A 288,358-nucleotide genomic window follows, 5' to 3' on the forward strand; every position below is an offset into this window, starting at 1 on the left:
GATGCTGACAACAGTTTCATCTACTGTAATCAAGCAGATCTGGAAAAAACGAGAAGTAGATTTCTGAAGTACTGCGAAGTATTTTAGCCTTTTAGTCAAACCACAGTCAGCAAGGGTTCAGCTGAGTACAGCACCAGCAGCAGCGCTTGGCTGTGCTGCTAGAGACTGAGACTAACCACAGGAAAGGCAACCCTGCTGAGACTAAAGGGCATTCTCAGCTGTGTCTGCGGTGGTGTGCTGGGAAATAAACCCAGAAGTTTACGAAGAAGATAAGTTTTATTGAATGGAGGTGGTGCCCGAAGAGTGAACTGGAGTGTTGTTGCTTGTCTTCAGCCACAATGGCTTATTTCTGCATGAACTGGATTCTTCTGATCCTGTTTACAGGTAACAAATCGGGCCTAAACAAGTAGGTGGAGGTGGATGGAGGTAACGTGCATCAATGTTTCTGAGGGTTGCAAAGAGAATTTACATTACAAGGGGAAGAGTGTCCACGTGGCACAGAAACTGCAGTTTTGTGTTATGAATAGAACTTATCACAGTAGCTCAATAGTCTTCTGATGGCCTTATCTCCTTTTTAAAACAAAATCATGTTGAGGGTATAATAGTTTTAAAGGTGCTGCTTCTTGGGCTGACTGCTAGTCTTATTAGTGAATGATCTTTTGGGGTTTTTAGATATTCATGGTCTGAAATGAGCAGAGAACTTCGTTTTAGAGAAGATGTAAAAAGGATATTTCACTTCAACAGGCTTTGCAAAGGTGAATGCTTAGGAAGACAAGGAAAAGGTCAGCTGTGACTTCTGGTGGTTTTTAGCCAATATGAAATTTTATTGGGACAAATAATATTTTTTTGGGACAGAGAATTTCTTGGTTTTATTCTGAGGAAGCAGAACTAGGAAAATATTGTTAAAGGCAATAGCACTGAAAACAAGTTGCAGAGAGGTACTAGTATAGGCAGATAGACATCAAAAATTTGGTTGTAGGATATGTTCAGTAGAAAGAAAAGGGATATTACAGATACTATTTCCTCTAGTTCTTTATAAAGCCTTTTATGATGAGATTCATTTAGCGCTTGCTTTTTTATATTAAATAAAATACATTATTTTCCAAGATTAGTTTCTATTATACTGTTGTGGCAAAGTCTCTGAATGCAGACTTATTTTTAACTCTAACAGATTAGCTTAGGGAAGTTACTGAGCTGAGCTGGGGAAAACAGCTTTTTCACAGGGGGCAGTGGCAATCAGGCTGTACAGTGCTGAGGATCCACCGGTGCCTGTTGGTGGACCTGCCTCGGGGAGCTCCCTTCCTGATTACGGACTGGGCTAGACTTTTAATAGAGACAATTTGTTGCCTGTACTTGCTGCGGAGATTTCTATCCCTGAAATGTTGATACGGATAGATTGAAATACTTACACACGTGATCCCGTCTTACTGAATTTGATAAGAAATGTGGAGTGGTAAGTAAATGGGAAACAGTTTTCTTTGAAGTACAAGCAGACAGAATGTGCACCTCGGGAGCCCCACTGCATCACCTGTTAGAAGGTGATGGTTACACGATGGCTGTGACTGGATCACCAGGGCACAAATGATTTTGGCTGGCACTTAATACAGCTTTCATTAAAACCCTCCTAAAGGGAATATTGAATGAAGTGGTATATATACAGCAAAATAAATTATCTCACTCTGATGAATGGTCTACTGGCTGCTAGGTCTCACTGTTTTGACTTGAATAGTGTGACACAGCCTTCTGGAAACATGAAAAATGACTTTTAATGGGAGTTAGAAACGGCATAAGAATGAGATAGGAAAATAAGTTAGTGAAAAAGAGGGTATAAAATTTCTCAGAATAGCTCTGAAAAAATCTCTTCTGATAGGAATAGGCAGAATCTGTCACTACACAAGAAAAAAGGAAACCGGTTCAGCAGTGATCATTCTGATGAAACCTGCTGTTTAGTGGCTTTTCATTGAAAGGGAGGAAGGGTTTCCCACAATGGTTTTAATGAAAGTCAATGTCTTACTGTTCCTCCATGTGCAGCTTGGATTAAATCTGAAATAAGTTAAAAAATAAAGAGCTAACAGACTGGACATGGCTGAAGAGAAGTTGTGCAGATTCAAACTCTGTTCTCTTCACCTCTCTGCCTACCTGCAGAGGCTGCAGAAGGAGTGTTTCTTCTTTCTCTGGCTAGAGACACATTCTGAACAAATCACTGGCATGATCATTATCCCTCACTGTGTCAGTCCAGCTGGGATTCACATCTATTCGTGGAAAACCTGATCCAGCAATGCCTGGTGGTGGTTGCAAGATGGGAGGTATTGGGTCATGCAAGATGTGCAAGAAGCTTCCACTTGGTGCACGGTGCTCAACAACTACATTTGTCTTTTTGTCCACAGGCCCTGCAGTATTGGGATCCCTTGTGAAGGGAACGGTTGGTCAGAATATCACTGTGCCCTGCTTTTACAGTGTTAAGACGACACAAGACATCACATCGATGTGCTGGGGTCGTGACAGCTGCCCTGTTTCAAAATGTTATCGGACCATTATCTGGACAGATGGGTGGAAGGTGACAGAGAAGTACAACAGCAGGTATTCGTTGGAAGGGAACCTGCAGAAGGGTGACGTGTCCCTCACGGTCATGAACGCCGAGGAAGCAGACAGTGGGATATACTGCTGCCGCGTGGAGATCTCAGGGTGGTTCAATGATCAGACGAGTAATCACAAAGTTGTGATAGAGAAAGGTGAGTGCAGAGGTGCTCTCTTGTGTCAGTACCGTGGTGGTAAATCTGCTGTTGAGTCTGGATTTCAAAGCTTGTGGTGGAAATTATTTCTGTAATCGTCCATAAAACTGATCTTTAGGACTTTGCAGATCTGCTTGTTAGTGCTGTTTAAATTAAGCTCTCTTTGGCATTGTTGTAATCCCAGCACAGTCCATGCAATTAAAAAAAAAAAGGGCATGGTGCTTTGTTTCATGGTGCACAGCACTACCGAGCTTTCTTAGAAGCACGATTTGAAGAATTTAAGAGAAAGGGCATAATTAATTCATCTGAAGCACTATACTTGTAGCCTTTTCATAGAAAGCGGTGCTTCATTTTCCCTGCTTGATTCCAGAGTAAAGCCCAGGGACACAAAATTACTATAGACAATTTTTTTTAATCAAATCTTCCTTTGATTTTTAGTGTTTCTCTTGTTTGTAAAAAGCATAATAATATATGGAACAAGTAGCTGACAGATGTACTTGTGTAGCTGGTGCTAGCAAATTTTTATGGTAGAAACGCTTTCTCTTTTTCACTACATAAATGCACACTAAGGTTAATTATAATGTATGTTGGTTTTATTTTTTTAACATCAGCTAGGATCTCTACTGCAAGTCCTCACACTTACACCTCTGAACAGACCTCAGGTAACTTATCCAAGTATTAATCTCAATAGCATATATAACCTATATTGCAAATGGGGATCTTAGGCAGGAAACAAAATGATATAGAAATGTCTTGGCTAAAACTTACTAAACTTTACAATAGGACCAGAGATCAGAACTTGGATTTAAATTCTGATTGACAGTATACAGAGAGTCCAACACAAGGAATGTGTATTCATGGGAGGAAGTTTGCTTCCAGGTGTTACACTTAAGTAGGTGTTTTACTGGTGCTGCAAGCATTGTTTTTCTAGTGGCTGTTGTTTTGGTATGTTATTTTCTTTGTGATATAAAATCTCACCTCATCTTCTGGAAATGCATCCCATGAACAGTAAAACACAAATTTTTAGGAGTTGGGTCTACTCACTATTTAATCAATTTATTTGTCGCTCTGTAACATAAAACTGTTTTATTGGACTGGCTCAAAAGTGCATCTAATCCAGGATCCTGTCTCAGTAGCAGTCAACAGTAGATGATTAAGGAGGATTGTAGAAACAGGGAAGTAATTTTCTGATACAATGCCAAAGTATTCTTCTACCCTGGTATAATGTGTGTCTTGAAGGCTGCCCACGTCCTCTGTATGCTATGCATTTAATAATGTGAGACCTTCCATTGTAGTGGAAGAGGCAGTGAACAACTATTCCTCACAAGTTTATAGACTTCTATCATATACCTACTTGGCTGCATTTTTCAGTCTGAAAAAGACAAGTTTAATTTCTAGTACAGAAGAGAGAGCTCATAGTGTAACAATAGTTTATTCCCTGGATTTTGAAAGGAAAGTTAGGGATGTGTTTGTATGTCTCTGTCCATCTCCAATATTTCCAGCTAAGCAACTCTAAATTGTTACAACAGTTGCATTTCCTTTTTGGAAGAAGAAGTGAAAACTTTCTCAGGGTGTTTCTGTTCTAGTTGCAAATAATATGGCTTCCAATCTTAGAACTCACGGGTTTGCTTAACCTTGTGACATCTTCCTTAGCTGCTAGTGGAACAATTTTTTCTGTTTTCAGAATACAAGTTTATATGTGCGTGTTCACACAGAGGGAGACTGGAAAAGGCAGGTGCCCATGTGCTTCTGATGTAGGAATACTCCAACATCTCTCCTGAAAGAGAACAAGTGAAGCAGATGATGCTGTCCCCTTCAAAATAAAGCTTCTAAAGTTTGTAGCTCTGATTTTTAGATACTTCAAACAGCTGTGTTCTGACAAATTACCTCAAAATGTGCTGCAGGTCCTTAAGCAAACATATCACACTTTGGTCAGTCTGTTTATTGTATAGCTGCCTGGGACTTTAAAATTATCACTTGCTTTCTTCAACTCTGCACCACTTGCTCTTTCAAGGCACTGAGATAGCCCAAGTTTGCTTTAGGCATCCGCTGCCTCTCCTTGGCTCCAAAACCAGATGCCTACCTTAGTAACTCCTTCCTTCCAGGCCCTGTGTTAAGATATCAGCGAGAGCTAAGTGTCTCCTGGAAGGAATTCAAAGCTCTGAAAAGGGCAGCAGAGGCTTCAATATTCAGAGTTTTATGCTGCCCTCTGAAGGCACCAACCTCTTCGTGATATGCAGAGCCGAGACTCCTGATAGATCGATGGTCCCAAGTCAGCAGTACAAATACCTCTGTCAAGGCAGAATGGTTCTCTGTGCAAGTGATGTGTTTGTCTTGCCTTTGCTCAGCTCCTAGGAGCGCCAGCGAATCATCCTTTACCATCACAAGAACGTGGCCGTCTGTTTCTGCTTCAGAAGCTCCTCAGACTGTAAGCATCTCTGCTATAGCATATCTAGACAAAGCGGACAGACATGAGACGTTGTTGGATCACCCCTACAGTTCACTTGTACGGCTTTAGTTTAATTGTAAAAGAGTATTTTTTTTTTTTGGTAGTCTGCATCTTATGAAAGAATGCTTATGTGTTCTTTAATAAAGAGTCCAAAACTCCCTGCTTTGCATGCATAAAGTACTTCCTACTTTAAAGCAGGAAAGGCTTTAGCAGTATCTATATTGCTTTTCAGGCCTCTGGTCCCTGCTCGGGCACCTCAGACTGCTTGGTTGTAACTGCAAACATGCAGGTATGGCAGGATATGGGGAAGAGTTGAAACTGGACCGCGTGACAGCACAGGGATGCCCTGCACTCCCCATGCAATGGGGTTCAAATAGGCAGCTCTGCATCTGCCCTGCTGAGTCCTCTAGCACTTACTGCAGGGTGACAGGCAGTAACATCACCCAAATTTAATCAGGAAGACAAGACAGCCAAGCTAGCCTTTGCGAAGGTCTGCCATAACGTACTACAAGGCAGTATGTGCTGTGGGCATTCATATTGCTGCATGTGCAGAATGTGAGTTGGGGACCATACCGTGCGCAGGTTCCTGGTTAGATATCTAATGGCTGTCTTCAGAAAGAAGTTTTGCCTAAATAAAGACCAATGCAAGGAGAAGGAGTATTTACTTATGGGTATAAAGCCTTGAATATCTAATGAATAAGTTGACAAAAGGCAGGAGGGTGTGCCATCAGGAGATATTTCAATCATAAAAATAAAATATTCACCAAGTAGTATTAAACCTGAACAAATGGGATTTGTCATAACTTCAGGTCCTGTGACAGTCTCATAATCTGTTTAACAGCATGGTTCACATAACTCTTACAGTGATTCTGCTTGAAACTAGTCCTGAAATTAGCCTCTTGCTCTCAAGTGTGCTTTTACAGCAGGGTTGCAAAACACTCAAATGGCCTTTGGCTACTGTATGGGCTTCTTGCTCTCAGTGCCGCTAATGCTCATCTGTTTTGTGTTTGACAGAACATGTCTGTATCCTTTCCCAGTCAGCAGTATTCAGAAAATGGGCTGTACATTGGGATTGGTTTATGTGCAGTACTTCTAGCAGTCCTTATTTTGGCTCTGTTCCTCGCTAGACGTAAGTACTTTTCACAGGTGGTTATTCAAGGGTTGGTCACGTACGTCTAATCACAGCCGTGGCAGATGCCACTTCTGCTCCAGGGGAGCTAAGGTCTCTGGATGTCCTCGCTCTGAGCCCTGCACTGTGGTTGCTGGCTCAGCTCTCCCCCTGAGCCGCTGGGGCATGCAATGGCGAGGTGCGAATGCGGTCTCGTCATTTTATGGCTCAGACGCCGTAGCAACCACTCGACCCAGGGGCTGGTGAGGAGATGTGTGATACAAGCCCACCTTTCCTGCCCCACTCGGTTCCTCCTGCCCATTCCTCAGTTGCCATCTTGTCCCAGTCCTTCCCAATGCTAATGGGAGGGGCACTGGTTTCATATAACCATATCCAATATTCTTTTATGTGCCAGACTTTCTGCATAGAGGCGCTTGGTCAGACCAAGCCATACAAATTAGATCCCATGGAAATAATGGGGATTTTCTATACTGAAAACATTTGCTTAGTTTCCATTTGTTTAGTTTCCTTTTTAGTTTCTTACACTTGAATATTTTTTTTTTAAATCTGCAACTTACCTGCTTCTGATGGTTTAAAGAAAATTAATGGGTTTCTTTATTTTTTTTCTTTATTTTCATTCTGGATGATCCTTAGACTATTTATATAATACAAAGAAGACCGATGGCTTTGCAAAGTAAGTTCTGTTTCTGCTTTAGCTAATAGGACAAACTAGGTTGCAGAAAGAAAATGTCAATATGCTGACCACTCCACTACATACTTTGACTGTTTTTCAATCTCAAGTTAATAGGAAACATTGCAAAAAGAAAATAATAAATCCTGCTACTTATCATTAGTTAGTAAGCAAAAGTGACTGTAACTGTCAGTTCATTGCATTAGGGAGCATGCAAACTTCATGTGGGTTGTCTGATAAGTGGAAGAATGATTCATTGTCAGTCATGTTTAAATAAGTTTTTTTTGCATATTTTACGTTTTTCCAGTGAGCTGGTTGATTTAGCTATCTGCTCCTCTGTGTTTCTGTTGTCTGTTTTTTATTTAACAGCGTTGTTTTTACTCTTTTGTGCAGCTTCGTTGCGTTTTGGAGGCCAGAAGGTGCAGGGAACCATAGTGCCCTGGAAGATGAGATCCATGCAGAGGAAAATATTTATATAATACACTAAGAGCTGTATGCGTGTTTGCCTTTGTCGTTGCTGGGACATTTAATAGTTTGCAAATGTTAGCTGCTCCCTCTGCTCAGCAGCTTCATGTGACTGGACTACCGAAGCATTATTCACATCATTCTAATAAAACAAATAAAAGCTACACTTCTAATTGAAACTTTATCAGCCTGTTCCAGAAACAGAAACCCTCCTGGCTTGCATAGAAATTTCCAGAATCCGCTTATCAAACCCTGAAGAAAGTTACCATTATATTTATTATCTTCTTCAACTTCTCTCTTCCTTTTTTGGAAAAAAAAAGTGCCAGAGTGGCTACTCTGTTGTAAAAGGAAAACCACACCTGTTTTTTAAGTTTGTCTTTACTGTCTGTTGTGTCTGCCAGCTACAAAACAGTCCATGCCATCAGAGGGCAGAAGCAATCTCATAGCTGCCATGACAAAGATGACACATGGAAAAACTTGCTAATATTAGTATTTCAATATACATTTAGTTGAATTTTCATTGAAGTCAGGTATACCCAGTCCTGGTAACAGCTCAGTAGTGCAATGTGCTAATTCCTGTCCACCCACAGTTAAATCTGGAGGAGCTATTGATGCTCAGCATATCATGGGATGTCCTTAGGGCCTACAGGATCAGTACTTCAATGTGCAGGATATTCACAGCTTGTTTTCAGAAAACCATGACTAAGTGTGTTTTCCTCTGCAAAATACATCACCTTGTTTTCTCTGTGGCTTTCTCCTTGGGTGTGCAAGTGCCCTAAGAAGTCCTCAGGGTGGAAAGTCTCACTTCCAGGACTCTAAAACAACTGAACAAAAACCCCCTACTTTGTGAAGTTAGTGAAATTCTTACTTTTCTTAGCTTGTGGAAGTCATGGACATTGCACAAAATATATGCTGAAAGTTTGCCCTGCCTTTACACCCCTCTAGATCCCAAGTGACTCTAATGTCTTATGCTGAATTTGATGGCTTTTAGCTCATAAACAGGGAGTATCTGTGGCCTGGAGCCTTTCCTCCATTGCTCCTCAGTTAGACCTGGCTCTCAGCTTTTGTTCTCTGCAACACTAAACTTTGATTTATTTAAATAAACGGAGGCAGCCCCATGAGGATGAATCAACACTTTATGCATTGTTGACCACTAGACCCAACACACCCAAATCAGCTTTAACTGGAAGAGTAATTTTCCCCAGTTGTTTTTAAGAACACATTTTTAAACAGAAGCTGGGACTACCTGAAAGAGCAGAAAAGAGACCTCCTGCCTGCAGGCAGAAGAGAGACCAACTCTTAATAAATATCAATCAGTACAAATTTTGCCCTGAAGCTCATCCCAAGCAGCAATGTGGAACACCTAAAGCAGATATTTCTGTCAGAGGCAAGACTTGGAGATTTACCACAAACTTTATATCACTGAGTTCATCATTTTCAAGGGAATCATGTGAAGAACAAAGCTGTGTTATGCAATGAGGTGTAAAGGAGCAATAATAAAATCAGTAGGTATTTACGTTAACAGCTGAGATGCTTGGGGGCCACAGCCTGGTTGTGCTTTAAGGGGAGCTGGGGTCAGTGGAGCAGTCAATCCTTCCCCCAGCTGGTAGAGACAGGAGGGCTTGAGCAGGCTGGGGAGGGGAGCGTTTTCCCCCAGGAGTCCTGGAGAGCGTGGCTAAGGTGGGATACCACAGGTGAGTGTGCTTGCAAAGACTCACAAAGGAGCGAAGGGCTCCTTCTCCTCCTGTTCTGAAAGGAAGAGATGCAAAGCAGTTTGGAATAGGTGACCCTGGTGTGCTTTGTATTTTCATGTGTGCTGTGTGTTGTCTTGGGGCTGTCTGTTGGAGCAGGCCTAAAAGGTTGGAAATTTGGAGGTGAATTCATGGTTGACTGAAGAGCTCAGTGTGGGAGCACAAAGATTAGGTGATTACTGATCCCTAGGCCAGGAAAGGTAGTAGAGGAAACCAGCTCTGCCACTTTCTGTCCTCATGTCACATGTTGTCTTGTGTAAGAACATACTGAAACAAGAAAGAACTGGCTAGTGTTAGACTGTATTTTTGTATTGGTCATTAGTAACAATTACTAAACTAAAATGACTGACCCCACCGCAGACATTGCTTTCCTTCTGCCTGGCTGAGCATGTTGCTGCTGTGGGCTCTAGCCCATGACCGGCGCTGGAGGAAGTCTGATCTGGTCTCTGAACTAGATCTCGGAAAACATCTTCAGCAATTTCTGCTTTCTGCAACTTGTACCAAATCAATCTCTGCTGGGATCAGAGTTAGACAAGTGTGGAGTTTCCAAAATGATCTAATTCCAACCACTCACACTCTTAAGGAGTTTGAGGACCATCCTTGAAGACTGCTAATCATGAAAACTCGTTGCCTGTAAGGATTTTTTCTTAATATTACGGACTAATTCAGACTAATTCATATATCAGAGAGTTTTCATGCAAAATAAAGTTCTTTAACCAAAATCTCAATTAGAGTTTCCTTTCTGCTGTGCAGTTACTTGGTAAACAGATTCTGCAAAGGCTGTGCAGAGCAAGAACTTTGCCTTGGATATGCAGTATAATACATACAAATACATGCAGGCAGAAGGCCTCTGTACTTTTTCATTACTTACACTTGTATTAGTGGATTGTAGAACAGGCATTTCAAAATTAGCCCCAGAGATGTGCAGGTGGCGCTTGGAGCCCGTTCACCCATTAAGAGATTATCCAGCTGTACACAAACTGGCAGCACACTGAGCGTGAAAAAGCTAACTAACAAGCTGCAAACTGTTTTTTTTTTTTTTTTTCTGAGACCACTCTCTGCCTTTCCTTTTCTGCCTGCAAGAAGCCACTAGATAGCAGTACAGAAGCAGAAAGCAGGGCATATTTTTCTGTTTCTTCCCACAACACTTGGATTTTGGGCAGCCTTTTTCAATTCACTCTGCTGCGTTTTGCCTGGTCTTGCTCAAGAAACAAAGCTAACATGATGCTTTATTCGTCCTCTTCCTTCCCTAGTCACCTGCAACATACCGACCAATTCTGTTTTGACAAGCTTCATGGAAATTGGTAGCTGGATAAAGATCCAAATTTGTGCCCCAGGTGGGATTCAGCTGCTCTCTGCACTGGCACCAGCTGGGCATGGGCTCACAGCCACTGCTTAATGGTGAGCAATGGGAGACAAAGGAGAAACTGGGATCATTGCAGTGAAAAAGCCTGCAGGATATTGGACACATCAGGTTTCATTAGTTGTGTTCACAGGACAGCTGGGGCTGTGTGTACTTGGCATTGTATGAACTGTACCTGGTAGAATACAGCAAATTAGATATTTTACTGATTGCTGGTTAACCTGCCTGATGATGTTGACAATAAGACACTGCTGTATTGTTGTCTCTATCCCTGCTGGTTGCTGTTTGTGCTGCACTGAAGCACGTGAAGGTACAGAGCAGCACTGCAGCATCACTTTGATTCAGAATAAACTCAGAATAGTTCTCTGAGCTTCATGCTGCTTGAACCTGCCACTAAGTTGGCTACAGCAACATCAGTTGGATACATGCTGGTGAAAGAAACCAGGCACCCTGTCTTTGCTGGAGCCTAGTCTACTGGGGATCTCCTTGCTGCTGTAACATAGTGGTGGTGTGATGGATGAGGATGTTAATGAGAGAGAGCCTCCTACTCCAATGTATTAGAGTCCAACAGGTCTGCAAGCACAAGAGTCCTTCTCTGATGCTGTGTTGGGGGCGATAGCAAACAGCTAATCCCTCTCCAACCTTCCTGTGCTACCCAAGCTTTTGTAGACCTCTTCAAGGTGCCCCTTAAGTTCTCTTTTCCAGGCTGACTTATCCTGGACTACCCATCTAATCCTTCTGTGGAAGCTCTTCCATACTTTCCACCAGTCTTTTTGCCCTTCCTGGAACCCTTTCTGGGTCTAACATACGCTTTGAGGGGATTAGAACTATACATAGGATCCAAGGTAGATTTGTATAGTGGTGTAATGCTGTCTTCTGCTCAGTTTTCTATTGTTTTACTAATAACTGCTAAAATTTGATTTACCTTTTCTAATGCTACCAAACAGAGGAGTGATATTTTCATGGGCTTGACTACTCATGATAAGCCCCAAAATCTTCTCTTTGAGGGGTTTGTGTCTCGTTAAAGCCCATAATTTTATCATTTGAACTTGGAATTGCTTCTCCCATTTGCACAATGCTATGTTCGTATGTACAGAATTTTGTCTGTCTGCAAGTCTTTATTCCTGACCTTAATGCACTGAATTATTTTTGGTTGATTACTCATCTTTTCCAGAGAAGAACTTCTAGAGAACTTCATTATCAATTGATCAGAAAGAGTAAAAAAAGGTCAGAAAGAGTAAACAGTACTTCTTGAAGTTGGTAGTGCAGACCTTTGGGAAGGACGTTGTTTTGCCAAGAAAACATTTGTGAGAGTCTCTTCAAGGCTGTCTTTACAAATAGAAAATATGAAGCTGGTGAAAGAAAGAGGGAGGTCTTCAAGCAGAAGGCAGAATCAGGAACTGAAAGGATTAAGAAAATGTAAACAAAGACAAAGAGGTGGAGACTAAGCCAAATATTTAGCAGTGTAAGAGCACAGAGCTTGTTCTTGCTGCTCAACACCACAGAATGATAACAGGCCTTAAATGTTCCATGGAAAGGGAAACCAAATAGTAGATTGGACTCTCTGGTGGTAGTATCATGCTGAATGTCTTGGAAAAAGAAGGAGAACAGGACAGAATGGGATAGGATAGAATAGTTCAGTTGGAAAGGTGCTACAATGATCTTCTAGTCCAACTGTCTGACCACTGGGCTGACCAACAGCTAAAACATGAAGGCCCCTTAAACACTAACAGGCTTAGGGCATCAGCCACCTCTCTAGGAAGCCTGTTCCAGTGTTTGACCACCCTTTTAGTAAAGAAATGCTTCCTGATGTCTAGTCTAAACTTCCCCTGATGCAGATTTGAACCATTCCCAAACATCCTATCACTGGATACCAGGGAGAAGAGATCAGCACCTCCCTCTCCACATCACCTCCTCAGGAAGCTGTAGAGAGCAATGAGCTCGCCCCTCAGCCTTCTTTTCTCCAAACTAGACAAATGCAGAGTCCTCAGCTGCTCCTCATAGGACATGCCTTCCAGCCCTTTCACCAGCTTTGTTGGCCTCCTCTGGATGCATTCAAGGAGCTTAACATCCCTCTTAAACTGTGGGGCCCAGAACTGCACACAGTACTCAAAGTGAAGCTGCACCATTGCTAAATCCAGCAGGAGAATCACCTCTTTTGACTGGCCTCTCTCCGGAAGTGTAGGAAGGAAGCAGTTGTGGTACATAAAATCTGAAAATGGAGAAATGAAGCTTCAGTGGGGCTCACTCAGCATCTCTGGAAAGTATAAGATCTAGCTTTTTCTCCTTCCACTCGCTGCTCCGGAGTTCCCGTCAGCTAAAATGTCCTATTTTATGCTTTTTCACTGGATTATGATACAGACCTTTATAGGTGAGTCTTCACCTGATTTTTTGTGTGCTTGCTCAGAAAATGAATATTTCATAACATTAAAAACAGTGACACTTGTTTTGTGAAAACAAAATGGTGAAAAAGGTCGTAGCTGTGTGCAGAAATTCAAAAGTTTTTTAACTTACTGAGTTAATACTGATCGAGAATTCTATTTTTCTTTTTAAAAATGTGTGTGGTTTCCTCTCTGTATAGCCTTTGTTAATTCCCCCATCCCCCCAGATTATCTAATTTCTTTACTACTGTTAAATGTGTACTGCTGGCTTTGCTCCTTCATCTGTCTCTCCATCACACTACAGCCCAAGCTGGGGAATTGAAATGTTGACACAGTAATGAATGTATATACATGATAAAGAAAGGATTTGCCGAAATTGAGGGCTGTCTGCTGCTGTGAACTGAGTATGGGAAAGCGTGGCTGGAGATTCCTCTCCTTTTACTCCCAAATGTTCAGTTCGCCCATATAAAATCTGGATTCTAAAAGAGATAGAAGTCAAAGAAGAGTAACTTGGGAGACCAGGTCTTGAAACCGTGTTGATATTGGCTAAGTTTCTGCATATGCATTTAGGCATCAGCAATGCAGTTTCCAAGTTGCCTGAGGTGGCTCAGGAATGTGAGTTCCCCCACTTTCTATGGGACATGAGCTCCTAATGGGAGTTGTGCTCTTAAATCATTTAGGCATTTCAGGAAATTCTCTCGGGTGACTAAATATGAATTGGCTAACCTCTGCCAGGATGAAATATTACATATAACATCTACAGCAACTGCAATGTTCTTAAATTGATCTGAAAAGTAGTGGAAAAGTTTGGTCAGTGGTGAGATGATACACTGAGGGGCAAGAGGTGATCCGTGCCCCTTTGAGGCAAGATAACACAACCCTCACAGTGTCTGCTGTACAAGTGAAGCTTCGCCAGCACTTTGCTGAAGCCCAGGGAATTCTGTAATATTTTTTGACTTTTGCCAGTCTCAGCAGAAGAATCAGGAAGGCTCTTTCCTTGCCATACCTTCAGCCTCAAAACAAATTCAAGGTACTTGCCTCCATTTGGTCTTATTTTCAAAAACTTTCTTATATGCAGAGCTACTGAAGGGTGAGAATGGCTCTTCATTACCTTCTCTTTAACTTGGCTTAGCACTGAGAATGTGTAGTCCTGAGCATCAGAAAACCAGCATAGTGGGCAGTTAAATGGTTCTTTTCAGTTTATCACTAATTTTCTCTGCAATTTCATCAGTACAGCAGCTTCACGAAGAAATAAAAAGAAACAGCATTGATAGGGAAAAGATGCCAAGTATCTCCTACAAAGAAGGAAAATTATTCCAGAAATAGATCAAGGAAAAAAAATTCTTTTTCAATCAGCTGTCTTGTGTGGAGGACGTATGTCTTTGTCCATCCAATGACCAGCCTACTGGAGAGAAGACGACTACAACAGCCACTATTTGAATTACTGCTTAATACCAACTGTTACTGAGGGCTGATTCAAGAGAGGCTTTACATAAATATGTGTATATCTGTATGATGTGAACAATTATGAATACCCTTTCTATTTTGGAAGATATATTAAACATCTGGAGTCCATTTCTCTCTCACTTGGGTTAAAGACTTAGAGTGGTAAACTTCACTGACTTCAGTGGGACTACCCAGGAATAGCTGATGCTTAGGGTGCCTTGGGTCAAATCTGGATGTATCAGAGGGTCATTGCCATGGACAAGAGTAGGATTCCTCTCACAGTAAGACTAGGACGTCACAATGTAACAGTCTCAGGAACCTCTTAGTTTCAAAGACGTGTTCATTCAGTCCTATTTGCTATTTCTTTTGGAAAATGTGTCTGTGGAACAGGCTGAAACTGAGAAGGAAGTTGTTTAGTCCTTGCAGAGGTTCATATTGTTGAATCAAGGCTGTTGCAGTATTGAAGCTTTCCATATCAACCTGCAGTGCAGGCAGATGTTAGCAACATTAGCTTCACATAAATTAAAAGAGGATTTGAAACTGCAAAACCTGTGAGTTTCTAGCACCAATACTGGTGGGAAACTGCACTGGCGACACTCTGGTGCCTTGTGTCTTCCCTCTTCTTTTTATTTATTTATTTAATAGGTTCAGGGCTCTGCTTCTTTCAAAGAGAAGAGTAGGCAAAGTTTCATTTATTTAAGAGTTGCTTAACGAAGGCGCTTTTGTGCTGTGAAGGACTGGGATGAAATAAGAACAGAAGATGAGCCCATTTCTTCCCAAGCAACAATGACCTTAGCTCCAAGAAAAGTTCAAGCTGGTCTTGGTTTTGCACACATCTTTGTTGGGGTGACTTGAAAATATGTGTTAACCCACTCAGTGACTAACCCCCTGCTCCCTTAGGAATACTTTCAAGGTCAACTGGATGAATTGTTTTGTTCTGTTGTCACAGAAAGAGTCTGTTTCCTCTGTTTGTTTTGCTGTAACAAGGCAAATAAACTTACCTTTTCCAAGGACTAAAACAGGCAGCCATCTTGCAAAGCCTTATCCTGTATTCAGGAATTCATTTTTTGGCACATCCTACCTTCATTTCACTGCAAAAGCTTCTGCCCTTCACACCATATTGCATGTTGTTTTGTCTGCCTTTACTCTTAGCATTTGGAGCTGTAGAAACATGAATGAGTTGGCTTATCTTGCCAAGGGGATAAGCAATAATGAAGCTGAAATGTCATCCCAATAACAAGTCATGAGGCAGCCTGCCACAGACTAAAACCTCACCTGGGGAACAGTCCATTAAAGACAAAACAAAAGAGACATGGACACAGTTGGAAGCATCTGTCTGCTACCTGGGAGTCATGCCAAAAAGAAAAGGCATCCAAACAGCTGGCAAAATAGAAATGTTTGGCAAACCAGGGCCAAAGCTGGTGATAATAGCGGCAACTGTTGTAAGTCCTCTTTGGGGTAAGCAAGCTGGCCATGAATCATCAGATCTGTGGGACGATCCTCTTGCTGCAGCAGAGGACCAGATCTGGATGCTTCCCAGGTTCCTCAGTTCCTGCTCCACCATATGTAAATGATAACATGCAGGAAAAAGGCAACAAGGTAGGAGGACCAACACAGACTAGACGAATGTAAACCAGAAAAATTCCTGCATGGGAACCTTTTTTTTTTACAGTGCCTTTAATGAAGAATGATTCCCTTTTAGGGCAATCTGGGAACTGTATAGACAGTTAAGAGGGAACAGTATGTAGTGAAGATTCAAACCAGATGCTAAGATGGGTATCAGCTGTAAACACCAAGTAAAGCTGGACATTAAGATTAAGACCACAAGGAAAGCGTGCATATGCTCTTTTTAACATCAGTATAACCCTAGCAGTTAAAGCTTCTACGTACACAGTGCTCTGCAGGGTAAGTGGGATAGTTGTCAGGGCTTGCTCAGGAACAGAAAAAAGCAGTGCACTTTCTGAGAACAGGTTTCCATAGACAGATCCCACTGCTCTGCCAGCTTAATTAGGCCCTAATTTCACACATGAATAGGTATTTTGGATCCTGCTATTGACACTGTCAGTGAAAGGCAACTGTGACAGCATTTCCTTTTTGAAGATGATGGTGGACTGAGAAAACCAGATGTATTTCACACCAGGTTTCTGAACAACTTTCAAACAGTCTCTTAGGAGACGAGGTGGGATAGGAGCAGAGTTTCCAAATTCCATTTGCACAGGTCTAGGCTGTGCTCAGGCTGCCAGTGACAGACTTTAGCTTTGCTCTCCGTTTTGATGTGAGTGATGTATTTCATGAGCAGCCCTCCAGCAGCTGGCCAGGGCCAAAGCACGGAGCGCTCCAGCAGCAAGCCAATGTCTGCAAGCTCCTGACTCTTGCCAGTAGTGCCCCAAGCCATTAGCTGCCACAGGCTCCAGGGGAAGGCTTGGCGGATCAGTAACTGTGGTGTGCCTGCACACGGGAGTATTTCTTTTCCTGCCTCATTGTGTTGCATAGAGTCACGCATTGGAGACTGCCAACACTCCTCTTTCCTTGTTCTTCCTTTACAGTGCACACTGCATCCGAAGCTGTTGTTAGAGGAGTAATAGGGCAAAATGTTCAGTTGCCTTGCTTCTACCAGGTGGCACGACGCAAAGACATCTCCGATATGTGCTGGGGCAGAGGCCCGTGCCCAAAATCAAAGTGCAGTGACAAAATTTTGCACACCACTGGGAATAGGGTGACGTTCAGAAAATCTCAGAGATACAATCTTCAGGGCTATATTTCCTATGGAGATGTGTCTCTCACGATCGGGAAAGTGAAGGCAGAAGACGCAGGTATATACTGCTGCCGTGTAGAAATCCCGGGTTGGTTCAATGACATCAAAAAGAACATGCGGCTGGAGGTGGTCAGAGGTGAGTTTGGGGACCTTTATGATACAGCCAGTAAGGAGAAACTTCTTACTGGATTGGACTTTAAAACTGGAGTTCATGTGATTTTTTTTGTTTGTTTGTTTGTTTTGGCAAAAAGTGTTTTTCCTAAATTACGTCAAGGGAGGTCTGCAATCATTTGACAATTTGAATCACAATCAATGAGGAGTTTTGATGAGAAAATAGTAACTTTTACCCTTCTTTTGCCTTTCAAACGAAATACTTAATTTCGTGTTGTATAGCTATATTTGGCATTTTAAAAGATGATGGAATTAAAAAAGGGATTTACCATTTGAAGAACCCTTCGAAAGAAATTCACTTTTTCATTTGGGATTCACTCTGACACCAAAAAGGCTTTTGTTTGGTTCATGTCATAAAGAGACCCATGTGTTTAGAAATTTTGTCTCAGAGTCGTGAAGGACTTTTTCCCCTTCCTATTATTTTGCTGAACTGCAGGATAAAGTAAGGGTCTTACAAAGTTGAGAAGATGCTGAAAAGCATTGCAAAGCACAGAAAAAAAGATGGTACCCACCCTCCATGTTGCAGAAAGATATTTTTTTTCCTGACCTTTACAGAGCGTTTAGGAGTGCAATTGGTGTTGATGTTCACAGCACTCTTGTGTGCCTGTTGTAAGTGATATAACAGGAGAGTTGGGGAAAAATGCTGCAATCCCGTGTCTGTCCCTGAGTTGGAGGGTAACAGAGTTAAAAAATGTCCAGTTGAAAAGATTAACAGGACACATGTAGCTGAAAGTCAAGGTATTATATTTATTTTATTTTTATGGGGATATTGAAAAGCAAAATCACAGTTTGCAAGGTTTTGGGTTATACCATGCAGGATTCTAGCTTTTCCATTTCTATAAGAAGGTCAAGGAGGGAGTGTTTGAGACCTACCAAAAAAAAAAAAAAAAAAAAAAAAAAAGGAAATCTGGGAATTGCTCTGGCTGGGGCACGTTTTCTGCTAATTAAACAGCCTTTTAAAATAGTGACTCTCCCACCTTCATTCTCAGTGTTTTAGAAGCTAGATAACTTTCATTCATTTCTGGGTTGGCTTTCCTCAGGGTCGGTTGTGAATGCTCTGGTCTAGCTTGTCTCTTGACTGTGTTTTTTCCATACAGCGCCTCCAGTGTTGACAACCACCACAAGAAAGACTCCCATTTCCCCCAAACATTTTAGAATAACAACTTCTGCTCCTGAAGCAACCTCTGACCATCAAACGACAGCAGAGACTGACCTGACAACCACCGTCCCCCCAGCAACAACTGCAACCACCAGTCATCAGACAACAGCAGAGACTACTGTCCTCCTGACAACCACTGTGCCTCCAGCAACAACTGCAACCACCGAGTTTCCAGCAGTAATTACACTGGAGACCGTTGCTCCCCCAACATTTGCTGTGACAGCAAATGATACATTTCCAGAAACTATGGTGACAACCAGTGCTCTCCCAGATTTTTCAGCTGGTTTCCAAGCAGGTGGCATGAGTACTGAAGATGACTACGTGTTCTGCTCAGCAGAGTCTGTCTATCTTCCTGGAAGTACAGGAGGTAACCTATTCTTTTTTCTGTGTAACAGATATGGTCTGTGTTAGCCTAACTCTGGCATCATAGACACTCTCCAGATACTTACATTTGTGGATGGGAATTTTTCTCTGAGATGCATATAGGTGTGTCTCAGTAGGTTTAAGGAAACACGGGTCAAATACTGTGAATGATGCCAAACTGGGGTGAATGGCCAAGATAGCAGAGGGTCAGGCTTGATTTCAGAGGAGTTTTGACAGGCTGGAGAAACAATGTGACAGAAACCTCTTGAAGAACAACAGAAATAAATGCAAAGTCCTGCACCTGTGATGGAGTAAGAGAGACTCACTCAACTATGCACTAATTTTTTTCTTGATTTAGGAAAGACAATTGAATGGTCTGCTGAAAAGGCTAGTTTAGAGCATGTCCTGCTTGAGCAATAAAGACAGTGAGAGTTCAAAACGTTCTTAAAATTGAGTACTTACATTGTCATCACATATGAAGGCTGCTGTTGTTATTAATATTTAGCTGATCAGAGTGACCTGTTATCATCCTAACATTTCCTAGGTTGATACTTTATCCACATCCGTGACTTCTTTTCCACAGATTGATGTCTGCGCACAAGGCTGGGTTTTGTACATTTTTTGGGTCTTCTATCACTTGAAGTTTTTTCTGACCTGAACTTCTGAGGACAGCTCTTTTCTTGTCTTCCAGACATAACAATGCACCCCAGTTAAACTTGGCAACAATTAATTACATCCACAGCTGAACAGTTAAACATCTAAGCACTGGCCATGCTAGTAAAGTACATCAGTTATCTGGGTAGACATGCTGCAGACATGAAAACCAAGGTGCAGATTTTTCACCTCTTAGTTGCAGACGCAGAACTTTGCAAGCAATTTTGAGTGCTATATGAAGACCCTCCTAATCAGTGATCTCTATAAGCATTACTTTTTACTTTGTTTCAGTGACTACTGAATTTCCAAATACACTTCTGACTGCAGAGGGAACTAAAAGTGCTCACAATTCTCTCGTGGTGGATGACCAGCCAGCTGTGGGTGAGTAGGATAACGTGGCAAGGTTGGAAGTTGCACGTTCAAAGAAATGAAGAAATTGTCATAAAACAAGTATTGACAATTCTTAAGAGTGTACCAAACATGTACTGATAGCTATTCACTGCATCTGGGAGTAATAGGTAACTGGGGTCCACACAGAAATAATTTGAAATCAGGATGAAACAACAGCTGAGAAAAACATGTTTTTAAGCCTCCAGAGGAAGTAGATTTTGAGTCTCTCACTATTGTTGAGTATCTCAGGTCTGAGAGAAGTTAACAACTGGTCTTTATCACCATCCAAGCTGAATTCTCAGATATCTGATTTGTCATCTCTGTGAGTTCATTGAGCTTTCCATTTAAAATCCTCCCTGAGTGTTGTGGCCTTTGAACCCCACTGAATATATTCGACCAGATGTGGCTGCAGGCTCAGCTCTCCAGCGCTCAACATGTGTCCTTGGTCATGATGGAAAGCAGCAGGCAACTACCACAACCATCAGTCATTCCTTCAAGAGAAAAGGAACTGGCACACAAAATCATACTGTATCTGAGAAATGAACAAAGTTACATGAAGTTTGCACTTTATGTCTCTCAGTCAAGTATAAAAGTAGAATGGCTCCAGTTATTCAGGTGTGATAGTCTGCCCACCAGATGCCCTCAAATGAAGACTTAAAAAAAAGGAAAGCTGATATTCAAGAATGGTCTGTCATATTTGACTGTTAAGAGAGTCCTTTTAGTTTCAGCTAGTGCCAAGAATCTCTTCATTCTTAAAAACACAGTATTTAGACCTAGAGACTTAGAGCAGAAACAGAGTTTAGGAAACTGTTCCTTAATGCCCCTGGAGAGGGCTCACACAAGAGACTAAACTGGTCTCTTGAGCATTTGTGAGGGTTTCTCACCCATGTCTTACTTGTCATCTTTCTGATATAGTTCTGGATAATGCCTATATTCTACCATTATAAAAAGGAAATTTTGCAAAGGGTCTTGCCTCTGGGATTCTGGGGGCAACTCAAGTTGTGACTGTGGGCTAGAAAGAGCCACCACAAAAGCAGTAACAGCAGAAAACATACGGTGCTTATGTGAGTCATGTACACTCCCACCCATGAACAAACTTGTGTCATGCTATTTCCGAGAGCCAAACTGTCATATAGTGTGAAGATGCTGCTGCGGCATAATTGAGTTCTTGACTCAGTCTCCTTTTACTGTGTGAAATGATGCACTAAATGGACCAACTTCAGCCTTACTGTAATATAAGGGAAGGCTAATTTGTTGCTGAACTCTGTATTGGTGTTAGCACAGTGTCTGGGAGAGAAACCCATAGTTGAGAGAGCCCTCCATCTCCAAGCACAATTCTTGCCAGATAGGTTGGTGTAGCTGGGGTGGCCGGTTCCTGCTGACTAGGCTCTGATTTAGTTTCTCTTCTGTCTTCACCTGCTTTCCCCCAGCAACAACCCTGCCAGTGCCAACCACGCTTCAGACCCCAAAGAGAACCCGTGCTCCTTCAGGTACGGAAGGTAAGCAGCAGTGCTTGTTCCCATCAGCCAGGCGGCAGCATGCTGCCATAAAGTTTAATTTTGACTTGTGGGACATGCATGTCAGAGCAAGATACGCACTTCTTGTGTATTTGGGGGTAGTTCTGCTGAACTACGTTTCCCTTCTCTTCTGAGATAGGAAAGAAGAGGTGTCATAAAATAGGTATATAGCAAAATATTATGTTCACATATCTCTGGGATTTTTAGCACTTGCAAGGGTTTTATTACTTATATTTGTTTAGCTGTAGTGCTTATTAGCCATAAACTCTTTTCTATTCCAGTGCCAATTTCTAGCTACGGTAGCATGCATATGAGCTACCTGTGCCCTGTCCATGTCTCCGGTAAAATGCAAGCATGTTGTTTGACACATGGAGACAAACCAACTCAGCTCTCTTAAAGAGCTGATCAGAACTGAGAAGTCTGGGGGAGATTAGGTTATTCACTGAATACCATATTCTGAAAAGTTAAAAAAAAAAGAAAAAGAAAAAAGTATTTTTTTCCCCTAATGGGATTATTTGTGACCGTCACGATGATCACCCCCATCACCATGTGATGTTCTGGGTGTCTCATGCGTATAGAGTTTCCTTTGGCTGTGGTCATGGGCACTGCAAGCGTGTTACATATACATGCCTCGACAAATGACTCATCTGGTCCCTGGTACATTTTGCTCAGATAGAGGCTCCATGATTGTTCTCTTGTCAAACCTTTGAAAGTGCTACTCATCCTAGTCTTTCTATACATTAGGGCGTGACCTAAGGCATAGGAGCCTTTCTGTCATAGGATGTAAACTGAGGTTTTGATTCACTAAGCTGAATGACTCCTATATTTTTAAGACACTGCTAAACACTGTGTGACAGCCCTGTGAGAGTCAATTGCTCCAAATACTTAAATACTTCAGTACTTTGTAGTGTGAGGTCATGATAAGCCAAGGCCCAAGCCTAGGTTAACCTTTTGTGATTTCAAATTCACTGGCAAAAGAGAGTAGGATCATAGGATAACAGCAGAAATGTTTGCTGCAAGAGTTCTTGAGCATTCATTTAGTTCATCCCTATTTCCAAAGCTTAGAAAACTAGAACTGAATTATTCTTAATATCCCTAGATAAAAAAAAAAAAAAAGTATCATCTTCATAGAGCTTTCTTAAATTTGTGGTAAGTTATCTGAGCATAAAGATGTTTCCTGTGGTTTTCAGTACTAATGCAGCTTTTGAAAAATGCAATCACACGTAAGTCTGACCATAATTAAACTGAGGTAGTTGCTTCACTTAGACTTGTGCCCTGTTTACTACCTCTGCTCTCTATGACATCTTGCCATGATTACAGAAGTGAAAACTCCTTCACAGCAGACAGGTTTGTACTGTCTTGCTTCCTGGGCTATCCCTGGGAAGCCTTCTCTTTCCTTGATGAAGACTGACATTTCCCAATGACCGCCTGATATATTATTTGTGGTGGGAACAGATTGTTCCCTTTTTGATTGCAAGGTGCTTTATTTCTCCTACTCAGGGCCAGATTTTGCCCTTTTCACTCCCTAAGAGTTCATTATTCCTTGACTAAGGTAGTGACAGCCACAGTGGCCCTCATTCCTTCAGGTGACTATACCAGTAATAATTTCAATCTTTATTTTCAGAGATTTCAGAAAGTTCAGACAGCAAGGCTGAGAAACATGATGATAATGGAGATAAGGTAAAACTTCCTCTAAGTTTCAAGAGTGTTTAACTAGAAGCCAGCAGGACATGCTAGTGATTTTCAATGTATTCATACTAAAGGGACAGCGTTTGCAAACAGTGGCTTGAACTTTTGTTTAGAAGCTCAGGAACCACCTGTTCATCTTTTCAGAGAATAGAGCCAAAACCTGTGACCATCCCATCTGGCTTGGATGCTTCAGAAAAACCTCATCCCCCTGACACCCCTGTAAGAGAGGCAGAGGTAGCATCCTTGGGTATGCCAGGCAAAAAACAACTTAGGAGGGTTGTTATGCTTCCCTGTCTCTAATTCAGAGAAGAATGAGGGTGATTAAGCTCCTACTTTAGACACCTTATTAAGAAGTTCATGTTAAGTGGGATGAATCTAGGCTCAAATGCTTCAGAAGAAGATTTATTAACTACCTAACAGGTAATTCATGTTGTTTATCATGCTCAACCTGACGTGTCTTCTCCATACTTTGTACAGGCAAGCTCAGAAAAGCATTGCAAAGTCCAGTCTGGTGCAGATATTTCAGAGCTCTTAGCCACTAGGGCAACCCACTCTTGCATGAATAGGTCTGATGTAAACATGCTTCTAAAGCTTGTTTAGTTTTTCTCCCTTCCAGTTTCCCAGGTATGCCATTCTCACTGCCATTCTCATAGTGGCGTCCATTCTTTTAGCATCGATGCTCTTATTGTTGTTCTGGAAACGTAAGTATGCCTAAGCACGTAATTGATTAATGTTTCTAATGCTGGCCTAGTGCAGATGTCCTTCTGTAACTCTGGTTAATCTTCTGGTAAATCTGCCGTGGCCCCTGTGACAGCACTCTGTTCATTTTATGGGCTTTGCTGTCCTTACTCCAGGACTGTGTCACCATGAGGAGACCAGGGAGCATGAGTTGCATGGGGATGCAGCAGGAGGAAGCTTGTGCAAAGAACCTGTTTACTCACTTGTTGCAGGTCTGGCTTATCTTGTTGGCTCTTGCATTATAGTAAAGTGGTCCCGTAGTTTCCTGGAGTTGGTCCTGACAGATATTGGTGTAGCTTAAATCAGAGTGAGATCCTTTCTTTTCTGCTTAGCCCATAGAAATTTTGCAACTTGCTATATTTGCTTCTGAACTCATTTGACAGATTCATTAGAATTATAGTTTTCTTTTTGTTGTTGTGACATTAATATTATTTTGCTTCTAGGTAAACACACAAAGAAGTTTATAATAAAAAGGTAATCCATTCTGTAATTTCCTATTAAAAGTTTCAATGTAATTTTTCTTAGAGGCAGGAAGGTATTGGCTGCTGATTGTAATGGGTGTAGCATTGGCTTGTGGTGCTGACTACCAAAGTTGTATTACAAACAAGCTTCAGATAACTTCACTCCAAAAAATCAAACAGTGGTTCCTGGATACTGCTTTTATGTAGCAATGAACAGACATCCAGAGCACTGGAGAACTTCAGCACCTAGTACTTACAGTTATGTAGTGAACCCAGCTTAAGGAATTACCTGGTCTGCTTTGCTCATTGATCAAATACAAGGGCATGACCCTGGTGGGGTTATTTTAAAGAAATGAAGAGATAAATGGTTGTGATGAACAATGGGCAAAATAATTGCTCAGAAAGGGATCAGGGATTTATGGACAGTCCTACACAGAATAGCAATTCATGGCAATGCACAACACATGGGCCCCATGAAGGGTACACTGCAGCAGCACGGCAAACCAAGCTTTCCACCACTAGGTAAATCTTGCAGATCTCATGGGGCCACTGCACCCTCTCACATGCTCCTTGGGTCACACTGAAGTATCTGAGGTGATCGGTTTGAGGCAGATATGAAACAGAGACGTATAATGAGTCACCTTGTGTGGGTGTAACTGGTAAATTCATGCCTTCTGGCTTACCTTGATAAAAAGATTTTCTCTAGACAAACCATGGGGTAGTCCAGTGAAGTATCATCCCTTTGCCAAAGACAAATAGTTTTTCGATGGTGGATGATCCCCTGCTGCATACTCCACCTAGGAGATAAGGATTGGGGGTCAAGGAGGGACTCCTTTCTGAATCCCATGGTGGTTACCCCACAGCTATCATTACAAGATCTGAACAGCCATTTCCTATCCATCAAAAGAATGCAAGTGAGGCAACTACTTCTCTGGTGTAAAAGGTAGGGATTGCACCATTGGAGTCAGGAACTCAGTAGCTTCTGGTCTCTGTTTCAATGGGAATTTGCCAACATTACAAATAAGTAAGGATGCCCTGAAGCAGCAATGTGCTTTTGCCCCACTCACAGTGATCTATGCTTCTCACTACAGCCTTGGACAAGTGGAAGACCTTGAAAAAGTTTTCAGTGGCGCTGAAGGAGAAAACAACATTTTTTCCCTGTGAAGAGCTCCTACATGATCTGCAGATGCCATGGAAAATAAAAACGGCCTGTTTCATGCTGCATTGAGAGATACTTATGAGCCCTCAAAATATCAATGGGTGTAAACCAAAGGCCAAAGCTTCAACTGTGAAAATTTAAAATCTTTGTGCAAATTTTGCCATCTCACCTTTAAAACTCATTGCATAAAGAAGCTTCTTTGAGAAGGTACTTTATGCGTCATTCATAGGTGTTTCTGGCATCTTCCTTCTTACTAATACCATGTTACAGAATTGAATTTGTTTTTCTTTGTTTTTACTAATGCTCTTCCTTAAATGCAACTTATACTGTGAGGAACAGAAGAGAGAAGAAATAACATGGAATGCTGCCTAACTTCAAACTGCCAAAAAAAAGAAAAAATAATCAGTAAATACAGTTCTTATTGCTTTTATATAATCAAGCCAAAAATTAAGCCACAAGAATGCTGTAAGTATAAATCAAAAATGCAGATTACTTAAGGGGTACCAATGCTGCCTGTGATTCAGCATGTTTGAATGACCCTTGGAGACTATGTTAATAAACTTTGTAATTTACTGCTAGCAATTGTATTTTTTATGCCACATCCTAAGGCATTTGAACAGGAGTTAGTTATTCCCCAGGTGTTGAAATGACTGATGTGTTGTCTCAGCTCTCCAAAGAAGTACTGCAGCATTTCCAGAGTTGCGAAAATGCCCGGAAGACCAACCTGCAGGGAAATTTTTCTATCTTGCCCCACAAACCCCCACGCCACTCATTTGTAAATCAATGTCTACCCCATCAACATGCGTAGGGGATCCCCAGTCATTTGTCTGGAGTTGCCTTTTGGTCCTCATGACAATGACCTGGGAAAACCAGCAGCTCTTGTGGTGGAATATGCTTGGCAATGCTGACCTGCACTGTGCAGCACCAGGGTGCTTTATTCATGGCTCCAGCATCGAGTCACAAGGTAGCATAGTGCTGTCTGGCTGGGTTTTGTATGGATGAGACTTGGGTGCCCAGTCCTACGAGTGCTGCCCATTTAGCTTTTAGGGAAGTTGCAGGTGAGAAGCACAGCCACAGCTTGGAAACATGGCCATCTTTTCAGGTGCCCAGGGGAGGTGGCTGAAGCCACCTCTGTTTTTGAGCAGCACAAGCAAAAATTCCAATGATCTCCATGGAAGGGCTCTGGGGACACTAAAAACAGTGAAGAAGAAGAGATGAAGCGTGGCATTCACCTTCTGCTGCTTCTAGTGGGACAGAAGTGCTGTGGGGGAGAACATTGTTCCTGCTGGGGACAGGACATTGTTCCTTCTGGGGACAGAATTTGTTCTCAGTCCTCTGCAGCAAAAAGCTGCCCCTGCACTCCTACCCCATCCTCAGGGGCACCGGCAGGTCCTGCCATCCCTGTTCCCAGGACTTCGGCGCTGCAGAGCTGGCACACAGGCTGTGGCTGTTTGGCTGTTCAGACATATCCCTGTGTTGTTCTTAGAGATGACCCTGAGGATGGGGATAGTTTAGACACTGTGGGCTGCATGGGCACATGTGTGGTTAGCACAGAAGAACAGCCCCGCTTCACACTGTGGACCTTGGCTTGGGCCTGGGATGCCTGAGCAGGCTGCTGGCAACACAGAAGAGTTCAGAAAAGTCTGAAATCCTTCCTGTTATCCTCAAGCCCTGTAAATGCTGCCATAATGATAGCTCTGCAGCAATAACCTTGTCTTCTACTCAGCTGGGAAAACTGGAGCCTTCAAGTAGCTGCAGGCTACATCAGCAATGCATGGCAGAGAGAAGCCCATCATTTCACCATGCTGACTGCACCCTTTCTGAGGGGACTTTTGCTTGTGTTTTGCACTGGTTGAGATTTAGGCTTTAAAAACCAGACTGAGTTGGTAACCAGCCTGGTGACATTAGTGAAGTGGGACTGGCCATGGAGGCTGGGAGATAATCTATGAGATACACGGCAGAACTTTCGTGTGTGTCATTGAGGTCCTCACCAACTCTGCTGCAGTGACTATGGGAACAGCATGGGAGAAGGTTCGAATCCATGACACCGTTTGTTGTCTCCATTGCCTGGAGTTCACCTGCTATAGAAACTGTGGGCAACGACAACTTGGAGTAAGAGTACATTGTGGGAATAACATTTAATCAGAAGAAAGCACCATGTGGCAGCTCTGGACTTCCCCGCTAGTCATGCTCAGGGCTGTGGTGAGACTTTTTGATTCTGCAGCATTTTCTTACAGTCCATGAGCTAGGGGGAGGCAGGAGAGGTTCCTCTTTGGGGTCCTGCTCAGTCTCGCCCGGGTTCAGCACCCTGCTGCGCACCCTAGTCTGGCGGCGCTGTGGGAGGCAGAGGAGAGCCCCCACAGAGAATGTGGCCTGCAGGCTCCCGGACTGGGTTTGCTCAGCTGAGACCTGTGTCTGTTCCACACTGGTTAATGTGGCTGCCACCGCCCCAACACACAACACGCACTGCGCACTGGGGCCTGGCACCCAACGCTACTTCTAGGCATGAATCCCACACAGATCTGTAAGGAATAAAAGGAGGAAAAAAACCCAAAATGAAACGGGTTTGATGTAATCCTTTAAAAAAAAACCCACCTTTTTTTTTTTTTTTTTTTTTTTGCCTTCCCACCCCCCTCAAGTAAACCTGCTCATTAAGCAATATTGCAACTTCTAATTGGCAGGGCTGGGCCAATTATTCTGCTCTTATTAATTAGCTCTGCACTAATGACTTCTTTAGAGCAGGGCTGGCTCTTGTTAGTGAAGGTTCTAGCACATTTGCTGTGGTGCTGGCTGGACTTGAAGGTCCTGCTTCGGGGAACTGCACGAGGGCAGAAGAAATAGGAGCCCACAAAGTGAGTCTGATCTGATCAGTGGAAATGCAGCCCAGAAATGCTGTAAGGGAGCTGTAAGTGTAACTTGCATCACTGAGGTTTTTTTTATTTATCTTTTTATCCACCCCAATTACCGAGGCTGAGGTTTGAGTTTAGAGTGGCAACTGGAAGCAGCGAATCTGAGAGGGTTATATTTAAATGAAAATACATTGAAGTAATTTCTGAGGATCTAGCCCTGGCTGTTGGTATGTTCAGTGAAAGGTTAAAGGGAGCTTTCTGAAATGTAGCTGGAGGAAAAAGAAATGCTCTTTTCCAAAAGAAACAGAAGCCTCAGAATGCTGTTTCTGTGTCTAGTGAAGAAAAATTGGATGAAAGCAGCAGGTTTTTAGAAAGAAAAGACTGTCAGAGAGTATGTCAGTGGCATCTGGAAATGTTAGTCTTTATTTTTAAGACCTTTACCTTGGAAGGCAAAGAAGTGGTGCACTTGAGTAAACATAAAGCACTGCAGCCAAGAAAACCCTCCAGTAAGGAGCTTAAAACAACACACAGAGATTTAGCTGCAAAGCCCTACAGGGGCCAGTGTTTCAGACTGGCAAAACTGACAAAAGATAACCTGGCCCCTGGCAGTGCTGCGAAGCTCATGATGTTGTGTTGTGGGGTGCAGGTTTCCTCAAGAGTTGGTTCATTACAACTTGTTGCTACCTGCTGAACTCGCTGAAGCAGGTCTCCCTGCAAGGTCTGCCCATGTGCACCTTCACCCTGCCCTCCCAGAGAACCACCAATGAGCAAAGCCAAATGGCTTTAGAACTGCCACGCATTTCCCCAAAATCTCCCGTTCTCCCAGACTTTGCCTCCCACCAGCTCTGATGCTGCTAAGACCTGAAATTGCCCAGGTTTAACATCTCTTCCCCAGTGCTCTGAGCTGCTGAAGTTTTTGCAGCATTTATAGGCTTGCATTGGGAGCTCTGGCTAGAGCGAAGCTGGTTTTAATTTGTTCAGGGTCCATGTCAAGCCTAAATGGTGTTATATCTGGGGAGTCTGGCTCTGCTGCATGGAGCAAGGTGCTTAATTAATGAAGGATTTAGCTTTCGGTCCAAGTAATAAATTTCATTGGATCCCACCACTTTGTGGACAATTGTCTGTATCAAAATGACCGATTAAATTGGGTAAAGGAGGTCTGACGTGAAGAGATAATGACTGAACTACCCGATTAGTGTGGAGGAGGTACAGAAAAGCAATTAAAAAGGGACATCTGAATATTCTGGGACATGGGATTGGCTAATGAGAAAACAGGAGGAAATACTGAAAAAAAAACCCCAACAAGCACTGAGTCAGGAATACAAATCCTTTAAAGAGAAACCAATGGAATGAATTAAATATCATTTTGAGATTAATAAGAGATCTCATAATAGTCTTTATTGGAGCTGACTGCTCTGATGGTCCCTTTCCATCTCAGCAGCACATTTCATTATGTTTCCAGGTTTGTTTCTTAGCCATAATGTGCTTTTCTAGGCATTTTTTTAAGGTTAATATAAATAAATCTCTGGGTTCCAAAGGTGGAATCTAATTGGAGCTTAAGAAAGAACAAGCAGAAGGGAAAAATGAGGCTGAGTACATAGGAAATTAGAAATAAGAATAAATAGCATCATGGGACTTGGGGAAAGAACAGAGATAACCGCACAGTGTGAGATGAATGCATGAAAAAGTGGAAAATTTTAGCCTGGAAGAAAGAGGAAATGGGACGTGTTGCCGCAGACGCGACAGCAGATGGCAAAATTGAGCTACAGAGACAGGGCAGAGAAGCGGTGAGGTTAGAAGAGGCCATAAAGGTGATGCAGATTTGTTGCCACCAAGCAGAATAAATGCAGCCTCCACCCGTCATGATGGAGGTCCCTGCCGGGAGCTCAGCTCATGGCTGTCTCCAAGGCACGCTTTCGACGTGCTTGGCCTGGGCTCTGGCTTATGTGACCTCTAGCAACACAGGTTCTTGCAAGTCTCAGTAACACCCTGATTTTCTTTTGCTCCTGAGGCCACAGTGGCCATGCACTTCTTGGCTTTCTCCTCCCATTGGGATCTAACCCCATCTGGACGCAGCATGGCTTTGGTTCCTTTTGCTAATTTAAAACGTAATACCCAAGACTCAGCACCTCCTGCAATCACTCCGTGGGAGCAGTGGCCTGGCAAAAGAAACATCAGCCTCTAGCCACCCTGTAGCTCATCTCAGCATCCACTCCTGCCTGCTATCAAACTGATGAGAAAGGGTGCTGGCCTTGGCAAGGGGCCCTTCAGATGATCACTTTGGGGAGTGCTTAGAACTAAGAGAAACTCTGAGGTTAGAGTGGGGCTTCCTACAGAGAACCCTTTGGTAGGAAGGCTCATCTCCTTACCCTGTGTTAAGCTCAGTTTAAGAGCTCCCAGTCGTTTGAAGCTCAGATAGGAGGCCACAAGGACACTGGGAAGATGGATGCAAACTGGAGCGTGCAAAAAGTGTTGGAAGGACTGGGGAGGAGGGTGTTGGGAAATAATCTCTGGTGTAAACTCATCAACTTTCTTCAGTCTTTCAAGCACCAAGCCTTGTCTGAGGGAAGTGAAACCCTCTATTTCCCAAAATGGCTTTTTTTTTTTTTTTCTCCCTAAGAAGGAAAGAAGCTGCATGTTCTATTGCTGCTTCAAAAATGTAGATTTAAAAAAAAAAAAAATCTAGAAAAAATGAAAAAGTTGTGGGTGTAATTTTTTTAATGTAATGCCTAGAAAAAGATGAGTATGGTAGGTATTCTAAACCAGGGAATAAGTCCTGTCTATAGTTACGTTTTCTAAAATGAAAAATACTAAGGCCTGTCTCTCTTCGCTCATGTACTGGTGTATGCTCTGTAATTCTACTGCTGTTAGTGAATGTTGAATCCTTGAAGGTAACCCCTTTTCATGCTTAGATGTACATCTAATGAAGATTCACGGCTTCAAAGTTGAGCTCAAGCACCAGAGTTGGTGTTATGCTTAACTAAGCCATCCAGTAGTTAATACACACCACACAATCGTCTGCATATTTAATGCAGGGCAGAGAATTTCTATGGAGAAATCTATAGCTTTTAATCCAGTGATGAATCATTTATGGGATTTTGGATTATTCACTTTGCACTGAATTAAGTTGTCTTTCTTTCACAAAATGAGACCCCTCTGACATGGTCTGCGTCACAGACCAGGCTGCACAGTGATGTATGTTGCTGGGATGAATTATTTATTGGATGTTTTAGATCACTTGCCCAGCAGTGGAATTTTAAATCTGTTCATATCCATTCGTAAGTACATAAAAAGGATTTTATGTACATGAAATTCATCTCTCCTTCTTCCTCCCTCTCCCTCCAGTACACTAGTGAATTATCCATGAAGTTTGGGTTGGGTTAGTTTTGGATGCACACTTTCCCTTTGGGGATGCAGCGTCAATGTCCTGGTGTGGGGGACTGTTTGTCCAAGCCATTTTTGGACCTGGTATGCAGAAGGTGTTTGTGTGAGCACTTCAGCTCTTGGTTGTGTCCTACTCTAAAAATGTGGAACTGAAATGATTGTGATTTCTTAGCTTGTCATGCACATGGTATAGTCCTCTTAATCCCAATGGAGCTGTGCAGAGAACTTATCAATGGACCTTAGTATGGGGAATAGGGAAACTCCCAAAGACTGTAATGATTAAGCACTGATTTTTTAAATTTTTTTTTTTAATTTCACCTTGCAAGGCCTCAGCCCATGCTGGGGCAGAGCTTTCCCAGGGCTTACCTGTGAGATCTGCTTCAAGGACAAGGGGAAATCAGTCTCTCAATGGAGCAGTGAGTCAATGCTGCTTTTGAATTCTGCTTGGTGTTTTATGCCCTTGGTCCATTATCTAATGGAGAATATGATGAGGTAATTATGGAAATACACAAATTGCAACCTCATGAATACCAAAGAAATTCGTGATGATCCATGCTAAAAGAACGCATAAAAATGCAAATCATTTGTAAATGGGGAGCGGTAAATCTTGTTAATATTAATAACTTAGAGCATTTAATTGCATCAGGTCTGGATGAATTCTAACCAAACCCTCTGAAGAGAGGTTTTTGAGAATCTTCCCTGTGAATTGTGTACCATGAGGTCAAGGGGAGCTTCTAACTTGGATCCACTTGATATGTGGTTACCTTTGGCTCCCTCCACAGTGAAGCGAGGGAGGATGGGACTGGTCCAGACGGTGACCCAGCCCACCCAAGGGAAGGCGGGGCATGCTCTTTTGTGGGAGAACTTCAGAACTCAGTTGGACATTGCTAACTATTGCAAGACCCTGGAGATCATCACAGGGACTCACAGTATGAAATTTGTGTCTGCTATGTGGCTTCGACAGTGAATTTAGGTTAAATAGCACGGTCAAGGAAAATGTCCTGTGTGTATAAAATCTCATTGTTTTGTGAGACATGCAGGCTTTGTCCTAGCTGGACCAGTGCTGGGCAGCATGGCTGCCTCTGAAGTTAATAACAGTGGATGATCCTTGAGGTAGGATCTTCTTCACTAGGATAGGAAGTCTGCGTCATTCTAGCTTTTTAAGAGTTATTTTTTCCCAGTTGCATCATTAAGGGTTAAGAGTATATAGTAGGTTACCAAGTAAAGAGCTCTAGTGAAGCACATCCTGTTGTCTCTGTAGAAAGCTAGCTTACCAGCTATGGGCAGAGATGTCATCAATCTGCTGACTTACGCCACTTTTCTCAGTCTACCAGCACTTCAGACAAGCTTGCTCCACACTGGGGCTCCAGTGTTGATGGTCATGCTCTGGACGCCAGCAACATCCTTGATCTGAGCATCTCTGCAGGCTCTGTGCTGGCTGTATCACAGCACAGAGGAGATGGTAGAGAACTGGAGCCTGCAGAGGACTTGGAACTTGCAGAAGGCCATTAAATGAATTGGATAAAACTGGAATGAGAGACCACTGACTGCGAATTTCAGTGCTTCTCTCTCTAGGTCACATAGTTTACAAAGCTGGAGAATGTGTTCATCCTTCCTGTGGTTTACTAGTATCATAACTGTATCTTAAGCATGGGTACGGGGAACACAAAGGCCATAGCTGAGTGAGCTGGCGATCTATATATATAGTTGACGACTATATGCCTCTGCTTTCCTTGGGAGCCTGCTCTGCTGTTGTTGCCTCCTTCAGATAGACTTCACAGGGAACGAAACCCCTCCAATCCTGAAGAGGAATGAAGCTGGTTTATTAAGCTTGTTGAGAGATGCCCAACATAGATGTACAGATTATGAAACCCGCAGAGGTCCTGTGACAGCAGTGTCGCCAGAATGGTTTAAACCAATTTTAATACTGGAAGCAAGATGCTGGGAAGCTACAGGACCTCCCTTTCTGCAGTGCAAGCGCTGCTTGGCTGGTTCTTCTGTGGGCTAATGATAGGGCTGGGATTTGTCTTCAGGCTTCTCTCTGAGTTTTGTCATATCACAGCGCATCTTGTTTGGGTTTGCGGGAGGTGCTACCGGCAGCATCCTGGGGCAGAAAGGAGAAGAAATTCCAGCTGTGTTCAGATTTTTTGCCTTTTTGTGCTACTGTTGTGATACCTCTGTCCACGTGTAGAGAGCTTTTGTTAGGAGTCTGCTGGGTTGAGTTTCCCCCTAGATATCTGCTCACTGAAGCTTTCCCAAGCCATTAACAAACTCTTTGTTTCTTTCCCTGTAAACTTTGCCAGGCTTGTCAGTGGCTGTGTATTTGGTAGGGTTCTATTTATCAGCTTGTTCTTCCCTTTTCAGTTCATTCATTTCCTGTCTATGGCTGTTATTCTACAAAAGATATTAATTTTATAATACAAAGATACTGGATGGCACTTTCAGACATGATGCCTGCAGCTTCATAAAACCTGATGAAGGAGAGAGGAATATTCCAAGAGAAAACAAGAAAAGGTCGTGATTTATTGTTTATAAACAGCTCCCTGGATCTTATTATCTTTGCTGTGTAGAAGCCTGGAGATCTAGATTGAGCTTTATAATTCACATCGAAATTCATTGTATCACATGTCTCCTGTAAAGCCACATTTTTTGAATGATACGGCAAACCCTATTAAACAGGTACTCATTAAACTACACCACCTTATAAATTCTTCCCGAGTTTTGTTGACAGTACACATCAAACACAAACCATTAAGTGCTTTCCATTTTCCTGGTAGTGTGCGATCATAATGCATTACATGACAAAATAATGTGTTTACATGACAGATTTAATGCTTGATCTGCTGCATGAAATGCTTCTGAGCACCAGAAGATAAGAGAAAAATGTAACATTATACTTCCAAGTGTCTATTAATTCTTAACTAATAATAAATTACAGTGGGATGCTGATAGAAATGGATGAGAGAGGCACATACACATGGGAGGAATTCATGAGGATCCGTGACACGGCAATGAATACTAAATGCAGACATCATAACTGGAGCTAAAATGAAGTATTTCTATGTTGGCAAGAGAGCTCCTAGAGCCTGTGGACTTGCTGCTGCTCCATGGGTGTGTGTTTCTTCTTTTGCGTCCTGACAGCCCGTATGGCTTGTGGTGAAGGTCATGTGAGGCAGACTTACTTTCGCTTGTCCCTCCCTCCAAAATTGTGCTAGCAAGGAGTTCACAGCTTGCCCTGTCCTGCAAATTGGCCAAGCATGTGGCCAGCATTGAAACTGAACACCAACTCTGAGGACATGAGAGTGCCCTATGCTGCCCTGGCAGACCTTCATACCAGCCCTTTGTGTTACGCTGGGGCTGAAAGGGTTACCCACTTGTCCCTCTTAAACCTTGTGAGCAGCAAGGCTTGCTATAGTGGATCGTTTTTCTTTATGAATTGTCAGTCTGTGCCTAGCCTGACAGCTGAGGGGACACGGTGGGATGGCTCTGTGGTGCAGGGAGCCGCTCTGCGGACCTTGCAGCTCCACAGCAGGCGTCTGCATGGGTATTGTGCAGGGATGATGGGTTCACGGAGGGACAAGGGTAATCACCAGTGCCCCTGGGGTTGGGAGAGCCAGACAAAAGTTGACCCTTGCTTGCAAGAGTTTGCTTGCAAAGTGTCTCTTACCAGCAAAAGAAAGTAACCAGGTTTTGGGGTTTTTTTTCCAACCAAAAGGTGTTTTTTTTTTTTCTTCCCTGGCTCCTCTATCTAGCAACTGGTCCATCCCTGCACCTCCCGTGCTGATAAATGCAACCTGTGCGTAGCGCCAGGCACATGGCTTCTCACCCTCATCCTGCATGTCCTAGCCACTCCAGCCCATGCACCCCCAAATCAACCCCCAAGGGAAGTTTTGCTCCCATGTGAATGAACTGTTGTGTCTGAGCAATGATTTCATGCTTTGATTTGGGTAGCGCTTCCCACTTGCCTTCCAAGTAGAGCACAGGCAAATTTAGTCTCAAGGCATTCTGTACCTAATTTAACTTTTTTCTTTTGAAAACTTCTAAGGAAACTGTTTTCACTTTTTTTTTTTCTTTTCATCAAAAATGTTGCTAGTTTTGGAGTTTCTTTATGAAGAGTTGTCCTTCAATAGGTTTCGTTTCTCCACAGTGCTACTAGTCCATCGCCAACTCTTTCACTGCATGCAACCCTACTGTAATCCACGACTTAGTTGTTAACTGTCAGGGCCTTGAATTTGGAATTTCGAGAGTGATATTCAGCCACTTCACGGCTTTAGAGTATGAGGGCAGCTGTGCCTATTAATCTTCAAAAAGAACCCAAATCTCTGGTTTTTATTGCAAGTGGGAGCTAAGAAGGAATTGGTATGTGGGAAAACAATGCTGTAATAATGACATACAATCAAAGGGAGGGTAATAAACCTGCTAGTTCTCTATATTTACTGGAGGAGTTTGCTGGGGAGCAGGAGCTGAGGCTTGTTTTAACTACAGACATCTTTTCCCTTTTGTTTTTTATGGCTTTCTCAATCACTTTGCTCATCTGCTGCTGGAGGCTTTTATTTGCTGATAAGGGCTGTTAACCAGTTGGAAAGTCAGACCAATGAAGTTATGTAAAATGCAGCGAACAGTTTTTGGCAGGTTAGAGCCGTGGTGCTGGAGGAGTCAGGGAGATGGGAGGATTCCTGCCCCTCCTGCTGGAAAGGGAAAAGCCCGGAGAAGGGGACAAATTGATGCAAACTATCTATCTATCTATCTATCTATCTATCTATCTATCTATCTTGATGCAAACTATCTATGTATCTATCTATCTATCTATCTGTCTCTGTATATCACTGTTCTACTGCAATTTGCCCACCCCTCAGGAGGGGACATATATATATATATATATATATATAAGTGTACAGGTGTGAGGGTGGTCACAGCACCCAGCCTGTCAGAGTTCAAGGACCGTCTGGATGGTGCTGTTAATCGTATGGTTTAGCTATAGGCAGCCCTGTGAGAAGGAAGGAGCTGGACTGCATGATCCTTATGGGTCCCTGCTAACCTGAGGTACTCTATGATTCTATGTATACACATACCTATATCTGTCCCTGCTGTTTGGCATCTGCTGGTGTTGATGGGACAATGAGTTCCTCTTGCTTATTCCGTTCCCTGTTTTTCAGAGACATTTCTAAAGTCTCCTTTAGCAGGGAAATTAGTAACAAATGCTGATTTGCAATGGGACGGATGCTCAGACTGCCTTGCCCCAGTGCAGTGGAGTGAGGAGCATCTCTTAGTGAGGAAATGACCAGTTAAACTCCAGGAAGTCTTGGTGGTACATCAAAGGCTACTTTCAAAGTGACTTTGTAGTACCTTTCCTGATCTGGAAGCAAACAATAATAGAAATGGAAAAAATACCTGATTTTAACATTGCAGTTTTCCTTTGAGCCATCTCCAGAGTTCTATCTCTGCAAGTCTGGATGCAGGGAATAGTGCTATGGCTGCAGCATTTTTGTTTCTAGCAAAAGAATTTCTAGAAGCAGAGCATCAAAAAGGCTTCCCTGTGTGTCCATGGGTGCTTTGAAAAATCCCAGGTTTTGCTGAGAATTTGAATTTTCTTATTTATAAGCTGTGTCTGGCAGTGTGATCTTATTTCATGGCATTTTGCCCTCGAGACAGTATTTCTAACCTTTGGAGTTCTGCATATGATGCTACTGCAAAATTCAAGAGGAGAGTGCTATTAGTTTGAGTTCTTAGAGGGATATTCAGCATGAAAAGCTGGAGTGTGGGACTCAAGGTCTTATGATCCATGATGAACCTGGATTTTTTGGTTTGGGATTGGCAGTTCATTCTATACAGGGTTTTTTTTTTTTTTTCAAAGACAACAGTGATTCTGAGTGTGCTTTGTTTTGCTTCCTCAGCCATTATTTATTTATTCTTACTTGCTGTTTTCTGAGAGAATGAAAAATTTATCTGGAATGTCACATCTGGAAGGTCATGTACAATTAATATATATATATATAAAACATATAGTGTTTAAAGTTAAAAAAAAAGCAACAACAACAACAACAAAAAAAACAACAAAAAAGCAGAGCAAAAAAACTTTTCCTGTCACCAGCTACTATCTTTCAGGTCCCTCTTGCATATTGCTAACATAATTAAGTCCACCTGAATGCACTTTTAACAGTTCCTCCAATTTTACCATTTTTAAAAGGTTTCTAATTTGTTTTAGCTCATTTCATGTCCCAAGAGATGAGGATTCTCTTTAAACCCTGTATTTCTCACGGTTTGGAGGCCTCCGTTACTGGAGTGCAGCAACTCTAGTTTTCAGAAAAATTCCTGGAAAAGCAGGCATCCTTTTCAAAGCTCACCTCCATTTGGTCATCACTTGGAAAATGAGGAGAATCAGATTTTACAAAAGCATTCCTGTTCCCCTTAGCTCCTTCAGAATCTTTTTACCCTGAAACAAACTGGAAAAATTCTGTAGTATCGTCTTGTAAAGTCTCACTTCTCTCAGATTGTGTATGATAGAAAGGCACTTACCTACCTACCTCCTACTTTTAGTCTTGAGAAACTTCCATCTATCCACAAAGAAATATGAAGTCAAAACTAATGACTCTGTCTGGAAGCAGACCACTGTAATGTGACAGCTTCTTCTCCCCGGGGCAGAGCAGCAGCGCTGGTAGTCTGGGAGAAATACTACTGACTGCAAGAACCAATTCACTTGATTTTCCTTTTCCTCTCTGGAAACAGTTTGTTCAAAGCCCTCTGCAGCCAGAAAGCTTGAGAGAATAGTTTTTAAATGTTTAGGAAAGGATTTAGTCTTTGCATTAGTTGACAGACTGCAATCTTCAGTGTAGAGCAGTTAATTAAACCCAGGGAAGTAAAGGCTGTTAAAAGGTGAGTATCGTGTGAATCTTGGCTCAAGGTAGTAAAGCCTAGCTTTAGGTAGTAAAGCTTAGTTTCTTCCCTGTTTCTTTCTTGAAAGAGGTGCAAGTTCAAGGTATAGAGATCTGAGGGTTTTTGAATGGTCATAAAGCTGCTTGGTAATGATGGAACATCTCCTGCTGCAGAGCAGAGCAAGTGCAAGGCTCTCGCTGCGAAAGCTTGATGGGGCTTTGACCAAATGTTTGTTAGAGTAACTGATTTCCTATATTTCTATAAACTCATGTGTATAAACTTCACAAATTGCTGTTGCATCTGGTCTGTCTCCTCTGGCAGTCTGGATTTTGGGTCCAGCACATTGTGACACATTCACAGCAGAGCGGGTTGGTGCCCTGACCCCATGCCCTCTGCTACCTTGTGGGCAGTGGTATTGCTGCACTCACACTTGACAGATTTGCCCAGCTGCTTCATCATTTGGAAGATCACTTTCCAGACTGCGGTCTCTTGGTTGTGTATAGTGTTGGCACTGAACGGGAACCTCACTTCAGGAAAGGCTGGTATGAATCCTTTTAGAAGAAGTATAGACAGTGTGTCTGCCCCTATGTATGCTGGTGTGCGCAATGAGTTCCCTTTCCTACCCTCTGCAGGAAGGACTTCAGATCTCCTTGGCTGATGTTACATTTTCTGATGGAGATGCATTAAAAATTGATTACATTTTTTTTTAGCAGGCTCCACTACTTTTCTGCTGGGGCTGTTTATGTAGAACTAGATTTAAACATCTATTTACTCATAAATTGTATTGACCTGGTAAAATCCATGCCATTTTCAGCCAAGTCCATTCTGTTTGGAAATAAGATATAAATCTCCTGACTTCAGAAAGCTTTTATAAAAAACCCTCATCTGAGGTGCAAGTGGGGTCAAAACAAGCTAGAAACAGATCCAGAGTTTTCTGTGCCTTCTCCTCACCCAAGCTGACAGCTGAGACCAAAATCTATCAGTTGTTTTCCCACATTAAAACCCCCCAACAATCACAAAGTTTTACTTCTCAACACTTCTACTTGTGGGTTATTAAAGCCACAGTCTTAACAGACTCAGCTGCTTTCCTCCTCCCGCATCATCTTTGAACTACTCCGAGATCCAGAAATGAGGCACGTAGCTGGCTGTCACCTCCAAGGTGCTCAGCCTGCAACTTGCTCCCAGGGCGATACTATGCCTTGATACTGAGTTTCCTATAAAATGTAATTTTAGCTTTATAGGAAAGCTGCTGCTTTCTTTTAAGAGACAACCAGAGGAAGGAGAGGTGCTGAGGACAAAATCCCTTCTTTATAAAGTAACCTGTGAGTTACAGCGTGTGCTCATGCATTGGAAATCAGGAATTAATTTCCACCCTTCTCCTGAGGGAGTCTAAACCCACCTCTCCCAAGAGAGTGGCCAAGCTAGTGGCTGCTCTGCAGTAGGGACACTTTCCTCCATTGCCTGGAGTTAGGATAATGAAAAAAAGAAAAAAAAAAATTGGGTCCCACTGGTGGCAGAGAAAGTACTGTCAGAAAGGATCACGATCCAGTGAAAGGGGGGTCTGGACTCTGGATGCCACCATACAGTTGCTTTGCATTTTCCATCCAACACCCATTCAATCAAGTATATAAGCTTTTGGACCAGGAACAAAGTCTTTTTCCCTCTCAGTGAATGTCTTGGCAAGCAGCTTATACCCACGTAGGTCCTGTATCCTTTTCGCCTGTTAAGGAGATTGCAGGTGGATCATCCCTCTGGATGGTTGAGCTTTGGCTGGATCATTTCCAAGGCAGCTACTAATCCCTGTGCAATGACCCTCTTCCAGGCCCTTCACTCCAGGATCTGAATCCACTACAGTAGCCAAGCACCTTTACTCAACCCCAGAAACTGCCATGCCTAAATTTCAGATGTGGAAGGTACTTTCATCCAGCCCTGGGTGTATACACACAGGAATAAGTGAGCTACTGGATGAACTGATTAAAGATTTATAGTTCTTAGAGAACATAGATGTCTTTTGGGGAAAATCCTGGATCAGAAATCCATCTCTGTCCTCGCAAATCCACGTATTATTCTCTCTCATTACTTTGTATTGATTCATTTCCATTTCATGTTGCAGCACTGGGTCACCAGTGTGTGTCTGATATTGCAATACATTATTTAGCTGTCTCCTGACTCTCTTTGGTATTTGGTGGCATCTGTTAGCATGGTTGACTCCTCCCTGTCTATTTATTTAATGATGGTACCTTAGTATTTTCTTAATACCAATATCCTACAGATTCATTAGCTGGTCGTATTCTGCCTGAATCCAAAGACACTCTTTTTTCCTTATCTTCTCTTTCTATTTCACTACCTGCAAAATGTTATCAGGAATTGTTTTTGTCTTCTCTGACTTTCCAAGTGATACAAACCCCATTTACAGTGTCATCCCGTGGGAATTCATGTAGAAAAACAGAGAACAGAGAGCTCTCCTCTACTATCACATACCTCTAGGCTGCCACTCAACTGGGATATTTAGGGAGCTTTACAAGAGAATATGTACGCAGGCTGAGTGCCACACAGACCCCATGTAGCAGGACCAGACTTTTCCCTATTTTCTCTCTTCATCTATATATTTTTGACTAAACATTTAAAGTCAGGGATTCCCCTCCCTCTAAGGAAGGGAGGCCGGGACCTGATTTCCTGCTTGGGGTTCCTAGCATTATTTTAGTACAAATAGAAATGCTTTTCTCTTTCCAAAGCCCGTCACATCCCAGATACTTGTCTCTAAGAGTATGGGAGGAAACCAGCAAGTGGTTCTTTCTTTCTAGTGACGAGCAAGTCGCCGCAGCAAACAGCAAGCCCAGTGCTGTGCTCCTGCTCGGCCTGAGTGTAGACATGGGCTGGCATTGCTAGTACAGACACGAATGCAGATGAGTGGCGTGTTCTCCAGCTGCCTGCTTGCACAGCTCTTGTCTTTCTCAACGACTGGTCCCTCTGAAGAGGGACTGTTCCATGTCTCTCTGGGCATGACCCACTTGCTGCCTCTCATCGGTTGTGATGGGCTTTTAATATTTTAAAATGTCAGAGAACGTGTATAAGTCCCAGCAGTGATGAAACCATTCCTAAATATTCCCAGGCTTGTAAAAGGGATGTTGCAAGGGACTGCAGAGCACTTCTGCTTAGTTTCAAATCTACTTGTAACAGATGGGATGTATCATCTCCTGTGCTCAAAGCAGCACAGCATGGCAAGCCCTCTCAGCACGCTGCTTTCTTGGTCTCAGCTGCATCCCTTCAGGGTGTCTCTTACCCGACTGGCCCTTACTGAAATGCATAGCAGATGCAGAGTAACAGTCTTCTCTTGGGTTTTCTCATTTTCCTTTGCTGGTCTGCCTGAGCAACAGTGGCAATACCTCTAGAATTGCTCCCCATCAATTAGAAAATCCTGTGAGTTCCCTAAATTGCAAATATTCCTCTCACTTCCTCTGGATTCACAATAATAATAAAAGACAGCTAGAGTGTCCTGTGTAAGTAATTCCTTACTTGGCCAGAATGACTTGTTTCTCAGGTTTTGAGGACATGGCAATACCTTACCTCCAGGACTTCAGTAACCAACTATGCCAACAATTGCCCCATCCCATGGCTGGATAGAAAAGGCTGAGCTGTTCGAGACACATCACAGCTGGGTTTAGGAGAGAGGCTTGCTGATGGAAGTAAGTGTTGCTCAGAAACACCTCTATGGGCTCCCTACGACTGATAATGTGAACACAGAGGTCTTGCACATAATCCGCTCAAGTATTTTTAGGAGGATTAAAAGCCTTCAAACTTCTAATTTCTGTTTTGTTTTCCACTTTATCAAGCACATGGGCTTCAGCTGTACAGTATCCCTAACCAGAATGGGAGTGAGGTCCCATTGTCCAGAGTGACAATTTCTGCTGCTCCTGTTCAGACTTTGGATTCCATTCATTCGAGAAGGGCTGCATCTCTGGTGAGCGATGCAGGTGTTGGTACAGCAGGACTGACCTCCCAGCAAATGCCATTCTGATTTCCCGGGTTGTGGGTGCTGTCTAGTGTATGCCTGTCCCTGCTGCGGTAAGATGAGCTTTGACTCAGTTGTCCCGTGAGAAGGGTGGGATCTTGACTAAACCATCTTCCAGTGATACAGTTGGTTTGCTTTGGAGATACTGATCAGGGGTGTGGGAACTCCACCAGGGTTAGTCTGAGACCCTTCCTTGTTTGTTTTCTGGTTTGATTACATCCAAATTACAGCCATGCTTTCTTACCATGCCTTTATCCACACAGCATAAATATTTCTTCCTTATGAAAACACTCATTTCCAATACTGACTGGCTTTGACTTTTTTGATAAATTTGACCTTTAAAATGTCTCCTGGACGCTTACTTTTCTAAATCTTAAATTGTTTTGTGCTTCTTTTTTTCAGCCAGTTCAGTTTTTTCATATGTTTTTGGAAAAAGCCATTGGCACCAGAGTTGAACAAACACCCTGGGTTTGTCTTGCCAGGGGCACAGCTGGGAGTAAAACTCACCGTCCTTCTGCTAAACTCACCTTCCTTCTGCTTGCTTCTGTGTGGTTGAGCTGGATACATCCCCAGTCTTTAATTCAAATACTTTCTGTGATAGAAAATCTATCAGGTGCTAATGGAAGATGTTCCCATAGTTAATTACTGTCTTTGATTTGCAAAGAAATAAAAAAATTAGAAAATTACTCCCCATACTTAGCTTGGATTGATCCAGTTTCAGCTTCCAGCCATTGGGTCTTGTCCTGCCCCTGTCTGCTAGATTAAAGAGCTCTTTCTTAATAGGAAATCATGTGGATACTTTAGTGACCTCTTAACCTTCTCTTGGTGAAATCAAATAAACGGAAGCTCTTTCGTCTCTTACTGCAAGGCAAACTTTCCTGACGAGGGTCAGGGCAGGCTAGCAGGGTCCAGGTCAGAGATCACAAAAAAAAGAAAATATTTATGTTCTTGGCCCACTTTCTGGAAACCCAAAATAGGTGAACTGTGAGACAGGATTGGGCACTTAAATACATTTCCTCCCTCCACTCTTCGTGATTCAAATCAACAGAGAACTAATGGATAAAATTAATCAGGAAATGTTTCATCCATCTCCTTCATGAAAAGGCAGGTGAACATTAAACTACATTAAATATTACTTTCTTATGAGCAAATTGAGATTCCATACAAATACAGTTAATTAAAGATTGAGCCAGCCACAGCTAATTATGTGGATATATACAAGAATGATTTGAATATGGACGCTACAAGATTGGAGGAGGGAAAAAGGAAAGCTATACTCCTAAAAACTCACTTGAATGTCTTAGTGCTGCATTTCGTATTTAACGTAATATAGGCATTTTCTGTTAATGAGATGATAAATGTGCTGGAAAACAGGATTAAGTGATTAAAATAGTAAGTTCTTGAGATGTAGCACTTGGCAAAGGTGGAAAGGGTAAGGAAGTGGGTTACTGGGAGCATCTGATGCGAAGGGCTGTGCTGGGAGCCATAAGACTGACAGGTAGACACCCAAAGAGGTGTCTTGTAGTCACCTTCTTGGCCTCTTTGGCTTCCTGACCTTCCTTCTTTCTACCTGCTCTTCCTGATGTTGCTGACTGCGTTGCTAACAAGCCCTGATCATGCTGTTTCTCTGTAGGTCTGCAAAAGAATATAAATGAAAAGACAATCTCTGCATGGTGATTTTTCCGACCTATGTGCATTTGCTTGTCCAAAACAGCAGTACTGGAGGCTAGGTTAATAAGCTGGTCACAGGAGCAGTGTCCTCTTGAACAAAGATATCATAATCTAGCCCTTAAATCGTAGAAGTTTTGGGAGATTCTTGAATTATGCTAGTATAGCTGGGTGAATTTCATGGTTTTAGTGACCTCCAAGCAAGGACAAAAAATATTGCTATCTGTCTAAAGCCACTTTCTGCAAAAACAAGTTATAGTTTCTGGACACAGAAGAATGAAGACATGGTTGTTTCAGAATCTATGTATGGGACTTAGATTTGAAAATTTTCATTTGTTATAAAACATTGATAAGATGAACTCAGTGTCTCCATTCTCCTCTGGAACTGACCTTCCCCTGGGAACAGGCTGCTGAAGCATTTAATATTTAGATTGCTGAAAAAACTACCTGCAGCAAAAACTGCACCGAGAAAATGGGAACATGTTATTAGGGTTTTGTCACAGCATACCTTCATTGCCCTTTCAATTCAGGTTAAGGAACATTAGGCAGCGGAACGCCCTCAGATCTCACTTTGCAATTGCAGAGCTGGCAATTCAGTGCACATCACTGGGATAGTGAAAGTAGATTTGGCTCTGCCTTTACTTTTCTTCTGTGGGGAAGGGATGAAGTCTTGCCTTTCTGGGCATAAATCACTTTTAGCTATGGGAGGTTAGGAGGAAACCTCCCTGGAACTGAGTTATTCAGCAGTTGACTACTGAGGAGGTTTTGTACCTTTCTTTGAAGTATCTGGCTGTCATCACACCCTTGCTTGGCAGTTATGAGGACAAGAAGGCTGTGTTGTCTCTCATACAATTCAGAAGACTTTAATGCAACAACAGGCACTAATACGTTAGAGAAGAGCGCTCATGAGGAGAGGAGAAAAAAAATCCACTGAGTGCTCACAGGAGGGTCTTGCTCATGCCATAAGCACTAAGCCATAACAGCCAGGCAAAGGCTGGAGACCATCCTCCTTGGAGGTGGCATGTACCAGCCTGCACTGGCAATGCCATGCAGGTTGGGTCAGAGGAAAGCAGAGCTATGTGTTATGTGTACATTTAGACTATGTCACATGCAGGAGAGAGGAGAAAGTAAGATAATGGTTGTTTTGATTTCAGATGTACAGGAACTGTCTCTGCCAGGGAAGAAAAAAAAAGAATCTGTGAAAGGAAAGGCCGTGTCTTTTGGTTTGTATCATGCAAAACAGAATAGGGGGTAACATGGGAATGCTAGGGATAGTGACAAGGGAGAAAAGGAGGGACAGAGCAGCTCCTTGAAAATGTTTAGCCATCAGGTGACATGCTGTTGCTCTGCTTCCAACAGCCAACACTGCAGATGGACAACACTATGCAGACACAAACTCTTATTTTGGGTAAGCCAAATGTAACTGCTTCTTTGGTCTTCGGGTTTAATTCACGTGGGAATTCTACAAGAAATTTTATGATCAAGAACCTTTCACTTCATCCAATTCCTGATTAATTTGGTTCTCCACTTAAATGTGATTGAAAAATCAGGAACCAGCTCCCTTGCATTCAGAATAATAAACACCAATATATTTTGCTTGGTTTAAATCTTTTTAGGTAAGTATTGTGAGATAATTCAATCATCAGCTCCGGGGTGTAACTATTTGATTTGTGCAGAGGGTGGCATTTCAGCACTGTGGAAGGTAAAGGAATTCAAGAAAAATATGTGAATCAGGGAGTTATTTTGCTGATATTTCTGGCTGTGTCACTGATCTGTCTAATGACTTTGGTCAAAACAAAGTCTCTGAAAGCTGCACGGAATAACCCCAAAGTCAGAGAGATGAATCTGCCATTTTTCTGGCAGTAATGTCTGTATAAGCACATCTGTTCTGTCTACTTTTCCACTGTCTTCTACTACTATAACAAAAGATAAATGCATGCTTGGCCATCCCTCAGATTACATCCACATCGTAATGACTCAGTTGAGAATGATGACTTACATGGAAAAAGCTATAGCATTATTTTTTTTTTTTTTAGGAGCATTTGAAAGATTTGTAGCAAACTTGCATCTTAGTTCTAGGATAGTAACTAGATTAATACTAATTAAAGACTATATTTTAGATTTAAAACCCCAGTCACTTATGGATTACGGATATAAAAGTCCCTGGTTTTTGCTCCTAACTAAGATTTTGTTTGTTGTTGTTGCAGTTAGTAAATGGAAAGCTCCCGTTTTCTGCAGTGTACCTTGCTGGGAGGAAAATTGTCAACATAAGAAGTGAAGGAGACTGGTGGTGAAGGCATTTTTAATCTTTTTAATATCCGTGTATAAGGGACAGAAAGCCTGCAGTGACCTGTCCCCAGGTGACGGGGTGCCTCTGCTCAAGGTCACTTATTTATGCCTCTATTTGTTTGCTCCACAGCCCACTTAATCTTCTTGAATAATTCATGAGCACACTTGGGCCCAGGAACCCTCTTTAATGAGTTCGGGAAGCAGCCAGGGCTCAGTGCTGCAATCAGCTTCAGACTGCTGAAGTTCAGAGCATGGGGCAGCATGTGCCAACCCAGGGCTCCCATGAGTACCTAAACAATATTGGTCTTCCAGCAATTTACACTTAGTTAGGACAGGATACAGAATAGGCTCCAACAGGAGGCTGCCAGACCCATCCCAGTGTTTCTTCTTCTTCTGCCCTTCAAGATCATTAAACTTGATAAGAAGTGAGGGACAGAGATTTAATTTCTGCTGGGAGGGCACTCCGACGCTTCTTTTCCTTTTTGAGTTGTTTTCCCAAAATAGACCAGCTCCTGTCCGTTTTGCAGGTTTAACTGAGTCGTTGATATTGGAGTGAAGTACTACTCAATGGGAGGTCAAGGTGTTCGAACTGGACTTGGAGGAGCCAGTGCAGATGGTTGTGTTCTCTTTACTTGATTAGGAATATGCCTACTTGCTTATCTGCAAAGAGCTTCCCACTCACGATACTGTTCATAAACACAAGAACAAACCAATCTTGTGCTTTCTTTTATGCCAGATTTCTGGTTGTGCAGCAGAGGGAACTGGAACTCTCACAGGCTCCCATGGCAGTATCTGTATGCTGTGACTCAAGAACAAGAAATATGAAAATATCTGTGAATGCACTTGCCGTAGTAGCCACTAGCCTTCATCTTCCTCCTGCCAAGCACCTCCTCTCTGGGAGGAGCCAGCATGGAACAGGATTCACATGCCCTCTCCAGCCTAGCTGGTATTCATAAGCTTGCTTACAAGTTTTCAGAGAAAAATCAGCTTTGCAGATATGCTCCACTAATCTGCAATGACTTTGGTCATATTTTTACATTCTGTTGGCATACTCATATTTACTGTTTTGCAACACTTTAGGTATATTTTTGCTGTCTTCCTTTCTGTATCTGTGTGAAGTAGGCAAGGCAATTTTCTGTTTGAATTGCTTCTGGGGAAGGCATGTTTAAAGGCATACACATGCTTGAAAGGCATGTTAAACACTTAAAGGGTCATCTTAGGGACCTAGCTCTATACCTTGAGTCCTCCAGCATGTAAAAAAGAGTCATAATCTGGATGGGTTCTTCTGATCCTTTCAGGAAAGAAAAGAAAAAAATAGCTTAGTTTGCAGTAGCTTTTGGTTTGCTATTATGGAAAGCTTTCTAACTACGAGTTCAGTGGAACAAGCTGAAAGAGGCTTTTGACAGTGTTATGCCATCACCTGTCAAATGTTGGTGTATTAGATCCTGCAGTAAAAGAAAAAATGGACTTGATGTCCTCTTGGATTCCCTGTTTCTGACCTGATCTCCCAGATAAGGGTAAGCAAGCGCTGCATTATTGACCTCAGTCAGTTTGTAAAGACTTGTGTCTGTTTGGCTCTTCTATGAACCTGAACTAGACTGGTGGTTAGACAAGATTTGTGTCCTCCCTCATGTAGTGATCCTGACTTTCAGTAAGATGGTTTTGCTCACCTTGTTAGTAGCATGGGCTAAGATGGGATTGTCAAACCTGTGAAATTTTATGGTTTTGGAATACTTGTTCCTGTTGCAAAATGAGCCTCAAAGAGCAAGGTTCATGTCCCACAAAGCTATAGTTTTGGCTTATGTCTTTTTGGCTGGTTGGTTGAAACATTTTCTCTTTTCCATAATACAAAATAAATACTGGAATGAAGAGCTATACCACACTGCTGCTGAAGCGGTTGAAGTGCTCCAACTTGACATTTTCAGAATAGAAGACAGATGTTATCAAGATGTTTACGGGATGGCCTGTGTTTTTCTTTAATGAAAAATCATTAGCGAGCAAATGTCCACAGAAGGTCTGAACTTTAATGAAATGGGATTTTTCTGATAGAAGACGTTTTGCAGAAACTTACTGTTGCTTTTTTTGGCAGTTAATTGGCATACCCTTTTTGTGCATATGCCCTTAATCCTGCCTGTGTGATTTGATCAGAGCATCTTTATCCCAGAAGACATTGCTCTGCATGCTGCTTTATTCTGCACCCCCAGGAGATTTTTGATCTATGGAGATGCTCTGTGAGAGCTGCTCAGTCTTTCCCAAATGGTGCAACAGGATTTATGATGGCCTGTAAATAAAAGTGAGTTGTGTCTTTAAAGATCAGTTGGCTGTAGCCCCAGCGCTAGTGGCAAGCTGTCCCTGAAGACCAGTGCAGGAATTTTGTGATCAGATGCTGGAGCTGGGGTGAACCCCATGGACTGTTGTGGAAATCTTGTGTAATAGCACATGTGGATTCTCTCTGTGACTATGTCTTGTTGCAAAGCCTGGGCTTAGAGAGGGGCTGGCTGGGACATGTTGGGCAACTTAGAAGTGCTCTGAACTGTTATACTTCAGAAAAAAGGGGAAAAAAAAAAAAAGCTATATTTGTGTGTATGTAAAATATGGCCAGGCTGGTATCTTTTTGCACTCTGGCTGGGTTGTGCTGTGCTTGTTCTTCTGTGCTACCTATCACTACAGAGTATAATGGTGATTGTCCATTAATTGCCTGATGATTGATCAAAAACATAACTAAGGTGTTATTATGTTAAGTCTATTTTCACTAAATTAGAGAGATTAACATTAACAAATTGATATTAAGCAGAGATTCAAGGCAGTAGCAGCTCCAAGTGCAATCACTGCTTGTTCTTCCAAAAGCCCTGGGGCAAAGTTACAGCCCTACAGGCCAGTATGGGAGGAACAGTACTGGGTCTTAATCTTAGCCCTTGTCTGATTGGGCAATGACAAGACCTTGACTGAAAAAAACCCACCTGAGACCTAAGGGGGGCAATGTGAAAAAAAAATGTGATCAGTGAAGGTCTCCAGCAAGCAGGAGTCTGCCAATGAAAAGTACTGTGGGAAGATTTGCTCATTGTCACACTCATTTTCACTCCGCTGTGAAATTATTTGGAAGTGATGGTCTCCGCAGTATCCCTTAGAGCCCATCGTTTCCCCACAGCTGCTGGAAGAAGGGATGATCCAGTTGTGGGGACTGAAGACCCTGGGACTCTGCTCACTCGTGGGCTGCCAGGCTCAGACTGGCTGCAGTGTGCTGTCTATCCAAGCAGAGCTGGTCACCGGCAAAGCCAAGGCTGGTCTGGACAGGCACGGTCCAAAAGCTGCATGCACATGGCTGGCTGGAGCTCGCTTTGAATTTGCTGCAAGCATCATAGTCTGCCTTCGTTCAGTCAGTGTTTTAGGAAAATAACAGCACAGAGGTCCCCACGTTTAAAAAGCACTGAGCTTGCTGCCTTTGCATAGGATGGTTTCCCCGAAAGTCAAATCTATATATGGACCAAATGAAAATTCCTGCTTGATACTCAACCTGCAGACCTAGATCGCTGAGGCTGGAGGAGACTTACATTTTAGTCTTTCTGCTGCAGGTGGCACTATGGTTCCTTTTCTTTTAACCATCCCAAATCCGAAGTGATGAGTTATTTGCTATGGTCCAAAGGGCAGCAGAAAAGCCTGACCAAATTTAACTAAACCAGAAGGGCACAAAAAGGATTTTGAACAAAATGTGAGTGACTTGCTTGCCTTGCCCATCCCTTCTCAATTACTGAGAGCAAATAACTTGCATGTAATGGCTATGGGGGGAGAGGCATGGTGAGGAATCAGAAAAGTCTTTTTGGAAAAAACAGTGAGCTTTGGGCAGAAAAAGCAGTTGAATTCCACAGTGTTTGCTCAAACATGATGTGTGTTCGGCTGGCTTGGGACTTCACAACTGGCCTCGTGGCTGACTGAGCAGCAGCAGTCTAGTACTTGGGGCTCTGTGCTGGGGACCCATTCAGATTTAATGTTCATCCTTTGCACCCTAGCTTGGAGGAACAGCTCTCCACAGCGCCAGTCCCCCAGAACACATGCCAACAGGTTTGTCCTAACTTCTCTAAGGACATAATGAGAATTAGCCCTCTTAGCACCACGGCGATGATTCCTCTCCTCCAGCTTGATGAGCTGGAGATTCCCAGGATCCATTACATGGGTGATGTCTATAGGATGGTCAAGGCCAGATTTCCCTGGCAGAATATGGGCAGCCAGTTTCCTTCCATTTCTTAAAATCCAGGTGAAGCTTTGTTTTTCCATATGAATTGTGTTTGGGTAGTGGAAGGGAGGAAATCTCTAGTAGTTAGGGGAGCAAATGCAATTACCAGGTAGTGCTCAGGTAGGATGAGGGAGGTGGTGGGACCCCTTCCCACCATCTCAAATACGTCAACAAGGGAACGCAGTGTTTGGGCCGGTTTCACCAGCCCCAAACTGCCCATCAAATCATAGTGGGTTCAAAAAAGAACAACAAAACTTGAAGACATAAATGTACGGGGCTGAAGAAGCTCAGGTCCTTAGGGGTGTTGTCCAAGGGAAGGTTAAGAGGTGACCCAGTCACAGCCTGTAAGTAACAACAGCAGGCAGAATAGGTTTTTAATCGAAGGGAAAGAGTATAAGTAAATGTCAAAGGCTGTAAATAGAAGCTACATAAGTCCAAATGGGAAATAAGTCATGTGAAATGCTGTTCAGTGGCTAACCTGGGCAGGTAACAGGAAGGTACAAACAAGATATATTTCTTGCCTGTGTGCAACACCATGTGGACTAACCTAAAAAGCCCATAAAAATCTTCCTACAGTTTAGCTTGATTCCATGCAGTACAGGAAGAGTAAACAGAGAGAAAAAGTGTATGGATTGAGTTGATGGAAATTTACTTTTGACTGATTGAAACTGAGGTGACATAAAGCAGATGGAATTTTTTCTCACCACTGCTAGCTTAAGGAAATGAAATCTTTCATGATGATCCAATTTTTTTATTAATTTTCATATAAAGAACACAAAATATTGTGGCTGTGAAAGAGCTGAATATGAAGCAGAAATAAAATATGTACATAAAACAGGATAACTGACAGCTTTAATACATTTTCAATTTATATGTGAATATAGACACAATTTCCCCCTGCATACCTAGCCACAGAGTATGTAACATGGGAAGCATAAAATCAAAGCAGTGTGCAGTACCTGATCTAGAGAAAGGGTGGCAGAGTGGTGGCAGAGGGCAGGTACTGCCTGTTGGCTTGATGGGATGAGCACCTCCCTCCTCCCATGCCCATCTCTGTAGCAGGCATCAGACTGGCTCAGGACCCGACAAGCACAAATCTTTGAAAGTGTCTAACACTTTCTTCATCAGCAACTTGGATGTTCTGTTAGAATCAGAGAAATCATCAAGGTTAAGGAGTTGATTGTAATGGCTAGATATGACAGAAGGCAATTTGAGGCTAAAGCTGGTGTGCCCAGACAGACCATAGCTGTTTCCTAACAGCTCCCAGATGACCCATAGAGGCTACTTCAAGATTATTCTAAATTGCACCAGGTTAAAGTCAGACCCGGCGTAACTTCAGGCAGCTGGTGCCATAAAGCCACCCTTACCACTCTCTCATGGCCACACTTCACCCAAAGCATTTAGTTCACCTAAAAAAAAAAAAAAAAAAGAAAAACTAAAGGAATGAAAGGAAAGCAGAATAAAAAAAAGAAAAAGCAAAGAACAGAGACACAAACATAGAGGAGCAGAGTAAGAGAAGGAAGAGATTAACATTTTCTGCACCCACAGCAGTAACCTGTCCCACTCCCAGGATGCCTGGCTGTGCCCAATGCTGCCTTTTTAATTATTGGCATAATCAGGTCGTGTGGCTAATCGGCACCCTGGTGTGGGAGCTCTTGCTCATGCTGAGTCTCTCCTCTGCCAAGGCTTTTTTTGAATTTGTTTAGCTGCACGACACAGTGAAACTTCATTAGGAATAAGACTGGCTCTCCACAAAGGATAAGTTCTGATGAGTGTGTCTTTTCTCTTCTGCTTGAGCTACAGTAAGGGCTTCTTCAATTAATTTAATATAAGCAGCAACAAAAGCCTCTCAGACAGCTCTGCACTCTCCTTCCCCAAACGGCTGTTTATAAGGATTTCACTGCCCTACCCTATGGTTTTCAGCACAGAATTTGCAAATATTTAGCAGATACCACCAGGGCCTGCTGCAGCTGTTCTTCACTGCTCCAGGATGAATGTCCTTATGCAGCAGAGTTGTTGTGTCACAGGGAACCACACACTTTGCTCTGGCTGCTTCCCTGCTAGAGTGGTTGGGTGGCTGTAACATACCGGGAGAATAAGGTTGTGCTATGCCTGCAAGGAAAAATGACTAGGGATTTCCCATGGCTTTTGAGGAACGTCCCAATCTAGACCCTCTAAATCCTCCCAAGGGTTGCCAGCAATGCCTCAATCTAGATCTGTTCTAGGAATTTCCCACAGCTTTCCATGTATTCCTCCATCCAAAACCTTTCTAGCAAATCCGTATGGCTTTCTAAGAACATAACAGTTGCTTTCCAGGAATCCTTGCATTAGAAAGTTTGGGGCAATTTCCCCATTTTTCCAGGAATTCCTCAAGCTAGAGTCCTCTTAGAAATTCACATAGTGTTTTCCAGCAATTCCTTGGGCTAGAATCTGTCTAGGAAGTTTCCTAGTTCTTTCTAGGCAATTTCATGTTACTTTTCGTGATTTTTTTCCAGCTGCTTTTCAGGATTTTTTTTTCGTGACTTTGTTGGCAATTTTCTCACAGCCTTTCAGCATGTGCTTTGTAGAGCAATTTCCATTGCTTTTTTGTGACTTATCCCCATGCTTTCTAGGAATTGGCCTGCTCTTTTCTAGGAATTTTCATGTTACTTTTTAGGTGTTTTTGTACTGCTTTCTAGAAATTCAGTGGATGCTTTTCAATTTGTTTGCTTTCTAGAAAATTAAATTGATAAATTAATTTAAATAAAAATTAATCCATTGTTTTCTAGGAATTTTACTGATGCTTTCTTGAAATCTTCCCACCACTTTCAAAGAATTTACATGGTGCTTTCCAGGCATTCTAGGAATTCAAGCCAAACCCTCTGAGATTTCCCTACTGCTTTCTACAAATTTTTTGCTGTGCTGAAGGACTTCATCCAGTGCTCTCCAGAAATTTGGATGGTACTTTGGGGGAATTGCCCTGTGCTTTCTAGGAATTTTCCCACTCCTTCGTAGACCTTTTCCTACTACTTTCAAGGATTTCCTCTGCTGCTTTCTAGGCATTTTCTCGCTACTTTCTAGGAATTTGCTCTGCTGCCTCAATTATTTTTTGAGGTGAAAACTCTGTAAGCCACTTTCTGCTCTGCTAGCATGTCCTTGCTGTGCTAATGGTGTCCAGATTAACAGCATGCACCATCTGTGACCAGGTAAAACAGATCAATGAGACAAGGCACTGGCATGGGGAGTAAAATATGGCAACTCTTACACCATCACCCATGGTTATAAATGAATTCTGCTATTGCAGTTTCTGCCTGTATATGTCAAAGCTGAGATCTGAGGAGAAACTTCCATATTTTTAAAAAGTTGTTTTTTTCCAGTAGAGTAACACTTAAAGGAGTTTTGCAATTAGAATTGCTAATGTTCAAGTGTGGTAACAGCTAAGCACAATGCAGCCTTTCTGTTTGGCACAGCACTGATGAATTGTTAGGAAAAGGAACTGATTCACTTTACTAAATTAGAACTGATGCCATAGGCACTATGAAGGTTAACATCCATGTAATTATGCAAAATATTTGTACTTTACCTACTTTAAGTGTGGTACAAGTGTACAAGACACAGAGGCTGTCAGAAAAACACCCATAACTTACCCAAAAGAAAAGTTCCTTATCTCCTTGGTTCCCAGCAGGAAAAAAACCCCAAAACAAACAAAAAAGATGTAGTGACAGGTTCCATCTAGGTCTGCTTTCTGTGGTGCATCGTTAGACATAAAATAAATCAGAATTCAGAGTCTGGGATCTCCTGCTTATTAATGGGAAGAGCTGGCCTGCTGTGCTGGGAGCACCGCTCCTTTGGCTGCAGTGTGAACTATGCTGCCCAGGGAAAGCAGGAACTCACCGTTTCTCCCTGTGAAATAAGACATGAAGGTAACCATGAAGTCTGCACAAGGAAATGGAAAAATAAAGTATGACCCAGATAAATGATATAAGGAGAAGTCAGGCACAGCTTACAGTTCCTTGCTTCATGCCTCTTGATAAAGCAGAATTTTGGGTTTGGAGTTGTGGGTTTGGTTGGTTGGTTGGTTGGTTTTTTAGCCATTTCCAGGTAGTTATCACCCTTCCCTGCAGTGCCAGAGGACAATTCACCTGTCTGACGTTGCTCTCAAGAACTCAGAGTAAGGTGAGTCACATATAACATTACGGTGGCCATTGATTAACCTTTTCTGCTTGCCAGCTTGAACTTCTTGTCTTCGTGGCAGGACTCAACACAGGACAAGGCAGGTAACAGTCTGTGGAGAGACACCAGCATGTTTCACCCTGACAGCCTCTCTCAGGCCGAACTAATTGAAAGGATAAGCATGTTTAGAAGTGATAGTGTACCTGTTTCACTTGTATTCACACACTTGTGGTGACAAGACTGAAATCTTTACAGCTCTGTAATGACATTGGATTCATACTTCTCCCTATTTGGGGAAAAAATTAAATCGTAATAGTTTAAACACTACATCATCCCACATGTTCTGAGCTGCCAAAGGAATTGTATAAATAACCTAAAATATATTATTTCACTTTCAGCTGTTTAAAGTTTTAATCTGAATTTAATTACATTTGGGGAGTGGAGGTGGTGGTGGGGGTGTTACTACAGAACACTAAATCTTCAGCACTTGCCAATTTGAAGGCGACTTCTCAAAGGAGAAACTTTCTTAAGAAGGGTTTCAAGGTCAGTTGTACTTATTTTTAACCAAAAAGAACCTTGTGGAAAAGGATTCTGATCATCAAAACCCTTGATCCTTCACTTTGGTTTCGTAGATTCTTTTTAGAAGACTTTGACACTTTTTCCTTCTCAATATTTGTCTAAGAAGCTTCATGCCTATGCCTTGAGAGATACTTGACCTTTGTATATTAGAAGTTGTTGAGGTAGCAACTCCTTTAATAGAATAAGAACCTTCCTTCAGTAGGCCGAACCTTGACTGATGTACATATGAGACCATCACTGTCTGGACAGCAAAATTCTGCAGTCGTGGGAGAGATGCCATTTGTTCATCAGGCTTGAGAAGTAAAAGACTATTCATCAATATTAACATGGTTCTGGAAGACAATAACCAATACCCCTGCTTATACTCCAGTACATGTTCTGGGTTTGTTGCTTTTTTTTTTTAAAAAAAAAAAAAAAAAGAGAGAAAACAAAAATGGGTGATTCTGAAGCGCCAGCCTGTTGTAAGCCAGTGAAGTTATATTCCAGCACATCTCCTAATCCATCCCATTCACAAAATCATCACCTAACCCTTTCTATTGGTTGTGATGATCTACAAAGCTTCCAAGCAATCTCTTTTTCAGATAGTACATAAACAGAATTTGTTCTGCTGTAGATACTTTACCGCTCAGTAGAAGCAGCCACGTTTAAGTAGGAAACTGCAGTAAGTTGGATGTAACTGCAACAGCCATGGAACATCAGTGATGTTTACTGTCTCCTCTCATGAGTGATGGTCTCAGAGCAGGTGTTTCCCATGGCCATGGTTGCAGTTAAGGCTTGAGGCTTTGCAAGCATAACTCATGTTGTTAGCAGAATTAACTCTTCTTTTCCTAAGATCATCTTTATCACCTTCTGGGTTTTTATGACTTGGGACTACTGGTGGGTGCTGCCTCAAAGAGGGCACTGGGAGCCTGGATGTGGGATGGTCAGAGATGGGTTGCAAATTATTTGTCACAGTAAGATGCATGATTGTCCTCTTCCCTGATACTGTACAGTCAACCCACAATGATCAGGCTGAGCGCTACCTCCTATGCATGAGCAGACTTTATTTGCTGGTCTGCTGAGAATCTGACTGGAAAACCGTGGAAGTGGTTTCTCATAGATGGATTTCAGTCCTAGAGGTACATTACCAGTGTGTGTTTGTGTGTGCACGTACATGTACAAACTGCTGGTTTTACAAGGCAAGGCATTTTAACCTGCAGAGAGAAGGAAAAACCTTTTCTTAAAAACAAACAAACAAACAAAACCCCAATGCCCATGTCATGGTTTAACACCAGCCAGCAACTCAGCACCACACAGCCACTTGCTCGCTCCCACCAGGTGGGATGGGGGAGAGAACTGGAAGAGCGAAAGTGAGAAAGCTTGTGGGTTAGAGATAAAAACAGTTTAATAGATAAAGCAAAAGCTGTACACACAAGCAAAGCAAAACAAGGAGTTCATTCACCACTTCCCCTCGGCAGGCAGGTGTTCAGCCATCTCCAGGACACCAGGACTCCATCATGCATAACGGTGACTTGGGAAGATGAATGGCATGACTCCAAACATCCCCCACTTCCTTCTTCTTCCCGCAGCTTCATATGTTGAGCATGACATCATATGGACCGGGATATCCCTTTGGTCATCTGGGGTCAGCTGTCCCCGCTGTGTCCCCTCCCAGCTTCTTGTGCACCCCCAGCCTCATTGCTGGTGGGGTGGTGTGAGAGGCAGAAAAAGTCTTGACTCTGTGTAAGCGCTGCTCTGCAGTAACTAAAACATCCCTGAATTATCAACGCTGTTTTCAGCACAAAACCAAAACACAGCCCCATACTAGCTCTAAAATTAACTCTATCCTAGTCAAAACCAGCACACCCCAGAGGGAGCATTAATTTTCATAGAAGAGCTAATTCCACCATAGGACTCCTTCAAAAAAGAACTGATGCCTGCTGGAGAAGCTTATGAAAACTCATTGACCAAGCAAAAGTGCACTGCTCCCAGGTCTAACAAGTGCAGCACACTTTTCCACTACTGGGCCCTGCAACTGGAAGCATCCTAAGAACAAATGAAAACGTGAGAAATACTGGATCTCTTACAGGAATCGTGTCTCATCTTAGCAAACTCCAGGAATGGTATTCCCTTTGGGCTGAACTGGGGTTGAAGTCCATGGTTTAAGGACCTCTGCTATATCACGTTCCTTCAAGTGAATTAACAACTTCGTTGGGTTTATTGTATAGCCAAGACTGGTAAATGGTGATGATTGCTTTAGTGCCTTAAGTCTTGTCTTGATAGTCAGGTTATTTTAGCATGCCTCAAATCACATTCCACTCCTCACTTGGAGCATTTGGGCATTGTTTGAGCAAGCGGAAGACAGCAGTGTGTGTCCACCAACAGATGGGACATAAATCAAGGAGTCTTGTTGCAGCTGGGTGAGGCATTGCTTTTTGCTCCTGTTACCTCCTTGTTATTTCATTTTCTGGAAAGAAAGAGCTGAAATGGAATGAGGTGGTTTCCGGCTACTACTTTCAAACTTGACAAATAACTGCAACTGCTGGTAGGATAGGAGGGTGCACAGTGAAAATCTTGAAGTGCCAATTATCCCACTCTTAAGCAAGATATCCTATTTTTAAGCTAGAAGGTCAATACACCAAGATTTATCTGGGGAACAGTCTTCAAAGTTGTTTATAATTCTTTCTTATGCTATGACTGAGTGAAATATTTTGTCAGTCATGAAATGTAGTCTAAATCCCAGAGAACTGCTGAGAAAGAAGCAGTTTGTACATGGTCACAAAACAGCAGTTTCTTCAGACTTGCTATATATTTACAGTTCCTCTTCTTGGGGGTTTTCCTATTTCAATTAGGAGTCAGGATGCATAAGAAAAATGCTTTCTCTGTCTCCTACATAAATTTGGGCCAGCACAGGAGAAGCAATAAATTCAACTGAGCAGTGGCTAACAGACATGGGAGGCATTTGATCTGTACTGACTATCATAAGTAGCTCGAGCTCCAATATGTGATTCAGATGGGAGACTGCCAAACTTCTGTGTCAACATCGCAGTGTCAACAATTAAAAAGAAAAGAAGAGAGACTACCACAGAGAGCAGGCTCTGGAAACAATCCTTCACAGTGTGACTTTCTGCATTGTTAGACAAAGAGGGAGCAACTAATTGGAGCATTATTTTCCTAACAGAAGTTCACATTTTGCTCTCAGTTTCATGTCAGCAGCTACACTGAAGTAATTGGAATAACACCTCCAGCAGAAGAAGTTCAGGTACCATGGCAATGAGTGCTAATAGAGAGACTGGTTAGATAAAGCAGGATGCATAGATGACAGATCAGTTCAGTTAAATGTATTTTACAAGTTAGAAAGATTTTCACCTGTGGCTTTCTTTTGAACAAAACACTAACAGTTAGCTTTAGAAGTCTTCATCCCAGAGAGGTGTTCATTTACGGGAGTTTTACATTTGCTGTACTAATGCTTCAGACATCCAAAGCCTGCTTTTTCTGAAGTCAACAGGAATTTTGCAGTTCTAAGTTGTGATACTGGTTATAAAATATTATTTATTACTGGAAATTTAGACAATATACATTTCTACCACATCTGCTATATGGTTAGAAAGAATTTTCTGTGCACTTTTGGAGATGTACAGGTCGTGAGTATTCAGAGCAGGTTGATGACACCTGGATGCTAGTTCTGGAACATGGCTAGAAAATCTGTAGGTAAACCTAAGCAGCATGTCTATAAATGTTTCATTGCTATGAATATTTGCTGAAGATCTGTTCCTCAGGCACTAACCACAGAGGACAGAAATTTAATTTTTAAATTCCCTTTTATATTTTGCCCAGCTAACACTCAAATAAGATTAACAAAACTGTTCTTGACTGTCACTTTTCTTTTCTTTTCTTTTTTTAAACATCTGGAAACAGCTATTAGGGAGTTTAAATTATTAAACTTGTAATAATTCTATGACAGGCCAAGCTGATATGAACTGAACTGTATCTCAGGTAAGTTACTGTGTCTGGGAGGGACCTGGGCTAATGTGCCCAAAGAAGAAATCAAACTGGTTTATATGCAGTAAAGGCAGTCACTGTATGCCTTTCAAAAATCTAGATAATCCACTCAGAGCAGATCTCACACAGTATTCCCAAACAGTCTGTGGGAATCTCTCTAGGCAGTTCAGAAGGAGCTGATTTGCATCTCAGACTTCAAGATTTCTTCACTGGTGTCCTCTGAAAAAAAGGTAGCTCAGCCATCTAGGACAACACCTTCTCCACCTCCTCCCTTCCTTCCCACTCTTGGAACTGATATCTTCCATCTAGTATTTACTCAGTGAGATGTGCACTGACTGACAAAATTTTGCATCTTTCACTAAAAGGTTACTTCATGGAGCAGAGCCTACAAAACTCGATGCTTGTAAAAGCATTTGCTTACAATTGCTTGTAAGTGGCAATTCAGCTATTAAAATACCACTTGCACTGAAATACAACAGTGTGTTGAATTGTGATGATCTTCAACCACTTTTGTTTAGAAAGCTCCAGAGGAATGAAATGCTTTAGTTTCATATAACTGAATAGTATATCAAAGCTTCAGTCAGTGCTGAAGTACTGATGTTCATCCAGAAAATGAAAGCATTGACCTATAGATAAAAGCAATATGCATGAATTTTTAGAAATCAAAGTTCAGCTTTATAAGAGGGATTATCCTTTTCTTTTTAGCAGCATATGGAAGTTAGAGTCACTGCTTGATGGGTTGTAGCTGACAACGAAAATTATATGGTCTGACAGCCTTCTAGCTTAAAGTAGAAGGTCAACTTCCATGGTAACAGGAATCATTCCTTTTATAATTGTTCTGAGTAAATATAGGTTTCTTTTATGAGTTTCAGCCAGACTCCAACATAAAAGCCTGTAGATCAGACATGGTGGGAAGCAGATTGCCTCTTCATAGGAGTCTCAAAGCTCATTCAATACAAGACTACAGCAAAAGATAACTGCTACAGGTATCTTCTAGTGATGTCACATGGGCTCCGTTTCATCTCTTCTCTTCCTCAACTTCTGTTTTTCCCAGATTTTGTCTAAGCCTTTCAGGCAAACAGCTTCTGCATTATGTGATGCTCAGGTATGTTGCAAAGAGAAGGGTTCTGTGTCAACCCCTGCAAGAAGGCTGCAAGTGTGCATTTCTCCTAATATGATAGACACTGGAGTAGAAATAGGAAATGGTTTTGTAGTCAGGTTATCTGAAGCTTTTTTTGTGCTAGTTATTTCACCATGCGTTAGAGAAGAATCTCCCAAGAAATATGTTAATCCCAGAATAGAGCTGCAGACAGAGATATTAAATGGCTTGTATGAAATTGTTCTAATCACAAAGTTTCTTGGACCCTAGCCTCATGCATTCCTCAAATAGTTTGTTCTGTCTAATTTTATCATAAGACTGAAAATTCACAAATTTGGCCCAAGTTCCAGTCTGCAGCTAGAAGCCAGAAGTAATAGCACTTTGCTGAATATTAATATTTACCCCTACCAGGAAGCTCCTCCAAGTATGTGTCAGCTAGTGGCTACTCTGACAGACAGAGTGCAAGGTATTGGCATAGACAAGAAGTTCCAGGGCCCTGAATGGAGAAGTTCAGCTCTTTTGACCTGCCTAACTATATGTCAAATGTTAATTCTGCCTTGGAGGTAACTCAGATCTCTCTAAATTCTTGGGCTAGAGCTAGGTGAATTCACTCAGATGAGGCTCAGGGTTAGTATCTATACAACCAGAAGTTATCTCTCTATGCTGCTCTTTGCATTGGATTCATGTGTAGCCAGGGGGTGGAAGAATGCTGTTTCCACATTAAATTCATGTTACTTGCTTGCCTTTATCATTTTGGAAAGCAACTTCTTGCATCTCAGAGGTGCCTGACCTGATGTCTGCAGAATCTACTGCAGGGAATGTCAAATCAACATTTCCAAACTTCAGCCAGTTAGAGGGAAAATAATCGGAAGAAGGCATCTGTCAGTCTTTTGCCAGTGAAACATCTGCAAAATACAAAGTGGTCCTAGAAAAGCTGGTGCATTGGGGCATTTTAACAGCTATTTGCTGAGCAAACATTGGTAATTAACAGAGAACTTGAGAACATTTCCTATCAGGTTTTCCATGTGCCTGGCATCTCATTACCTAGTGTACAAGTCACAACTGCGTTTGCTACTGAGTGTCAGGCTGAGGACCACCTTAGGAGGTGCACCAGGGAGAAACCAGAGGTAGAACAGTAACATCTGAAAAGGAGAGTCAGAACAAAGCGGTCTTGGATGAAGCATGTTCTGCACCCATGATTTTGGACTCATCTCCCCAGATTATCTTTCTCCTGGGCAAGTCCCAAGTTTCCTGGAGACAGGAGCTAAACTCAAACTTGTGTTCAATTCCCCTAGGGACTATACTAAAAATAGCTGCTCTGTTGTGCTGTTACTTTCCTTCCTTTGGAATGAGCCAAGTCTGAATGCTGGAGGCCTCCAGCTCTCCTGTTTCTTAAGAAGTCATTGTTATTTCTGGGGTAGTACTGTTGTTGGCAGCTCCTTGCTTCCTCGCTTCTCCCCAGCACATGGGCACAGGGAATGCTCCATCTGGTCAGAAAGGGAAGAGGGATGACAGCCAGAGATGAAGGTCCTTTTGGTTTGATGTTGCTCCAACATCGCATTAGTCCTATATGTTTTGTCTGCTGTGTTTAGCTTTTGACTCTCAGTACTAATAGGGAAGGAATGGTCTTTGCAGGGAGCTATTCCATACAATTTATCTTTCTGTGTATGAAAGAAGACGGACTAGCCAGGTAAAATACCAGTTTTCATTCCAATGGTGATATTTGTTTGTCTTCTAACCCTGTTGTCCCATTTTGACACTGTCTTCACATCTTCCATGCAGCAGCAGATGCCCAGGGCATAGAAGCTTGGCTTCAGTGACTGATAATTAACAGTGGTCAGAGCATTTCTTCTAAAGACTCAAAACTTGCTTATCTACAAAGATAAAGACCCGGTGGGCTGCGCATCCCAGTGCTGCCTGTGGCTTTTCCTGTTATAGGATTCATCCATCTACCAGGGATTGACTAAACACATTATTTAAGATCATGAATACCGCAAGGTAAGAGATAAGTTGTGTGAGAATTGAGTGTCTTGGCAGCAAAGTCTTGCTCTAGCCAGAGTCCCAGCCTGGGATTTGACTGAGGGGTGGATTTCTTTGCACAAGTGGAACTATTCCTGGTCCCCAGGAGTTTTGCTCCCTTCTGGGCGGACAGCAGACACCCTTGACTTCCCACCCTCTGCAGAACTACCTGCTAAAGAGGCTGCAAGCCCATCAGTTTAGGCTGCATGCAGTTGGCTCTAAATGGAGCATTTGCATAAGGGATGTTTCAGTCTGCTTTAGCCTTTCTCTTTGCACCTAACCAGCCCTCTCATCTTGAGGGAAATCATTGCAGAGAGGTGTCAGGATGTCAGAGGCTTTCTGTGCCAGCTGCTCCACCCAGCTGAGCCAGAACTAGCTTCCCCTCTCAGGCAGATTGGGACATTATCCATCCCATTTTCCACAATGACTGTAATCCTAGCACTGTTTATTCAAGCATGGCCATGATACAATTAGAGCCAAGGGCTTTAAACATCCAAATGATGCCATTGGCAGAGCTTGTGCTCCAATGAGCAAACTGCCAGCACCTCCTCTATGATTTGTGCAGCCTTTCACCAACCAATAACTGAAGTGCCGTAGTGTGGTCTTGAACCTAAGCAGAAGAAAAGGCTTTTCCAGCCTCACTTCTGGCTTTTACATGCTCCCTCGACTCCCTCAGCACACCTTGTCTCTGGGCATTTAAATAACTGATATGGCTGAACAGACCTTCTTTGTCTTTTGAAGCTTTCAAACTCTCACTCCAGGCAGAACAATCTTCTATTTGAATGCTGAGTGAAGTCCTGAACACCAGCTCCAGAGCCAGAAGAGAAACAGCTTTAATGGATCTGGGAATTCCTTTCCATGCAGCATGTAAAAAAATCCCCCTCCACATCTGTCTCCTGCTGGTGAACAGAAACCCCATCCTTCTCACGCTGGCACAGCAGCATCCACCCCCAAGAGGGAGCTACTTTGCAGCCTGCCAGCGGCCACCTCTCTTCAGGTATGTGAACATTCCCACCGAAATCAGACCTAGCCTTGGCACAGCTGGATCAGGAAACATGGTTTCATCACCAAGTCTTTCAGCTATCTTTTCACTTGAGCCTTCCTATTTGAAGGGATTTTTGCTGAGGTCAACTGCTTCCTAAAAGGCTTAAACTGAAACAATATTCCCTGGAAAATGGAAGTTAGAGCTAGTCGTTAGCAGTCTAACAGAGACAGGCCTTTTTCTTGTCCCAACAATCTTCTAATGCCTGTTAATTGACCTGTTGTTACAGCAAAGACCTGTAGTTCCCCACTCCAGCTGGAGATCTCATTAACCACGCGAGAAGCAGAGCAGGGCAGGGTTGCCTGCGCAGTGCAGTGCAGCACCAGCCCAGAGGTGCTGAAAGCGGGTGCTGCTGCCTGGTGCAAGGTGATGCTGGGGGCTGTAGCACCTGACGTCGTAGCCTCGTTCGTACAGAGCAAGAAGTTTGTCTGCTGCTGTCGTGGTGGAGAACGACTGCCTTTCCTGTGCTGTGTTTCTGGGTTTCTGTGCGTTCAGTGTAAGCAAGGGACTCTGAATCCTGTGTTTAACTTTATCCAAGGTATTGTTTGGCTTTTTTTCAGTGAAAACTGTCAGCTTTTAAGTCTTTTCCACTGCAAGAAAACTACCCCAGGAGACTCCACTTGGCTTCTGGGATTGAGGGAAGCCGGGGAAATTTGGCCATTAGAGCAATGTACCACGTTTAATTTCTCATGGATGTGACAAATTCCAAGAGCAAGAAATCTTGAGTGGCGTAAAAAAGTCCAAGGTGGGAAATCACTGCGTAATCGATTTTGCAGTTCAGCGAGGATCATTTAGAACTGGCCATTCATCCAACTGCAACCAACTGAGTATTTTATGAGAACATTACATATTACTTAATCTCAGCATAGAGCAAACCCAAATGAGCCGGGACAGTTCCAGTGTCACCCCATTGCAACATGCTCTGGGGAGGGTATTCTTTTCTAGATTGGACCAAAAAGCCATTGCTTCTAGATTTGCCATAGTGTTTCTGCATTTCCAGCCTAGGTATTGTTATTATGGCTTTTAACTATTTTGTTCAGCCCACACACCCTGGGCTCCTGCACAGCACCGTGTGGCTGGCTGACAGTTGGGTGATGGGTGTTTCGGTGATGCAGACTCAGTGACTGCTAATTCTTCATTTCTTTGGGATGGTAGGAGGTGAATTTAACATTTCTGGATTCTCTTCAGGTCTTCCTAAGGCAAGAGTCAGGTGTGTGCAATGGAGCTTGTTCTTCCCATTCTGTTGACAGTAAAATAACAATATCCCCAAGTCCTAACTGCTCTCATAATTGCAGTCAGGTCAGATGCAGTTATTTGCTGGTGTCCATGTAACTTCACAGCTGCCTGGCAGTGACTTCTGGTGCACATAACACCAAAGCCATTAAAGTATTAGATCAGCTCTGCATCAAATGAAGGAACCTGGTTTCTCAGAGGTCCCAAAAATGCTGCATTTATTCCTATTGCATCCAGATTTCTGCTGCGGCTCGAAGTGCTATAATAAATATATGCATTAGAGCATTCAGCCTGCTGCATGATGGGCCAGTTTGGGCAATGTGCTCCTCACCTAATTATTTTTCATGTGGTGAGATGAAAATATAAAAAGGCAGATCCTTCTTTAATATGCAATTAGGGGTCACTTTATATAGGTCATGCAATATTAATGGAATTTAGCAGCTTATAAATGCTTTTTAATTGCAAATAATTCATTGTAATTTTTTGAATGAATTGTTTACCCTGAATTGCCTGCCATCTCCAACCCTGCACCTTTAAGGCTTGTCTTAAAGTCCTCCTTGCAGTTCTCATGCAAATCAGGGATGAAAATATTCTTCTGAGGGCAGTAGTCCGATGATGATGATGATGGTGTAATTATTTATTCGTGTTCAGCCTTCCTGTTTTGGCCCTGGTGGCTGTTTTAGTCTTGTATTGCTCAGGAAGGGAGTAGCCCACATCAACTTTCTTGAGCCAAACCTGGATCAAAACTGTCATTCACATCATACCGAACTTTGGCCATTTCATTTAAAGCTGACTGTTCTCTCTTAAAAATGGAAGTGACAATCTGTATGTAGACAGAGAACCTACTGATTTCAGTGGGAACCGCTCGAACTTGCACTAGGGTTGCAAAGCTTTCAATATTTCTGCTGTCATTTTTGCTGTCTCCCATTGTATTCTTGAAAAAGGAAAGAGATATGGCAGTGGGTATGTCTTAAAATGGCAGTGGGGGGAGGGTTAGAGTGCCTTGTTTCTACTGGACTCCCTAGCAGTGATCACCCACAGAGATCTGAAAATCAAATCAGAAAGAGAAAACTAAGAAAATGAATAAGGTGTAAGTTTGGTTGATTATTTTTTTTTCTTCTTCCTCCTCTTCAATTACCCTAAAGACTTATGTACCAGAAAGAAAGAGGGTTTTTTTGTGAAAGAAATGCTATGAAAAATTAAAATAAAACCGATACATATTTTTCATATTCACAGAAGCAGTCATGGCTAATGGCCACGTAACAAATAATATCTATCTCCAAACCCCAGATAGACACTTGTTAGGTGTTGCAAAGGTTTTCATGCATGAGAGGTAAAAAAATAAGATCCATCAGTCATTGGGAGAAGCTGGTGCCTATGTCTACCTACCTTTCTCACCGCTGGGACACATGGGCCCTACCAGCTTCCGTCTGTCTCGCCATGCTCTTACCTCTCTCCATGACACAAGTTGTATGTGCAATGGCCTTGTCCTGCAAAACTGCAAAACCCCACATCTCTCCTTGGCCCATTGAGCTCATCAGTTTTGTCCTGCACAAGTATGTGATGTGATGGATACCAAGCACATGTAGGAGAGGCTTCAGGGCCAGAAGTCAACGGAGAAAGCAGAAAGGAAGGAAAAAAAGCAAAACCCAGGAAAATAATCTCATTCTATTCTCAGCTTCCCTACCTGGTCTGCTCACTTCAGGAGGGAAACATTTGCCATCCTCCCAACAGTCAAAGTCTAAGCAGAGTTTGAACTGTGAAGATGTCTTAAATGTTTCAGCTGGTTCCTAAGGTCAGATGATGTCAACTTCTTTAAGCTATCATAGCATCTTTCTGCTTTTACCTCAGTCTTTCTGGTAGAAGACGGCAAAAAGAGCATCTTCTCACTTGCTTTGGGGAAATATCATGGCTTCACCTCATCATTCAGAACCTGCACAGGTATGAGTCAGATTTAACAGGGGATGTGGTGCTGCTCTTCCCACAGAGAAACGCTGGCTGTCTGAACACAGGGTTTCTGTCATGGCACTGCCCCATGCCCCAACTGGCTGGCAAGACTGTGCACTGCCTTGCTGGGCTTGGGGACAGGGGCACAGCTGTGGCGAAGGGTAGTTGAGATGCATGTATCTTAGAAAAGTGACCATTATAAAAGGCATTGTGGGAAGGCAGCTAAACCATGCTTAGCGGTACTGTGCTTTAAGGGGAGCAGCAACCTCAGCCACCCCACTGGAAACAGGCAGGAGTCTGGTGTTGCTCCAGAAATTAATGAAAAAAAGAGCCAAAAGCGTTTATAAACTATCTGAACTACAGCAGCCAGGAGCTATGTTGGGAAGCGTCTGCTGCTCTATTTGCACGAGTAAATGTGACTAGCACAGCTTCTGCCTGGCAATGCCACAGGATCTGAAGCAAGCCCAGTACAGCCCAGTCCGAGCCAACCTGCCTGCTCTGCTTTTGGTTTCTCCCAGGCCTCTCCTGCCAGCTCCCACATCACCCCTGTCCCTGCCCCGGCAGCTACTGAATGCAATTCTCAACTCTGCCAGGAATCCAGTCAGGTTTCTTTATGCTTGTGATCCACGTTTGCATTAGAGAAATAAGGCGTGCAGCACCCAGTTAGCCTGCCAGCATGCCATGCAGCTGCACGACCAGCATCAGGACTGGGGCTGCAAACAAGGGATCTCAGCTGAGGAGGAGAAAAAAGACCCACAAAAGCATTAATTTAATGTCATGCTAAAGGCCACTGCTGGTATGGAGCCCACAGTGCAGAGCCCATTCCAGAGCTGGGCAGGGACAGCCCCTTTTACTGCCTGGCAATAAAGGATTAATTTAAAAGCAGGATGTGGCCTTTATATCTTCTGATTTCGTTGTTCCCATCATTAGCCTTTAAGCAGTGGCTTGCTGTACTTGTGTTTTAGCTTAGCATAAAGGTCGAGCGGTGGGGGAACAGTGCGAGGCGGTGGGTGACTCCTCCTGCCACAGTGGTTACAGCTGCAGCAGATATCTGTAGACTAAAAAGTGCTCGTGTCTGTCACCTGGCACTGGATGAGTGATGGCATGTGCCACTGCAGTGTGCAAGCGGGGTCACAGGGTACGTTGGTATATTGGTACAGCAGGCTGGTGTTTGCTAGCAATTGGATTTTTGTCTTAAACTTTCTTTGTGTGCAACTCATCATGTAAACTGCTAAATGTCTTCTTGCCACAGGAACAGCGCACTCGTGTCCCCTGCCGTCACCCCAGGCAGGGCTGTGCTGCCAGTTTACGTTTCCTTTGACTGCTAAAATGTTCATTGCAAATTAATTCATAAATAATTCATTGGCTGTTGCATTCTGTGCTTAAAAGTTCATCGTGTAGGTGGTAGGTTGTGGGTTTCTTGGAAGTGACAGTGCTTTTCTCCTTTCTTTCTTTGCTAATCGCGTGTGTGTGTGTGTGTGTATGCGTGCAGTGCTCCCATAACATTCACAGCCTGATGGTTCCACTACAGATGTTTTAATGTCTTTATAGCAGATGATAGGTATTTTCAAATTTAGTTATTATGGTTCAAGATGATTGTGTTGCAAAAACACTCTTTTGAGATTAGGTTTTATTGAAATACCCAAATGCTTTTGGGAGTTGTTACAACTGACACAAAAATAACACATTATTCAGAAATGTATCTTCCCCCACCCTTAACCATGCGCGCATGCGTGCGCGCACACACACACACACTCTCTCTCTCTGTCTCTCTCTCTCTCACACACACACACTTCCCAATCAGTCAGTTACTATTTCTAAGCCTGCTGATACTGGAAAGCAATGAGAAGTTTTTCATCACCCTGGTTTGCAAAGGCAGGCTGTGTTTGTTGGGTGGGCATTAAGATAAACACAGCCTTTTCTGGGACCCATGTCAGCTCTGACACTGCTTATTTCAGCCCCGGGGCCTCCTCAGTTTGTTCCCATAAGAGCATTGAAACCGATATAAATATGTCATGTGGGGGACACTGGGGTGAAAATCATATCTCGTTCCTCCTGACAGACTTCCTGCCATGGCAGGGAGGGCATGTCTTGCTATGCAGCATCCTATGTGCTAGCACAGGTCCATCCTGCAGTGCTGGGAGGAGCTGAGCATTTCCCCACCACCCTGCCCTGGTCCTGAACACATTGGGGATGCAGGATGCAGCAGATTGCAGCCGTTGGAGCATGATGCACCCAGCCCCAACTGCAGCAGCTTCCATTAAAAAACCTCACTCCCCAGGGCAGGAGATGTGGCATGTTGGTTGGAGAAAGTGAGGAGGCTCAGGCTAAGAGTGGCAGACACACAGAGATACAGCACCACTTTTTGGCATGCGTATGTACTGTTTATCATCTTTTTTTTTTTTTTTTTTTTTTTGTTAGAACTCTCCAGTTGGCAAAGCAGATGCAAGACCCATATTCAATGAGTAAAATCCCATCCTAGTCATGTTCAGCACCCTTCGGCTGGCTTGGAGCTCTCAGCTGCTAAAAATCAAGCTGTAGGTCGAGTTTAGGGCAGGTTATGTGGATGTACTTTTTGTTTGAAAAGGTGCTGAAATACCGATCAGCACTGAGATCTTACTCTCCCCTGTGTACTTGTGAGTTATGCCGTCATTTAAAATATTTCTGTTTCCTAGTCTGAATCAGGCACGGGAATAGGGCTGTTGAGGAAGCAGAGGTGGGACCAGGAGTGCCAGGAGGGCTCCAGCCCCAGCAAGAGCCCAGGCTGCTGCCAAGTCTGCCCTGCAGCTGTGTGCTGCAGTGGTGGTGGTGGTGGGAGCAGAAAAACCAAGCCAAATGAGATTATTTCAGAGATTTAAAAGGTGTTTTGTGCTTTCCCTCTCCCTACATCCACCCACTGAATGGAGCAAAGCAGATGGTCGCATGCATTCCTCAGCAAGGAGGCAGCGGGCTTGTTTTCTGCCTGCATTGCCATGCTGCTTATGAGACTGAAAGCAAAGCCTAGAAGTAGGGTGAAAAAAAAATGTCCCTGTAGGTGTGAAAGAGAAAATACCACAGCTGATGTTACACAAGCCCAGTTGTATGATGGCCTGAAGCAGAGCTGTTATGTGAAGGGCTATTCACAAATCCCAATTTCAAAAAGTGCAGATCATATCGGTAATGTATATTACAATAGCCCAATAGTGTGAATCAAATATTTAAAGACTACCTACACTCTGCTTTTTATTCTGAAATGACTGCAGAAAAGACCCAAGTTCTAGCTGCTGGCCAGACTTCTTGCTTTCTCTCTATTAAATGAGGTCATATAATTTTCCTCTGGGATACATTTGGCACTGGAGCTATTTAGGTCTGAACCTTCATCGCTAAATTCAGGAGGATTTTTCTGTTCAGTTTAAGGACAGAAGAATCAAGGTCACAGCACTGGAGAAGAACTGTTAAGAACAGATACTTCTCATCACTGATTTCTGGACACTGTTCATAAAAATAAAAATAATCACCCCGATTTAACAACTGAAGTTCAGCAGCAGCAACTTGTCTGTACTAAACTCAGATGAAAAATACAAAAACCCGGCTGCACTAAAGTTTTAAAATGTTGAAGTTGTTATCATTTTACAGAGTATGAAATGGGCTAATTTCTTCTCAATGATTCTTTTTAGCTTTTTCAATTCTTCTTTTGTTTGGTTCGTCTTTTCTGTTTGCTATTTAGGAAAAAATGAAACAACGAGTTACCTATGGGGTAGAAAGAAAGCAACAATTGGGAAATACTCCTTAAAAAGTGAAAGGCAAGATACTTCGGAAGAAATTAGATTTTGATAATTTTCCCAGGAGTCAAATTTGAAAGACAAATCCTGTTTTTAACTACAGATTCCCGGGTTTCAAAAAAATGGATAACATATTGTTGCTACTGCATACGACACTTAGTATTTCTAGCAAGGGAGCACTGCAAATACGCTGCTGTTAAGGCTGTGTTTCGTAACTACTCACTGCTTAAACACATTTACAGGCAGCTGATGAGGAGTTTGCTGGTACCGGGGAGGGGTCCGGCCGCTGCCTCATGTGGCAGTGCTGGGTGCTGCCCATGCAGCTACGTCGAAGTGCATCTCCTGTGGGTGCTGTGAAATTCCTGCCAAAACATTCTTCTTAATGGGCTTTAATTAATGAATTATTTCATTGTCAGTTTGCTAGAAATTCCAAATTCAGGTGAACCACTGCAGCTAAACTTCAGCTGAAAGACATCTTCAAAACCCGATGAGTGAGAGAAAGACTGTGCATGCCCACCAAACAGTACTGAATGAACTTGGAGCTTGGTAAACAGTAGCCCCTGCAAACTGGTAAACAAGTATCCCTACAGCCTGGATTCTGGCAGTGCTTCAGCTGCGAGGACTGGGCTCGAACTCTCTGTGCACTTGGAAGGCTGGCACGTCTTTTCAGCCAGATTGAATTCTTGCTATTCGTTCAGATAATGAGCCTCAATCAATGCTCTCATTTACTGACAAAATCCAGGGTGAACAAATTCATATTTAAAACCCAGCTCCTGCAAACTGCCCTCAGAAGTGATTGCCTGGCATGTGCAGAGTCACTCATGAGCATCTGATTAGTTAGCCAATTAAAATAAAACTGATGGATCAGTAAAGCAGCCAGAGGTTTTTAAGAGGCTTTCTATGAGTTGGTCCAGGCTTCTGGTTTCTTTTTTTTTGAGCTCGTGCTCCTTACACTGTGTGCAAGTGGGGGCTCCTTCCTGGGTGCGTGTACCCGGCTCTGGTCCATCTTGGAAAAACTCAAGTTTCTGGTGGTTTGGAGTACAAGCAGCACCAGATCCCCTCTACCAGCAAATGACCTCTTCAAGAGGTTTATGGTGCTCAGGCAGCACCTCAATGCCTGTGACACTTCTTGGGTGTAAGTCTCTAACACTAGGACAAGGGCGAGAAGTTCAACAAAACTATAAGCAAGACGGTAACTCAAGATTTTTGTTTTGCTGACGACAGGTTTTCTTCCGACAGTCATCCGTAGAGATTCTCACTCCATCCTCTACAGCATTATTGGCAGGAATATATCCAAGGACTTGATGCTGTGAAATGGATCACTAGTGTGATCCAGTCTGGCGTATCCTACGGCCATACAGATATATAGACATATCCTACAGACATATCCTGTCTGTATCCTACATATGAAAAGTTCGAGGTCTAATTCGTGTTTGCAATGCTCAAACAAACAAGCAAAAAAACCGTCAACATCTCTTTCCTTCTTAACAATCATTATTTTATTAATATATTTTACAAGATTGCAGTTGAAATCATTTAAATACAAATTTTTTTATACAGAAAGTGTAATAAAGTTAAAATAGTTCCTTGTGTAATTCATAGCATTATTGCAATGCTTACAAAATTTTGCATAGAGTGTGCAAGGATTGATGTTATTTGATACAAAAAAGCTTTATATTTTCCCACACAACCACACACATACATAAATTAAAAAGAAAAAAGCCAAAAAAATCTGAATTTCTTAATGAGAACTGTGATAAGACTTTAAATTTATTTTGTCCTGTTTACACGATCAAGGTCATTGGTGGTTATCAGAGTAGAGGTCAGACAAGGTATTTTACCATCACAAATGAAAACTGCTATAGCATATGGGTCATGCCTTTTATGCTACTGCTGTAGATGAGTGGGGGTTTGCTTTGACTCGCGCTGAATGTTGTTTTGCTGTCGGGTCTACCTCCACAGAGCATTTGTTGGGTTAATATTGACAACTCTATTAGCATTCGCGCACAAGGAAACTAATTCAAATAAGGAGTGGGCAAAAAACCCCAAAACCCAAAGGGATCTGAGTCAGATCCAGCAGGTCAATCCCTTCCCTGCCCCCACAGTACTGCATAGTGCAGATCCAGACTGAGGTCTGGGTCACAGCTCAGGAAAAGCTCTGACCTAGGGAGGAATCCAGGTGTGAATGCTGTCAACTGAGCCCTTCTTCAATAAACATAGTATATGGTAATTACTCAGGTCTGCTCTTCATGAGGTTTCTGGCATGCTCTTACTCTGCTGAGCAAGGGCAGGGTTTGTTCATCTTAACTTCTGTGCTTGCTCTATTAATCCACAAAAGGGGACAGTAAAGTGAATTCCTCCAGCAGTGCCTACCCTGTGAGAGCCACTCTGCAAACCGTGCAGCCCTGCCCTACCACCCGCAGGACTGGCAGACCCCCAGTGCCTGCCCGGCGAGACCTCCTGCTTCTCGCATTACCCACCAAATCACCAGCTGAACTCCAGCATGGTTCATGGTGGTGGCAAGGAACGGAGATGGATGAACAAGCCTCTGTTTTCAGGCAGTGGCTTGAGCTGGCAGCGGTGGGAAGGCTTGCCATAGCTCTTCATCTGTGCCCATTGATAAGGAAACCCCAGAGACACGAGAAGTCCCATGTCCCATGCTGCCCCCAAGAGCACCCAGGCTGTTGTTTAGACAGGGCAGCCAAATTCTTCCTTTTGATTTCACAAAAGGTTCTTAAACCTTTAGGGCCAAACTCTCAGACAGTGTAGGCTACCAGTGAGTCAAATGGAGCCAAACCCTGATTTACACCAACTACAGAGTCCAACCCCCAAGCTGTGAATGGTCCTGATGCGCTGCTCCAGCCCAGTCTCCCAAGGCAGCCATCATGCCTTGCTGATATTTCTCGTGGAGAAGACCAGGCAACAGGTTGGAGAAAGGGCAAAGCCACCCACCAGCCTCCCCCACCCTGCAGGCTTCTTCCTGAGCAGAGGCAGTGTAGCAGGGCACCATCCCCACAGCATCCCCTTGGATGCTGTACAGGTATTAATAGAACAAAGCAGAGGTGGCTTTGAGAGCTACCCAGCTGCACCCTCTGGAGTTACTGCCGATGCTTTCAAGGTGGTCAAAGGCTTGTCAGAACAGCAAGAACAACTACCAGCATTATTTATACCACTCAGGCTTCAGATATGTATAATCTGTAAGATTGTTAATACTGCCAAAGAAGTGTTTCATTATCTGTTACATCAATAATAGCACTGATACTGCACAAGCCCAGAGGAGGACCCAGACAAAGGCAAAATTATCAGTCTCCAGTTTAGCAAAGGAGCTAACCCCCTGCTTTAAGGCAGCTACCCTAGAGAAATCTAGCCATAGTGTTGGGGGATGGTGCTGTTTGCAGCTAAGCAAGTGTGGGAGAAACTCTAACAGCAACATTTTTTCAACTACAATCCAGCCTTCGATAAAAATAGAACCGCCCACAAATAATTATTCTTCTGCTCTCCAGCGTGAGCCTGCCTCAATATGTTTAAAGGACTCCATTATGAGGAAATCTTTAAGAGACCAAAGAAACTGCATTGCTTTGGAAAGTGATAATGCATTTAAAAGCAGGCTTCAGAATACTTTATCTCCTATCAGCAGTTAAGCCTTTTGAATGGGGCAGAAATGTGAGAGTACAATGGAATTTAAAATTCCTGTTACATGCAAAGATGCACACGACCTGTGCTTTGCAATGGACCTATTCCTATAATGGCAAATATGTTAGAAATGGTGAGACTTTCCATTTGGGTAGGACCTGATGAAAGGCTCCAAAAAGTCCTTTGTAATCTTAAAAGAAAAGACTGTTTAACTAAGGCTGCATGTTTTTATCTGAAGCATTTGGTAGCAGGGCACAATGTAAATGTAACGCTTTCACACAAATTTCTCGTTCTGCTATTTTTTCTTGCTGGCAGAAAGATTCAACCAACTAAATGCGAGACAAACATACAATTACGTTTCGCTTCACAGTGGACATATCCTTCCTAATTTTCAATACTGGTTGAAAACTAACAAAAGCTCAATCCATGGAGATGAGTTACCTCAAAGGCAATTCTGGCTTCCACTGAACAGGCAGCCTGTTGCTACTGACTGGTGGCAGAAAATCCCAGCCACTGTATGGCTTTGAGGTGTAATAAGGTGAGATGTTTCCTGGGAATGGCACCAGCGCTGATTTTCCTGCAGGAATTACGCTTGTAGCTAATTTTTAAGGGACTCACACCTCTAGTTAAAGTGACTTGGATGGGAAATCTTAGTGGTGTGTTAGATTATATTTTTTTCTTTACTTCGGATAAAAATCCTGCAGCTTTAAATATCTGTGTTTTCCTGTATTAAAAAATGTGTTGCTTTTCACAAGGGCACAATACAATTCAAGTGGCAGGACAAGGGAGTCTGAAACGATAAAGCCTTCAGGCTGTATGTGCATAACCATGGGCTTCTCAACCACAGCAGACTTAAAAGCTTTCTAAATACAAGCTATTCACTATAATTTCCATCCAAGCCCCAAGCCACTGCGGTTATTGTGGACAGAAACAACACCCTAGCAATCTTGAACAGCCTAAGCTGTAAGTGGTTTCAGTGACAGTAATTCCACTGTGCGCCATGAAAGATTAAGTATAATTGCTACCATATTTAGTAAAATGGATGTTATTAATTTAAAGTATAATAGTGTAAACAGACAGAGAAGTTTGCTGCATTACTGTGATTAGGGTAATGTCTCTTGCCATTCCTTCCCTTTCCCTCCTACCTGCCTTGTTTAATTCACTCCATTCTTGCTTGAATAATCTCATCAGTGCTACGTCAGTGTTTAATCCTCCTCCACTCACAGCCATAAACTCGGCTACATCAGCTGTGCAAACACAGCGATTGCCGTGCAGAATTCACCTAAAAGTTCCCAATTTCACCTGAGTGCCACTGCTACATGCAGGTTTTGTTTTTTGGGGGTATGCAAGACCAAGAAGTGACAGGGTGAGGATTTGGGGGCTGCTGTCCACCTGCACACAGCCCTGTGTGTGCAGGACACCAGCTACCCAAACATTACACAGCAATTTCAGAACTGAGGAAAAAGGTTAAAATGGGGAAAGCGGAGATGTTGCCAGGACTGCTTTCCTCAACAGCAATGGCAATAAAAAGGCTGGTATTTTCACATTCAAAAAGCACCAATCCAGTGCTTGGCAAAGCTTTGCAGGAACGCGACCTGCACTTGCTGAGGTGAATTCTGGATGATGACATTTCAAAATTTAAAATGTCAGCCATAAGAAAAAAAAAGAACACAGCCTCTAACTTTTTTGTTTTTACTGTATGCACTTTTAAAATGAAATGATTACGGCACAGTTAGTCTTCTTCACCGACCAGCTACTGGAGTTCTCATCTGCTAATGCTCGAGGGCAGGTAAGTGAACAACCAGTAGCATTTACTCAGTTTATTTATACTTTCAGCCCAGGATGATGTCTTTTAGCACTCTGGGTTATTTCTTCACATTTCAAATTTCAGGTAACCTTGCCCTCTGCACACATTTAAAGACTTTCCACGTTATTTTCTTCTCTCCCCATTAATGAAGTTAGAGTCTTCTGGCCACTTTGCTCTCTCAAACACAGCTTTATGATAAATCTGTATTTTTCCTGCCCAGTTCAAAAAAGCACCATTAAAGTTAATGCATTTCAGGTGTGAGGGCAACAAGAGAAGGGATGAATTTCTGTAAGTCTTTGGTCTTTGTCTCACTCTCTTTTGCAATGTGAAACTTAAAGCCATAACAACAATTATAAAGAAAATTGGCTTTTGTTGTAAACAAGTGTATGTGAGCCTGTGCATGTGCATATATATACATATATATATATATATACATATTTGTGTGTCTGTGTGTGTGCGTATCTTATGACAACAAAAGCTGATTTCCTTTAAGAACATCTGGTTTTGAAAACTAGGTATGATGTGAGCTAACCTGACATCTTCACAAGTTCCACAGGAATCTCTCTTTAACCTTGGAGCAATTTCCAGGGAGGGTTTTCGTTATGTAGACATCGTTTTGCTATACCGTATATTGCAGATGGTATTCTTACGCTTATGCCTTAAACTTTTTTGTTTGTGCAATGTGATATTTATGACTAAAGGAGAAAAAAAACCCACCTCTTAAAATACAGTTGTTTGACAGGACATAACTGAGATAACCAAATACAAATCACTCTTGCACTTACTGAGTTTTCTAAAAATGTATATGTAGGAGAGGCCTTATACATAGTTCAGTAGTTACTGGCTTCTCCTTTTGATGACTTCCTTTAGTGTTAACATTTCTTTATACTCTTAAGCTACCCATTTCACTGACTACTGGGTAACAGACTTCAAAAAGTGTAAAAAAAAACCCTACAACAAAAAAAATCCAGAAAGAAACTTGGAGAATGGATGCAGTTGTATAGTCAGTATTAGGATCTCTGCTTTTGCTAATGGCATGGGCTTTTTCCTTCAGAAAAGCCATCCTAACTCACCTATGTCAGCATAAGGGTCGTACACTACATGTGGATAAGGTACTGGTGTACAGGTGAGCACTGACAGTTGTTTCCCTGACTGCTTAGTAGTGTGCCGCATTTAAAGCAAACTTAATCAAGACTCGAAGACTTATAAAGTTAAGAGTTACAATTCATAAACGCATTTATGAATACTGAAGTGTTCATAGTTGCCTAAGGTGTACTGACATTAGTGTCAGAGTCCCTTGATCAGCATTTCAATGGGGCTTTCGTGCTCAGAGCTGCAATGCAGACCCGCGCAGAGTGCCAAGTCAGGGGTCCCACAGCCACCCCAAGGGCTGGCAGTGTCTCCACTGCCCTCAGTGTCCCCACTGCCCTCAGTGTCCTCAATTGTCCCCTATCCAGCTCCTGTCCCAGCTCAGGCCGTGAAGTTGTAAACAACTCTTCCATTGAGTTGAGCAGAAACAAATTCACCACCCTCCACAGCCTTGCCTTAGTGTTGGGAGGTAAAGCTAAACTCTGGTTTGAAATAAATGCCATGTCCCCAAATAGCAAATGCTCAATTGAACTAAACTGCAGGCCCGATTCACAAAAAAATACACAAACCCTTGTTCATTTCTGGCATTTTATCAACATCAGGTAGAGCACACGAATGAAATTCCGGCCAGGGAGGCTCTAATTTAAATGGACTCAGGGAAAACCAACCCATACAGGTACAGCAACTGTGAGTGATTTCTGGGCAAGGCAGGAGGAAAAGAGACTCTCATGCACTTGCCTTGTCCAACAGGTGAGTCAGTCACCTCACAACAGCCCCCAACAACAAACTGTGAAACACAAGATAGCTGAATGTGTTTGCATTCAGCTATTTAAACAAAATGCCTGGTTCTTCCCCTAGGATCTTGGACATGACACCCTGTTTGCTTGGGTTTGCCACTCACTGAACAGCAGGGGACTAATCATGAGGCCAAGACAAGCACAGGCAGCATCATCCAAATCGCTGTCTTAAAACCTAAGTTCTGCTCAAATGATTTACAGCTCTCTATATGGGGTCAATCTTTCCAGCAACAATTCCTCGTCTTGGAAACATAACGTTTATTTAATTTATGCTTTTTAAGATGGAAACATGATTGTAAAATATATTGAAGCAATCAGAACTCCTTTGCGTAGACACAATTAAGGTACGCTTTGTTCACCTCAGAGAAGCGTCTGCAGTAATGGCATGGATGCGGAAGGTCATTCCCTAACAGCTCCCCCATAGAAACACATACCAAAATAAATGGCTGAATGTCCTTAAGCAGTTTCAGGGCCTTCATGATATGAGAAGGTGATAACCTAAACCAAGAGCCCAGCTGAGAAGACCAGCCACTCAAAGTTGATTTGTTGGGGTGGAAACCCTCATCAGAGCAGCCAGAGGTAGCACAGGGATGAGGACTGAGCCACCGGCTTCGTGGGAGCACGTCATGGAAATCAGGATGCAGCATCCCTACTGGGTCAGAACCTGCATTCAGCCCTGCCTTTCTCACCAACGTTAATACTCTCAGGGATGGGAAAGTTAATGCGACTCATTTCTGTACAGGGTAATGGCTTTAAACTGCAAGACAGTAGATTTAGATGAGATGTAAGGAAGAATTTTTTTTACCATGGGGGTGGTGAGGCACCAGAACAGGTTGCCCACAGAAGCTGTGGCTGCCCCCTCCCTGGCAATGTTCAAGGCCAGGTTGGATGAGACTTTGAGCAACCTGATCTAGTGGAAGGTGTCACTGCCCATGGGAGGGGGGTTGGAACTGGACGGTTTTTACGGTCCCTTCCAGTCCAAACCATTCTGTGATTCTATGATACTCTTCCTACAGCACATGTCTTCACAACTGCTCACATGGGATTTGTTTATGAATTGGGCCATGCTTGCTATAACATTTGTGATTGATATTAAATGAAACAGTGAAAAAAATTCTACAGTAAATGTAGGACTATGATCGGGACTTCAGTTGTGGTCCCAGAGGTAACGTACACAGTATTTTGCTATATTTAACATGGTTAAAAAAAAGTCTGTATCACACTAGGTGCCCCTACAGTCTTAATGCATTTCATTAATATCTGTTTTAAGTTGCACAACCAGTTCCCAAGACAACCTCCTGTCCCTCCCCCCAAATAAACTAGTTTTAATAACAAGATAAATATGATGTGCTTCTCCTTGCTGAGTGCATTGACTTAAGGCATAGGCACAATTCCCCTCTTTGAACAGAGATGGTATAGTCCTGTGTCCCAATACAATTGTTATCCTGGGTGACCCTTTGCATTCAAATGTTGACTCAAGACATAATAATTAGAGGAATCATTCATTAACAAACAGTTTGAATTCATTAATTAGTCAGAAAGCATTACTGAAATAAAAGTAGATCATTCAATCCTTTTTCAGGAAAAAGTTTTATGGGTGTGCTGCTTTGTTAGGCAGCACCACACCTAATCTAAACTCTACAGAAATCTTTCCTTTGAGTTCAGGCAGTTTTGGATTAAGCCAGAATTGTTCATTTAAAAAAAAATAATTGAACCCTGGTACTCTCCAGACCACAAGAAAATACGTGGAAATCTGTTAAAAAAGGAATGGGCTAAATTATTTCTAAAGATTTCTGTCAGCTACATTTTATCTTGAAGACTGCTTGAAGAACACCAGCTTTGCTTAGATATCACTAGGGATGGGCACAGATCTGTCTTATTTGCACATGGGGTAATATTTTCAAAAGGATCTCAGTGGCTTAGAAACCTTGCTGTCCTCGTGAGATTTCCTGAAACTTGGATACTTTTGCAATAATTACTATATTTGTTTTTTCAAGGATTTTTATATGCATGTGGATAAAATTATGGGTCAGAACTCAGTGATCTGGGCTCTTCTCATAATTTTTCTAAGTTTGAACAGTGGAAGTAATGCTACCAAATCAGATTTTGTGTTCTATCCTGCCTGTAAATGACTCCTAGACTTTAAAATAAGGAAAAATGCAACCATGAAAAGATTCAACCACAGAGTTTTTGGGGCTCAAATTCTAGAGGAACCAGCATCCAAAGCCTTTGGTTTCCAGTAATCTGGGTTTGTCACAAACTTTATAAATCCTTAAAAAAGCCTGCTTTGTTGCCAGCATCTCTGATATTTGCAGTCTCCACCAAATCTAAGTGACCTTGAACTGTATATCCTGAAAAGAAAGATGACAAAAATTCTGGCATAGCATCTACATTACACACCTAATTTCTACAAATTTCTCAGTTTCTATGGGTAGAACAGGTAATTTTCTCTGTTTCTATAGGTATTGATAGGCAATGTCCAAATCTTAAATCTTCACACCAAATCTTTTCAAAATTAAAGGTTCTAATGAAGAGTGTATAGGGTGATCCGGGACACCCGTTAACTAAGGAGGTTCAGGATTTTCCTATTTAGTCCAACTTTCACAGTTTTTTTCCTCCCAAGAACTAAATGCAATGCCAGTTTTGTTAGCACAGAGATGACTTTAGGTTAGGGTTAGAGCTGATGTGTCACATCTGAATAGCACAAGGCATCCTTGGCCATGCCCAGGCAAGTCTCAAACCCCTTCAGAGAAATACATGATTATTCCATCAAGAAGATTGAGACTTTTGTACTAGCCAAGTGCAATCCATCTCTCCCAACAGGGAGCCATGCTTCAGGTGAAAATTAAAGAGCGTAAATGAACCTCAGGTATTATGGATCACTCTAGGTGATCACTACAGCACTGATCAGGGATATTTTGTTGGTGGGTTTTTTTTCATGTCACTGATTTAATGGTGCAAAAATAATCAGAGATGCTTCCTTTCTCTTTGTGTGTTCATAGGTCTACATTGGTTCCAGAGTCTTGCCCAGCCAGCAATCCCAATTCTCTGAGAACATGGTCAAAAACAGGGGGTGATCATTAGACTATATTAATACAGAAGGGTCCAAGGGAGCATCAAATCTAATTCAGCAAATTATACCAGTAAATTTTGGTGTGGGAAAGAGAAATGCTACACAAATGTAACAGGGTCACCCTGGGATTCCTTGTACTGAAACATCATTTTACACAGAGGATATATATATTTTATATATATATATTTTTATATATATTCACACACACGCGCGCGCGCACACACAAAAAAAGTCTTTGATAGGCTTTCTGTGTTCTAGTAAAAATAGTTGGCAGCTGCAATCTGTGAGACTAGAACTGGCTTTTGTGCTGCCTGCGATGCCCCACTGCAAATTGTCTCTCAAAGGCAGACGCTTGTATTTATCTGGCAGGTCGAGCTAGTGCCTGCCTGAGACAGAAATAACCTCCCATTGGGACACACACAGAGCTCGTAGATTTTTTGCCTGGACCCTGCAGAAGAGGAAGATCCTTGAGGCAAGTTAGGTAGTTTGATTTTTGCAGAATTCAACGTTATCTGAAGTTGGAGGTGGAGAGAGAGAGAAAGAGAGAGACAATTAGTGGAGACCTGTTATTTTTGATCTTGTGTTTAAAGAAGCTTCCTTTGGACAACTCAGTTGCTACAAAAACTGGATAAGCAAGTCTATTAAGACGGGGAAGTCTAACACAAATCTGGGTAGGAATATTATCTGCCTTTACCATGAGCCATCTAAGACCCCCAGTTTGTTTCGACTAATCTACCCACTGTGTTTTCTTGTCTCGTAGCTTCCTGGGGCAACTCTGTGTTTGGGTTACCCCCACCAGAGGTACCCCAGTGCTAGGTGGGGAGTCCATATGGTTCACATCCACACGACGACTCTGCTCCTCCACTGGGACTTCTTGCACTGTGATCCCATTGCCAGTTACACTTGCAGGCTCACAGCACTGCCTTTTATGTATATTTTTTGCATATGTGTTACAGTTGTATGTACATTAAAAATAACTTATATGCTGTAACAGACGTGAATTTTTCCTTATAAAGCAGAACATAAAAGCGAAAATGTGGCAGCTCTTAGACACATGACAGCTACAGGAGAGTGCTCTACCATCACTGAGAAGAGCACAGTGCAATAACCTGCACACCAGAATATTACAGGGCAACTGACAGTATTTTCTCTTATCTTACAATTACAGTAAGAGTCTCCAGTTTTAGTATCCAGCCATCTAATCTTCTGAAAGAGATAGGTCAATATATGCATTTTAAAAGCAATTTAGTATTAAAAACATTAAGGCAACTGCTTGCAGTAGTGAAATGCCTTGGATTTCAATTTTAGTATACTAGGTAGGTGTTTATTTTGTGGTTTTGAGAGTTTTTTATTAACACCCGTGGTCTGGCTTTGGAATGTCTTAAAATGCAAATGTTGAGAAATATCAGGAATTGGAAAAAAAATCCTATTCCATTTATTACACCTGACACTAAGATAGGAAAAGATTAGCTTATGTTGGAGCCCTATTGCCGGGAGGTTTGTGTTCAATGGGAAGATCCTCCTGCTGACGTTCTCGGTTGGTTCCCCAGTGGGAGGTCCTCAGCCACATCCTTTGGTGTCTTCCAACATTGTGGCAGGAGGAGGGGATGAGAACCACATGCCCATGTATTTTTGAGACACCAGAAGAGGCTTAACTCAACACTTATTTTACTTTTGTTCTGTGTTATCAGTTTTAGTTATTCTGTCTTCCGCTTTGGAAGTTTCCCCAGGGCAACAACCTGTCTCTTAATGTTCCCTTTCTTTCCAAAACGAAAACATCAGCTACAAAAGCTTTCAGATCAATACTGGTGAATTAAACTCTTCTTATAGAAAAATGTATAATAAAGATTTAATTATGCTAGACAAGTAAATCTTGTTTTAAAGTGACAAGGAAACAAAGAATTTAGGAGCACTGTGTATTTTACAGCCGCATAAATCTGCTTGAACAACAGATGCTATTATCCAAGCACTTTAAAAATAATGAATCAGCCTTTGCCACAGAGTGAGGCTCGTTTGCATATGACATGTTTAATCACTGGTAGCAGAAACTAAGCTAGGAAGGCCTGCTTCAGCAGTGCTTTCACACCAGTGTTTCAAATGGAGTGGCTCAGTGACTCAGAAGGCTGCAAAACTGCAGGAGATCTGTGGCTTGGTTTATTTTTACTGCAGGGCTTGACGTCCTACGTTTACCTCTCCATCTTTGGATTCCAGCCTGAGCTCTGTCCTGCATGTGGCTTTCAAGCTGCCAGCCTCGGCGTTGATCTCGATGCCTTTTGGAGCCTCCATCACCAGTGCGCGTGTAGGCGACTCCAGTCTGTAAAAGAAAGCGGAGTTACAGAGCTCGGTGGGTTGAATATTCATGCTTAATCTCAGGCTGTTGTCTTGCACAGTCTGACTGCCCATTGCACGGCACCTTAGGACCTGCTGACATTCAGATCCATGCCCGGTTTACTCAGTGGAAAGAATTCATGGACAGTGTGGTAAAACACATGACAATTCCAGTCTGCTAACATTTCACATCAGCTTTGCTGTGCCGTAAATGCTGGGACAAGATGCTAGGTGCAAGAGCTTCCCCCATGATCAATTTGCTCATATGCAAGACGTGAGGTTTGGAAGGGTTTAAGGGCATAACAAAATCAATAAAAGGCTGAAGACGCCAAAATTCCTGGTCTCCACTCCTATGCTCACATCTCACTGCCCACAGCCAGACTCCCTTGCGCAGTGCTTCGACCTCTCCTAACCATGGATACACCACACAGGGGTCTGACAACCCTGTTATGGCACTGTCCCAACCAGAGGGGAGGGGTAGTAGCCAAACCTTTTGGTTCAGGCAATTAGCATTAATGCTGTAAGATGTAGAAGTTCAAGGTTCAGTCTTCGTTGCTGATTGTCTGTTCATAGGTCTTGTATTATACTTGTCTCTTCTTTATAGTACTGTCTCTTATTAATTTCTGTATTGAAAATTATAATAAAATACATTTTTCCCTCTTTGAGAATAACCTCTTAGTTGATTTTATCACCATTTATTTACTGTACCATCACAAAATCTAGACAACGATCTCCCCAGGTGAAGGAGGCAGGCAGACTGGAACAGAAGCTCCTCTGCTTAGACTGCTTTGGGCAGGCAGCACTGACAAAACCGAAGCACAAGGCAGCACACAACCACTGAGCTTCCTTGGGCAGCTTTTAGGATTTGCTTGCATTACTGCAGTGGCACTTCAGCTGTTTCTCTGCTCTTCATATATAATCATCTGTAAAAGTAAGTGTACTCTTAAATGGACTCCTGCTGGTACTGAGACAACATTATGGGAGACTGAGGGAATTCAGCTGTATTTATTGCAGCCAACAGTTCAATAAAGCAAAGGCACAGTTCCCTCTGCGTGGCACTTTCCGAGTTATGACTTTCTCTCTTGTTGGTGTCTTCATATTGCTGCTTTTTGAACACCTTTCCCTCAAGACCGCAAAATCATCTGTAATTTCCTGGCTGACTCAACCAAATCTAAATTTTGGGGAAGAACTGAGGCATACACAGCTCAAGGAATGAGCATGGTCTCATGGTTAGCAGCCTCTGCACAGTCTTTCTGAGCTGCTTTTCGTTTGCTCTCTGCAGGGAAGCTACATCTTACATAAACCTTCTTCTGATCCCTCCATTGGTATTACCCCTTGGCTGGTTTCTGTACAGGGAACCTAAGGTTAAGACTGCTGCTACTCACTTTTTTTTCTCTGATTGAATTGCAGATTGCATGGTGAAGAAAAAGCTTGCAAAGAATGATTGACATTAAATAGTGCTACCTGGGACATGATTTCCTCTGACCTTCCAATTCCAATAACTGCCTTTCCAATATCTGTTAGAATTTCTTTATGGTAAAAATAGCCACAGCACACAGCCTTAGGGCTCTGGCACATGCACTCTGGTGGCTTTCATTACAGTGGCTTAACACACTGTCTGCCCCACATTTTTCCCTGGAGATTTCTGCCCAGGTATACAGTCTGCTCTCCTCCTTGGTGATGCAGCTCACAAGCTGTTATCTACCCCAAAAAATGAAGGACACTCTGCTTGCACCAAGCTCCCAGGATGTGAGCTGCAGTAGCTGGGATGCGGGCACATACTCCCTCCTCCTGCCTCTGCTCCAGAGGCAGGATCTTCTGGAGCAGAAGCAGAGAGCTGAGGCCAGTAATATCTTAAGTCACTGTAGCTAAATTCACCAGAGGATGTGTCCAAACCCAAGACAGCTGAGCTAATCTGAGGATAAAATAATTCCTAAGAACCATGGCCAGGTGACTCTAGCTCTCTGGCATCTTAGTGGCTCTTCAATTTCTTTGATGTCTTGGCTGTCTCAATGTATTTGTTCACCTGTTAATCTTGTAGCTCTTCTTCCCATTGAGAAATAGATCTTGTAAGTGCAAAACAGTGTTCAGACACCACAGTGCAAATGCCCTCATTTGCTGCAGCAGCAGCTCTCAATTCCTGCTCTGTACTGGAGTAGCCTCCCAGTCCCACACCACTGCTTTACGGGAGAGTGCAGAGAGTTGGGAAACTGGCGAATGTCTTTCCATGGTGGGGGGGATGAAGAGGGACCTTCTTCTTGCGTATCTTCCCCTGTGTACACAGGTCCCCGTAACATCAAACTGAGTTAAATTCATGCTTTGAACAAGCTACCAAGTACCTGGGAGTCTATTAGATAGCAGTGTCCTAAAGTTTTATTCTCTTTTCATATCTGACAAAGTGACTCCCTCCTCCACCCAACAAAAACCTACAGGCAGGATAACAGCGTCTTACAAACACTGATGAAAACCCATGCAATTAGACACATCTTAATCCCTGCAGAGCTTCTTGGCTCATGGAGGCACAAAGGACCCTCTTGAGCAACTACTGATAGTCCATGCTGTGACGTGGGACAAGCACACAACGCTGGGGCTTTTCTGCTGCTCTGTAACCCACCCCAGTCCCTGCAGCACCACATGTTTTTTAAAGTTAGCTGAGCTGACCCCCACTCTGTCATCCTAAATCACTAGCTCAGACAGTTGTAATCTTGCTGACATGCTAAATTAACCAAAACCCATCCCTTTAATGTTAAAAATATCATTTTGAAGCCCTGTGGGGTTTTTTTTAGAACCTTAAAACTATGGAAATGAGTGCAAGTACTGTAACAACAAAGTGCAGCTCTTCCGATGATGAGAAACTTGGGCTTGCAGCCCATATGGTTTTGTACCTGTGCTGTGGATTTGGAGTGCGACTCCTCTCCCTTACATGTTTGATATTGGTGTAACTCTATCTGTTTGCATGGGACTTTTGTCCCAATTTATGCTACTGTAAACAAGGACAGAAAGGTCTTAATAAAATTTTCCTTGGCATTTGAGGGGCATATGATTGTAAAGGATTTAATTTGATTATTTTCTGATATCCTGAATGAATCCCTGAGCCACCTGTCTTTAAACCAGGAGCTGAAAAATCTATGCAAAGCCAGAGAAAGCAGCTGAGGAGTTTATGCTCAAGGGGTTTCAGTAATGTTTACTGAATACTTTCATTTGAAGCAAGTGTTTAAGAAACACTCTGCTATTAAACCTAATTCTATCTTCCAGAGCAGAACCAATTTGGGGACTAATAATGAAAGAAAATGATTTAGCAATGAACAGATAATTTGTTCAAAATCAACATTTGTTTTCCAGTGTGATACTCTGGAGCTTTCAGTAGGATTCACATCTCGCAGTTAGGTGTAAGCCCATGCTTATAGCCATAGCAGTAGGCTCGAAAGGTGGCTGCATGAATATAGATTGTTTCATTATTTGTTCCTGCTCTTGAATTTTCCATCCCAGCAATTGGCACATAAGCCCTTTTTATTGACCAAGGGTGCTGCTTATTTTTGCTCCTATATTTCCGGGACCAGATTCCAACCTCTCTCATAGAGCTGGGCAAGGAGGTTAAATTCACTGCAACCCACAGAGTTATAGCTTGCTGAATTCAGGACTGAGATAAGATGCTGCCATAGAATTGCTCCTGTCCGACTCATGTAGTAGGTGGATGAAGGGACAGTCTCCTGTCTGGGTGACTATCCACAACATGGGAACCTCTCCTACAGATCCCAGGGTGTCATGTAAGTCCAAAATTTTAAAAGAAAAGACACAAACAACAGGATTTTAAGAACTATCAAAATACCCAGGTTCCACTTACTACAATGGGTGTTAGGTACTTTTGAAAATCCCATTGAGCACCTAAATGCCATAACAAATCTGACCCTTAATCTCAGTTCTTAGTTCTGCAACAGAGGTAATAGCACTTCCCAACTCCACAGGGAGGATGAAAAGATAAATATATTAGTGGTTGTGAAGCGGTTACATACTGTAATAACTGAGGCCAGGTAAGTACCACAGCCAAAGATAGATGGCTGGCAGATGGATAACTGATCTTTCCAAAGCTGCAATATTAGGCTCTTACCTTCATCAAAAATACTGTTAGTCTTGTTCCTCCCACTGAGCACACTCGGCCTGCATATCAATGTGTGAGATGATGTATGCAGGGGAAGCCTTTCTTCAGCTTACCATGCTTAATGGACAGTGCTAAATGTGCCTCTTAAGCCCTTTTACTCAAACCTATCACCGAAGCATCTCACATTTTAAAGAGAGGTGATGGCATGCGTGCATCTCGCAGTGAACCCCTCTTCTTCTATCGCTGGAAATTCTGTGCTCCTGGGAATCAATAAGGGAGCAAAATTTTTCAGTGCCATCCCTGCTTTGCTTTGAAAACTTCAGCAATAATTTATGGGAGGTCAGCATATGAGTTTGTATTGTGGTTTCAAGTGAAAGTCATTCTCTTGGAAAGATCATTGCTTACCCAGATTTCTAGTTTTCATTTCCTTCATCATACACCATCCCATTAATCACTCCAGAACCATGGATTATATTTCCTTCTTGTCCCCCTCCTCACCCCCTCCAGGATAACGTGTCATTTTGCTTACTACTATGAACAGCCTTTTGAATTTGAGGACAAGAGAGGATATTACAGATGTGAAGGCAGTACCACCAGCAGCTATGGGCTGCTGCTGAGCTTCCAATAAAGTGGACATAATTACCTTAAAAAAATAAATTTTAGTGTAAACAGTTTAGGGGGAAAAATATTTGCCAGGGTCCAGCACTGATGCAAACAGGACTTGCAATTTGTGGCTGGTACCAAAGGCTGCAGCACAGTAGAGGGATGATCCTCAACACGTGAAAGGAGTTAACGTGAGCTGGGGACATATTGCTGCGACTTTTAAATTTTTTTAAAAATTTTTCTTTTAACAAAGAATGGCCTCAAGTGTCAGAATTCCTTGTCCCCAACAGGGGAATTTTCTGTGTAGGGCACAAACTTTGCTTGCAGTGTGGAAATGGAAAAAGAAGTTTACTCTCAGGAGGTGAGGAACATATGATGTAGCAGTGTGGTAACATGAGCTAATTTAATTTTGCTTAGAAACCTCTGGACTGAGAATACAGCATGTATTACTGCAGCTGTAGCCCATTATTTCTAATGACTCTAATTATTTCTTATGGTATCCATCTGACCGGCTATAAGATTTCACATTGAGCATAAAATTAGTCAATGTTACCACTGTGCCTGCTTACCTCTCACACAATTGGTAAATTATGCTAGCAAGTAAACGTAGAGCTCCATCAATTTGCCAGTAATGAAACAGTATCTCAGGCTGAAATTTGTTTTCAGTTTTAACTCCCTTGTTTCAATGAAATCAATGGGACGACCCTTTCCCAGAGACTTGTACTTCTGAGTCCATTATTTGTGCGTTATCTTACATATATATCTATTCATAGAAGAAAACACAACACTTTTCTCCCTATTAACTGGAAGTTATCTAGCTTTTACTGAATTGCAAAGAAACTATTTTTAGTTTCTGTTTCTAGAATGCTTTTAAAATTTTTTATTTGTCTTATCTTTGCTTGTATTGGAACAGAAGTTTAGGAGGAGGAACAATTGGTTGGGTCTGGCTCACTTAGTGAAAACCTCAACTGATAATAAGTTCAAGCAAAGTCTTGTCATCTCCCAAAGACCAAAAGGCTCTGCCCTGAGCTCTACCCTTTGTCACTAGATTTCCCTCCTACTGGAAGATACTGCCATTTCATGAGAACAAAATAAGCTAAAATATGGCAACAACAGAGAGCTTAATACAAAACAGGAAAGAGAAAAAACGGGATCTGGCCTCAGTACATCATTGTTAGAGGTTAAAATTAAAAGGGGAAAATGCACAATGTCTTTTTCCAAGATACCATGATTTTGACAAAGTATGATGTACATGGCACAGTACAAAAGCAGCAAATACTCAGAGCTTCCAGAAGAGATCATCACTAACAAGAAAATACGTATCCCTGTTATATATTGCCTAGCATTGACATAAATCTTGTTTTCAATTACATTTTAATGAAGCACACCAATTACTGTTTGAATAGGGACATCTGATTACAGTCTCAATCAACAGAAATAAATCCTGCTTATGGGAGTTTCCAGGGTATTTTCTTTACGAACATTAATTACAGAAGTAAACAAGGATATATTATTATCATGTCATCCAATTGTAAATCCTGCCTATCACTGTAAATACTGTTTAGTTTGAGAGCATGTATCACCATATAGTTTCCAGTGTTTATACTGCAAACCTACTAAGTGACAATTCCAGTGCAGCCATACTCTGAAACAGATTTTTATGGCTGATGGTCCAAAGCCTCATGTAATTCCTAATATGATCTAGTGGACAATGAATGAAAATTCCTTCAGCCATCATCCACAAACCATGGTTACTTCCTATGGAAATTGCAGTTAAAACCTGTCAGAGGCCTGACAGGAGCAGAGGTTTAATGATGCTTTATTGGAAATTACGGTTTTCTAATTGAGATAGAGATAAGCCTAGTTCAAATGGCAAGGGGTGTAACAACTTTGCTTCTCTGTATTTGGGCAACACAGATGATAAAGAGATTTTGTACAAAGCTGAGTCAAGAAAAAAAGGAATTCAGGAAATAATATGAATTATCCTTGTGCTTAATGTTGTTCATAAGCTTTAATATTTCCTTGGCTAGGGAATCTAGTAAACACGCTGCATGAATAGTCCTGCTTAGACTCTGCAAGTGCTGCAGTCCCTGATGGATGAACGAGTGAGTGTGTGTGTGTATGTGAGTGTGTGAGTACCTGTGTGCTTGCTCCATCCTCCCTTCCTGGAGCGCTGCAGCAATCAAGTCCTGACCATTTCTGCCTGCTTCAGTTCTGCTAATTCAATCTCAGGCTAATGCCTTAAATCTCATTTTACAACTCTCTTTTTTTTCCCTCTTTCTTTTTTGCTTTCCTTTAAAAATAGAGCTCTGCAACACACAAAAAAAGTGCCTGATCACAAGAAGTGTAATAAATCTGCTGCTGGTTTTGCTAACTTCACCTTAGCACCAAATGAACCAGTTTATATATTTTTCACCTAGTTTGGGCTACAAAACTTAGTGAACTTTTCCTAAACAGAGTCCATGCTAAAACAATATTCTTCTGACCATATAAAGGAATTATCTCAATATCTCTTCAGAGACTAAAATTCCAGGACGAGGGCTAATTGAGTAACAGGAGAGGACTGAAACCATTACGAAGCAAGTCAAAGTCAGCATTAGGAAGATGCTCAGTTAATATTCAAAGATTTGAATGGATCTAGACAAATGAGGAACCAGAGGAATTTGTAGGTATGGTCCTGGCTTGCAGCACTAAGCAGGTGAGAACGAGCTTTCATTTTCCTCTGAAAAAAATGTCATTCCTCAGCAAGAGGAAAAGTTTGAACATGCAGTTCCTCCCAGCACACTGCAAATCTCCTGTTGTAGTCTTCCAGTACGCTTTGCACTAGCTGAGGCTTATTCAGAGCTCTAAAAAGCAGTAAAACTAGAAAAATATGGACAAGTCAAAATACAATTGTAAAATTCTTTGCTACAGCATGGGAATTGCTAAAGGAGATGTAATTATGCGAAGTTTTCCTAAATGTTTTAGGGTTTGTTTGTTTTTTTTTTTTTTTTTGACTTTTAAAATAATTTCTGGAATGGTTTACAAGAAGCCAAATATGACATTTAGAAGACAAAAACTGAGATCAAACAGAAGATATCAAATTAATCTAGGGAGAAAAATGTACTTTGTAATACTACAGAGATCTAGTTTCATTATGAACTGGAGAAGTGGTGAAGCATAGAGATTGTCAAAGAAAAGAGTATGAGATTAATGTTTAAAGAACTGGAGGTATGGCTGAGAAAATTAAAATAATCTCTATAATTAAAAATCTCTGTTGTTTATAAATCAAGGAAGGAAATTATCATAGAAATTGTGAGATAGTTGAGAATGATGTGTAGTAAATACAGATGTGGTTTAAGAAAACAACATGTTTAAGTGGCCAGGGAAGGGATTTGGGGATGCAAAATGAATTATTCCTACTTTAAGAGTAGAGATGACTGCAACTTCACTCCCCTCACCCGGTGGGTTGTGAGCAGATAGGTCTTGCTCTGAATCCCTATTGTACCTGACAGACCCCAGCAGAGAGCTGTCTGCAGGATTACCTCTGTCCTGCCGTGCTCAATCTTTCAGTTTTAATTGATAAGCTGGAACATCCAGAGTTATTAGTGTGTCACGTGGTGGGAAACCTCCACGTAACAGCGTCTGGCTGTGGCCAGAAGAAGATGCTGAGTGGCCAGAGGCCACATCCTGAGCAGGCACACTGCCACCTTGCACCGCTTGGCAGAGGTCTTATCAGCTGAGAGGGTGGGTGTGATTAATAAAACGATAGCAATTGTAGTGGGACTGAGAACATTCAGCCCATAGAGTATAGCCTTGTATGTTAATATAATCTCTGCCAGGAGCCAGCCATATGAGACACTATGAAATATAGGAGTAGAGAGTCAGCTCTGGCTGGAGGAAAATCACAGCACAGATGTCTCTGTCCTGGAATGATTTTAGGAAGAAGTTCTTTACTGTGAGGGTGGTGAGGCACTGGAGCAGGTTGCCCAGAGAAGCTGTGGCTGCCCCCTCCCTGGCAGTGCTCAAGGCCAGGCTGGATGGGGCTGGGAGCAACCTGGTCTGGTGGGAGGTGTCCCTGTCCATGGCGGGGGGGGGTGGTGGTGGTGGTGGTGGTGAAACTGGATGATCTTCAAGCTCCCTTGCAACCCAAACCGTTCTGTTTCTATGATCAGAAGTGGGATAGTAAATGACATTATTCCAGAGGAGGCTGAGCTCTGACTAAGCCATAGCGCTGCTACTGCTGCCGCTGGCTGGAACTTAAGAGCCTACAATTATTTTTATTACAAAAACCTCACCACCAAATGTCTCTTGTTACAAGTTACGTAGTCTGGGTCAAAACTGGTCAAGTAACTGTCTGAAAATTCCATTGTGGCTGTGTGTGCTAACCAGAGGGCTTGGAGCTGCAGCATGGCCATACCTCTGCTCCCGCTGACCACAGCTTCCCCACTCTCCCAGCATGGTAAAGTAACAGACTCCATACGTTAGATATGCCCAATCTACTGCCTAAACCACCTTTGGTTTTGCTTGTCTGATACACCTTATTACGTAACTTATTGCAATAGAATAAAACAAATTGAAACAAAATAAAACCCTCCACCTGTTGGGTGCGTTAATAAGCATGCTCATTTCACTCACGGAGAAAAATAATTACTTTTTTATGTTACCATAATTGCCTAAACCACAAATACATTTTTCAGAAACAAAGGTTGGGCTGGTGTAAGTTTCTAATTACAGGTTGAAAGCTTCTAATTACAAGGCATAAATTGGAAGAAATCTTTTCAACCAGAATTACAGAAGAGGCTGCTAAGATTGGGTATTATCTTGACGTACTGTCACCAAGCCAGGCAGGAGAAAAAGAAATAGAAACAAAGCATTGCAGCACTTCATCGGGGCCACTGACACCACTTGCTACCTGATGTCTAACAAAGCGCTGCCATCAGGCACACGGAGGAGATGAACACATCACAAATGAGGTCTGTGGGGCCACCAAATTTCATAGCAACCCTGAGCCATTAGAGTGGCGAGAGGGACAGCTATACTGTAGCCTGGAGGTAACAGATGAGGCTTAAATGGGCTTTTTCCTGGAGTTTATACTGGGTTTTAAATGGTGGCAGGAGGATAAAAGCCACCTGAGTTGGCCTAAAATTATAAAACCCGATGGTACTCGAGTCAGCTAAAACTTGCTAGATTAACTCATAAAATATTTGTAAACATAGACATTATACAGTGCTCTACTTTGGGGTGACTTTCATGTGCAGTCAGTGGTTGACTCCTGGGTCAACTTGGGCCAACTTTCCACTACTTTCATGGTTTGCTCTTCTGCTCTACTTTGGAAGAAGGCAGCAAGATGCAAATTTTTTATCTTATTCTTCTGTTTTTCGGGGTGTTAAATAATCCTGCTGAGTAGACCAGCGTCTCATCACTGACAAAGAAATCACTTTCTTGTGATAACCCAACGTACTCAAATGAGAGGATTACTGGCAGGGGTGCAGTGCTATGCAAATATTGCAGTCATTATCATCAGTACTTTGCATGCAGTCTTCTATCTCAGAACTGCTTTACAAAGAGAAATGTGGATCTAGATTTCCCTTTTTAAATTCTTTTTGAAGTCTGTCTGTCATGGGAATTTTACCTACCATTTGGTCAGACATACAGGAAAAGAGTCAGATAGGATAAAATCTCATGTTGATAGGGCACAGGTTCAACCTACAGTGCTTTCTGCAGGGATGATTTACTTTTTCTCTTCTCAGATAATTTATTCTATTCCTTCTAAAAACATTGGATTTCATAGTAAATCACTTGCAATGAAAAATAAAGAGATACCAAAACTAAAAAGGACTTGAAATACTAAAATAAAAAACCTGCTGGAAATAAAGGTGTGTCTGTATGCATCATATACTTGGTGGTGATACCCTTTGGAAACATGTACACTCTTGCCTAAGTGGATTTGAAGAGCTTATTTTGCCTGACAAATTGGCTACGACCTGATGGTGATTTCTGAAAACCCATTTATAGACCTTCAGACACTCATACTCCTGTGGCATATCCATTCATTGTACAGTCAATTTATAATGATTCCACCAAATTAAATCTTTATTAACAAACTTATTGACTCTGGCTTTGACTTTTTGTCCCCCCTTTTAATTAACTGCAGTAATGAGACAAGCAACAACTGACCAAACATTTTGTTTAAAACCTGCAGTTTATTTCGAGCAGCTTCACGAAGAATGAAGGCTGAATTGCTATTTGCTAAATGTCAATTTTCACACTCTGTTGAACCTTTTCTGAAGCCTGTCAGCCACAAATCTGTAGTCATTTCCCCCCTCTGATGAGAGCTATATAGAATATATAACAGGTTTTCAGTTACTTTTCATTTTTATGCAGAAGATGTACCATTTGCTGTCCCCAGTATACTTCACAAAATGGTAAATACGCATAAATTTTAAGTCTAAAGGGATGCATATGCCAAAGTTGTGGCCTTTTTCACAGTCAACCAGCAATACAATTGTATGTCTACATGCATAAGGCCACAGAAATGATCCAAACTCCTCAAATCCAGCCCATTATTACGCAATGATACTGCACCCTCCTCTTTAAAAATATGCTGGGCTCCTGCTCGGAGTTAGGGAGGTGTTTCACCCTCCAGACCAACAAGTCACAGCCTTGCTCCCTGATTAGAGGTGCAGTTCCTATTTCCAGCTTCAATTCCCTGTCCTGCAGACTGGCAGACACAAAGCAGCCTCACTTAATCACAAGCATGCACACACTGCTTTGTACAAGCAACTATTACCATGCACAGAGAGTAGGACTTAGTTCCAGTGAGAAGAAACACTTTTTACAGGGCTAAAGCCACTGGCAATCACTAAATTTGACCTAACCTTTTGCACGCTTATTACTACTTGCTCAAGCTGGGATGGCAAAAAGCAATGACAAAAGATGTTGTCTAGGCCAGGATACTACCACTGAAAAGGGTTATAATCACAGAATCATAAAACAGTTTGGGTTGGAAGGGACCCTAAAGATCATCTAGTTCCAACTCGCTGCCATGGGCAGGGACATCTTCCACTAGACCAGGTTGCTCCAAGCCCCATTCAGCCTGGCCTTGAACAGGGAGGGGGCAGCCACAGCTTCTCTGGGCAGTCTGTGCCAGTGTCTCACCATCCTCATTGTGAAGAACTTCTTTCTAATATCTAATCTAAATCTCCCCTCTTTCAGTTTGAAATCATCACCCCTCATCCTATCCCCACCCTCCCTGATCAAGGGTCCCTCCCCACCTTTCCTGCAGCCCCCTTTCAGCACTGGAAAGCTGCTTTAAGGTCTCCCTGGAGCCTTCTCTTCTCCAGGCTCAACAACCCCAACTCTCTCAGTCTGTTGTTATAAGGGAGGTGCTCCAGCCCCATGATCATCTTTGTGGTCCTCCTCTGGATCAGCTCAAGCAGGTCCAGACACCCAGTGTCTAGTCTGATTTTTGGCATAAACCAGCCTGGAAGTCAGTTGCTCATTCCTGTATCAAACCTAGCTGAACTGAAACCTGCCTTTTAACAAACAGCAAAGTTTTAGTAAGTATCCACTGATGTAAGATTCCTCTACATCCCTCCTTTATAGCACTGCTTCATAAGCTATTTTGACGATTTGGAAAATTTTCCTGTGTACGACTTACCATGTGCAATAAAGAATACAAATAAGTGAAAAATTAACACATCTTCCCTGGAGGAACGCCAAGACAAAGCCAAGGAATGGGCAAGGCTGCTGAGAACAGAGAGAGGGGCCCAGTGCTCCTTAGTGTAACTGGTTGCCATTTTGGCACTAAGCAGTTTGGCAAGGCAATGGGAGGGATGGGGAGTATTTGAAGAAGCTAGTCTCAAAGCTCTTTGATAGCCTAGAAGTGAAAATCTTAAAGCTATTTGAGATTTCCAACTAATTTCTTGCTTTCAAACATGCAAAGAAAAATAGATTGGGAAATGGTGCAGAGAAGAAAATAGAGGGATAGTGTAGGTGGGAGGAGGAAGGAATGGAGCAGAGAAAGAGATCAGGAAACAAAAAAAGAAACGAACTTGCTGAAAAAGAGAGTGCATAGATGTCTCCAAAGGGACTACTTCAATTCTGGGAATAGGATGTTTTGCAAATTCTTAGCGTCAATTTATCTTCAACTAAAAATGAAACTGTTTTCTGTTTACCTTTTGCATATAATCACTTCTGAGTAAAACATGTTTTAAAGTACAGTTTGGCAATCTTTCAAGACAGATATGCTAGATGATATTTTTCTCAACTAAAAGAGAGGCTGAGCCTGGTGGTGGCAATTCAGTGTGTACTGGGAGATGACCATATTGGCCTGAACTCACCTCTGCGTAGGGCAGCTACATCCCTGTCGTGCTCCACCTGGAACTGGTGGGAACTGGGAGCTACGAAGCGCTGCTGCTCACTGGTGCTTGTCTCAAGAAGCTGTGATCCCTTCTCTTGTCTCTGCTTATGCCATTTGGTATGTGCCACTGTGCTATCACCGGCACCCATGCTGCAGGTTGTTGACCTTGTTTGTTTTAACGCATAGAAATCTGTTCTCCAGCTCCTTGGGTCAACCACAGCAAAATAACGTTCGACATTTCTTGACTTCCATGAGGTTCCTTCCATCTTTCCTCGGGCAAGTCTGCATTTTGACTGTAATAACCTCCCTTATGTGACTTTTTAGCAGATAACAAAGAGACAATTACAGCTTCTAATGGAAGAGGTCAAATGGAGGCAAAGTGAAATGGATGAAAAAAAAATGAACTGATGTCAGAAAAGCCTCTGTCCCACTCAGTGGCGTAACCACTTCCTAGAACAGGTTTTTAGCTGGGAATTTAATTTCATTTTATTCTATTTTATTTTGATTTTAAAAAGAGAGGCAAGCAGGTAGGATGACTAGCTTTGTGGTTGAAGCCCTGGAATTCAATCTCCATCCCTGTGATGAACTGCCTTTGTGACCATGTGCAAGCATATTCAGTGCTCCCTGGGTTTACTGCAGTATAGCAGCAGTGGTGATGGCTCAGCACAGCACCAGAGGAGTAATTCTCCCCAAGACAGCAAAGTGATACAGGCAACTCTTTGCTGCTGTTTTCTCCTAGCACACAAGCCAACTCATCTAAAACTTTCTCACAGCAGACTGCCACCTCCTCTGCGAAGCATGGCCCTGAGCCATTACCTCCACAAGGAACTTCACCAGATTGTGTGGTGGGAATGCTCCTAGGGACACAGAGGTAGCCCCACTGACTTCCCAACTATTGCCTTTAAAAGAAGTCAATAGAGTTACCTTGGGAACATAACATGGGAAGAGAAATTGGACCTTAAAAACAACCTTAATTCTTCCTTTGCATGCCCAAACAAAATAATAATAATGAAGAAACATTGGAAGAGAAAAAAATAATTGTGGTTATTTTACAATCAAAGCTGCAAGGTATAATTTTTCTTCCTGGAATTCCTTGCTTTTTCTGAATTGCCTGCACCCTGACGGTATCTATCAGCAGTCATGTTAACTCTATATATTGTTTGGTAGGTAGCAGGAAGGAAAATAAAACAGACAAAAACTTAACTCTCTTTAGGTTACTCCAGTGCATGTGGAATCTGGACAATTTTCTGTGAGTGGCTACCACTGTTAAAACCTTCCCAGTGAAAACTACTATCATGGTCTTCATCTGTGTCAGTAACCAAAGCCAGGATTGAGCCAGGCAGGGTGGGAGTTAGGGTATGTTTCTTTCCTCGTTTTTAAAATGCTGGTGTGTTTCTGTTCTTTGAAGCAAAAGGTATGAGAGATGTTTTGATTTCTACCATTTGAAGCTGCCACTCTTCCAGGTTTCCAATTGTCACCTGCTCCCCATAGATAGAGAAGTGCTAAGTGCTAAGGCTGGCCTGTCACACCCCTAGCATGGGGAACACCAAAATTCAGCATTCCTTGTAACACTTCCATGTCCCAGCAGCCAGGAGTGGTTAATTCCAGTTCCAGAATAGCGAATCCAGTCCTCACCTTGTGGTCCCAAGGAAATGAGGACATTTGTGTCATGTTCACACACCTTGCTGAGGAGCCATGTTCAGCACTGGACTTTCCAGTCTAAACCAGTACCACTACCTACTTGCTAATGTTATCCAATATCACTGCTGGGATAAAACACTGGAATGAGTCAACCTAACAGATCACTTGTTTTGACACTGAATATCAAGCCTGCCATATAGAGTGCAGAGAAATCTATGTATCTATATCAAAGAAATATAGTAGAAAATTTTCTTCAGAGAAATTTCCTTAGTAGGGAGGAGGCATGTGAAGCTGGTTACCTCCTGTATTCCCTTTCCAAGATGTGTAAGTAATGTTCTCAATGTTAATGACCCACGGATTTTCCCAATGTTTCCTTTCATTTTTCGCGATCAACGTTGCCCAGATATCAAAACACAACTTTTTAGTTGGATACAAACATTCACCAAGACTTGCCTGTGATTTAGGAAGGTGAAGAACCAACAACCCCAAAGCCATGGCAGTACATAGAATCGTAGTACAGTTTCGGTTGGAAGACACCTTCAAGATCATTGAGTCCAATCTTTGTCCTAGCTCTACCAACACCACTCAACCGTGTCCATAAGTACATCTACCCATCTCTTAAATACCTCCAGGGATGGTGACTCCACCACCACCCTGGGCAGGCTGTTCCAATGCCTGACAACCCTTTCGGTAAAAAAATTATTCCTAATATCCATCCTGAACCTCCCCTGGTGCAGCTTAAGGCCATTTCCCCTTGTTCTATCGCTTGTTACTAGGGAGGAGAGACCGACACCCACCTCGCTACAACCTCCTTTCAGGTAGTAGTAGAGAGCGATAAGATCTCCCCTCAGCCTTCTCTTCTCCGGGCTAAACAGCCCCAGATTCCTCAGCCGCTCCTCATATGAGACATGCTCCAAGTCCTTTACTAACTTGGTAGCCCACCTGTGTACTCCCTCCAGCACCTCAACATGCTTCGTGTAGAGAGGGGCCCAAAACTGGACACAGCACTCAAGGTGCGACCTCACCAAAGCCGAGTACAGGGGAATGATCACCTCCCTGCTCCTGCTGACAACACTATTCCTGATACAGGCCAGGATGCCATTGGCCTTCCTGGCCACCTGATCACACTGCTGGATCATGTTCAGCCGGCTGTCAATCAACTACATTAACACACCAGGGTTTCATACTGTAAACCCAAAGCTTCAAAATGGGAACTTTGGTGGTTTTGGAGCTGCTGTTCCAAGAGACATTCTCATGTCCATGCAACATCCCAGCATTCCAGTTTATTGTGGCAGTGGATATTTTTTTTTCAAAGCAATTTAGAAGTGGATGAGAGACAGTAGGAGTCAACCTGGGCTTTCTCCTGCTTCAGCCCCTGCACCGCCACGTACCACCAGAAAGGTAATTTCAGCATGCTGTGCCTGGTCTCCTTTTTCTTTTCTCGTTTACTCAGGACATGGTAAGTGCAAGGACTCTCTCTTTCACTGCCTATGCAGAATTATGCACGGTAAGAACTCATTTCATCTACAGTATTTAGAAACTAATCCTATGTAAGAAAATATTAAACATGCTCTGGTTACCCAAACTCAATTAGCTGTGAATTGGAAGGGAAAATATTTAAAATAACAGGACCATTAGAAAAGACTGGACAATTGTAAAGGTATTTACATGCCTGCTGGCCTGTTTTTAAAATTCTGGTGTTGCATCTTCCTGTGCCCACTGCATTTGAAGGAGGGAACAGTATATTATCTTCATGTAGTATCTGCTCCTGGATCTTCTGGTCTAAATGATTTTCATTCTTACATAACATACCACATTAACACTCAAGGGAAGGAACCTATTTCATCCCTGGACTCAATAAAACACAGACAATGGGGTCATGAGTCCCACCACACAGGTCTCTCAATAGAACCTGCCTCTGGTGTAAACAGGAGGGAGAGGAAGAGAGCTGCCTCTTACAAAACTTGGAAGCTGGCAAAGAATTACCTTTCTATCCCTCAGATATCATTAAGTTCAATGCAGTTCTTCCCTCTATCTTACTGCAATGATTCCCACAGTCCTCTTGTTTCCTGTGTCCTGCTATAGATGAAATCAGAAGGTATAAACAATATTTGCCGTTACCTTAAAAATGAACATTTACAATTTTTAGTTTATAGGTGATGACAGTAACCCAGGGCAAAACCACTGAAAACACACAACCTCCCACACCAGCATAAACATACTCTGCCACTTCAAAGTGTTCAAGTGACTCCATCGCAGCAGCTTTTGTGGTGGATGACGTAGGACCTGCCTTCCCACAGCCTGCAGAGAGCCGAGCTCCTCCAGCGGGAATGCCTGCAGGGGCTGCAGGGCACGGCCGGCTCTGGCAGGGAGGATGAGCCAAACCTGCGGCCAGGTTTTATCCAGTGATGCTGACTACACTCCTAGTATGCTTCTGCAGATGACAGTATACAGAGTATCTTTATCTCCTCGAAAGGATATCTTTTATAAAGCAGTCACATCCTGACAGTCATGCTCCTTTAACTTTACTGCTCTAGTTAGAGATATAATGTGGGGAGAGCTTAAAGAGATATAACTGGACAGGCCTGTTTTAATTGCTCCCACTAGACCTGTGCTCTGTGACCTTGGACATCTACAGAGCCATAAATATGAGCTTTGATTGCTGTTCCCATAGTGACTGGCAGGAAGAACACACTGGCGGGTGGACTAGGACCGCTTCAAGCAGGCAAGCAGCAACTGGAAATGATTAAGTTCAGAAGCTCCTGGGACACTAATGTCACTGCAGGCCAGCCAACCTGGAAGATAAACATCGCTGGGCACTGTGAAAATGATTTTTCTATTTGCTTTCCACTGAGACAGTGAAGTACCCTACACTATAGGCACTGAGCTTGGCAAATGAGACCGTGAGTTCTTCTGAGGCAAATTGACCAGTCCTTTCTGCTGCTGGAGATGTCAAAGCTACTAGCAGGGCCTGTCACATTTGTGCTGCGCACATTTATTGTTGAGGAACATGAATACCTGCTCTTGAGCTCAGTTAGACCTGCAGAGCAGGCATGGCTGATGCACAGAGAACATTTGTACATGGAGCAACACACAACGTGGGAGGCTAAATCCCATGCAAAGTTGTCAGTTACCCCAGCTGTCCCTCTTCCAGCGCCAAAGCCAGCACAGTTATTTCTATAGTGCTCTGCATTGTGCACTGGGGGCTGTCACAGGGTTTGGTGTGGAAATGGGTGACCTTTGGCATCCCATTCCAAAAGGGTAAGGACCTGGTGGATGCACACGGGGAGAGGAATGCAGCTTGTCCTGTGACTGTGACATCCTGCTCTTGCTCTCACTGCGCTCTGTGCTGTGAATACAGAAATAGAACTCAAATAGCTCTAAATGCTCCTATTTCAATACAAGAAATGGTAGGGTTTCAGGAAAAAGTAAAGGCACATGCTGGTGGCCTGAGTATATATAAAAGAAGCTCAGGAATATTTATATTAGCAGAGTGCACAGCAGGAAAAGCTGAGCTGTGCTAAAGGCAAAGCTGCCAGACTATTTCTGAGTGACTTGCTCAATAGCACGGCATGGTGTGCTCACTGGCTGCCCATCCACACGCAGCGTCATTAACTCCCCAATGATCAGGGCCTTACACATCACAGACGAATGGAATTTACACATGGTCAAATCTAGCATTGTCCATAGATCACTCAAAGTTATAACCCTCAAAACCACAACAGCTTCACTGTATCCATCAGTATTAAGGTTTGGAATAGAAAATAGTTGTTTGACCATCCAGGATAAAATTGCTCAGATGGAAAGTAACACTGAATTTATCTGTCTATATTCTTTGTACACTATGCAAAGTCTCCAATACATATATACTAAACTTTTCAGATTTTAATGCCAAAAGAAACCAGAGAAGCCAATAAGAGACATCACTTCTCCCTCACTACATGTAGCACTTCTACACATACACATAGGTCTGTTAAAAAAACATGGTAATTCTGACATGTTTTGAAGTCAGGATTACACGGTCCTTTGTAAGAAGTTTAGCGGCATGCCACAGGGAGACACCGTACTATTCTCATGCAATAACTGATCATTCTGGTCTCTTCTCTATAGCTCTAGCCTTTCACTGAAAGTAAATCCCATCATTTTTCAAGTAGTTGAGTCAGATTTGCAAAGTCTGCACATTCCAATAGTGACCACAAGCACTTAAAGCATCAGCTATTTTTTTTGTAAGTTTGGTTCTTCTTTTTTTTTTTTTTTCTTTAACCATATAGGAAATGCCAAAATTGTCCAACATTCTTTTTGAAAATGACCAGCTTGTGACTCCCTGATATTTACAAAGTATGGACCATCATACTCTGAAAAATCAAGCATTATAAAAAATTAATCTCTCAGGTGCTCAAATGTCTCATGTCACTTTTGGAAATATTGACTAATAATAATTATTGCCTGCTCTGCTTCACTGTTAATCTCTTTCAGAATGTGCACTTCTTGAACTGTAAAAAATGACACTTTTAAGAAGAATTTTCATTTTTTCTGACTGGAGCAAACCATATGGAGAGGGGCTGATGGGTCCTGATGGATAACACATATACTAGCAGCTTCCCAGAATATTTATCTCTGAAAAGAAGGGCGCTCTGCAGAAGTGGCCTGGATAGCTCCATAAATCAATGCCACACCATTAATTCCTGACAGCTACTAAAAATTAAGAGATGGTCAATTTTAAGGATTGGTCCTACAAAATTTTTGCAATTGTTCTTTCATGAGAGCCATAATCTCCTTTTGGGGAGCAAGAGAACCACTATATGTAAATATTCAGTGGCTCTGCTGAAATTTCAGCCTAGCTCTTGGAGGCTAATTTTGCTATTCATCCCTCTAAGTAAAAGCATTGCCAAAGATGTAGCTTTTGTTTTGTTTTTTTCCTTCTGGAAATTCAAACCAAAAAAAGCATTTCATTTGTTGTAGAATTGTTCAGTCCCAATGGCGGGTTAACCAGTGCTGTAACCTACCATAGCCTGGACTAGGAAAGCCAGAGACAAAGAAAATTGTATGTGCTTTGCTTCACTTAGAAACAGAGAACTGGCATCCAGCTAGAGGAAAGCTTCCTCAAAAAGATGATTATGAAACCAACACTTGCTTTGGTATCACACAGGCATTTTGACATGCTGCATGAGTCTGAGAAACACTTTTATGGTGTATCTGAGCACCTTTGCCTGCAGAACTCCCATTGCATTGACACCGATTTCCCTTTCAGTTCATAAGGTATGACGCAACATCATTGAAAATGTGCATGTATTTATTAGAGGTTACAGCATAAAATACGCAGGCACCTTGAAATATATTTCAGACTGTGACAGCAAGCAGAGTGACTGACTATATGTCAGAATTTTATGATGAACTCTAAAGTGTCTTCATTTATGTGGCAGCATCCTTTTTTTCAAAGGCATCTTTTATTGCTTGATTTATTCTTTCTATCTGTAACTAACCCCTAGACTTACAGATTTAGACTCCTGGTGTGATGTTGCTTGAATGCCATGCACCTCAGAGCTTTGCATAATGTTCTGACAAAGTCATTGCTTGGTCCTCTCTCACTGTTCAAAACAATGCCAACGGATGGCGATATTAAATGACACCCCACTGCTCAACTGAGAACCCATAAGATCAATATATTTAGTGGGTGTTTCAGAAAATTTGTCACATGCTAAGCGGGAAAGAGCATGAAAGGACTAGGAGAGATTTAGTGTTCCGTTTTCCAATCTCTTTAGCAGTATTGTCCTTGATGTTTTCAGTAAGACCTTTTTTTCCAAAGAATTAGGCATGAACTGACGGTGGGGATGAGGAACTAAGCCCAAGTGAGTGACAAATAACTCTCTTCTTGATACAATCAGTTTGATCCCATATAGCAAAAACTGTTTATGGAAGCATGCAGAGCATAGATGGGCCAAGTCCCACACTAAGGCAGCTACCAGATCCCAGGGCTGAATTCAGGACCCGGACTGTTTCCAGGTGTGCAGCTCATGCAGAAACGCGTACAATGTGTTTATAAAAAGACCTCATTGACTTGAAGTGAATTATACAGAATCCATGAAGGGACATAGTGCGCTGTGTAAGGCCATCATCACCTCATGCCTTCATGGGAACCTTTTTTGAACAAAGGCAAAGCATTGCCTAGAGGATTTAGCCTACTACACCAAAACCGCATCGTTAATCCTGCATTGCCGAAGTTTCTGTACTTCAAAAAGTGAATTAAGCCAATGCCTGCAGTGTGATATACACCTAAAGTTTTGGATTTTGCGAGGAGCAGAGATGCATTGGCCAAGTCTGGCACCGTACGGTTGGGACTGGCTTTTTGCACTGTGCTCCCAGCACAGTTCCTTCTGCCCCAGGGGAATAAGAATTGATTATCTGGTACTGGGAGGTTTGGAGGCTTTAGATAGAAATGAACAGCAATTACAAAGGACTTAATTTTTGTACCCTAAAAGGCTCTGTCAGAAATGTCGTTTGTAATTAATTAGAATTGTATAAACCAGATAAAACCTGTTACAGTTTTTAACCCAGGCAACTCTGAGTTTCAACTGCTGGCTGGAAGCTCAGGACCTTTTGACAAGCTTCTCTGTGCCTTCCAGGTGATCCTTCTGGCGGCACTTGAGTTTCCAAAATGAAATTCTTCAGGTTTATAAAAAAGCTTCCATCTTTAAACAGAGCTCCTCAGCTGATTCCAGTAAGATATCCTGTTTTTCTAAAGAGACTTTTATTGCTATATGAATTTATTACAAACCATTTCACATGCACACATTTTCAATCATACCTTGTGGGTCGTAAGAGAGAGAATTTAATTTTGGAAACCTTAGGAAGCAATAATAATCTTTAACCTCTGGCATTGCACGAGAAGATACTGCGTATTTTCTATCAAAATGAACAGCTCTAATAACCTTCTATTAAATCCATTTATATTTATTACTCCTTCATTAAAGTTAAGACACCAAATCCTTAATAAAAAAAAATAAATTGACATTTTACTTTACTTCTTTCTCTGTCTTTTAAAATGTTAATACCTAAGGAAGTGGACAGGACATAACATATTTTTATCACTGCCGCACAGTTCAGCACTAGCCGCTGAACACCCTTTGTGTCTTGCTTTTTGCCCTTATTATATCAAATATAAGCAGATTTTCACTGAGTTCACTGGCAGGGAACATCTCCTTACAGCAGCACATCTCCTCATTATCCAGCCCTCTCAGCTGTTCTCAAACATACCAGGAGGCCATTTCTCCTCGGCTTTACAACCTCTTTTATGATTCTTGATGGCCTAAGTTTGGGGCTTTTTTGGTTTACTTTCTTGCTTGATTCCCCTGTGTCGCTTTATAACACGTCCTCAGCCAGCCTTCCCTCAACCGTCCTTAATGACATGAAACTAGGTAGGGGGAAGGAAGGTGTTTTTCTTTTTGTATTGTGAAAAGCAGGAGATAACTCATGAACCAAGGTCTCAACATGAGAAACAGAGAGTTGCAGCTGAGTTTCAGCTGGCAAAACAACTGCTAGGAGGGTCCCAAGAGCCCGACATCCATCTGTGTTAGCCTAACCTGGGAGAAAGCTCCTCTCCTTCTGTGACTACTGCCCACACCCTGGGACATTTGCTCCTCCTCTCTGGAGAACTGAGCTGTATTTCTGAATATGTTTTTCAGGTTTTCTTGGAGCCACTCACCTGCTTTTTGGCTATTAGTGTGTTGCAATCACATTTCTGCTTCGTCACCTCCTGAATGGCCCCGAAGCCACATACTTCTAAGTTTGGCTGCTTCTATCCAAGAAGACAATGTCCTTGTGCAGCCGAAGTGAAACATGGTGTTATTTTACTAGCCAGCAAAGCCTTGGATATGTATTGAGGTATGTGTTTATAGCAGCCACCTCTGCTGATGGATGAAATGGTGGCTGCCACTTTGCCTTTCAAATCAGCAATGCTTCACCTTTAATATGGTGCTTTCACATGCTTGGCATCAAAATTTTTTTTCAGTGAGTCGTTCCAATGCCAACTCAGCTGGGAACCAGCAGAATCTGGAAATGAGGTGGTGAATTCCGCGGCTTTCAACTTTGCTAAGACAGAGAGGAGAAAGAGGAACCACTTGCCAGCTTCTGCCTGTGCTGTTGGCACAAGTAGCGTCTGCATTTCCATTTCCTTCTTTCATGGGACATGAGTGTGCGCAAGGTGAAAGATGGGTCACTGACCATCTCCAGTCGGTGAATTGCTGAGCCAACTCACTGCTGAGCCCAGAAAGTGCACGGCAGCATGCAGCTAATGCTCTTACACTAACCATATACTATTATTGTTCTGGATGAAATAGAGGTCAGGGGAGCAACTATGGGTTGTGCAGGGGTCCCCAAAGAAGGACACAGGTTCGACTGCCGAGTCATACTTAGAACGGGGTTCTCATTAGCCACGTGCTGCCTCCACATGGAGAGGCAGATCCAAGTCCAAAAAACATTTGAGAGCAGGGAGTGACATTCCTTTAGTACGAACTCAGCAATGCTATTTGGCCAGAAATTATTACTATTCAAAACAGCCAGAGGTGCCAAAATAACCCACAGGATAAATCCATACTGCAAAATATCCATGAGGAGTAGAGCAGCAGCAGCCATGGCACATTAAAAAGATAAAATCAATTCAAGGCATGAGGAAACTACATAGGTACTCCTGTTTGGCCTAGAGAAAACAAGTCTGTTCCACATGAAACATAAATACAGAATAAAGATTCTGTAGGCACAGTGAATATTTATGTTTTCTCTTAACAAATACACAAAACACTGCTTTCAAAAGAAAGGTTCACATTATAATTATGGACAAATTTTTCTCCTCTTTTTAGTAGGGTTATACAACAGCTATTGATTCCTGACTACAGTCTAAAGTAAAATCAGTGTATTTGTAAAAATGTCCTTTTTAATCACAGTGGACTTGTATAGGTCAAAGTACCTCAGTCACAGTAAATAACAATATCATTGCTTTGATACAGCCAAACCTTCCGGCATCAGCAGACAGCAGTAGGAAACAAAACCCTGAGGAACTCCTCACTTGGTCAGGAAAGCGTCTAAACTGTCCTTTCCTAATTTGTTCCAGGTTAATGAGAAGTCTGTGTTAAACACTTGGTTCTAAGGAAGCTGGTTCGTAACTGCTGCCCTTCAGCAGGTGAAACCCCAGCTGTGGTTCCCGTGCCAGGCTCTGCATGGCTGTGCAGAGCTCTGTTTGGCAGGCTCACGTGCAAAGTCTCAGTGAGGAGACAGTCCTTCCTTAAAAGCAGGTACTGAACGCTGAGTAAGGCAAAGATTTTTATTTTGCCTGCTTTGCTCTTCACTTCAGGTTTTAGAAATGCAAGATACACAGCTGGAGAGAAGTATAAATGGATAGAGAGAAATATTAAAGAAAACCATGTATTTTTCCACCCGAAAGCAAACATGGTGCTCAGTGGATTACATTCCTCTCAATTCTTTAAGATAAGAACAGTGTTCAAAGGAAAATCTCCTTCTCTTCTGAGCTATTCAGTCATTTTGAACACGATTACAACCTAAATATCACAGTACTTGCAAACGATTTGGATCACAGTGATAGGTGAGTAAGGTGCTCTCCTTGCCGCCTTTCTGTTTACTTCTGCATTTCACGCTCAATACCCTTGGTACAAATAGCTCTGTCTCAAGCACAAATGATAAAACAATATTTTTTGAACCTCTCACAGAGCATTAGAAATGCCACATCCCAGACCAGCCCACCAACTGATTCATGGTGCGGCACCTCCCAACTACCCTACCTGACAGCAGCACTAGCCAGACCCTGCTGCAAGGCAAACATGTTGCCCAACTTGCACTGAAACAATTGCTCATTCTCCTGCCCTACTCTCTGGGTAGTCGTCTAATGATTGCTTTTAGGAGACTTACAGCTGCAGTTAGTCACTAACCTGCATATGCTATTACAGTTGACACCCCAAAAATGGTCCTTAGAGCCTGCAGACCAGGTATTCCTCCCAGGGCACAAGGAGTAAGGTATGGCACCGGAACTTGGTAGCCCTCCTTAATTGTTATCAAACTGTAAATGAAAGGCAACATTTTCTATAAATATCTGCATTCTGGAGACTCAGGGGTATTTTCATAATTTTCTGTAAGACCTTCCAAAAACTACCACCTCAGGGAGCAGACTAACCTACTAGACAGATACATCATGTTAGATGTGTCACCACATACTTTCAATCAGTGCACAGACAATATCCTCTACTATATGAATAACTAATTAGTTTCACAACTTATTTCCACAGATGTCATTGCAAAATCTGAGGAATGTCGTCTACACTTGAGAGAAGGAGATGCATTGTAATTAAGTATTAAGCCATTTCACTAGTGTGAGTCTGCCATGGAGTGTGAAATGGCTATAATTCACATTTTTAAGACCTCGCATTTATTAGCATCTATTTTCTATTCAAGGTTAGCGGTGTGCTACATAGAGAGTTAAAAAAGGGAAAGAAATCTCGCATTTTTGTTATTCAAATGGATATATGTGCATGTCTGACTGTACAGATTGGTCACACTGACAGGGCTTCTCTCAAGTCCCAGAGGACTTCTGGATCATACACCTTTGTGAACAGCACTTGAAGGTTAGATGAATGCTCTGATTATGGAGCAAGCTGCATTCTGCTGCTGCAAGCTAATGACAATCCTGGGCGCAACGCACCTAGGCAGGATACAGGTCTTGTATACAAGAAAGATATTAAAGCTGAGATAACAGTCAGGATTCATGATTAATATCTCCTGGAAAAAGGCTTTGTTTGCATTAAGAAACCCCCACAGAACAAATGCAGTGAGAAAACAGTGAACCAGGCTGTTGTATTTTTTTCAGGGCCTAGGAAAACCTAAACTGGTCTTTGTCTGGACCCAGTGCTCCAGTTGCAATTATGTTGCTTAATTATATGCAGAAGAGGAGCTTTGTTTACCCTCCCACCAACCACCAAATGAGAGGGATGTTTCCACTGCTCTTGTACCATAAGCTATGCCATTTGGCAGCGATTTCCTTTAGAAATCTGCCCTTTACTCCCCTATTCCCACTCCTGTTTTCACTCAAAGGGCCATGTAGCTCTGGTGGAATACGCATGCTTTTGCACCCACACGTTCCTACAGCACAGGGAACACGAGTGCATCTGGGAAGAGCCACACACCCCACTGCAGGCTGCTCAACCACCAATTCTGACTGCTCTGTCTTTTATCCCTAGCTTGAGCCTATCTCGCTTTTTACTTCAGCAATATACTGTGTTCAAAACACCTTCGTGCCAAGCTCCCCTTCCTGCCAAGCCTGCTTCCACCGTCCATTAGCCCTCTTTGAAGAGGATCTGCCTGTTTATGGACAGATGCTATTAGCAGCACTGTGAACAGGGCAGGGCCATGATTTATCCAGCCGGGATAAATCAGCAAAGCTCCGTCAATGATTCTGCTGTTTCTCAGGCATGTGCCTCCTGGGCATCTCCCCCAAATCTGGGCTTTGCCTGCTAAAAACAGGGAAGGAAAGAACACCAAGAGCTAAATTGCCCCTTTCTGCTGATGAGCGTGAAAGAGATGAAGGCAATGAAGAGTGGATTTGCTGGGGCAAGGAAAGCGAACAGCAACGCCCCTCTCCCCCTTTTTGCAACAGAAATACTTAAAGCCCCAGCAATCAACTGCCTCCTTAACTCCAAGCCTTACATCCAATGGTATAAATAAATCTTAATACACTGCCCACAAGAAGTCGATGGAAAGACTGCCTTTGATTCAGGAGGGCTGTGGCTTGGCTTCTATAACAGATGAATAGGCAGCAGCTTTGAAGGGATATCAACGGGAGGACAGGCTAAAGCAAAGTGGCTGTGGCTCTGAAATCAGTGTGAATTCTGTGTGAAGTTTCACCCAACAGCAAGCATTTCAAGAAGCCTTAGCTGTCATGGGAAAATTGTTAGATCAGATGTGGTCTCCTAGATTAGAAAATGGAGAGTGATGAGGACCTCTGCCATTCAAAAGAAACTCATCAAAGTCCATTTAATCAGCTTGACGTTTAGAAACCAGGAACCTGTTCACCCATTTTGGTTGTATGCTAACAGGTACGTGTTGACTTTAGCGGGGATAGTCATAGAAATCCAACTCATCTGTGTCACATGAAAACAGTTATATTTGTTACAATGTGGAAAGTAAAGCTCATCCCAAGGCAAAAGTCTGTTGTCTTTTAAGCTGGTAGGACTATCAAAATTATTGGGATTGCACTGGTGTAACAGAGAAAAGAATTTCATCCTTTCTGGTAAATCAATTGGAAAGTAACATCCACTAGATACAAGACTGTATCGACCATTTTTCCCTTGCTGAAACCTCACTGGAATACCCAAATATTTGCTGTAAACTAGACAGTGTTTCGATATCATATACTAGTCTTTATAAATTACATCCATTTCTCACCAATTACTTCCACTTTCATACCATTCATTTTTTGCATTTCCTCTAATTTTTTTTCTCTTAATCTTTATTAATAGAATGGGGTTTAGACTGAAACATTATTTGTGTTCGTACTTACAGCTGCCTTGTGAAACACAGCTGATAGAAACCTTATTTCGTTAAGAATTATTGGTTTGCAAAACGAGTATTGTTACATTAGCTGAGCACCGTATTTAAATTGCTTTTTGTTACAATAGGTCTCACTTGGACTATTTGGATAGTTCAGTACTGTACATGGTAAGGTAGAATTGCACTAATAAAATCAAGCTGCAAGTACATTTCATCTGCCATTTGGTACTTTCAGTGCTTCGTAATTAACTTTGGTCAAAAATTACCCCTTCAAGCTCAAGGGATTAATTCTCCCTTAACTATATTTGTGCATTACAGGAAAAACAGTCATCCCTTTGTTTCCTGGTCTTGGATGAGCAGTTTACTGCTTTTTTAACTTACAATAATTGTGGAGGAATTCCAGGTGTGTGCTTGCACCTCATGGAGTGAATTTCATGCTGTCTGACTTCTTTTTATTTAACTCTGGAAACAGAAATGCCTTAAACAAGGTTTCCATGCTTTGGGAGCCCCTGCCCAGCATGACCTGGCCACTGGGGAGGTACTGACACTAGCTCTGAGCCCAGGGACAGGGATGGATGCTATAACAGAGTGCCTGGTTGGCACACACCCTGCTAGCTTCCACCACTTAACAGTTTAACAACATCCTCCCAATATTTTATCTTTCTGCTTTTCAATCCTCTCCCCTCAAGTTATCTCCCTTCTTTCTTACTCATTGGCTAGTCTAGCCTTTATCCTTCACCTTGGAAGAGTGCTGATCTTGTGTTTGTCAGACAACTTCTGTTAGCCTCCTTGGAATGTATTTGCTTTTTGGAAGAAGATAAATAGAGAAAGGCAGGTGATTCCTGCCAGTGTCAAGGAGAGGCTCTCAAGACAGGATCTTGACAAGCTACTTGGGTGCTACTAAAATAATCCAGTGAGAAAAGGTCATCTTGAATTCCACTTTTGTACATAGGCAATCATATTACCATATGTCAAAGACACAAACCTGCATTAAAAAGAGTCAATGCAGATGAGTGCAAGTATTTCAACATCCAAACAAATCTCCCAAGCCCCCCCGCCTCCAAACTATTTTGGGATGATACTGAATGGCAACGTTAAACATTCCAAGAATTTGAAAATAATTTGATTTTTTTTACTGTTTATCAGTTTAGAACCCAATGAACAACTGCCAAAACTTTCAAGAGTCTAAAATTACTTTATATACGTAATGTTCACAGAAGTATATCAAACAGTTTTTCAACCATCTTTAGTTCTTAGATCATTATTAAAGGATATCCTAGATGGAAATAGGAAACATGAACTGTTAATAACACCCTGCACTGAACAAGACATTTATGAGCTCTGGCATTCCTACCACAACTAATACTGAATAGGATGGTTTTAGGATAAATGAGTCTGTCTGCAGCACGAGAGAACATCCTAAGAAGACTCAGCAGCAACGTCCAGACCTGGCTCAAACCAGCAGTAAACCAGTTCTTGTAGCCTTATGATGGGCTTAGCATGTAAGGAAAAAGCTACATACATATTGCCACTGGAATTTTCTCCATCTAAACCACTGCAGACAAAAGTGGTTTAAAAAGGGCACTCAGAAAAGACATCCCTTGTCTGTTCTCCAGGACAGTGACCACCTTGTAGAGCATCTGGTTACTAATAAATGAATTAGGCTGTATGAACTGAAGACCGTTCGTCAGCTAAATGGGGACAGAAGGTCTGTTGAGAATGTGTGTACTGTTGCTTGGAGTGTGTCAGTCTTCATGACACATGGGCATGACTGAAGGCCTTTGGGAGATGGGAGGAAATATAGGAAAGAAACAGAGCTGACTGGCATGATAGCGTACTGCCTATCTTTCAGGGGAAATCAGTCTGTCTGTTAAGGAGAGGAGGAAGGGAAAGAAGACATACAGATGGTCTGACTCCCAGTGGTGACAGGAGCAGTTGGTCTCCTCTCTTTCTGATAGTGACAGTCGCTGTTGCCTTATTTTGAATTCTCCTAACAAAAAGTGGGAGTCAGGATGATACTGAAAAGAGCAAATGGATAAATCATGTAACTAATTGTAACTATTTGATCTACGAAGAGTGCTGGAGGTTGGTGTGCCTGACGATAGCCTGCAATAGCTGAATGTGCACTTTCCCACCTCAAGAACTTTAAGCTAAGGAGGAAAGAAAGCTTGCACTATTTATTACAGAAAATGGTCATTTAGAGTCAAGCCAGCTACTGAGTGCATGTTTACAATGCTGCATTCCTAGCAATGTATGACAGCTTGGGACTCACAGGCTGCCATCTTATTCAGTCCCACTTCACTGTAGCATCTTTTCAAATAAGCCAAAAGGACACCTTATGCACACACTCTGCTATCAGAACAGGAAGGTACCAAAAAATGTCCCACCAGAATACGATTATTTTCTCTGTTAACTCTGTACTGCACCCAAAAGGCATCATTTTACCTAAGAAGCAGTCAGTGCTCCAACATGTAGAGAGAGAGATGCGTGGTTCTTGGTTTGGGGAGTAATAGAGCATTTGCTCTTGGGAAACCTTTCTTTCTCTACACAGTGCTACAGTTGGCTCTTTTCTTCTCAGGGTGGTGGAAAAAACATTTATTTTTGCCAAGATAAAATTTACATAAGCACACAAAGGATCCTGTGGGACTTTTTTTCCAAGGTAAATCCCATTCAATGGTTTTCACGAAAAAGAAAAAGGAAAAGAAAAAGAAAAAGAAATAAAAGAAAAAGAAGAAGAAAAAGAAAAAGAAAAAGAAAAAAGAAAAAAAAAACCACCAGATTTTTACAGGTTTTTTTCACCCAGTCCACTAAATTCCAAGGAAGTCAGTTACCTCACAGCTCTCTATGTAAAACAAGTGAAATAACAACATGAATTTAAAGTAGATCAAATACACTGAATCAACCCCTTGCATGGATACGGCCACTAATTCATTTCAATTTCATTTACTTAATTCTCTTTGGAATGGAAGCATATGCAATCAGATTAAGGCCATTTTAATTCACATTTGTCCCCTCTAATATGACACCCTACAATTATTTGGATTAAATTCCCCTCCCATCTTTAGAAAAATATTAAGTAACCACATACTTGGACCTAAATCTGGCATCTCTTCTGCTCTACTGAAAATGGAACATGGTTTTGTAAGTTACTTAGATGCTATTGGATATTTTAACCATGATCTTGCTTTTCTTTCCTTTTTTTTGCTGACAATATCAGTAAACATGGGCTGTGCCAGAAAGCCTTTGTCACCTGAACCTCACTTACAAATCCACCCACCCACTGCCTGCTTCGTGTGCTTGCTTTGCCTGGAGAAACGGAGGGTGTGTGTGCTCTGCAGCACCGCATCCTGCCCTCCTGGGCCTCCTTCCATCACAGCAGACCCTGGTCATGCCCTGGCAGCCACACGCCAGGCTGAGCAAAGACGCTGTTTCCACTTTTTTTAAAGGAAGTATACCAAGATTTGGAAAACCACAAGGCAGGGTTAAAGTCACTGCACGGAGAAGGAGAACAAACTTTCATAACAAATTGAATCACACCACCGCTGCACTTCTTGGCTGACATATGATCCCCAGAGTGCAAACCGGGAACAATTAGAGTGTTTCCACAGAGAAACTGAAAGATAAAGATAGACCCAAGGGAAGGCAGCCAGGATATTCTTCATCTTCCATGGTGATCTAGCTGGGCTGTAACTATCCCCGGTATCAGGACAGAGAGAGTTAATGAGAGGTCCTCTCCCACCTCGGTGCCTCTGCAGTATATCTGCAGCGCTCATGCACAGCTTCAGCTGTCTGAAGACTGCTTCACCCCCAGCAGCTTCCAGGATAGGAGAGTTTGCAACTCAAGACTTAAGGGCCAGATGTCTTCTGGAGATTTTTTTCACCTTTTCTCTCTCTCTAAGGAACGATAATTAGAGGATTGATGGCAAACCCCTACAGCCCTCTTGGTCAGAAGATATCAGGAGATTCAGTCAATAATTTATTAGGCCATATGATTAGTCTCTTTTCAGAGACTAGTCATCCAAACTAACTTGTAGTGCCACACTTTTTTTTTTTTTTAAATAGGTATAGTGCCCAGCGTTAGCTTGAGGGCAAAGCTGGTTCTCAGGACCTGTGCTGTTTCTTCCCTCCTGATATATGGCTGTCAGAAAGCAGCATCTCTGCAAGTGTCAGCAGTTACATGCATGCACAGCTAGACCCTGTGTAGGTCAGGGAGGGTTTGCATTTCTGCAAGACAGATAACGCTGAAGAGCATTATCCTTTGCTTGCTGCTACTCCTTGTGATTCAGCACCGGTACCTCCCTGAACAACCGGAAGATTTCTCTATTAGTTTTTCTTAAACACTGAGCCCAGGGTACACAGAGCATGTTACAGAGGAGAAATGACGCTATCATGACCCATGACTGCCTTTAGCTTGGTCACATTACAGGTAAACATGGCACGTCCCTTCTTTTCCATGGCATCCTCTCAGTGATGCCTTCCAAAGCGAATCCCCAAGCTCTTATGCAAAAGCAGAAATGATGCGCAGCAGCACGCACAACTCCAACAAGGCGCCACTGAGTTACCGTTAAACCATATTCCAAAGTTTACCTTAGTTCCTTGAAGGGGTCTGCCCTGACATTGGGAGTTTCTATAGATTTAGGGAACACTGTGCCTTCTGCTCCTGAAATCACAAAACAAAACAGAAGACAAATTGTAAACATGATAAGCTGTTATCAGGGGAGTGATTGTCAAATCATACCTAGGTGCAATTTAACCCGTTGCCTGACCCCATTTCTCTCTTGCACTCATCCCTTCTGTTCCCAGGAAAGCCAGACCTTGATCATCTGAAACTGGTTGCCTTAATTACAACTGGGATTTGCCTGTAAACTGAACTCCTGTCTGTAAAAGCAGCTGCTTCCACTCCAGCTGTGGGAAGTGTTTGCCAACCCAACTGATGCAGGGAGCTTGGAAAAGATAACCCTTGATAACCAGGCATCTAATCCAGCTATGTCCCTCATTAAGGAACCTGGATGCATGTTATGACATTACTTCTTTTGCTGGGCTCTGAGAGATACTCAAAGGAGAAACCCAAATTTTGGCTCAAGTTGGGATATTTCACCCAGCCATTCCTGCACTCACTGGGTCCGTATTTTGTAACCGAGCTATGCTGTGTCTCCAGAAAGATGTGCTCTCCCCATGTCATTGTTTTAAGCCAAAGACAGCCCATGACATCCTCTGATAAGCCTTTCCACTATTTGTTCTAATTTAAAAATGCACATGTAATCCGAATGGGTCTCACTTCAGCTTTCAGCCACTAAATCTTCTCATGTTCTCATGTGCCAGACAATTGGCTCTGCATGAACAGACTCTCCACCTTCTGTAGGTAGTTACTGACAGTGACCCAACCACCCCAACCTTCTCTGATTCTCTGAAAAGATACGGCTTTCTGAATCATTCACTATGAAGCAGATTTTCTGGACTCATTGCTCTTTTCTGAACCCATTCCACTTCTAAAACACTATGTTGGGGCACAGGATTCCCCAAGTGCTGTCACTGACACTCTATGCTGCAGAACACCACGTTCTCGCTCCCATTGAAACTTCCAATTAAAACACAGCTAAGAATGGTACTAAAACTGCCTTACAGACAGCAGCGCACTTGAAAGCAATGTTCATGTTCTCTAATATATAGCTGCCTACTCAGTAAGCAAGTATGACCTGTATTCTTAAATTTAGACCTGTGGTCTTGTGTTCAGATGCATTGTGAACAATTAGTCAGTCATTATCTGTAGTCATCACGGCAATTTAAGTTTGCTATTGGTGCAAACTATGGATCCTGATGAGGCCTTTTACGTATACTGTTTGAGATCTCTCTTTAATATGTGCTACTATAGTCATTACCTATGTAGATTCTGGAAGTCCCCACTATAGAATAAAAAATGTTTTGGGATGGTGCAAAACATGTTAGTACAACATCCTTCTGTAACTTCTGCTATAAGTAAGTAACACATGTGGCTTCAGTAAGACTACACTTTCTTTGCCCTGAAATAAATTAACTAAGCTGTCCCACTGTGTTAAAGAAAAAAAATCAGAATGAAAATAAGCACTCTAACATTTATAAAAAAACCCTAACTCCTTTTCCACCTAGAGAAAAACAAAGTAATCTCAAAGATGATAAAAGCAGTCTAAAGTTTGAAGCTTTATACTTGGGAATTGAAATTGATCCTATGGCACAATACAGATATTTAGCTCTTAACATTACTATAAGCCTTCATCGTTATAAGTCGTCAAAAGCAGCTGTAACTTGCCAGCCATGAAGGTTATTATTATCAGATCTGTCTTCTCTCAACGGTTTCCAAATGATTAAAGTCTCTGCTTATCCACACAATTGCCTTGACTATTAGCTTTGTAATGAAACTTAGCAAAAGACACAGTCTGCACATATCTGCATAATAAAACAATGATTTTTTGAGGGGAGGAAGATGATGAAGTGCAGCTGGAGAGGTGCACATAAGTATTCTTGTACCCTTTCCATCTGTATTGCTTAAATGGTGACTTTATGCTCATAATTTTAATTCATTTTTACACACTTTAAGTCAGCCACTTAAGATATGCAAAGCCCAAAATAGTGATCTGCACGTAACCAGATCAAGGAGAAACTTTAGCGTATTTCTAATGACCTGGGGTTTTTCAGGTTTTCATTATTTAATTTAAATGCACGAAGCAACTTTGGAAACAAAGCCAGCAAAGACTCCAACGTAGTCATTTCAGGAAGGCTGAAAATAAAAAAGCCTGCTATTCCTTTCCTGCATCTCATTTTTTTTCCTTTTCCTACACACAGTTCTTAAACTCTCTTTTCCTGTCTTCTTTATTCCCAGATCCATGGAAGAGTCCCTTATGCACTGGGAACAGGAATGAGGTTTTCAAATCCTTCTGTTTCTCTCCTTTGATACAAATTAGAAGTGAACACTACCTGCCTTGATAAGGCTTCCTGCCTTGACAATATAATTTCTTATTATTCTGTTTTAAGAACACAAGATCTCCCAAAGGGCCACCTGTGTCTGTCACTGAGTAGGACATCAGGCACAAGAGGGTGCTGAGGGACCAGGACGGAAACAACCCTTCCTTGACTCTGGCTGTCAGCAGCTGAGGGACTCCTTGAGCTGGACGTGTCATCCAGCCACTGGAGAGACACTGATAACCTTTCTCACCTCACCTAATTATCATTTTAAGTGTCCCCACTTCTGTAGCAGGGGTCTCACAGATGAATTATGTACTCTGGAGAAGTTCTTCCTTTTGTTTCAACCTGTTGCCTGATGGTTTCACTGGATGCTTGTTCTGCCTTGGATGTTGAAAACTGGCAAATAACCATCCTCTTCTTTTTGTGCTACTGGAAATTTATGGATCTCAAATGTGCCCACTCACACCAGCCCTCTCTTCTATGCTGAAGAGTCTCATCTCTGCCTGGGGGACAAACAGCTCCCGTAGTGCCTCCCGATGGAAAAAACTGCCTTGGACAGATCCAGCTACACTGGACATTTGTGTCAAAGTCTGGCTCTTGGCCAGTATGGAAGTCCCTAGCCAGGCTGTGACAGCATCAATGTTGGATGGCGTTGAAAGTGAAGGCATTAGGCTGGAGGAAGTGACCTCATTTAGTGGTTTTACTAAAGGCTTTGTCAAAAACAGAAGAAAAGTTTGAGGGAAATGTACTGTTGACACCAAACTGGGATATTCTGGCTCTGCAGAGGAGAACTGGGATGTCACGGAGACACAAACATTTGAGCTTAGCAAGTGGAAGAAGAGAGAGAGGGTGAAATTTAAAAATATGAAGTCCAAGGTCATGTGCTTACTAAGTAGTAAAAATTTCTTCTCCATGTTGGATGCTTCCAGGGTGGGAATGTCCCTGCATAAAGCCTGAGCGCTACTGATAATTCATGGCAGCGGGACAGGGCCAAAGGGAAGGCAAATGTGGCATTAAACTGAAAGGCAAGAAGCAAGTCTAACAGGAACATGAAAAAAATCATGTTATTTTAAGAGTCATCAGTGAATCCTTGAACTATTATGTAGCCCCCAGCTCATCCCCAGTGAGGGCAGTGTACAGAAAGGAAATACTGTCATGACTGCATGAACAGAAAATGTCTATCCTACAAAAGAAGATCGGAATGACTTGGCTTTTAGCTTAGCAGCATGATGGCTAAGGAAGGATACGAATGCTGTGTATAAATACGTTAGGAGGATAAATAACATGAATGAAAAAGAACTACTGGCTCTAGGCCAATGTTGGCATGAAATCAAATGGCAATAAACTGGTCCCAAATATAGTTGGGAGGAAAAGTATTTTCTAGGCAAAAGAGGAGCAAAAATGGGAGCAGCTTTTCAGTTAGATGGGACAGATAATCTAACAGATTTGACAAACTCATGACTATAAGGCATGGTGTCTCAAAACCAGGGGTCAACATTTGCAGGACCAAAAAGCGCCTTCTAGTCTTGCACTCCCCTACTCTTATTTTCACTGTCTTCTAACTGAGAAATGATGTGTTTTGGCAAATGGTATTAATGCACAGCTCCAACAGTTCTAGAATTACCTGCTACAGTCTGCCTTCTCAGTCAAAGCTACTATATCCCGCTTCTCCCTTTACTGAGTATAAAGCAAATATAAATTACATTTATTATTGTACAACACAACTTCTGCTTCCTGAATTATCTGTTATTAAAACATTTGCTATCTACCATAAAAAAGGCATAATGCAAAATTTCTATTTCATTGCAAAGTACTGAAAATATTTTTTTTCGTCTTATGAGACTCTCTGCTGGTGCTAAGGGTAACCTACCTGCAAACAGCCAAAGACAGGAGAAAACAATAATATAACTTGTATTTAAACATACTATACTGTACATCCCTAGGCAATAAACTATTCTTTCTTGCAGTATTGTATCAGAGCAACTTCTATAAAAAGCCATACCTACTGATTCCCTCGTCTGACAGTGTAATTTACCACCGATAAATGTTCATAAACAGTTTGACTGAAAAATCCATAAAGCCATTTCAGCTTTATTTTAAGTTCCATTTAATGTCCCTCAAAAATGATTTCATCAATGTGTTTCCATTAGCTGGTTCTCTGCCCAATAACTTAATTCCACACAATCAGTCAGGAACTTATAAAGCATATGACAGGATCTACCTGAAGTGTTTTGAATCACCATAAAGATTCACTCAAAGAGTGTTGGGTTTTTTCCCCTTCTAGAGCGTAAGGTGTGGGGGCACAAATGTTGAAGACCCCTGTGTGCTTTCACTTCATGCAAGAACAAAAATCAAGAGTCCTATGGCTAGGGAACACCTATGGTTCTATTTCAAGGTTTGGGGATTTTTAAAATTTCTTTCTCTTCTTTCATTTGAAACTCAGAAGAAAGACTACATGAGAACAGGTCTGCCAAATGCGAGTTTGCATTTTCTCTGGCACTAGTGGTTTCTTAGAAGAAACCAGGAGACAAGCCTGTTTGTGGGTTGGACCACTGCAAGTGAGTTGCTGGAGCAACATCCAGCTTCTGTGCTTCCTCTCACCTCCCTCTTCCCATCCTGCAGAAACCACAGGAGCCTCCAGTGCCACTGCTCTGTTGCATCTTCTGAACGGCTCCAGCTCTTGCACAGTGAGACACTGTCCTTTCTTGCTGCAGAGCACGTGCCTGGCACAGCAATCTGCCTTCACTGTTTCCAACATGAAAGCAACAAAAAGAGCCAGTGGGCTGGGTTTTTGGCAATCATCTTGCTCTACAACATGAATCCAAGACATAGCATAAACGAAAGCATTTTTTAATCCCAGTTTCGCATTGAAACAAAGCAGAAGCATCATGTTTTGTATGTGCATGTTGGTCTACCAGTCTCCTGTTGAAGAGTGCCTTTTGAAGCATTAGTCTTGTTCATCCAGATGTGGAGTTGGTTGACTGATCTCATGAGCTTTGTGAGAAATGACCGGGTGATAACTAATGCCCCACCAAGGCAAAGGCTCTGGTGTGAGCAGGATGCCAGCAACTCTGTATGGGAGAGAGGAGTTCCAAATGCTCTAAGAAGGGAGCGAATCTCAGCTGGAACATACATCTTCTTAACTAGCAACAAATCCAACTAGAGGAAAGTGGGCATCAACAGTTCAGCTTTCCAAGCTGCCTCTTGCTTTCCCTGTGTGCTGCAAAAGTACCTGAGCTGCATGACTCTGTCCTGGCACCCTCCCTGGTGCAAAGCCAAGGGTCATCCCTGCTCCCTCTGGCTAGAACTGGGCTCTAGCCACTATGGCAAGATACTGATCCACGTACCACTCCCTCTGCACAAAACTTGCTCTAGGCTTCTACTGCTATTGGCTGGAAGGGAGAGAAGAAGAGCTCAAATGCAATGTGATGAGAGGTATTTTTAGACTAATGATTGATGCTCCTGCTGTCGAGGGTAGGTGGCAATCAGCTGAACAGCACTTGGGGGTGAACAGAACACGAAGGAGAGAAATCAGGTTTCCGCTCAGGTGCAGATGCAGCTGGTTAGCTATTGCCCACTTTCCTTTTTCTTTTCTTTCCAGGCAACACATTTATTTCCCACTCTGTGTATTCTTTTAGTAATTATTCAGACCCACAGTACACCTTTAGAGTTGTATATCACTGCTTTATAACGAAATTGGCGTCTCAGAGCCCTGTGACAAACCTGGTGATTAAGCTGGCTTAATGTAGTACTGTGCAAATGAGGGGAGAAGAAGGATTTGCTATGATTTTTTTCTAGCTAAAGTCAAGAGGCAATGTATAGCACACTGGTGATCTCCATAAACTAGCTCTATACCCACTATTATTGATCAGGACACATTCAGCAATTTGTTCGTGAAAACACCCGTCTGACAAGGTTCTCTCCTCTGTAGGTCTCATCAGGGTAATACGTGACAGTCTCAGAAAGGTGTCTCTGCAAACAGATGTCCAGGAAGTAAATCCAACACAATATAGGTAGAAATGATTTGTGCCTGCTTCTTTTAATTCCTAACTTTAAAAGCCTTATTCATCCTTAATTTCTGTTTTTAAATGGATGAACATAGTAATTGCTGTTGCTCCCCTTGAATCCCATCAAATCTGAAATCAATAAGAGCTCCATTTCAGGGCCCAACAATAATAGCCTAGCTAGGTTAAGCCAGTGGACTGAACAAAAGCCACAAAGCGTCATTCATGTTTCTTTCTAGGATACTATAAAAATAGCTCATTGCAAAGGTCTGTCGGTCTGCCTGCCTTCGTTGTCAAAGTGTTGGGGAGTTGTTCTTTTAAGGGCAATCTATGTAATGAAATTGTGTGCAGAATCAACAAAGGCGTTTATAATAAAAATGTAATATAATTTATTTAGAATCTTTTAGGTGTTGGTCTTGGCACTGTATGCACATGGGGAGTGAGTCAACCCTTAGACACTGGGCTGCGGTTGAATTAGGCCAGATGGGAACTCCTTGTGCCTTCAACAGTGCCAGCTCTGCCAGGTGGAGGAGGAGTTATCTGACTCATAGTCCCAAGAAATAAACGGAGTCTGGTTTAAGCTAGAAAACTTGCAAACAATAAGATAAGCTTCAAGCTCTAAGATGAGCATGTGGGTCATCAGTGATGTGTATGTCTGTGGAGACACGTTGATCTTCAACAGCCTAGCTTCAGCAGTTCAATGTCTGAGAAATATAAAGGGAATAACAGAAAAGAACAGAAGGACTTGCATCCAAACTGAGAAAAGACATACGAAGAAAGGTTGCTACAACTTATGCTGACCTCTAGATATTTCCTTCTTGACTAGTTTTGGGGTCCTTCAACACTTTCTCTGCAGCTCAACAATAGCAATGTCATCACTGAATTCCTTTGAAGCTCTTCTTGGCATTCTTGTGCAAAGTTGCAAAGAAACTCAGGAGAGCACCTGAAGTAGGAATACACAGTGGAAATTTATCAAGGAGAATATTATGTGAGCTTCAAACAGATCAGGTTGTGACGGCTGGGGAAGACACTTAGGAAATAAAATATAAATCTGCCACACTTTTAAACTTGATTTCAGTGTTTGGTAAGTGTACAGTATGTTTCTTTCATAATCCTTGTGACATTTAATCAATATTAATCTGACGGTGGATGATTCTTCTTTTTCCTTAAACAGGATTAAGGTAAAGCAATCTGAACACACATTTCAGCCTGGACTCAAAACCTATACACTTTACATAAATGCTATCCTTTTTGACTGGAATGTACTTTGAAGTAAAAGCAAACACAAGGAAAACTTCTCAGTATTTCTCCCTTCCAACACACATTGTTCTCTCCAACAAAAGAGAAGTTTATAATCTGGGTTACTGGATTTTGAAAAAGGAGGGCAAAGTTACTTGAATTCACCATTAAAAGGTCTTTAATAGGTCATTAATAGGTGTCTACACCTATTGCCCTGCAGGCAGCAAAGCAGTCTGAAGTATTCATTCAACAACTGTAAGTTTGTTCAAGATCTAGTAATTTTAATTTCTTCCCTTATACAATGGGAAAAAACCCTTTATTTGGAAGAAAGGATCCAGAAATTCCACCCCAGCCTCTGGGGAGTCCCCCTCTCCCCCAATTCAACCACATAATTTTTTTTTAATACAGTTTTTTAATTCTTTGTCACTGCTAATTACAGATTAAATAACTTTTTCACACCTGACTTACGTTGATATGGCAATAGTGCAACTCCTACCTGAGAGCAAACCAGAATTTTCTTGTGGTTTTAATCACTTATAGGAAACACATTCCCCCACCCCGCCAACCCCCCGCTGCTCCATAATTTTGTTAAACTTACTTATTTTAAAGCACCACAGCTCTGCAATGTGTACAAAGAAATCTGATGAAACTCCATTGCCATGACTGAATGCTACAGACAGTGGAGGCTGTTTCCAGTCTTGCTAGTGCCAGTGCTAAAATCTGTATCTTCATTTGTCAGCATCTTTCCCTGCTTTTCTCATTTTTTTCTCTGTCCCTTTCCTGCAGGACCAATGGCTACATGACAGCTTGGCAATTGCTTCTGCACTGCATTAGTCTTACTGCTTAATTACCTATAGGGGGTGTGTAGTGAATATTCGTAGCTGCTTCCTAAAGAAGTTCATACATCTTCAGGAAAAGGTCAAACGCCTGTCCAAGCCTTAGCAGCACGGTTGTGGCGTGCTCTGCTCTCTTGCTGAGAGCACAGAAGGGAGCTCTGGAGCAACTGCTGCTTCCAGGTGCTTTTGAAAGCAGTCTGAGCAAGCAGGAGCTCATTTGCAACTGGATAAACTGGGAAAGGCCTCTGACCCCAGGCTGATGGTACAGTATTTGCTTGCAGAAACACAGCGAGGTACCCCAGCAAGGTACCACAGCTGCGCTTCGGCAGCACCAAGTCAGAGGCAGCATCTTCTCCACTGCATTTGTAAAGGAAAAGGATCATAGTAGGAAAATGTTTCAATTTCCTAAGAAATTAGTCTTGTAGCAGCATTTTGCCTTTCAAAAAGCTACTTACAGACCTGTAGTACGGACATATTTTTCAGGAAAATGTACGAAATCCACAATACAAAGATTCAAGCTTGGCATTTATCCTCAGGTGTAAAGCTGCAGCAGATTCAATGGTGAGGCCAGAAAGCTCTGTTTCCTCTCTGGATCAGGCCTGATTTAAACACTTGGCTACAAAAGTTGTTCCTTCTGCCACAAACAAATCAGCAAAATGCCATTTTGAACTCATAATGGCTGCTGTAAAAGGCAACCGTGCATGTCCTGACCCATAAATAATTGTTTCTGAAGAAAGGTGCATGCAGCAAAAATGGGTGGTAACTCCTGGAAGCTGTTGAATTTCTAGTTTACACCACCCTCTGAAATGACTGGTACCAGTCAAACAGTTTTGTGGATTATTTTAATTAAATATAACTACTCTTGCACTCATCAAAGTTACTCTGCTGTAAATATGCAGCAAACATAAGCTAGAAACGACATTCCAAGAAGCTACTAAAATTGTAATATTGAGGAAATGTGAGCAGAGTCCTTTGACCAGGCTGGCATTGCAGCCATAGTTCTGCAGGTTTCTCCCAGATCAAGTTAATACAAAGCTCCCTGAAAATGTTTGCAGATGTAAAGCTTTAGATAGAGCTGGGCCAGCTGACACAGACATATTAGTTGTCCACATTCATGTTAAATAGTGTTCTCCTCTTGTCCAAAGTGAAGGACACTGCAAATGTTTTTTCAACCGATCCACAGGTAATGAAACCCAGCATTCTGTATTCTGCAAATACAGAGCAGGTTACTTGCCCTTCCTCCAACAACAGCAAACCCCAACTCAAACCCTCCCTTTTAAAAAAGCTTTCTACGAGCCAATCATGCAGTGGTCTCATTGACTATGAGCTTGCTTTTATCGTTGGTGTTTCTCCACTAAAACCTCTGAAGTCCTTAATACACAGCTCATAAACAAAATGCTGGAAATGTGCCTTGGAATTAATTACTCCAAACTTACTAATAAATTGCAATAACATTTCAACACCTGACACCTCTTTTCAGGTGCATTCCCAGGCACCTGGAGCAAAACTAGAACAGAAAGTGTTCCCAAACAAACATTGCTAATAGTCTAACCTGTGGTCAGCATTTGCATGCTCCACACAGGTCACTGCCCAAAGGCAGTATGCTACAGTGGAAAAAAGCTACAAGGTAGAAACAGAGCTCCTGGCTAAATATTTGGAGGGAGGGCACACGAGGGGCTGGCAAGATCAAAGGTATGTTTTAGCCAGCCATGAAGCTGGGGAGGACTGCAATGTGTGGCAGGTGGGTCACACATCTCCTGCAGAGAAGCTCCTGCAGTTTTTATACTGGGAGATGAAAGGCGTCCTACCCTACTCTAAATACAGCTATTATAGTTAGGGTTTTCCACAGGGAAAGGCTTTAGCCAAATTTTTATCATTAGGTTATACTAGAAGAAAAGCTTATGCTATGGCAGTGTAAATGCCTAAGCGAGAGGCACATTTTCCAGGGACCCAGAGTAGGAGCAATCTGGGAACAACCCCTGTATGCTGCTATTACAGAAAAGGGACCTTACGGTTTTACTGCTAATCCTATCCTTATTGCAATGAAAAATGGTAATCTCAAGAGTAGTTAAAAAGCACGGTTGGTTTATAATGGGACAGCATCCAGCTCGTGCAATCCTACCTCCCACACAAACCTTCCTCCACCACTCAAAAACAGGGACTGCGAAATCCTGTAAGCTGCAGGAACACATCTTCTGTGTTTTTATCTCAGCTCACTGCAATGCCTGTGGATTCCCATCAATATTTAGTCTTAAAAAAAAATGGTTAAATCCATCATAAATATTAAACACCAGAGTATACTGGCAAGTTTCCCTGAAAACAAACTTCAAAAAATAATCTCCAAAAAAGATGTCAAGGCCCTTGGGAGAACTGACACTGGCATGTCATTAGATGTTGTCTTATAAGGCTAAATTAAGCATCTGACCAGAGTTTAATTTCTGTAAAAACTCATGCTAATTTAAATTGCTTTAGATTTAATTAAAAATGCTTTTCTATAGAGATAATAATGTAAGTCTGTTAATTAGTATCAAGTGGCATCTAGAGGGCATATTTAAAAACTAATCTGGAGAATAAATAGAGCTAATTAACAGTCAGAATAATGCTTTATGATTGTCTTTTGTTTATAAATGCTTTAACGTTCAATATGCTGTTAAATGAAATAGGTAATTAATATATATCAAAGTTATTTTTTAATGCTCTTTTAACTAAAGAGCATTTCTTACACATCATTTTTCAGGCAGTCTGAACATGTTTCATTTCTGGAGGGAGGGAGAAGGGGGGAAGGGGAACTGCTGTATGACGCATCACATATGAATTCAATTAGGACCAGCTCATTCATCTCCCATGATGCAGACTGTGTGTTTATGAGCCCACGGGGGCCATCCAGTGAGGCGTTAGCTTGCGTCTGCGTGGTGTTTGCCAAAGAGCGCTGCTGACCATGGCAACGATCAGCGCAGGGAAGGTTTGCACTTTACCCCATGCACAACCCCAGGAGCAGCACCACGGTGCCGTTTAACAGGAAGAGAAGTAGCAGATTTTGCCTTCAAAATCTGAGCCTTGCAAAACCAGAGTCACAGCTCTGAGGAATGAGAATGGCTCTGAAGTTTGCTGTTGTATCTTTTAAAAGACCATGAGATGCTCAAATACTACAGGAGTGAAGCTTGTAGAAGAAAGGGGTGCTAAGAGTGAGGATGTGCTGCCATCCGATCCCACCACGAGAGTGGAGGAGATGGCGGGGCAACTGCAGGCACTGGTAGATGAGCTTGGAAGAAAAAGGGCAGACCACATTCAGCATAAGGCTCTGTTTCTACATGACTTTTTGCAGGCAAACATCAGCTTCTTCTGAGTCATCTGGACCAACGCAGCTGCTGAGCTCCTGGCTGGCTTTGAGCAAGGCAGAGGGAATTCATGCTTGTGTCCAGAAAAGGTTGTGTAGATATCAGAGCTGACTGGCCAAAGGGCTCAGAGGGGCTGCCCTTGTCGTCAAACAAAAGTTACTGTTATCCTCCAGTCTCTCCTATGATGACAGGTTTGACTGGATTCACTAAATCGAATAACATCATTGAAGTTCTCTGCATTACTTCATGCATGAAAAGCAGAGGGGATCCACTCTGTCTTTCTCTGTCCTTCAATGGTTATAAATCAGAAATAACTCCCCAAATACAATTAAAATAAAAAGCACTTTTATTGGTAATCTGCACTACCCATGCTGTGCAGTTTTTTGACGCACCATCAAAAGCAGCACGCCCTACTTGTATTTGGTTTTTATCTGTAATTCTGTGCATTCCTCTCTTTTTTTAATGCCTTGCTAATGTTGAAAAACCCTTTAGCTACCCATATCAGAGTCCATTTCAAAAAAGGAAACCACTTCTTTTCTCATGACAAGGCTTCAGCATTACTTTGTAAATCAAACTTTTAGAATCAAATTTGAAGAGTGTAGAAAGGAAAAAAGTAATTATCATTAACAAGATTAAAAGCTAGCCACGAGCCCAATAACCGCTCCTCTAACCTCTGTGAGATGACTTTCATGCCAGATTGCAGACATACACCTCCTTCTATAACAAATACGTGCTCAGCAATAACAAGAACAGGTTGAGATTATTTACATAGTGTAGATAGGTGTCAGCAGACACATACCAACAGCACCTGAGATCCCAAACACCAGAAAAATGATCAAAGGAATTTGTCTGTGTACTACAAGTTGGACTAGTCTCAACTGCAGACAAAAACACTGGAAGAAATACGAACATATGGTATAACACTTCCCAGCATGGCAAACAGCCATGGCAAACACTTTTGGAGATAAAACTAGATTGGGGAAGCAAAGCTGGAGAAAAACAAAGCCAAGCATGAACTCTGAAAGCATTTCAGCTCAAGGTCATTGAAATATTTGCTGTGTAACATCACCAGTGGTATCGTTCTACCTTTTCTTTTCTGGTAGATCTGCATAAGCCAAATAAACCCCAAGAAACGCTCAGTTGCAGATAAAAATGAAAGTGCAGTACAATGGTTAGCAATATTTTTGATGCTGTTTATTCTGGAGACTAAAACAAGGCAGAAACTTAAAATTACTATAAAAAATAATTGCTAGTTTCTCCAAAGTACAAAGTAAATAAAAAGCAGTATTTTTGCAAGCATGAATCTGAAAAGGAGTACTCGCAACTTGTAAGGAAAAGTTTCTGTATTTTTTTTTTGAAGAACTAATGAAATAAATCTCTCTCATTTTAAGGTCTCCAAGAAGAAACTTTAAAATTGTTGCTTCCTGATGTCATCTACCCTGCACAAGGACTGTGCAATTAATTGGCTCTGAAGGGTGCCACGTGAAGGGAGATTTGCGGTAGAACATGGATTATGACAAATGTTCCCCAGCTCCGTAACACTGCAAGAATGGTTCTTTTCAAAGTTTTAAGCTAAAAAAGATGCTGTTATTCTTGTGAAGTTCAACATTTATCTTATAAAACTCACGTAACTTTGTATAGCTGGTGATTGAACTAGTCCAGTATGTAACAACAGTGACTTGCAAAGGGCTACACCTGGGCTGTCTACAAACAGGAACCATCTAGAAGAGCGTGACATCAGGTAACAAAAAATGTTGAGGTTTGGATTCATGATGGTTTGACTCTGAGGCACTCATTTTAAGCTCCTTTAGATTATGCGTAATATACTAGTAATACGCAATGCAACATGTAGAAATAATAGTAATAAAAAATAATATGTATCATTCTAAACTCCTTCATTGATCTCTCTGTTTTTAGGAGCTTATTAGAGAAGTAAGGAACAATTTGGAGTGAATGGATGCATCCAAATCAAGCCATTAGAAAACAGGTATCGGTGCATCCACAGGCACCAGTGGCACTGTTACGTGACTAACTGCTAGCAATACTGAGCTACCTAGTCTGGTCCTACATGAAAACATTCACAAGCAAATCTTAGACTAACCAAAGAGCATGGACTGAACTGGAGAGCAAGAGAATTCAAGTTCCTAAGAGGTAATTTCATATAACTATCAAATACGTTTTAAAATTTTACAATTACTGTTACTGTTTCTTTTCTGTAAGTAAAAATAAAATCCAAACAAACAATAAACAACGTCCACTCCCCAAAGCCAAAGTCTATCCCCAGTTTTTATTAGGAACTACCGATGCAAAGCCTAGCAGGCAGGACAGCTGGGGAGGCAGATCCTGCGCAGGCAAAAGGAGAGCTCAAGCTGCCCTGTCCATATCAAAATGCAGATGGGGAAGTAGTGGCATTGGTAAGGTTGGCCTCTCCTGCCCTGCACAGGACACTTAACCCTACCCACAACATAGCTGAAGACAGCTCAGAGATGCACAACGTGCTCTTGCGTGAGGCTAAGGAAAAACAGCTAATATAAAGGTCACCAGACTCTTCAGAGTATTAATATGGGGTCCTAATTCATGTTGACTTTTTCACTGCAGGTCTCCTCCTTGGTGTTTGCTTTAGAATGAAAGAGGAGCTGGTGAAATTGCTGTGATCAAAAACAGCCTGAGGTTTCCCTATACACAGTGACTGCAGCCATGGAAGCATCCTTAGAGCGATCCCTCACTGTCCTTCATCCCAGACCCAAGAGATAAAGCTGCTCAGTTTTCAAAGGTAGTTTTAAAGATACTTCACCAGGCCAGACAAACCACTTCCAGGGGAGTTTTTTCTGGAGGGGAAATAACATATTGTGCAAAATAAGAAACCCCTCAGACAGCAACTTTTGGCCCTTATCTGCTTGGGGAAGTTTCAAAGCAGTAAAGACAGCGAAAGGCTTTTATCTCCAAAAGAAGCTTTCCGCAAGCATGCAGGAAAGTCAGGCAAAACTATACTAAAATTTGAAGAGGCGCATATTAAACAGTGATTTAGCGAATAATCTTTTACCTAAAACTCTCAATCTCTCTGCTCCAACCACCACTTCGTTGTCATCTGCAGAAAACAGCAATTTTCCAGAGAGGGTTTTCACCTCAAATTTTTGGCTGTGTGCTTCCACTGCTTGGGGACCTAGAGAGAAGAAAAGATTTAGCCCAGCCTTTTAGTGAAATGTGTAAGAAAATCACACAGTAGCTTCATACATTTAATAAACCCATCTGCTGACATTATCCTAATTGCTCTGAAGATACAACCTGCATCTGACACATCAAACAGGGAGGTCTGTGCTTTTCAGAAGGTGACCTCTCATTAGAAAAGGGCACTGTTTTCTACCCAAATAACAACCTCTCAATATTTCTACTCATGTTTTTGTTAATACTTATGTATGTCATAAAATCACCATTAAACTTGACATAGCTGCGAAAGTTTTACAAGACAGGCCCCCATGTGAAATAGCAGTGAATATACCTAGACATTCTTTGAGATTATTGGTGCAGCTATTAGAGGCATCAAGAGTTCCTGAGTCCATTTTGCTTGGATTGATGCTGTGGTGTAAAAGATTCCTGGTTTTCTGCCTGTTAAATACACCTGGATTAAAATGGTATCAGTGTCATGCACAGTCTAATTAAAACAAAACAAAACAAAACAAAACAAAACAAAACAAAAAAACCCCCAAAAAACCAGAAAAGAAATAAAAAAGACAAAAAAAGACAAACACTACCACAGGAGCAAATGTTTTCTTTTAGACCATTTCAACCACATGCAGGCGAAGACTAGTGGCAGTATCCCCCATGTTTCAGAAAGTTTTTAGATGAGTAAAACTTTCCTTCGTAGCCCTTGTTTCAATTCTGCTGCTTCTCCTGCAGGCTGCTGTGCACACTGTGCTGAAAAGCCTCTGGCAATGCGTTTTGTTGTGGAGCCTGATAAACATCAGCTGCCTGAATAGCAATCCTGTGCAGGTCTGTAGCTCAAAGGCTACAAAGAGCAGACCCCTCAGTTACTGACCTAGGCTAAACTTCGGACAAATCACCATCTGACAGCCCTGTGCAACTCAGTCCAAGCCACAGCCTCCCTGGAATATGCTACTGCGCAAGGCAGGTGATTGGTCTTTGCATTAATTCTATCCATCTTCTTGACTAGTCTTATTTCTCAAAAGACAAGAGAAATAAGACCGAAAAGCCTGTATTTTCTTATAGGCAGTTTCTAACTCCATCTACACCCACGTTTGCCTGCACGGGTCATCTGTATCGGCATCAGGTCACACAAAGAATCACGTGTGTAGTTCACACTACAGAAAAGTGAGGCTATGCTGAGATCACTGGGAACACTTAAAAATCTTGCAGCCATTCTGAGAAAATCCAGTACTTTCGAGCTTTAAGTTGGATTTGTATCTTGCTAATTAACTACCTCCCTACTCATCACTGCAGCATGCACTATGCAGAACCACGTCTTCACTTTGCTCTGAAACCAAAGCTGCTGCCGAATGCAGAAACGAGCTCAGTAACCTGAACATCGCGTCAGGAGACATCACTGACTGCGTCCTCCCAAGCTGTTGTGACATGGAAGTTCTTAAGTGAGCCAAATACCCTCTTGAAAATATATGGAGAACCAGCAAACTAAATAGGTTCATTCTGAATGTGAGAATCAGGGAGCTTGGGGTTGAATTTATTTCCTTCCTCCAGGCAATTTTCATGCATTCTGCTTAAATCATTGCTTACTGAAGCTGCATATTTAATTATTTAGTACTGTGACTAGAGGCCAAGATGTTATATAAGCAAGCCAAACAACCCAGTCTCACGTAGAAACAACATGTTTATGGATTACTGGCTCTGCCACGCAGCAATACTTCTCCCAGTCCCTAGATAAATCTCAACAAATAAATAAATATCTATCCTATATCATATATATATTATATACTACCATATATAATGCATTAGGCTCTTTTAACCCAAATTATGCATGCATTCATTCAAAGGCTGCTGTGCACTGAGGATTTATGAAACACCCATTTCCCCATCAAACACACTCATGCTTGGGAGCATGAGAGTGTTCTTCATCAGCAGAAGGGCACAGCGAGCCCTGAATTGCAAAGTGTCCCAACCCAGCCACAGTTAATCTGCAGAGTTCCCAAGACCTTAGAAAAGTTAAAAGTGTCTCAGGAAAAGCCTGTGCCTGTTACAACAGAAATGTCAGCCTGAATATGTTCTTCTTGACCCTGAAGTCGTACAACTAACCTTTCTGTCTCTGCATTGGCTTTCAAGCGAAAACGATGGTCTGCTTCGTTATCAGAAAGACCCGCCAGCTGCCTCTCCAGCATGGCTTTCATGTCTCTAGCTTTGTTTCTACAAAGTGGAGCAAAGTTTTCATTTGTACTTCACAAGACACCTGGGCTCCCCTCCTGTGTGCTGTCTAAAGCCACGCAGCATCCCACAGCACACCTGCTTTCATCTCTCCTTAATTCTTCCACACAGCCTTTCCCCCTCCTTACCTGTTACAAGGCGAGTAAGGACTTTAGTCTTCTCATTGAGGATGTTCACTGTCACATTTCTGGCAGACTGGAAGTACAGTGGGTTGCCCTGGAATGAGACCACGAGAGAAAGCACGTGAGATGTGGATGGCTGCCCAAGACTAGCCTACTTGAGACACCCAGAGCTTTGCCTAACGCTGCTGGGCTGCTGCTAATGTCCCCAAGGTTGGGTGTGTGGTTGAGGTGCAGGCTACCCTGCATTAATTTTTATTGCCCAGGACAAAACCAGACTCCACACCTCTGGCCCAGATAACGTCCCAGAGACTAGCCTTGTTTTAGGGGTGGTTAGCTTTATTGCCAGTACAACCAACCAACCTGTTATTTTAAAATGTGCAGGCAATACGGGATCTGACCTAAACTTCCCAAAGGTCATGGTGTTTTGGGAGGGTATCTGACTGCAGCAGAGCATTTCAGAGTCAAATCTGCAATATTACACACAGCTTCGGATGACTCCAACGGGTGACTGTGTCTGCTACCACAGGGTCACCTGAGTGAGCCATGCCCAAGGGCTGTGAGCAAGAAAACCTTATTAACGTGCAGAAAGTGCCTTTGATCTCAAAGTCCTTATGAACCACCTGGCATGTACCACCATCACATTCCAGACTGGGACGCCACCTTGGGACCAGACCCATCCCATTGGGTCTGGAGGTACACAAGACATAAAGTCTTCCCCACTCCCCACTTGACCACAAAGATTTGTACCCATTTTTCATTTTTATGCTTTAAGCGTATCTCTGAGAGAAGAGCTAGAGCAGCTGTTAACACATAGGAGCCACACTGCTACCTGGCAGCATCCATCTCGGGTATTTCTCCTGCAGAGCTAAGCCAAAGAAAACCTGCAGAGAAAACCATCTGGCTCCTTCTGTGTGCAAACATATCCAAGGCACCTGGGAACTCATGTTTTCTACAGGCAGCCCCAGTGCACACGGTTGGTTTCTCAGGGGCTATTAGGCACCTATGGCACTAGCACAGGGTGACCCCAACTTAAATCAGCCAAAAATCTAATGTGTGAGGTGGAAATTCACTGTCAGTATCTCTTCATAATGTCTAAAGTGGGCAGCTGATTAAACTCGTCAACTGATGATTGGTAGAGGGGATAAAATAGCAAGAAAATCAGGAAGTAGTTGAAAATTTTTTTCTCCATGTGCTTCCTCCACCAAAGTCTTTTTCCAGTGTTTCAAAATCTTCCCATTAAGAATGAATAATCAGGATGGGGATAGAGGATCATGTGGGCCAGGCACGTTCTCCTTGCCTCCTGAATTTATAAGGAACATAACTAATATTTGCATAGATGCCATTTTCTGGATCATGGCAGAAGGACTAGGTTGTCTGCATGGGAAACATAACAGGAGCACAGGAATGCACTCATGGGAGTCCTGTGATGGACTGGAGCTTAAGGAACACTTCTAGTGGTAAGTAAATGATTCCCAGCAGCGTTTGCAGAAAACAAACCTCAAAAAACTCAAACAAAACCAGCCCCACATGTGACCAAATATTCACAATAATTTCATTTGTTGCCTTAACTATTTGTGCTGCATGCACCAATGGGATCAGCTGTTAAGCAAAAAAGGGGGAAATGGGATTTATCTGATCAATTGTAACAACAGCGCTATGGCTACATTCAGACTATTTACAACTAAATAAAAATAATTAAAAGAAAGAATTCCACTTAATCATTTTCAGACCTTGGTCAAGTTTCAGAATCTCTTGGTGTCTCTGTCTCCTCCTACACTAAATGAGGACAAATCATACTTATATACCTCTGTCATGTGTTTGACAGCCTAAGTAATGTAGTATATGAAACTGAAATATAATTAATAAGTCAGAAGTAAGGGATAGTGGTAGTGATTGGAATGATTTTGCTGGGTTTTATTAATTTTTATTATTTGTGACCTTCTAGAACTTGGAAATTAATGTTGATTACGATTTTATGGTTAACAGCACAGGAAAAAAAAAAAAGATGGCTTCACTTGAATACCCACTTGCTCTGGTATTAATTCTCCACAGCTCTGATCAGGGACCTAATTTGAACACCATCAGAGACAGCAGTTTACTGCTAAATTTTCATCTTGCACTTAGAGAAGGATATTTTTAAAGGCAGGTAACTACAATCTGCATAATCTATAGTCATAGGTGCAACTATAACCAATATAAACATGCCTTATGAAGCACAGAAAGGTCACATTTTTGACTTGCACCATTTGAGTTTTGTTTATGGAGTTATGCAAGTAGTTAGAGAAATTGAAAAGGCCAGGAAACATTCTAGTCCAAATTCAGGTAGGAAAAATCATTCAATCCCCATGGCTTTGAAGCTCTGTTACTGATCTGCATAACGGGAGATTGCACCACAGAAGTACTACAAGATAAGCCAAGTGGTTAACACAAAAAGAGTCACAGAAGAAGTTGCTCCGAAGTCTTACAAGACAAGTTAAGAGCTGATATCCACCTACGAAAGACTTAAAATACATAATCAGACCTTGAAACGCTTACCCTAGCATAGTCATCTCATTCACTGATTCAGAGCTCAGATTCATGCAGCCTTCAAAAAAACTAAATTTCCCTAATGGAAAAGTTATGTTTTTATTGGTCTGCAGGGAAGGAACATTTCAAGCACTTAATGCAATGCTGCTCTCATTTCCATAATTCTTCTTCCATTAAGAAATGAAAAAGAGTTGAAAAAATTACTCCCTTTTGCTGAAAATTCTGCAGATTTTCTGTCCATCATTTTCTGTTTACAAAGGTAACAACACTCACTCTTTTACACACCGAACATTTAAAAAAATGTTTCCTCTGTTGCAAGCTTGATGATGATGTCAGCTTCCTTTAATTACAACTGAAAAGACAAATTCTTTCACTTCTCTTATGCTTCCATGTTATCATAACACAAAATGAAGTATTCTGATGAACATCACCAAGTGGAAATCTAGATCAAGGTGACATCATCACCAAAATAAAAATAATTATGTAGCGAAGTAATATTCTCATAAACAGTCATAACACTTGATAGAGTTAGAATGTCAACATGCAATAAATAAGCATGTCTAACTGATTGTAATACTGTAAGTATGAGGCACACCACACTTTCTGAAGTGTAATATGCAACAATCCAGTTCTAAATCTTCCCAGATAAATAATATTAAAGAAATAACTGTATTTTACTCTCGGGGGTGATGCAAAGAAAATAGAAGTGAATGGAAAGCTGGATTGAGTATTTTTCTGGGTTCAGAAAAGTAGGGAAAATAATATTTTTCTCTTTGTCTACCTGTTTCTCTCCAAAAGGTTCAACCCAATTCTTCAGAAAAGTACGTTTGAGATAAAATACACCTGATATCACCACTTATACAATAACCCACATATTTCACTCTGCATGCTATCGGGTCTACTGAGAAATCTCTTTCTCTGTCATTTGTTCTTCTTCCTCTCATCACAAACAGGACAATAAGGTTTCCTCACACCTCTCTTTGCAAGAGCAGATGTTGCTCCCAGCCCATGTGCCACACTGACTTGCCCTTTATGCCTAGGCTTGGCTGTTACGACTTTAACCTCTTTACAGCAGCCCTCTATTAACTGTGTTGTGTTAGCAGAGTCCCAGTTCACGTCCAGCTTAGCCACCCCACTGCACTGCACTGGACGACAGCTTGAGTTAACTTCAATGGAACTTACTAAATATAATCAGTGCTCACCTCCCTTCCAACACTATTTTATGTTATTCTTTCCAGTGGTTCCTTTGATCATTTGGCTGGAGAGACTGAGGTAGAGACACTGATGGGAGTAGGACGGTTTTCTTCGGGTTTTTTGTTTTTCTTTTTTTTTTCCCCTTCTGCATGTTTTCCTGTTTGCTGCTTCTTTATTTCAAGCATTTTCCTTGCAGGAGACCAATGGAGGATCCCACCCTGCTCTGGGCTGCAGCTCCATTTTTGGGGGCAGGTAAGGCTGGGATCTTTTAAGGACTCTTGGGCTGGTTATCTACTTCCAGCCCACACCGTGAATCTACTATTAATCTCTGCAGGAAATGCTACATAGCAAATACATCATTCTGTCTCGTACTCCAGCCCCTCATTAGCAGACCCAATGGCTTGACAGCAACGCAAATGTCTGTAGACACACAAAAGAAGTTGCCACAGCTACTCAATGTATTAAAATGTTGGACACCATGCCGCAGAATAAAGAATGTGAAAAGTGCAAAAATACATCAAAACAGTGTAGCTTATTTCCCCACTAAGCAGTGAGGTATCCAGTAAAATATAGAAGACTTCGCAAAAGGTATTGACTGATTGTTTGCTAGGTTAAACACAGGGCAAAACAAGCCCTAACAGCTCACTAGCTGTCTGTCTTTGGCTCACTTTGGAAGAGATGCTAAAAACTAGATCAGAGGCTAAAACAGAAAAAACACTTTGACTGACAACCTTAATTTGCAGCTGAAGCAATCCCAATCAGTGCTGTCTTTAAGGAAATTCAATACATTAATAGATGTCCTTAGATTGCTTTAGGGAATTATTAAAAATTTTTGGAAATACTTTTAAATTTTAACAGCCAATTCTAAAATAATGCCTCACAGTCAATGTGTTTGTAATTTGGATGGTCAAAAGGAGTAGCTTTGATTTGATCCTGTGGATTCAAAGACTTCGCACACTAAGTGCAAGTGAAGTTCTGGAAATAATGGAAATGGTGCATTTCCTGCAGGCTTGACAAAGTAATGGGAAAAAATAAAATATTAAAGCATAATCCAAGTTGGCAAGGAGCAGTCTATGGAGAAGCCACTCAGAGCACGATTTTCCTGCTCAACTGTACCTCTCACTGACATTACAGAAAGCAAACACTGCTCTATACACAGACGGACTGTCAGAGGGCAAAAGCTCGTTTTCTGTAAAGAAAGCAGCCGGCCTACTATGACAGCAAAAGCTCTCCTTCACCTGGCCTACAGCCAATGTGCTGTTTTAAGGAGCTGCTGTTAGAGGGGAAGTATTCACGTGGGTTAGAACAAATATATTCCGTTCCTGAAGTCCAATCAGTCCTGTTATACTAGCAGTTAAATGTGGTAACAGTCATAACAGCAATGATACTTACACTCCTGCACTGCATTTTCCATTGGTTGGGACAAGTCACATCTGCACAAGGTGACATTTCACAGTTTTGTCTCTTTTGGAGTGGCAAGTATGCATCGCCCATGAACTGAGACACAAAGCAATAATTTCAGGGCACCTTAAATGTCCTTCAACAGGAACGGTAAACTGTTAACGAAAACCCACAAAAACATCACCTCTGCAGCACTTCCCCATGTAACTGGACCCAGCAGCATACCCTGCCTGGGACTCAGCACTGCTTGCAAGCTCATTTTAGCAGTTTTCAGACCTGAGACCTACCAGGAAAGCTGACTTTTTAACCTCACTCTGTAGTTTTTGGTCAGTTGACACAGATGTACTTAAATTAGTATCCCTAACCCAGTTTTGCATATTCCCGTATGACTTGCTCATCCTTCAAAGGGAAGCACCAGTAATACCCTCACTGCATGACATTAAACACAGAGTTTCCTAACCACAAAGGTCTCCAGAACATGCTGTGAGCACACAGCCAAAAACCCCAGATCTGACACTGAGTGTGCATTTCTTTCCCCGACTCCTGCCTTAAGAACAGAAACTCCTTTGGGGAATGTCTGACACTGGAAAAGCTCAGAGCTGCCCCCAGAAAACAGAGAGTTGGGAGGAAACAATTGAGTAAAAAAACTTCAGAATTGGTGACAGATGCTGCAGAGATCAAGCAACTGGCACAGCTGTGAGTCACAGCAAACCTCACCAGAACATCGTACAGACATCATGCACCTCCTAAAAAGCAAACAGACGAAACACTGGACAGCATCTCTCTTTGGCTGTGAAGATGACAAACTTGGGAGAATCTAGTGAAGCCCATTTCTAAGGTCCCGCTGGGAAGTGCAGCCTGGCCTTCTGTGTCAACAGAAAATCTAGACTTCAGGCCAAACTTGCAAGCCAACCATTACTGTTTCTATTTCAAAAGTAAACCAAATAGCTCTCCTTCCTGTTTCTGATCTAGCTCCTCACAGCAAGAACAGGATTTTGCCCAGAAGCCTTCTGGCACAAAAATTTAAGTCATGTAGCTAAATCCCTAGGTGCTAGATTGAAAACAACCCTTAATATGATTTGAAAGTACTTTTTGTTGTTTAATCACTGAGTCTCTTTTGATCTTGATTCTGTCCTTCAAACGGTTGAATATAAATTTCATGCAACTAAATCCCTTTTTTAGTAAAACTTCTGATTTGACAGTGTAAGCTTTTCATAGCAGAATGAAAGCAAACTGTGAATGCAATTGGTAATAAACAGATTAAAACACATGCTACAAAATGTCCCAGTATGTGCTATATTTGTGTCTAAAGATGATCGCTTTTAGGAAGGAATCAACAGGTTCAATGCAGAGATAACAAAATGTAGTCTACATCCTCTTCTGCCAGGAAACAAACTCTTTTCACAAGTGTAATGTGCCCAGGTCATGTAACCTGCATCAGTAGCTGAGCTGATACAGCCCTGACCTGCAACTGGCACTCAAAGACATATATGTAGTATCATGAGCTGACTTAATGTGCTGTGTTCCAACTTCTGACATTTTATTAAGTATTCAAGTGCTTAAAAAAAAAAAATTCAAGTTCCTCCTTCTATACAAACAAGGTATAGTCACCTTTGCAGAAAGATATGTTTTGTAGTACCATGAAGCTCAGAAAACACCGTTATCCCACCCAACGTGACATATTTTAATGGCATAGATAGTGCACATGTTGGAGTTTTATGTCCAATACCACAAACTCTTGAACTTAATTTTAACAACAATAGAAACAAAAGATTGCATTAAAGCAATTGCATCTCTGACTCTTCCTTTTAAAGTGCAAAGAAGGCAGGTCTATGATCTGAGATCTAAATGACTGCATTCTGCTTTTGGATGGCTACCCAAGGGGGTTTGTATCCTTCAAAGTGGTTTATTTCTGGCAATCCAGGGGTTTCTGTCTTTAGAAAAATACCTATAATAATCTCATGAACACAGTGCTTCGAGAGAGTGGCTGCTTCTTCAAGATGCCTAATCAGCTGCTTTGCAGCTGAGATACTTCTGAAAATTAAATTGCACCATGTCTGCTGACATTAAAAATAACACCAAAAAAATCTCCAGGACATCACATCTGACTTCACTTCTTGCTACTCATCTTTCTTTTTTACTTCATTGACTTACAATATGAGGAAACCCACAAATGATGTGATGAAACCTACAGTCACACAAATAAAAATAAAATGCAACTACACATGTTGGAGTTCTATTCAGTATCTATGAGGATGGGAAATCTGGATTTGTAACGTCTGAAGGCTGCTTCACATTTACAGAACTTTCTGTATTAGTAGGACTGAACTGAGCATTACTGGCTTCAGAAAAAATCCAATGCATTAAGAGTGCTCAGCACCAGGAGTCCTCTCACAAGACACCTTCAGACAGCAACTGAAATGAAGAGAACAGCATAACTTGTAAAATGACCAAATAATTCTGAAAATGCTTCAAGCACTTTACTGCACTCAGAGTTCACCCAAAGGTGTTACACCAGAGGCGATCAAATGTGCGTTCGTGATTAATTTTGCATCACTGGGGAACGGCTCTTCCTCGTACAAACTAAGCAGGACTCAAGAAACTGTAATGCTCGTAAACAGGAGAACAGCGGTCCTAGGTTCTCAGCACATTGATCACCACTTTCAGTAAAAAACAACCAAGTATTCCCTAACCATTTCAATTTACTTGAATTCTTCTGCTGAAATACCAAACTGCAGTTTCTGCTTGGTGACAGCTCACACTGATCTGAGCCTTGTCTATAGGAGGTGTTGTAATAGCAGGACTATGGATTTGTGCTAAGTTATAGCCTATTTTCTGCCTTAGGCTGTCCTAGTTGCAGTCAGACTCCAGTGGTGACAGATCTCCTGCTGAAGCGAACACACCGTAGACAGGCACAGGACCACAGGAGAGAGGGAGAGAAGAGAGCTCTGCTGACGTTTAAAATATTCTAAATCATCCAACTAGATAGCTACTCCAGTGCTTGTAACTCTTACTCCAGACAAGCGTGCAGACCTCTGTTCATGTGTTTTCACTTTTATGGCCTTTCTGGTATGGCTACTGCCTGCCTTAAACATCTTTTAAAACTGCTGGTAAATCATAGCTCGCTATCTATAAAAGGCATTTCAAGACAATATTTAAATTATACAGAACTGGTAATTTCTGAGTTACATTCTCTTACTTTGAGTGTTACTTGGACCACAGTCCTACCTCTGTTAGTGAGATGAATAGACATTAAAGAGTACATATGGTTAATACTAAGGAAGGCACAGTAACATTTTCCGGAAGTCTGATTCAGCAGAGACACTTGGGCTCTGCAGTGCTCGAAGCATTTTAGGCATTTTCTTACTGCATAATGCCAAGTTACATACCCAGATATTTTTCTCCAAGAAGGCTAATAACATGGTTACCTCTGAATGTTGCTTTGAAATTACAGCTTTCCTTTGCGGCATGTTGTGGATTGCTTACTTCTCATAATAGGTTATAAATGGCCATGCTAACTTACGTATGCATGTACAGCACGAAAGAGAGGCAAGATCCTAGCAGAGGCCCCTGGTGTTACTGAAATTTGGACGCTGGTAATAAGAAGAAGGGAAAACATTTCCATCTGTCTGGATTGGGAAAAAAGAACTCAAAAGTCTCTGATTCGTCTGCATCCATATGCTGATATGTAGACAATACTTATGGACACATAGACATATGCGAGGTAGCCAGCAACAGAAATCAAATCAATCACAGATCACAGCATGTGATTTGCCTAATTATGAGTAACACCTCACATTTTTTATCTACGCAAAAAGCACTTTGTGAATGAGCAGATGGCATTGTTATGGGATGGCACCATCCTCAACAGTTGCAGATGCAGAGCATTTACACAGAATGCTGAAAAAATGACACAACACAAGCTGCTTCCTGGGAAAAAGAATCAAATTGAACAAGTGTCACCAAACAAAATACACGTATTTATTGATGTTCTGAACTTATCTGATCCAGCCTCTCTCCTCAAATCAAATACATACGCGCAGGCCAGGGAGTGATGCTATCTAGACATCATTAAAGTCTCTTAGATAGAACTGCCACGTGAGCTGCCTAGCACAGAAAAGTGGAGATGCAGACCAACTTGAGTCTAGTTCCAACTCGCACACAATTTAAATCCACGCAAGCAGAATCAATAGGCAGAAGCCCTGCAGAGAAAGCAATTACACTGCAAAAGCAACTATATTACAGCACGGTTACGGCTGGGAGGCAGGACGCAGAAGGCCATCCTCACTTCTGCGATTACCCAGTGGAGTTGTCTCCAATGCATCTGGCTTGTGAAATGACAAGGTTCAGCCCGGACATGTTCCTGCAATCAAAGCGTTTCTGTTTCTGGGCTCCTATTATAAGGCTCTTCTTTATGAGACCTGTCCTTCAGGTTTGCTGTGCATCCCAGGCAAATGGGGGTCTGTGCATCAGGAAACAGGTTTGAAGGGCTCAGTGTACTCTCTTTTTCAATAGCTTCATGGGAGCAATAATCTCATTTCCCAGATCTGCAATTATTTATTCAACAGAGACTGTGCACTTGCCACTGTACAAGACACAATGAAAGATCGTCTGACCATTCCTGCTGATAGAAAAATCAGGTTTTCTATTCAAATTCTTGCTTTTATTTCTGGTTCGTCTGCATTTTTTTTTCCCTGAGCTGCTGTAAGCACATACACTGGTGTGACAAGTTTGAAGCAGCTATAAAATGATTGATGAAAACCATATTTTGGCCTTGTTGTGGGAACAGTTATTGTCGAAACATATTCAGTTAACTCTGTAGGGGCATATCTAGGAAAAAGGGAAGGACAGAAAAGAAAGGCTGGGCCCATGACTGCCTCTGATACCAAAGTAATTTGATCTGCTTAATTATGGTACAGGGTTGCAGGGTCACAGAAACATTTGCACCAAATGTTTTTGAATTGCTTTTATCTAACCACTTTGTTTCTTCTGCTGAAATGATCAATACTCCTCTTTAAGAAGGATGCTCTGTCAGTCTACATGACTAGACAGAGGCTTTCCCACAGGAATAAACACAGGGCCAAACTCTGACCTGCAGTGCCATAACAGTCCGTGTGTGAGTTAGTGTCAGACAGGAACCGTCTCGGAGAGGAAGAACTGCAAACCTCTATCCATCTCGGAGAGGCTGAACGTCTAACAGCCAAGTAAGCAGTACACTTGAAAAGGTAAAATGATGGGTGCAGCTAAGCATGTGACATGAAATTGGATTGATCTGGAGGAAAGATGCTAAATCATGCTGGACGTTGCTACACCGAATGCATGTACCTACAGAGATAGCATGACAGCAAAGGTCTGCTCAGTGGGACAATTGCATGAGCAGGAGCAGGGTGCACTGTGCTGGGATTTGACTGTATATTTTGGCTGCCATTCAACAGACACTTTTGAGTATCTGCTTCAGGATGTAAAGAAGAAAGGAACACAGGGTATTGCCATGGTACAGGGCCAATGAACAGAAATATATCCCTAACCAACACCTCCGGGGGGCTGGGGAATGGTATTTCAAGAGATGTCAGCCTTGCAGAAAGAGCAGCAGATGCTTTTTGTATGCCTGGAAGAAGACAGGAATGTTGTTTGGGGAAACGGTGAGTAACGGCAAAAGCAGTCAAAGAGATTAGGATGTGTGAAGGTAAAATAGAGCACAGGGAGGCATATAAAAGCCAAGGACCCCAAATTACTCTTTGGGCAACCAGCAGGGTGGCTCAGCCTGTCTGGTTGTCTCCACTTTTAAACAGAAGGCATTTGCCTCCCAATGTTTTTATTGCTGAAGATCTTTCAAAACCCTGGAGGAACAAAACTGATCAGTGAAGATACCTGACCAGTGGCTCCTACGAGGACAGGGCACAGGAAGGGTCCTGCCTGCATGTTCCCATTTGTTCTACCTCAGCTAAGCTACGCTTCCCAGAATGCTGTATGATAGTAAAGCTGCAGAGAGAAACAAAAAGCCTGCTGCTCTCCCAACTGTGTACCAACATCAAGGTTCATCATTTATAACCAACAGTTGGGATCTTAAGGAAACGTGGATTGCAAAACTCAGTTCGCACTAGGAGCTGAGGATTTCTACAGGTAGTAGAATACAGACATCTTGTATTGGAGCAACAGTGAATATGCAATAAAAGGTGCTTCTCAAGCCAGCAGCATTGACAATATACATGCCATTGCCCTGTGTGATCTTTACTTCATTTAACCAGTGAAGGATGTTGTGCAAAAAACTGGAGAACACAGGCTCTGAACACTCAATCACAGCAAGCATCAGAGGAAATATGTTCAGGTTCATGCCATAAACCCACCATCTTCTAGCCACGGCTCTTTGGAAACCAAGCCACTAAATCAGCTCAGGTTGATCACTTACTCTTGACCTTTTACAGCCATTAGTGTGTGTTTGGGTTATAGATTATTTGGCCATTCACTGCGTGGCTTCACCTGTGTGTACAATACAAGAGTGACTCTGCTTAAAGGGAAATATCAACTGCTCTAAGGTGATGAACAGCTAGGCCTATTTTGTACTTCTAACCTGCAAAATATACCTAGAAAGTTCATGATTTTAAGAAAAATAATGAGTTGTTCACACTCTTACAGATCAACGTAATCAAAAGAAAGACAACAGCTTTTGGCCAAAGAACTGAAAGCCTTGCTGGAGAGAGATGCTTATTCTGTTAGACAAACGACCTCTCTTCTGCCCTCAATCAACCCAACTGTCTGTAATTTTATTTATTTCTCTGCTTTTAAATATTGACTTCTTACAAAGCTTCTCATTGGAAAAAACACATCTTACTCTTCAATTGTCCTGCCTTGGGCTACAGTCCTGTCAGATCACATTCAAGAGGAAGGCTCAGCTTATATTAGTACTTGGAAAAGAAGACTTTACAGGCACTGTGAAGAGTGATACGGCTGATTTGGTGAACAGCAAGCTTCTCTCCAAATCAGTAGCCACCCATCCATGGGCAATCCTTTGCAGCTGCTGCTGGTTTCTAGGCAGAGAAGCAGAACTCAGATGTTAACCACTCTTATTCATTAAATGCTCCATGACAAATCCATCCCTTGTCTAAATCAAGAGAGAGAATGGAACATTATATTGTTTTGCTCAAGGAGCAAAAGAACTAGAAGCAGAGTATCAAGCTATAGCTGGAAATAAAGAGAAAGGTAAAAGCCTCATTTTAGACTACAAATTAAGAATCCAACAAAGTACCCTGCACTAAGATACCGTGCAAATCTTGGCATGCATTTACTCACCATTTTCATAAACAGACAGTGATTTATATCAAAGTTTATCACTGCTGCATTTGAAATAGACTTTAAATAAAACCTTCCCTCATAGTACATAAAGAAGGACTTTCCAAAGGCAGATGTGTCTCTATCCTTAGAAGTGATATTTCTAGGGGAAGCTGGATGGCGGCAGCCCTGTACAGTTGATGCTATCTGGGGAACCTCAGCAGTGAGAAGGCAAAAGCCAAGGATGCTTTAGCTCTACTCCTGTTCATGGAAAATTTAAGTTTGAAAGTGTGGAATCTCCTGTTATTTTATGTAAGGATGACGAATAAGGAAGAAATACTGTGAGGTGAAACACCTTGAATTTTCTTTCTGTTCCATAGGTTATTCCCTTTCAGAGAGAAATGAGGAGCAGGCTCCCTGCTAGTACTTCGCACAATCTGCCTCAGAAAATTTTAAGGCCAGACTGGAAGCAAACCTAAAAAGTTCACTGAACTCAGAATTACGGCAAATCAAGAGGAAATCAATGGGCATGTAACATTTTATACTGAAAACCTGAATTTAAAAACGAAAAAAAGAAACAACAAAAAAACAGGGCACCATGGAAACTGCTTTCCTTCACCCCCGCAAGAAGGCCAACTTTTTACTGCATCAGCTTTTATTTGAAAATACCTCCCAGCTCTATCACCACACTCCTTTACACTTGGGGTATGTGATCTACTAAAATGAGCATGCACATGGACACAGGACTCCTCACAGCAATCCTCAGCTGCTGCAGGAGCTAACGAGAAAGCCGCTTTGCTCACCCTCATCCCTATCTCCTGTCCCACTCTCTGTCTACCTATTGACAATGTAAAACCTTTTGGAGGAAACAGCACTGTCTGTCTCTGTGTTTGTACAGAGACTAGAAGGATGGATCCTGCTGGTAGCTTTCCTCTGCCACACACGTACAATATATGTAGAAATTATAGGGCATAATCCAGCAAAGTTCACAACGTATGCCCAGCTCTATGCATGCTAATAGCTGTACTGATGTCAATTACTTATAACTGTAAATTACGCACATAATTAAATATCTAGTTGGACTGAAGCCCAGATCAATGATTCACTGACAAGTCAGAATGTCTACCTCTGTGACTAGATTTATAGCCATTTTTATCACACATGTACAGTAGTGTCCTGCACTCCAACACTGTGCAACTAACACTGGTGTGGGACCGTCCCTTCCTGGAAGACACTGGCATACATGGAAGCAGATGGCCAGGCACAGCCTCAGACAGGCAGAGATCAAAAATAGAGATGTTCCAACCAGGAAGGTGTTAACAGCCAAAGAAATCTTATTTTTTCTTTCAAAAGCAGCAAGTCAGTTTTCCCAAGACCGACAATCAATTTGCCCTAAAAGAACAAGAGCAAATTTAGAGTTGTTCTTGGTTTCCCCTGCGTTCTTCTTTGTCCATAATCAAATCCAGCATCTGTCATTTAGAAACAGAACAATCAGAGAAACTCCTATTACTGGCATAGCAACTGCTAAATGAAACCTGGAAGGTCCGGCTTTCCTTTCCTGTTGCAAAACAAAACACACAAACTGATCTGTCTGTAAAACCAGTTGTATGCCTGCACTTCCTAATGATAGCACAGCTTGTCCTGTCAAATAATGCCCTATAAAATACGTAACTTTGCTGCCAAAATAGTTTCGATCAGCGGCAGAGTTGCAGAAGTGTTTGCTGTCCTATGGTAAGAAAACAGCTCTGCTCCTGAGGCTTCTTGGAAATATCAGAAAAATGTTCTTTTTCTTTATAATTGGATCTTCCTATTTGTCTTTTAGTGTTTCTTTTGTCTGTTTGTCTCTATCTTCCCTCCATCCATACTGTATAAAGTTTTATTCCTTTTTCATTTTTAGTGTTAAGAAGTTGTTTTTATATTTCAGCTTTTCCAAAGCGGCCAGAATCCTGGTTGTCAGCAGCATTGTCTAGACAGAGTAAATCCTTAAACTCAAGGCTTTTGCCCTTGAGAGAGAGCAATGCAGCACTACACGATCACACATGTTTTTCCTTGAGTAGTTTCAGATGCTTTGTAAGGCTTACTTCTTTCTGAGGCTACACCTTGTTAAGATGAAATTTGGATCAAATTTTGGACTGAGAATTCAAGGCTACTCTATGAATGCGTTCAATCCCACAGGCTGGTTCAGGTCAGCTGAAGTCAACTACCAGCAGAGCTTCTCTTTTAACAGTAATACCTGTCCGGCAATACAAGTCAGCCACAGAAATCCCATAATCAGTAGATGTGACTGATGTGTCCCACACTCGTGAATCCCCCAGTAAGCCCCCTGTGCTTTTTTTTTCTTAATATAAGTTTAAGCATAGAGAAATAAGGATGATGTACAGCTCCTGAAGGTTTAGAAGCCTGTAGGAACATTGAGAGGCCATAATAAAGAGCTAATTAGGAAAAATGATCTTTACAGCAGTTTCCCAGTTAATCATAGAGGTAGCATGCAAATTCAAGATGCCAAACCGAAGCTGAAATAACAGACACTAGAAAAGTGGTGCATGTCCAAGGAAGACAAGAAACTGCCTGCCAAACTCATTCAGCTCAGCCATTTTATTTTTTCTTTCAACTTTAAAATCAATAATTCCATATCTTGTCTTTTCCCTTTTGGGGGAATAAACTAAATCAAGTGTTTATTCTATTCTTTTAGTTTCTAGTGCCTGCACTCCTGTCTCAAGGCTCACGACAGTCGAAAACATGGTGTTAGCTGATTTGCAACATATCCATTGAAATACAGCCCCACCACAAAACTCAGCTTCACTGTCCTCTTCACAGCTGAAATCCAAGCAGTTTCTGGGATCATAGCAAAAATGCAATGCCAAAGCCTAGAGACCACAGAGCACCTAGCCTTAACCCAGCGGCTCACTTTGAGCTGCAATGCACATCACTTGTTTTATGACCACAGAGTCCAGCTGCAAATGTTTAAAACGAAGAAGAGATGGGAATCAGATCAGAACAGCAAAACAAACACATGGTCTGAACAGCTCCCCTCTCGTTACGCAGCCAGCTCAATCAGAGAGATTTCACGTGTCAAAGCAAAAAGGTTGGGAGATCGTTTGGGAAATTCTCCATCTCCTTCATGTTTAGCTTCGGAGCTGTTAACTAGTCCGCATCAAGTCCATGGCCCAAACTCCCTCCTTGGAAGGTGAAAAGCACTGACTATAAAGCGCTTCTTCAGCTTATGGGTTCAGATACTTCTGCAATGACCATATCAGGTTTTCTGGACACAAAATCGCCATTGATGTAAGGATAAAAAAGTACAAACATGCTATTCCCAGAGTTAGTTCAGAGGTGTGCCCATGATGAAAATATAGACAAAAGCTGAGGTAGGTAGCCCACTTGGCACAGCTGATTGACTTTAATAGGTGTTGATTACACTGCTCATATTGCATGAAATTAAAAAGCTTACAAATGTTATGAGCCATTACCCTTCCATTTAAGAGAGCTTATGACAAGTTAGCAACATTTAATGAAATCCTTTTCAAAATGCCATAGGCAACCTCCACGAGGTTTTGCTTTGAAATGGAACTTGTGGAGTTATTTCAAAAAGTTTGTTTACTTCAGAGCTTCCTCTCTTGCTCGTCTTTGGGACACTCTGATTTTGCAGTGCCCTGTTGTGCTCTCAGTGTGCAGCACATAACACTAGCTCATTAGACAAACAACGGGGAACAGACAAAGCGAGATTTAATTCTGATGTTATTAGAAGTACCCCTTCAGCCAGACTACAAAATTTCCTTCAAAATTCAAAGCTGAGAGACTTCTGACCAATTTTACTATGAAGGTAAAGGGAAATGTTTACATAGTCACTGTAAAATTTACTTAAACTTCAATCTTTTCAGCACACTGGAATATCACAGAGCCGTTAACTGCCCCCAAAGCGCTGGGGCAACCAAGGTTCAGTTTGAAGTAGGCTCTCTGGATTTTATTGCTTAAGAATGCATTTATTAAGAGGAAAGCATGTCAATTTTATAAATTCTGCTGGACACACACAGCCTACTGCCGTATGCGGACTCAGATCTGCTTTGGATGGCAATGGCAAAAATATGCATGCATCAGGTGAGGGTGCTTCTTCCAAAATGATGTTTTTTGCAACTTGCTTGGCTGCTTCTGTTTATTTTTGCTGTTTGTCCCACTGGCTGCCAGCTCTCCTCTCTGTTGATAGCTGTTGGGCAAGGAGGACTCAAACTGACCAAACTGAGAGAGACATTTATAGCAAAAGCACACTGGCACAGAAACTAAGAACAAGGTATCTGGAGTGGTGCCACAACGAATGCTTAACAAACCCTCTAGGGAGAATATGAGATGGCCAGGCGTAGGTGCAGGCTTTCTTTTGTTGGCTGTGCCATCACTAGCAACCTTGTTCTTTTTTTTAAATTATTAGGGCTTTTAAAAAATATTTTAACGTCTGCTGCCAAAAATCAACCAAGAAGCAGTAAGCTATGAAGATGCAGTTAGAGGAGGTATTGTGCTTCAGAAATCGACCTCGGATAGTGTCCGTTTTTTCTACCTGAAGCTACAGTGGCAGCTGAACTGCCTCAGAGGCAAATGCCAGGAGACCAACATCTCCATGAGCTGCCAGGAGCTCCTACAGGCTCGTTTGTATTATAATGTGTTAAAAAAAAAAAAAAAAAAAAAAGAAGAAGAAGATTCCTCTCTTCTTTAAAGAACCAGTCACTACGGGAATAGTTAAATGCTGGGAGGAGTAATGGGCAAAGAGGTGGTCGGAGTGTGCAGGGACTGCTAAGTGACAGCAGCACAGTGAGACAGACTTCATTTCCACTCAGTGATGGTTTCAGTGAGCATGCTGATATCCTTAAGCACTTTGCTAGACCAAATCATCAGGAACTAATTCAATATCCTTTTATTGCTCTATAAACTCTGACAAAGGAAGAAAAGGAATTATTCTGTCTCCTTCCTCAAAAAATAGCAGCCTTCTTTCATGTCATCTATCTGAGCCTTTACTGAAAGCTAGATTTCTACTACACAGTTTGAGCATCATACGAAGTTGCAATTATCTTGCCATTGCATTGCCTTTCTTCATGGGTGAATGTTGCCTTTTAATCCAAATTAGTATGTTATATTGTTTATAAATATGTATTTACGGCTATGAGGCAGGTATGCCCCATTATGTGCACTTGTCATTGTTTAATTCAAATACATGGTTTATTGTTTTTCAGTACGTATTTTTAGCTTTGAGGCAGGTGAACCTGCAGAGCGAGTAATACAAAAGAACACATCTATTACAGAACTGCTTCTATGCTTTAAAAGTGCACCACTCACCACTCTTCTTCCAGATCTGAACATAGAGAGACAAGTACATCAGCAAAATAATTATTTATCACTCTTAAAAGCTTCCTTTAAAATTTCTATCATTCAAATACTGGCTGGGGAAAATTTAAAGTACAGACAAGCATGTTTTACGCACTTGCTAGTCTAGCTTTTATGCTGATGAGAATTTACTAAACACCAGTAAAGGGAATAGCAGTTATCAGCCCTAGTTCACAACTGTGAATTTTTTAGGCCAAACAGATGCCCTTGCAGAATCACAGCCAAGTGTTAATGACAGGCCCAGTCCTTCTTCCACTGTAGACACTAGTTATTTCGTACAGCTTCAAATGAGCCCAGGTTTGCTCCAATGCTCTGAGCAAACATGCTGCTCTCAGTGAGACACTCATTGCCACAGCGAGCAAGATAGGGACCTCTAACATCACCCAAAGAAAGGAAAATAAAACAAAAGACAGTGTACTTTGCCTCAGGCTGTTTTCTTTGATGTATAGAATGATTCTTTTAAATTCTTTTTTCAGTTGATTAAAAATAATAGGAAGCAGACCTTCAACATGAAACCAGCTAAATATGCTAAGAGATCTCTTTTTAAAAGCACTTAAATCTCCTCAAAATCTGTTCAGTGAATTCTGCCATCACTTATACCTATGCAACAACAGAATACCTTGGAGCTCCCCCAGGTAGCAGAGGGCAGACAAGAAAGGGTGGTGCCCATGTTTAATCTGTGTTCCCAGACCCACCCATTAGTATGAGAGTCTGCAAGAGAGTTGAACGGGCAAGACTCCAGTCAAGAGGTTTATTCTGCAAAAAATCTTTGTTGAGCAAATCCATACTCTTGTCTTTTAAAGGATTCAGGGTAAGAAAATTTAAGCCCAGGTGTAAACATTTGCAAACTGACGTTTATTTTTTTCTATCTATGCACTTGAAACGAACATTGAAAGGGCAAAATCATCCTAATCCTCTCATGGCAATGTCTTTCTCTCCTTCCTAAAGCTGAGATTATCATCTCATCAGTTGCCACACAGCTCCTGAGAGAAGTAATTCACTTGATTTTCCTTTATAATCACAGCACAGGATTTTTCTGTTGTTGCTGGAATGGAAAATGCACACAGCCTGTTCTCTCTTGCCCCTTTTAAGTTGCTTACAGACATGGACATGGCAAGCTTCAAAACACCCCAACTGCACTAAGAAAGCTAAATCTGTGTTCGCTCTAAGTTTCAAGCAACCTGCTTGTTATCAGCTCTTCTCAACAAAGGCAGAAAAATCTCCAGTTTTAAATTTCTATTCAGTGAAGACTGAAGACCACAAAACTGTTGCCATTGCTTTCCAGCACACAAAATTAACAATTTGTGCTGCTGTGCGCAACTTTCAGTCAAAGTTCGTCTGATTTATAAGCAAGCAGATGGTTCACATGATAGTCCACAATAAATTACAACAGTTAGAAAGACAGTTACATTTTGAGAGTGACAGTGCAGCTGAGCTACAGATGGGTTTATAGATGACCCTTCCAGTTTTTAATAATTCCATAATTTATGTGCAAGTAAAGAAATGCGAGTATTCCTAATGCACCTTCTTGACTAAGTACAAATCACTTTTATTTACACAGGCAATACTTCATGGTCCAGTTAACTTCTTAATTAAAGGCAGCAAGATGCTCATGTTCCATGCAAGTGGCATGGAAAATACTGTTTAGTGTGCAATTTGTTCAGCTGGGAGTTTAAGATGCTCTGAACACTCCTGGAAAAGGGAAGGCATCTATCTCATTTCTTTAAAACAAGACTACGAGGGTGCAAACACTGCTACCACCAGTTACTATTCATTAATCTCTACATAAACTTCAGGCTCGTGCAATAACAAGGTTATGTTGTTTGCAAGCTCTGATGCTTAGAAATAGGCTCTTAACCCAAGAGGCCCTGCAAACCCATATTACTGAGCCAGGACTAGGATAGGGAAACAATAGGAACAGAGACCCTTGTTGTATGAATTGGGGGTTCACTCTTGAACGAGTGAGGCAAAAGGAAAGCAAACCTGGGGAGATGTCATTCCTGGGACAGAAGGCAGCTATGATGCAGAAAGAAACTGGCTGGAAGCAGCTTTAAGAAGCCAGTTCATGTCAGTAATTTTAACGGCCGCTTCTCCAGCGTGGGACCAAAGCATGTCGGTCCAGTCCTTCTGCTAACATTTCTGAAGAGACTCCCAGAAAGATGCCTTTGTTGGGTTGTCATCAATTGCATGCCACAGTACAACAGATTCAGTTCTTCTTGGTTGCAATGAGTTACCTTCCAAAAGGAGCACAGCTAAATGCAACTACTCTGTCCAGAAGGTGATGAAGGGAGCAGTACCTGCTAGAGCTCTTTAAGGCACAAATGACAGAAATTCAGAGGTTCCAACACAGCCGGTCTCTTGGGATGACATTTGAGGGCTTCTCCTCCTCTCTAAACCTTGGTCTTCCCTTCCTGCCAAATTAATTTGAACAAGAAATCTACTTTTAAGTGGAAATCCAAAATTACATTTAAACCAGAAGGCACAGCTCCTAGGCAAGCAAGTCTGTGTGTAATTTTAATTACCATCTTCCTGGGACTTAAGAGATGAAGCAAAGAAGAAGAGGCACCAGTGACAAATTCAGGCTTTCAAGAATTATCACAATTCATGTTTGGGAGATACTTCAGCAGGGATTACCCAGCTCTGCCCACAGCAAGGCAGTGTGGGGAGCAGCACTGCAAAGACATATGAGTGGGAAAACCACTCCATGGAGGTCATGGGACTGCAGCCACTCACACAAAAAAGCAACTCTTCCCCTGCCTTTTCCATGCATCACCAACACCCCTTCATCTACTACGACAGAATGATAGTTAAATTAAATTTGTTGTTTTGGGGTTTTATTTTTAAATGAAAGTCTTCTATAAATAACCAGTGTCTGAAAGTCTTTTGAGCTTCATATAAAACTATTATCTATTACTGTATACAACTCATAGGTTGTTTAATTAAACATGAAAAATATTGTATGTCAGCTTCTCTCTGGGATGCTCTTTACCATTATCTGTCATTATTGTTTCTGTTACACTTTGAATATTTAAAGCCACAACATGCACTTCTGAAAACCCAGAGATTACTATGGAATTAGTATGGATGTTCACATGTACTACCGAGAGTGGAGTTTGGCACTTTATTTTAGCAATATTCATCAAGTTCAGGAACTGCTAGTACGCTTCCCTCCAAGAAAATACTGAGTCACACTACTGTTCTTGAAAAAAATATAGCATTGATTATTTAATAATATTTTAAAATATTCTGTAACTATCATCCTTTGATTGACTGCAACCCTTTCATTTGCTTACAAGTGGCCAAATTCACACACAGCACAAAAAAGCAGAAGTTGATTGAAATCAATAGGATTGCCCCTGTTGCCCCCCAGCGCAATAATAATTCCAGAGTTATCGTAAGCAACCTGAAAGCTAGCATAGGCTACTCCAGTTTAACCCAACTGAGAAGTCAGAGAAACTATACGCATTGTTTATGTAACCCTATAGTTAATACAGTCACCAGGACTCATCTTCTGAAGCCAGTGGCATGCTCCAACTCACTAGGCTATAGATCAGACTTTCTGGCTTGCAGCTAGATCCTTCTCTGGCTAACAGCAACAATAATCCTGGAGAAGGGATAAAGCAAGGAACACACACTCAGGCCTTATCTTGTATTTCTTGTTCCTTGCGTTCATTAAACTGTCAATGGTGTGGAAATTAGTTTCATAACCTCAAGAAGGGGACACCTTTTGCCCCCCTGCCGTATTCTAATGTAGATCAATATGATAATATGAAAACTGTAAACTCCTCAGTAGCAAGAAGTGTTTCTCAGTCATCTTAGTAATCAAGTATTATTTCCAGCAATCTAACTAGAGAAAAAGAAATGTAAGTAGCAATTTGTCAGTCTATTTATCAAACCGAGTGCTGCACCTTTCCCACACATTTTACGTTACAAAGTGCATGACATGTAAGATTCTACAGTTCTGTTTTAGTTCAGAGATAAAAACATTTCTAGATATGAATGTTTTCTTATTAAGTTTTCTTCCTAAATGATTATGCTTTTCAAATTATTTCCTAGCCATCTAACAGAGGTTACAACCTTCAGTAACTAAATCGGATATTGGATTGGCTGTGTGTTGTTTTCACTATGCTACAAGTTCCAGTTTCTACAGGAGGACTGAAATGCTGAGATAAAGAGATGTTAACATTATTTAATTAGCTATCTGCCATTGTTATCAAAATGGAAGGTTGGTGTCTGACTCAAATTAACACTTTGAATCAGGAAACAAGACAGATGTCATCTTCTGAGAAGGATCCTGGAAACTCTCTATAATTGTTTCAGTTATTTTAAAGCTGCTCAGGACAAACAGGATTGCGTTAGAAGGAGCAAAAGTCACTGACAGTCAATGAGGTGCTGCTATGAAAATGCTATTTCAATCACACTTGTGTTCTTTCCCATTTTCAGTTGTTAACATCCATGCCACTTTTGTCAAGCAGTCTCTTCTAGCAGCATTGAATTTTAACTGCACATAATTTTAAAACACAACATGAAATAGGACTGAGCACATAATATGGGTTTATTGTGCCAGCTAACAACAGACCAGGCCATTGTACCAAGGCATCACATCTCTGCTCTCTGCAGGAAAGGAGTAGCTAGTTAAACGCAAGCTGCATTTCACAACTGCCTGCCATCCCTCTACCTCAGAAAGATTAGGTCTATCAGTTGAGGGTTGTTTATGATTCATCTCAAAAGAAAACAAAAAGACAATGTGAAACCTCAGAGGTCCTGGAAGCATTTTAACAGTGTCTTACACAAACTAAACCATGTATATCAACTTTGCAACTGTCCAGAGGATATAGTATCTGGATGAAGTCCTCAAAGGACACCCACTGTCTTACTCCCCAGATTACATTTCTATAGAATGGCCAAAGTAATTTATCCAATAACCATGTCACCTTGACACTTCATGGTTTCCTATTGTTAGGGCTACAGAAACATGCTTATTCTTTTCCCAACAACTTACTGGTCTTGACCGGATTTCTTTGGCGTAGAGAGGTTTCAAGAATTCTGAATCTCCTTCAAGCTTTAGACCCTTTTCTGTGATTCTCAGGTTCCCCATTCCATCCTGAAACACAGACAAAAAGAAACAACTCCATTAGTTGCAATTACTAAATTCACCAGGCTGCCAGTAGCTGATTTTTTTTTTTCCCTAGAGGATAACATGTAAAGCACTGGGAGGCACTAGACAATGCAATTACTCATGTTATCCTTTTAGCTCTGTTTCTGTGGGGGAAAAAACCCAGAACATTCAGAACAATCTGCAATGCCCCCCAGTAAACCATTTACACAGATGAAAGATGTTCTTTTAAGCTAGTTGTCTCTAATCAAAGAGACGCAGCAATGCTCTGTGTTAACAGGAAACTATTTACTGTAATATCCACCGGCTGACTGTATATTAATATACCTTCTCATTCATAGCAAATCCATATAAAGGCTATGTGATTAATTCTACTGAACTCCATATTGAGAATATGTGATTAACTCCACTGAACTGACAAAATAAGTTTTGGCTATGTAGGAGTATTGCAATATAATGGGGTAGGGAACTTGACCCCTGTTATTTGGTGGAATCTCTGCAAAACATGGACTCTTTGGTGGGATTTCTTTTGGTGGTTATCAGCCCTTAAAGCAACAAGATGTGGAAACCTGTTGATTAGTTTCAAGTCTTTCAGTCTTTCCTGCAATGTTGATATTGTTAAGATGTTACACAGCTTTATTTGCATATACATTCATGGAAGTATTTGCTCTCAGAGAATCAACAGGAATACCCTTCCAACAGACTGCTGTCCTGCCTTGGGCTAACCCCTGCCTTTTCTTTCCCATGATGATCAGCTCAGGATCAGAGCCCTCACTCTGCTTCTTGCACAGCCCAAGCACATCCCAGCAATCTGAACTTCTATATCCAAATGTTTGAGTCCCCCAAGTCATTCTCGTGCCCTTCAAACAACCATTGCAAAGTCCATTGGCCAGGCATTAAGTGACTGATGTAACATGCATTTCTGTCCTCTCCTCATCTGGATTTTAAGGTTGCAGCTATCAGTCCTCACCCTCTCCCCTGCCCTCCCAGGCTCCCCAGTTCCCACCCCTCCCTGTGCTTCCACAGCAAAAATCTTCTTGATAAATGGTGTGAAGTGTTGGCTGCAGACCTCCAGCAGATGACTGCAAATAGTCCCTTTTCTTTAGAAATTGTTTAGTTATGTGTGTCCAAGATGTAATGAAACATCTGACAAACCATAATAGCAAACAAAATACATGTCAAAACTTTGTACGATTTTTCTTACCGTTTTTATGCAATAAGACAGGTATATGGATACATTGGCACAGAGCAGAATTAGACTAAACTATATTTCATCTTTAACCTGTGAAAGTCATAACTTTTACTAAGATAAGGGAATTAGGATCATTTAGGCTATAATTGCTTAGAGAAGGGTGTGTGAAGAACCATAGTGTGGGCAGGGAATTGCACAGGTAAATGTATAATCAAAATCACATAAAATGCAAGATATTATTTCTAAGATTCAGAGTGATTGTCAAAGTGTACAAGGATTGAGGTAAGTTGGTTTTTTTTTCCTGAGAAAAAGATGCACTGAAGGGTATCTTTTACCATAAATTTGACCGCCATCACTAGGATTTGAGACTGACACTAGCAAAAGCTCTGGATCCACATGTATAAATCAAGATTGGGAAATGACCAAGAGCTGGATAGCCAAGAATTGCCATGACAATCCTTAAACATACTCCTTAAGGAATCTTTCAACCTGCTTATTTTCCCTCATTTCTCCAGGCTAGAGGAGCAGGAGGATGATGCTATATGATGCCTCAAGGCCTCCAAGATAAGACAGGACACAGCAATCACAAAACCTACAATATCTGGAGCTCTGCATGGGGAGCACATTGAAGTGAGGAACACACACATCAGCACATCCAGTCATGTTACAGTGAGAGAGATGTTGAAACCGAAGGTCATGACACATGCCACAGGATAGCAGGAATACTAATTTGGAGGAATTACTGCTCTATGTATATGGACATGCCATACTGACTCCAGGCATCTCATGCAATTTAGGGACTCATTGAGAGGGACTGGGCTGCCTCTATCTCAAGTGCTGTGAGACACGTCCTTAAACACTGAAGTCCAAATCAAAAGAGCCACCTCAGCACCTAACTCACAGCTGTTACAGAGATTTTAGAGGAAAAGGGTTCTTGGGTAGAAGCCCTAAGTAGATCAAGGGAAGACCAGGGAAGTCCAGAAAAACCACATATATCTGGGTATACATCTTGCATATTTTCTAATCCAGCTGCAAAAAATAGAACACATCTGTCTACTTCTTCTTCCTCCCATTGCATGTGCACCTCCAACACTGTCACTAAAAGTGAATAGCTAACCCAAATAGATTTGCATGAACTATTGCCAAAAGGCATGAATCTGGAGGGATAAAAATCAAAGGCATAGTATGGCTCAGCAGCGACACTGATCACTCGCCAGAGGTGCTCCCATTCTGAGAAGTATCGTTCCCAGGGCGTACCCTGCCAAGTAAAGATTGTTCTTGCCAAAGTGTGGTGTCTTATGAACAAAGGCAGGCTCAGGAGTGCTGGGCGATAAAATGACCGCTGTCATCTCATTTTGAAATGAAAGCTGTAAGCAAACTTTAAATAGACACACATGCCAAAAATACTATTGATTGTTGAAGGGAGCAGAATGAGAGATGGGTCATGAAGTGCCACAAGCTATATTCCTTGTCCTGGGTGTAAAATATTGGCTTATGATTTCTAGGTTGGTGGTGGCACAGAAGGCGTTCATTTATCTCAAGCAAAAGGATGAAGGAAAATTACTGAAATAGGATTATGCACCAAAGAGCTCAGATTAAATTTTGATAGTGGTATGGTCAGTGATTTGAATGAGTAGGAAGTATTACAGCTATCTGCAGACTCTCACATGTTTTGCACTGCTAAAAAAACTCTACAAATTTTTTCCCAAATTAGATATTTCAGTAAGGTTACAAGCCCTGATGGCTTTCACATTGCAGGGTCTTCTCTGGTTTCATTAAGAAAATTTGCAGGTCATGTGAGCTGGTATACACCACATAGAGCTGCAAGAATGACCACATCTGTGGATACGCAATCCTGCTCACTCCCAGCGCTCACTCCTGAGCTGACGCGGGCCAATACTTTACCAGCAAGATGGACCAATGGATAAAGGGACTTGCCAAGTCTCCACTGAAGGCATGGCAAACCAGAAATTTTGATGGCTCACAACTCTATTCTATCCTGAGTAGTGATACAGATCCAGCATTCCACTCTGCTCCTCTCTTGAGTGTTTCTCTTCCTTTCGCTCCTTCACCCTCTGTTTCCCATGTGTACCCCACAGGTTTTTTTATATATGAAAAACACACATATGGGACATTTAGCTCACAGCTAGCAGGTCCTATATATCCCCCAAGAGATATCAGGCCTGTGGGACAATGTACTACAACCAAAACTTCAAGAACACATTTGATTTACATGATACGAGAAGGCATACTCTCTAGGTTGGAGAAAAAGAGGCACTTCCCCGTGTTACTCCTTTTAACCTTTGATCCTTCTCAACCTCTGGCCCCCACTCATCTTTCTCTCCTCCTGCAGTTGCCAAAACTAACAAAAGTGCACCCACCAGACATTATCTCTTGACTTCCCTGGAGTTTGGGTAGGGATGCAATGCTTTGCACTGATTCTTACTGCAATTAAATCTCTGTTGCTCATGTTTCTCATGATTCAAGAGGACAGCTTTTTGTAGTGACAGTCTGGGTCAGCAGGTGAAAAAACAAGCAAAGGTTGTAATCTGAGTTTAAAGTTAATGAGTCTCCTGGCCTCTTATAGCACAATCATTATTAAATCACATGCATTTATAATTTCCCAATAGAAAAAAACCAAGCAGCTTGCAGAACTATATAGAGATCCCAAAATACATGTAAATTAGACAGAAAGTATTGTATGAAAGACTACTTCGCATGTTGGTTTGGATAAAGCATCTTTATCCTCTCTAAATTATATGGTTTAATAACAAACAAATGTCATACTATGCTACAGAGAATATATATGAAAGTTCCTATGAAATTTCATGGGCTGTGACCTATAAAATGTAGCAGAAAGCTGCCCAGAGTGACAGAGACCACAAGTTTTTATTAAATATTGTGTCTGTGATTGGTATATATCCTTATCTGCCACTCTATTGCTTGTGAATAAGGAAAAAAAAAAATGCAGTACTGATTATTTGTTACGCTGACATCTGACAATCTTTGTTTCTCCCCTTTTTATTAGTAGACTCCTCAGCAGAGAGTGAATGACTTTATCACGCAGGCGCAAGCCAGCTTTGTGGGAGCTGCCAGGAGTCAAGCTCCAAACAGGAGGCACAGAGTCAGGAACTTTCCATTACCACCTGCTTTGAATTATTTGGCTTTTTGGTAGGGCATGGTGAAAACTTTCACATCAATTTTATCATCTATGCCTCCTCTCTTTTTATGTAATGCCTTATAATGGGCAGGCATAAAAATTTATGTGCTATTGCTGACTGCTCTGTGTTGAAAGGGAACAGCACTGGTAAAAACCTGAATAACATAAATGTCATTTTGGTGATGCTGAATGAGAAAGGGTGTTTTTTTAGTAGCTTGATAAGCAGCTCAGTTTTACAACTAATTACAAATGACAGCATTAGTATTAGGGAAAGAGCCCAGCATTGCTGCTGTCTGATCACCAAGTCTTCTCTGTGCCTTTTGGTTAGCAATGTGGCTATACATGTAGGTAAAGCCTAGCTTTTTTGTTGTTTTCCTTTTTAACAGTTGTGGCTTGCTCTGATTTTTTTTGTTTTTAAATTGTATGGCTGGTAGCAGGGAGATTCAGTTAACAGAATAAGAAAAAACAGCCAATCTAACTAATAATTGCTGTGGTAAATACCTGGAAGTGTTATTAGCTGCACAAATCTGGACTGCTTACACGTAGGAATGGGTGTAATTTTCAGTGGTGTCTGCCGTCCATCAGCAGCTTTATTAGATCAGGCTGGGCTCACGCCACAGCTTAACCTAGTCGAGAACCAAGGCAGTGATTACGTGTATTCACTGTGGCCCTTCGTGCCAGGATGCTTTTTTCTTTACAATCAGTTCAGCCTCACGGTCCTCTTGCGCTTCCTCTGTTCTTCTCGCATTTCTCAACATACAGGCGACTTTGATGTTTATTGAGGTCTTTCTAAGGATTTTAGGGACACCAGTGATGGGGAACACAGAGAGCTCCATCTATCTGCTGGCCAACTGCACTGGTAGGTGTTTCCCCATGCTTTTCCCTGCACCCCCATCCCTTTTCAGTTTTCAGGAGAAAAAAACTCTTGGGAAGGTTTGTCTCTGCACGGCAGGTAAGCATTTACTTTTTTACTAGGAATAAACTGAAGTTATGTTTGGCAATGTCCTATGGGAGAGAATTATCTTTGGAGACCGCTCATGTCAGATGGCTGAAACACCTGATTATTGTTGCTTGTATTATTGATTGCTGTGCTCTGCATCGCTTCCAGGTATGTGAAAGTTATTACACAGCTCAATACATCCAAAGTTAGGGAAAAAAAATAGCAAATGCAAGTGACCTGTTTTTTTCTTCCCCTACTGAGAAGATTTCTGCGCTGTTCTTCTACCTCTGACTTCACATTAAATGTTTCCAGGTTCCACAGATTTAAGGAAGGTCTGTTCAGATACACATCGTTGCCAGTTCTTCACAGCCTCAAAACACCTACTTGCTCTAATAAGGTCTGCCCTCCCTCCTTCTCCTAATTTTCTTCACTTAATTTGTCATCTCAGTAAAGATTCCAGTATCCAGCTGTGGATTAGCAGAAATATTTTCATATGAAAGCCAGGAGAGCCTAAACCCCTACCAGCGGCACCAGCCCTATGAAGTTAAAGCTGGTTACACAGCATGGTGCAGAGCAAAATACACTGCAAGATAAGGAGACAATGTGTGACAGCTTCTTTCTCTCTGACATAAGACCTTGTTCTGAGACCTCACGTATGGACACAGGTTTGTGTGGACAGTAGAGAAAAACAGGCCAACGTAGTGTTACATAGCATAGATGTTCATATCCCTGTATGCACAGATACATGCTTATTCTTTGAATTGCACTGAGGTCTCATGTCTGCAACTGGCATTTGTCTCCCTCTTCTGCCTCCTTATTGACCTCGGATATCTTTGTCAGATGTCTTACTGGTAGTGTTTTCATTTAAAGGCGATAGGCACAGCGTAGGATAGCTGTGCTGAGACATTGGTGGATGAAGGAAGGTGACCCCAAGCACCTTGCATCACTGTGAAGCAGTGTATATGCCCTCTCCAGGGAAGGATGAAGACACAGATGAAGCACAGCTGAAATCTTTGCAGCTAACTGCTGCACTAAAACAACATTATAAATTGCAAGACTAGCAAGCAGCTAACTTGCTGCTCCCTCCAGAAGGCTCCATCCAGAAGCTCGTGACAGTCTGTGAGAAGACACCTCTATATAATCTCCGGCACTGCAGTAATCAGTCACAGGGAGACACAGAATTGAATGAGCAAAGACCAGCTGTGGGAGTCACCCACTGGAAAATGACCTTTAGAAGCTGCTGTTAAAGTTGTATGAGCTGTGTAGGCAGTTTTAGTTCCTTCCACAGGTGTGAAGTCCTTTGTGATAGTTACAAGAAAGTCAGGTGGCTGCTAACTTACAAAGGAATTATGTGCAAGTGGAGGAAATTGCCTGCAGACTGTTATAGTTAATGTAAAATTCAGCCCAAACCAAACCTATGTGAAGCTCATAGCCCTTCTTCTCCAATCAGAACTCCTGTTTTTGTGAGTTTCTCTACAGGACTGCAGAAAAACAGGCAGAAGATGAGAAGAGGGGACACAACGAGGAGAACACAAGAACCGAGAGAACATCTCACAGTTATGGCAATGAGTTGTGATGCAGAAAAAACTTGACTTCATTTCCATCAGACTCACATGCCATGATGGCATTAGGGACACCTTCCACGTGCACATTCCCATAGCACCTTTCCCCTCTATCTGTTCCTTCCACGCTGAGTGCTCACCAGAGCCAATGCCATTTATTATGAAGATCACTCAAAAAGCCCTATGAAGCTGTCATTGAAGGCAAAAGAAACTTATGCATTGGCTTTAGTGGAAGTTAAGGAGAAAAGTCTTGAGAAGCAGGAAGAACAGGATCAAATGTGTTTTTCCAATTACTGTTTCAAATGAGCTACAACTGACCAGAGCAACTAAATCCCATCCCTTGAAACAATTCCAAACTAGCGTTGGAATAAATTTCTAAGCAAATTGTTCAGCCAGAGCTTGAAGAAAGCTCAAGTCTGGATTTACTGCATATTGCTGGAACTACTTTGGGCAGGAGGTATTTCTTTTCAAAGAAAACTGCTAGTGAGTTTACTCAAAGTATGATCATGTGTGGCACAACAAAACCAGGATTTCTATGAAATAAGCCGTCCCATTTGAGAGTACGTTTTTGCAGGGAAAAAAATTAGCAGACCTTTTAGGGAAATGATTATGAATCCCAACATTGTTACTACAACACAACCATCATATGCAGAATTCCTCTCTAGGGTAATAATTTCCCTTTCCATTTGTAAAGCAGGGAAGAGATCGAAATTTGCCTTTCATGCCTCCCAACTCCCTGTTACGGAGCACTTTGGCACTGAAGCCAAATTATAAAATGAACCATGTTCTCTTGAATGTTTTTCTGCTATTTTGCTCCAACACAAATAGTAAGGCTTCATATCTTATCAACATATACTCCAAATGTGTCGCTCGAATTCTCCATCTTTTTTAGTCTAGCTCATTACCATAATTATGCTAACTAGAAGGGAAAAGTCCCATCCTGCAGAAATTTGTGTGCACTCAGAAGTGGAAAAAAAGATTCATATACTCGTAGGAACAAGTACTCTTAATAATGCAGCCATTTAATAATAAAATCAGCACATAAATCCACTGTACAGTTCAAGGAGTTTCAGAAACAGGTTTTTTATAAATTATGGTATAATACTCCTGAATTATGAGGGTCTGTCAATCACCGAATGAAAGAAAGAATAAACACTTCTTTTTTTTTTAACTACAAAGATCTTGGACAAAACATCCTTTATGGCATCGCTCCCTGAAGTTACACCAAGGCTGAATCGGACTCACTCATCCTTACAATGTTGGAAGAAGTTTCAGGAAGAAGAAGGATTTTTTTTCTTTCTCTATCTTAGTGAATACCTTTTGTGTTCTGCACTTACACTCTGAAGTAAGATTTTTCTAACTAATCCAGTATTTAGGAATTCCCCCCAACCAGCATCGAAGCTGGCAGATTAAGACCTGGCAGTGTGAAAAGGAAAGTACCAGGTCTCATGCAGCTTTTCTGAAGGTGAGCTCTTGAAAACGGGGCCAATTATTGGGTCAATTTTGTCTGATGCGAATGTGCCAGAACAAATCAGGGGCACTAATTAGAGCATAATACCGGGTCTGTTCAAAGAAATAAGGCTCACACAAACACACTGTGGTTTCAAGTCCCTGTTCAAGATCTACACTAACACTGAAGATACCAGAAATACAAGCACAGGTGGAGAGACACCCAGCAGGGCTGTGGCCACTTTCACAAGTCCCATCTATAGGGCACGTTTGAGGATCCCATCTCAGCAGACTGATTTTCAGGCTATGGGGAAACTCGGAGGAGGTGCCTGTTGCACTGACCTTCTCAAAACCCACCGCACCTGCATTATATACTCGCTGCTATGGCAACATCAGCCTCCGAAGGTAGGATAATCACGATGCGAATCCGTATTTTGAGTTGCTTCATTTACTCTCCTCCACTATTATCTCTTCTATTTCCAAAAGCCAGGAGAAAACAGGGTGGATGGGGAGGAATATTTTCAATGCACCTCAATTAATCACTTCTGAGCCTGGATTCAGCTAGTATTAGGTATTTAACTGATGAGTCGATATTTGGAAGATAATCACCCTGTGCTACCAGTGCACTCAAGGGAGAGAAAATGGCAACGGAGTCCACCTAGCACCCATATCACTCCCTGGATGTGCTTCTTCCCAGCTGCTGTGGATCTCCTCCAAGGCAACTTAGGCATCTTTTCTGGATGCCTATAAACAACTGGAATAAACCTAGACCTCACTAGTGTGCAACAGGATTCAAAGAGAAAATAAATAAGTTTCCAGGCCAAACAATAAACAGATACAATGAAATAAAACATACTTCAAAAATGTGATTCCAACTATACCAATGTAGAGTGGCTTCAGGGATTATAGTAATGATTTCTTTCTTTTTTTTTTTTTTTTTTAATCAAGACTCATACTTTCAATAAGAGATAGGAGATTGGGCACATTCAATTTATTATCACAGGTAGGTAAAAAGAAATTTGCTTTAAAATAAAATTCTCTGTGTTAAGAGGAATCCATAGTCCCCTTGTTAAGAAGCTGCCCTCATGGCTAAGGAACCACCACAGAATTTTTATGGCTGTATTTGACACAAAAATATATGAATTTGCTCTTCCACTATCAGAATATATTGAAAAATAATTTAAACTGTCTTCCAGGCTTATCTACAGTGTGTATATGACATTGTTGTTAGCAAGGGAGACTCTGGGGACAGCAAAGAAATGAGAGAACTGAAAGCACTGCTCCCAAAGAGGCTGAAATAAGTATATTGCTTCTATTGTTTTTTGAACAATTGCCAGCAAATAATTATTCATAGAGGAAAATATATGGGTATGTTTAGGGTCCCTCGCCACTGCCAACGGTGGGCGATGAATGAGATCGGATCTGTGGACTGCATCTACTGATTTCAAACAGCTCAGCTTTACGCCCACCTGGCATCTGGCCCTGGAGCAAAGAAGTAGGAAATGGAGGGCTTTTGCAAAACGCCTGCGGCTGTTAGGCTGCAGTGGCAGTCGTGGAGGCAGAGTGGGCAGGGTGCTGCAGCAGGCCATGGCATGTGGAGGAAACCTCAGCACACACTCACCCTGCCTTGTTGGGTGGGATGGATGCACAGCCAAAAGCAACCAAGCCCCCACGACTTCCCCTCACGCTTTGTGACAGCTGCGACTACAACTCTGAATTGTCCGCATTTGAAAGGTGTTAAAATTAACCTGTTGTTTCTTAGGAGCAGGATATATATAGATTTTTAGCTGCAGTGCTATGGCACGACAAGGTGCTGGAGAGAAACCTTGGGAGCTCTTCCTTCAAAGCAGCTTTCTATTGTGACTGTCAGTGGATGCCTTCGTGCCTCAGTTTCCCCTAAGAGGGTGTTGGTGTGTGCGAGCATGCACGCAGTATAGCATGTGCCATGTACAGATGTGAGAGCACGTATGAGGTGTGTTAGAGGGCTGTATGTTGGTTCTGATGCTAAATAATTTGGGGCTGGGAGTCTGGGAAGGAGTAAGCAATGACAAATAATGAAACTGCTGCTTATCCTGTGGTCCCTGTAGCAACTTTCAAATGCCAACAATTCAGAGTTCAGATACTCTCTCTTCTCCCTGTGGTTTGCATTCCTCTGCCTCCTTGCCAGAAGATGCATTATGCTTAATGCCCCCTGTTGTCTTCACAACTTTTTAGTGCATACTCAAAACTGTTTACTAGAATAAAAATAATGATCATTACACAGCAGGGGAACTAGGAGCTTTCTAGTCATCAACCCAAGTCCAAAAGCATCCTGCAAGACAGCACTTCCTGATATAATTTCCAAAATTATCATCATGGTATTTTAAAATTCTTGAGCTGTGAAGGAATTGGAAAACATTGAGATAATTTTTCTACTGTTTACTTTTTGAAGAAAATAAAGGCAAAATGGCATTTTTTCATCTATCCAGAACTCATGCATGTGGTAGTTTTAATTTCAAATTATTTATTGAGTGGGTACTTATTGAGTCATAGGGGACTTCTGCCAGATGCCAAGATATTCTCTTGGAAGTCAGGAGTACAATATTATGTGCATGAAAATCAGGCGGTTGTGTGAAACAGTCAAGAATCACATGCAAAAATATACAACTGGCATCAGCAAACTACAACAGAGCATGACACAGCACCTTTTTTAAAATACTTTTTTAAACAGAGAGTCTTAAAGTCACAGGAAAGTGATTTCTCCTACTGTGCTTTGGCCTTTAGAGAACATAGCTCTCTCTGTCACTTTATTACAGAAATATGCCTTATTTGGGGATATTAGCATTTCTCCCTTCTTCCGCTCCTTTTTTAAACATGACACCAGCAGGAACAAATTAAAGTAACTCACAATCTGCATACTTATTTACGTATCCATTGTGTGTAACCTCACTTCAGCTTTTAAATTTTTTTTCATTAGCACCAAGATCATCTAACTAATAAAATCTTTCAAAATAAATACTAAGCATCTCAGATCTGGATTTCACTTATCATGGAACACCTCTGAACATTATGCCAGGCTATGTGTGTTTCGGACATGATCAGCTCCTGGGCACACTTTTGCAGCAACACCAGCACGAATAAGCAGCAATGCCCACTCTCTCCAACCTGTCAGAAGGAACAAGGGCGAGCAGAGCGTGTGATGCTGGCAATTTGAACGTGTTATATTCTCCACTAAGTGTCTGCAAGGTTTGGCAGAAGCCCCTGGTTATGCTCCCTAAGAACTTTTCAAAGAAAATAAATGAACAAGTGGCAGGAGGAGGACACAGCCCTCGCCGGGAGCAGCTGCCTAGTCCCATGGTGCAGCCCTGACCGGTGCCTAGCATGCTTGCATGGAGATCGCAGCACGCGGGGAGACAGTAGACAGGATCAAGCTACGCTAAAATAATGTTAAAAGAATGAACTCAGTGAAATACTGCTGGTTGGGAGCGCACTGGTATGCTCTTCCATGCGGCCATTCACAGGCAGAGTTGGGCTGGCTCTGAGGCAGCAAGAGGCGATTCAGCTCTCCATCATGGTCCCGACAGGGCTCTGAGGGCAGCCGAGAATTTTCTTACAACTTTTTGGCCATTTTGGCAGCCTGTGCTTGTTACTGCATGGATAAGAGTTTCCTTTCTGAAAGAAGAACCACTGGGGGATAATGACACATAATCGCTAACCACTGCACTTGGTTAGGGACCAAAAATGCTCGAGAAGGAACTTTTATCCCTTAAAAGAACGCAAAGCATAGACTAAAAAATGCCTAGGCCAAAATTTGTATTTCCTTTTGGCTGAGTATCCAGAGCCTGTCTTCAGACTGCCTGAAGCCACGAGACTTTGTTCCGCCTCTGCTCTGTGGCTGCACGTCAGCATCTTTGCCTGGGACATGGCTGTGACAACGGGGTAGGAACTGTGCATCACTGTTACCTCTTCCCCTTCCCATCCACCTAAATCCTAAACAAGATTTCTCTCTCTTGTTTTGGCTTTCATCACTGACCTACTTGACAACTTTAGTGAATTTAATCTCAAAACGCTCGGGGATATAGGGCAAAAAATATTTTTCCCAGGCTACAGATAAAGAATGTAGTTTCAGGGAGCTTAAATGGCTCAACGGGACATTTTGGTGACCGGAGGAAATTTAGAACCTTATGATAAATTTGGGATATTAATGTAAGAATAAAGTCACACTGCTAGAAGCAATATCTTATTGACAAAACTGCTAGAAAGTTGCAAAGGTAATAAACAAGGAATTGAGATGGATTACTGGCGATATGCTTTTGAATGTATTACTCAATGCCAGCTGTCAGATACCTTGTGAAGTCCTTACATATTTGGGTAAAACACCGCACCTATAAGTATCTTTCTCGAATGGGATTATTAATGAAAGTAACTATGTTAATTATGGTCAGTAGCTTGTTATTGAGGAAGAGGTACTAATGCAAGTGTTACAGTTCATTATTCTACTTGGTTATTCCAAGGCTGTCTTTGCTGACACTGTAAGAAGTGTATAGTTTATAGCTATAGCTATGGCTACATATCATGGCTATTTTCTCACTCAAGGTTTCTGAAAAAAAAAAATAATTTTTTTTTCCTTTCAGTTATTGGTGGGACCTTAAAGTCTTTAGCAGTCTCGGCAATCACTGCAATGCACTGCGTATTTCTGGGAAATCCTTGAAAGTATCTAAAATTTCTAACATGGGGAATGGGACCAGCTCACCAGTATACACTCCTATGGGATGTTTGCCTCTTAATCAAGCAATTTCTAAATTGTGAAATGTCTAACAAAAATGTCTTATTTTAACTAGCGTTCCAAGTGTTTGTAGGCTGTAGGAGACGTTCCTTAGAAAGCCATGTTTATTCCTCAAATGCTTAAAGATTATGTCATAATGTTTATTTCCAACATTTGTTACCAAATGCAAGCAGCAAATGCTGCAGAACAAATGTTGCAAGACTTTGACAGGAGTCCTAGAATTTGTTAAAATACAAGACATTGCCTGAGTACATGGTTTTTCTATTAAATGAAAAACTATTTAAGTATTTGCTAGTGGTCAACAATATCCTTTCCAAAATAAAAAAGAGAAAACCACACAGTTCTTAAAAAGTGGCAGTGAAGAAGCCTTTGTAACTTCAAAGACCTTATTTAAGACTAAGCTTGAAAAGATCTGTTTGGGAGCTGAAAATCCTTTGTATGTAACTAAAGGATAGTTTGAGTTATTTTGGGCACTATTTTAATTTCTGTGAAATGATGAAAGAACTAAAGGAATATCTCAAAAGGCAGACTCAACTGAAGGAAAACAAACGTTAAATCAGGAATTATATAGACACAGGGAGTATTTCTGCTACTTAAAAAAATAAACAGAAAGAAAATTGGGATTCAGCTGCAAACTCATTAACAACCTGTATTTTCAAAGCTTACTGATGTTCAAGGGCCAATATTTAATAGAAATACTGAAATTTACAGTAAAGCTATGGAAAGCCAAAAATAAAATCTCTCTGACTCAAACCCATCCCTGATTCAGCATTTCTCTGATCTTGTTTTGTCTCAGCTTGGTCATCTCTTCCTACTCCTTGGCAGCTCTACACTGCTTCTACAATACAGTTTTGTCACTTACACATCTGTTATGAAGTTGTGCAATGAGTTTGCTGAAGTCCTGCTAAAGGTTTGTATTTTTTCCCCCCCCTTCTCAATCACTATCATGGGGGAAGAAAATCTTATGTAAGTTAAGATAATAATAGCTTCATTTGTTAAACATCAGACTAAGTATTTCTGGAGACACGATGGAAAGTAACATCAGTAAATAGAGAAAATAGCAGGGGAGAAAATTTTTAATAGTCATTAATTTGTCTCTTTCAAGACAGCTCCCTGAACGACATGCAGGTAACTGAAATGAAACACACTAACTGTGTTTGCAAAATTTAGTTCAGAGCCTTCACCTTTGCCCACTTGAAACAGTTTAAAATACCAAGGGTGCGCCAAAGAGGACCCAAGTCACCTTCAACAAAACTCTTTGTCACCTATGAACTGCTTTGTTTACTGTGACATGACAGACGACCCTCTGCTAATAGATTTTTTCCCCCACCATAATTCATGGCTCAAGATGATCAGAGTCGAAACCTCTTTTGGCTGGAATTGGCCACAGAAGCTCTGCAGAAGTATTGGATGGTGTGAGCCCAAGCTGGTGCTCTCATGGATGACAGGCACGCCTGCCCCATGGCCCCACAAGGATCTCAGGCTCTCCAGGATGAATTTGGAGGACACATGCCAAGGGCCTGGGCAAAGCGTGTTGGAAGGAGGGATGGGACTGGGTGACGGGTGGGAAGGGTGGCACTGCTGCTCCAACCTGTGCACTGAGCTCAACAGTGGTCAGCACGCATTTTTCTCCAGACCTCACCTGCAGACCACGTGGGCACCTTGCCAGCCCTTGCCGAAGGAGGGCGCTCCTCCAGATCCAACATGGGTGTGCCTGCGTGACACTGCCCAGTGCCCCACAGAGATACGTGAGGCGCAGGAGTTGGCAGAGGCAGCACTAAAACTCCATTAGAGCAACACTCCACTGAGCTCTAAATAAGTGACCTTGTGGCTCCCTACACAAAACTGCATCATACAGTACAAATTTACCCATATGAGCCTTCAGCTATTTCATTTCCCGCAGGTCTCTTGTCATCGTTTCATTACATGCTGTCCTTTTCCAGTGAAACTACATTTTACTTAAAAAGGGCTATGAAGAATAAATGCAGCCGTAGCTGAACAAACAAGTCAGGTCTGTGGGTGTACCAGACTTTTAGAGAAATCTTGCAGCAGTTTCTCATCCACACTGAATGAACTGAACTCCACTTTGCTATATCGTTAAAAGTAATTGCTTGGACTGCATAGCAACTAATTTTTAATGATTCCTTTTTCTGCTGAATTGTATGCTGTTTTCTTTCTAAAGAATTTCTTATTTGTTAGATGAAGGTAGAGATTCCTAAATCACTGAAAAACACAATTTTGTTTACTTAACTTTTGGATAATACAAACATTGTAAGTTACTTATACATTTGCTTTTTAAATTCTCCTCTGGCTATTGACTTTGTACATTATTAGTGTCTTGTTAAGCTCGCTATAAATCTTTCACCAGGAGTCACTTAAATCTGTAAGCTGTCCGTGTTTTGGCTCCTAGCTGTATTTGGGACTGTGTTCAAATATTTGTGTTCTCCAAGTTCCAAGAAACATCTTATCTTTCCCTATAATCACTCAAGGAATTTTGGCATAAAACTGTCTTTTATTTTCTGAACAAACAGAAAACATTTGATAATCAGGTTCTTTTTCAGCTGACAAATGCGGACCCTGACTCACTGGTTAATGGCTGCATGTGTCCAAGTATTCACCTCTGCAACAAGCTGACACCATGCAAAAGGGGAGCGTGTGCATGGTGTTGCTGAAATGGGCTTTCTCCTCTGTATTGGCTGAAATTTTGATGACAGCCAGTCTCCACATTAGTTCAATCAGTTCACTAATGTAACATGAATTCCACTTCATAGACTTCAAACTCCTGTTTATTGCTCACATTGTTTTAAAGACCCGTAGTTAACAAAAGCTTTTGCCATGGTTAATAGCAGTAATATCTTTAATTGCCTCAGCCACGAAACATCAACAGCTGTCCTAGGATTATCTACCAGTGTCTTTTGGTTGGAATGGGAGTAGCGATGAATGCCTATTAATTCAAGTTAATTAACGGCCATATATATTCTAGTGTGGACATTCAGTAGATGCTTTTTCAGCAAAACAAACGGATGTATGCTTAATTGTGGTTCATTCTGGGCTGATCCATTAACCATTGTGTGTCTTCCCAAGAAGGCAAGTTCATTAACTGAAGTTAATTGCTATTCAATTACCTTGAGTTATAGTATGTCCCTAAACACTAGTGCAGACAGACCCCCTAGAGATTTCGTGTACTTCAACCGTTAATTAAGCCATACCAAGCCATATCTTGTACTGCTGGTAACCGATTACATCTAGTTTTAAAATAATAACTTCACAGTTATGCTTAAATTTTTTCCTATTAGAATTTTTTCCAATCTCCTATATAGGCAATTGGAGTGAGTGATAATGTTTCTTCCTTGCAATAGAACACACTTGCATTAATATTATTATTACTACACTTGGCCAAAGATATTCCCTGTCATAATTTTTTTATATATCCCATTTGTTTAGATGCAAAGAAAAGCATATATTTGATCTGATTATCTCAGAATGATACTCATATGGTGGCAGATGTTTTGTAAATTTTAGGTTCTTTCTCTTAATTTTCAAATGTTTTTAAGATTTTTCCACAGTCTTTTAATAGAAATTTCAAAAAAGGTACCTCACCATTTCATACGTTTTGATTTTCTGGCTCCTGCTAACAGAAAGACAGCATGGCCAAAGCCTTTCTTTTCACAAACTACAGCAATTCTGATAAACAATAGCTAGGAACAATTGACAAAGATCTCAGGCAGTCGTCACAGCAAGGAAATAAAGCTTTTTAATAGTAAAGCACACCAGCGAATGAGTAACACGCTAGCATCCCTCTGAAACACTGAAATGTATCTGAAAGAATTAAAGTGATCAATACCTTCACAGTATTTAAAAAGAAGACAGAAGTTAAGGCAATGACCTTAGAGTGCAACTTTATAAAAAAAGAACTAATGTAAAATTTTTTAAATTTAACTTAATCCCCGTGTTAAAGGTAAGAAAAAAAGGAATTAGTCAGAGCTATAACAGAAGAAGCAGCTGTAGCAATAAGTGTTTTTAAAACTGCTGAATGCCATTTGAATATGTTTCTACCCAATATGTCCTCCTGAAACTAATGGAGCCCCTCCTGTGCACTTGTATCAGGTGAACAAAGAATAATCGGGAACTCTTAAAGTTATTGTATCCAACCAGCATTCTAAACCTTCTGCTGATGTGATCTGGAGATGTGAGGAGGGAATCCCACCCCAGCAGCTGCCATCTAACAATCACCCCATGAAAATCTCTTTGCCTTTGCCCCAGAGGAGAGTTTTATTGTACCATCAACAAAGCAGACACCATAAGCACACATTTGCTCCTAATATTCTGTATTCCATGCCAAGAGAAAAGCTTTGCAAATTTTGCAAACTTGTCACAGTTCTAAACTTCTAAAAAAAAAATGAAACTGGGTTTTGGATGTGTATGTGCCTACCCAACTTCTGCCAGAGCAGCTTGCAAGGCTCCTGGTTATCATACTTGTCAATCTGAGAAAGAAAACCATCCCGGTTTTGGTCTCTCTGTATTAGTGGGAAATAGGCAGAAGCGGCACTATTGGCTCTGAATGTACCTCTGCATTGCAACGATTGCCTGATGGGCAACAGGAATGAAGAGACAGAAGGAAAACTGTCTCTCCAGATGAGACACTGGCACAGGTTGCCCAGAGAAGTCGTGGATGCCCCTTCCCTGGAAACATTCAAGGCCAGGTTGGATGGGGCTTGGAGCAACCTGGTCTAGTGGAAGGTGTCCCTGCCCATGGCAGGCAAGTTAGAACTGGATGATCTTTAAGGTCCATTCCAACCCAAACCATTCTATGATTCTACAACCCTATGAAAACAAGTGAAGAATAAAGGAAGCATTAGAATAGGCAGTTTTGCTAGGAGTGTATTTAAAACAAAACATATATAACAGTAGCAGCAGATTTCTTTGTTTCTGAATCATAGAATCAGAAGATCAGTTGCTCTGTTAACACTCATTAAACCATGCAAAAATGAACTATCTGCTCACACTCACTGAAGCGACAGAAATCACAAGCAACACACAGCTCTTCCCTTCTCTGAGGCACACAGAGCTATAGCTATAAAGCTATAGCGAAGTGGGGCAAGGCTACACCAATGGGATGAAGACACTCAGGCAGGTGATACGATCCTGCACAGTGCAGAATGGACGGTAGCCCCAGCTAGTTACTCTGCCTCCCTTGTGGGGCATCGCTACACGATGAGCCCACAGAGCCGCTACACTGAGCTCCAGGGGCTGGAGAGGACCTGATTCAGACTGCTGGGATGAGCATCAGTCATCAAGGCCATGTTTTATCCCTTACACCCGATGACATCCTGATACCACTGATCCTAGGACTCCATTTAAGCCAACATATTTTCTTCCCCCCTTCCTCCTCCCTGGAACAGTAATGAATTATGGCACCTCCAGTGCCAAACGGAAAAGCCAAGCCAAGCTAAGGAGAGGCCACAGCAGGGCTGTGCTGAGCTGCATAGCATATGGTTAGCACTATTAAAGCAGCCAAAAAGCAAGCACAAATCGCAGTGAATTTCACACAAGACTCCCATCAGGATCAGCTCTTGCCAATCTCTAATATCAGCATAATAGACAGTAAAAATTTCCAAGCTGTACATGGCCAACAAGCACCTTCTCCACTCCATGACAGCATCTTGGGAAGCAGGTGCTAAATGACACCTATCTTCTGAAACTCTTTTTGATGTTTCCAATTCCCTAAAAAAGAAAGGAAACCCCCATCCTCTCTGTTGAGAGCCCAAAAGCCATACAGTATGCATCTTCCCCCCAGCGTAGAAGACCTCTCCATGCAGTTCCTAGGGGAAAAACTTTCCATTAACTTTCCCCAGGTGAGACACTGGGGGTTGTCCCAATACCACAGATTCAGCTCCTACATGCAACATAAGGCATGTAGATCAACCTGGAAAGCATCAGGAGCTACAGCCAAATTTACAAAATTATTTAGGTGCCTTTAGCTAAAACTCAAGCAATTAGTTAATATTCCCTTTCTCAAAATTATATGTTTCCTATTAATCTGAAAAGATTTTCAAAGATGATTACGACTTGGCACTTCAGATCTGGAGGCTGCAAACACAAAACATCCAGAGGATCTGGATTTTTTTAGAGCAGATGAATACCCACTGACTGAAAACCAGACTCTCATAAAAACAGCTGAGCTTGATCAGGCAAAAGTGAAAGGACCATATACCACGATTGGTTCAAAATGTCTAAATATTTCACTATATGAAGCAAGAACCCAGTTTGGATTTCTTCAGACATCTCTCCAGGACTGCTTTGCCCACATGTCCCAATTGCACGGGCTCTATTAACACCTCACGGTACAGCTGCAAGGTAATTTATTCCTAAACATTTAAAAAAAAATTTGACATTTCCAAACAAAGTCATGCAAGCTGCTGATTCATTTACCCCAAATTAAAAAGCTTCATCTTCATTTCTCTCTCCCAAATGTAACTTTCAGCATTTTAATTGTTTCTTCCTTCATTGTTAGATCAATATCAATCATCATCTTCAGTTACCAGAACTTGCATGTTCCTGAAAATTATGTTAAATTTAGATGCTAATGAAAACTGTTTACACTGTTTAACCACAGAAATGAAACCTCTATTACAAACCATAAAAACTGTTACTTATAACAAGAAACCTTAATTTCTACCTCAATCTCCTTTCTACCATCTGCTGCCCTACAAGACCTACCCCAGAAACCACGGACTAAACAAACAAACAAACAATAAAAAGGATAATTGTTAACTTTGCTTCACAACACAACAACCATTAAAAGAATTAAAATAGTCCCATTAACCATTAAACTGAAAATTATGTTATAAAGCAAACTAATCTACGTATGTCAGCACACGCCAATATTCTTTCTCTCCAGCCATCTTCCAGAACAACCAACCAGACAGCCTATATAGAAATATATAATTGACCCATATCACCCACCGAACACTCTCTATTCTCCCAGAAGGAATAAGATAAAAAACTCCCAGGCATTAAAAGAAATACCACAAATATACCCTACATAGGAATAGATGATAATTATTCTTTCATCTAAAGCACTACACAGTTAATTAGATATAATTATTTAAAACATTTATGTTTTGAATATATAAATAATATTTGCTCTGGTCAATCCCTCAGAACTGGCTATGTGAAACACTGAGACTGCATCTATGTCTCTTGTTCCCAGACAGTTTTCTCCTGGATCCACCCTGTGTCTTTGTACAATTACAGACGCTACCATGTTCTGTGAAATGCTCCATCAATCAGCATCAGCTTCTCTGTGTGGTGGGATGGAGAGAGCTTAAGGCAGACAGTGGGTTTCAGGATAAGGGCCATATTCAAAATGCATGAAAAAGGTCTAAATCCCCCAACATAAACCATCATTCACATTTCTTGTATAAATCCAAAATCTAAATTGTGCATGGGGTGGGGGAAGGTTAAAATTATTACAAAATTCTAATTATTTATTACTTTAATTATTTTCTGTGCTGCAGTAGCCAAAAATCTTAGAGTCACCTTTCCTTTTTATCGGGTTTAGATGAGATACAATCTTCTTAATGGTTGAAAACCTTTATTTCTTGATTTTCCTGATCTGCCCCCAAAGAATACTCAACGCATCTCCATCAGGGTTACAGTACAAACAAAACCGTTCCATTTGTGACTTGCACATTAGTCATGTCCCAAGGAAGACCAAGCAAAATCAGACAAACACAGCCATGTTATACTGCTGCTAAATAAAGACCCATGAAGTAAGAAGCTAATGAGCTCATTTGAGCAGTAATGTGGTAATGTGGTTTATGCCATCTGGAATGCAGAATGAACATTTCCTTCGCTCTCTGCATTCTCTCTCCGAGTCCTAATCCCTCCTCCCCAGTGAATTTACACCATTACAGGGAGACAGTTTTGAATCCTGATGTAAATCCACCGACTCCCAGACAAAACTATGCATTTGTACCTTTTCTTTTTTAAAAACAAAAAGAATGAAATTGTACATAAATACATCATTCTTTTTATAATCTGAACAATTTAGTCAGGAGCTGTAGTCTACCTCTCGACTGAGCTAATTCTCTACTTCAGTTATCTTGCACACCTTCTTTAATGAATACATGTTCCTTTGATTAAATTAACATTTTTGTCTACCTAATTAGCCTGAAAAACCTGTGCTGAACCAATCTAAAAGTGACTTCATTACTGCTTATTGGTGCATGTTTGCTACCCATCACTGTCAACTCAACAGGCGAAGGATTAGAAGAACATTAACTCTGGCTTATTTGGCTTTCCATAGCAATCGTCGCACTCAGAGTGCGCAGCCAATCCAAGCTTTCAATCGACCTGGTAGGACAGTGACAGATGTTTTAATCATGTGGCTTCATTCATTAGTGCTCATTTGCCTGGTTGGCCAGGTTTGTGGTTCTGAGAGACAGTTGAAACAAAAAATAATTAAACCTAACCAGCTTGATCGCCTTTTTACATTCATCCTTCAGCTGGTACAGTTCACAAGTAATGACAAATTAAAAGTATAAATAAAAACCAGTTTGTCCAGACCAATGAGCTAATAAGTACACTCACCAGAAGATGCATCACTGCTTGTCTAGGAACATAAGCACAAGTTGCTTAATAGGCACTTAATGTACATCGGTTAACAAAATCATACCAGAGCTAATGAATATATATAATCGGGTAGGCAGCTGCCACTAAAGAAAAGTTAGTGAAATCATCTTGCTAATTCAGTTTGCAGAGACAATTAGAGAAGGCCCTTGAAGAAAATTCAATAGACCCTGCTAATATTGCAACTACTATCGATTATTTGCATGGCGATATCGCATAGCTTCTTTCCTGAGCAGCTTCTCATACAAACAACCTCCATCCACCTCTAAAATACTAAATAAATAAATTAAATGTCCAAAGAAAATCAAACAAATTTTAAATACTTTATATTAAAACCCATCTAAACCAGTGACTGAGTGTCCACAATGCAATTATTCTGCTGTGATTGCTCTCATCAGCCATCAGTTCAGATTCCATCTAACACAGAGGTAAAAATGTGGCTAAAATTTTTATTGAATAAGCTCAGGGAAGATCTACAGCTCCAATCTGTGGTGATAATTATTGAAGTCTGTAAATTTGGTGTGTGAGGGCCTGGAAAACCTGTGACAGTGAAGCTGCTGTAGAACACTTTATTACAAACTCTCCAGCTGTTTTGACTTTTTGCTTCACCTACTTTGTTCTTTCACTATCAGAGACCCTGAAGTCTTGCATCACTAAATGTCATTCTTCAATGAAAATATCTCTTCCCCTAGCCTTTTCTAGAAATCCTTCAAAATATTAAGAAACTTTCATGTTATTTTATGTACGGCATTACAGGAAATCCAATATCTGCATGGGGTGAGAGAGTGTCTCTAAGGATTTTTATTACAGGCCCGTTTGATTTTTTTCAGCATCACCACAGACTAATTTTTTTCCCAGTTCCCAGTAGTTGAATCGATACAAGAGAGAACTGAGACAGAAAGGTTAGAGCACCTTTTTTCAAGACCATCCTTGAATATACCAAGACAGAATGCTCCAGCAAGCAGGAACAGTCCACTTGGCACAGCCGAGAGCACACAGCAGCGAGGGCCAGGGAGGTGAGGCAGAGGCAGCCCGATGCACACCCCCACCCAAACATCACCCACATGTGGCAGATGGGAACCCCAGCCCCCTGTGCAAGAAATCTGGAGATGGGAAAGCACGATAGCATGGTCTTCTTTCACACCATTTATCCTTCTGACTACCGAAGAACCTAAACTAAAATTCAAGAGCTCTGCAGTACAATTTAGCAGACCATAACTACTTTTTTCTATTAATGATTTTTTAGAAAGCTTTGGATAAATAACAAATATCGGTACATGCATTTTATCCCAGTCATAGTTTGTTCTTATTTTTTCAAAGAGATATTTTTCCCAAAATATCCTGTGGAGAACATTTGGAGTTTGTTTTCATTTTCAGGCTCTGCTGAACTAAGCATTTGATTCAGAGGAAATAGCAGGTTTGAAAGCAAGGCTCTGGGAAACTTAAACATAACAGATGCTTATTTGCAGCCATCTGATTTAACTGAACTGAAAACCCCAGCCTAAATCCTGAAAACCATAAATGTCAGCCAGCTAGAACAGAATAACAACCACTTATTGATATGGATGCACCTAGTAGATAACAGAGTTCCTGGATCATAATATTCATATAACTGCTCTCAGTTTGCTTCTCCCAAGCTCTCAAATTACAACTGGCAATACTGTACTGCACTTCTCAGTGCTGCACATTGACGGTTCACAGTGAAGTGACTGGTTCATTACAAGCTGGTAGTTTTCTTCCAGTATCAAGTGTGAACTATTTAGTCTGGAATTAATATCCAAGGAAGCTCATATTCACAGCAGCATAAATGGCCAACAGTAGCCACCTCTGCAAGTTTCAAAAGAGCCCATCGAGTGCAAGCTGACAACTCACACCTCCTAAATCTAAATCTCTTAATCTCTGAAATTGTAGAATCTGAGTGGTCAAAGTAAAATCACAGGCAAAACCACTCTGAAACTTCAAAGCATTTGGCTTTTCTGTATGTCCATAATGAGGGAGAACCAAACACTCAAATAACAGTGAAGTTTGCAAAAATTTGGTGAAGATAGTGATCTGAAAATTTAGGGCCATTTGAAACAAAAATCTTAGCATCATAAATCAACCTGAACATACAGAGCAGAGAGGACACTGGCATTTTAATGACAACTGGGAAATTTCAGCTTAGAAATCAGCATGAGGTCAGGCTGTTTAATACTTTCTCATGCTTTTCTCTTTACCTGAGTAAGTGATAAGACACTCTCAGTCCAAATAACTTGGATGGCATTTTGCCCTTAGTCTGGAAGCTACATTTTGTTCCCTGTGCTCTTGCCCTTTTGAAATCAGGCCCAGATTACCTTCATAAACATGAGTCACCTAAACATTAGGTGCACAATCTCAGCGAGATGCTCAGGTTAACTTTGTAGCCAACAAAAATAGAAAGCAGTCACCAGAGTGTGATTCACTCTGCCCAAGTCAGATGCCTACTGTGGGATGTGCTAAAACACCTCTGTCTTTGGATACCTGAAACTTGGCAAAGGTAATTTCACATCAGATGTGTAATATTCTTGATTCCTTAAGTGAATGGTCTATCTCAGCTATGTTAACACCACTGCATCTTCTGCTTGTACTTCTAATTACTTTTCATTACATTTTCAAACTTGTCTGAGACATACTTTGAGAAATGTGGGCAGTTTGATTCCCCCCTGATTTCTTAAAATCATGGCTAAAAGCCCAATGCGACATTAATAGATTTAATTAAATTCATTATGTCATTAATTCAAAGTGATCAGAGGTAGTCTAGAACTTTGCTGCTAATCTCAGTGGGAACTTGGCTGAACATTTTTTGGATGAGTTGACAGACAAGGAGGTGGCTGGGTAAGGTTGACTGAGATACAGTTTATGTGTTATGGACTGCATTTTCAGGTGGTAATATCCTAGAACTATTGTATAAGGCACTACATATATTTTGTTAGGGAATGAAGTGTTCTCCAAAATTTGATGAAAGTATATGGTAGCTTCAGTGAGATTTTATGCAAATCTCTCAAGAGGAAATATGGATGCTGCAGCTCCTAAAATATTCATTGAAAATGAGGAAATACCTTTTTTATTAAGTACTCCCTGATGTACATGTAAATGGCAAAACTGGGAAAAGATGAGACTCTAGCATCAGTCACCATAAAGAGAAAAATCAATTTTGTATAAAAAGTAGATTGTTCAAGTTAGTCATGAAACAGAAGAAATTAATTACATCACTACGTATTGTGAAAGAGTTGTTCTATCATGTTGTATTTGGCAAGTCAGGCCATCAGGAAAAGAGTGAGCTATTGAATGAGACAACAGTAAGAGAAAAAAGGAAGGACAGCAACATGAAGAGAAAAAAAAAGGGAGACAAGGAGCTAATAATGACATGCTCTGCGAGCAGTCAGGAAAGCAACAGAAGACAAATCACTATACGGTCAGAGAAGTCAAGAAAAGACATCAATATAATATACAACATGGGGCATAAGTCAAGAAGAAATGCAATGTGTAATGAAGGGAAGCAGCATTAAAAACTTGGGTCAGGACACACTGGGTGCTGTATCCTCCTGGCCCTGCTCTAGAAGGGAGGCCAGAGGGATTTAAGCCATTGGTGGGATACGGCTGGGCCAGCACAGCCAAACCTTCGCCTGGGGCAACATGTCCCTGAAAGTCACTCTGGAGCTGCCCATGGCCAACTGAACACAGCTCACACCGAAGTCACTGCTGCTCCAATCCAATCCAAGCCTGGCCAAAGGGTATTTGCTGCAAAATGTGAAGCAGAGAAAAGAAGGGAGCAGCGACACACAAAAGGGCCCTGGGCAGCCCAGCTCAGTCGTGAACACTGCAAGAGGTGCAGGATTTCTCCGTGCTCTTGGTGGGGCTCAATGTCATCTTCAGTCAAACATGCTCATGAAGAACAGAAGGCAAAAAAGGTCACACGAACACAGGGAATGTGAAAAGTGAACTCACAGCTTAAATATGACATGCACTGCTGCAAATACAATAACGTCATTGCATTTAACACAGTTTTCCCTCGCATCTGTGCTCCTGAGCACACAAAACCCATTACTCTTCTTTCTCCAATGGCTTTCAGCAGAATATCCCTTACATCTCTAATAGAGCTGAGCACTCCAGCACACCCCATTTCTGGCAGTGTCACCCTACCAAACAGAAAACCTTATTCTATGTGCTGATAACTGATAAGCAACCACACTTAAGATTGACAGGGCACAACCGCATGTGCATGGCTGAGGTGCTGGCTTCCTTGTAACAGCAATGTAGTGCTAAAAAAGCACTTCAATATCATTTTGACTGTTCTGTGACATTGATATTCATTTTTCCCTGCATTATAGCCTCACTTCCGAAGTTAGAGTAGTAAAAGCAATATCCCGTTGCCACAGGGCAAAAACTTTCATTCCACACTTATATAATGTATGTTTCTACAGCACAGAAAGTTAGTGAAAAATGAGCTTGCGGAAGTGACTCTCCTTAAAGTTAATGTTCCAAGCTTTTTTTAATATGATGTGTGTAAGTGAAGTTTTACATCCAGAATTTATTAAGTAAGGGGAGTTGGGCCTTAAAGGTGTTATCAAAACCCTGAGGACACTGCTAGAATATAATCCAGCCTTTTAAATTAGATGCTAATTTTTTTCCTTTCTTTCTTATTCATGGACTGCTTGAGGTGAATGGCTACATGGAAAGTAAAAAGGAGAGCCTGCCAGGTATCGTTGAAAAACACATCCAAATACTTCAGTACCCATACTGACACGGGGAAGAAATGTATCTCACATCATCTGGAGAGTCCATTTAATCTGCTAAAACCCCATTAGTAATTACTTTCAATTTTATCCCTGTCCCAAAAAGGCTACTATCTTTATCAAGTTCTTGATAGTTCTGACTGTCCCCTTTCAAAGGTTGCAGTCTAAAATTTTTGAGAGAAAATTGGACTGGATGCCTAAGTGCTGGGTGTTTGCAGCCAGGTAAACCCATGCCTAAAACTGTGCAATAAAGACTTAAGCACACGGATAAGTCAGCACAACCAAATGCGCTGGTGAGGGTCTACTGAGCCGTTTTATCATGCCTGCTCATATTTGTAATTTGTGGTAAAAGTTGAGTAGCTATAAAGAGTATTATGCAGTTAAACAGGGTTAAGCTAATGTGAATTATCTCGCATTTGCGGCGGACAAGCCGTACTCAGCTGCACAGTCTAGTCTTTGGGGTTTGCTAGCACACGATACTTCTTGAAAATACATCCGAAATATATCTGACACACATCCAGGCCTGGAGAGTGTGTCTCAGGTGGGCTTGACCAGCATTGGGGCACCTAAAGAAAGAATCACCTTCACCCTATCACTAGTTCACCATCATTCACCAAGGCTGGGTATAGACTCATTCACTCATATATTACCTCTGACAAGTAAAGAAAGATGTTATGGGCCCTTTCTAAATATGCCCATTTCTCCTCTGTTTTCACAACTAACCAAAACCATTTCACTTTAGAATTTACTTGCTGTTACGCTGTACACTACATAAATGTTTCCATATTTACAGTTGGTCTTGATAAGCAACAGGAATAGTTATGCTTTGCTTCAGCACTTGCACATAGGGCAGCAGCAATAACCTACACAGCACCAGAAAACCCCCAAAAAGGATCGCAACACCAAACTTCTAAAGATATTTAGATTGATGATCTAGTTTTGCTCCTGGTAGAAATTTCAGAAGCAAGCACAGTTTATGATTAGGTAGTCCCAAATATGCCTGGGCACCCTGTGACTCTGCATACACTGGGGAGGGATGCAGTGACCCTGCCAGCAGAGTGTGGGGCAGGGGGCACCTGGGCACTGTTGCCTTGCTAAGGGCCCCAAATGGCAAAAGGCTTATTTCAAAACTCACCAAATGTGTAAGCATAAGCAAATGCTTTGGCTTTTCATATATTGTGAAATTTTTACATACTGTAAAAATGAATCCATGTTTCTGCTTATGTGCTCAACATAATTCACAGTTCAAAATTTGGAGACCTTACCCAGTTCAGCCATAAACATATTTATTTAGGATAAGGTTTTGCTGGGTACATTTTGGCTCATGTCGTACGAAAGATTTCCTAGGCCACATAAAAGGCAGTGTTGCACATTAGCCTGCAGTTTTTGCTTTCAGGCAACTTTATGAAATAGTCTCTCTTCCTCTGTGAAAGAAAAACCTTTCATAGTTTTCATAAAGCGTTTTAGAGTATTTAACAATTACCTATCTTCAAAGGCATGTTTAACTTCCCTCGTTTATAGAGCTGCTGGATAATATTTACATGTTCTCACTGAGCTCCTCTGGTGAACTCTCCTTCCCTACTAACTCTACTCCTAAGTTCCCATACTTGCAAAAGTAAATATTTTTACTTTCTTTCTTTAGAAGCACATTGGAGTCATTAATCCCTTCAGAATTTAGTGTATTCATTTCTCTGGGTATAAAAGATCTCATCTTGAGCTATACAGAATATTTTCAATTTACCCTGAATTGCGGGAAGGCTCAAAGTTTGCAGAAGGCATTAAGCACCTAAGCACACCCGACCCTCGCCTTGAGACTCGCCTGTTCCTCCTGGCTGCAATTTGAGCTTCTCGCTTTTGTCCTTCCTACAACAGCCAGGGAGACCAGGCAATTCACAGGACTAACAATTGCTCAACATGATGATGGGTTGTATAATAAAGTCCTACACGTTTTTGGAATCTGATAATGAACCCTTTTGTAACTCAAAGAAAGATGAGCATTTAAACATAGAGAACAGATGTATAAAAGGAGAAAGATCTACACTCAAACCTATATTACACATTTTAACAATTAGAAAGAAAAGATGATTAAGATTGAGAAAAAACCCCAACAAACTGAAAATGGGTACAAGACGGCAAAGGTGCGATTTGTTCTCCTGTTTCTACTTCAGGTATTTGAAACTACGAACAGATGAGGTCTAATTAGCTGATACATAATGCCTGTTTTTTATCATTGTAAACTCATTGAACCTGGCAGAACATTTCCTAAAGGCTGCCAAAATCTGAAATCAATTTGAGGAAGAAACAATAATCAGTCATTAATTGATTTCTGATTCCCTATTCATCCCAATCAAATTCATCCATGTGTTCTCACATAAATCAATGATTGCTTATCAGAGTCACTTTCTCGTGTTTTCCTTTCCCTGTGGGACTGAGCACAAAGCCTGTCAAGGTAAAGCCACTGTAACTCTATGGGATGCCACCAGCCAGGTACTACACTGACAAACACCACAGCAGGTTTCTCTTTGTTTTTGCATGAAGTTTGTTTTAAGGATTTCACAACAAAAATGCACATATCTGTACACAGCAGCATCAGTAATTGGAGCTGTCACATTCACATGCTCGGCTGTAGATGAAGGAAACTTACGCACACATCCCTGCCCCTGCCTTGAAAGTCCCAGTTGAAAATCTAAGGACCGAGTAAACCCAGTGTTGGTCTTAAATGGGACTACAACACATACACAACACTCTGCACACAGATTGATTTTACCTTCTTCCTTAACAATTGCTGTAAGGTAAATTTTCATGTTTCAGCTGTAATATACAAAAAAGTCTCTCAAAAAAAATCTTGACTGTGCCTTCATTCAAGAATTTTTCTGATACAAATTCTTCAAACTTCATTTCTATTGCACTAGCTGAAGATCTGAACTGGAAGGGACCCTTAGAGGTCATCTAGTCGAACCTCCCTGCAGTGAGCAGGGACATCTTCAAGTAGATCAGGCTGCTCAGAGCCCTGTCCAACCTGACCTTAAATCGTTCCAGGGATGGGACTTCTACCACCTCTCTGGGCAACTTGTTCCAGTTTTTCACCACCCTCATAATAAAAAAACGTCTTCCTTATATCTAGCCTAAATATGCCCTCTCTTAGTTTAAAACCTTTACTTCTTGTCTTATTGCAGCAGGCCCTGCTAAAAAGATTGCCCCAATCTTTCTTACAGAACCATAGACCAGTTTGGGTTGGAAGGGACCTTAAAGACCATGTAGTTCCAACTTGCCTGCCAGGGCCAGGGACACTTTCCACTAGATCAGGTTGCTCAAAGCCCCATCCAACCTGGCTTGAACACTGCCAGGGAGGGGGCAGCCACAGCTTCTTGGGCAACCTGTTCCACTATCTCACCACCCTCACAGTAAAGAAGTTCATCCTAATCTAAATCTCCCCTCTTTCAGTTTGAACCTGTTACCCCTTGTCCTATCCCCACACTCCCTGATCAAGAGTCCCTCCCCACCTTTCCTGCAGCCCCCTTTCAGCACTGGAAAGCTGCTTTAAGGTCTCCCTAGAGCCTCCTCTTCTCCAGGCTGAACAAACCCAGCTCTTTCAGCCTTTGCTCATAATTCAGCAATGAGATTCACCTTTACAGTTGTTTGAGCATGAACTAGGGTCTCTGAGAAGCCAGCCCGTCTATTTGGCTGTGCTCTGGTGGAGAATAACCCACACAATTGCCATGACTTCAAATAGCAAAACATGTCCTGCAGCATGCTACGTATGGGAGGAGATGGGACAAACTCACTCCTAGAAATCCTGGAAATATGAGAACAACTTACTTTTTTTTTTTAATTTGCCATTGCTAATAGTTTGACAAGGTATTCTGCAAAGACCCCACGGGCTGCTCATGAGACAAATCCTGGTTAATACTCAAATGAGTATTTTTGAATGTCACTTGGAAGTATTTCTCCAGAACCACTTTTTGCTCATTACAAGGGTCTGAGCTGCTGCCACTGTTGCAGGGGAAGCTCATTCAACATCTTTCCAATAACTGAACCTAGCTGAAATATAAACTTCAGTCTCAAGCACTGCTTAGCCTGTGGGCAGCACAACCCCCAGCACCACCATGAAAAAGAAAAAAAATCCTATTTCAAACCCTTCAGCCACATCGTATGCTTTTCCTTTCACTATCTCATCATGAACTATGACATTTACTTTCATTCTGCTCTGGAAGCCATTTGGAGTTTAAGAAAATAAAAACCCTGTTTTTATAAAGAAATACTGTGCATCAAATTCTAATTCTTCATCTGCTTAAAAAGAGTTAGTAAAGAACTTTTACAACTTCAGTGGGGCTACATCTATATTTCAGGGCTGCTTTGAGGGTCAATATATCGTGACAGCAGGCCCTTTGGCACCGTGTAACCTCCCATGCATATATAACTTGCATTAGAAAGGCAATGACATAGTTATACTACAATTAAAAACATGTTTAGCATTCCCTCAAGGAACCACCCTTTCCAATTATTTTCTGCTAAAGGTGCATTAACCTGCTGAGGCAGCCTACCACGATGAAGACAACAGTTGTTTCCATTGCTGAAATTTAAACAATGAGTGTGAAAACCAATTCTAGATTTCCATAACCTTGAAATGTCACCACACACGAATTATACTTATGCTTAAACACAGCCGTGCTTTTAAACAGAACCTTTAAAAGTCCTCACACACAAATACGGCTTCATGCTCTTTGGCAGTAACACATTTCACCAAGAAGTGTGTGATTCCATTTGCTGTGGGAATGCAATAAGCAAAAGGTGAATGTGTAATCATGCAGCTAGGAAAAAAAGTAATGCATAGGCAAGAAAAAAAAAAGCAGGGACAAGAAGGACAGAGCAAGACAAAACAGACAGACAAAATAGTTTCATGCTAACCTTTTTGTTACACTAAAAAAAATTACATACAGTAAGTTTTGCTGCACTGCAGCAAGGCCATTTCACCTCACATCTGCCCTAGACAACCCTTCTCAAAACACTGTTGAGGCAACCTGCCTTAGCACAGGCGAGCAGCCAGCTTCTGGAGTAGCCACCAAGCATCCCCAGACCAGGGACCAAATATTCCTGACATATTCTGGAACCTGCAGCAGCTTAAGTCTCACTTTTGCAGAAACAAAATGAACCTTGCCTTTTGCAGCTCTTCTGCATTGACTGCCTCACAATTTCCAAAGGTATAACACATTTCCAGACCAAGGCATGACGAGAGCTCACTACATCACTTTGAAGTTGGTTTCTGCATGCAGCTACTGCTATTATCTCGTACCGAACTACAATAGCTCAGCCGATACTCGAGAGTGAACAGAAGCTGCACAATGACAACTTGGCTAGTGAGCTGCTCTGCAAATCGCTCAGACTAGCTTGAGCTTATCAAAATCCATCTTCTCCAGAACACTCTCCAAAACATGACTAATAGGCTGATTCTCTTCCAACAATATCTATCTTGGTTCCTGCTGTAAAATAATCAATTACACTAAATGGAATTATTTATACAGAATACGAAAGCAGTTTGGCTTTGGTGGAAGTAATATGCTTATCAGATGGATTAAGATCTAATAGGCTTTTCTCTCTGAAAGTATAGCTGTTTCTGATAGCCTATCAAACCTCTTATGTAAATTACTTTGCTCTTGACAACATAAATTAGATTAAAGAACTATATTTTGTTTACAGACCTCAAGTAACAAGATTTTAAATATATTTTAAAGCTGTGCCAATACAATCAAAAACTGTGTTTATGAACTAAAATTGCCTTAGCTTATTTTGACTGATGAAACAAAAATGAGTTCTGCATACTTTTTGTTAACACGGTGACTCCATGAAAATCAAATATTTAAGTCTTTGGTCTAGACAAATTAATATACAATTTCCCTATCACAGGAAAAAGAAGGTAATGTCTTCCTTAACGTGTGCCTTAATGGAGTATCTTATTTCTCTAGGATCAGCTCAGAAGAGCTGAGGCTGCACAACAGGGTTCAAGGCAATGGCTAGAGGGAAGGGAGCAGAAAGAGCTGATGACTGAAGCCAGCTCGGTGAACACCACCAGCCCATAAGGGTGCCAAATGTTGCCTGTTCATGGAGACTGCACAGTTCACTGATGCTCCATGAAAATGTACTCAGAAACACATTTAAGAAAGTCTACTCAGATTTCTAGGGGCTATTCTTTGACTTCTCTTCTTACTCCTTTCCTTCAGGAAGACGGTAGAGGAGCCCTTGTACTGCAGTTGGAATAAGAGGAAATCTGTCTTTGGCGGTGCATTACAAGTCCTAAAAGCATTCTTTGCGATACGTAAGTCTAAAAAAATATTTTTTAAAATCTATGCAGTAAGTAGGGGCAATATCTAACTTAGGAATACATTTCGTATTTAGCACTAAGGAGATGATATCTTACAAAGCAAAACTTTGGACTTGCATTGATCTGAAGTACAGGATGAGAGAGGGATTTGGGGGGTTGTAGATTCATTTTTAAACACTGGGTAATACATCACAAAAGCAGTTTGGCTCTGTATGCTCATTTCACAGCTCTGGACTAATTAATATCAAGTAAATTACACTTGGCCCAGAGCTTGGCTAAACAAAAAATAACAATGCATGCTAAAATGAGTCTTAAATAATTTCTCAAAAGCCCAGATGATTTCTGTTATGAGATGCAAGTAAGCACTTTTGCCAAAAGAGAACAAATACATTACGATGCCATTTAAAAGCTGGTAACTGCTTCTCTTACCTGAAAAAATAAAAAAAGAAAAAAGAAAAAAAATGAGTCCCTGGCTTGATTATGATTCACTGTGTGTATCAGTCCTCTGCATCGTGGGACTAGAGTATCCTTTTATCTGTGTTATTCGTCAGGACAGATTGAACAATGACAAGTGGAGTGCCGAGCCAGAGTTTACTCACAGATTGGTTAACATCATTTTGTTCCCAGAACAAGTCTCATCGGCCCTTATCGGGAGTCTCCCAGAATTATTTGAAAGTTACAGGCAGCTCACCAAGAAAATTAATTTCCCTGTCTCCCTCCTAGTGTTGTCCAAATCTTGTTACTTTTATTCTCACAAAGCGATTCAACGATCTTCGCACAAAATGTTGCTGCATTTTTGCTTAGTCTTACAAAAAACAGTAACACATAATTTCTAGGGACTCCTGCAGGGTTCCTTTTCTATTAGGATTGCACATGACGTTTGCTTTTACATATAAATATTTTACTGAGGTTTACTCTAAATTTACGTGCAGTGATTACGAACTTTGCTCACCAAGAAACTACAATATTAGGAGGGTCTTAAGAGAAACATGTTCCATCCTGCAACTGCTGCTTGGATCCAAGAGCATGGTGTCTGCTCCATCCAGTGAAGGAGCCATGCTGGCACAGGGGTGTCACTTCTGATTTATGGCAAGATAGACCAAGGATGTTTTTATGCCTCGGGAAATCAAACACTGTATTTTCAAAGAATGTAGATTTTCTGAGGTCACTACCAGAATTAGGAAATATCTATGTGAATCAAGCTATATTTTATTTTTTCAAGTCTACCCTGAGATTTCAGCTTCATGAATGAATCAAATAGAAATGATACAATGGGAAGCAGTTTGTACAGTGGACTGACAGGAGAGATGAATTCAGGGAGAAAGTACTTGGATTAAAAAGAATTGCACCAAGACCTTCTAGTTCGAACAAGGACGGATGCAACTTTTAATGCTCATTTCCTACAACAAATACAAGCTATATGATCACACCCTCATGTCCGCATGAGCAATGGTGGGTCTGTGACGTGAATTTTTAAACACATATTAACTACATTTTAAGCCAAATTCAGCAGAGATGATCTTAATTGTTTCATTTACTTTCTGCTTTAGTGGAGAATTCAGCATGCAACCATGTAGTAAAGAAAACAAATCTATGGTTTGAGCTTTACACTTGTTCTCAAACAAATTTCTAGTATTTTATCTCACCTCAACATTTGTGAAAGCTGCCCAAAACTATTCACAGAAACATGGCTTCAAGTGAGAGGTGCTTTCCACCTGCTCCATCTGAGTAGTCTCTGTCCTGGGACTTGCTCAGAGATCCTGCATGTGGCTATTTCCGGTTGTCCTAATTCTCAGGGGTTTTGCGTTGAAGCTTTTTAATTTCAAGTGATTTCGTTCTGATTCAGGCATACAGGTGAGAGTGCAACAGTGACTCACGGGGCAGTTGCCAGATTAGGTTTCTGTTTAAAAACCAGAAAACCTAAATACATTCCTCTGAACAGACGCTGCGGTCAGATGTGCTGTTCTGCACAAAGCCGAGCGATTGCAAAGTCGCCACCTTACGCCCACGCTCAGCCGCTTCTCAGGCCACCCCCACACAGGGCACAGCACACCCAACCATCCCTCGACCCAGTTCTGTCAAACCAGTCTAGATTTCTAAAACCTGCTATTAAAAGTGTTTAAGCAAGTTTGGATCTTTGCAACAGAACTGAGAGAAGTAACAACGATCTGTGCATTTATGCCAGTAGATGAGAGACAAGCAAGAAATCTTCAAAGGATGAACCTCTCCTACACCTGCTCGTCGCTTCTGACCACTGTGTAACCCTCCCTAGGACCAGTCACCTTGTTGATCCACGCTACACATCAGCCCACAGCCTGTAATACATCCAAGCTGGGCAACAGCAAAGAGAGCTTATAGACTAATTCAGCACTCAGTTTTTACCTTTACCAGGTGTGAAGACCTGCTTTTTAAAAATACATAGTCTGGAGGCAGTCATATTAAATACTTTACTGAGAACAAGGGAAAAACACAGAGGCTGCAGACCTCTCCAACACGGATGCTGAACAGATGTTTTCAATGTCTATTTGCATTTTGAACTAAAATTAAAGGGCACAAATCTCAATGGCTTTAAGATCTCTGCCAACAACTTATGAATACTAACAAATGGCACCTAACGATCCAACAAAACGGGTGATTTTTCTAATTCTTCTTTTGGGGAAGTAAAGATTTAACTAACTAAACAAAATGAAAGATAGAGAAGTGAAAAAAAAATCAAATAATAAAATCAAGAACTTAAAACAGAATCTTAAAGCCCCAGCTACAAAGCCTGACAGCCGTGCAAAAGTCTGACAGCAGAGATAGGGTTTAATATTCCCTTATATGAGGGAGCTTTGAATCTCATTTAATTTTATCAGGTTTAGAATCATTTGCTAGGGGCCAGGCAGCCGACTAGTGTAAATCAGTTGAGCTCCATTAACTTCTATGGAATTACAGTTTCCAATTTACATCAGCTGAGAACCTTGCTGTTATGCTACTATTATTAGCTGCTATTTATAATGCAATAATACCTAGAGCAGTCATCTCAAACATGTGGCTCAACAGGCTTTCTGACATTGCCTGCAGACACTGGAAGTCTGCTGCTCTAGCCCACGTTGCCCAGAACAGCAAAGTTGCCTGCATTGTACTACTTGCTCCCTATTCAACCAAATGGACTAATGAGGTTGGAGTCTACTGGTTAATATTGAAATCTGAGCCTAGTTTGCGATGATGTATATAGATAAACAAAATAAACACAAACATAAACATAATAATAATGCACCTTATTATACAAAAGCTGTCCCTTCCAAAAATGTCATAGTAGCAATTCACAAGGGCTTAGGAAGTAGAAAAAAGGTCCAGGGAAATGATGTGAGGTTACACTGAAGGCCAGCTGTAGAGATGCAGGGAGAAGGGGAACCCCAGCACTACCTAGTGCGATGGCTGGGCCACTTGCTTCTCAGGGAGCCAAAAATCCACATTCAAAGCTGTAGAGGGTGACTATGGAGATCCAAATCCCTCAACATTTGCAGTGAAAAGAATCAGTTTTGAGCCTGGAATTTCCTAGCTTTAAAAAGAAGTTTCTGAAGGTGATGCATTGGGAGTATTCACACTAACTAAAATTAGGACCTAACTTATGTGCTTAAATTAGGTGGCTAGAGACATTCCTCCAAGTGCCATTCCATGCAGAAGCATAACTTAGATGCCCTGAATTATTTTCTGAAGGATCCTAGATCTCTCTCTTAGCAATTCAAAAGACACTAAGGAACTACCCTCCTCCTTGCAATTACACATCAAAACAGATTGATTACAGAAACACTTCCCCACACCCATCTTCAGGAAATGGACAAGTTTTGATACCTTCTTGTGTCTCTCTGCTCAGTGTTTATTTACTATGGATGTACATCGTACTCTGGCACTGTCCAAAGAAAGAACTGTCTGTGCCCACAAAGCCAAATCAGTCACAGTCCTGCATGTTATGTAGGGGACATTTTCTCTCTGACTCTGTAAGGCAGACAGAAACAAAGGAGATCATGTCATGGTTTTGGTCCACTTTCTTCATTCGCTACTTATCTTCACACAAAATCAGGAAGAATTTTCCCTCACACCCACTAGATTACCTGCAGACCCCGTTTCATGCTCAGATTTGTCTCCTCTTCTGCAACACATAGTGAAGGCAGACACCGATCACAAAGTTGAAATCCCTTTCAGAGACAAACCAGACTTTTCTCCAAAGTTTGGCACTGTCCTGTTCCCACATCTAGGCAATGTGGGAGGATGGAGACCGAGATGCACAGATTTGCTGGGACCAGGAGGAGGTAGACAGAGAAGAGACACCAAAGAAACGATGGTTCCCATTAACAAATGCGGCATGAGGCCCATATCTCATGGCACAATCAAAACTTTACAGCATTTCTAATCAAAGTAACCTGTATCCGTTCCCTGGTTGACTCCCTGTTTTGAAGTGGAACTTCCCTTAAGTTCAAGGGCTCAGGAAGAGAAATCTAGTGCAGAGCTTTCTCTTTTTATTTATGAACTCCTACTCAGTAGACTTCAATCTCACAAAGCGCTTAAGCTTATGCAAAGTCTCTCTGAAGCAAACAGGACTGTTCACACGCCTGAAGTGCAGTCCTTTGCTGGATCAGGGTGGCAGCTCACTTCTTGTCAGTCTTTCCAAGCTCTATACATTCTGTTCAAACATCTTCTAAGGAACATGGGTTAGTGTTAAATATAGAATGCCCTCTGTTCAATTTTTTTTTCTCTGAGACTGTCACATGCTGCCGAGTTTTACAGCAGCGCTGAGCACAGATCTGCAGAGCACAAGGCTGCCACTGCTTGTCCACTGCAAGATGGTGGGTGCTTGGAGAGGTGAAAGACAGATCATCTCCAAACTTGGAAATATTAAGAAAAAGTTTTCCATTAGGACCCAATAACTTACTTGCTTATAGCAAATACTTCATTAGAACTTCTTATGCTGCCCCCATCAATAATTTGGCTGACTACAAATCCTGAGCCATTTGCTGGGTTTGTGCTGCTCTCTAGGAGGATGATTGAGAGCTCCGTATAGATTGATCAAGCGACTCATTAATATTTCACAGCTGGGCTCAGGTTGGCAGTAATTATTCCACAGATTACTTTTTCATTTGAAGTGCAGCTGGTCATCCATTACTTTCTCCATGGCTTTGAAGGTCCAATAATTCCAATTATTTTTATCAACAGGAGACAAGTAAACTGGCTCTATGGAAATCTTCCCCGACATGGGCACTGAGTAGGTGACTGGACGTCCACTTCCCTTACAAATCTGCTCTTGAGAGCTGAGATGTTTGCGTACAGTGGCAAACTCTTTCCCTGATTTTCCAATCTAGAACACAGTGTGTATTACTGCTGTAAAAGCCTGTAGCTTTGGCCTGTGCTTATAGCTGGCAGTTGCTAAGCTTTCCCTGTATGCTCAATTACCTTGGACAGGACTGGACCGTCAACTGGTTTCCACTAATGAAGATACTGGCCAAACGTGTCAGTGATCTACTTCAAAAAATAAAGCCTTGCAGTGCCATGCGGCAACAACGGCCAACCTGGTCCCTGAAGGCCAGTAGGGTCTTCTTCACTAATCAGCTGCCCCACCAGTCATGTCACATAGTCCAGGCAGGCTCACGGGCTTTGAGCTCCTGCAGAGCTCTATGTGGCTGAAGGGACACAAGGGCAACTTGAGGGCATCTGGTGAATCCAGTTACTGAAACCAAGGATGGCTTTCACAAAGCATCGTAGCAGGAATTGTCTGCATTGTTCAGAGCAAAGGAAGATTTCAAGCTCTCTCACATATCTTGATAGCTTTCTCTTCGCATGTAGCACCATAACTTGTGCTAGGGAGCTTGAAACCTGCAGCAGCCCTAACACTGGAAATTATAACGACAGAAAGGGTTCACCATAAAATTGGCAATTGGATCCAGTCTGCAAGTAAGCATTTAATCTTGGAAACATTAGCTGGATTGAACCTGACTGCTGATGAGTTATTCTCCCTTGCTTGACTGGAAGGTCATAAACATCCTTGATATTAATGGCCTGGTAGAAGTCAAGGCTCCACGCGGGTGGACTGTTCTTTCCCCATTCCTCATCCACTGAGAACTTTCTGCTCCACTTGTTCAGCAAGTGGACACTTTGAATAATGTGGGAAAACGCCACTTATCTATTCATAGGGCTCCTCCGTCTCACTGCTGCAGTACTGCCAAGTTTGCTTCAGGACAGAATTTTGTTCTGCACCTATTTTTCTTAATCTAAAGGTCGATTTAAGAGGTCTGTTCTACAAAATGATAGTTCTGGTGTTGACTGCTCTGCTCTAATAGCAGCTGCATTTATTTCACCCTTTCAGTGGGAGTGAGATTGCTTCTCTTTGACTCAGTGGGAGGAAAACTTCTGTGATTTTTTTCGTGCCACTGATGAGCGTTTCCATTGCAGCATCTTCTCCTACATTAGGACCAGGCTAATAAGACTAATAAAGCTCTTTCTTCTCTCCAGTGCCACCCACAAGCAAAGTGACTGAATGTGTGTGCTAAGTGCGCACTGCCCTTCGCATTTCTCGGTATTCCTCTATATATGGCTCCTAATACTACTCCATGCTCCACTAGAAACACAGAGGCAGTGAGACTTCAGAGGAATATGAAGCCCAGAGGTTGATGCAGAGAGTTATGTTTGGGATATTCTCCTCCACAGACTGCATTGCAGCTACTGCCTCAAACCTACATTGCTGACAATCCTCGGGGCTGTTGATGCTTTGCCATGATGTGAGAGTCTGCACACTCCTACACAGCATCATGTGGAGAGATGCCTCCCCAAAGAAAGGAGGCATTTACAGTCAGCAAGTCCCAGCACTCTGTGAGCAGGTATTGCATGTTTGTGAATGCCCAACTGGCTTTCTCCTCTCAAGGAGCCACGCGCAAGGCTGAAGACCCAACTCTGCCCAGTGGCGGTGCCAATAAAAGCCTCACCTGGAAGCCAGGCTTTCTTATGCAAGACACAAGAGACTCTCCCTGTACAACACATTCAGTTAAAATACTTGGGAAGTGCTATAGCAAGTGCCCTTACTTCAGCTCACTGCGTATGCAATACATGCATAATATCCAGGAAAGTTACAAGAGGATAATTATATTTGCTCTAATATCCTATCACACTGAGTCCTTGAAGGCACACTCCGCAATCCACCAAGCACAGAAGTATCCCAGTGGGTACGTCTACATTGTTGCTCCAAAAAAAGAGCAAAAAGGAGTGCTGGGAGCAGCCGAGAGCAGAGCACGGCCACACTCACCTCCCGGCCACACAGGGGCCTCCCAGGCGACTTGCAGACCCTCCTGCAGCAAGCCTTCCTGAGCATGGCTGCCTCCATCCAAAATTGCCTCCCAGCAGCCTGAGCCACCTGGCCTGCACGGCTCCCCACAGTCTCCACGGCCTCCAGGCAACACTTCCCAGACACAGCCACGGGCTGAGCTCCCACGCTTGCCGTCTGGAGGGATAACAGGTTTTGTGTCGGGAGTTTATACATCCCAAAGTGTGCCCTGCTGTATCTGGAAAGCTGGGGCAATCAAATATTTAACATATTGAACGAGAGTACTCCCAGCTAAGAGGAACAGCAATTAAAGACCTGCTGACTCATCAGATATCCAAGGGGATGCAACGCCGTGGGGAATGGAAATATGCTGAAGGAGCCAGACGTTTGCAGTGCACTGGGCCAGGAATTCACATTGACAGCATCCCAAACAAGCTGGGAACAACGTTTGCTTAAAATCCCCAGTGGGAAACATCATCAAGATGGGAAAAAAACAAAGGAAAATGGGTATTTTGAAATAAATGAAAGAATACATTCTTTATTCTGCAATAAAAATGACGGAAGAGGGCAGTATCATGGTCCTAGATGTCTGGAACCTGTCTGTACACCACAAGGAGCAATGTAGGTATTTTTGAAAACATGTTTTTTCTGCTTTCTCTGCAAACTTACCCACTTCTATGTGCATACATCAGGCATGAATATACATTTTTTAATGGGGCCAGTTCTGGTATTTCTGCTTAGTATCTGCTTGTGTGTGTGCTGCTTGCTGGCCCTGAATCAATGCCCTGTCTGAAGGGGGATGTGTGTGAGTCTGATCACAGATACTGGATCTTAAGGTCACATCTGATTTTGCTTTTGAGCAGAAGACAGTGTGTGTAATCGCTGAATCAGCATACTGATTACACTATGTAAAAGGATTAAAGGCAAACCTCAAGTTCCATAAACTCATCCCTGAGCCTAATGAAAGCAAAACTGGACCTGCAGGCATTAATATCCACATAAGCAGGCTGCTGTGAGTGCACAGGTCCTGCAAGTGCCAGTACTATGCGAAGTGAGTTGGAATTTTCTGTGATTCGCTGTCAGGAGACATTAAAAATCTAAGAAACTGTGAAGTTCCTATAGCTGATGATACTGAACAGATATCTACTACATATTTCCACACCCTTACAGATAAGCCTGTGACATTGCCCACTGGTCAGCAGCCAGGCAGGTGGCAGCACAGAACTGGACAGGAGTCCAAATCTTGGTGACCACTAGACAGATTTATCATTTTCATTGCTGCAAAACCATGCTTAAAAGCAAGTAACTGCGTAAGTCAGTGCAGGACTGGTGGCTTACAACTTTCCAGCTGTTCACTTGGGAAAATGCCCTTTATGTCACTGTATGGTTTACTTCTCCAACTGTTGTAATGGAAGATAAAGAAACTTTCTCTCTGCAATATCAAAACTGTGATGTAAAAACCACAAGGGCAAGCCAAAGCTCCTGTTTCTCTCTGCTGCAAAATGTTCCTCTGCTTCATTTTCCATAAACCTTCCTGGTGTCCTGTAAATACCCCCACAAAATCACCCACCTGGAGAGACAATATCCTGATCTCACCACCAGAAGAAGGTCACTTGAGCACATCTGTATACCTCAGTTGAGGTGCTCATTTGTAAGTTTGGTTAACCTTAAGGCAAAGTGCCCTTTAAGTGTGTAACACTTTAGCCCTAAAATACTTAATCATTAACAATTTAAAGCAGAAAGGAATTTAAGTGAGTTAGACATCCCGTAATAGGCCTTTTGACTAGGGCCATTAGGAACATTTTCGTTCAGTTCAGACATAATTTATCAACCTGAGTGGAATTCACCTGAAAGGCAGACAGCGCCTTCTGCTCTTCTCTTAAAAAAAAAAAAAAAAAAAAAAAAAAAAAAGGGGAAAAAAAAAAATCCATTCAGCTTTTCTGATTTCCTACATAGCTTAAGGTTATGAATGCCAGATAGCTTCCAGCTAGGCATTTACTGCTGTCTTTAATAGCCAAAATCTATCAGAAACCTCCTGAGGCTAAATACAGACAAGAGAGCAAAAAAGTAATCATTTTATATTCCAATCTCTGGTAAGAGAAACCTGCTGAAAGAAGGTTAAAGCACTGTACAGTTGGTCTCCTTACTATTTCTAACTCATTAGTTAATTATCACAGCTTGGCGAGTTCCTTAGCCAACACGCAGCTTTGCTGACTTCAGGGCACCCATGAAAGCAGCAGAGCTACCCTGGGACCCCTGCAGCAGCAGCCCCCAACACTAATGTACTTCTGGATAGCAACAGTAAATTAAGGAAAGGGCACAGCTTAGCTATTAAATAGCAACAGGGCCATAAAATAAGACATTTCAGCATCTATATGTGATTTTTAGGCTGGTGTCAACTTACAGTGATGCTCCAGTTATTCTGTGGAATAGAAAGTCTGACAGCCTCTATAAGCATGGCTCATTTTTATACGGGAAACATATAAAAATGCTGATGCTTTATACTGTTGTATATAAACATGAAAAATAGCAAAGGTAAGCCAGAAAAGGTTTAAGTCCTTCAGAATTTAATAGAAAAAATATCCAGCCATCTTTCTGAGTGATTACAGAAAATTACATCCCTATCAAAGAACTGGGAAAGATAACAAAAAGCTGCTAGGATGGACATGTTCTCTGCTTAGTTTAGTAGACTTTGAATGTAATTTCTACTGAGCTGTAGTGATTTCATTGCTCTTAATTTTTAAAGACCTTTTTTCCTGTACAGACAAGTACAGAAACGGTATGAAATACCTGAAATACATCTCAATATACCAGAATATAAAAATGCCATATTGTCACATTACACTTTAAATACTGACTCTCTCCTCTCCCCATAATTTAAAAACACCCATGCCACCACTTTTCTTTAACACAAGGCATGGACGATCCTGGCACTTCAGCTGCAGAAATCTGTGTACAGCTGGGCTAGCAGGCATCAGCAGAGGAAAAATACTGTATTGAAAAGGAAGGTTCATTCCTCTGATTGTAACAAGATGATGTTGAATGCCTGACTTGGCATGGCCGTGAATGATTTTTAATGGAACTAGAAAGATGGGAACTTATTAAAAATAAATACATCAGGCTGTCTGTTACTTTTACTAGTGAACACAGAGGAACAGAGAGGAAGGGACTGTGAACACTCTGAGACTACCATTGACTGCAAATTTTTAAAAATTAATTTACTCATTAAAACTGAATGGAGACACCTCTGATCAGACTCCTTATCCATAGGATAAAAAAAGGAGGTGCAGAAAAATAGTGAGCAAACAACAGGCCACAGTAACAAAGACCACACAACGTCCATCGTGGTCATCCATCCCTCATCCCCACAGCACAGACACGACGACTGGCTACTGCAGCGTGACGGGCCTGAAAGTACAGGCAACTGCTCTGCTTCCACATTTTATGGTTTTAAAGGATTTTCACAGGGGGCTGGCAGCTTTGGTAACTGATTAGTGTATATTACTAAGACAATTCACAGGGCTGCTATAAGCCAGAAGGAATCACGCTGGGAGATGCTTTCTGCTCTAAATATAGCACCACAAGAAATGAAATCCAAGTGACAGATTTCACTGGGATTTCCCAGGGTGAAATGCATTGCATACATGGCTCATTAGAGACCTTTAAAACAAAACCAAGAACACAGATTGCACCAGTGTATTCCCTTCCTGGTGCTGTTACAGAAAACATTTTGCATAAATAGCGGTCATTTCCCCACCATGAATCTCATTATCAATCCATATTGGCATTTCAGCCAGCTCATCCAATATCAACATCAGTCACAATTGTGACTAAGCAGTGAATTTAGCCATTTAACTTCATATTTCTCATTGGTTGGATTAATTTTAAGACATGAAATGAGGAAAAGAAAAGAAAGAAATTAGTATGTCTAGTAGATTATTGTAATCTCATTTACTGGGGTTCATGTATAATTGTCCCCCATATCCAGGTTTCTGAGCCATGTTTCCAAAGCTGGGAGCCTGCTTCTGTAAGACTTCGGAGCACAGATTTGTAGTTGTTCCAGCTATTTCAGTTCACAGAGCTCTCTTGGGTCCTTGTCTGTGTTTTGTACTGCATAAATTCTCACAGCATCTATGTATTTGTTTTAAACTGAGAAACTTAAGAGGTGAGTGAAATCCATTTAATGTGTCACCCTATAGATTATTATCAACCCAAAGCAACAGTCTCTTTTGTTCCCTATGGGGGGGAGAGGGACCCCAAAAGACTCCCCAAAACCAGGACACATTCATCTTTCCAATTGCCTAAATATTGCCTATATTTCAAGGTTTAAAACCCTTCCCTTTGCAGCCTTCCTTCTGAAGATATTCTCTCCAGCCTGTTCTTCTTACACCCATGTAACCCCGAAGCGATGCCATGGCTTTACATCCCTGCAAGAGGAGAACAGAGTCATGCATCAAACAACTGTCTACTCTCTGTTTATTTAGCATACTCTACAGGCAAAATGGAATTAACTGTCTTCCCTGCCCCAGGCTCTGACACCACCTGCAACACAGATTTTTCCCCCAGAGTGGGAAGCCATTCCCTCATCCAGACTGCTCCTGGAGGGGAATCTCTTAATGCCATTTTGGTGAGTGCAAATTCGTTATGAGTCACAGTGAGTTGCTCTGGCTGGTACATGGGAGGATGGGACATACGACCATGGTGCTGCTCCTGTGGGTGAAGGGGTACAGGATGTCTCGGCTCCCGCTGCATCACAGGGCTCCCGGAATCACAAGCACAGTGGTGGCACTGGGGTCTTTACTGGCCTCAGTCTCCCCATACAGAGAACTGTTGTTTTAACCCTGAATATGTAAAAGCTCCTCATTCTTAGCTCAAAGAAATAAGGACAGACAAGGCAAACTGTTCTACAAAAAAGCTTCCTATTAGAAGAAAGGTGTAATGACATTAAAAGTAGCTCCACTGGGAAGAAGAAAGGAATAAAACACATGTGCCTTCTAACATACCGGGTTTTTCTTGGGCAACGTACAAGAACTGAATCCTTTATAATACTAACAAAGACAAATATCTCTGGTCAGTATGTCTTGACATGTAACTTCAAATAAAGATGAAATTTGCCTTATAATCTATATCTGCTGGTGAACTGAATTGTTCTCCCTTCTAGATAATGCAGTTTTCTGTAAAACCACAGCAGAATTCCTGGGATCCACCCAATCTCCTCATAACCCAGCCAACAGCTGCTCAATCACAAGGTTCAAGGCTTTGCTGCAAACCGTCTATTGGTCTCTGTTGATGACACCTCTCCGTAAATACAAAGGTTGGACTCGAGGAACTTGAAGGTCTCTTCCAACTGAAACTGTTCTATGACTATGATTCTAAATAAGTGCTTGATTCAGAAATATTTTATGTCCATAAATATGTAATTAGCAGGAAACCCCTTTGTAGCATGCAGAGGAAATAAAGATTATAAAAGGTATTTGATTTCCTAGTTTCCTAGAACAAAATTCTTTAATATCTTGTTTTGAAAGATTAAATATTTGTTGTCAGAAACAATACCACCCTACTAAATAATCTGAATCAAAATCAGCACCTACACACATCTATATGACTTGCACCTACACAAAATACAAGTATTTCAGAGCTCTGCATACAGAACTAAAGCACTTCTTTTTTTTTTCCTCTAAAATGAAGAGGTGCACCTTGGCAAGCATATTTGCTTGGTAAGAAATAAAGAGGCAGGTCACATATGTTTTCATGTATTTAACTGTAGGTGTGTCCTGGTTTGGACTAAACTGGAACTAGTTCTGGTTTAGTGCTTTAACTTTTCAGTTAAGTCTCCTCTAACTAACTGCACTTTCTGAAACAGCAGCATGTTTTTCCAGACAGCGGCTGCTCCCAGCAGTGACAAGGCCTGATGTTTATAGTTCGTACCAAGGAATGGGATGCAGAGAGGCCCTTGCTTATACTTGTTCTTGTAGTGACCAAGATCACTGCTGAATCTTGTACTGCATGTTGGGGTGCCGGGAGTGAAAAGGGTCACAAGCACGAAAAAGGTTGCCCCTGCAGGGAGGAGTGAACTGGACAGGTGACCCAAACCTGACCCACAGAGTGTTCCATCCCATAGACGTCATGTTCAGTATAAAGCTGAGAGATCACGAGGGTCTCTCTCTCTTCTTCGCTGGCCAACACCTGAGGAGGACTCTGTCTGTTCTGTCGTCAATCCCAATCCGTGCATCCCTGAATCCAGTGCCTAAGTCCAGCTCCTGCATCCCGTCCCTGTCTGCTGCCAAGTCCAGCCTGGGACTGCCTCAGTGCCAGCCCTGGGGTGTAGTGGTGACGTATTGTCATCAGGGTGAGGGGAGTTGGGTTCGGTATTGATTTTGTACATATTGTATATATTTCATTATTTCCTTATTCTTATTATTACCTTTTCTTTTATTGTTATTGTTTCATTAAAGCTGTTTTAGTTTTCTTTTCCAAACCATAAAGTCTCTCTCCCTTGTTCTCTCTCCTTTTCGCTTTTGGGAGAGGAGAGGGGTTAGTAGAGAGCATCTGTCATTTGTTAGTGGCTGGCCCAGACTCAAACCTTGACAAGGTGCAACTACAAAAAAAAAAAAAAGACAAATCTACTGCTGACAAACAGTAACATTTCCATTTCTGACCTGTAGCCCTCCAAGAGGTCACTGAAAGATTTCAGTCCATCTAGACATTTTATATGTTTCAATATACTTTAAGGAGAACCTTCAGAGTAATAAAAAGCAGAAATCAGATGCACGTTCCTGCTGACGTGCAATACAAGGCTTTAATGAACAATGCAAGAACACAGTAAAGCAGAACGCTCTTATGTTTTTCAACATCGGTATCTTCAGTAGAGAGAATAAACAGTAGAAAACGGCCATGTCTGCTGTTACAACACATACACTTTTATTTTTGTCATGCCTGTTTTCAGATTCATAATATGAGGAGGGATTTTAATAGAGCCAAAGGGTGCGATCAGAGTGACTGTGCTGCCAGAAGCGGCACGGAAACACTGAGAGTCGTAATTAGGCAGAACATGTAATTGAAGTGCCACACGCTTGAGCCCAAGGTGGTGGCTTTAATGAGAGGTGCTGTGCTTCTCCCCATCACAGCACCCACAGACTCCCATCAGGCCCCTCCGGCCACAGCTCAGCCCTCTGTGCCCAACAGACACCACAGCATTTCAGCAAGAGGAGCAGGACTGGTTCCCAACACCCACGCCACAGACGGGTGGTTTACAAAATGTCATGCCTGCTTTAGAGGCACCCTCCATGCACCAGGATTACCTGGCAAGGCACTGGCAAGCATCCTAGAAGAGGTCGCCCAAGCCCATATTCCTATGTCAACACCACCTGCCAAACTATAAGCAGTTTGTCATGAGAAAGAACCACTTCTTGCCACAACAAAGATGAAGGCTGTGGCCTTGGAGCCCTGTACAGGTGGAGGAGGAGGCAGATGTCTGAGATGCTCCCAACACCAGAGGCAGTACTGCTGCTCAGCCACACATACCTTGAGCTGGCAGAGCCCTTCTCCTGTGCTTCACATGACACACTAAACCAAAAGGCTTGTAATGTTTTTTTAGAATAACCAAAATACCATTGGAAGTCAACAAGAACTGTAAAAAACCAGAAACCTGTGATGGAAATCAAACCACCAGGAGGATTTAGGCAAGACATGTGCACCTGCACGCCCTGTGCCCATCTGCAGGGGACATCGTCACACAGCACAGCCAGTTTGGGAGGATGGACTGTGCCCTTGGACTTCTCATAAGCACATCAAAAACCAGATTTTCGAGTAATTAAACTTTAATTTTAGCTGGTTAACCCACACTGAAGAATCATTTATGAGGATCCTCAGTCACCTTAATTGCATGAAGATAAAATAATTTTCAGGGACCCCATGTGTGGGAGTGAACTTTTCAGGTTTGTTTTTTTTCCTTTTTCCTGTGGTGGGGTGGAAATTCTGAAGACTTCAATTAGAAGCAATTACCAGAGATGTAGAGGCTTCTCTGAGGTTAAGCCACCCTTCATTTTCTAAAGAGAAGCCTTTAATTAAATGCAAATAATCACAAATTTCATATAGCAGATTGCCATAATTTCACTATTGGTTACTGGATCTCATTTAAAAAGGAAAGAAATGGGCAGGAGTGCTGGGTGGACCTGAAGTAATGAGAACTCAAGAGGTCAAGGCTGAATTACCTGTGTAAATCTCTTCCTCTTCTATATATCTGTCTGCAACCACATCATTTCAGTGTTAACAGGTTGTCCTTCATGCAAGTGCACTGGAGTGTAGTCCCATAGAAACTCAGGCCTCAATACAAATAACTACCTCAGTCCATCTTACTGTTGACCATGGCAATGAAGGCAGGCTGGGTAATGGGGAAGATGTAATTGAAGTGGAAATGACCAGAACTAAAATGCAAGCTATGATGAATTCAAACTATATATTCAAGCTCATCTCCATAGCAGAGCTCTGGAAGAACAGGCACATGAAATGGAAACAAGCACTTTAAAAATTTATCAAATCAGGTATGGTAGCGTGTAAGTGGAGAAGAGATAATACAGTGTCTGCAGGAGAGGAGGGGAAAGACAGACTCCACACAACAACAGGTCTGTAATTCTGTCCCCAAAACTGTCAGTCTTTAGAGCAGGTTCTGACAATTACAGAAGGTAAATAAGGTAAATGCATACAACTGGAGAGACTATGCTAGTTTTTTCTTACTCCTTTTGTTTAGTCAAACACAAGCTTATCATAGCGAGCAGGCAGTGGTTTGCCTGCAAGCTGGGGCTTCACCCAAAAAAAGTGAAGGTTTCTGCTGCTAAGTACTTTGTGCTTTGCACAGTCACTTCAGTGTGAGAGAGACACTTCTGTCCCGTTTCCATGGATTATAGAATCACAGAATCATAGAATCGTTTAGGTTGGAAAAGACCTTTAAAATCATCCAGTTGAACCATTAACTCAGCACTGCCAGGTCCACCACTACACCATGTCCCTAAGTGCCACATCTATAGGTCTTTTAAATACCTCCAGGGGTGGTGACTCAACCACTTCCCTGGGCAGCCTGTTCCAATTCTTGACAACCCTTCCAATGTCCACTCTATAATCTGTCAATTATGCTACAACCCAAGATGCAAACAGCAGGGTTTCAGGACAAAATGCCAAGAAACATTTTAAGAAGCAGCTTTCTGAAAAGCTGATGGCTTTGCAGTTCCAGGATAAGCTGAAGGAGGCATGGAGGCTACTCCAAGCAGCATGTCAGCCTTAAGGCAACTGCGCAGAAGAGGTGCTTCAGAAGAATCATATTTTTGTATATAGCAATGGCTGCTAGGTTTTCAAAGCTGAGAAGGTCATTGCTCTCTGCAGTGCAGAGAGTTCAGGAAGGATGTCAGGAAGCTTAGAAGGAAAAAAGCACACGGAACAAGAGAAGAAACAATGGAAAACTTATGCAAGCTGAGCCATGTCATTTCTGTGTGCATTCCCAAATTAAATCATTTCTCCTACTGTACTGTGAGAACATGGGGAGGGATCAGATTGTAAGCTATTCAGAGGAGTAACTGATTATCGACATTTTAGCAGTGAGCTTGGTTTTGTTCTTTTGCACATTTATAATAATACCTTTTACATGTTCTCTAAGAGACAAATCTCTCTCTGCTTCAGAACTGCTAGTCTGAAGATCTTTTGTTGGCACTGAGACGAATGCTAATGTGAAGTATCTTATTTCTTCAGATGAAAGAGAAGGTGAGAACAATCCCCTCCAGAGTGAGATGGCAGAATGAGGGGATCTGGGATCAAGAGTTTATGACTCACTCCTCCCCGCACAGCCCACCCATGCCCTCCTCACTGTTTGCCAGGTCCTCCTGCTATTGTACTGTGAAGCAGCTCCTCCCGCTCTGAGAAAGCTTCCCATCGCACTCCCTGCAACACAGCAGGGACATGGGGCACCAGCAGACAGGACTCTCTCCATTCACAGGCAGAAATGCCTGGAAATGAAGCATTACAGCAGAGACCAAATGCTCGACCTCACGTTGCAAACCACCCAAATCCCTGCCACTCTCTTCCCTTCTCCATCTATTTTTATCTCTCTGTTCTTAGAGGGACCAAACAAAGCCACAATGAATTTTTAATGCAGTGATGTATTTTCCTGCTGTGGAGATACGCAGGAGACTGCTTATTGAGGCTTGACAGCATTGTCCATACAGCAAATCTGCCAGATGATGGTTTGCCTGTATGCATGCACTGAACTGCAAGTATGAGCAGAGGGGTGTTGTTGAGTTTCCAACAGCTTCCTTCAAATCAGAAGTAGTATTAACAAAGAGATGCTGGGTCCTGGGGTATCTGGGCATCAGGGCTAAATTCTCTGGTGTCCAGTAGGAAAATAGCACGAACAAAAGTTTTTTTCTGGTATGAGGACATTATAACATCTCTCACTCCTGATGAGTAGCAAGTACAGAGCTTATGCAGCAGCTTCTTCCACAGTAGGGAGGAAGCTTCAGCCCAAAATATTTGAGGGAAAAGGGCCATCTGCCATCATAACACTCTGTACACCACAGACTGCCTCATACAATAGTCAAAGAATAAAACCAAAGAATAACCTAAGCGATTCCAGCGCAGCATATCCAGCTTGGTTTAGTGGTACTAGTGGAACACTTACTTTTTCACAATTTCTTTTGCTCCCATGACATATCTGTAAGCATATCCAATGCTGTGGCAGGGCTCTGAAAAACTCAATGGTTCTGCAGAGAGTACAGACAATGAGGTAAAATTATGGGGTCCTTTCATCACTTCTTGGTAACAAGGAAGATGAAAGCCTTATGTGCTTATGCTGGCTGAAAATATGTGGTATTAGGATAATAAAAATGAAATATTATCAGAGACTGAGTTTTCATAGGTGTAGCACTAGAAGAAACTGATGCACTACAAGTCAGCAAATAATCAGTACCAAATGCTTGACATTCTGGAGGACTCAGCAATGAAGGGGTCAAACTTATAACAACATCATGTAATATCCTATTAAAACTGACTATATTATTCTAAACCCCAAAGGAGCAAAGGCAAAAAAAGTATTATATGTTATCTTTAAAAACAGTAATCCTAATTGCTTTTCATACAGAAACAGAAACTCTCTAGGAATTAAATTCAAGTCTCTAAAAAGAGTAAAAGAAAACGAAAGCCCATTTTTCGCTCAATCCAGGAGGAAGGAAATTAGAATTTATTGTAAAAAATCTGCAAATAAAAAGCATTACGGTAAAGGGCTTGATCCACCAATGTCAATGCCAAGTTCCTACTGAATTCTGGAGGGTAAAGACTTCACCTGTAGAAACTTCTTCACTTAACAGTACAGTCACTCACAGTATTGCTGGTGTTGTCAGACCACTACAAGATTAACATCTTTGTATCAGAAGATGCAGTCCATGTGAATGAGGAAAGAAGGGAAACGCACAAAGCTCTTGGGTCACGCAGGCAGTCTCAAAACAATTACATTTTTTATAAAAAGAGCAACACGAATTAGGATGGAAAAGTGCACAATTTTGTATGCGTGTGTGTGCGATGGAGAGAGAGAAAAAAAAGTAACTTCACTCTTTCCTCAATAAGGATATAGTAATATTAATACTAACTCTAAACAATTTTAGCTGACTGATTACAGTTGCACTACAAAGTAGAAGCTGAAAAGCAGGTCAGATTTCCTTCCCATTGCACCTAAAGAGACCCCAGAGAAATCATGAAAAGGAAATATAAACTGCACAGTCATTTTCTTCTGAGGCAATTTTTAATTTAAAAAAAATTGAGAACAAAGTCTGTTCCTTTAAATCATTAATAAAAGAGTCCTGCCTGTTACGGCAACGAGCTTTCCTAACTGTAATCCATCTTTACTGCTGTGTTGTTACCCTACTGTTTTCCTGTAATTAAAATGTGGCAGGTAGTTTACACACAAGAGGGAGTAATTGTATTGGAAATAACTGTTCATAACCAAATTTTCAAAGCTCATTTTTCTTATCACCTTTTAATAAAGAAAGCAAGATAATAATGATATTTAGCATTTGTGCCACCTACCTACAGCAGCATTTTGTCTCTGTAAATTGCTAACATTTCATTCAACGATGTTAAAACATACCTCTTCAACTGTGAATGCAGCCTGCAGCAAAAAGGGAAAATTCTTAACAATTGCAGTCATTTGTTCCTGTTCAATTAAAATAATAAAATATGGCTGAACCTTATGCTAAAGGATGCCAGCCTTCAAAAATCCTTGTGTGGTTCTGGAAGGAGACCACAGAGTTTGCATGTCCTGTGGTTAGGCAGCACCCCAACCTCAGCCTGACCAGGCCAGGAGGGGAAGGTGCCTCTCTCTCTGCATCCGAAGGAAGGTGGAATGAGGCGCGTCATTGCCTGCCCATTCCTACACTGCACTTCCTCGAGGGTGCATGCACAGATGGCACAAGCAGTCTGCATGGATTTGCACAGACCTGGAAGCAGCACATGCTCTCCTAGTTTGGAGGAAGGTGTTAAGTTTGGCTCATGAAGGCCCTCCTAAATACTAAAGTTGCAGAATATTTTCCTTACAAAGACTATTCTGGAGCCTTCACTTTGGATGATTCTTAGAAGACAGTTCTCCAGGAATTTCAAGCCTTGCAAGCTGATAAGGGGAAAAATATTATTTTTCTATTTAATATTTTTTACAGCCTAGTAGAATCTGCCAATATATAGGACTACAGAGTGCCACACGCAAACATCTTCTGTCCAAAAGAGCATACAATCCAAAACATACAAACAGACAGCTATGGGTACAAACACCAGGGAAGGGCAAAGGAAAAGCAAAGAGTCCTCAGTGGTTTGATGGGCAGACAAGTAGACGTGCGTTTGCCATTTAAATGCAACCACAACAGGACACAGATTTCATCTCTCCTGTTTAGAGGTCTTCCCGCTGCCTAACAGACTATAAACGGCTAATAATGGATAACGCTTTGGACTCCTAACACTGTGTAAAATACGAAGCATTGCATGCTGCCCTTGTGGAAAGAGGTCAATATACTGTCATTACCCATTATCTGAACCTTCTGAGCCTTGTACTGTTTAAAATAAGGATATTGGTTTGCTGCGTTTATGCAAGTACATCATTTGTTGTAATATTCAGAAACTAATACAAAAGGAAGCTTTTAAAAAATGGTTTAAGCTCACTAGTAATAGCTGAAATAGAGATTCCCAGCCCATTGTAGGCACAGAACACAAAAAGGCAATCCTACCACTAAAGAGCTACATCACTGGATGCTAATGCAGGTGGACCACAAAGAGGAAGGTTGTTAAGAGCACTGGTTCCAGCCTTGGAATTAGATTAGCACATATGAACACTTGCAGGGGCTGTGCCAGCCTCAGCTGAGCTCTGTGCAGCTCGAGATTGAGCCCTCCACAGCTCGAGGTTGAGCCCTCGACCACGCAGGCATGTCAGCAGGATACAGCCCAAGCCTGCGCTGGGCCTGCACACTGAGCAGCTGAGTCACACACACAGCCCGCAGGCATTAGTGTTTTCTCCTAAACCCAGTACGTGCGAACCACATGCTTCTGCCAGGCTTGTCCAAGATCTGAATGGAGTGTGCTTTACCTATATAGCATCATAAAGCTGAGTTCTGGGTGGTGGTTTCTACCTCAATTAGGTTAGGCCACCATCAGGGTGCATTTGGGTTTCAACCCAAATTGGTGGCTTTAAGTCCAGATTCATTCCATGGCCGTGGTTTGGCTTAAAAATCAAAGTAAGGTTTAGAGGTAGCAGCCTTCACAGAGCTTCCTGCAGTCCCAGAGCAGCAGATGTAAATGTCCCATCACGCAGCCCTGATGTAAATGAACGAGATAAACAGACCTTGCTATGGGCATCAGCTGTGGGGTAGGCAGATGATATTCAAGGTCCCCTCCAGGCCTGTTTTTCATACAGCCTGTGCCTGAAAAAGGCATTTAAAATAAATTGAAGATCAAATATTACATGAGAAGTGAATGACTGTGCCAGAGGACAGACTAGCCAGTGACCAACTGGCCTCACATGAACATGACACTGCTTTGACAGCCCCGTGTAAAAAGCAATAGCCACACATAAATTTGTTCAAATCTTGAACATTTAGACAAAAGCAAAACCTAGAATAAATTAGTGATGCCTTGCTTATTAAGAGCAGCAGATTGGAAGCTTACGGTTTGATTTTATAGGAGTTGTCTCCTGGAGCACGAACCAGCAGGGCATGCAGAGAGAAGAGAGAGGGAGGTCAGGGCTTGACGTGGAAGTGGAGTGGATGGATATTGCTACAATGTGTGTGACGAGGTGATTTTTTTTTTTTTTTTCACTAAGATTGTTTTGCTTCATCTCCTCCTCCCTTCTCCACTCCCCATTATCAGCATTTAAAACACCCCCGAGTTTTCTTGCGCAGGTTTGCTGTGCTCATTAAAATACTGTGAGCACTTACTGGCTATAATGAGCTCTCATTAAATTCTGGTAAGTGCCAGGACTGTTCTGTGGAGTTGAACAGACTCAGTTCTGGGAGGAGAGCTCAGGGGTGGGAAGGTACTGGAAATACTACGTTTTCCACAAGAACAGAATACAAACTTTCCTCCCCTTTTTTGCTCTGCAAGCACTGCGGTAACTCAGACCTGGTAAGCAGCAGCTATTGCTTACTGACTACTCGAATCATTCCCCTGCCCCAGAAGGACTCTCAGCTCCTCTTATCAGAACAGGAACAAATTAAAGATTTTTCCATATTTGCATCTCCTCATTTGAGAATTTTCCTACATTTGTTGTTTAGAGATAAAAGTCTGCCTCTAAAAATTCACTTAGCAAAGTGGTTTTCTCAGCCTCAGGGAATGGTGCAGGAGGGATTGCAGAGCAGGATCCAAAGCAGCTGGCAAGGCTGCAGAAGCAGCAGGAGATCAGGAGATGAATGGGTGCGTACAGGGGCAAGGATCACATTTTACATGCCCTGTTCTTACATCTATTTCGGATTGTCTGTGTCTGAGACACACACCCCGACTGGTGTGGCCATGCCTATATCCATAAAGCAGTTCCCTTCTTCTAACATTAGAAGATACGAATTAACCAAAACCATATACAAATGTATTTTATCTTGGACTAATCCCCAGTGAATCAGACGGCAAGTGACTACTTAAGGAAACAGAATCAGACAAGAGCTTGAAGATCAGTGCATCCCTAAAAAAGCTATGTATATCCTAGTGGGGTGGAGAGAGCTGCTGGAAGTGGAATGTTTCTGTACCTGTCACTCAGAGATGACCCTTCTGCAGATGGCCTGCAAAATGCAATGCCTCAGGAGAGGGCAGTGAGGGAGAAAGGAGCAGAGAAGTTCACCTGGCTTCCCAAGTGATTTGTAGACAGCTGACTGACCACCACTACCAAATAGCAGAAAGCATGGGACCGACATAGTGAAGTTATGTTATCCTAAAGAAATATTTCTTTAGAATAGTTCCTGAAAAGTGAAAATCTGAAATCGTATTACTTTGTGCTTGGACTGGTGATACCCATACTGCTGCCTGTACGACCTGTAAGACCAAGTCTTCCATCATGTCAGAAATACTTATTTTCAACTACATTAATCTAGATCACAGTTCAGCACATGGTCATCAAATGTGTATCAAAATGGCATCAATTTCACAAGATTAAATAACTGATCTGGTTAAGCATTAACTGCTCCAGTTTGGCTCACTCTTTACCCACTCACAGGAGCTTTTTGTGGATTGCTGCTTTGCAATTGCTTGCTCCCTAAGCACACGTGCATTGCAATCTTCTCCACACCTTGACAGCATCCTGGTTAGAGAAAATGAATGCTACATGTTCCCCTGACACAGCATTTTGTCTGCTGGATACAGTAAGTCAGAGATTGTTTACTCAACTTCTCACGGCCCATTAATGACATAATGTTGGACACAGCTGTTCAGGGCTTCACAAGACCAAGCAGAGAAAGAAATGCCGGGAGACTTCAAACATGCTGCTCACATCAGAGCCTGTCTGAGAAAGTTGTTGAAAGTGGTCTTGGGGAATTTAGCCTTACAGCTCCCTCACGAAGCATATCCAGGATGAAAGCCTCAAACTTAGTTTTTCCTGAAGACTCAAATGATCTTAAAATAACTTCATTTGACCAAGCTGGCAAGGACTGCTTTGAATAAGAGGGGACCAACAATTTCTTTTTCACTGTGCTTGGCTGAATATCTACTGAAAAACTAGGACCTACCACATATAAAGGCTCACTAGCCCTGGAAGTGGGGTGTGCCTGGTTCATCATGTCTTGACTTTCAGTGTGTTTGAAAAGGAGAGGTGAAGCTCCCCTGTAAAAGGGCAATCCAAGGTCAAGGCACCCTTAAGATCTCAAAAAGAGTTTGAACAGAGTTCAAGTGATGCAGAGTGCTCTGAGCCCAGAAGGCACCATCTGCTCCAGTGCAGTCTACCTCCCAGTACAGCTGCCCAAAATTTTTCTAGGGGCTTCTGAAAACCTAACCCTGGCAAGAGAGTGCTGCTGGTAGCATTGATGTGAACCAACCACAGCACAACAAGGATAAAGAAATGCTTCACCTAAATACCACACCCAGGGAGCCACTCTGGAATTTTTTTTCTTTGTGAAGCTTCTGGAACCACGTCATTATAAACAACACAAATTTTCCCTAAGAAAAAGGCAAATCAAGTTTATTGACTTCCCAGTCACAGAGAAAAGTAGAAAAAGTCTAAGAGAAAGGCTCAAACCCATTCCCACCCCCCAGTTCAAAATAACCTAGTTCATTATTTTAGAACACTTTATAATTGAAAATCAGGGTAGGGTGGTGTATATTGTTTACATACATACATGTATATATATAGCAGGTAGGAGGAACATGATTTGTAACGCTGAGCTGATTCCTCAGCTTGGCAATACCGCAGACATCTCCAGCAGAAAAAGAGGATCATTGAGTAAATTTGTTCTTCCCTGCAATAACGGCTATGCATGGCAACTAAAATACCCTGTATCAAAGCTGTATCTGAAGTCATGCTCAGAGGAAAGACCATCACCCTCCCACATCTTCCCCAGAACTTTCAGGGTAACCCCTACTTACAATTGTGAAGTTCATAACCTTCAGAATCCAGATGGTCATAGCAAGGTTCACCAGGATTAAAATCATTAGGAGCAGCACAAAGAAATAGAGGCATCTCTTCCTCCAGCCATAAATCCCCACTTTGTATACCTGGGGTCCTTCTGAGGTCTGCATGGTGCTCCGGTGCGCGTACTGTTCCTGAGGCATCTGAAATGATCACAAAGAAATAACCATGTGTATTAAGCGGCAAGATAAATCCAAAGATTAAAAAGAAACTGATTGTGTCTGTGCATCTTAGAGGATTTTGTCTTTCCTTTTTCGGAGTTTACCAGCTGGGTAGCGTCTCTTTTGATATCTTGGCTCTCCATTATTTTTCTTTCTCCTTACTGTATGCAGTGACATACCAAAACATAATTTTGTATGTTAAATGTGTATATATATTTTTATAAATACGCATAAGCATACTGTCTAAAGGTATTCTATGGAGTTCACTCTCAAGTGACTCTGTTCACTGCCCTAGGTTTTGCAAGGCAGGCACTCCAGGGCCTCTAAGGATCCTGAGGGGAAAATTTTGCATGCGTTTGGTAAAAGCAGTCGAGTTCAGCAGTTTGTTTTGAAGATGCAATATTACTTCTCAGAGGCTTTAATTTAAAAAAAAAAAAAAATCACCTCAAATAAAATCATTCCTTCCAGCCAAAGAAAAAAGCCAAAGGGCAAATGTTTGCCTTGCTCCCCTCCCGCACCCCAGTCTTTCTTAACCAAGAAAACCTGAAGCACAAGGTTCTCCAGCTGCCACATCCCTGACAAATTATCCCCAAACATCTATGCTGGTTTAACAAGGACTCTGATACCCTGGGTGGGCATGGCATGCTAGCACAACGCTGGGGGCCAAAACCAAGGAAAGCGTGACAGAAGAAAAGCCAGTGCTGAGGAAAGCAGTGTGGCAGCATCCCCAAGAACTGCTTTACAGTCCCCCATGGGGAGCACCGTCCCCCCTCCTACACCCCGGCACCTGGCTGGCTCCGGGCACTTGGGGATTTGGCTGCCGCCACTGTGGATGGAAAGAGACGGGTGCTTTTAGACAGCATTGCAACCAGCTGGGGGGGCGGTCTGGAACACAGCCACTGCACAGCGGTTGTGTGCCAACGGCTGTGTGCGTACAGGGTTGGGATCATGGAGGTATTTCATGCTGTACGAATGAAAGTATTCGTGTTCTCGTCCTTCCCATTCGGAGTGTGGAAACCCACTTTCATGGGCTTCCCCCAGGAATCAGTTCCTTACATTTTCAGGCTCTTTTGACGCACAGACTGAGGATATCATATCATCTCTAATAACATATAGTTTGCTGAATGTTTTGCAATTTAGACTCCAGACAGATAAGAAGCCACCAAACATATTCCTGCACTACTGATTCAACACCGTGGGCTTCTTCCTAAGGGTATCTGGCATTACGTCTGTATGCAGTGAATTACAAAATTCACATAACAGGAGGAAACAATGTAAGTTCCTCTGTGTGGGACTGTGATCCACTAAGGCAGAATGAGACAATAGTAGAAATTAGGTGCTTATTGATAGCAGCTTATGTTTGTTTACCTTTAGTTTCCTGTTTTTTCTTTACTTTTTTGCTAATATCTTCATACTCCAGCATCTACTAAAATACAGCACGCAGTTGGCAATGGTGCAGAGCCCATTGCAGGCTGATGCAAGGCGAGTTTCTTTATGGCATAACTTCTATTCCAGTAGCATTGCACCAGGGATGAAGTCAACACTTTATCTTTGCCGCTCCAATGCTGAAGCTCACACATTTGAGGCAAGGGCTGCTTGAAGAACCAGTTACCTTTTTTTTACCTTTCACTGCTCCAAAATTTCCTAAGACCGGTGTTTTCTAACAGTCAGGACCTATAAAGCAAACCTGATTTAGTGGCATACTCAGGAGGGCTGTGCTTAGCCTGGGGAGGCTGGTGTGCTCACACCCCTGCTCTCATCCCAACAGCAAAGCTCCTCCAGAGGGTGGAGGTGCCCGTGTGTCTCCTCTAATGTCAGCAACTGTGTTAATCTCCTACACTCAAAATTCAAGACAGTGGCTGAAAATAGGAAGATTTTAAAAAATAGTAACAAGTGAGGTACTCCTATCATTTTCCTCTCAGGTTTCTGAACCATCACATTTTTAAGAATTTTTTCCCCTGTATGCTTGAGGGTTACAGTCCACCAAGGAAAAAAAGCAGGTTAGACTTGTGCGTCAGCTGGGTGCTGCAAAGGACACTCCCAAGAGGACACTCCAGGCACCAGCGCTGCCCATCTGCCAGGCCAAGCTCCCTCCTTTCAAACGAAGGCGCTGCCTGTGCTCGCTAAACTAAAACTGGAACAAGGCGAGCCTCAGACAGCCCGTCCACGCCTCCAAGCCCGCCTGCTTTTTCCAGCTTTCTCAGATGGTCTAAAAAAAGGATCTCTCACTCCCCCCTGAAACCACGCCTCATTTACAACCTCAAACTACCCCAGCAACAGCTAGTGCTGTGAAGATCTGCAGACAGTTGTATCATGTTGGGAAGAGCCAACAGCTCACAGCAAATAAGCCTGTTCTTAATATGAGTTGGCTCAGCCAGTTTAGCCAACGTGCATTAAAAGTATATCACTGAAGAAAGGTGTACCTGTATTAAACAGCAGTTTTTAATAAAGTGGGCTCACTGTAAATCACTGTTGCTGGTCAGACCAGCTGGGGTATCTATCTCTATATCACAAAACCACCTGAAGCCGAAGCAGACCCATAGCTTTTACCAAGGGGGAGCAAAGTAAGTCGGTTACAACAAGTCCAACTCGGTCTGCACTGGTATTTTTGCTCACAGATGCCAAGTCAGCAACTGTGGAGGGCTTTGCAGCACAGAGCTCATCAGAGAGAGGAGCTGGGTCACCAACAAATTCATGCACTTGGAGAAAAACAGGCCTTTTTACACTGCTACAACCACTCTGATCTGTGCAAAGGGAAAACTTAAACAACAATAAATTACAGAGTTTCCACTACCTGGGGGAAATTATAACCACAACTACAGCACAGTCAAGGATTTTATTGCCTAATATTTTAACAGGGGATCCTGGAGAGCACATATTAAATGCAGCCTCTCCCTTGGAGAAAATGAATAAATTGCATTGCTAACCCTCTCAAATCATGGAAGAGGTTTGACCAATAAGAAACAATATGAAATACCCAGCTCAAAATATCTCTTTATTGCAAAACTTGTTTATTCTCTTTATTTCTTTCCTACTCTCTCTCCTTTTTTCTTTCTTTTTTCTTTACTTGCAGTCTCTAGGATGGAGAAAATAGCATATTCAGCTGGGGCAAAACTTTGCAGGCATCAAAAGAATTTGTAGGAACAGAATATAACCACAAAGAGCAACTTGGATCCACACAGCAGCCTGATTTTGAGAATTTCTTTGGTTCCGATAAAAGGTTTAGCTCACAACTGCCCTAACAGAGTCAGAGCAACTAAAGTACTACAACACACATGATAAGCATGGCTTAGTAATACAGCGTAAATTTATAACAAGACAATACATGGGAATCATAGATAGCATGTTCTTTCTATACAAACTCTCACACAGCTACATTTAAAGCTATATATAATTTCTAGCTAGTATTTCCCACATGAATTGTGAATACTGAAAGAAAATGCTCATGTCTGTAGTTCTCCAGGAAGAGAAGACAGAATGATAGACAGAGAGTGCTGAGGTGTGTTAAACAAATGAGTAGAATAAGAAGGCCTGCAAGGCAACTACATGAGGAACCAGCTATATCCGCTATCAATAATCTGCTCTGCGTGGGAGGGAAAAGTATGCTAGTCATAATTTACATTTTGGCAAAATCTCCTGACTCAAACATTAAAAAGAACTAAGGCACCAGAAAAAAAAAAAAAAGTATTGCTGTGAAAGGACATCCAGTGATTGCGTTTGCAAGGTACCCCGTTTCAATTACTGAACTAAGGGAAAAGGCTGCAAGTTGCTTAATATGATTTTTTTTCTTCTTCTTCTTCAGGAAATATTAGGAACAACAATCTAGTTTCACAATAGTGGTGAAAAGATAATACTGAAACAAATATAGATTGGACAGAGAAGCACTCTTTCCGAAAACCAAATCTGAAAGTGTCTGCCTGACATGAGAGGGCTTAAAGACACACGTGCACAGTATTGGACCACCATCAGCCATGTACAATCCCATTTACATACAAAAAATGCAGCATGCCAAATCTTTGCAATTCAGACACAGACAACATTACCATGACTACAAAAGTATAGCCTGGAACTCAAGTAATACTCCAAGAAATTCTTGCTGCTGCAAAAAAAATGTGTACTAAGTTTTTGCACAAGAGCTGTACACTGACTCCTTACATATGAACACTGCAAACAGGGCCTGATACAAAATCCAGTCTGTTTAGAGAAGCTATTCATCCTTCGGCTTTAACATACCTTAGAGACATGGTCCACGACAAGAAAGATTTATTGGGTTTTTTTTAAGACCACTGGAGGAGTCATGTCACCATGTCCTCTGATCTACACAGGCTGCTTGCTGAGTACTTCTGGCAAAGCAGCTTCAGCACTTTCTTTCAGTGAAGCTGAAACCAGGCTCAGCTGAAAGGCATCACAAATCAGAACTGGCACCAAGCTTCCAAAAAATCACATCGGACCTCATCAGCTATGGCAAATCTTTCTTGCATATCTCTGTCCCTTCCACCATGTCCTCCTGCCCTGGCAGAAAGCTTCTCACTCAGGGTGCACAACCCAGATTAACGATTCATCAGCGTTTAATATGCACACGGATGGATAAACACCTTTCCATTGCAAACACTGGAGCTGTAACATCCCCTGGCCATGGTGGCTTTGTAAGTTCAATGAGGGCTATGAACAGGGTGAGGCGTAACAAGAGGAATCAATAACGTTTCTGTGCCACGGGCTTTTCTTTGATCAGCACTTAAATGATGAATGCTTAGTAACAGGACAATTTTAAGCTGAAAGAGGATGCAATCTGGGAAGGAGGCTTCTCTCTTATGAACCCACTTTAAATTTGCTGCCGAAAATGCCCTAGAGCCCATTGAAACTGCTCACCACAGCACAGAGCAAAAGCCCCTAAGCCCTGCGCAGCTGACGCAGCATCTCTCCTCCCTGCCTGCTTGCATATAACCGAGGTGTAACAACTTCATCAGAAAGACGAAGAGCATCTGACCCCAGGCTAACCTGTAGCATGGTGATGGGAACAAGTTTTTAGAGATGAGAGAGGGGTTCAAATTCCCTCAGGCCTTGGACCTACATCTCCCACATCTGCTTTCTCTTTGTGTCTGTATCACCGACATCCTTTTCTCTTTCTTCTTTTTTTTTTTCTTTTTTTTTTTTTTTTTTAAAAAAAAAAAAAGAAACCTTTTATTTCGGGCTGAAATTGGGAACAAAAAAACAACCTAAAAAACCTTCAGAGGTGCTTTCTGCCATATCACTGGAAGGCAATGTACTTGTATTCACTAGCTGTAAATGCTCTGCAGATTCATCCTCTTTAATTTCTCTGTCTTTTAAGCGCACACTGTTCACCAGGTTCAAAAGAACAGACATTTCTGCAGCGTGACCAAGAACAAAATTTGGCACGAAGAAGAGGGTTTTGAGCCATCTATCAACAAGATGTTTTGCCTCTCCACTCCCCATAAAACTCTCTCTCAAGCTTGACACCCTCAGGCCTGTTAATCCACTAGCATCATGACCCAGAACTGATTTACGGCCCTGCGCATGGGTCAGATCACAGTCTGGGTCTCCATAAAAGGATCAGGCTCTGGAAAATGACTTCTCACTTGCAGTTGGCCAGCAAGGGCTGAGTACTGCGGAACAGCCTGCAGGACGAAATACTTGCTGGGGAAGTTAAACCACACAGCACTTTTCTCCAGCACTATCTAAGCCACAAACTCGGGCACTTCTACCCCAATGGCTGTGCCAGTGTGGCCTCTGTCACTGCCAATGGTGTCCCCAAAGCTGAAATCTTCTCTCTCTGCTTGCCCTTCTGCTGCTGTCAACAGTTCCCTTCCCTCCGCATGGGCAGCAGCTCTTCCATGACTTGGGAAGACCATCATCTCTCAATGCCCACTTCTTGGGTATCACCACAATGTGTGTGAGGATTCCTCAATATCTAGCCCAATTCTAGCAAACATAAGCACGTCAACAAGCTTTTCTCGGTCTGCATAGTCCATCGGTGCATGCTCTGCCTGGTCCACCAGGAAATACCTGTTTTCCCATCCATACCTCTTGTATCTTGAGGGAGCTGGAGTCACTCAACACAGGCATCTGGAGAGACCTTGGAGATTCATCTTCTGGTAAAGCATCTCTAATCCAGATCCCTTAATGCTCCAGCCTACTCCGTAACTCTAACATCTTGAGAGCTCATGTAATTTCCCCAGTTGCTAGGGCTGACAGCGTTTCAACACTAAACGTGCTTGAGGATCTGTGCACTGCTAAAGCCTCAGTTTATAAACTGGTATTTTTGAGCAGATGGATTGAACAAAAAAGCTGATCATGGGACTTCTGCTCTGCTCTGACACTGTTCTGCATTCAAGGAGCACTCACAGTAAAACTCTAAACATATTAGAATTTGCCAGAACAAAACAAAGTAACAGGCAGCTCCATCTCTGAATAGTATCTCCTAAACCATAAGTGGTGTTTTATTATGAAGCAGCAAGAGTCTGTGAGCAATGTGATGTTGCTATTGCTTCTCTTCTCCGAGAAGAAGAGAAACATGTCTGTTTTCTTATTTATTAGTGTTTTTTCTAATTTTTAGTTTTCTTGTCTTGATATTTTCCTCTTTCACAATTAAGGAGAAAATGGAAAGGAAAGTTAACAAGGAAGAAAAAGTTTCTCCAGTGAGTTCTCTTATATATTGAGCTAGTCAACAAAGAATGTCTTTCGCAAAGTGCCCCACAATTTGTAGTGCTGCATTCACGCTGCATGCAAATATCATACCGGCTTTGCTGCATTCACACGCTGGTTCCTTTGCACCGCTCAGATGATGTGAAGCAATCATAAGCCCATGTCCATCCGTGCCAAGTTTATAAACGCTCTTTCCCACTGGAGTGTCTCAAAGCAGCATGAACAAATACGAGAACTACACTAAAATAGCCAGCAGCAGGTGTGACTGCAGGAGGCTGTGGGAACAGCAAGAGGGATATAATCCACTGAGCTCGAATCAGAAAGCAACCTACAGGAGGTGATACTTTGCAGACTTCTGGCCCAACACACTCTTACCCCACAGTACCAAGAAAAAAGATATGGCTTGTAGGAATGTGCAAAGCAGGATTGTAATATGGATTTATACGGCTGGAATCCAACTGTCATGACACAAATTGAGAACTGTGGGCTACAGCATGTGCCAGGATCCAGACTACAGTCTCTGCAGTGATCCTGCTCTCACAAGTTAAAACTTGTTCTGCTGTATCTTCTCTCCACCATCTTCTCTCTGCATGATGTGCTTACTGAGCTTATCCATTTGTTGACACAGACACACTTGCTTTCTATTTTGCTCTTGGGAAGGACCAGGAGAAGGAATACACATATTAGGGTGTGCTAATGGCTCTCTTATCTGTATGCTTTCAAGAGCAAGAGACCCTCCAGTTTCACTTTAGGGGCATAACATTCTGTCCACTCATGCACACTCTCTTCAGTCTTTTGAATACAAAGCAAAGCTTGAATACTTGACTGGGGTGGAGCTGCAGAAGGGTCACCTGTGGCAGGGGGAGGCTCAGAAGCAGCTGCCAGAGTTAGGGAGGAAACCACTGCCTCCCTCGATCAAATCCAGCTCAGGGTGTTGAAAGAGCCTCCCCTGCCCTGCCTGGACTCACACCCATGCACCAGTGTCTCCATTAGGGTCCCATCAAGAGTGGGTATAGCAAACAGCCCGGCTGGGCACTCAGGACACCCCATGGTCCAGACTGATCCCGTACCTGATGAAAAAACTTCGTCTCACCCAGACGTAGGGCAGGAGCACCCCCAAAGCCAGGTACGGCAGCGCAGACCTGGCTGCTTCTTGCTAGGACAGACATATTCCAGTCTCTTTGTCTCTCTGGCTGATGATCAGATTTGGGAGGTGTGATGCTGCATGACCAGAGGCAGGAACTTGAATTTTTTTTTTTTTTTAAGTAAGTTTTTAACTAGCAGTGAAGAAGATAATAGGCTGACTGGGTGCCTAAATTAACAGCTGCTGAGAAAAGCAATAGAGCTCCAAGTCTGCAGGGTAAGATGGCAGCCTGTGAAGGCTCAAGCAGTCCAGATCATATGAGACCTTCATTTAACAAAGCATTTTCACCGCAGGTATATTTTCTGCAAAGCAAACTTTGAACTTATCAAGCCTCTTAATTTTCATCACACGCTTCCCTCTTCCACAGCTCATCTCTGTCTTTCCTCTCATTCCCTTTGCCCTCATCAGTCTCCAGGAAGATACAATACATCCATGTCTCTTGGAGGATGCCCTTCCTACACCCCAAACCGACGCATATCAGCTGATCATCACTTTCACAGGAAAAAACAGGTATGGTGGCAAGGAGAAGATGCCCCCAAACACCTTTCTTTTTTTCCCTTTCTTCACATAGTATCTGTTTGCATGGGACCAGACAATATTCCCATTAAAGATCCAAATTCACTGAATCCCACTCTTTCCAGGTAGGGTTTGCTGTCTTGCCTGAGCCTGCTGTTGCCCTTTGGAGTTGCCTACACACATGCTTCACCAGCATTATTGGAAGAAAGCTCTGGCCCTGTCACATACTGGATTTCATGCACTTTGGTGGCGAACTTCACCTTGTCACTGAATTTTTTGGATTGCCAAGATGAATGACTGTTTGAGCCCTGTGCGTGCAGTCCTGCTGAATGCAGGCAAAGCAAACTGTGGCTCTACTCCCATGAACCAGCCAGAAGCGCTTAGCGCTGTCCCACTGTATAATTTAATATCTTTAATTCATTCCCTGTTGAAAGAAAAAAAAACCAACCACCACCATAAAGCACGGCTAAAAAGCATTTTCAACACATTGAATAACATTGCTGTGAAAATCCAAGGAAGAGGCACTGGCAGAGGCAAGGAAGTTTCTGAAACTATGCGAAGCGGACTCCTCCTGACACCTCCATCCGCCTTGACAAATGCGCCGTACCCTAACTCCCAAACACAAGCCTGCCATATAAGGTGCTGATATCTCTGCAAAGGCAAGACAAGCTTTAATGCTGCAACTAAAAGGATGAGAGAGCATTGCCTAAATCTGGCAGGCTCCTAAAGAGAGCACGAGCTTTTTATCATAAATGTTTCTTAACTTATTTGGAGAAAGAAACGCAAATCGGAAGAGAAGTTGCAGATAGAACAGTCCCTAAATTACTGTTTCCCCTTCTAATCTGCTCTATGTGTTTTCTGACTATGCTGTCTGTTGCAGTTTGCTCATGCTTTATAAAATCCAGAAAAAAAATATGCAGAGAAATCACAAGGCGATGATTATTACTGAATTACTGCCTCTCTACCAGCAAGCTGTACCAGGAGTTGCCAAACAACCCTCAGACAAACATGCTTTCAAGTCATTAAACGACTATAACACAATGTACATATAAATGTACTTATCATGATTGAATCGCATTTTTCATCAAAATCTGTAAGTTGCATGTGGTACAGAGCCAACTTTTCAATGGCTTCAGGTTATATACATCTTCCCAAAAATGAAAAAGTTGGCGATTATTTGATTACAGCATTCACGCAGCGCAGGAGTTGCTTTGCCTGCAGAGTTACTACCAAAGCAAAGTTAGCCAGAAACCACCACCCAGCCTCAAACTACTCCCATCCCTTCGCAAATATGCCACGACTTCCCATTCTCGACTTCTTTTCTCTAAACAACAGACTGAAAGCAAGAAGCCTTTCTGCACGAGCACAAAAGAACAGCAAATCACCCCAGCCGCAGCGGGAAGGAGCAACGCAGCTCTTACCTCTCCCTCGGCGGGCAGATGAAAACCCAGAGGGGTGCTGGAGGCTGGGGGGAAGATGCAGCGCGGCTTTCAGAGCAGCACGAGGCCTGGCCTGTGCTCGTGAGCTGCCCTTGTCAGATTTTCCAACAGCAGAATTGCAGCCAAGTCCCTGCCCATGCCTGAAGAATTTCCTGAGCAGCATTCCCGTTCTTTTTCTAACTGCTTTGAAACCACACTGTCTGTACTTCAATAAGGCTTTGTCAGGCCAAGTTACAGCTACTGGGCTGGCTCCAGATAGCAATTGAAAACACATGTGTTTTTCATTAAAAGCCCCCCTTCTCCACGCACGCATTCAGACACAGACCCCCCCTGCCCCCCCGCCTGCACTCAGCCCTGGAGCCTGCATGTCTTGCCTTTGCAGCTATAAAGCTAGCCATTTTGGTTAAAAAGAATAAAACTATTACATTGGTGGGGGGTTTCTTTGTGAAATGGAAAAAGGGGGTGGGATTGATCCCATTCCCACAGATAACACCTCACCCTGCCTCCTATGTTTTGCAAGTATCAGCGGGTCATGGTGCCCAGGTTAACAGAGAGCTTTGCCAAACCCCAACAAGCAAGGAAGCATAGGAATTAAAATTTCATTTCACCACTGCTCTCCTCTTACCTTTGCCTCTTTCTCTTCTAAGAATTGTGAGAAAAGAAAGCATATTTTTAGCATCTTCAGACTCAGTTCAGCACATCAGAAATGTATCCTAATCTTGACATATACTCCTGTATCTGCTTATACTAAAAATAATACAACTATTTTTGAGTACTTTCATCCCTCTCTGCTTTCCAGCTGTCCTAACCCTTAAAAAATTTTAAGCACCTTGCATCTCTTTTTAAAGAGCATTAACGTTGCTCTGGTGTTGGCTTAAGGAAAAGAAATAGAAGATATAATGTTATACCTTTAATCAGAATGGGTCCCAGTTCTTAATATCTGTAATCATTTCCAGACAGCACCACGGGTCAAGGCAGCGAACGTGGGCTCTGCAGCTCGAGATGCCCTGCGCCTGGCATGTGCCTGTGAAGCGGAGCTGGAGTAGATGTGGAAATGCACATGGATGTCCCCCTTATTCCACCACGGCTAAGTCCCACCAAAGATGAAACACAGCAGCAGAGTTGTCAAGGTAACAATATAGAAAAGAGACAGTTTAAAGAGAGAGAGTTATATTTTTCCTTCTTAATGTTCCTTTTCGAAACCGTGTACTCCACTTCTATCGGCTTATTCTGTTCTGTGATTTACAGAGGTGCAGTGGCCAGATGAAGTGTTTACTAGAGACAAATGCAGCTGGGGATCGGAAATAATTGAGCGCCTTATGTATGGTCTGATCCAGAGCTCATTGAAGGCAGTAGGAAGCCTGTTGCCTTCCATGGGCTGTAGATCAGGTCCATAGCAAGGACTCATTTATCCGCAGGAAGGCAAGATGTGCCTTCCATGCACTGGCAATGAGATCTTACAAAACCCACATGGGTTGCCCGTATAGAAAGCCTGCAGTACTTCATCCATCCAACCTGTTTTGAGAGCTGCTGTGGTAACACTGGGCATGGCTTTTGCCTACACCCTGCCCAGCTACCAAAACACCCTTTTCTTAACTCCTGCAAAGAGCCACATGTTGGTCATCAATATTGCCCATGTGCCCACAGGCCAGATTCTGGCAACCTAGATCAACATTCCAACTACACTGACTTCAGTGGGGATGTATGCGGAATACGATGCTGTTTTGCAGAAGACATGAAACCACTTGGTCATTCTGCCTCAGTTTTCAAGACTGTAAGCCAAGCGAAAGACATGCACGCAAACCGCACACATACAACCACTGGTGATAGCATTTCAGATTTATTTGCACAGCTTGTGAGGAGTCAGTTTGTGCCAGAACAGGAACCCCAGACTTTTGGATCACAAACCAGGAGAGCTGTCGGTGCAGCTAAAAGAGAGTCTTCTAAACTGGCTGCAGCAGCAATGATAATACTCTCTGGGCTGGCAACCACTGACGGCTGAAACCGACGGCGCCTAAAACCTTTGGAATCTCTTAGTATAAATAATCTGAAACAGAAAAATATGAACTGCAGATTCACATAATTAGATTTTCAGTTGTCCGAGACAATCAGGCATCTGCAGAGCTGTTTGCAAGATGACAGTAGTCCTTGCCTTCTGTCTTAAATTTCCCCACGGTCTTTATTCAGCAAAGCAGTTACATATAGTGACAGGCAGTAACTTCAGTGGGTCGACGTGTGTTTTGAGTTAAGCACATGCTTCAGTGCTTTGTGGTCCAAGCCTTCTTATGGCAGCCTAGCTCCGACAGGACCAATAGTCAAATCATTTACTACATGGCAGTACGATACTTTGAAATTATTCAGTTCTTTACACAAATATGGTAAATCAGTGGTTTCCAAATTTTTCTCAGTGTGTGGACCCCTAAATATTTGCCAAAGGTGGTGCCCCTGTAATAATTTCACAGAGAGAGATTTCTATGTACCCTACACCAAACTCTCTTTTTCTGTCATTTTTCACAATTCCCTCAGGAATAGTCCACAGACCTCCCATATGTCTGTGGACCACAGGTTGGAAACTACTGCTGGAGAGAACTTAATACCCTATTAAAAATGCAAATGATCTTTTCTGTTTATGTGCCGTATTTTCTATCTTCAGAATATTTATGCGAGCTAGCAGCGTGCTGGCAGGTATAGACACGGTGAGGTGACAGCATTAATACTGCATTTTTTCCACTGGCGTAATTAGTAGGCCAAGTCTATAAATATTTACATTAAATCTGTCAGGCATCACACCAAACTCACAGATAACTTAAGGGTGTCTTACTGTAAACTGCATTAATGCCTAACTATTTTGTCATCAAGTAACACATAAAATGCTCCTTCAAGCTAAGCCACTTTGACTAGGTTGTTTTTATCTCTTTCTCATTTGGGTACGGGGTTTAAAGATGCTTCAAGCATCAGAACTGTGTCTCAGGGACTGTTCTATTTTTCTGTTATTGAGCTATCATTTGTATTAGTGCCAGTGCTACCAAAAATATATGAACCTTGCAAGCGTAAAACTTAAGTTGATGTCGACATAACTATCTGTGTAACTGCTATTATTTCTCAATACTGGCAGGGTTATGAGGATTTAAAAAACCTACTAGAGCTCTTTGGGAAGATAGAAACAAATTAACCCCCCTCAAAGCTTCAGTATCTTTGCAACTGGAGACTGCAACATGTGGGGACTTTCGTTTTGCACAGGAGATCCACTCCACCTGGATCCATGAATTTCTACACCAGAAAATACATGAAAGCTACAAAAGGTAGAAAGGAAAGTTCCTTCTCTACCATTTATACCCTCCCTGCATTTTGTCATCCAGCATTTTCTAGAAGCACCTGAAAATAATCTAGTATTTACTGTTGACTTAGCAATATTCATAACTAATTCTATTCAACTGATAATATCTATTTGCATACAAAATTAAACTCGAGATTTTCATGCTGTGCAGATTTCCAGGGACTTGCTTAAACATTCCCAAAACCTTCCTAAGAAAATCATACAAAACAAATATGCAAAAAGAATCAGCATGTAAATGCAGGTGTGCATGCACCTGGAGTGGAAGAAGAAGTCAAGATGAAAATTTTAATATCTGAATGAGATAATTAAGCAATCTCTTGCTCGAGCTTTCCCTCCAGATGACTTTCTTTTAATCCATTAAATCTCTTGAAATATCACAACAGAATAAATATAAATGTTCAAATATTTTTAAACTCTCAACAGAAAGAAATCATCTGCCTAATTATTATTATTTTAAATCACCCCCAGTCTTGGACTCTTGCAACAAATCTCTCACATACCCATGTGTAAAGGGAGAAGCCAAGACTCATTTCAGCTCCATCTCTTTAAATGAAGAATTAAGGTAGCTGATGGATTAGAAAGCTAACTATTTTAGGTCAGGAACAGCAAGACATGGGAAAGCAGCTATTGGCATTCCTGATGGATTCGCCCAGCTCTGAGCATCCAGAGAGGATGGAGGGAAATGTAATAAGAAAGGGAGGGGAGGCAGGGGTTCCCCAAATTTGTCTAGCTAATGGCAGTAGTCGTAGGAGAGGAATGCTTCACTGTAGGGAGAAAACCCATCCCTCTGTGTGTGTGTGTGTAGGAAGCGAAGGTCTGATTTGATGGTAGAGAGCAAAATCCTATTTAAGTGCGGCAGCTGCGAATGAATGAAGGCACGCAGGTCATCGGGTAATCAAACGTAGGGCTGAGATGGGCTTGTTGGACAAGAGAAAAGGAAATGGGAGAAAATGAAAAAGCACTCGTGTGTGTGTGTGTGTGTGTGCGTGTTCAGCTGTAAGGAGCCTGTTGCAACTGTGCCTGGAGAGCAACCGACTGTCTGTGCACGCAACTGTGCGCCGGAAGAAGCCAGACCTGCAGTGCCTACATCCTCACCCACTGCTCTAGATTCTTCAGAGGAGATAAATACGGCTACATTTTAGTATGAAGCTATAAATGTAGGACTGGTTGTGAGATGCGAGATCTTCTAATTCTTGGAAACTAAAGACGAAGAGAGGCAGAGCTAATGCTCTCGCAGACAGGCATTCAAGGATGCTCTGAATTTCATGCAGATGAGAAATCCCATAACGGCAGAGGCGACCCTGAAGTGGAGATCTTTCTTCACATGACACTGAGTTATTTAGATCTCAGTACTAAATTTTGCCTCTTCTGTTCATCTGGAGTTAGCAAACAGTACGATAGCATAAAGAAACTAAGGGAAACACAACAAAAAGTCCTGATTTCATAGTAATTTTTCAAGTGAGCTGGGGAACAGGAGGTCAGGGCAGCAGTCGGTGTCTCTTGCACAAGGCTGAATATACGTGAGTTCAGGTGAAGGACTGAGCTTACGTGACAGGCCAGACCCAAAGAGCTGCTGCTCAGGGTCTGCAGTTCACAAACATCTGTATCTCTGCTTCTGCTACGAGACAAGGATCAAAGTGGCAAAAACTCATCACCGAAGGCAGAGATCTTCCACTGCACAGGCTGCAGAAAAGGGAGGGTGGAGGATGGAAATTCAAGTATCCAGTGTGCCAGAACGACAGCAGGCTCATGCTTAACATTGCACAGGTTGATGTGTAACACCTGCACTGAGAGGAACCTACACCTAAGAGCTATTTTTTCCTTATGGTCCAAGACCTCCAGACTCCCTGAGCCCATTTGCAGACTGCAGTGCACCTAATCAGAAAGCTCTGTGCCGTGTTCCTTTCTCCACAAAAGCTGCAGCAGTGTTTATCCATTGGCCAAAAAGCCATAGCCAGGATCTCATTCAGCCCTTCCCGCCATACCAACCACTGCTTTGTAATTATTCTGATGATTTCAGCCATTTGCAGGCTCTTCTCAGAAACAATTTAAGGCCAGTAGAGCTCGTTAATAGGTAAAATGGAAAGTGTTCTTTTTCATTTCTCCAGCAACATTAATGTAATTATCCTGAATCATTCTCAAACTACGTGGGCTGTAATTTCAAGGCAATATTACTATTACAGAGCCCTGTTCTTCCAGCCAGCGTGTGTCACACTCCCCATCCAGAAGTTATTTATCAATAATCAGAAAGGTCTTCATTTACAAACAATAGAGCCTCTGCACTTACAGCACGACAAGGAAGCAGGATGGGTATTCACCACGCAAAGGTGTGCCACTTCCCTGGCTTCTACCCCTCTGGCATAAGAAATGCAAGAACGAGAAAATAACAAAGATTAATTTCATACAGATGTAAGAGCAAATATGCAGTTGGCCAGAGCAATAATTGTTCTTCTATTAAAGTCTTAATGGTATCCAATTTTATTACTCTTATCCGAGCAGCCTCGCCCTTCGTTCTTTCAGAAATCCGGTTCAAGGCACACGTCTGCTCTCTAAGCTTCGGTTAGATATACGCCCCAACGCAGACAAATCTTCACCTCAGCCTGCAATAATCATCATCTGGGGGAAAATTTGCAGTTTCTCTGCCAGGTCTATTGTGGAGTGGATTTTTGGAGTATGGATATACCATGCTGCTTACATTCAATGCAGAGCGCTGTTGCTGGTCAAGCAGAGCTGTTCAGCAGTCTGTGCTTATCACAGTCTTTCCCTTTGCACTCCCAGCTATTTTTATCCTGTCAACAAAGAAGCTCTGCTTGTTCTTACACTTGGATAGCCTATTATATCACAAAGTTTAACACCACTCGGTGCACCCAAATTTGGCTCCACAGAACAATTTTTGTAGGCAGCATATCTGTATTTTTACAAAACAATTAGTAGGAATCTTGCAGAACACTAACAAGGTCGACTGTCAGTCCATGAGCAGCCCTGGACAGTGCCATCTGTTTTAATGAGCTGTGGTATGTCACTCTGTACACTCAGACTTTTGCATGATCCTGTGATCCTCCTGAGAGGAGCAGCAGTGACCTTCATACATAATATCTGATCCAAAGGAGATCTCTTGCCCTCTTCTTCCCATGACAACGTTAGCAACTCACCATCAGGCTAAAACTAGATATAAAAACAGATATATCTAGATCAGACTAGGTCTAGGGAAGAATTTTTTTACAATGAGGGTGGTGAAACACTGGCACAGGTTGCCCGGACAGGTGGTAGAAGCCCTGTCCCTGGAAATGTTCAAGGTCAGGTTAGACGGGGCTCTGAGCAACATGATCTAGTTAAGATGTCCCTGCTCATGCAGGGGGGTTGGACTAGATGACCTTTAAAGGTCCCTTCTAACCCAAACCATTGTATGATTCCAAAACTTGAAGTACAGCATCCACTCTAGAATAAGAAGCAAGGAGACAGCAGTTCTGGTAATCAAAACGGTGAGCAATCTTTGGCCAAATATTGCAAATTCTTTCCCTCTGCTTGTATTCTGCAAGAGGTGACAAGATACAAACTGTTCATAAAGCAGCTCATGACAGTATGCAGATACTTGGAGACGTAGCAGAGTAAAGAATGATTATGCTTGTATATAAATAAATGCACACATGCACATATACTCACGTATTTTGAGTTTCAACAGAGAATGAGGGGGAAGTTTTAAAAAGCAAATTGATAGGAACATTAAGCTACGCTGGGATTATGTAGAATGTGTGAGGCAGAGGGAAGGAAAAAAGATGTGATGGCCTGAGAAATAAATGCGTGTTTGTATGTCAGTAATCATGCCTGACCTTTGCCAGAGAACTCAATATGATAGAGGCCTATCTGTGAGGATATTTACTCCAAGGACCATGAAAAGGCCATTGTGCAAAAATTCTAGGCTCAGATTTATCTACAGAGATATACCCGAGGGCCTTTCAATCTCAGCATCTCTGCTTCAGTTATTGTCAGGATGTCACAAAGGGTAAAAAGCCATTTAATTGGGAAATCCCTTTATCACTGTAGCTATTACATCTCAATTTCTGAGAGGATTCCTTGTGCTTTCCCATACCTAACCAGTTTCTTGGAGTCTGAGCTAGTGGTTTTTTCCTGTGTTTTCAACAGCAGCCATGAGGGCTGCAAAAGTTGATGAAACTATTTGCACTTGGTCTGTTGTCCTCTTCCAAATATTTAACTAATTCAGCAGCTGGTAAGGCTTAGCCCTCACTGCAGTGTCAGAGAGGGCTGCTACTGCTTCCAAATCTCTGCGTGAGCCAAAGACTCATGCTAAGGATGACTGTAAAAATATATAGAAGAGAGAAACAAATATCCTGTCCCTCCCTCTACAGAGTGAAGAGTCAACATAAAATTTGATTCTTGGCACCATCTTTTTATCCTATAACCTTACAATTACAGTCTTGGATTACTTGTGAGCCCAGTGATCCCAGCAGCATCCACCAGCACTATACTGCAGAAATCTTTCCTGCAGAAGTGGAAGAATGGAATACCATTCCTCTTGCAATATTTGTTTCTACATTGTAGAAAACCGAGTGGCTCGTTGTGCGACTCCCTCTCTAAGCGAGCAAACGTACCCTAGTTTGGCAGCAACAGGACCTTTTTTCATTAGTAGGACACAGGGAAAAACTTGTCTCATTCGTATCCTTTGGAGTGAAATTTCATCACTACTGTGATTAATGTTAACATAATTTCTGCCCTAAATTCATTCTCTCAGGCTAAAAACACCCTCCTTGATTTCCTGATATTGTCTGATGAGAATCACAAAGGGAGCAAGGGCAAGGAAAGAAAAAGAGAGAGACACTTTGTGTCATGTGTTCAAACTTACTTTTTGGGTGAAGTAGCTGTCAGGAAGGTGAGAGCACTGTTCCCTTCTAAAATGTGAGGGACTTTACTAGCCCACTTTTCTGCCAAAATGATGACAAAAATTTATGTGGATGCTTCTCAAAGTGTAGCTCAGTTTTCATGTAATCCCTCACTCAGAGGTATACTTACAATTATAGTTTAACTCTATGAAATCACTAACTGGTAATTAAAAAAAAGCTTATTTGATTTTGTCTTTTTTCCAAGTGCCTGTGTGGGTTATTGTCATTGTTCAGCCATGTCCTGCCTTTTCAGTTTCTGCGGGTTAGGGCCATACTGAGGATGGAATAAACTCTCCCTCCACTACAGCAGGAAATATGCAAAGTGAAAATTTAAATCCCTTTCCCACAAAACCTCTTTTCAAATACAAAGATGACCTAATAAAAGGCTTAGAGTTTTGTAACCCCCTGCCTTACATAAGATCAGCACGAGAGAAATCAACACAGAGCATTCACTCTCAATTGTGTGTGAAAACATATACGTATATTTAAGCAGAGTGATATTTAAGTAACAAATAATGTATTGTTACAGTGGGGTTAGATGTGAATTCTGCAGCAACAGCTCCTATCTGAAAAGGCCAGAGGTTAAGTGTTTCTCAACACGCTGCTCTAGCAAGCGAGCATCTGCCCCCTTGTACGAAGCAGCACTGCGCTGCACTCGCATTAGCACTGCTGAGCCAAGCCTCTTCCTTTCACCCCTTCAGCTATTTATCATCATCATAGAAAATTGGGAGCAGCTTAGCACGGTGTTACAGAAGTCTCCATCCCTACTGCCACACAGAGGTTAAACCGATCTCCCTGCAACGCAACAGCAAAGCCAGTGCATTTCTTTTCACCTAAATCACCCAGGTAACTATCAGGCTTTAAAGGAGTACTGGTGGGGGAATGTGTGAGTTTGCAGGGGATGCTGCTGGGACCATGGTCTGGAACGGTCCCAGAGTTTTATGGGTTTATCATCCTAACACATGAACTTCCTCCTTTTCACTTACATGTTTTTATTATTCTACAGCTGGAACTCCACAGCAAATCTCTCAAAGGTTAACAGGCCTGTCCAGAAAGTGCAAGAAACAGCCCAGTTACAGTCCATGAATTTTAATGCTCTACATTATAACAACGTGCTATTTTTACACCAGATAGCAGTCCACAATCAGCACTATTTCAGTAACTGTGTAAGATATGACAGAAGATAAGGAAAGGTGCAATAAAATTGTAAGACAACCTGCCTGCAAACAAGAATAGAAGACCACCATAAAGATGGAATGGGAGAGAGAGAGGAAACAAAAACTGTGGAGATTCAGAGAAACTCCAGCAAGGGCACCTCCATCTGCTAGCCTTGCAAACGAAGTAAATATTGTTGTGCTACAGCAGGTCGGCACACATTTCAGACAGATGGTGATCCCCATGTGAAATTAGTCAATCTTTCTTTGATAGGTTTCAGAAAGCCCTGCTGCTGTCTTCCTAAGAGAAATGACACCTTTATGCTGCAAGTTACAGGTTGTTGCAGGCAAAAGGACAGAAATACACCCACACACTTTCCTCATCCGCTGTACACTCAAGCTGGCCGTGTATTTTGCAACAAGGAATGCTTTCAGGCACTGAGACATCTCTGATACATGCTGTCTAAACCAACCTGGTTTAGAAGCTATTAAAAAAAAACCCCAAAAAACAAAAAAAAACCCGGCTACCAGAATACATGTGTTGCATCTCTTCATTCACTGCAATGCAGAGAGCAGCAGATCTTTAAGCCTCACACATCTCAGTAAAGGATTTCTAAGCACCTCATGATGAAAATTGTCACTGGGCCAAAATCACGTCCCCATCGATTCTTTGGTTGTGCACCGAACCCTGAACTTGCTTCAGCACTGGGGGAAAGGCATTTGCCACACTAGTCATACAAAGGTTGAGTAATCCTTGACTCTTGCCAAGGAGCAGACAACCACGTCAGCCTATGCAATATCATATTAACATAAGGAAAAACTTTTTCACTGTGAGGATGATGGAACACTGGAACAAGTTGCCCAGAGAGGTTGTGAAGTGTGCTTCTCTGGAGACATTCAAAACCCACCTGGATGCATTCCTATGCGATCTACTCTAGGTGATCCTGCTCTGGCAAGGCGGTTGGACTAGATGATCTTTTGAGGTCCCTTCCAATCCCTAACATTCTGTGATTCTGTGATATTGGCTCAGCCTTGGTTGGGATCAGCAGCTGCGCTGCGCTGCTGAAGGTGCAACCGGAGGCTCCTGGGTCAGTGGGTGCACCCAGCAGGCTGCAGCCTCCACGCAAGCAAAGCGCTTGAGCACAAGACACGCTTTAAGTACTTTCCAATATAGATGCTTACATAAGCATTTGACATAAATCAAGTTACATGCAATTCTATCCACAGACAACTGGAGTAATCCATGAATAAAATATTTCAATAAAAAACTGCTTCAGTGACTTCTTTAAATGAGCACGAGAAGCCCATCAGCCTTACACTTTCTCCATCTTTTTATCTGCTTTCAGGACTAAGCCAGGTTGCCCATTTGATCTCCTTCCAACTTAAAGCTGTGAGAGTAAGGGACAAACTAGCTAGCTGGAGGACACAGCACGAGGTGTGAACAGTCAGTCCAGGCATGAAGACTGGGACCATGCTCGGAGACTAAGGGCTGGCAGGTTTGCACCATGATAATGCCTCTTACATCAGGGCTTAGTTTAGCCTTGTCTGTCCTAAATTATTTGCATTTCTATATAAAGACAAACCCAAGGGTTCTTTAAATACAAAATTTGTCACAATTATGGGCTGGCATTTCTTTATAATTATCTTAAATGCTTCACTCTCAAGGAAACATGGTTGAAAATGCAAGAAAATTATGCTGATCATTTGCTCATAATTAGATAGATTGAATAAAACCTGGTGCTTAGCATGCTTTGCATCTGTATACTCTTTATACAAAATTAATCTCAAAGATATCTCTATCATTTTTTAGTCCTTTGCTATCAAGCACATCTGATCTGGCAAAGATGGTCTTCATAAACAGATACCTCTTGAAGACTATTTAAAATCATTACTTTGCCCACAAAACAGTTCCCTAGCACTCCGGTTTTTCCTTCTGCTACTGTTATGCAAAGCTTGGAGAATTATGGGTTTTGGCTTGTTCTAAAAAAACAATTATGGAACTGGTGACTTTTGTTGGAAGCCTGGTTATTTATCAAGAAAATAAGAACTCTTGTTTCCACAGTAGGAAGAATGTGGGGGGGAAAAAAAGTAGCAATCTTGTGGCCAACAAGATTTCAACCGGCATTTAACCAAAATGTTTTCTCAAAATGTTAGCCGCTTCTTGAAGCTAAAAGCAAGGGTGAATATGTACATCTCAGCACAAAAATTATCTTACCTAGGGAGCACTGATGAAGTTAAATCTACTGGTAGACTTAACACTCTATTGACATAGTCTACCTGTGCAAGAAACTTCCATTTCCTAGTCCAGATAAAGAAAATCCCTAAAAGGTGATAAATAATTACCTGTTTTCCTATGCAAAATGTCCCTTGGGTCATGGAAGTCCTATTAATTTTCCTGCACAAAATTAGCTAAAAATGCTTATGTGTACTAAAAAAGACAGAAGATACTTATGGAGATCTTTCCTGCTGTCTCTCCATATCAGTCCAATATGACTTCAACCCCATATATAAGCACCTCTATTTATTACTCCGAGTATCCAATCTTCTTTTCTCTCTGAGAAATTTTTCTTCTTCCTTCAGAGTACCATCCCTGTTTCCAAGCCTGAAGAACATGAAATAAATATGGTACTGCATATAAACAATGCACAGTAAAACAGAGCTTCTAAATTCAGAATTAGCCAAAGGTATCAAGTTTGTTTTCTTTCTTGGTGATTGATGCCCTCTAGAAAAAACAATATTATGTGGCAAAAGGAGATGGAAAAAAGGCATGTTGAATGACATAAGCATTTAGTCAAAACATAAATGAAACAGTGAGAAAAAAAAAATGTTTTAAAACTGCTTGGCCTGAATAAGGCAGCATTATTATCTGTAAAATGGATGAAAAATAAAACCCCTCCAATAAGAAAAGGACAGAAGAAATTTGTTATACGCTAATGCCATCTATCAGAGATCAGTGGAAGCAGCAGTAAAAAAAACTCAAATGAAACAGCAAATACAACAAAGATTAAGTAAGAATTTGCTCACAGTCCCAAGTCTTTTTTTTTTTTTTTTTTTTTTTTTTTTTTTTAAGCAAAAATACAAATACAAAATCTTATTCTGTTTTTCCTTTTTTCTCAGAGCAAGAATTTCAGGGCATCCATGAATGTAAATATTTATCATTTGTTCTAACTGGCAAGGTTATGGCAAGGTTTAATTCCGCTTCCAACACAACTTTGAGGCACCACGTATATCTACACAACTTTGAACTATTATCATTTATAGAATCATAGAATGGGTTGGGTTGGAAGTGACTTTAAAGACCACCCAGTTCCAGCCCCCCTGCCGTGGGCAGGGACACCTTCCACTAGACCAGGTTGCTCCAAGCCCCATCCAACCCGGCCTTGAACACTGCCAGGGAGGGGGCAGCCACAGCTTCTCTGGGCAGCCTGTGCCAGTGCCTCACCACCCTTGTAGTGAAGAACCTCTTCCTAATAACTAATCTAAATCTCCCCTCTTTCAGCTTAAAACCATTACCCTTGTCCTATCCCCACCCTCCCTGATCAAGAGTCCCTCCCCACCTTTCCTGCAGGCCCCCTCTAAGTACTGGAAGATGACTAGAAGGTCTCCCCAGAGCCTTCTCTTCTCCAGGGTCACACCCGCAACTCTCTCAGCCTGTCCTGACAGAGGGAGGTGCTCCAGCCCCCTGATCATCTTCATGACCCTCCTCTGGACCCTCTCAAGCAGGTCCGTGTCTTTCTTGCGCTGGGGGCCCCAGAGCTGGACGCAGCACTCCAGAGCGGAGTAGAGGGGGAGAATCCCCTCCCTCGACCTGCTGGCCATGCTGCTTTTGATGCAGCCCAGGATGCGATTGCCTTTCTGGGCTGTGAGTGCACATTGCTGGCTCATATTCAGTTTTTCATCCACCAGCACCCCCAAATCCTTCTCCGCAGGACTACTCCCAAACCACTCACTCCCCAGCCTGTGTCTGTGCTTGGGATTGCCCCAGCCCAGGAGCAGGACCTTGCACTTGGCCTTGTTGAACTGCATGAGGTTTGCACAGGCCCACCTCCCCAGTCCGTCAAGGTTTCTCTGGATGTTCTCCCTTCCCTCCCCCACGTTGACTGTACCACACAGCTTGGTGTCATCAGCAAACTTGCTAAGGGTGTACTCAATGCCACTGTCCATGTCACTGGTGAAGATGTTAAACAGAACCAGTCCCAATGCTGAGGAATGCCACTTGTCACTAGTCTCCACTCAGACATCAAGCTGTTGACCTCCTTCTCCTGCAAGCTGCCAGTCTCTTATACAAGGAAAAAAACAACTTACTTTGTGTCATATTCCACATTGTCTCGGGGCCTTTTCAATCTGCCTTGTCTAAGGGTGAGTCCAAGCTCAGTGAGTTTTGCAAGTGGCTATACTGTCAACTTAATCACAGCACTTATCTGTATGTGGAGACCAGTTTCCAAGGATTTTCTGATAACTGTACAGGGATTGCCACTTTCCTTGTTGTCCCAGATTTATAGCTGGCCCTCAAGGGACTGTGCCAAACCTTAACAATGCAATCACTTTTCTAGAAGAAAGATTTCCACCACCACTGAAGATGAGTTCCTCAAGTTGTTTTCTCCTAGAGCTCCTCCCTTCTGTCTTCTCAGCCATGCCTTTTGTGCTAAGACAGAAAGCTGAAACAAATGAGCCCCAAAGGCAGCATCACTTTCAAGAGTGTTTCTCTGTTATTTTAGAGAACCAAGAACATCTGTGCATTCTTATCTTTGGGAGATTGCGTGTGGGATAGAAAACTTTTACTGAATTCTGTGACACTAAGACAGACAACTTGTATGGCCAGTGATGCTTTAACTTCTTTCTCTGTGCCCTTTTCCTGGCAGTCCACCTTTGTTGGCAAGTCCAAGGCAGTCAGGCTGCAAGTCACCCTCTGCCTTAGTCTTGCAATTACAAAGAATGTTGCAGCTAGACCATTACTTTGGCTAAACCTTCTACAACTGTTGATCCCACCCTCATCTCGTGTCTACCTACAGATCATTCCTTATCTCCTACCAGGAAAATTCTAGACAGGGTCTGATGGTCTGGATTCTTTCCTGCAATTACCAGCTCTCGTCCCAGGGTTCATTTCCTCATGCAAAGTTTATAGCCTCTTGGAAAACTATTTTAAGTCTACTGGTGAAAGCTTCAGCTCATGTTTTGGGACTTGCTTTGTGTAGATTTTGATGGATTCTCAATCATGCATCCTTCATATGGAAGCAGAAAACTATGAAATCAGTGGGACTTCACATGCATGACATTCTATTTGTGCTGTAGCCTGGGCAGAACACAGGCCAAAACACACAAAAAACTGTTGGTATAATTTTACAGCAGAAGTCTATAAGCAGCACAGGACCCTAAAACACACATAACTGAGACAAGCAACGGTGGCCATGACCCTGTCTTTAGCCTACATACTTTTCAAAACACGAAGCTAAATTGTCTTTTGTATCCTTCAACTTTTCTTTTGGATGTCCACCAGAAATAAATAGCAGATGCCTGTTCAAGTCTCAAGACAGTGAGAAATAGATGCAGCTACAAAATCTGCCACTGCTGTGCCATGGACGTGGTCTCCATCTGCTGATGCAGACATGCGTATGCACAGAAAATTGGAGGCGAACAAAGCAGTATTTGAAACCAGCAGAGCATGATGTGGACCTGAACCATTCTGAGAGACCAGAGAACACTTCCATTTCTAAAGGAACATCATCTATCTATGTGTCTGTTATTTCAGATACAACCACATTTCTTCCAGTACCTAAACTTACCCAAAACTAACAAAATATATTAACTTTTAGTCCCTAATATCTCTTTAGGAAAATATTCCAGAAACTCTGACAGTTAGAAAGAATCTAATTTTCTGTATAAAAATATTTACATCAACAACACATCTTTGCATCATCTTTCCCTTTTTTTTTCCTCAAAAAAATCCCATTGCTTTAAGAAGTATTTACACATACCAACTAACAAAGGCACTATCCAGAAATTCTGACAGTATTTGTCTCTTTCTGATCCATAAGGACAGAAACAAGAGCTATTTAGCTGCCACACTTCGTCTGTCTTTACAATGGAAAGGTTCAAATGATGAAGCTGTACTGAATAGCCACTGATTAAGACATTGCAGCAGTGCTAGGAGTTGTTGTTGATTCAAGGTGAGAGGAACTGTGCTGAGCTGGAGTTAGTTGGCAGTGCACAAAGAAGAATTTCCATGTTGTCAAAAATCTTCTGCTGTGTCTGATTCTGGCATTATGTCCTACTGGCTTGTTAAGAAAAAACAAGCCCTCATCACACTCCTCTGGTGCTTCCTTTGCTCCTTGGATGAATATTCTGCAAGTGCAAATAAAACGTTCAACAGCAGCAATTTATTTTCTGTCTCTTACAAAAAGGATTGCAGGCTTTCGTATCGGGAAGCAAGTGTGTTACAGCAAAGTATCCCTGCCAGGTCTGAGTTCCCCTCCTTTCTTCTGTCCTTTGTTTTCGGTGAGACAAGGGCCGTAAGGCACTACAAGGGCCATATTAATGTGATACTGGTTCTCCGTCCCTCTACTATAAATGCCTGCATGATGCTAGCAGGATGTAGCCACTCATGAAATTTAGTCATGAAGATCAAACCCATGTTCCTGAACTGGAGAGAGAGGATGCATAGGCAGTCCTAAACCGGGCAGAAAATCAATATTGGGGAGGAATATCTCATTATTATTGCAATAAAAGCCTAGTGTTTAAATAGCCCATGTCAGAAGAGCTGAGGCATGCCATCACAAAACTTTTATTTCCTATCCGTTGGGCTTTTAAGCTTTCAGCTCTCCAGAGTAACAGTTATGCCTGAGACTGCAAACTTTCTTTCTTCTCTGCCTCCAGAATTGCAAACACACAGTACAACCATGCTTAAGCCTGTTGGCTCTCCTCTCTCTTACAGAACAACATTGACTGCCTCTGTTTTGCCTGTCTTTACTTTCCCAGGATGCTGGCAGCACATGGGTTAATGAGACAATTATTTGAACAAAAAATATTTCCACTAAATCAGCAGATAGCAAAAGGGAAAATGCACTAGAGTAATTTTTTCTGCACACAATTTCATTACGCTTTTGGCTTTGAGCCATTATAAGGTAAATCACCCAAGTCATGTTGCACAGACAGTTCTGAAAGGACAGTTATTTAAATCACTTCGTAAGCTACACTCTTGTTTTGAATGGAGAATCGTGCTTATTTTGTATGTCCCTTTATGCCCATTTAAAAATTTTGAAAAGGAGTGCTGCAGTCAAAGCTAGAGCTGTAATTTGGCTGCAAGCAGCACATCATGGCACTGGCCTCAGCCTTGTCCCCATAGCTCTCCTTTCCCTCCTGCACCAGACCTGACAGCCACATCCCAGCAAATGGACATAAACCCCTTCTCCTATTCTCTGTTGGCAACAAACCTTGGAGTAAGACTCACTAAAGAAGTGATGATTACTTGTGTTACCTTGACCTGGGCTAACCTGCTGAGCTGGCGATGTTCACTACCTTCTCCCCAGCCTCTGGTATTCACTGACCAGTCACTGGCTCATGGTTCCTCAGCAAACATGGAAAACTGCAAAGACATCCTGCTTTCACCACTGGGAAGACTCTCCTGGGATGAAACTCCCAGAGTAAAGAAACAGCAACTACTGGCAAAAAGATTATAGTTTTGACAGTCTTTTCATTCTTTTTCTCCCCCACAACACCAGCATGATCAAGAGGAGACAGAGCAAGAACACCGATGTAATAGCAGAACATCACAAAGAAGATGGGGGATGAAGAAAAGGCAAATACCATAGTGCTGCAGGTGGCCTTGAAAGCACCAGCTTGACCCTGCACAAACTGTCTTCCAGCCATTTTTAATGGCTTCTAACTTCACACAGTGTCATTAATGTGCAATATTTTTATTTTTACAGCTCACAGCTTTCAACTTAATGTGTTCATTGTTACTTTTTTTCCCACCCCAGAAGTCACTGAAAGTGCCTTTACCTTCGTGATTTAGTCTTGCGATTTACTGAAATACTGAGCATCAGTTATAAAAACCACATATAAAAGCCAAACACACTTAAGAATCTTTGAGTTAGTGCAATAAAAGCATCCTCACGTGCATTCCAGCAGATAGGAATCCCAATTAATGCCTTACACAGAAACACTTCATGCTTAACCCTCAGATTTGGAGTGGGAGCCCAGTGTTTGCTGAAAGTAGCTGAAAGTTTAGACATTTCATTTCTGACTGTTCAAAACAGAACGAAGGCTGTTTGCTTCCCCTCTCCATCCATCTACCAACTCACTTGGGCTAGGTTCAGCACAGCAAGCCGCTGCTGCAGGAGACAGAATCCTCACCAGTTTCTAAACTAGTTGTCAGACATTTCCAGCTGCTTTTCAATGCACGTTCCACTGTCAATCAAAATCAAAGGGTATAATTAAGCAGGCAACAGCTAAGCAATGTCTGTCATCTACCCAAGAACCCAATGAACAGATTAATTTACTAGTGAAATAGAGTAAGATGAGTTCCTCTAAAAAAACCCAAACCCTGGCACAATCAAGGCACCATCAATTTTTTTCCTATCTAGCAGCAGGTTAAATACGGTATTTTTCTGCAACACAGAGTTTCAAAAGTTGCCAAGAACTCAAAGCTTTCTGTATTATCCCACACTAATATTTGCGATCTCAGTTCACCCTGCAAATTCAGCTCATGAAGTCATCAATATGTCATTCAGCCTCATGACCAGGATAACAGCATTTTCTACCAAGCAAGTTCTGGTTTGGTGTCCCATGAAAATGGCATTTGCCACCTTGCACTGGGAACCCACCAGCACCAGTCATGCCAGACACAGAGAAGTGCTGCATCCCACTACCAGCATCAGCTTCTAGAGCCAAGAAACAGAACTGCCCCAAAGAAATGTCCTAGAAAGATTAAATCAGCTTCAGGTCCCTCATACTCTCTCAGTGCCCTCCTGTCCCTCCAGCACACTCCCAGTGTGCACCTTCGCATAGACTTGCAGAAACATCTTGGGGATCACAGATCTCTCCAGGGCACCCACTGTGCTGCCTTACAACTATTCAAAAATAGCATCAGATATCAGAAGGATGATGGGATGACATACAAATTATTGTAGGAATGACAGAATCTGCCCCAAGCTGTGGTAGGCTCCTGAGACCTTCTAAATACCTCACTGTACCTGACATTTCTTTGTGCATTATCTGGTATCTTCACTTTGCATCATTGAACTTTAATTATTTTAACAACTTGCATGGTGTTTTTTAAATAATAATTTATTTAATCAACAGGTTTTTCACTGTGATGTTCGGCTGCAGCAAGAGATTGCACTAAGATAATGAAAAGTATTGGAGCAGCTGAAAACTTAATTAAAACACGTAAAAATTAATTATACTGCTCATCATTGATTTTGTCTGAAAAAGCTGATATTGCAAATAGGAAATCAAAAGCAAGGAGGTCATGTAGAGAGTAGTTGATGTGAAAGTGATATATTACAGAAAAAATACGTTCATACTAAGAGGAACCGTTCACTCCAAGTCCATGATCCAGCACTGAGCTGAATTCCATCCCACATCGCAAAAATTGCCAACCAAGCATCAATAAGGATGCTGATTAAGGTGAAGCCAGAAGAACAGAGTACATATAATACAACTATTATGTAGACAATTGTATGTGAGATTAGAATGACACGATTAATAAAGTCAGCCTTTTCAGGATCATTTTGTGCAAAAAAATGAGTTAGCAGTGTAAACATGAAATGTCATTCCTCAGGCTTTACAGAAATGTCCAAGTTAGGTGCCTGGGTTTGGACTATGCCATTTGGTGTTGCAAACAGGGACTATAACACCCCTTAACAGCCACAACTAAATAGGACCCTGCTCACGCTTGCATTCAGCCCTCAGTGTTAGGGTGGCAAGGGGAGCAACTGGATGTTCTAACCCTTTCTGCTTTATCCTGGAAAAAATTGCGTACTATCCTCTAGCTTAAATAATAATTCTCTCTCCCTCCTGTCCATTCCTGAGCTTGTTTATAAAGCATAATTATACCCTATTTCGACATGGAATCAGTAGAACCAGTTAATGTATCCTTTTAGTAAAATACCACAGTATAGAAAGGCCAACATGGCAGTGGCATAAATTTTACCAAGAGCTCTACCATAGACTCCTTTGGGCAAGTCGACTAACTTCTCCGAGCCTAAAGTACAGAATGAAGGAAATACTGTTTTACCAAAAGTCAGCAGAAAGATTATCTAATACTATCTAATATTTATAAAGCATTTTCAGATCCTCAAGTAAAGATCATAGAAATGTAAAGAAGCACTGACCCAGATAAGGGTTAAGAGCAAAATCTTCTTCCAGTGACAGCTCTCAAATGACCTTGTAATGTTAGGATTTATTTTCAACGCAAAGGAATTTCTGTCAGGTCTAGGAGCCATATTTTGCTCTAACTGCGGATGACTTGCTATCAACAGGAAAACAAGTTTAGTCGCTGATCCAAATGTCAAGAGCTGCCAAATCAGCTCTTTGATGAAATGTCAGGAATACTAACATGGTTTCAGGTCTGCACTGATTTAACATTGCACAGCCAAAACGGAATCTGGTCACATTGTTTTTTTTCCCCCAGGAAAATAACAAGTAACCAGAAATATATACATTATACTTTCTTTGAAGTGAAGGTGAACAAGCTAAAAAAAACACTTAAACTCATAAATACTTCCACTTCTGTGTTTTAAAGGAGTCTGATCTCCACATGCTGCAACTTCAGGAGTACAAATACCCCATTTAATGAGACAACTGAAGCATTCAGGGATCTTTTCCACACCTGCCACTATGCCTTGCACAAGAAGATAGCCTGCAAAGGGGGTCTTCCAGGCATGAGGTTGCTCACAGAAATCAAAACACAATCTTTTACGTGACTGAATGTTGAAAGGACAGAAAGCACAAAGCAGGCACATTCAAAAATATGATTGTATCCTTTAAGACCATTTTCTTAGACAATAAAAAAACCTTCAAAACCCAAACAACTAATAGCTCTTGTTTAAACTAACGAAACTAATCCCAAAGGAATGTCTCTTTCCGTTAAAGTAACCAGATGTTTCCAAAGAAAACATTTAAAATGTCTGTTTGCTATTGTCAGTAAAACTCTGTAGGGAAAGGATGGCAATCAAACCCTTGTCATCACAAGAAAAGTGCTGAAGAATTTCAGTGTTTGGAGAACCTGTAGATGTCTAACATGCTGGGGAACTTGTAACTAATTCTGCCCCAGCAATTAAATACAATCTTAAACAAATCTGGGTAAGAACAATTTGCCATATTCCCAGTTTAACACTTGTACTCTTGCTCATCTCATTATCACACAGAAGATATAACTAAACAGAAACAAAACCATCTCATCTCCTAAGAAAGAAGTGTGCTCCACGTTCCCTTTCTGCATCCAACAATTGGTAAGGAAATACCTGTAAAGGAGCAGCACATGCAGCCAGCAGGGACCTTCCCCCATTGAACAGCAGAGTAGTTTGCTCCTGGGAAGCAGGGATGATATATCACATGGGAAGTGTGTTGATAAAAGCTGGCTGACTTGTGGCAAAAATACAACTCTCACAGCTGACACTACCACTCATAAGCTCTAGATGATACCCTGCAATAATCTATATGTGTTAGCCTGTATTGACACATACATGAGTGTTTCTAACACAAAGGAGCCTTTACGTGCAAAGTATAATTTCATCTCAAGCTTCAGCACATGCTTTAAGCTAATTACATATCCAGTACTACACACTGAGGAAGTCATATCATGGTACTTGAAAACCCAAATAATATCCCATTGCCGGCATGGCAATGATTCATTTTATAATTCAACCTGGACAGCACTTCCACAGGAGGGAATATAAAAGTATCTCCTGCCAAGAAAGCACTGCCAGGTCTTTTATAAATACCACAGAAGTTTCCCGAGCAGGTGGCCCATCAAACTCAAATAATTGATCCATGTCAGTTAGACCGGAAAGCTCAATAGTACAGCACATCATTACAGCAGTCAACATAAGAAGAAAGTCCTTGTGGTTTCCCCTGCAGCAAACAGTTGAAAGGAAACGGAAAAGCTCTGCTATCTTTTCAACTTTGTACATACTTCCCTTGAAGTCTTCAGGGGAATGGCAAATACTGATAACCCCTGCAACAGGCCCCTCCTCTAAGACTCGCCTGCTTTTCTGAAACATAAGAGTATTATAATATTCTCCTTTACTTTATTGGAAACAGTTCAATGTGGATAGAAAATAAAAGGGAGATCCTTGGCATGTCCAAGTGGTGCCATTAAATGGCCCAATTTCTGATGTAATGTGCAGTTTTAACATGCGACTTTCATCACAGCCAACAACAGCACACTTCTCTTGGCGGCACTGCCGTGATGGCTGTGACAGTGGCAGCTGTATCAAAGGGCAGCGATTCACCATCACAGGTAGATTTAGCAGTTGTAGGTAAAATCACTATTGCCTCAAACCTACCCACCGGAGGGGACGGACGTCCCAGCGGGGACATCTCAGTGGATGGGATCACCACTGTTCACAGCCTGACTCCTGCATACCAAGGGAATTGCTCCCAGTTACAGTGGTTCTCCCCAGTCATGCATAGACATGACTCTCTGGATCTTCTCCATCACTGCACTTTCTTGGGTCAACCATAGTCTGATTAAGTTGGCATCAAAGCCTTAAATTTCCAGCTCTACAGCTTCCAATGAACAAGTGAAGTCACTCACTAATGATGCATTAGGACTTAGAATAAGATAAAAGTAATGTTTGAATCATTGCAAGCACAGAAGAAAGCTCTAACAGCCGCAATCACTTAATGAATTATTTATTGAATTTGCACAGGAAGTCAGAGGAAATATAGCTATTAAAGCAGTGGCCCACAACCTGTACTTTGCCTGTAAGATCTCCCCTGCAGCCACGGGAAATCAAGAAGTTTCCCCCAAAACAGCAAGAAGGGCAAAGACTGACACTTGCCTATTCTATGTTGCTCCTTCCTATCATGCCTGTGGCACACAAAAGGCTGCAGACTGCTCCATTAAAGAGATATCACTATAAACTGTCATCTACAAAATGTATTTCCTTTTTTATGTTAAGCATCTCTGTTCTTAGGTTTGTTTTTTTTTTTGTTGGTTTTTTTTTTTTTTACTCATTTGGAAACTACATCAGTGATTATACATATAACACTTCCACAGATGCTTATACAAGTTGTTTCAAAACACTACAACCAGTGCAGCAAGCTAGCTAGGGCGGATGCTGCTTGCCAGGCAGGAGGAGGAAGTTTAGAGATACTTCTCCCTGCCAAATTTTGTGCCACCAAATACATACTATAGCATTGCCTGAGATATCTAGCTGAAAATTAGCTCTACATGTGCTGAAGCTAGCCTAGGGACTGCAGTATGAACAAGCCCTATGGCCCCCATATAGATCCTTTGCTGCTCACAGCCAGATCCCTACTGACAGGTATGGAAATTTAGGTACTCCTGAAAGCAAAGAGTGAGAGGATCCTCTCTTCCCATCTCCTCATTCACTCTACACATAAGGACTCAAGATACAGTCCCACAATGTGGCAGGTAAATGTGGAACTCTGCCACAGGCTTTTGAAAAACCTTTGGGTGTTAATTCCTAAGACCCTGCGGGCCACCTGCAATGTGAGTGTACCCTTTCCAACTCAGAAAGATACTAAAGATGACTTGGACACTGGACCACTCCTATCAATGGGAGCTTTATTAATTTCACTTTGGGCTTTTTTCCTCCCCCCAAATTTTAGGCAGTAAAGAACTAGGGAGCTCAGACCCAATTTACCAGTGGTCCCAGCAGCCGATCCCAGAGCAGCTCTCATCAGAAGTGGGGCAGAGCTCCAGGGGTTTAAATCACCTGCTGGAGAGTCCTGGTCTCTCTGCTACCTAAAGGGGAATTTTGGGTGCCTGTGCTCCCACCTAAACCCTCCAGCAAGATGTATAACATTAGATGAAATGACATCAAGCCTTTATTTTTCAGTTTCCGTCTCCATAAAATAGATATAATAATACTTACTTACTTTCAAAGAAAATTGTAAGGCTTAATTAGATAATTAACATGAAAGTGCCTTTAAAAAGGCTATGTACACACAAAGCACTACTGTATTATTAGTGTAGGCAGGCATGGGGAGCTCTTAGAGATTTTCTAGCAGGTTATTTGTTATTCTGGAAGAAGTCTTTAGCTGCATACAGCAGTAGTATAATTATTATCATCATCAGATTCACTTCCTAAAGTTATTTATGAGACACAGTATGAAAAAAAAAACCCAACCATCAAGTTAAGTAGCACTGAGCTGAGTTTCTGTTTTGTTGCATATGCTGATTAGGAATGTTGTTAAAACGTTGCTTTGCTGTAGTGAAAATGCTGGTGCCAGAAATATAGTTACATTTGTTACTAGAATCATCATTATTTGGATATAAGTGGCAGGTATCAGCTATTTCCACAGTTTTTTGTTTTTATCTGCATTTCTTCACAATGAGATTTTTTCTGGATCTACTGGAATATTACAAGAACACATGGAAACTTATGAACTTGAATTGTGCTGGGGCACAGCTGATTTTGACTATACCACGCACCCAGGCATTTCTCTCTTCTATGCATTGGATAAATATGGAATATATTAAAAAAAGAATCACTGATTTATGACTGTGAGCAGGGAAAACAGGGGTTTCCATGAGGCAATACCTATGCTATTCTACCTCCATTGAAAGATACAAATGACAATTACTCCAGCTCAATGGTAGTACTTGGTATGGGAATAAGCAGGCCAAATTTACTCACTTAGGTCATATAAATACTTCTGTGGTCCATAAAATTTCCCTCACAAGCCATGTGAGGAGAATTTCACCTTACAATCCTGTTTCTCTGGTTCTTTTTCAACCAGATGTCACGGTAAACTATACTATGATCAAGCTTACATGAGTTTCATACAACTACCCTCCTCAGATTTCTCTCGACTGACCCCTATATGAAGTAAAATCAGATATAGTCTTATTGGAGATACATCTGCAAAGCTCAGGACTGCACCCTGGAACATTGCATCAGCTATGTTTCTTCAGAAGTTTAAGGACAGTCAAACTGTTGGACCCAGCAAGGCTGCTTTTCAGTATCTAAGAATGAGGCGAAACCAACATTGCTTTTCCTTTTAAAAAAATTTCTCTAGAGAGTATTTTGCACTGTCTGTACTGTTATGGCATAAGGAATGAAGAGGTCAATTCTCCCCATCAGTGTACAGAGGCTTTCATGTTTACTTCCTATCAGCAAGAACAAGAATTAGCTGAACAAATTCTTTTCAGAGTGATGGAATAACAACATTGCCAGGAATTGCATTGACCACCTTATAGCTTCTAATAGTCCATATAAGTATTTTTTATTTTGAAAAAATCAATAAAGCAACACAGTCCCCAAAGAGAAAGTATCTATAAATCTCATTTTCAATAATAAATTTAATTTTTAAATCTGTTCATTTTGATCAGTCTCTGTGATTCTAGTACAAAACTGGGCAGAAAATGTGTTTCCACCTAACTCTAATTGAGTAGAAAACCTTCTATAAAAGAACAGGAAAGAAATCTAAACAACATCAAATATTTCTGTCATGGGAAAACATCAAGAGATCTTTTTTGCTGCTTGTACTGTATATATTTTACATGTAAATTAAGCTGAGTGGTTCCTCTTCATAGCTTCAAGCTGCTGCTAATGCTTCATAGATTTTTCAGGCAGACAAATATTGGTGAAAAGAGTTTTATAACCTTCATACTGAAGATTTATGGTTATACGTGAACTAGAAGTCTAATGCACTGACATGCAGCCTTGGCTCCATCTCATTACAGAGTAATTTGTACCCCTAGTTTAATTGCTGTTGTTTGAATGTAAATCATCCTCTCCTTTCATGCAGCTGTACCACATTCAATGTTAGGAGTGGAACAAACCAGATCCGCTGGAGTTTGCACGGCTTACACTAAAATTAGTGTTAGCTTACACTAAAACTGTTGTAACTTTGGAAGACAGTTCAAAAAACTCTGTTCCACTCCCTTTCCCAATGCAGATTGGCACTGCTTCTTCCTTCCCTGGCTCCACTTATAAAAATAATCTGTTTGCTGTTTTTAAACGCTTAGACACAATGCTTCGATTCAGCCCTTGTACTGCTCCTACTCGAACAACAGAGTACACCGGTACATGACATGAGGCGAATTGCAGTACCTCCAGCAGCTGGCAACTGTCACGTCAGCAATTCATTGAGATTTCCAAACAGTATCACGATAAATTAATGCTTGGGATGGAAATTGGCCAATGCAATTAGAACATGGTACTTACACTATGACATTTTCTATTAGCAAAAAATATATGCCAACACCGCGAGGTATCGTGCATACAAGAGACAATTAATGCAATGGACTGCCACTTACCGAAAACAATGGACTTCAGTACAAGCAGATGGCAAAATCCTACATTTTTCTTACCTGCTTTCAGCCTCAAATCCCTGGCTGACTACAAAAGCAAACTGTGTTGGTTTAATATATATTCTAATTAGCAAAATCACCATCCCAGTGGATACTTTCCAAGCTCATGAACTATTGAAAAGTTTAAATGGTTTTCAAAGGGGGTTAAACATGTTCTTAGAGGGCAGGTCCATGGTGGTCTAAACACAATTGCTGGCTCAGAAAGTCCTTGCAAACTACAAACTGTCAGAAACTAGGAGCATGTGGCCTGGGATGGATCACTTCATCCATCCTGTTTACTGCTTGTATGTCAGCTTCCACTACCAGTGACAGATAAAGAAAAAATGTTTTGTACTTTATCCAGACTGACGCGATGGTTCTTTTGCATTTCATAACCCAGAACCTCCAGGAATAACCCCTTCATGAGCAAAGCAAGTCAGTGGGTGCTCTATAGAGCCAAACAGCAGCTGGGATGGGGGACAGTGCTGCATGGCCAACCCAGCACATCTGCATCAAGTGTCTGAGGAAGGTACCTGCCTGTGAGACGTTTTGTTTGCACTGTCCTAATGGGAGAAGAGGGAGAAGACCCTTTACCCCAGACCTGTAAATCCATATCTGCTTTATGAGATGCATGCTTAAGGCTCATTAATGTGCCTAATGGCAAAGTTGTACTTAAGCACCTTACTGAATTTGCATGGATTTATTGAAGCAACACAATAATTTATGGAACTGAAGCCTAAAAGCCAGAGTTTCTCTTGTCTAACCCAAAGGCGTCATCTTTGTCTAGAAGCTGTAGAAGGCTTATCATCTTTTATAGCTCAGCCACCAGGGAAGGAAAAAGACACAATCTCATTGCATTATACCTGATAGGTGCACACAATTTCTTTCCTTGCAGCTTCAACCAAGTAATGACCTTCATCTGTGTTTGATACAGATAAGTTTGTGAAAAGCTATAATTATGGGGAAGACAAACTTTTTAACACCCAGCTACACTGTCTCTCTTCAGCTGGGATTTGTTTCCCTCTTGAGGCTTCTTGGTCCAGTTGCATTTCCCCATGGTTTTCTCCACACAAACCTCTCAAACACAGACTGGGCTTGCTGCATTTCCTCTGGAAGATGCTGCACTGGGATGGACCATGACACCAATGCAGTACAACCTCAAGGAATTTTTGCAGCACATGTGGATTGTACTGTGTTTGCTCCAAGATATCTTCAGAGAACAAAAATTTTTCAGCAAGGAGTTTTGGCAAGTCTATGGCCAAATTCTGAATGGGGGGGACACAGAAGCCTCAAAAAGCAAAAAGAAGAACAAGACTTTTTTGAAACATGGCTGCAATTTTGAGATGCTACTAAAGATGACTGCAGCCACTGGGCATTTTTCTGCAGCTCTCTTCCTCCTCAAACTGTGTTAAACGCCTGTTAACCCTGGGCATCCAGCCTCAGCTTTCCTGAACATAACGCACTAGTGACAAAAGCCAGGAAGGGTGACCTGGCCTGTTCCCTCTTTGGTTCAATACATGCTCTTTATGCAGTTTTGCCATTACATTCATACTGCACTATGAAGTTTACAAGTGACAGTCCTGGCATCTCCACCTGAGAGCATCTCCCAGCACTCTCAGCAGGATCAGGAGCAGAAACACGTCATGAAAATGCAGCACTTGGGGAGCCTCCCAGCTCAGACAAGGGCAGCTCCCTGCAGCACCATCAAGCATTTCTAACCTATACTTACAATTAGAAGATCGCTCATTTCAGATTTCTGCTGATAAAATTAAATTTGCTGGAGGAAGCTGGAAAAAAGGCCACCTGAACAGCTATAGTTAAACAGCTGACCTCAGACCACTGTTGTCTTTGTAGTTTTAAGTTCTCTTTTTAGGTAGGGAAGGGAAGGCTAGACATTTGCATTAAACTACATATTGCAAGACAGAAAAGAATAACAGATACCATCTGAGCTGGATCCTCAATTTAGGGTTCAATAGGGTAACACTGACTTGCCACCCAGTGAAGATCAAACCCATGGTTTTCTTAGTCTACTAGAGCTCAAACCATTAAAGGAGCAAATAGCCTTTTATCACAATAGCCTCTTTATAACTATACAAATTTATTTTAAATGGAATATGTATTTACTGTGCAATATATATATACACACACACTCCAAAAGCTGTTATGTGTGGAAATATATTTGAAACTCTTTGGATAACAATTAATTTCTTTAGCTCCAACATTTATCTCTTAAAAATGAATAATGCATTTGGAGGGTACTTTTTTTTTTTAAAAAGCAGGGTCAGTGCTGGGAATGGTGTGCTTTGTTTCCGACTAAGAGTAAGCAGCTGGGATTGCACCTGATCCATCCCCAGAGAGTAAATCACTGTTCTAATGTTAAATCCAGCAGATAGGAAGAGCAAAAAACCCAGCCAATTGCACATCACCTGCAGTGATGGCTCTCCTAAAACTTCCCAGTTAACTAGTACGTCCAGCTCGCCCAATGTTGTCCTACATTCGGTGTAGGCAGCACCTTAGGACGAGCTCAAAACCACAAGTTACTCTCCTCAGTTAGTCTCTAAAGCACCTACAACACATCAGAAGGTGACCCCGGACAGCTTTATCCTGCACAGTGCTTTTCCAATACCAACTACTTGTACTGAGCTGTTGGAGTTCACGCAAGATTCAACACAAGAGAAAGGTGAATGTCCAACGGTGGCATGTTGAGGTAGAAGAGAAGCAAAATAAAGTCATTCCACATGAGTTGGAGGTCCAGGGGGAGCTATGTGCTCAGAAATGCCAGTAGGGAATATGCAATGACAGTCTCTTTTCTTGGTTTTCTTGATTGCTTCCCTGAAGAACAGCTTCGCAGAGCACCACATTTGCCCCAGACCTCAACTCTGCCCAACGAAACTCCCCCTTCACCCTGCCAGAACAGTAATTTTGTTGACATCACTATTGTCACATGGGGGAATTCAGTAAATGAGGGCAGCCTAGAGAATGTTCCTTTCTTTCCCCTCTCCAGTTTGGTCAAAATCTTTCAAAGGAGCAAAATTCCCATCAGCCTTGCAGCCTGAGGACTAACAGCATTCACTACAACATCACCTCTTTCCTTGTGCACTTGGACAAGTGGGAAAGGAGAAGCAAATCCTATATGAGAACCACCCCAAACTGCCACCACCTCAAATTTAATGTAGAAAGAGCTGGGAGAAATTATGTGGGAATTTTTAAGTTTTTAACTATGGATTTTATCTTCCTTTCCAAAATCTCTGTGTTTCCTCTATGGTCTAAGCATCCATGCAAAGAACAGCCTGAGGGAAAGACAGAAGGCCAGTACTCCAGGAAAATGCTTCACCCTCATCTTTCCAGCATCAGCATTATCCCTTCAGTAGCATTTCCACCACTGGGTAAGTCATCCTGAGTACAATCAATGCTTAAAACATTTGAAAACAGGACTGTCACGGCACATGAAACGTACAGGATTTAGTGTCTGCAGAAGCACAAAAGCACTGTCTCCAGAACACTTAACATATTGACAAGCCATGTGAAAAAGGAACATTTTTCTCCAAGTTGCCAGTTATTTTGGTTCCTCTGAGGAAAGCATCTCAGTTGCAATATCACATACAGACGGGGCTTCCCACTGCCTTTGTAGCCCCAGATGCTGCAAGTCCTAGGTCTTCACTGCACTTTATACCAAAATAATCATACCAATTAATCTGAACTGTGGAAGGAAATTCAAACTGTAGGCAGGGAATTCTGTTAAATGCATTAGAAAAATTTTCCAAGGAAGGGTCTATACACAGCAAAGGATTTCACTTCCAAGCCTTTATTTTAATAATTTGGAAATAGTAAAACCCATCATACAACCAAGCGGCGCTCTCCTTAATTAACGAAGTCAATTCAGAATCAATAAAAGAGCAATTAATTTGTGGATGTTGCTGGCTCTGAATTACACTAATAGCCCCAAAGAGGTGACCCTGTGACCTCCAACACTTCTCCCAGGGTCCGAAGGTTTTCACACTCTGATCTATTATTTTATGACAGACACGCTGTTAGAAAATACACTGATAACCATCAGGAAACACTGAGGGAGAAGTGAACTGAAAAGCCTATATCTTTTGCAAAATTATTGTAGTTAAATTTGTTCCTGCTTTGGATCCTCTTAAAGGCAAAAAATCTCATTGAAGGGAAAAAGGGGATTCAGTTGGAGGAGTACATGTGCTGTCCTGGGGAATGAGGACCCAGCTGGTCATCCAGGATCAGAGCTGGAACTAAAAAAAAACCCATGATTTCTGTATTTCCTGACCCCAGCCACTCCAAGTTGCTTTGCCTCTGCCCCAGCCTGTGCCAGAGCTTAGGGCCAGGTGACATGAGAGGCACCAGGGGTACCACATGCTGCAGGACCAGCACAGCCGGCAGAGCCCTGCAGGAAGGACAACCACGCAGCCAGCATCACTTTGAGCAGCCTTCTCTTCTGAAGGGTTTTCCAACAGGTCTCTGGCAGGTTTGGGAGAGAAGCACACAATTTAGCACAGACCCTCTGCCCAAGACAGACTCTTCCTTTCCTTTCCATTCTGTGGAAATGGGGCAGTGCAGGTTTTTCAAGGGAAAAAAGGAGAGTAAGAAACAGTATATGTCTCTTGGCTCATTCCCTCTGACACACCTGGGCACGGATCACTGTGGCACATACAGACCTCTGTTATCACACATACTGGCACAAAGAGAAATTACTTGGCTTGTTTAGGGTCAGAGTTTAGTGGCTTGTGAGATATCTCCGTGCTACAGGAGGTAAATGCAATGAAATTCAACAGAAGAGAAGAGCAGGTTTTGTGGAGCACTCCCCTCCTCAGAAGACAATCCCTCCGACTTCACTGGCACTTCATTACTTACGGAATACGGGGCTACTGGAGCATGTTAAATATCACACTCTGAGCCCTTGTAAAAGTGTTATATTAAAGAATACGTAAAAGCCAGATCCAGGGTAAGCAGAGGTTCAACTAAGCTGCCATCCAGGGGTGACTTAAGAAGCTTATCTGCATTATTCTATACCACTCTCCACTGACAACTTTAACAGTCACTCTAAGAAACATCTTATTTCCTCCACAGTGTCCCATGCATCTGTAGCTAATACCACATCCAGCAGAGACTTCATTACAAGTGTTTTATCCTAGCCCATACCCCAGGAAATGCAGCTTTGACTGACATAGCCCTATATCCGAGAACTCAGACTTGATCTGTCTCTTAATTTCTATTAGTTTCCTGGTTCAGGGCTATGGCTCGTCTTTTGGTGCCTCCCTTTGCCTCTTCCTTATTACCAATCCTCTGGCTCATGAATTTTGGTTAGACTTTTCACCTCCTCCGGCAGGAGTTCTCCAGTGTGAGATGACTAACAGACATTCAATTGTTAGTCTTATGTTCTCTTTAAAATGTGTTCAGAGCAAATGCTAATAGCAGCACATCTCAAAAGACTCCTACCAGCATTTGTCTTGATCTTTCATTACCCATCTGTCAAAACCCAGGTGACAGTTACAAGTTTAAATCAAAGTTCAGAGGCACCTGTTAGTTTCAAAAAACTTTTGCCTCTAAGGCCTACATTTTAAGCAGCTGGGTGTGCTTGCCAAGTCTCAGCATTTGAACTGTTGGCAGGAGACAAAGTACATGGGCATTCTACATGGTGAGAAGAGCTGGGCAATGTTCCATTTAATAAACACTTGTGGGCAAAAAAATCACAGCCCGTGGGCAGAGCATCCAACAAGTTTACTCTGTACCGCCAAAGAACAAAAGAAAAGGGTGGCACCAGCTAAACAGCTGGCATTGCCAAAAGTCAGGCAGTTGCCTGTTCTGAGATGCTGGAGAGCATTAACTGTGCTAATCTGATCAGAGGGGGAGCTAGAGACGCGCATCTCTGCTCGTGGAGCTCAAGCCACAGCACAGAGCTAAAAGCAGAGGTCGTGGTTTGGCGTGAGGAAGGATCATGGAGAAAGACAACCCATAGGAAGCTCCCAATCCTCTTCAGAAACTCCCTCTTCTCTACTGAAGTCCCAACTCTTTTGATCTGACCTACCGCTTTAAGTTTTGATGTATGAACTTAGCTTTCCAGACTGCTTTGAATAGAAATCAGGCTGAATAGAAAATTCAGAACCAAGTAAGAAAACCCTCTGCAAAGGTCTGGCAGACTTTGGTGGAAAAGTGACCTTTGTCACCAAAACAACCAGCCACTGTCAATCATGAAATCATTAGCCACAGTCCGACACTAAGTTTGTTTTGCCAACCGTTTGTATCGCCTGCTGTAGAATATTACTCACATACATTTCCACAGGTGCAACATATTTTCTGCTTATTTGAATGGTTTATTTTAATTTGAATGTCACACATCTATTGAAAAGCACATGGAAACAGACTACTGTCTACATCTTCCTTGTAATTTCTGGATACCAATGAATGCCAGTGCATGCCACAGTGTGTCCTTCAGAAAGGATGGAGTTGGAATGATGCTTTACCCCATACCCTAAACAGCTTGCTGGTCTAGGCACAACTTATGTTTTCTTATAAGCCTAATTTTTACATCAGAATGTTGGCTTTGGATTTCTACTTCTGCTTTCCTATTTTGCAGAAAACTTCTACCTATACCAAACTAAATAATTCACGGTCATCACATCCCAGCTGTATGTTGAAACAGGTACAGAAAGTAGTTTGCAACACAGCCAAACAGTATGTTCCTGTGCAGAAATCATTTTGCAGCTCCATTATTTGCAATCAACTAGCAATGCTGTGCTTCAAGGGTCAGTTTTGATACCCTGGATAGAAATGCTGTTTCCACTTTTCTGTCTTGTTACAAGAGACTCGGCAGCTCAGCATGTGCCTTGTTACTAATCCTGTGGTTTTATTCATAGTACCTGGAGGTCACATCAGAGGTGAAGCTGCCAGCCTCAGCAAAATGTGTGTATTTATGTCCTGATCAACCCTTCCTTGGCTTAACCTTCATCTTGTCTGCACACTCCAATCAGATTTAAAAAACAACTTGGAATTTTGTTCTAAACAACTGGAAGCACTCGCATCTTAAAGGTATCCCTGCATATACACAACAGGTCCCTTGGGAGTCTGACTACCTTTTTGTGCCAGTCTCTGAAATTAGACCTAATAAATCAAGATAAAGCTATAAGCCAAGCAAAGCTTCTTTTTCAGTGGATGGCAGAATACAAATGCAATAATTCATTCTGATTATGGTGTTTGATTACTGAGTGTTAGAAAAGGCTGAAACAGAATGTAACTTTTAATTATGCCATTTTATGGCAGTTCATTGCAAAGCCAGAAATTCTTTCAGGGCTGTACAAACATTTGCCTCATTCCTGATAAAGCCTGAAATATGTCTTGGTGCCTTCCATAGCCTCTGGGCATAGTCTGCGTTCATTCTTGCACATCTCACTGCTGATTTGCTGTATTTTGCTACTGCTACCCTGGCAACTCTATGAAACAAAAAGAACTTATTTCTGTGCCTCTCTTTTATATGAAAAAAGCGTATTTAGATACTTCTAAATAAACAACACCTGTTATCTAGTGAAAACCCAGGCGAGAGTGTAATATGGTTGTCATTATGCAAATTATGTTGACCAAGAGTTGCGAACAAATGCACCCCAGAAGCACTGCATCTCCTCTGCATACATTACGCTGAGCATGACTGCAGATTTCTCTCTGGGAAATCCTTGACATAAATATGGTGGCCTAAGGCTGAAGGACTATGGTGGGATTTGAATATGCCTTATGTGTGTAATTAAGGGCAGAAATACTCCCAGTTGATTTTTTATTTTTTTAGTTAAATATCTCAAGGATTAATTGATTACTTTACACAAATCTTTCAAGCCCCCCAGCAGGCAGCAATGTCCATTTGTAAAGTTCAGATAAACTAAGAGCAACTCACATTTCACTATCGCATATATTCTGCTAAAAAACCCCAACAACCACTTACCAGCATCTATCACAGAAGTGAAGCAAAAGCATGAAGAACCCAAGAAATCTCATGTCTGGATTAATACAAAAGTCTGTTCCTCTGGGCATAACAACAAGAGTATTGTGGTCCTCTGAAATTAAAATCAATTCTCTGTTTCCTTACTGGTTGTTTCTCCCCCCACCCAGCACCAGTCTATGGTGAATGCTGGTGCAGGCAAGAGTGTGGAAATGGGAGGGAAATACAGGTTGTAGTAGATCCTCTTGAGTTTACGTATGGAGAGACAATGAAAAAAGTCAGAAAAGCCGGAGGTGGAAGCTATAGTCAGTGTCAGTGGCAGAAACAAAGGAAAGAAGACACATTCAAGAGATGCTGCACAGAAAAGCAGATGCATTTCACATAACCTTGGAGATGGGGGAGGAGTAAGAAGTAACACCACTGTTGTGAGTCTGTGGGCATGGGGCTACAGTGGAGCTGTCAACATTAATGGGAGGAGGAGGAGGAGGCTGGGAGGATTTTGAAGGATAGATAAAGTTCAGGGTTTGAGCTGTTTGGCTTCAGTTGCCCACAGGTCATCCAGGATCTGCCAAGGAAAAGCGAATGGAAAAAAAAGAAACCTGTGAATCAGCAGCTCTGGATGGCAATTAAAACCTCCACGCCATGAGTTGCTCTGTAGCGTGGGTAGAAGCTGCTCAACACTTGGTATTTTCTACCTAATTTCCTAGAGCAATTGATTCAATCCATTGTCTATGTCCACCTTCTAATTATGCTCATGTGGAAATTAAGCATATATAGGTCAGAAGTTTGCCTGGGCTATCCCAATGAGCCAACCTTGCCTCCAGGTTTTAGTCCACCAGGCCCCAGCAACCAGTTGCCAAAAAAGACAGATACATAAGAAGCAGTTTTCAGACAGTCAGTCCTTACACGGTAATTAGAAAGAGCCAGCTGATTAGGCTCATGGTTAAATTAGTCAGCCTGCCTTTGAGGCTTGCTGGGGCAGCTCTGCTTCCAGAGCAATCTGAAGCTTATCACTTTATTTAGTGTTGATTTGTCAGGGCCATACTATGTTATTACCATTTCCAGAATCTGCTTTGATAATTTTATTGGTTTTTTCCTCTCAGAATGGTCATGGACTTGCAACACTTCAACACTCACATTAAAGAGGAAAAAAGCAAGATGATTTTTTTAAAAAAAATATATATATTACACACGTAACTTTCTGTCTGATACTGAGATTCTTCATGTGACCACCCCCAAGGCAGCTTTTTAGATACAAACCACATGTATCCAGACTAAACCCCCTCATCAGGTTCAGTCTGCCCACACAGCTACATCCAAAGTAGACACACTTATTACAGGGTTTTGAAGCAGATGTTGTTCCCACCTCTCTACTTTCCTGACTGCCAGAAGCCCTGAGGCAACCATCATCCACTGCTCATACCAAGTTCTGAATCTGTTTGTGCTTCATGTTTTCTTGGGGCCACTGCAATACAGAAGGACCATGCATAGTCTTCACAAGAGCTGCCAGTGAATATATTGCTTTGGGCTGGTTTTGCACTGCACAGCAGGGTCAGGAGAAGAAAGCCACAGCGCCTTGAATAGAACATCTAGTCACCATTTCAGCCATGGCAGGACCTTTATTTTAACGGTGATTTGCCCTTACAACTTAAGGGATTTTGGGACAATTTCACATATCTTTAATTCCAAGTGTTTTAAAAGATTTAAATACAATCATTTTCTCCTCAGAGCCTGTGAATGGAAATGTGACTCAAGCACCACTAACGTAGGCATAAATTAGGCATTTATGTCCCCTCCTACTAGGTAAATGGCACTACCTTAAGGTATAATGGAATGTGCAGTCCAAATCCCTACACCTGGCATGTGTGATGCTCTCATCCCCAGGGAAGTCTCTCTGCCCCACTCTCCAGCACCCAGGGGAAAAGGCTACACCCAGCTCCCCCCATAATTGCCCTGTGTAAGCTCAGATGAACTGCCTGAACAGTATGGGGATGGGCACACTGCATCTCTGAAATATCTTTGTCCATGCTAAGGTGATACAGACTCTGAGAAAGACCTCCAGAAGAAAAACAGCAGGAGGAACTGTACACAGGGCTTCCAAAATTCTTCAGAAAGCCCTAATGCTAAGCTTTCCTCCAGAAATCCTCACTGTAATCACTTCACAACCACACTTGTCCCATGTAACCTGGGCTTGAGAAGGAGCTCAGGCTGCTTCAAGCTTTCCTGCTTGTGAAAATGTCACCCTCCTGTTCGCAGTCATACAAAATGAGCCACATTCCCTCCCCAGTCCTTGCTTTTCTCCCAGGGAAAGGAATGTCCCTGGGGCAGTGGTGGCCATATTTTCCAGTTATTTCTCTTTGGGTTCACAGGAACCTCTTCCCTATAGCCTGGCCAAGGAATACCTCCAGGGAGAACCGCATCTGTACTAGTACATAAAGTTGTCAGCTCCTCTGAAGTACAAAACAAGCAAACAGCGCCCTGACACACAACTGTGGGTCATGGGTACAGATTTTAGATGGATGTCAGAATTCAAAGTAAAGCTTAATGGCATTTACTGTTCAGAAACAAGCCTGTCTTATTATTTTTAGTACGTTCCTCAGACTTGTCATTATGTACTTCTGATTTACAGTATTAATGCCAGGCAACTGTGTTACCTTTATTCTTCCCTGCAGGATTATGTGAGCATATTCTTTAGAGAGAATATCACACTGGGCTAAGGTTAAAAAGCAATCAAGACATGTAGCAAGCTCCAAGGTGCCTTCCTGTATCTCTGAAATATAAATGATTCCCTGGCATAAAAGATTCTGAAATACACAGCCATAAAGTCAAAGCTTTACTAAGCAAGTAACAAATACTTGGGGGAAGCTCTCCTTCCAAAGGCTCTGAATCACGCCGACAGCTACAGTATGTGTGAAGCTAAAATATTTCCGAAAAAGCCAAAAGCTGTCAACAGAAGGTAGCAAAGCACTAGCCAGTTCCTAGACTTTGATTCTAATTTGCGCAGAAATACACACTGGGGGGATGGACCTACAGCTTAGGAAAAGTGCAGTATGTGTTTCTTGGAGACTTTTATATCCACATGTAAAAGACTGAGGGGCTTGCATTCTTCTGCCAATGACACTCAGTAACTAAATGGTACCAGCTAAATACTAAATAGTACCAGAATATCAAATGGTTTGGGAATTTCTTCCTGCCTCCTGAGAGCAAATACCACTACTGGATATAACTAGTTAAAACACACAATCTCACTTTGCTTTAAAATGCGGTCTATTAACAACTGAAGAATCAAGTCAAGATACACTGAAGAAATCACTCAGGTTGGACACTGTCTATACTTATGAAATTAACACTTGTGTTTTAGGACTCAAAATGAGATGATAAGACTCATTTTTCTTTGGCAAAAAAGTTTTTCTTTCGCCAAAAATAGAAGAAAACAATTTTTTAAAGCCCAAACCGTCTCCTAAAGTTTCAACAAAGCTTTCCCACTGTCATGTCAGCATACCTAAACATAGCAGGTTCTTGTGCCCAAGATTAATCTTCCAAATACATCTTCAGCCATGGATCAGACACATTAATTTGTATTTCTCTGTGCAGATGTGAATTCCTCTATCCACAAACAAGACCCACAGTGATCCGTTACTAGATCAAGGAGAGTGGATAACTTCAATGTCTGTGCTCCAAGGAAGCACATTTCCCTGTCTGCTGTCAAGGAAACATAGGGAGCACAGAAAATTACTCCAGCAGGTTATGCTATAAAACCCCCAAGTGTTTAAAAAGGAACCTGCAAGAAGACCAGAGGGAGCAGTCCCTCAGTTGGGTTTGTTGTCTCTGGGCTACCAGTTTACAACCATGGAGTTTTTCACAATTTCTAAGGGTATAAACAGCCAGCTGCTAGGTGGGGATGAAGCAGAGAAGAAGCAGGCACACTGGGCTTTCTATTTCCATCTTGAAGTATAAAGTCCTTGAGCTGTCCCAGTCACAATAAGTGACGTGCACAGGAAGCCAGTGCTTGGGCGTGCACACAGCAGGCACAGATCTAGGGGTGGCACCAGGAAAACCTGCTGAAAAACATCAATATTGATCCAACGGGCCATGGTCCAGGCAGGAATCACTAGCACACAGGAAGTGTAAATACACTTCCACATCTTCTTTAAACCACAGCCTCTATTAGTTTAACCTGTGTCACTGCAATTGTCTTTTTATCTTCTTCTTTCTTTTTTTTTTTTCCCTAGGCATATAAACCTTCTTGAATGTACAATACTTGCCAGAAGACATAAAGGAATAATGTCAGGGGCCTGATATATAGCATGAAAGACAATGAGGCAGACTTTTCCTAAATTCTGAAACACAGCCTACAAGGTATGTCCAACAATATTTCTTCTTATTCCAGATTCCAGGAGATATTGAATTTTTTAATCACAGTGAATTTAACTTTTTTTTTTTTTTTAAGAGACTGAGAATACAGAGAGAGTGATACATTGAGTAATTCAAACTAAAGGCATATAGTTGTATCTCTGCTAAAGGCGTGTATATAAGATTACGCAGATCATTAGTCAGCTAACTTCAAGCACTGTAACATGCTACATGCTGAAATACCCAGTAATCTATTCCACAAAACTCATAGTCAGTAGTGATCAACCTGATTTGCCTGACAGAACCCTACAAAACGCCCAAAGAAAGCGCAGACCACAGGATTGTATTTAAAAATCCAGACAGAAGCCTTTTTTTTTACTACTTACTTTCTGTAATCCCCTATAAGCAAGTATAAGCTGCTGGAGATCCACGTGCAAGAGGCTGAAAGGCACTTTCAACACCAAACACTGGAACGTGGCACACTGTGTGTCCACACCCCATAGGTAACCATTTATCAAGCCCCAGATGATAATCTGGCAAGTTTCATACTAAAAGTGTCAGAAAGAAATAAGTAATATCCTGAACGCACATGCAAGTGTTTCAGTGCAAAGCAAGTAAAAACAAAACAAAAAAAAAAAAAAGAAAAAACACTGTCTGCAGGAGTGGCCCTTATAATCATGTGCAGCCTGAAAAGAATAAGAACAAGTAGGCACGAGTATCATTTGTCACCAGCAGATCTAGTAGCTCTTGGTTGTGTTGCACAGAAAATTAATGGTATATGCAATTCTAAATTCAAGCTTGCTTTCTATCTCCTATGTTTGACAAAGACAGAGCTTTGGGAAGCAAAGACGAAAATACCCTTTAAAAGTAGGACACCAGTTCAGCAGTGCACTGGAGCACTGAGGCACTTCAAGTTTGGCTGGTATTGTCCAGGCACCCAAACTGCAAGTGAAAACCACCAAAATCTTCAGAATGCAAAAGCAGCTTTCTCTAAACAAGTAATCTTACCACAGATGGATCTTTTTGATTCAATTTCCAAGCAAAGCAATGTTTTGTGATTTAGTCCCACTAAACCTTAACAAAACAGCACGAGGAAAGCATCTTTACCTCAACTGTTGACACAGCCTATCAATATTAAAATAATCTGGCATGGACTGGCTTGCTAATAAGCCAGCATTTCAGAGATGTTGAGAAACAAAACTGTCTTAAATATGTGATTTGTGGAGGATAGAAAACATAAAACCTATGCAGAAAAAAATGCTGTCATTGGCACAGCAAGATTAAAAAAAACAATTACAAGGCTGAGTACATTAAATTAAACTTGGTGCAGTCATTCCTGACAAAAGTCCTACTGTCAGTAATTGCACGTATTTGGACTTGTAATTGTTAAAAATATCACACTGCCAGCACTTGATGCATCTGAGATTCTGCTTCTGAAAAGCCATACAAATTCCCAATAGAAATCTCATATTTTGTTTTAACACGAACTCCCGTAATATTCCATTCTTTGCTGCTTGCTCTTTTATTTTATATCATCTAGGGATCAAAGATCCATTTTGCAATGAAAATAAATTCCAAATCATTGTCTGCATGCGCTTCTACCACAAAGAGACATGAGACAGAGACAGGGTGATTGAACCCCATTCTTCTCCCTAAATTCCTGGTCCTCTAGGGATTCCAGAGCAGCAATGTCAGATTGTAATGGTTTAATGGGGCTGCTGTTGTTGAACTGTCATGGCTTCCATTTCCAGTCATCAAACCCCAAACTCAACGAATTTGCCCAGCAAAGACCAGCAGACAAAATCCCGGCTGACTCCTGAATTCTCTCTCAGCAGGTACCACGTTAAACTACACCTAAAATGGATACTGTGTTAAAGTACTCCAAATCCACTGTCATGAAATGATGACCTCAGCAAAGCAATGCACCATCATTTGTTTAAATAACCAGCCAGAAACTTGAGTTTACGAAACAAAACAGAACCTAGGAAGTCCTACTTTTTTTGTATTTCAGGTCAAGATAGATTTCCTGAAATAAGAAAGTACTGATCAAGCAGTTCAGGGAAAAGTGAGGGGGGATGCCTGGTTATTTAGCTATTAAAAATTAAAATAAAAATATTCTTGCTATTTTATATGCAGTTCACTGGTATTTGCACACTCTTGTCTTGAAGTGTGCTCTGCAAACATTTTAATGGATCATCAAAAAGTTACATAGCCACTGTCATGTTCACAAGTTCCTGCTTGTAAGACACAAACCCATTTGTGTTGCCATTTCCTAGAGTGAACCTCCTGTCTAAAACACACCTATGCCTTGCACAGCAAGGACTGGAGAGTGTCATTTTCTCTGGGGGGAAAATGCAACTTAGGAACATTTTCTATTACACCATCAAAACAGTTTCTGTTTTACACCTGCCATTTCCAAAGACCCCTGAGGAACTTGAGCACCCAGTTTCTAGGCAGGATAAACAGGCATTCTGATCCACAGAGTGCGTTAGAAAAATCGTATCCTAACCTGAAGATTGAAAAGCAGAAGTAAAAAGTCATTTATTGAGCTATTATGTCTGGCAGACCTCAAAGCTACAAGATCAACTTCAGCACCTTATTTAACCTAGGCTTCACACAGCAAACCTGTCTGTGTCCAGGTGTATACTGTGTATCTTAATTGCACTGTTGTAGGTCCCTTTATTCTCCCTTCAAGCACAGGCTTTTTCTTCTGAGCCTCTCAAGATCAGTAAAGACAGATGTTGGCAGAGGAACACAACACAGTGGTTCAGGTAGCACTGGTGTCACTGTTGATCGCAACTCAGTCCAAAACCCTTTATTCTGAAAAATTAAAGACGACATGAAGTTTTATTGAACCCAAGAAAAAATTTGTCTGCCAAGTTAAGACTTGGGCTTCTGTATGAATTTGAACACAAGACATTGCTTGTCGCCTTCTCCCTTCCAACCTGGAACTCTGAAACTACTCATCAGTATATGTCTACACTGCACCAAGAAAAGTTTACCATCCTTGCTCACTACCTTCACAAAGTAGTTTTGCCAGACTCCAATACAAATCAGTTATTTAAGCATGTGAATGGTAGCTTGTAGGATCTCCTGTAAAAACTCTCCTGTTCCTCTTAAATAGACTGTGAAAATTTTTAATCACTGTTCTTAAAAAGGCAGGCACCTTAGTGAGCATTTTAAAAGTTGCACATTTATGAAACTTAAAAAAAACTGTCCAGAAAACCCTACTGCATCTCATCTAACTTTAGACATTTGACATTTTCAGTGTGCTGATGTGAATTGTTCCCCACTTTAACATTACTTATTTGGCTTATCCTGCATTAGAAACCCCCACAAAGCTAACAAACCTTTTGCCACAGCTGTAATCCCCACATGGTCCTTCCAGATGCCTTACTCTGGTTATCTTGCCCTACTCTGATGAAGTCTGGATGCAGCAGATAGGTCAAACCACCAACACATGGGCCTTAGTCCAACAAGCCCTCAACACGTCTGCCCCACGGCCTGAGAATCAGGACGGAAAGGGGTGACCACAAATCTGCTACACACCACAAAAACCTCCACCGGCGTAAACATTCCAAGTACGACAGGAACACAAGAAATTATTAATATTTAAGGTTGGCAATTTGTCTGCCGTTACACATTAGGAGCCTCCTCCCTTTCTGGAGGCGCGGGGCTCGCCAAGGCAGGGCCACCACACTGGGCTGCTCAGCAGCCTGCTCTCTTGTGGCCTCATTAGCCGAGCTCTCACAAGCGAAGCAGCAGAGCGGCGTCCTAGATTTTCACGCGCCAACTCTGACATTTATAAAGTACTTTCAGTCATGACAAGATCAAAACCTCAGCATTCTCCCAAATCTCATGATAACTCTCAGACACCCCCAGAACAAGGCAGAGGAAAAAAACCCCAACAAACCAAAACACAACTGAAAATGATAAAGCTCTTATTAGAGCCCTTATTAGATAAAATTGGAGGAATTATGGGATTCTGACCCCCCCACCCCCTCACTCCAAGCTTCATCTGATTTCTGCAACGCACTTTGCTCTTAGAAAACACTAATCACATTACCTCCTGGACAGGCCTCATTTGCAATCACTGCAGTCCTTCCCATCAGCTCTTCTGCCAGCAACTTACTCAGTCACTTGTGGCTCTCATCTCATTTTGGGCTCTCAACCATCTACTCCTATGATTATATTTAAATGTCAATGCGAGACAACTCCACTTTGCATGTTAGAGCATCGTCCTCCAGCCAAGCTTAAACAGAAGCTGTTTCAGGGCTTGTAGTCTAAATTATTTATTCTGAGTTGTATAAACGGACTGTTTTGTTTTATGGATTTTGCCATAAAAACTATTGATCACAACAATGTTTTTCAGGTGCTTGCACTTAAGAATTACTAAAAGTGACTGGGGCGGAGGGGAGGGGGAAAGGTTGATATTCCAACAGAACAGAGTCTCCCGTGGTCACAGCAAATTGCTCAAAAGATACCAGTATAAAAAGACATATCAGCTGTCGCATATTCACATATGTAGAGTCCTTAAGCTGTTCTTCATTCACAATTCTCTATCAGAGACATAATGATATATGGTACTCTCCCTTCCTCACAACCATACATTCCTGTTATCTTTGGCATGTTCGGACTCTCCTTGCTGCCTTCTGTCACAGGATGGACCTCTAGGTGCTACCACAGCACCACCAGCATCAGTAATAATTGAGAGCACCTTGAACTCTCGTAACATTATTAATCCAGAAGGACAGCAGTGACTTTAATCTATTTTTTCCCTGACTTCAGAAACAAGAACATGGCCAATACATGTGTTTCAACAAAAGCAGACTGTACACTGAAGGCTGCAGTTGTGCTGGACCAATCAAGGGCGTTAGCATCTCGGCTAACGACGTAAGCCACGTGACACAGAAGATGGACGAGGAAATGCTGAACCCATCAGGTAACCAATTCCCTGGGAAAGCTGCTTCCTAACTTCCAGTGTTAGAGACTGTATCATTCTTGAGAAATGGAATATTTCTATCTTTTCAATTTTCTTGGTTGCTATACAAGTATTAAGTCTTTGCTTTTGCAACCCTAGATGTTCTTTTAATCTATATTAATACCCAGCTTTTCTTAAATCTGGATAACTTTGTGCCCAAGTAAGATTCTACAGCTTATCTATTTGCAATATTGTAGAAAAAATACAGTTGAATACTTAAGACAGGCTGTGTTTCTTCTGTCTCATAATAGCTCTATTGATAGCTCCCACCTAGACTAAGCATGACAGAGTCCCTGAAGTACATGTGAATCAAAGCAAAACAATAACAGGAGCATACACATGGACAAAAGTAGTGATGAATTTTCCAGGTTAAAAGGTACACAGTTTTGCTACTTATTTCTAAGGACTTTGTTTTTATTTTCCTTGTGTTGATTCACAGCTCTTTACTTATTTTTTTCACTTGTTTATTCCAAACATAAAACAGCTATTAAATCCAAGCTGTTCAAAAAAATATACAATTGAGAACATTTCAACTATAAACAATACTTGCAGATTTACTCTATGAAAACTATAACTGAAAAGCGAAGAGTGACTCTTCAGCACAATCACAGACATCACAGACAAAATAGGCAGGAAACAATTTAAAAAAAACAATAAACCACATACCACCATTCCAGACCTGCTTAACAGCATTCCAGGGCTTTATAAAAAGTAATGATCATCAACCATGAAAGCAGACTTTTAATTAGCAAACTGATGTGTTCTATAGAATAGAGAGTCACGTTGCATTGTTTTTAGAGTCTCAGGTGTATTTATACGACTTACTAAAATGAAATCTTTCATTCAGCCAAAGCTGGGCAACTGTATTCAGCATAAAATACAACTTCTTGTTTACATAGCTAAATTGTGATTAATGTGCACCATATGGAAGCACAGGCCAGCCCCAGCGAACAGTTGTGTCTGTACAGAAACTCGTAATGAGTTTGTAAAACAGGCAACCTGGCACTTGCTAGGGAATGGCAAAAAGGATTAAAACAGAATATCCACGAATGGGTTAGCAACTTTTAAAATAGCAGCACTGGCAATTAGAATAAATACAAAATAAAACTTTAACTCGGCAAAATAATTCTGCGAGCAGCACTTATGAGTGTGGTAGATAATCAGGACAGGTACTTAGGACACAGGGATTATATGTGGGTTTTCATTAATAGAAAGAATGCAAGCAATATTTCGTCTAGCATATTGCATAACTGAACTGAAAGATTAAGCTAGCGTGTTAATCTGAATCAGAAATGCACAGGAATGTATAATTAACATATTGTTCAGGCAGCTCCCGGCATGACACCGAATGCCAGTAAGCAGATCACCAGGCAGTGTAACCTAGCACAGCTCCAGGCAGCTACAATAACCCATAGCAGCTGAAAATACTCACCCTGCTGCCCCAAATTAAGGTAGCTTCCATGTTAACACACTCTTACTGTTATGTCTTGCCATATAGTTGGTATGGTTAGCAGAAAAGGGGAGTTAAAGGTATTCCCTGAACGTAGTAATGTCATTTAACCAATACTCACCCGATTCTTAGCAGATCTTGTGCTTTTGCTCCATTTTCGCCTATGTTGGCCCTGATGCTGGAGCAGATGAAAATTTCTGGACTCCTGCTAAGTCTCACTAATTTGAAAGAAATTATGTATAAACATGATTGAAACAGGAGAGCTGCAGACCAGAAAACCTTTACCTATGGTGTGTATCACAGACAGGAGACCAACTCCAGTCTAACAGCTCAAAAATATTTATTTTTTTTTTAATTAGAGTTGTTAGAGAAAAGACCCTGAAGTTGCCAGAAAAGTAGAAGCTGTCCTGCCTAAGATCATCACACAGGTCTTCCTTGTAACCCTTCTATACAATGCAATCACAGATTGCAGTTGCTGACTTCAAGACTGAACATATTCTCCTCTTTCATATGCCTAAAGCAACTATTTTTGGTGGGCGTTTTGTGTGGTGCTTTTTTTTTTTTTTGTTATTGTTTAATAAGATAGGTAGCATAAAAGCAAAGGATGAAGGACTAAATATTAAACAACTTAAGTTTTCTAGCAGTTCACAAGCAAAAATTGTAAGTATACTAATCCCAAAAGAAGGGGAAAGTCCATGGCTTGCAGTCCTGAAAAGTTTATAAGGTTTGTTACAGTCCAGCCCCAAGGGCTGTAACTGAACTGTGTTGAGTTGGGCCAAATTTAACTTTTTGTAAAACTATAGAAGTTTTGAGTTTCCTATCTCTTTCATAGTGTGAATCACAGGTGCAGAGCTGCTAGAAGCTCGATCAAAACCACAGCCACAGTATTTGATACAAGATCACTGAGCTCTTGGAGCTTAAAACCCTACTTGACCTGTGACTGAACAGCCACTTGTCCTGCAGAGCATTCAATTTCTGCCAAACTTTGCCAGTTGAAAGGGTGTTACAAACAAATGCACCATTAACAGTTTACTCATACAACACAAAAAACCACCCCAAAACCAACAAAACCAAGAAACAAGCTCTAACACGTATGCTCAAACAGCTGACATTAATCTTGGATGAATTTTCTTCTGCTTAAAAGTCTCAATAAAATCTTCAAAACAGACTAAATTGCTAGAAACTGAAATAGCCTGACGGGGTGACGCCCCTGCCTGATTTTCTGTAGAGTGTTTTCAAGTACTGGTACCTATCAAAGAATGGGGGTAACCCAAGGCGTAAGCACATATCTGGGGAGCACTGACATCTCCCATCCCCCTTTGTGACACACACAGCTTAACCGCGATATCCCAGTACCTGTTTCAGGTTTGATCACCAGTCAGACGTTGATGGAGCAGAGCCCAGGGAGCAGAGCACAGCTGAAACATGAGCCTATCTGACACCTCCCATCCTCCTACCGAACTTGGGTTTTAATTACTTTTCCTGAATAAAAATAAGAAGATCCCCAGGATAGGAGCTCTGTGCTGGAAGTTTCTGCTGTGGGCTACTCTTTGCCATCTAGCCATAGAGAAACGAGTTCAAAAGAGCTCTCGAAATGGAACTGACCTGGCAGCTAACACAGGAGACACTTATCTGGAGCATATGGCAAGCGGGGTCTTGTAAGAGCCCTTCAATGACAGAAGCCAGCAAGACAACAGACACGTTGCGCATTTTGTCAGAATTTCCTATTTGAAACCACTCTGCCAATTATGCCACTGTAAACTATTACAGCAGAAAACCAAAGTTCTTTTTCTCTAAACATGAATATTTGGCCAGAAGCTAAACTACGGCACCCAATGCCCCAAGACCCCTGTGGAAATGACACCTGTGGAGTGTGGGGTAGGTCTCTTGTTACCCAAAAACATTACATCAGCATAGAGAGGAAATAACTTCGGAAGAGGAATTGCCCCTAGCAGAAGCAATATTTTGTCATCTGCATTCAGTTCTCTACATAAGGAAATAGGGGCTGATTTTTTAGGGTAAGTCATGGTGAATAGGTCAAGGGGAGCTATGGGAGAGCCCACCGTGTTCTTGAGTGTTTGCAAATGGTTTCGCTCTGCAGACCATGGATTTCAGCACAAGCCTGAGCTCAGAGCAGAGCAGACCACTCGCCTTGCTGCTGTTACCTCCTCCACAGCCGTTTAGAAAGCAGGCAGGGCACAAGTGAATCCAACATGGTTCACCTTTCGGCTGCTGAACCACCTTCTGCCTGGTCCCACAGCAGGTTTCAGGTTCTGCTGCTGAGCAGATGCACCCAACACGGTGCTCGCAGGACTGTACGATAGTGAGAGCAAAACAGGCTCTTCATTTCAGGGATGTCTGTATGCTAAGAAGGGCGTGAAAGCATAAATCAGGCCAACAGACCTGCAAAGGCCTGCTCTGTATTCCTTCAATTCTTTTTGCCTCATTTTCTTCTCTCACATGTTTTCACCTTCATTGCTGTGCTCTGTTTGGAAACTCATCTAATTGTCACTTGAGATGACAAATGTCCTTTGCCTCAATGCCCCTTCCTCAGTAACGAATGTTTCCTTTCTGTATCGCTCTGCTTGTAGAATTAATTTTCTTAATTAAGTGATGCCTGCATTTATCACTTCCTAATTTTTATTTTACATCTTTCTAGCTCTTCTTTTCTTGGCAAATATGCTTAAAACCCCCTGCTCGTGCTCTTTATTTTATAAAGTGAGGTTTAAACATCATAAATCCTCCCCTTAAAACAGTACTAACTTCTGGTACTGTGGTTAATTTTTACCTTAACCTACTGGTTTTGCTATTTCCCATAACATAGAAACATGCATCCAGTTCAGCTCTGGAAGGAAAATGAAGCATACTGTATTGATAAAAAAGATTGAAGGCCAAAAGGTGTTATTCTGATCATTCGTTTGACAGCCTGTACAACACAAAAAAAGCATTTGTCCCTGGGATTCCCGCACATCCTAATTCCATTTAAGAGCTACTTGGTTGCTTTTAGGTACAGATTTTCAGTGTAGTGACCTAAAGTTGGCCATATTAGAATTAAAAGAAACCAGCAAATATTATGTTCTTCACTGTCTTTTGATCTGTTCATTCTTTTCATTATCACTGCACTACTGTACTGCTTTAGTCAACCAGGAAAAACATTTAATTTCCAGCAATGATTGCAATTTTTTTCTTTTACTTTTCTTACCAAAATCATAACCAAATATTTCACCCACCATCTGACTTTAAAAGAGGCCAAAGACAATAAGCTGTTTCCCACAGCAAGAATTAGTGGAAGTTAAGTCTTCTTAATTGAATGAGGAAAAGCAATAAACTAGGGTTCAAGAGCATCCACCAAAGTTTTTACACTGCTACCTCCTATGACCTCTCTCAGCACTGCAACCCAGTTATAGAGTTTTCTTCTGCAGGAAGAAAACATTTACCTAGAACATAAAAATAATTTACTAGTTTATTGGTTTAAATCTCTTTCCCTCTCCCTTTTCTTTCCTCCTCCAATGTTGATCCATCAATACAGCAATGGCAGCAAAACAAGAGAAAGAAAAGACATTTCAGTGGCATGATATTTGGTACAAGGCGAGCAAAATGCCGTTTGCATCAATGGTACCTGGGACTTCTTGGCAATCTCCCATGTAAAAGCTAGCTGGGTTCAGCAATACTTAACCTACAAATTCAAATTAAACAGAATACATTCAATCCATTCGATCTACAGACCTTATAATATCTGACATCACCCATGCTAAAAAGAATGTCTCATGAAATTAAGATAGCGATTGTTTTGACTTAAATCTGAAGAATTAGCAATTCATACTCTGGGAAAATGGCAACAAAAGGAGGAGATGGAATGTTTCCCCCACAGATAGCCAACCCCTCCGGTTCACACTTCCTTGTTTCACAGCACTTAGCTGGGAGGTTCCCTGGAGCTCTTCAAAATCCAGGAGGGTGGGTTTGTCAGTCTACCATGCCACACCACAGTGAGGAAGAAAAGGATAGCCATCCTGCAGATGGGGCAGTGACTTAAGACCCAACATGTGGGTCATCTCACTCTAAATCTATAACGAAAACATCTCTATTTGGATGAGTTATTTAAATATTCTTTACAGTCAATGGAGACAAAGAAGCCCTTCTAGGATATGAGTCATCTGATCCACTGAGATATATACCTTAAAATAGAAGTATTGTGCCTGAAGGAAGGATCTGTTTCCATCCCTTGGCTACGAAGGGGATCTCTGTCAGTAGGTCGAATGCTGAGATCCACAATTTCATGAGATATCTAAATTAATAAAATGAATCCAAGTCAGTGCCCAAGTTGGTCACATATATCAGAAACAATTTAAACTGCTAAATAGCCCCAGAATATGAAAAAATAATCAGTCTAGTTACTCAACCCACTTGGCTCCCAGCTTTAATGTATTTGCTGGGGAAAAAAAAAGTAATGATAAAATATGATTCAATACACACTCCTAGAGCCACAGCATCTGGTGGACCTCTGTGCTAACAGGGTAGGTCACGGTACACCCAAAATGTCACAGCAAATGATCTCATGAGGGAATTACATGGGTCACAGAAGAAAAGAACCAAGAAAAGAATTTTATACCTGTCACTCCCTGTATAAAAACTTCAGACAGTCACGGCAGACACTCTGCTACATATCCAGAGAAGACAAGGAAATGAAAGGGAAAAGAGGGAAGAGAAAGCAAAGGGAGATTGTTAGTCTTCTATGAAATACAAGATGATTAAATACTGTCAGGCTTTAATCCCTGCTGACATGCAGAGCTGCATGAGAGATATGGGTTGATTAATTATAAGGAAAAAAGGCTGTGACACAGGCATATGAGGCAGAAACACCAAAAGGAGAGATTTGTTATTTATTTATTTATTTTTAAATAAAAGGCATTCGCTAATGAAAGGAGAGCCACTCATCTGGATCTAAAACTTTCAGCCCTACTTCTAAATCCTAATGCAGTCTCCCAGGACATACTGGGGGGAAAACAAGATCTCATGGTTGAATTTGCTTCTCATAACAGAATCGAATTTAGGCTCTGTGTAAGGTTTTCTGGTCAATACACTGCATTTTATTACTAGTGGCAGCAAAGGACAACCCTGAAAAGGCTGGTTCCACGCAGTGCAATGGCAAGCAGACTGATGGCGAAAAGGACTGATGTAGGACATCCCTCAGAGCGTGGAGATGCAAAATTTCAGAGAGGTGCACAGTGAAGGTTTTGAGAAGCCAAAGTGTCAGAAGAGATGCAGTTTAGCAAGTATCAGTAGGGAAAAAACAGTTGCAATTTTTTTCTCTCTTCCTTCACATGACTAGTCAGCATTTAGAGCTTTTTCTAGGTTATTTGCTGTACTAAGAGAATTTGATCACAACATCATATTTTTAGTGTAACCCCCTATCACCAAATATGAAGCATAGCACACTTTTTTGTGTAAAAACAGAAAGAAAAAAAAAATCAGAAACTTGTTGCTCTGCTTGCAATCTTAAGCCATGCTCTGGCTACAAATTTGCCAAAAATAGTCTCTTGGGGGCTTTCTCACAGGGCTGTGCTCTGTTTGAGGCACCATGTTGTCTGAGATGTGGTTCCTATTTCACCCAGGCAAACCCTGATGAAACTCAATTTCTTGTTCCAACATCCACAATTGATGTGGCATTTGGAAAGCAGTTTCTGTTGTTTTAGCAGTTGCTAAATAAATTGGGATTTAATTCTGGGCTGCCTGGAAACTAGTCAGCCTAGGTCTAGTATGGCACTGCTAAAGTGAGCTTTTGGCTTGTGACTTTAGAAAGATGAGAGAACAACCAAAATAAAAATAAAATTAAGAAAACCCTCATCCTTACAACAAAATAAAAAGGAAAGAAAGGGAAGAACAGCTTTGTTCAATGGGACATTTCCCTGATACCCTAGCAAGGGGAATAGTTAATTTGAAATAATTCATGTTAAATCTGAGAAGATATAGCAGACATTCCCATAGTCTGGGGTAAGAGAAACCTGGCTGAGACAACATCTCCTAGTGGCTCAACTTGAATGCTCCAGCAAACTTCCTCGAATGAAAGCTAAAACTGTCAAGCAATTTTGTCTGCTGAGAGATGTGCTCTAATCAGGCATCTTATCAGGAAGGAATACATCCTAAAAAGAGAGACTGAACAACCTTTATGTTACAGCAGGAAAAAAAAAAAACAACATGGTTTTGAAATCTGAGGAGGAAGAAGCAGCTGTGCACATTCTCACTCCTGATTTTTGAACAGGGAAATTTGTCCTTGCTGCAGACACCACCACCCATGGCTCCCTGGCCCGCGCGAGGGTATGCCGACCTGCAGCGTGCATGGCAAGCGCAGCCGCACGCTTGCATCTGATTTCTGTGTGGACAGACTTACAATTTCTCTGTACACCCCAGTGAAGGTGTGTTGCTGTTTGAACGTGCTGTACTTCTGGCCTGCTGAAACAGAAAATCTTTCAGCTCAGCACCGTCATCCCAGAGATTTGAACACCTCCCACCACTGCCTCTCTGCCTGTGACAGCAGTGTCAAAGGATCACATTTAAGGGGCTCTCTGGCAGCAGCTGTATGAGGTGCTCTACTCTACTGAGGATTTAAACTTATTTTTAATTTTTTTTTTTTTTTTTTAAAGCAAGTTGCTTGCTTCAACTTAATTTAGCCAGCGGAGATGACCAGGGCACCAGGAGGTGAAGAGTTCAAAACAGATTAAAAATCTGGGGTTTCCTTAATCACAATTTCAGTTTTCCTCACTAAACCGCTCAACCTTTTCAGATATCAATTCCAACACCAAGAAATAAGAGAAGAAGGAAAAGCAAAGAGAAAGAAGATACAAGAGAGGGAACAGAGAGAGGAAAACAGAGACAATCCATTATAACCCCATAATTTCATCCTGCAAAATTTCAGTCTGCATGCACCACTGGTTCAATTACTGTATACAGCTTTACCCTTCAGCAGAACTAGAATTACAGAAAAACCCATTTTTAAAGGTTAGTGAGAGAATTTTTCAGTGACAGTGACCTGCTTCAATAGAGGCACACAATGTAAGGTAGGAATTGCATTTGCCTTACTCCTCCAAAACAGGTATTTAAACCTGTTTTGGAATGCAGGTGAAATATGTCTGGTGATCTTAATCGACTCCCCACAGGGAGCAAAGCCAAGGAACAAACTCACTTAATTACCAGGTTCTATGCAACATACTGAACCTGGCATTACAAAGCACGCTTTTGTGGACAGAGAAGCTGATCCCTACAGCATATCTAGGAGTAGATAAAAAGTTAGGATTCACAGCTACAGGGCTGGCAGATCAGAAGTGGCAAGGTTTAATGCTCCTAGCATCAAGAGCTCCACTCCTCATCTCACGTGGTCATGCCATTGTTCTCTGAACTGTTCCTCCTAGCATTCCTTCATTGTTATTTTGGCAAATTTTATGTACTTAAAGGCGGGTATTCCAGGCTATGTGGGGCATACCCAGTGCTGGATGCCAGAGGAGACTTGACATCAAAGCTGCAGCTCCTCAATGTCTTTACAAGTGCAATTTAAAGCATTTCCCTGAAGTTGTTCTAACATGCTCAAGAGCATAAGGCCAAAAGGGCTATTTTGATGAGAAATAAGTGAGTTACTGCTTAAGTATCACTTTTAATTACCTAAGCAATGGTAAGTATGCTGCCAGCCTTGTTAGACAAGGTAGAAACATATTTAGTTGGGTTTTTTCCTCTCAAAACAGGCTATTTCTCAAAAAAATATTTCATTTACCAAAGCTATATGCACAAGCACACAGAAGTTCATCTGCAGTTTAGACTCTTAAAAACCATCTCATGAACAGTCTCTCTCTTAAACCCAGGAAGAGCGTGCCTACACCTTGCTAGGGAAGAGCTCTCCAAAGGGAGCAGCAAAATCATCTATGGTAAATCAAAAGCCATGTGGCTTCGTTGAGCCTGGAGAAGGGCTGAGCTTACAGGACACCACAGATGCTGAGAAAAGATGGAATTATTACAACTATTTACATAATCAGCAACGCTAAGACAAGGTACAGTAAAAGCAGTGAAAGCACTACTAATTATATTATTATAAACTTAGTGTTCTCAACCCAACATGGAGTTCTCCAGGGGAAATAAGTCTTGATTTTTTTTTTTTAATCAGCTAAATTATAGCCTTCCAAAAAACCCTGAGCAAACGACAGCTTATTCTTTGAGAAGACTGCTGTACAATTGGTGAAATATCAAGATAATTTCCGTGGAATATATTCCCATTTCCCATCCTAATTACTGACGGATTAGTTAGTGTCACTGGAATCATAATAATTTGCCTAAGTAGCAGGTTTGTAAATAAAGATGGAATTGCATTCAGAGGTTCCTCTTCCACACATTATTTATACATACTGTGTGTCTGTTTACTCTCCATGCATGAGTGGCTATTTTGTCCCTAAAGATCCAAGATAACACAGTAACAAGGATCCTACAAGCACATACACACTTTCATCTCTTCTCACTTGCAAGCATTTCCATTTGCAGGATTATCATCATGCTAATGCACGTCTGCCAGCTGTCGCCCTGCTGCATTTTACGCTCACAGCGGTGCCTCCCTCTCCCCCTGCACATGCACCTGCACGACACATGCAAGGGGTTGTTAGTTCATGTCAGAAGCAACTAATTCCCTCTCCACTTTCAGAAAAGGTTAAAAAAACCCTCCTTCCACCTTCCAGCTGCCATGCAGGTAGGCTAGTCGGTTGTGCCCTCTCATACCAGCTCTGACCCCCAAGTGAAACCCTCTCCTGTGCAGAGCTCGTGGCTCTGGGATGATCCCCTGTAGGCAACTGATTCCCCCCAGGGTGATACCATGTGCCATTTCAGCCACTTTGGGGTATTTTCCTCCTTCCCTCTTGGGCTGTTTCAGTCTCATCATGGCTTCCAAAAGGCTACGAGCTTTCTTCTTTTTTAGTAATTCATTTACATAAAGGAAAACATTGAGTACTACACACAACGAAGACTTCTAGAACAGGCTAGGCCTCACTAACCTATCATCACTATGCTGTTTTTAACTGGCGGATTGCTTTTCCCCGCTCAAAAATAAACATAAGTATTTGGAGGAAAGAGAAGGACTTGTTTTCAAACTAAACAAGTCTTCCCAAGTCTTTGCCATCTGCAATCTCCTGTTGCACCACAGTAAGAGAGCCACGCTCGGGCTGTGTCCAGAAGGCTCCAGGAACTGGTTGAGTGCCGGTCCTGGTGGGAAAGCATCCTCAGTCTCTCTGTCTGTTCTCTCATCTCCACCAGCCCTGGACCAGACTATGATGCCAAAGTCCTGCAACAACACTAATCCTAACCCTGACACTCTATCCTAACACTAATCCTGAATTCATCCCTGACAGCCACATCTCCCATATGCTAAACAGGAAGATCATCCAGAAATACATGGCCTTTTGAAGGTCCAAAGTGGTGTTTCTCTTTCACATCCGTTTTGGACATTGTGAAAAATCTCTTTTTAACTCTTGTAGAAGTGTAGAATGACAACTGGAACCTAAAATTGAGCCATTTTCCTTCCTGAGCCACTAGAAAAAGCTCAAGTGTAACACTCCTGCTCAGACCAGCATGGTTCTTGAGTCTTAAAACCATGTTGGTGCCACGGCTGGGCCTACACAGGAGCTCACATGGCCACCATGCTGGAACCAGGGGAGTCTGCATGTGTGGCATATGTGTCTGCTTGGGAGATTAGGTCAATGAGAAATCAACTGTAAAGCCACAAAGGGAAATCAGCCACTGAACTCCTACCAAAAGCCACAGAGAACTGGGTGATTAATGTTTTGAAAATTCTCCTTATCAATCAGGGGCTATTCTAAGGAACAAGATAGGTTAGAAATATCTCCAATTAAAGGGAAAACTATATTCAGTTATTTGGGAAGAGAGTTTGTACTTGTTAGAAGCTCAGAAAATTAGTTATTTTCACTATTATATTACTTTTTTTCTTTTTCTTGGAAAATGGGCCCATTTGGAACAGTGGCAACTCGTCGTTCCAGTACAAAGCACTCCGTGTCTGCAATATGAAAAGGTCAGCATCACGGCTCCCATTTTACAGGGGGCACAAAAGGAGGCAGCCTGGGCTCTGAGGACACCCTTCCTGCAGCGAGAGAGAAGATTACATCCTGGGAATGCAGAGCCCCTATTCCAGATGCAACTATTAAATAATACTCTCATATACGTAGTCAGCAAGTACAAAACATTGGCAGAAGCCCTAGCGTGGTAACACACAAGTGTGACTGGAAACCTGAGTAACCGCTTATCTTCTGATATAAAAGCAACAGGGGCCCAATTCATCATGATATTCCAACAAGTTTGGCAAACACACCAGAGACTGCCTGATAATAATTTTGCCTGTTTCTAGAAAAAAAGACCTTTTGAAGTTTGTGCATGTGATGTCAGTTCATTTTTTCAAAGGGGCAACGTGACAGCTATGTTGGAGATAATCAAGAAACCTGGGTGCAATTAGGTTTTAGTGCTGTGACAGTGGGGCAGCATATCAACCTCCTCGTTACAGCCACAAGTTTCTCGGCAAAATGTTCTACAATAAGGCACATGGGATATCATCATTTCTTTGCAGAATATTTTCATGAGGTTTTTTTTTTTTTTGGTCGAAACCATGCAAGAAATTACTTCCAGATTTGCAGATGCCCATCACAGCTACAGCACTCTATTTCACTTGAAGTAAACACTACTACAGTTATAATCTACCTTAGGTAGAGGAAAGGAAGTTTTGCAGACATTGCTGCCTTATACAAACTGAAGAACAAGTCTAACAGCAGGCAGTGCTACAGAGGGCACGTTGATTTCTCTGGTACATCTATGTCCGACATAGAGATGTTCTTCAGTGCTTCTGGTGTGGCCCATGACTAGCTTACCTCTGGCAAAGTACTAGTCTTCCCAAAATCCCAGGTAAGGGTGAGGGAGCACCTCTGGAAAGATGGAAATTCCAAAGCACAAAGAAGTCAGCTGAATTGCTCACAGAAAATGTTCCAGAAACAGGTACTCAACCCAGGCTCTGTTTTTTCCATTTTGTTACTTTCTTCTGGTTGTACACTGCAATTTCCCAGTTGTTTACAAACAGTTATGAGTGTATCCTCTGTGGAAACTGAACACCCAAGGTCTGCTTGGAGCACCTTCTCCTGATGCAAAGACTGTAGTTCAGGCTGTTGCAAATCATGGATGAAATGGACTTCACTATGCCACAGAAAACTCACCTGTAAGTTAATCCCTGAGCCTAAAAGCTCATCTAATAATCAGTCATTAAAAAAAATACGTATATTTATTATATTCCAGAGCAGTTCAGCAAAGCAAAGGTTTGGGCACTCCCACCCTGCCACAGACTACTGACTGCTCCTGAGAATAATACAGTTGAGGGCAGAACTGCCACCCATCCTCTGCCTGTGCCCTGGTGCTCCAGGTGCCAAAGGCAGCCGGTTTTACCCTCCCTCTTACACTTTTGGTAAAAGCACATCCTTGATCATTTGTCATAGTGGTCTTGCAGACAGAGAGAATGGAAGGGGATGTGAGATAGCGCTCAGGGGGTTCTTACCTAAGTGATGTGCTGGTGGACAGGGAGGCGAGAGCATCCCATCCCATCCCATCCCTTCCCCACCGAAATCACCCTTCCTCCTTACACTCTCCCAACTGCATGAGTTTAAAATCAGCTTCAGCAAGTCCGCACTGTGGAATATAATGCAAAGCAGTGTCAGCTTCAGCAAAAGATCTACAGAACCCAGCAAAGCACCAAATGCACAGCATTCAGCCAGCATGCCTCACCTGCCAGGCCAAGGAGCCCTGATGGTACATGATGTTCAAATGTCCATCTGATTCCCAAGTCCAGAGCCCCAGCCAGCCCAAATAGTTTCTAGCTCTCTCCCCTTCTCCCTGAACACTATAGGCACCCACAGCAGCACCAAATGCAAGCTCCAGCCAGTGCTTTTCTACATTCAGTTTGCACAGGTGTAAATTGACTACTCAAGGCAAAGGAGAATCAGCTTTCTTTAGCAGCCAAAGGTGAAGTGATACTCTGTTTTCAATAGTACAACCTCCTTTTCTCAAAGCTCTCCTTGCCATACAAGCCTGCTGCCCTTTGCCTTCCCTTCCCATGAAGGAGATTGCAGATTCCCACACCACAACCTGCACAACCGCAACAGGGAAAGCACTAGATTTCCAGCAACATAGAGAAGGGGAGCAAAATAAGGAACTCATGACGAAAGGCTACCTGCTCTCAGTCTTCTCTCCTAGTTCTGTGCTCAGACTTCACTCCCAACATAGTTGGTTTTATATGCAGGTCACTCAGTCATTCTTCTCACATGTACATCAGGCGCTGCTGGAAAATGTGGCCATTATCCATCAAGTCCGTTGCTTTAGTCAGCTTCTAGCGGAAGAGTAATAGATGCACTTGTGTTGTCACATCATTGTCCAAAATGTCAGGGTAAAAAGCCCCGAATATTAACAACTCCCTAAGGCAATCAGTTCTTAAAAAAATAGAATAGAAAGGAAAAAAAGAAGTGAGAGGGACAGAAAGGTGCAGAGCATCCCTTTTTATCAGAGATGAGTTATGCAGAAAATTGCCCTGAGTAGTCATATGCCAGCCAAGTACCTACATTGTGGTTTTATTTCCACTGAAGTTTACATTGCATCCGGATAAAGCAACATGTGTACATGTTAGTTTTAATTTCAAGGATCCAGAATTAGAAATAGACTTCTCTTTGGACATCATACATTAAAAGAGATGTATCAGTTTAAAGGGTGAGTGTAATCTCTTCCCAGGGCACTTGCATTAAGATTCAAACAGCGCGGCGAGGTGATAGTATCAGGCAGCGCAAATCTTCATAGACAGTAAAGGAGGAAAAAAACAGAAAAGAAAAAGATGAAATCACAGATGACAAGAAGCGGTAGTCAAAGTTAGGAGTAAGAGGAGGTCAGGCACACAAACTAATCAAGGTGGCACAGTGATATTTCCCTGGTGCAGTTAACCTCTATGATCTGCTTTTAAAGGCTTTGCTAAAGTTAAGGGAGAATGAAGCAAAGCTTCAAATCTTTTAAAGCCGAGTAAAATGTAGACATGAACAAAGACATTTCTTTGCTGAGATGCAGGGAAGAAAAGCAAAGTGGAATGAGAGGGCAAGAATACCCTGTCCTGAACAGCCTGAAGGTGAATTTTTGTGGCCATGACTCACTAAATCCTAAAAATACCCTGGCCTGGGACAACAAATGCTGCAGAGGAGCTGTCACCAGTCCTGGGCAGACATGATGTTGGTACATAGTTTTACATTTGCAGCTGCAAGTACACAACATCAAAACCTCAAATGAGAAAGACAAGGTACAACAAATTTGAGAGGGCTTTGACTACTATGTTTTTGTTGAGTGCCCCTTTTACACAAACCTTCACTGCAGCACAGTGAATGCGTCCAAGAAAGGCGCTCACAGAAACAGGAAAGAATACTGAAGTTAGAAAAGCTGCAGGAATCTGGCTCAGAGATGAGTAACATCACCTGTTCTGTCACCTACACCAGATACATCCCTTGCCTCTCCAAACCCAAATGTGTACAGCCTCACCCATGCAAACTCTGAAAAGGACCTTTCAACTCACGTCCAGTACGGTGCCCCTTTGGACAGAGGAGGCATGGCCACACTCTCAGCACTACAACCTATATCCAGTTCCTTAATTGGGCTTGTGTATTACTGATCATTAATTGATAACACAGGAAATGAATGTGAGGCTGCCACTGAGTCTGCTTCTGCATACAAATACAGGCAGCTAAAAGCAAACTAGCAGCAAATGCTGCACCTCTGCCATTCCTATGGCATTTCCAGTATGGACGTGCTTAAAATATCTCAATGTAAAATGTTTCACTTTGTACAAATGATGCTGGCATGACTGCTCAACACATTTTCAGAAAGCAAACTGCAAGAGGCTGAGGGGGTCAGATAAAAACAAAGATAATGTGTTATGCAGACACTACTCTGGGTGAATATCTACAGAAGAGAGAGTACTTTAAGGGGCAACACAATAAGAAATCAAGATAAAGAGGGAAGGCGCACAAAGGCGAGAATACAGCTCTCCACACATTCAACCTTCAGGGACAATCATCCTATTTTTTTCCCAGGAGCCAAAAAAAGCCCCAAAATTAATCTCTGTGCACAGTCTAAATTTGTACTTCGTGCCAACTTTGTATCTGCATCAAATTCCTCCACAGTGTAAGACACAACAGTGTAAATAAGTTCTTTTTTGTTATTTTATCAAATTGTGTTAACTTTCTCTCTGCAGCATTCTCTGAGGCTGGCAACACAGAGACGTGCAGGAAATGTAAATCACTCCCCTTTTGATATGATAACCATAGCAGTGAATTGCATCCCAGAAATCAGCTCAGGATTATAGCCGAGAACTCGCTGAAAGGCACTTAGCTGTGGCGTTGTGCCAGAAGGGTAAACTTCAGCTGGCAGGTCAGTGCAGAGCGGGCTCAGGTCTTGGGAAAGAAGAACAATACATAACATCCAGCTATCTGTGGCTGCAGAGATCTCAAAGCCAACAGCCTCAGGGTCAATATATAATTAAAGAATGCCAACAGGTGTTAAAAACAAGTCTGTATTTATATATGCAAATATATCAGAGACCTATATTAAATATGAATAAGCACCTAGGAAAGCAACAACCAGCAGGCTGTAGGATAAAATCTATTTGCCAGACAAATACAGATGTATGTATAAACAACCACATACAAAAAAATTTGTGCTTCCTGCATGGAACTATTTGTAGTAGAGAACATTATTATAATCATTTTAATGGTGTATGATTTCTTTAAATAATGTTTCAGTTTCAAAGATTCAGCAGATGTTGGAACGCAAATAAAGATAATCAGAACGTGAAAATAATTGTTCTCCTAATGTCTTATTTTCATGTGTAAATGCCACTGCTAACAGCTACTAGCGTTAACCCTGGGCCAGAACTCCACTGAATTCAGTACTGCACAAACACAAAAATAAAAAGCTATCTGAACCCTAAGGAATTTGCAGCTCTAACAGAAAAGAGGCAGCAGATGGATATAGACAGAAATAATCAAGAAGTAGTAGTTAACAAGGCAGGAGTTAGTCTCAGCAAACCAAATCCCTGCTTGCTGTGAGCCTTGTACAGGCACTACAACAAAGAAGAGTTTTGATCATCGATGCCCTGCAACACACGGAGCTCTGCACATCCTTCATCTTCACCACTGTGCTCCATCTGTCACCTCCATGCTTGCTGGCAATCCTGTCTTGCTCACCCACTATACTTTGTTTTTCAACACAAAAAATCTTTGGGCCAAGGACTCTCATGTACAACCTCGCCCTCCAGCACCAAGCATAGTAGGTCTCAAACTCGCCATAGAGACAGACAGAACCATTTATGAATAAATGTCTCATTTATAGTAATGTTTATTAATAACTACTTCAACAGAGTATGATCATGCATGCACACGAGCCTAAAGTCGAAATCAACACACTCAAAACCCCTGTAAAACAGTAGAGGCATCCATCAGTATTTGAGCAATAGTGCCTTCTGATGGCTTTTATTCAGTCCATACGTATCTTGCACTAAATCTGAACCATGCAGAGGAGAGGAAGAGTAGCTGGCACGTAATTATCTTGTGAAACTAAGACACACCATCAGTAAATGCATGTACTAAGGTGCTGGAGCATGGCTAGAGAAGGGCAATGAAGCTGGTGAAGGGCCTGGAGAACAGGTCTGGTGAGGAGTCGCTGAGGGAACTGGGGTTGTTTAGTCTGGAGAAGAGAAGGCTGAGGGGAGACCTTATCGCTCTCTACAACTACCTGAAAGGAGGTTGTAGTGAGGTGGGGGTCAGTCTCTTTTCCCAAGTAACAAGCAATAGGACGAGAGGAAATGGCCTTAAGTTGCACCAGGGGAGATTTAGACTGGACATTAGGAAAAATTTCTTTATTGAAAGAGTGGTCAAATATTGGCACAGGTTGCCCAGTGAGGTGGTGGAGCCACTGTCCCTGGAGGTGTTCAAAAAACATGTAGATGTGGCACTTCTAGACACAGTTTAGGAGGTATTGTGGTATTAGGTCAATGGTTGGACTTGATGATCTCAGAGGTCTATTCCAACCTAATGATTCTATGATTCTATACTATGCCCAATCTTAGCTGGAACATGCAGAGAATGTTCCATCCAGTGGAACACACTACATACCACAGTAATAAAAACAGCTGTGGACAGCTACGACAAGCAAGCACAATAACAACTTTCAAACCATACTAAAACAGTTTTCCATAACAGAGATAACATCTGTAGGATACAGTATTCTTGCTGGAAGGTTTTATTCCAGTACATTTGCCTCAATGACCTACTTATTACCTTTCAGCCTAATTTTAAGTCAATGAAGTATTTAATTTGTACAATCAAACCTGTCTTTTCTGACACAAGACCATTCTACATGGCTTTCAGGTTCTTAAATTAAATGTTTAAAAGTCATGAGATGGAAAAATAAAAGACTGCTGTATAGCATCAATCCATCCCTTCCTCATGTACAGCCAGACCTAGGCTGCAGGGGAGTACTGCCCTTCCAGCCTCCACTTCCACACTGTCATCAAAGGGTTAAACAACAAATTTAGCCATTAGCAAATTAGCCGTTAAGGGTAAAAGGGTTGCTTTTGCAGCACCCCAACGCAGGGCACACAGCCAGGTGGGACAGCCGAGTAGAGGAAATTGCACCACTGAGCTCCCCTCCAAAGCCGCTCTGAGTGGCAGCGGGGACCCAACCTGCTAAACAGCTGGGTGCTGTGAAGAGTTGTCTCCCTTTCAAATGCCTATAATGAACACTTTTTAAGGTACTAATATTTTCAGTGAGGTCTCTATGGAATAAATCTTTGAAACAACTCCACCTGCATAACACACAAAAAAATAAAAAATCTGTCATTGAGCATTTTATATCTTTACACCAGGAACACCATGAACGTTTATCTTGATAGCCACGATTCAGAGTCAAAGTTCATGGAAAACTCTGCACAGTTAAACACCTTCCATATCTGTTAATTACATTCCTCTTTCAGTAAGATATAGTGAATTGCAATGTAAAAAGGCAGCTCCTACATAATGGCATGCTCAATAAAGCGTTAGCTGCAACTGCCATGCTCAAACGTGCAATGTGACAAATTTTCCAATGCAATTCAAACCTCAAAAGTGGAAAAGAAATAGCATGTAAATGGACTTCACTTGCTCTTAAATTGCTGTTAGCAAATCTGAATCTCTTTAAGCCTGGTAGTTTCAAATCAGGCCTATTTAACTTGCAAAGGTAGGTCAGGTTTTACTGATCACCTCTAATGCCTACAAATGCACTTTAAAAAAATGAGAGTAATGAGCGATGTAAACACATAGCTCTAGTTGCTAAAGGCGCACAGGAAAAATACTGCCTTCAAGCTATGCTGTTGTCAGTGCCATTTCTATACATACCAGCATGCAGATTACAGGCTTCCCATTTTATACTGGAAAGGGGAAAAAAAAAGAGCCCTACCAGAGTGGAGGTGGATTAGTATTCATATTTATTAAAAGCGCAACTATCAACTTCCAGAATACAGTCAGAGCAGCACAAGTCCCATTTATGTCTCAGTTACTATCCCTCAGCCTTTTTTCAGTGCAATATTTTGTGCCTGGATTTCCTACTCGGAGCCAATGCTATGCCCTGAATTTTGAACTACTAACAACTGGTGGCATTATTCCAGTTGCTACAGAAATAAGGCAGGCTTATTGTTACTTGTATTATGGCATCACCTAGAAGTGCTTTTAATTAATCAGAGGTCCTTCTTCTAAGACTTTCAGAGAAGGACCAGAGAAGACGCCCATTTATAATATTGGCAAGGTTTTTAAATACACAAGTGCTGACTGTTTGAAGAACCTAGATTTTAAATGAATGAGTTGACAAATAAAGGAAATAAATATATGTGATCTGGATAAAGGACAGTGATCCACTTCTTAGCAGAGAAACAAGGGAACACCTAAATAAAAAGTGCAGCACTTTCTACCCGTATGGACAAGCACAAACCAAACACATTGCAAGATTTAGATACAATCTTACTTGGTATCTTACTTTTTCCTTCCCTACCCTAGTTGTTTGTAAAGGATTTAACTTACGAACCACCTCTCAGAAAAATGAAAAGTATCTTTCCATGCAAAACTAAACATTATTTTCACTTTGTTATTTTTCATGCTATGCTAAAATAAAACCACAATGGATTTTCAATGGATATCTGATCTATCTCTCCCATCCCAACTGTTAAATACTCATTTTTATGGCCTGACAGAGATTCTAAATACAATATTTACAGACACATAAACACGTAAAAAACCACTGTAGTTAATATACTAGAATAGACACAGGATTTCTGAGTTTTATTTTACTGCAGACTTCTGGTGCAACTCAGACAAGTTCCTTAATCAACCCTTACACCCAGGCTTCCTCCTCCACCTAATGAACAGGTGAGCTGCATAAATGTATCGCTGCCCGGAACATGCTCTGCAGCTATGCTGTCAAATAGTTAGAAAAGCCAATAACAAATAGTATAAAACCCCATCATCAACTTTAGGCAATTATCAAATGTTTATTAGCCTCCAAAGCGAAGGCTAGCAAACCTGCTTATTTTAGCAGATAAAGTCAAATTACCTTGATTGAAGTTGGTAAGTGTCCAAAGAGGAACAGCTATGGCCTCATTTGCTTTTAGTTATATTTGATGAAATGTCAGCTCAAAAAATTGAAAGATACTTCCTAGTTACTTTGGCAATGTGAAACTTAGGCAGTTATTTTCCACAAAACATGGCCTGGCTGACAGGTTTTAAATGAATAAAAGTGATATTATTACAATTATCATTAGAAGAAGATGTCCCTCATCAAAATATGTCTGGATTTTAATTGACAAGGTCTGGGTTAATGCTGTGAAAATGCCAATGAAAGCAAAGCCTGTGGCTCAAACTAATTGTCAGCACTGAGCAACCTCAACCTCTAACCCACCACAGATTTATCACTCTGTGCACACTGTACTCATGACAAGAAATGTTTGAATTAATCATTAACAACTAGAAATTCCTCCCAGACAGAAAGCAAGCAGAGTGCAAGGCTGCCCACCCCCCTTTCCCTTGCTCCTGAGCCAAGGAGAGGTGCCTACAAGCCTTCCTAATGAGAAAGACCTGCTTTGTTGTTGTATCACCGCCTTTCCTTTTAAGAGTATTGCAGGGAAAACTTTCAGTGGTCCTAAAAGGCGGAGAGACACACCAGTCTGAGCAAACTGCAGTGCATGTACGGCTAAATATCCTCCTGCCTCCCTGGACATCCTCCCTGATCAGCTCCAGCACAGCCAACCGGAGCATATGGTCTTCATGGAGGAGGGGATGGTGGTACAGTATGACCATGCGGGGTCACACACAAACACAAATTCCAATGCGGAGGCTAAGGGGCTTCCTTATTGACAGCAATACCCACACAACCATCGATTCAAGAAAGGCCAGCCCAGTGCCCAGCACACTTGCTCTCCAACCAAGCAAATCCACAGTGCTTGCCCAAGGCGCAGCGACTGCTAATCAGCGCGCCCACCCTGCTCCTCCTGCCATTTTTAGTGTGGACTCATCCCAAACGGTAGCACCAGTTTCTAGTATACCAGACTATACAACCGAGCATACACCACTTGGGCTGTCCCACCGGCTGATTCAGGGTAGGTCCCATCATGGCCACTGGGACTTGTCCAGCTGGAGAGTAGGCCACTGAGCTTCCTTTGCAGTGGTGGTCATCAGTTACAGGGCAGTGGACTGCATTGGTACAGAGACCAAGAGGCAGCCAAAATCCCAGGAGAGAAGCCATCAAAGAATGTAATGCAAGCACAGGCACAGCATGGTGGTCCTCTGTGTTTTGGTGGCACCCCTGGGACAGCACAACAGTGCAGAGAAGGACTTACAACCTCCCTACTTCAGCCACAGACTCAGTAACACCTGGGGAAGGTGCCCTCGGCTGCAGTGACAGTCCACACCACTTCTCCCACCAAATTTCATATATAAACCACAAAGAAGTCTGAATTCTCCTTACTTTGTTTATATTTTCTCTATCCCAGCATGCTGGTGCAGACCTTCCAGAATATTGCTGGGCAGCAGGAGAGAAGCTGAGCCTCTAATACCTGACAGAGGCATGAGCTCTGCCAGAGTAATGGCATGCTCCTAAGCCTCATATTGCCTTTTACAGTCTTTATTCTGAATGCTTTGGTTCTCAGCCTCTCCATCTGTGCAGGTTATGGCATCATCACAACACAGCTTGAGTGCACATCAACCTGTCAGTCCCTCAGCCCAAGTCTTTATACAACATCTGATGCAAAACTAAAAAGTTCCTTCTCACATGTTGTTAAGACTGGAAAGCAGATAAACATTGGGAAGAAAGGAAGAGGGGAGTCTCCAAAAAGATCATGGACCAGTTCCTGAGGTGGGGGAAAAGGCATATAGCCACTAATGTCAAAAGGCACCAAGTTTGTCTTGTGAGATCTAAGTTGAGCTACTTACCCCACCTACTAGAGGGGGAAAAAAATTCTCCCTGTTATCAACTAACTAGTCAGGAGGAAACCACAGACAGCATTTGCTGTGGTGAAGGAGTAAGATGTTACCTTGCTTAGAGGGAGTCAGTGCCAGCAGGGTCTCTGCTGGCCCCTTCCCACTAGCTGGGAGGCAAAGACTGACAGTGGGTGTTAGCCCATCAACAGAAATGTGGCTCATTTCACTGTCCCTTTTCTTGCAGAGGTGAAAGGCAGCCATATCTCCTCCCATTCACCTCCAGCTACCCTGCCTTTCTAGCTTTTGCCATTTTCTATATATTCACTGCAGAAAGTACGAGCTGGAAAGCTCCCATTAAACAATGCCAACAAGAACTCTCCATTCACAGCTAATGCTTGGCTGCACACATTCTCTCTTATTTCCAAATGTTTTCATTATATTTCAGCTTCCCTTCATTAAATATATTCATAATTATTTGCAGCACATCTAAAAAAGTTGTACAACAGGTTAATGCTTCCAAACACAGTCTCCTGGCTGCAAAAAACCAGCATGACAGCACTAGAAAGAGGGTTGTGTCGATCAAGAGGAAATGAGAAGTTAAACCAACATGATTTGAGCCAGTGACTTCCACCAGGCTGCAATTTGGTCCTTTACAAAACCCTAGGTATTTCTTAGAGCATCACACCTCAGTTAACCGTCAAATTAGTCAGCAACAAATTTCATAATAAAAATGTGCAAAGTGGAGACTTCTGGTACCTTCACTGAAAACTCGAACAGCCTAAAGGACTTTTCTGGTCTAAAGAGACACTGTTAATACAGCAA

The 288,358-nt window shown here is 41.9% G+C and overlaps 3 protein-coding genes across 3 annotated transcripts; 2 read left to right on the top strand and 1 right to left on the bottom strand.

Annotated features, from left to right (window-relative positions):
- Positions 1-329: 329 nt before the first annotated feature.
- Positions 330-7,517, top strand: LOC147414799 (hepatitis A virus cellular receptor 1 homolog). The gene is made up of 8 exons (XM_086470982.1): positions 330-384; positions 2,388-2,732; positions 3,344-3,394; positions 5,081-5,160; positions 5,414-5,470; positions 6,196-6,310; positions 6,944-6,983; positions 7,374-7,517. Exons 1-8 carry the CDS (start codon positions 339-341, stop codon positions 7,465-7,467), a joined length of 828 nt encoding a protein of 275 aa, XP_086327108.1. The 5' UTR covers positions 330-338; the 3' UTR covers positions 7,468-7,517.
- Positions 7,518-12,881: 5,364 nt separating this feature from the next.
- LOC104353342 (uncharacterized) lies at positions 12,882-25,447 on the top strand. Its single transcript, XM_086470840.1, has 11 exons — positions 12,882-12,930; positions 16,933-17,277; positions 18,410-18,555; positions 18,664-18,829; positions 19,780-19,869; positions 21,309-21,377; positions 21,677-21,736; positions 23,020-23,075; positions 23,701-23,785; positions 24,266-24,296; positions 25,375-25,447. Exons 1-11 carry the CDS (start codon positions 12,882-12,884, stop codon positions 25,445-25,447), a joined length of 1,170 nt encoding a protein of 389 aa, XP_086326966.1.
- A 55,851-nt stretch (positions 25,448-81,298) lies between these two features.
- Positions 81,299-212,606, bottom strand: SGCD (sarcoglycan delta). Its single transcript, XM_086470940.1, has 7 exons — positions 212,421-212,606; positions 155,156-155,257; positions 132,400-132,487; positions 129,924-130,043; positions 115,112-115,184; positions 83,151-83,274; positions 81,299-81,472 (listed from the first exon to the last, which is right to left on the bottom strand). Exons 1-7 carry the CDS (start codon positions 212,604-212,606, stop codon positions 81,299-81,301), a joined length of 867 nt encoding a protein of 288 aa, XP_086327066.1.
- Between the last annotated feature and the right edge of the window lie 75,752 nt (positions 212,607-288,358).

This window comes from Leptosomus discolor, chromosome 10 (genome assembly GCF_034619465.1).
Source record: "Leptosomus discolor isolate bLepDis1 chromosome 10, bLepDis1.hap2, whole genome shotgun sequence".
NCBI lineage: Eukaryota > Metazoa > Chordata > Aves > Leptosomiformes > Leptosomidae > Leptosomus > Leptosomus discolor.

Coding starts and splice junctions, on each gene's coding strand:
- LOC147414799 (XM_086470982.1), top strand. CDS start 339: ATGGCTTATTTCTGCATGAACTGGATTCTTCTGATCCTGTTTACAG. Junction 385..2,387: donor TCTTCTGATCCTGTTTACAG/GTAACAAATCGG, acceptor TTTTGTCCACAG/GCCCTGCAGTATTGGGATCC. Junction 3,395..5,080: donor CACCTCTGAACAGACCTCAG/GTAACTTATCCA, acceptor GCCTTTGCTCAG/CTCCTAGGAGCGCCAGCGAA.
- LOC104353342 (XM_086470840.1), top strand. CDS start 12,882: ATGTCCTATTTTATGCTTTTTCACTGGATTATGATACAGACCTTTATA. Junction 23,786..24,265: donor CTTATTGTTGTTCTGGAAAC/GTAAGTATGCCT, acceptor TTTTGCTTCTAG/GTAAACACACAAAGAAGTTT. Junction 24,297..25,374: donor AAGAAGTTTATAATAAAAAG/GTAATCCATTCT, acceptor TTCTCACTACAG/CCTTGGACAAGTGGAAGACC.
- SGCD (XM_086470940.1), bottom strand. CDS start 212,606: ATGCCTCAGGAACAGTACGCGCACCGGAGCACCATGCAGACCTCAGAA. Junction 155,258..212,420: donor AGGTTATGAACTTCACAATT/GTAAGTAGGGGT, acceptor TCTGTGTTTCAG/GATGGAATGGGGAACCTGAG. Junction 81,473..83,150: donor TGGAATCCAAAGATGGAGAG/GTAAACGTAGGA, acceptor CTCCAACTTCAG/ATAACGTTGAATTCTGCAAA.